Genomic DNA, 288,358 nt, shown 5'->3' on the forward strand with positions numbered 1-288,358 from the left:
AATACATCCCTCCAATGTAATGGTGTAGAAGTATAAAATTGGATAAAATGGGAATAGCCTACTAGTAAAGTAAGTAAATAAGCCAGTAAGTAAATGGATTACATTAGCGCAGCCTGTCGGGACTTGGCTTGGGAACCGCAGGGTTGCCGGTGTAACACCAAAATCTGTGACCTATCTAGATTCTGTGACTACACCCAAATGACGATGTTTTCCTAACCATAACCAAGTACTTTCGGTACCTAAACCCAACCAAGTACATTTGGTGCCTAAACCCAACCAAACTGCAACCGCTTCACATCGTCAACAAAGCCTCTGGCGCTTAACTTGCCATTTGGGTCACAGAATCTGATAGGTCACACACATTTTGGTGTTTTTGTTGGAGTTTTGCCTGCCTGTCGAGAATCGCATGCACCTCCAAATACTGCTTTTAAACGCTATACTATTCTTTGTGGGGTTCATAAATGGTGATAATAATGGTGATCTTTAATATTTTAATAAACTTAGTAGAAGTACCATAGATTCAGTATATATATGTGGTGATAACAGCGTTTGATCAATGAGCACAGCAAAGTGTCTGAAAATGACCTAAAGAGGTGGATACATAATTTTGTAGGCCACCTGCCAAGATTTGCATCCACTTCTTTTCTCAGCATAAATGACAGCTATCACTCAGGAGGTGCATGCAATTCTGGGCATGCAGGCAGAATTCGGCACAACACCTGTCCACCATGGACCATTGCCGAAGGTACCACTGAGCAAGGCCCTGAACCCCTAACTGCAAAGTTTCAACACAGTAGGCTACTTTAAGTAAATTTTGCTCATAATACTTCTGTAACTTACACAGGATTATGAAGGAAGGACTTACCTGTAAAGCCAAGTTCACACTACATGATTTTTTTTAGCCCATTTGCCGCTCAAAAACGTCAGTCTGTGATCGTGAGTAAATCAGCGGTTGATTAGCAGTCGCCAGTCGTTAGGTGTGAACTACACGACGACGCATCAAAACGGCTCACCCACACATTTCTGACACATCACCGACATCTGCCAGATATCTAGCATGCCAAAGATCTGGAGGAGTCAGCCGACTCGACATCCACATCCAGCCAATGAGAGCAGGCAGCTGGCAGAGCAGGCAGCTACTTTTTCACTGCAGAACACTTTTTACTCACCTCCAGCTCTCTCTGTAGCTCAGACAATTCCTGCTACCTGCGTGTGCTAATCCGTTCTTTCACCCATATTCTTTGTCTTTATAAGTGCTATCTTTATAATAACAAAGAACAGCTGTTTCGTGTGTAGGTTCACGTCATTTCCCATTTCACATTTCACCTGTGTTTTCTTGACCAAACGTGGTTAGGAGACCAGCATCGGGTGACTCAGCCGCTGTCAGCTCGTGTAGTGTGTGACCCCCTCTCACCGATCAGTCACCTAGTGTGAACGCCACAGCGACTTCAAGACTCTCGTCACAGGATGGCAAGATGTGTAGTCAAGGCACAGCCATCGGCCGACGCTGAAAGTCCTGTAGAGTGAAGGTTCTGAATACTTCTTCCACCACTGCTTGAAATAGGACCCACATCTGCTGTGTTAGATTTGGAAAGGCCTACCGTACACATTTGTAGAACCAATTATCATTGGTATTTTCTGGATCATTTGAAAGTGATTATTAATCAAATTATGTGGTGGACTTAGCTTCTGATGTAAATAAATTCAGATAAAATCTTTCGCAAGGAATAGACTTTAGTTTTCATGCCCAAAGCAGATCAGATTTTACAGTGTTGTTTGAACACTAATTCCATCTGTGTAAAATAAGTGACAAAAAAAAGAGAAAATATGATAATAAGTGGAACAGCACCACAATAAACCAGGTGGAAAATATTTTACAGATGAGGTTTAATAAGTGAAGAGATCTATTTTGTATTTGTTGCCAATTAATCATTACTGCCTTTATGAGATATTGACATTGATTTTTCAACCGTTATATTGATCGCTTTTGAGTTCTTGCCTGAAACTGTTATTTTTGACTCGTGAGCGAAATTCATAATATCTAGTAGCAGCCAGGCCACTCGTTTTCGGCAAATACTGTACAACGAATCACTCTTATTAATCCCCATTATTCCTCCAAGAATGGAATAGGATCTTTATGGCCCACAAGAGCCAGGAGACTTCATCATTATGCCATACATCTACGACACCTAATGTTAGAATGATAGACATAGAAGTGCAGAATTTCTCCAAATAAATTACTTTGATTCCAGTACATTAAGCAGAGCTGATGCACCTTTTACTCCCCCTTACTTAAACACTGCACAGTATCAAAGGTATGACCTGCAATCTGAGGAGCACATGTGGTAGTTTGTTGACGTTGGCTCTGATGTGCTATGGCAGCCAGATTTAAAAGACATTAACAGCAAAGGGAGTCCTCTGAGGGCATAAACTATTTCCCCTGGGCAGTGATGGAGAGATAACGGACCAATTTGTCAACAATTTTGTGGATGGTTGTCAGATTTCAGACATGCATTTCCCAGGTATACTGGGTCTGGATGAAAGTCTCTTCTACCATGTGTTTTTAGTGAGTGATGAGCTTCTCTGTGCCCCAAAATATTTTCATTGGCTGCAGGTTTGAGTGTCATATGACCTGTGCAAAGAATATGTTGATATTTAATACAAAGCACTTTGGGGAACCCCGTCCAGCTCCAAAAGACCTAAAACTGAGACAGAAAAATTTTATCTATGTTTGCTTGAGAAAAAGACCATAGGAGCAAAGTCAGAGGAGAAAAAGAAAAGAGAAAAGGTGAAAAGATGAGACACAAACACACTTTATAAACACGTGTACATGAAGGATACCACATCTGCTACGGATGTTAGAGAGCATAAAGTCATGGGCCCTTTTCTACTTAGACTCGTATGTGTGCGTGTGTGTCCCGCTCAGAAATGATGACTGCTGTCACGGGAAAGAAGAAAAATAGATAAACTATAACCAATACAACAGAACGATGCAAAGCAGGAAAACAGAACTGTGGTCCAAGATTTAAACTCTACACCATTGCTTCTTGGAAAGACCTGAAACACAGCGTTTAGAGCATGTGATGCTGAAACTCCTAACTGAGGCATTTTAACAGCCTTTTCATCATAATAAAATAAAACCAATGCTTCAAACAATAATTTTGACACTGTAGAACTTAAACCAGTACTTGTAATACAGAGATATGATGTTAGAATAGCTGATAGAAGAGCACATTTCTCTCAGTACAGTTTTAGAAAGAACATTCAAAAATGTCATTGACTGACAGCATTTATTGTCACGTGGAAAAAGTGGTATAAGTCTTGTTTTTTGAGGCTGCAATGAGTTTTGACTATGACATGAAGTAGACAGAAAAAAAGACACCAATGCTGCAGCATATCAAATTTTCTTTCGGAGAAGGTGTTAGCAACACAAGCAACATGGGCATCATATACAATATCTCTTCCTCATTTACTGTCAGATTTAAGTAATCTTATAGTTTGATCCATTCACTTTTGAGAAAGCTTGTCTCTTTGGCTTGAAAAATTTCTCCACAGCTAGCTAATTTTGTATTTCTGCTACTTCAAATTTCAGTGATGCAGTGTGAGAGGAAGTTCTCTGGGTCCAGAGCTTTGAAGCCGCCCAATCTATCCAAGTTGACTGTTCTGTCTGATATCAGGCCAAGGACAAGTTAGTTGAGTTGACTTAACTTGCCATTACAACAAAAGTCAGAAACTTGCTGTCAACACAGCATGCTAAGAAAACCCACATATGACACAAAATAAAAAAGAGAAGCTAAAACATATTAAAATACCCAAAAAACAAAAAATTTCTAAGAGGTATCCCATTATCATTGCAATCTGCACAAGGTAAGCCATACCAGTGAGACAGAATGAATCATAGCACAACTTTGAAACTAGAGCACCTCTTTGAATGCAGCCATCATCGCTTAATGGTAATGTTAATTACACTGCTGTAAAACGGTCCATTTGTAAAGACAGCAGACATTTAGACCATTAGCCCAAGTGAGAGCTGCCTAGAGGGATTGCATTGGCCAGTGTACCAACGTCAGTGTTGACTATCAGTTAAGTGGAATAACCTCATGCCACGAGAAGCACAGTGATAAATGCCGCTGAAACAACACTCAGATACTGTTGGTTATGTTGAGGTAGGAATTACGATTCTCTGAAATACACATAAATGCGTGTGTGGGTGGACATTGAGGAGGGTGTTATGGGTTTCTTGTCTGGAGGTGAAAAACAAGAAACAAATCAGAATTGTTGAAAGGCTTGAGTCTACTAGTTTCTGCTGATAAAAGCCTTTTCAAGACCACATTTGCATCATGTGTGCGATCGTTTAGGTGGAGACTGTGTTCATCAGTTGGGTTGTCCTGAGGAAAAAATGTGCGGTCCACACACTAGCGGAATAGACAGAGTTTGGCCTAACCAAACATACGATCACCGATGTTTTCTTAATTAATAAGAATTTACTGCAGCCAAGAGCTGACATCAGAAGACAGGATGAAACAGTGACAGCCATCAACGTCAACCCCATGTACACATACACAAAAACACACACACAAACGCTGCCTTTTAAATTTGTCCAAAGATGTTAAATTTCACATATTTTCAGCCAAGCTAATGCTATGAAATCCATTAATGATGACACGGCACTAAAACATCATATGTCAGCTATTTTCCAGTGTGTGTCAGATCCTCTGTAAATGTTCTCAGTCAAGGTCTGTGCACCGAGCAAACTGCAGATCCTCTATATAAAAAAAGGGGCAAAAGGCCACGCTTGCCTGATTGAGTCCAGGCCCAGCTGACTTTCCACACGTGGATCTTACATTATAAAATTAGCTTCTTTTCAAACCAGCTCATCAATACAAAAATGCCAGTAAGCTACTCCTGGAATTGTTCTACTGATTTGGAAATAGCTCATTTTCATAAATTTGAATAAAGCACAAAATTGCTTAATTACAGGATCATTAAAATCTCATCAGAAATAAATATGTGGTTGTGAAAGAATGCAGAATCTAACTGTTTTCCACATGCTGCTTTTTTTGTTTCTTTTTGATAGAAGTGGGTCACGCTATTTGGGCTGGAAAAAGTTAGCCTTCATTCTAGAGAGCTGAAATCATCACAAGAAGAATCAGCTGAAGGTTGAAGAGAGAAAAGCAAAAGAGACGGAAACAGGGTGAGAATCAGATATCAGAAATCAAGAATCTTACAAGCAACGTCATGTTTTATTTCTATTTGTGTACAGAAATATTTTGGCAAGCAACACTTGATACTTAAAATGTTATCTTTTTGTTGTATCCTTGTATTCTTCAGTGTGCTTCATACATTTTTTTTCCCAAAATAGATTTTTGTGTGCTGTATATACTGCATGGAGGAGGACAAAGTTAGTTTTTCTAATTTAGAGGTAGAAAAAAAGTATCTTTAAAAGGGATGTTGGAGTGAATGTTATATTTCACACTACTGATAAGGCTGTGGTTACATTGCTTTGTGGAGCAGTTAGCACTTGCCTGTTCCATTTCTCCCTTTATTATTGCTGCTGCACATCACTGTGAAATGCTGAGTCTAGAGAGAAGCACTTGCTACCTAACATTTTAATCTTTTAAACCTGACAGAGGGGGCAGTGTAACATGCTGTACACAGCTGACACAGATTATATAGTTGATAAAGTGAGTGTGTTAGGAAACAGTAGCATATTTACACATCCAACAGATATGGAGCAACATTAGCATTTAGCTCTATTTTGCTCTCCACTAACCGCTCAGGGAAATATCTCTAGCAGCTAAACGCTCTGCTGATGTTCACCAGCGAGTCGCTAACTATGTCTGCCTGTTGTTTGGTGCCAGGTAGTACACAGTGAAGTTATAAGAGTTTATTTCATGAAAACAGCTGACTGCTGCAGGTAGGGTGACCATATTTTGGTTTTCAAAAAAGAGGACAGTTGGGGCAGGAGGTAGACACACACCGGAGTGGGTGGAAGGTTTCCGCCCACATTTTATATTCCAACAATAATTTTTATCAAACATGATGCTTTCAAGAAGAGGGGCGTCTAAAGGAGCAAATATTCTTACAATGGCATCCTTGCTTTGGCTAAATGTACATCTGTCCACTGCAGAGGCACTAAACACTTGGAGGAGTAACTACGGTACTATAAATTTGTGTCTTAGTACAATATTATTATAAATAAAAAGTGTAATGTTAGTATAATACTAATATATTTATAGGTTACACTTTATTTGGCTTATGTTTGCCTACAGATTGTTTAAAGTAGGCCTATGTGTAACATTTCAACAGCTTATAGGTATTCAACAATTCAACTGCTTCACAAATAAAACAGTTTTCTGTCTTGTTAAGGTTTGATTAGGGACAATATTAGTGTATTCATTATAATTTCAGATAATAGTATCATATATAGCTACCACTAGTATAACATTAATTCCAATTACAGAAGTTTCATTTGGGTACATTGTTTTCATTCATTAAATCCTTGTGCAAGATAAATGGGCTACATGGTGGTTAATCATGTGTGCCAACTTGTCAATAATCATAACCATTCATGCTGAAGTAGTTTTTAATGACCCGCATTATCTAGGCTGTCATTGGTTGGCAGACAAGAGTAACCTACTGGCAGCTTGTAAGAAGTTCCAGACACAAGAAAAAGTCCCGGTATACCAAAGAGTAAAATGTAATAGTACCGGTACTGGTCAACGAAAAAGCAAAAACGCACACAATGAATGCAGACTGTAGAAAGCAAGTAATCCCGGCTGGACGCATTTTTTAGGTCCCAAAAAGAGGACATGTCTGGGAAAAAGAGGACGAATAGTTTCCCTACTGGAGTAGAGATGCTGATGAGAGTGGTGAGAAACAAACAATAAGTTGCGGGTTTTAATACCAAAACAATGAGCTGAAAGATGTTAAAACGTGTGACATTTTACAAGTCACACATTTATAGATATTGCGTGAAACAGTACGGTAGAACAGTCTCAATAGAATCCACACAAATAGCTGAATATTCACAAATATATTTCCATTGAACAACGCTAAGTTGATTTACAAATGATGATAGTTGTAAATTAGAGGCACAGATATGGATCCAGGAGTTACGTATCTTGACATTATGAACACAGCTGAATTAAAATTTTTTAGGGTTGACGTTTCACTTTTTGTGAATTAAAAAGGCTTTTATTGTCCAAGTTATCTGATTAAACTGCATTATTTACTGTTTTGGTTGTTAAGTTTGGTCACAGGACCCTTTCCTGTTCAGGCCAACTGGAGACACTCCAGTTCAAAAGAGTGGACTCAGCAAATATATTTTAAGTAAAGCCATGAGAGCTACAGTACTTTTCTCTGAACAAAAACAGCACCATCAGAAAATATCCTCCATGGCATGCTTTATTAATTCCGTATATGTCCTTGTGTTCCAACATGTGAATATACACTTAAAACAAGTCATGTAATTGTATAGTATTAACAAAATAAAGCCGATGTGTATTCACATCTTAAATTTTTTTCTGCATGCTGTACTTTTATTTAACAATCTGGCTAAAACATATCAATCATTATCTGTTAAAGAGTTCAATATCTGGAAGAATAATTATGTGTCAAGTCTTATTAACTGCTGTTTTGGTTTAAACAAATACTCCTTGTGATGGACAAGGAGAGTGTAAGGTTCAGCTCTGTAAGGATGTATAAAAAATGTTACATGTATTGGAAGAGACCACGTATTGGCAGTAGAGGGGATATGCAGAGAGTCCAGGGGAATATCGTGTATCCTCTGTAGTATCAATTGGAATGACAGGACCGGATTGCACAAACAGGAGCTATAAACAACCTAGAGACATAGAAAATGGCCTGTCCCTCTGAAAAAGCTTTTCATGAAAAAATAAGGGTCTCATGAAAACAAAAGATCTGGGAATTCTCAATTGCTCAGAGACATAATATTTACCCAACTCCAAGATGACATAACAGACAGGCTGCAGTGACAGAGACTCGGCTGTTTTGCTCTCAGTTCACTGTTCTTTTAATGGGGCTTGGATGGAAGTTAGGGCTCCTTTTTTGTTCAATACTCTGAGCTCATTGTGAAAAGTCAGTTATGAACTCAGCCTGCTGAGCCTTGCAATTATATCATTCTTTTGGCACATGGATAGGTCACGCATAAACCTAAGAAACTCTGAGGGGGAACTGGGAGGTCAGTGTAAAGGAGTCAGAAATCATAATTATCTTTATCAGTGGTTAGACTTTTGTTATCTTTATTTGAAGGTTAAGGTTACACAGAAGAAGTGAATGTCTGAAATAGGAAATTTGAACCTCAGTGTCCCATTGTTTTACTTCCTACTGCGAGGAGGAAAAAAAGCAGTCACAATATGTTGACAGGGAGCGTAGAAATTAGAGACATACTGTTCATATCATGAAATACTGTGGAAGTCTTTAAAACTCAGCTCCTGTGGGCCAGGAAATGTTGCCAACATTCATTTAACTTGCCTTTAAAAAGTTAAAACACTCTATTATGAAAGACCTGTTGTTTTGGGACAGAAAGAGAGAGAGAGAGAGAGAGAGAGAGCATGCCACAATCAAAGGCAGTAAAATAATATATTTTTTAATGCAAACTAATTTCCAGGTAATCAGATAAGGCTGAGAGAAAGCGCTGCAGCATATCCCAATCCTGTCAACAGCTAAACTGCTTTAATGCCATGGTCGTCTAAAAGTACTTTATGTGATGGAAACAAACCTGGAAAAACAAAGAAGATTTTAGACATCGTTAACCAGCAGGGTATTTTCTTACACTTGAGCATTGATTGCAAATGACCTTCCCCGGTCACCATGTGTGAGGTCTGAGGTGCATTTAACATCTCCCACGAGCCATTATACGCACCAGCAATGACACATTATGACACACACATGCTGCACATAAACAACTGCACTTGTGTCAAGACAGGGCACACCTTCATGACACTTAAGCTTATTCAATTTTATGAGTAAATCCTTCCTAATCCAGCAGTTACTAGACAATATTCTCTTTTATTGTCCCATAAACCGCAAATATAGGGTTTAGCATTATGAGTAATTGTTCCCATGGCTTTGGCTTGTTGGCTACCTAAACCACTATGTCATCCTATCTCACAAGGCTGGCTTATATATTCCTGATAAAGAGGCAGTGAAAGACCTTGACTGCATTGTGGTGTCTTTACAGTCCCTGTTAAACCCCTAATGAAGTCAATTTTAGACACTATGATCGATTTATTAGGCTCAGAATCTCCTGACTGCCAGGACAGAGAGGCACTTTAAATTCTGCAGTTTCTTTTAAGGTTTTTCTGTCTCTTTGAAAATCCAGTTCTATCACAGCTACAGAAGAATTGTGCATTTTGTCCATAGAATTTGTTTATTTTCTTTGAGCGAATGATGAAGTTGGTCTTGTTTGGTCTTCAGGACTGAGAAGGAGAAGAACTAAAAGAAGGAGAGAAAGGGGAAACAGAAGCTGTAAGTGAGGGAACTTAAATTACTACAGTTTTTCTCCATTGCTTAAACACTATTAGTAGCCTTTTGAACTACAATTTCAAAACCATAACTTTGTTTTTCAAAAAGCACACCCATTTCTCTAAACTCTACACACAATTCCCTTCATTTCTCATTGCCTACACCATGCTACTACCCAGGTGGAAATACAAACAGTCAAAATTGATAACACACCAATCAGAAGCTTCAATAGAAAGATAAAAGGACCAGAGTCAGTTCATTCAGTTTTGGTACAATGGATACAGAGAAATCTGAAGGAAGAGGTAGAGGACACCAGAGAGGAGGAAGAGGGGGAGGAGGAGGAACAGTAGGAATTGGAGGAGGAGATGGGATAGGAGGAAGATGAGGAGGTGGACGCGGAAGCAGGAGTAGGGCGGAGGAGGAAGTGACGAAGGAAGTGACGTAGAATCTCTGGCCTGATCCAGACCAAAGACAAGACGCAGGGGCAGAATAATTTGTTGTTTGGTGTGTTGTACGGAACAGTACACTAAAGAATAAATTTTTTTAAACATATACATTTGTTATTTCTTTTGTATTCATCATGTGAAAAGGTTTTTCAGGGGAAGAAACACACGCAACATTGCTAATAACCAGCTTTTGTAGTATTCTTCTGAATTTATCTCACCAGTGTGTAAAACTGTGTTGTAGTGTGTGTGTGTGTGTGTGTGTGTGTGTGTGTTTTTGAGGGCTTGTGTGTCATGTCTGAGGGCAAAGTTTGTTTTTTCAGCACAATTGAATGGTTTTGAGTGGAGAGCTTCATTTTGACATGAAAATAGGATGTCTGGGGAATTGGGTGAGAAGTTGTGGATTTGTGTTTAGAGTTTTAAGAAAAAGAGGCAAAATTTCAAGAAATATGTTTAAGCAATTGAGAAAAACTGTAATACCCCAAATCTTTAAAATGAGCAACATAAATATTAATTTATGCTTGATTGCTTGACATGCTAGACAAAAGATGTCACATCTAAATTTTAGTGACACTAACAATAAAGTCAGAAAAGCAGGAAAATTTCATTTTCATAAAACATACATTATCTTATTTTCAGAATTGTGTCCATCCTTCCCACGGGTACTTTATTTGCTGAGATCTGGGAGCCTGGCAGCATCATAAGAAGTCTGATGTGGCAAGAAACATGAGCAGTCAGTATTCTAATAAGCAGTTTGAAACAAACCCTAGGTTAACCAAACTTATGTGGAAGAGAAAACAAAGATCAAATGGTAAAATCCTTCTCCTAACAGTTGGTTCTAAACATCCACCACGGTTTACAGACCCACTTCCTGGTACAACCTTGACTTACTATGGGAATTGTGTTTACTTTCAGTTTTACCTCCAAATAAAATGGTTTAGAAAATCTGGCTAAACTAGCTTGTTTACAACTTGTATGATCGTCTGATGCTCAGGCCTGTAGCCTTTGTTTAGCCAATGTTGTCATAACCGATGATGGACAGAACTACAAAAATAAGACCCATGTTGTAATAGAACAAAATTTGTCTTTAAGCAGAATAATCTCAAAGTTACTGAGCTGCAAAGATGGCTGGAAAAAGTACTTGAATTAGTGTATATAGTGCAACATTTTGGGAAATACACTTACTTGCATTCTTGCCAAGCGTTAGATGAGAAGATCGATATGTCAGTTAAATATGAAGCTACAACTAGAAGACAGCTTACCTTAGCATAAACACTGGAAGCAGGAGAAGTCTGGCTCTGTCAAAATATTCAAAAAAATCTGCCTACAATCAACTTTAAAGCTCACCAACTAACGTTTTATATCTAAAATCAAATTGAGAGTGTGTTGTTGGCGTTGTGTTGACAGTTAGCCTGTGACAGAGCTGGACTAGCTGTTTGCTCCTTTTCCACACAAGATGTTTAAGCTAAGTTAAGCTAACTCACCCAGCTTTCGCTTCATATTTAACGAATATGTATATGAGCGCGGGATCTTCTGATCACACTGCAGTTTGATTAGGTTTAGGCACCAAAACTACTTGGTTAGGTTTAGGAAAAGATCATTGTTTGGGTTAAAATAAGTACCGTAAAACTTTGATTAACAGCCCGGGCTTTTATTTGCTAAAATCACAGAATTGACCCTGCCTATATTTGGGACAGGCGTCCATATGGGACAGGCCTTTAATTCCTCTTGCACAAAACTGAAATAGGCTACTATGAAGCTTTGGGCCTTGTTGTTTCCATTAATTTAACTGAAGGATTGAATTGTGGAGAATCTAACTGATCTAATGATGTGTAGCATGTCTATACTGACATATTGATCATAAGTTTAAACATTAATGTTTGTATTAACGATCTAAGCAGCTTAGAAGCAGCTAAAGCGGGCCTCCTGTCAAAATGTGTTCCCACACCAGGCCAGTAAACAGGCGGCTATTTGGGATTACAGTTTTTCACAATTGCTAAGACACATTTCTTGAAACCTTCAACCATATTCTCAAAACTTTAAACGAAAAAACCCAATCTTTAAACTACATTCACAAAACCCCTGACTCTTCTGGCAAAATCAAACACTTACCTCAAAAACATTTGATCTGTGCTCAAAAATGCTTAATGTCAATAGGTAAAACACTACAGAGCATTCTTTAGACACTACATCAAAAAACTGAGAACACAGCATCCAGGGCATGTAGTTACAGAAAATGTTTTTTTGCAGAAACACATTTTCCAATTTTAGAAGTATAGTAATCACAACTTAGTACGTATACTGCAAGTACTGCAAGTAATACAGTATTGAATATCTGTATATTCAAATACAGTAAGCCCAAAGAAAATTATAAATGAAAAGCACATTACACAATCTTGTGCAACTGCAAAATCAAAGTCAGTACAGTAAGAGACTTCATCCACATCACATGCAACCTTGTCCCTTGCCAAGCAAAGGAGGAAAACCCTCGGAAGTGCTGGGCGCAGCCTTACTGTAATAACACTTCACACCTATCTCACCACAGGCCAATTCCATTGCGAGGAGAGATTTTCCATAGTAAATGAGTTTCTGTCATAGACATTCCACCATCAGGCAGAGGAAAAAATCTTCTGTTGGATTGAAGTAAGGGCTATAGGTTGAAGGTAATCATTTATGAATCACTGGTTGTGTTGTGGTGGCAGCCCGGCTGACAGTTAGTGTCCTGTTAATTTCTCCTTTTTTCTTGTGATTCTGTTTTCCCCTTGTGTTTTGGCCTGCCTGTCTGTGTCTGGTCTGCTCCCCTTGCTTGTGTTCTCCCTCTCTCTCTCTCTGCTCCTGAGCCCAGCTGAGGATTCCACACCTGCACCTCATCAGCCACCTCCTCTGCCTGCCACACCTGCCAGCAATCAACTCCATCCCTGCCAGTATTTCAACCCCGGTTCTCCACACTATCTCTGCTTGATCGTCGTTGCTCTTGACCTGGTGCCACTGCTTGCCTCAAGCCTTTTTTGCTACATCTCTGTTCCCCGTTTTCTGTTTTCCCTGTTACTAACCCTGTCTGTCTGTCTGCCTTTCCCCAGGTCCACTCACCTCTGTCCTCTGTCGAGTCAGCTGGGCTTGCCTACCTCCCCTCTCCTCTCAGGCGTCTTCAACGGCACCCTCTCGGCTTCCCCTCGTGCCTCTCAGTCAGCCTGCTATCACACTCCTCCACCAGCCCCCTGGTCAGTTCTCCTGTGCCTCCTCTCTACCTCGGCCCCCGGTGCCTCCCAGTTCCCTCGTCCCAGCCTCCTCGGCCCCCGGTGCCCTATTCTCCTCCACCGGCATCCACCTCTCCCTCACCTCCACTTCCTTAACCCCTTTTTCCCCTCAATAAAACCAACTTCACCTGAGCGTTGCTTTTGGGTCCTCTCTGTCCTACACACACACACACAACAGGTTGGTGGTTTACGTTGAACCACTTGCTTAGCAGGACACCACAGCGAAAGCTGACATTGTCCCATTGACAGGATGTAGTGCTGGCTGATGATCCTGCTGCTCATGCTCAAACACAAAATTCCAACGACCACCCAGAAAAGTGAGATGATCAGTGTTATATGGCTCCAAGGTTGAATGACAGAGAACCAGAGAACCTGTCCCTTACTTATAGCTTGGTCAAAGGGTGACATTGCCACTATGCTGGCCAGGGACCTGACCACATATTGGTTTGATTACATCATTAGAAACAAGTGTGCAGAATTATGAGGTATGTGTAAAAGATAACAGCTGTGTTGTAGTTGTGTTTAACTTTTGCTGCATGAATTTACCATTTTACAACACAAGTGCATCACAGTGCAAAATGTGTTTAGAGTTTTGCAAAGAGAGTGAATGAGATTTGCAAACAGTGTCTTAACTACCTGAACTTCTTTAAGGTTTTCCTAAAGAGTGACTGATTCGACAAATGGGTTTAGGCCATTGAGCATTGGGTTCAGAGAATGAGGTTTAGTGTTTTAGCAATTGTGGAAAAACTGTAATTGAAGTTTTACGGTATGTTAGTTAGGTAAGTTAAGTTACGACTTGCTAACGTAACGTAACTTAATGTTAGTAAGTTAAAATAAGCCAACATTGACTTTTGGTTTTACACCGGACACAAACAGTGGTCTCCTGGGAGAAAGTCCTGTGTTTGACCCATCCAACCAATGTGGCCTCCATACATGGACTTTGCTCTTCGTACTACCTCACCTGACTTCCTCCTTTGCTCCCATCATAATTACTACTGCCACTAGAGGTTGCTGCTCAAAAATGGTAATATCTGTCAGATACAGCCATATTTTTGGGGAGGATGGTTTGAAAAAATCAGAACACTACACCAGCGTCAAATAAACACGTAAAAGTGTTAGCTCAACCAAATCAGGTCCCCAAAAGGTAACAATTTACTGTAAGTCCCCATATTATGTATCTATAAGCAGTATACAAATATTTAACAATGCGTATATTTGTATATTTGTTCACAATGCACTTTAATGTAGTTGTAATCAGAAAGGGTGTTTATTAATGTATTTGTCAAAAACTATAACTCCTGCTGTGGCCACTGATAAGTGGAGGCTGGTATGCTAACAGATAATGAATGACAATGTAGTAAAACTCAGTTGTAATAATATAAAATATGCCTTCATGGGATAAGTTATAATTATCAAAAAATACTGTAAAGTGATAGCATGTCCTTATATTTGGTTAAAACTACACTGTAGTCTATTATAACTAATGTATTAAATGTTTGTATGCTGCTTATAAATGCTAAAGAAGGGGACTTAAAGTCATTAAAGTAGTAAAAGTAAAATGTTTAAACATGTATAATAATCATGTATTTAATGTGTCTTTTTGTGCGTGACAGCCGAGCTAACGTCAAAATATACCCACCTATCTGATACTGAACTCATCTGACACTGTGTTCCAGACCTTGGGCAAAGTTACAAACATTTGGATTAAGGCTCATTAAATCACCTCCACTGCTCTTGTCAAATGCCAAGTTGCTCAGATTTTCTATTACTTCATTATTATCCTTAACCTCTGCAGCAGATACAAATACGTCATCGTAAAAGTCCATGCCAATGATAGCCAAGGCCAGGAGCGGCTTTTCTTGATAATCAAAACACAACGTTGGCAGGGGTATCTACCTTTGACAAGTTTATTGTTTTTTTCTCCATGTTAACTTTCCAACATGGTGGCCCCTATTGTTGAGTTCAAAGATATGATTTCATCATAATCAGTAAGGGTAGTTAAATATTTACACTGCCTTAATATGACTTTACCACTCCAAAACAATTTCACATCCCATTATGACTGTGTGCAAAAGTGCCATAGAGGCAAGTGCAAATATGCCAGAAAAATCAGTTGTAGATGAATTTCATTTGTTACTCTAGATGTATTTCTCAACTCCTCAGCAATGGTTCTCATTTACGCATTTACACTGGGGAGATGTTCAGATGTAGAGCAATAGTTCAGATTTTTGGGAAATATGTTTATTCCCTTTCTTGCCAAGAGTTCTTGTATATTTCTGTAACTTTGTAGCTCTCTTGTATATTTGTTAAGTATATCTCACAGGCTACAGGCTAACTGTCAACACAAGGCCCCAACACGCTTTTACACTATTTTTTCTTTCTGCTAAGCTAATCTAATTTCTTCCTAGTTCCAACTCCATACTTAATGCACATACATGAGAGTGGTACTGAACTTCCAAATAAGCATATTTCCCAAAATGTCAAACTATCCCTTTAAATAACATATTAGATTTTTGGCCCTAAGCATGAGAAGCTTTCAGGAGATATTTATTTTCCAGCTGGTCTGGGGAACATATTGGTCAGTACTGGGCCAAACCGAATGCTCATCTGTCTCAGTGTTAATTCCCTGTTATGTAAACTAAGTCTGAGGTTAATGGTTCAAACAGCCAGGTTATTATTTGATTTCTCTGCTCCTCTTCAGGTGAACGAAATGAGACATGACCACAAAGGAGCTCTCCCTTTCTCTGCTGTTATCTTTGTTCAGAAGACTCCACTGTCTCTGTAGAAGCCAACACTTCTGGTGTTATGCTGATTGTAAATAACAATGCATTAAAAAAGAGAACACAAGAGGCTGTGCTGGTGTGTTGCTACAGGTGCCAATGAGAAGATAAAATATGAACCAGGAAATTTAGTTTGAAGACTGAAAGACGCCAAGACACTGCACGGCGGTCCAGACTCCTTTGAAACAGGATTTCGCTGTTCTGGAAAATTGCAAAATCAGTTATAACTTTCTGTACAAATAAGACAACAGATACTCCAACTCCAAGTGTTTGCATCAGTGTCTGATATCCCCTCCAAACCATTTTCCAACTGAACTTGAACTTTTTGGGCCAAACGGCCTGCTCTTTTACCTCTGGTACAAACCAGCCCACCGCACCAGCACAGTGGTCTCATTGAAATGAATTTTGGCCTTTTTTTGATGCAGTAGTAATGACTCATGTCTAAGCCTGTAGAACTGAAATTCCCTATTAAATTGGTGCTCAAACGTTTATCACATTAGGTAATTTGATGGGCTGTTACATTAAATGTTGTGCATATAGTGAGACAGCGTGAAGTCAACAGGATAGGTTAAAAATAATAAATAAATAAAATAAAGCATGGCTAGCAGTTGCATACCATGAAGCAGGCATGCCTCTGCATGTGAGCATGGTATGGAAACTGTTTGGTTTATGATGGCTTTCTCTCTCTCAGCTCATTTATTGACCTGAGAAAATCTGACAAGTTGAGTTATTCCTCTTTGCCATGTGTTAGATGAAGGTGGAATATGTGCGTTACTCTGTTGGAATTTATCCCCATATGTCTTTGGGCTTTTGAATTGTGCTTCTCAGCTGCTGTGATCCCTCAAAGTCAATCAGCCTAGTCCCGACATCGGGGGTGTGGGGGGACAGTTGTTACAAATAATGATTGTTTAAGCCTGCTAGGGCGCCACACAGGACATCTCGGATGGTGTCTGGTAAGTCAACTGCCAAAAGGCATGCTAAACCGACTTACTCATCGCACATTGTATTGTCCGAGATGTCAAAACTCATCTGGTGCTCTGCGCAAGCTAAGACAAATGTGAAGAATTGTTTGCAAATGCTGGTTGGCCCAGGCTGACCACCTCTTGCCTTAAGCTTGGTAAGACTCCCCTCTGTTTCCATGAGTCTTTCATACTAACTCCCACCCTGTCTGACTTTTTGGGGTTGTAAATGTTACACCCTTCTGCCAGTGGCTGAGGAAACAGACATACAGACCGAGAGCACAACAACACTTTGACAAACAATCTGTATTTACATTTCACGTCTGGTCCTTGTGCTCATGATAGACGCTGTTACTTATCATTTAACTGCCATTGGAAAGCACTTCAGGGACAAGATTTATTTATACGCAGAGGGACACTAACAGATGTGGAATAAACAGAAACACAAGTACTTCCGTGTGTGCAGGCATACGCTGCCCATACGGCTGCAAACAGATGAAACGCACACAATATAGACACAAAAACAATGCATAAGCACTTACAAATATGATTACACTGGAATCAGTGAGCGGAAGTGATGCTTGATCCAAACATCATAGTTGTCCACTGTCTGAAATTGGAAACTAGGAATTGAAGATGTGCAATGCTCTCCTCCCTTCTTGGCAAATGCATTACAACACTAAATCTGTGTTTTAAAAAAAGAAAAACATCACATCTTGAAAAGCCATCTTATAGCAAAAGGAAGTCATACATGGAAAACTTAGAATGTAGTTTCCCAAACAGGCTTCCAAGGCAATATTTTACTTAATGTATTATTAATCACTCTGCATTAAAAAACATCCTCAAAGGGGGAGTCAGGAGATGTTGTGAAAGAGCCGGCCCTGCTCTTCTTAGGCTGATTGGGGTCCCACAGCTCTGGATGGAAAAGTCACATCACAACAGGAGCTGCCTGTGCTGGCTGGCTGGCTGGCTGGCTGACAGAAGCAAGGCGATGGCCAACAAACAGAAGCACACGGGAGGTACGAAAGGAGGACAACATGGGATGTTTACGGAGGTTGTGGGTGCAACATCATAGTGACAAGGCACGAGCCTGAGCATGTATGTTTGAATGTATGTGTAACAGTGGGGAAGGCTTTGACAATATGACGGCTAATTAGTTTAAAGCTGCACAAATCAATGAACAATGAATCAAAGTTCTATGTGTAATATGAAAGGGGCTGTTTGTAGTGACTAACCAACAGAGAATTATGAACTCTGCCCTCAGCTCTATGAGCGTTTTAGGATGTGTCAGTTCATTGTTTTGGTTTTACGGCCTGGAATTTTACTGTTTTGGTTAACTCTCCCCGCTATCAGCATGGTTTCCAGATGCGGCAGGCTTGTGTTTTTAGCAAGATAGCTGTAAAAGCCTACTGTACACTACCTGCCTAGCACCAAACAGCACACTGGCAAAGTTAGAGACTAGCTGATGAACATAGTTGAGCATTCACTCGCAGATTTTGAATCAAAGTAAATTTTCTCAACAACTTTTGGGTGAATTACAATGCAATTTGGTGTACACATCATCTTTGTAAATACCTTGACTTTTCATTTAGCATCAACCATCTAGGTCTTCTGTCCAAAGCATTTGCTTGTTCAAGAAGCTTTGGTTTATCTATCTAACACAGAGTTACAGCTTCACAGAGAGGCTAGCTTGGCTTTTAGACCTGTTTCTCTGTAGTGCTGAAATTAAGTCCTTTCAGTTTTCCATTTAAAACTTGCATTGTCAACTAATATGTAATGCCCTAAATTAACAGAGTAATTATTTAATCATTAACACACACACACACACACAGTTTGTCTTGTTGTCTGTTTTTTTTTGTCTTATGCTACTAATTAGGCATTTAAATGTTGATAATGAGCAGTTCTTCCACAGGCGAGTGTTTCTATTGTGTGGGTTTTTATAAGAAACTTCCTTAAAAAACCCAATGTAAATCTGAAAGTAATTACTTGTGCGTGTGTGGGGGGGTGTCTGCATTCAAATGTGTTCTTGTGTCTGAATGGATTAATATATTTACACTACACCAATTTTGCATTTGCGTGTGTTTATCATAACTCCTGCAGAGTGCTTAGGCCTTTCATAGTGCCCTGGTTGGCAAAACACTGCTGCAGATGTGTCAGGATGAGGTCACTCACATGCTGCCTTAAAGGCTTAAACTGATTCTGAATCACCTCACATGGACAGAGAGCAGCGGGGGGATTACTTGTTAGTTAAATGTGCTGCCACAATTAAAGACGGTCATCAAAGAGGAATATTTCAGCTTGTCGGAAATGAATGGTGTGCAGGAAACGTCTCTCTCAAATACTGACATTAATCAGTGCTTTTGTTTTGAAACGAGTTGTTGCCGTGAAGAAGAAGCTAAATCCAGAATCCTTAAAGATTAAGAGAAACAATGAGAAGAGAAACAGGCCAGGACTTGGAGTAAAATAGTGTGGAGGGCGTAAAATGAAGAAGGGGAATCGGTGTAGTCAAAGAGGCTGTAGTAAAAGACGGAATGGCAGTGGGTGAGTGTGAAATTAACTGGGAGAGCTGGAAGAATGCTTTGAGGGCTTATTTTTCTAAGACTTTCTACCCGACTACTGGTCTGACTGCCAATATTGCATCTGTTTCTGAATACAGCAGGGGCTATGGAAAAACCCCTGGCAGGGAGAATCTCAACACACGCACATTGACACACAAATACATGCACACAAACAAGAACATTAAACCTGGGACTCTACCCTCACCATATCGACATTTTGATCTCTCATGTAACTGATTTCAACTTTCACCTTTACCCCCCCAAGGCTTGCCGCTTTATGCCCCTTGATTTTATCCAGACCTCATCTTCCACCACATCCTCTCTGGCCTCACATGCCTTTGTCCTTCCTTCCCCAAGAGCAACCAACACTTCATACCACATTTGAGCGTTTAAATTGATTGGCAATTGAAGGCTGTTCCAGTTACAGAGCTGTAGTCTAGACTTATTAACTAATACTGGACTCTTTTGTTTGTAATGTGGTCACCAAACAGGATTCAGACTCATGAGGGCTTATGGCAGGTGAAACATGATGAGAGGATGAAATTAGTTTACTCACAGACTGACAACTCCTGTGGATGCGTTTAAGGGAAACTTTCCTGTTATTTTTTCAAACTCTGGACAGGAGGTAAAAAAATCTACCATTGCAAAATATGAGGTAGCTTTTGACCTAAAGTTTTTTTGCTTTTCTTTTCAAAATACCTTCTGTTGTGACCCAGTCATTTTTTCCATGGTGGTTTCTGCTCCTAGTTTTCCATGTGGAGATGTGTTTAGACAGACAATGAAATATAACAGACCAGAATGATGAATGGATTCTGATGGATTCTTGCAAAAACAACCGTTTCTTCTGTCCAACATGATCTCATTATACATGATATATGAAGTCAGCTGGGAGCAGTTTTCAGATTAAAATAACCAGCTTGAGTCCCACTATACATCAGATAATTAGCTGATATGTTTTCTGTGAAGTCATCTAGTACATTGGATGTCAACGGCATCTGAATGTCCTGTTTATTTCACCAACCACCATCTTTTTTTTTTAACCAAGTTGCAATGCCATTTTAACATAACTTTCCAGGCAACTTTGCACCGGTTCACACCTTAAAGGGTTATGCTTAAATCATAGGAGTTTGTATGAAGTGTCTATGTCTCTTCATGTGAAAAGGCAAAAGTGGCCACACTCAAAAGTGAGATGGAAAGCCTGCCATCATAAAGAGGGGTGAGATGCAATGAATCGTACAAATGGGGATAATGGTGCATACTGTAGGAAGTCTCTTCTTGAAGACATTCATGGTGTTGCAATGAATGCAATCGGTTGTACACACAGAAAGTGACCAAAATAGAGGAATGAAACAAACAAAACATATTGAGAAATGTTTAAAGGACAAATCTTGCCTATTTTCTCAGCTCTGTACACCTGAAGTCAGCGTTATTGTCAGTTTGTCAGTTTCAGACAGAAACTTAAAAATGGTCAGTTCCAATATAGGAAAGGTGTTGGAGTAGGGCGTTTCAGATGCTGTTTGACGAGCCAACAACCACTTCATTTGAAGCACACGGAGGCTCTTAGCAGACGTCAAGACAGCCCTTTGTTAAAACAACACAAGAGTTGATGGGGGGAGTGTTGTTTCAGATATGAACAGTATTCGCGTGGAAATAATGAATTGCGCATGCATCATAAAGATAAAAGGCCTGCGTGATGAAATTGTCAGTACAGTAAATACTTAAGCCTCAACTGACCTTATAACCTTATTTTTCCTGCATGCGCAACTGTCAAACACCCTGTTTTCCAGCCATTGTGTTCATTCCACCTCCCCAGGGGAAAAAACGTCTGATGCTGTTGCTCCTAACGCAGCCAGCTTTCCACAGTGTCTTGGTAAAGGTTGAGAGGGAAAAATTGCAGACACAGCTCAATGTGTTGGCATATATTGAACTGCTAATAGAATTTATGTCTTGTTCAACCTCATGAACATGCAACTTTGATCCGGATACCATCGGGTTCACAGCTCTTTTTTTCCTAAGTCTTAAGCCTGCCTGATCAGAATAAGTGGATTTGTTGAGTCTAACATTAATTGTTATAGGACATAAACATTTTCTTGGATTTAAATGCAATCAGAAGAGCATGTGGATATTTTCACAAACAAATATTACAAAATTTAAGATGTCACAAATAAGTTCATATTTTATCACTTTTTTTAGATTTCTATTCTGTAAATGTGTTATTATTAATGTTATACATGAATTATGGCTACACTGATAAATCGACTGGGGTGATATGTTGGCTGATATTACCTTATTGCATACATATAATGACATTGGAGTATAAAGGAGGTCTGCTGATACCAAGTCATTGCAGTGCAGTACAGAAAGGTCAAAGATATTTTTGAGGTAGTTTAGAAACAGTGTCTTTATTACATCCACCAGAGAGCTTATTTAGAGATTTTATTTACTATATATATATATATATATATATGTTTTCTCTGATCCATTCACTTAAGTATTGATGCTCAGAACTTTGTTGTGTACTTTCTTCAGTGTATGAATATAAGCCACACTCCACACATTAAGGCTTGCGTTCAGTCATTCTTTTGATCCAGAATGTTGTCTTGTCCACACATTTCCAAATCTGTTACCCAATCACCTTGTAAAGACAGTGTTACAAATTAGATATGGTCTTTCATTCTTTGATATTGCAGCTTTCTTTCCCTCGTGCTTCACTCTTTGCTGAACTGGTACCAAAAATTCCATAAATATCAGGTAATTTCTTGAAGGTCAACATGTGTATCCAAGTGATATCAATACTACTGGAGCAAAATGACGTCATTGTTGCTCTATACATAGTCACGCTGAAACAGGTGTATTGTAAACACACACTGTACAGAGCAAGTACATGAAACAATTAACTCAGTTATGCCTTATATACTTTATTCTATAGATAAGTAGGTCTGTTAATATAGACAATAGACATACGTCCCTCTTTCAGATGCTGCGTTGTCCCGAAACTTGTGTGGTGACACGAACCTCCCATTTAACAATAATCTCTAGTTTAAATTGTGTTTCTTTTTCAGTAAATCAACAGTAAATTCGTCAGGCACATTAATGGAAAATTTGGTTCTTCACTGGAGATACACCAAAGAAGCTGCCTCTCTTGCTACTGTCACACATTCACATTCAGAGCACTAGAAATAAAGGATTTATGTGTTTATGGAAGTTCATTGGTGTAAGAGGCCACCCAGAGAGACTGATATGATTTTAAATGTGACCACTTGTTTTTTTACTTCAACCCGGTGGGAGCAATGTGGAGCAGGCACAGCTCCCAGCCCAGACAGGAAGTCATGTCCGCTGCACATTAAGCCCCCTTATTGCATTATAATACTCTGTCTTTGGGCACCCTCCAAATACTCTTCATGTCTTTTTAGTCTCTTCCCCTCTGACATCCTGAGTGGCCGGCCAAAGAGGACCTGCTGAGTGCTGAATCTCAGCGAAGGATGAGACAGTGGCCAAATTGTTTCAGAAAAAATGATCCGCTCTCTTGATTAAATCCAGTGGGATTATTGAATCAAAATCCAACAGGGTTAATTGCTAAATACAGAAATGGAGACGCGGCTTCAGAAATTGTGGCTGATTAAGGAGAAAAAAATAGGCAAAGGAAATCATTTCCAAAAACTTTTAAACAAAGTATCGATGTTATAGAGCTTTTCAACGTTAATTGTTCAAAGCTCCAGTATCACTGATTTGTAAGTCTCTAAAATGATCCATGAAACAATGCAGGGGTAGCTTTTATGAGTGTAAATATGTACAATTATCACTCTTTTTATTGATACAAGGATCTTAGGTCTACAGTTGTCATTGTATGAGCTACATTTGGCAGTGAGGAGAGCATTTCATTTTAAAAAGAAAAGCCAGTGATATCCGTGTGGATTTGTCAAGGTTGGATCACACCCACATAAACCTAAATGACCCCAGGCTTGCAGGGATTTATTGCACTCTGCTGCCTAAACAGTGTCCACAAGCCTTTAGATTCGCTGGTGCAAGTGACCGTTACATAACTGAGAAGGATTAACCAGACATAGTTATGCCCTCCCTCCCGCTAAAACAATATTCTCCTCTCTCTCTCTCTCTTTTTTTTTTTTTTTTTTTTTAAAGCATAGACTTTCTGAGAGAGGTTACCAGGTGAAGAAATGTTAATGCTTAGATGAAACACTAACAGAGGCAGAAGAGACAAAGTCATGTTGGAGCTGGTGAAATATACTGTATACACCGATGTGTTATTCAGGCTCTTGAGGATGGTTTTCTGGCCTTTCCAGCAGACATGATGAATCAATCACCCTGTCAGACTGAGGTACCAAAGCTTCCCACAAAACGCTGTTGCCTCAGACCCACCTAAATGTCTGGTTCCTGGCTCTCAGTATATGGTAGAGAGCTCCTTCTCCAAAGCACTCAGACTCAGGCTCAGACTCAAACGGGTGCCCTGAAGTTAGCTCTGTCACCTTCTCTGCCAGGAACAACGGATGGTGAATGCTGGAAAGTTTTACCTCCTTAATGTTGACACTTCACTTCTTCTAATGGCTTTCCAATTCAAATGAGACAATGACAGCTTGTGCAGGGCAAACAGCACAAGCAATTGAGGGAACAATGTAGGACGGCTTTGCAGGGCGGAGGATAGTCTGGGGCATAGAAATGTGATGACAGAGCTGCAAGGGTTGGTGAGACAGAACAGATTGAAAATGTGGACCTTCATTCAGCAAAGAGTCATGCATAGCTTGCATATAAGATTTGTTGGTAGGTAAATGACAAGTATTGATCTTTTACTACAGGTATGAATGCTGTTTTTTGTCTGATGTACCATACAGCTCTGTCAAATGACCTCAAGAACTCAACTGTCCTCACCCATCACGTTCCAAATGTGCATTTGAATTGATTTTACCTGGATGTTATTGCAAACTATTGATATTACAAAAGTGGATTTGTTACAGTAACTGTTCATTCAGTCAGTTATTTGGAGTGGCAGAAACTAGACGTTTCAGTCATTGATCCATTACTTATCTTTTTCACCATTTATCAAATACTTTAAGCTAACTATTTCAACCATTTAACAATTACGTTTAGCTGTTTCAACTGCTTATCCCTTACTTTTCGCTATTTCATTAATCCAATACTAAGCTAACTAGCTCAACTGTTTATCCATTAGCCTACTTTAGCTATCTTTTTCAACCATTTTATCCATAACCTTTAGCCAACTATTTCAACTGATTATCTATTACTTATAGATATGTTTCATTATATTTAGCTATTTCAATTATATAGGCCTATTCATTACTTTTAGCTTTTCATTACTACTTATATATCCATAATTTTTGTTTCTATCATATATGTATTACTTTTAGCTAACTCTTTAGACTTCTTTTGGTAACTATTTTTTAAGCACTCTCATTTGCATAATGGTGGCTCAGTATGGTTACATAAAGCTGGTAATCTGCTGTAGAGTAATCCAACCATCTATACATCTTTCCGTCAGTACTTTTACACCGTTTCTGTGTTACAACAAAAGGCTATAAAGGCTAGAGTCACTGAAATTGGTAACAGTTCTGAATTAGAAACCTTTAAAAATAAAATCATACTATGTTTTTTTTCACTTTCTTGGCCACCTGAAACATGGGACGACATTAACAATGTTATGCAAGAAAAAGAGAAAACCTCTGTATGTGGTAATGCAGGCCACAATTTGAATCTGTAAAGAACACAGTAGCCTATGTGATGGGCATGCACTTCCACCACTTATGCCTTGACGACGAAAATAAGTATATGAAACAAAGCCACATGTGGGCCCCTTTCCATGCTTCAGAAACCGCACGAACAGTGGAGCTTGTATTTCCGAAAGTGTGTGCGTTTGTGTGCGATGAACACACAGTTCTTTCAAAATGTGTTCAAACATGTTTATCTGCATATGGCCCAATGGTATTCTTGAGCATTCCTTAAATGGCTGATGGAGATTGAAAATGGGATAAGCCACAAAGATTAGTGTGTGTATATTTCACTCTCAGATATAAGCATGAAGAGGTTTTAGTGGCAGTTTTTAGGAAAAAGCACTACAGAAAGAAACAGGGAGAGGGGTGAAAGAAGAAAGTCAGATTTCTCAGTGACTGACACATTTCCCCAAGATTTTCCTTTCTTCTCTTCCAGAAGTTAAAGAAACTCTATCCGGAGTTCCATCGTTTTTACGAGTTGTGGAAGAAGGAAATAATTTTTGGCACACCCAAACTTTTACGGAGCAAAACTAGGCCACGTTTAGACCAACCATCATCTTATAAATAGGGAGCCCTCTGTTTTAAATGCTGGCAATGTCCTCCCACATAAAACTACTCAAGTTTGTGTGCTTGTATTTATGGCTCTGATCATTCGAATCAGTTCTTTGTCTCTCATCCCAAAGTCAGTTGTCATTAGTTGGTCTGTCCCCACAGGCTATCTGCTGCAGCTGGTTTCTGACATCAGTAGTATTTTGATGTATAAGTCCCAAAAGGCCTGTAGGTTAGATTTAAAAATCATTGTCCATGTAACAATAGAATCAAACTACTCCAATATGTAATAATACACGGATGCATTTGCGCAGCATTTAATCAAAGTTGTGTGTAAATGACATGTCTACTTTATTGATTCATTCAGTACCATTTAATACAACCAAAAGGGAGCTGACTCCAGTCTCACAATTAGAGTCTGGTTACCATGTGCCTGAACTCACTGTATCCACTGAAAACCAGTTCATCTCTACATCATGACACCACCCTGAAGAAAAGAGATCTCTGGAATGTGATATTCCCACTGGCAAACTGGTCAGTCCTAATCATTGACAGAAAGAGTGGAACCACTTGGATGTCAGGAGATTAACCAGCTGGAAGCCATTTGTACAGTTCCAGTAAACATGTCCTTGATATTATATTGAAGTAAACCTCCATTTTTGAACGTAAAATAAACACAGAAGTCACACACAGATTACCGTTACAGCCCTTTAAAATACACCGTGGGTTGTATGGATGAAGAGGATAATTAACTTTTGAAAATCTGTCTGAGCCAATAACAATTTTATAACTTCCATACATTCCCCATTTAAATGCACTTGATAATAAAGTTTTTGCAAAGAAAAAGGTGAGCATGAGACTCAATTTTGTCTAGAGCATCTATAGCAGGAAACCTTGGGAAACACTGCCCTCTTTTGGTAATACTGTAGCAGAGCAGATCACACAATATACAGGTCATATGACTGGAAAGTATTTCAAGTCAGATTTTTCAGCTCAGACAGGTTCATGAGGTTTGAGCTTGATCTAGTTCTCAGTACAGAACATGCCTTAGGTAGTATCTAATGTCCTCCAAACACAAGTGTTTGCACATCTCGTTAACTAGAGTTGACTTATCAGCAAGGCTGTGGAAAATCTAAAAAAATAAGTAAAAAAAAAAAAATGTTGAGAGCCATCTTGCAGTGCAATACAAGATGAAAGCTGAGAATTACAGCCAGGGAGAGTACTTTGAAGTGGGCTGATTTGATTAACTCCTGATTATCTTCCATGCCTTGCCAAATTTGGTAAAAAATTAAATAAAACAAAGATGTTTACTTTGCTTAACTTGAACATACGTCCAAAAATGTTATATTTAGAAACTCCATGACCCTGTGTTAAACACTCAGTGTGATCTTTATTGTCCTCTGGTGGGAGCATAAAGATCTGAATTTAACTAAAAAAGTACAACAATATTAATATTAGCTTTAAACACATGTTAAGGGGCATCTATCACAGTACATAGAAATAGAATAATGAAGCACCAACCATCAAGCTTTTACAATTGAATTCTTATAATTTTATTATAATACACCAAAAACATGGACTGCAATAACACAATCTGATTTTAGTGGGAGTTATTCGGACAATGACAAAGCTTATTGAATATGCACTTGGGGTATCTGACACCTATTTTACATGTATGGCAGCCAATATTTGGGTTTGACTGACAAAAGCTAGCCTTGATGTGAAGGGAGGCCAATTTGTGTGCTTACATGAAGTCTGGTGGCAGGGAACAGGCCTGAGATAAAAAGCACTTGCAAATAATTTGCTTTAACCTGTGTGGTATGTTTGCCACAAAGACAATGTAATCTGCAACAATATAGGAAGTATTTTAACAACTTAATCAACTTTGTTGCTGCTGATCCATCCATGAAAGGTAAAACTAAACATTGTTTGGATTTACTATTTGATCCAGGTCCAGCTAAGGGTGCAAGGGGTATTATTGTTATCTGAGGTTTAGATTCTACTTTTTGGCAGTCTGGAGACGCTCGCTCACATTCTCCCAGTTGATGATATTCCAGATAGCCTTAACATAGTCTGGACGCACATTTTTGTACTGAAGGTAGTAGGCATGCTCCCATACATCGATTCCAAGAAGGGGAATGAGACCTGAAGGTCGGAGACATGAAACAATTACCCTTGTGGCTCTGTTTCATAAGTGCCATGTGTATCAAGAAAAAATATAAAAGACATACTGTGGAAAGAAAGTCTTATCTGTACTTTAAAGCCGTTTTCCCACTGACCTGTAGATCCCTGCAGGGGATCCTGGTTAGCACAAGCAGCGATCCGAAGTCTTCCACTCTCCTTTTCGAAGCCCAGCCAGCCCCAGCCCGAGCCCTGCACTGCCACTGTCGCAGCAGACATCCTCTCCTTCATCTTCTGGAAGGAGCCAAAGTCCCGCTTAATGGCCTCCATCAGATCTCCTACAACAAGTGACACAGACAGGTACTATTTTAGGGAAATACTAGACATTAAAATCAAGAAACAAAAGGCATTATCTTTAAATTTAAGGTATTTACTTTTTTATATATTGTACATTCTCTGTAAGTAAGCTACCATTTTTTTTTTTAAATGTATTTTTAGGCAAGGCATTTAAAACTTTATTCTCAAGGATGTCCACTTATAATCAGTTAAGGTACCATCTTTGACCACTAGAGGGCAGAGTGACTAAAGAAAACAACCTTAATGTAACAAGGATGCCAGCTTTTCAGGCATGGACTACACAAACACTGTTTCTGATGAATTTAAGTCTACTATTAACTTCCTGCAATGTTTCACAAAGCACTCATTTACTTCACTCTGCTGTTTTGTGTTTAGAAGATCAGCTTGTCTCATCTTGTTCACTGGTAATGGCTGACTATGTTTTATATCATAGGTAGCTGGAGAGGGTGGTGAGACATACAAAGTCTTTGTGAGGTTCAGTAATAACCTGAAAACAAGTTACAAGCTGCACGAGCGGCAGAGTTGGCTGTTCACTCACAGCGGGTCAAACACTACTAGCAATCGTTTCAAATTACATCACGTGTTGCTTAATATGTTCACTAAACAGCTTGTCTTTCCTACACTCCTATGTTTTGTAAAGTTTTGGAATGTGTTTCTGCCTCACCCTGTGGCTCGCCTCCACCATTTGGAGAGAGGTTTGTCCAGAAGATAGTGTGGTTAATGTGGCCTCCTCCATTAAACTTCAGAGCAGGCTGGAGGGCAACCTGGGTCGTCACATCTCCTGACATACAAGCCAAATACATGCAGGTGAATATTAAGACATCAGATCTGTCAAAAACAAAATTACTGTTGATGTGTGAGATATAAGTTTAGAATATGGTGATAAATGTTCAGAAACACACAAATGTTTTCCTGACAAATGTATCCCGAGAGTCAACATTTAGATTACAATTTGATGTAGTTAATTATTTTAATACAAATGAATCCATCTTTGCATCCCCATACACAGAAGCAATTCACTGATTGGTTCATGCAAGTTTTGTACCCTTCGCTAGTGCCTCCTGATATTTCTCCTCTGTGATGTTAAGGTTGTTGACATAAGTGGCATGGTGCTTGCTGTGGTGCAGCTGCATTATTTCAGCATTGATGTGGGGCTCCAGGGCACCATAGTCGTAGGTCAGGTCAGGGAGCGTGTGCTTCTGCCTGGATGCAGCTACCAGGTTTACAGTTTGGCTGAGGCTGGCTGCGCATCTGAAACAAAGCAGAAGAAAAACTAACCATTTTGCCAGAAGTTTCCAAATGTATGGAGAGATAAAATTAACTTAGCTTCAAGTGATGCATATGTGATTAAATTGCCCAAGATAGCCTGGCACGGGTAACTTAGGCCCACGAGTTTAAGTTTCAACACGTTGATAAACCTTGAGCAATTGGATTGAAGTGACCTAATTTCTAGTGTTGATTGTGGATTAACATAACGTTACAGAAGTTAGGGGGTTAGATTTTATATGAACTGGTGGCACCTAGTTAGCTAGGTATGAACAAGTGTACTGACAATTCACAAAGAGGGCCACGAATGCAGGACTGTGCGATAACTCAACTAAATCCCCCATTTGGTGCGCCACAAGATACCCTTACTGAGCTGCTAAACTAAGTTAGCATCCTGGCTAGCTTACTGTTAGCTCTGAATAAACTGTCTCAAGTTCATGAGCAATCGCCACTAGCTAGAGTCAGCCGTCCTAACCCTGTGCACTTTAAGCAGGAAAATGGCACTAAATGGTACATTGTTATCAATTTTACCTGCGTATCTGACCAACTCTGCAAAGCATGTTCACGACAGTGCTCATAAGGTAGACAGGACAGAGCCGACACACTGGTAACTGCCCTTCAAATGTGCAATTTCAACTTGACAGCGAAGGCGACCGTACCATTCATGGTCACGTGGGGGTGTGACGAGAGTGCACAGAAATTAAATAAACCTTGACTGCAACTATTGAACTCAATACTCCTTTCAGAAATATTAATAGATAAGATATAATGACGTGTGATGGAAAGGTAATATATTGAAATATATTTTAACATTTTACAATATGATTTTAGCCCTCCCTCTCCAATGACATTTTCACGACAACTCACCCTTCTGGCTGGTTTTCCGTGGCCTTCATAAAGGTGCAAAGGAGCGCAGGTGAGGTGTTATTGCATATTTTGTTACAAAACTAATGTCCACTGTCATAAATTATTTTATTTTTATTTCCGTTATTAAATATGGGATTATTGGTAAATTAACAATATATGGTATAATGTAATATAGTCATATTTCTTGTAAAATGATTTTACATAAGTGGGCTGCACAATTTAGCATAATTATCAAAACGAACAGCATAGTAAGAATCACGTGAACATCTTCACCACAGCGGAGGCAATGTCAAAGATCGTCTATGTTAAGGAAAATGACTCACTCAGGAATAAAACCAACGAGACCTCAGTATTTTTAATAAAACACCAAATTTCATTTTGCAATAGCAGGTGTTAAACTTGGTGGGTACGTATAAATGCATAAATCGGGGAACACCAGGGATTCAGATGCCTGTATTGAGTTATTATATTGTTAATGATGTATAACAGGGCAAAAGCTCTGCTGGGTTCACAGCACAGCAGTACTACAACCACTCACATCATAAACTATTCTAACACAGCAACTAATTATTCACATTATGGATTTATCTGTAGATGATTTAGCTTATTAATCATTTGCCTTACAAAATGTAATCAAACATTGTGGAAAATATCCATCTCATTTTCCCAGTGGCCCTGGTTTCATCCTTGTTTCACGACAAAAACATGATAGGAGCAAATATTTACCATTGTGAAGCTAGAATGACAATGATTAATTAATTGACCCTTAACATTAATAACGATATTTAAATATTTTATTGATTGACTAACTGATTAATCAACTAATGGCTTCAGCTCAAAACTACACAGCTTTCAAATATGCCCATCCATGAAGAGCACCAAGCTGTGTATTGTTGTAGCCTATCCCAAAGGTGAACTTTAATACAATAAAAGCAAAAATGGGGGAATACAGAAATGCCACGTCTTTGTCTTTGACATAAACAACTATTTACTATTACCAGTGATGTATGAGGTACACAAATCTTTTACCTTGGTAATGTAAGTAAGTAGCTTTACCACAGTGTAGAAAAGTACTACTAAAAGTAAAGTAAAAGTCCTGCATTCAAAATGTCACATAAGTAAACGCATAAAAGTATCAGCATCAAAATATACAGAAAGTACAGAAAGAAAAGTACTCATTATGCAGAATGGCCCATTTTGTAATAATGTATATTATATTATTGGATTAGGCTAATTGATGCATTAAGGTGTGCATCACTTTAATGTTGTAGCTGATAAAAGTGGGTCAATTTTTTACTATAGCCTATATAGTCCCAGATAGCTTGTACATTTCACCAAGGGATCAATAAGTTTTATCTTTATCTATAATAATATCTCATAATTTATTTGTACATTATATTTTGTAATAGCCTATTAGTATGAATATGCAAAGTAAATAAAGTTAGCAAATATATTTTTTAAAGTGCAATTTTTCCCTCTGAATTGTTGGAGTAGCAGAAAATGTACCTCAAATTATATTTAAGTACAGTACTTACCAATGTACTTACCACCAGTGATTATTGTTATTTCAGCGTAAATATTAATTGACGAGGAGCACCCTCCCCCCCATTTCTCAGCCACGTGTTAGGATCCGGAAACCGCGGCGGAGTGAGACGTCCGGTTCTTCTCCCCCGTCTCTGGTCGTACTCTGCAGCAACGCGAGTGCAGCAACACACGGCCACAGCCATTCTGTGCTTCCCACAGTGACGAAGATGATGGTGATTACGGCGAAGCAAGTCAACTACATATAAATTCTCAGCAAATTTCAACGTAGTTGCATTTTTGCGCCTTGTAAAGAATCATTGAAGCCGAGAGGTTCCAGAAACATCGAAGGAAACGGGTCTGGTACGTGTTTTGAAGGCTGGAGGCCTGATATCTGCAACCAAGAGCCCGCTAGTTTCAGGAAAAGAAACGCAAGGGAGGGAGTCATTTCCTTCACCGCCATTTTGTGACAACAAGGAGCCGAAAACAGAGCCAAGATTTGCATGCTGCCAGGCGGAATATAAAGACAAATTTGTGGCTTATCGCTGTAGCGTTAGTTTCAGTCCTTCTATTTATTTTGCTAGCCGATGCTAAATGTTATTAGCACCTGAGCGTGAACCTTAGCTAGCTTATTTCTATTCCTTGCAGTCCATCGTTGCTGACTGCCACACCAGCTTACATTAGGCGCGACAGCTCTTATTAACCGGCAATGTTAACTTTTATTTGCTCGGCCAGGTGGTTAACTTAATCGCCGCACACATTTACCTTCGTTTATCAGAAAGCACAGCATTTGCAGCCGTTTAGCAAAGTTTTATACATTTCATATTTTACTGCGTGTGGACGCGTTAATGTTACAGCTAAAAATGATGCAGCCGCTCAGTCAGCACACGACATCAAGAAGTGATTAATGATGATTTCCTCTTATATTTACTTCTAGAGTTCACAATGACCAACGAGGAGCCTCTACCCAAGAAGGTGCGTCTAGTTTTGTTTATCGCGTGTTATGAACCCCTTCATGTCTAAATATGAGCATTTTTGGCTTATTTAACGTTATCTAACGACATGGGTTTTCTTCTCTATAGGTTCGCCTCAGTGAATCTGACATGAAGACCCTGACCAGAGAGGAGTTGTGCACAAGGTAGATATGAGCTCTCCAACCGGAGATTAATTATGTTGTGGGGAAACTTGATCTTTTTAGGTTGAGCTGTTAATGTTGACACATGTTCTGCTCCCCTTTAGGTGGAAACAGCATGAGGCATATGTCCAGGTCCTGGAGGCAAAATATACAGAGCTATGTTGTAAGTTAAATCTCTGTCACTTCAATGCCATTCAATATAACGTGAACATAATTTCTCCAGCCAGCATCTCTGACAGCAGTAGTTGAGACATGTTACAGCTAGCCTATAATTGGCTGTGTGTGAAAGGGATGCTTCTTCTGATGCTCTTTCTTTTCTTCCCCTATTCGCCGTCTTAGCCAATGATGTGCCTGGGCTGAAGGAGTCTGAGGAGAAGCTCAAGCAGCAGCAGCAGGAGTCTGCACGCAGGGAGAACATCTTGGTCATGCGACTTGCCACCAAGGAGCAGGAAATGCAAGAGTGCACAGTATGTATCTATTCCGTCTACTTTCTAAAATTGATTTTGACTGCTTCTATCAGAGTTGCAGATGCACCCAACAACTCTGAGTGTAACTGAACTCTTGTGTTCTCTAATCTTAGTTTAAGTACTCTGTGGCAGCAGCTGAGCATTACTATAATTATTGGTTAATTGTTGGATTTAAAAAAATAAATAAATTAATGGTGGGTTAAATGGCTACTATTGACAAATGCTTCTCACAAGTTGGCATGTCTTAAACTTTCTCTTTTACTCCAATCAATGGCAAAAAACCACATAGAAAGTACAGTGTATGTAATATTAATTGCAAAAATCAAGCAACATTTTTGCAAAGTTCTAATAAGCGAATGTTTTAATTTCTTCTTAGAAAGACTTAAAGCAATCATTTATTAAAACTGGAACCCTCAAATTTTCTCTGTATCAACAAATCTATTAATCAACATCATTTCAGCACTACATTGTAGTAATATTCATTCATTATCGTGGTATGTAGGCTAAAGGTTAATGGTGTAGAGGAGGGCATCCTTTGCTTTTATTAGATTGACAGCTCAGTGGATCACCCAGTGGCTTTATGGCAGCACATGCCAGTCTTGTAGGGCAGCTGAGGTAAACACAGAACACTCACTGCCGAGTAGAGGTTAGACAGGTTTTCAACTGTGGAGCCCTGTTGTCACTTTCTTTTTAACCCCTGAGCTGTAATGGGCAGGAGGCTGTTTTCAACTGAAATGCGAAACTCCTTAGCTGGCTGTTGTGTTTTGAGCCATAGTGGTTGCACCTTTTGCCTCACATGAAAATATATTCAAATGAGTTCTGTTGAAATTAGAGGTCATCGTTATTGTGACAGGTGAGTTTTTGTTTGCTTTTGAACTTGTCTGTCTTTCCTTGAAAGAAAATTCTACTGCTGGGCGTGTCATATCAAACAATAGCTTTTATGGAATTCAAATGGTCTTTGATGTAATTACAATTATTCTTAATAGCTGTGATTAATCATCTAAACAAGTATTTTTATTTTGTGGTTATCTGAATTTAAATCTAGATACTGTTCAAAACTGACTAAGCGTACAATTTGAAAAGGCAGCATGCAGAAATTGCTCAACTTTTAGTTATTGCTAATAATTCTTATTATTGCTCCACAATAATTACTAATGTGACTCCATTGAGTGGAGAGTGGACAAGCTACAGGACTGGCAGTCCTGAACAGTCAAAAGCAGTTCATTGGGAGACAACTTTACCAGTCAGTAACACCCGTTTCTTTTAATCTGCAGACCCAGATCCAGTACCTCAAGCAAGTCCAGCAGCCGAGTGCGGCCCAACTGCGGTCATCTATGGTGGACCCAGCCATCAACTTGTTTTTCCTCAAAATGAAGGCTGAACTAGAACAGACTAAAGACAAACTGGAGCAGGCGCAAAATGAACTGAGTGCCTGGAAATTTACACCTGATAGGTAAAGACAATCAAAATAACCCCCCTCCCCCCAAAAAAGTCAAGACTTCCTCATGCCCCCCACCCTCACTCTCACTGCAGGCATGCAGGAACAATGGTGGGGGGGGGGCTGACAAATGCTGTACTCACCACGAGACTCAGACTTTACAGAAAGCCAGTCACTGCAAAACAAAACTGTTTTTGTACTCTTGCACTGTGCCAGCTACATATCACATAACCTAAAGAGAAAAGACAGAATGGTCAGGTGACACTTGTGTTTCAGCTTTCTCCCCTCGTATCCCCTCACCGTCCAAGGGCCTGAAGGAGTCCGGACTGTTCCTGAAGAGGTGGTCACTCACTTCCCGACACGGATATGCCCTCCCCGTACCCTCAGCCCAAACCAGACAGTTCACACATTAAATAGGGGGGTCAAGGTGGAGGGTGAGTCAGGCAGGGAGCATCCCTAGCCTAAAACAGCAATTGAACATTTTACAGACAATTCCCCAGCTTGGTTTATAAAGACTTTAACTGTGGATTACACCACACACATACCCCTTCTAGTCTGCCTGAGAAACCTAAAGACTTTTTGGACAGTCTAGATACATTGCAGTAACATGAGGAAAGTTTCTAGGATTTAAAAGTTAAGACTTCGGGGGGGGGGGGAAGAGTCACTAGAAATGATAAGACTGTGAGCGGAGCCAGATCCTTGGTCCACAGAGGACTATGTTTCAGGCATGAGGGTCCAGTCGCCTGTGTCTTTGAACATGGGCCCACTCACGGTAGAGTGTATTTACCTGTTTTATTTTGTGACTTTTGTTTTTATTGGCATTTAATTTGATCTTTCTGTTGTTTCTCTCAAACGAACACTTACTGCAGTGTGCGTGTGAACTAAGAAGGATCATTGGCTTTGATTGTTTATACTTTAAAAAAAAACATTTGCACTTTTATAATGAATTAAGCTTTGCTTGATTCTTCAAATGAGTAATGAACCACACTGCTGTAGGTGCATTGAGTGCTGTTTTCAAGTTGTGAATGCAAATGTCTTTAACAAGTCATGTTATGAGTTGATGAGAATGTATTTATTGTATGTGTATTTTTGTTATTGACCCTTACAATCTCTCCCTCAGCCATCTGCACTAATAGCTAATTAGATGTCTCTTTATCACCTGTGTGGCACAGATCTTGAGCCACAGAATTGTTTTTAGAATGAAACACGTGGAATCTGTTATGTCTTCCTGTTTTTTAAAAAAGACATTTATACTCCAGTGAGATTTGAGCTGGCAGTGTATTCACAGCCTTTTGAGAGCTAAAAGCGTACGTCTTCCCAGTCCTTTAGATGAACTATTAGATATAACCACTAAACTGCTGAGAAGAAGTGCGGTAAATGCAATTAACTCTATAATCTACAGTGCTTTTATGACAAGTAAGACTAAGATACATGGTTTTCTGCGCTATTACCGTGTTAATGACTGCTGCTGCTTTTATATGGTACAGTTACTGGGTTCATTTGCCATTACTGTTAAAATGTAATTTTCCTTTGGCCAGATGATTTCCATAGGCATTTATAGACTAAAGAGTTGACAGCTAATTATGGTTTCAAATGACATGTTTGCCTGTCACTTGTTTGCAAATTTGGCACAGTAACTGCTAATGTAAAAATTCAACAGGTGTGCTGGACCGTTGGAGCATTTCTGAAGTTGAGAAGGCAGCACCTTTTAAGCTATTTGATTTTACTGTTGAAGCACTTGCTCCTGTGTATTTAAAGTGATGACTACACAAAACCTGTGCCTGGTTCTGCAGTGCACATTTCCTTGTTTGCTACTCATAGTTAAAGATTGATATTTAAATTGTAGCTTTTCTTGTAGCGTGTCATTCTAATATTACTGTTACATTTTTATTCTGCTTTTTCTTAACACCCAGTGATGTAGCGAGTGTGTGTACGAATTTGAGAATTTGGTGGCGGCAGAATTGCTACTGTTATTTTAAAAGTGCAACACGGTGAATTAAGTTAAAAGTGTAAGAATTAGTTCCAAAGAAGTGTGGGTCTAGGTAGCCTGTTTTGGGTTTCAGCAGATTTTAGTACATACTCATAATTGAACTTTTAATTTAGTTATAGGAAAAAATGTGAGTTTGAACTTGAATAAGAAAATAATTTATTTGTGCAAAACAGATTTGTGTCAGAGGGATCCTGATAATTTTGTATTGCATTGGAATCTAAGGGATATAATGTTATGTGGCTGGAGAGTCATTAATGGATGGCCAGGTTGAAGAGTTTCTGTTGACCCTTGGCTCATGGATTGGGCAGTTGGAACAGATCAGTGGCATCTCATTACCTGTTGCCTTTGTCTCCTGGTTCACTGTGTGATGTGAGACTTGTTTCCCTTACAGCCAAACGGGGAAGAAACTGATGGCCAAGTGTCGAATGCTGATTCAGGAAAACCAGGAGTTGGGTAGGCAGTTGTCCCAAGGACGCATTGCCCAGCTGGAAGCGGAGTTGGCTCTGCAGAAGAAGTACAGCGAGGAGCTCAAGACCAGTCAAGACGGTGAGAACATGAGCGGCATCCACATCTCACAGCCTGACTATTTTTACTTTACTATGTGTGAATGCTTTCAAAAATAGACATGTTAATAGATTCTGTTTATCATTTACCAAAATGCTATGTGAATGGCTGAAGAACTGTCTAAATCAAATCATTATTTAGTGCGACTACCCTTTGCTTGGGTACTCTTGCATATAGATTTTGAAGGAACTCTGCAGGTAGGTTTGCCCAAACATCTTGGAGAACTACCCACAGTCCTTCTGTGGATTTAGGCAGCCTCAGTTGCTTCTCCCTCTTCGTGTAACCTCAGAGACTCCATGATGTTGAGATCAGGGCTCTGTGGGGACCATACCATCACTTCCAGAACTTACTGTTGTTCTTTAAGCTGAAGATGGTCCTTAATAACTTTCGCTTTATGTTTGGGGTCGTTGTCATGCTGCAGAATAAATTTGGGGCCCATCAGATGCCTCCCTGATGGTATTGCTGGATGAAAAAGTTTCTGCCTGTACTTCTCAGCACTACGGAGCCCATTCATTCTGATCAGATCCCCAACTCCTTTTGCAATAATACAGCCCCAAACTTGCAAGGAACGTCAACCATGCTTCATCATTCTTCGTCATTCTTGAACCGCTCTCTAGCTGCTGCAGCCAGATGTTTCAAATTTTGACCCATCAGTCCAGAGCACTAGCTGACATTTTTCTACAACCCAGGTTCTGCATTGCTGTGTATAGTTGAGTCATTTGGCCTTGTTTCCATGTTGGAGGCATGGCTTTTTGCCATAAGTCTTCCATGAAGGCCACTTCTGACCAGATTTCTCTGGACATCAGGTGGGTGAATCGTGGTTCTACGTGTCTATTTTAGTTCTGAGTTGATGGCACTGCTGGACATCTTCTGAGGGCAGGAAGCATGATGAGTCTTTCATCTGCTGCGGTAAGATTCTTTGGCCAACCACTGTGTATATGGTCCTGTAGATGGCCTGTTTCTTTGTGCATCTTGAAAAGAGCTTGGACAGCACATCTGGAAACCCCTGTCTGCCTTGGAATTTCTGCTTGGGAGAGACCCTGCTGATGCTGTATAACTACCTTGCATCTTGTTGCTGTGCTCAGTCTTGCCATCGTGAATGACTTGACAACAAACTTCTTCGTCTTCAGCAACTTTACCTTGTTAGCTGAGTTTTGCTGTTTCAGTTAATGATTGTGTTTAACCTACATAATGAATTGGTGATTGTTAGTAGATTGGTATAATTGTTTAATCATACACCGGATGATGTGCTTACAAAATCCCTGACTTTGTGCAAGTGTACCTAGAAGAATTGGTGCTGTTTTAAGGCAAAGGGTGGTCACACCAAATACTGATTTGATTTAGACTTTTCTTCCGTGACTCACTCTGCATTTTGGTAATTGATCAACTAAATCTATTAACATCGATATTTTTGAAAGCATTCTTAGTTTACATGATTTTTTCCACATCTGCTTAAAACTCTTGCACAGTACTGTACATCTTTTAAACATGTTACTGTTGATTTGATTTTTGACTGTTGACTTTTCTGTTCCTGATCTCCGTCTCTCCCAGAGTTGAATGACTTTATCATCCAGCTAGACGAGGAGGTGGAGGGGATGCAGAGCACTATCCTCGTCCTGCAGCAGCAGTTGAAGGAGTCTCGTCAGCAGCTGTCTCAAACCCAGGGGGCATTGGCTGGAGCAGGACCCAGCAGGACTTCACCCACCGCTTCCAGCTTGTCCGCTGTACCGTCCACCCAGCCTGAGCAGGCCAGCGCACCCTCTGAACCAATAGGCAAAGACTACGGGAGGGTCTCCAATGGACCAAGCAATGGCAACTCATCCCAGAGGAGCGAGACCACTACACCCAGCCTGTACCGGGAGGTCAGCAGCACAGAGGAAGACTTTCCCATGTCCCCCATGGTCTCCAGCCCCGGTGACGCTGAAACCAAACTGTCCAACCACTCGGAGGAGGTGTCCGGGAGTCAGACTGCTGCTGGGAGAGTTGGAGGACCTGTGGGTTTCGGGAGCCAGTTGAGTGCAGGGTACGAGAGCGTGGACTCTCCGACGGGAAGCGAGACATCATTGACTCAGCACTCGAATGACACAGACTCCACCGACCCCCATGAGGACAAGGCTGCCCTGGTGACCAAGGGCACCAGGACTGCAGGGTCACGGCACACTCAGAACGGCCTAGACTCCAGTACGAGCGACAGTGCCGTTTTGTAATGTACTTTGACATGTACTGTCTTTTCTTTCTATTTTTATTTTTTTTTTATACAATATACAAACAAGGCAACAAATGCATAGTCTGTAACACAGCACTGCTGTCCCAAGACGTTTTGTTTTCACCCTCCTCCCCTTGCCTATCGTGATGCCTCTGTCACATTTGTGTTGCTAAACAGGGATATAACCGGTATGGGTTAATGTTAGAATTGAATTGAGTGGATGTATGATTTAAAACTAGTACGTTTCATTCTGCTGTTTATTTGAGCACGTCTATGCTGTTCTTGTTTGAGCTCTTGACACTGAAATCAGGCATCTGGTGTTGTAACTCATCGTCAAAAGTCAGTAAAATCACTGAATTACAGTAGCTTCGCAAATATTCAAGGTCATTTTTTAGATGTTGGCCTGTGTTTTTTCTTTTTTTTTTTTTTAATGCAATTTTAATTTTTCATTGACAAAAATTCTGTTCAAAAGATTCTGTTAAATTGTGAGTAGTTTGTATGCGATGTTCATATTATTCTGACTTCAGTCCTTTTCATGTACTGACCAAATACCAATAAAGATTTTTAATACTACCGAGAGAGCCATTTTTACTTGTGTAAACTATTGTCTCACAGCATAAATGGCCATAAAAGGCCTCATCATACCCACTGGGTCAGAAAGACCGCTCCTTGAGTTTGTTTTAACAAAATATACTACAAAGAGGGTGAACATGTATAAAATAAGTTTTGCTTGTGTTATGAGTTACGGTGCACTTAATTTTACATAATCTTTTACATAAATCTCATGAACATAATGAAACTTTATTAAAACCAGGAGGAAAATTAAACATTACAGTAGCATATGGAGAGGTACAAAGGAACAGGAAGTAAGAAAATGCAAAAGTTACAAGTTTTAAAAAGTACATTACCCTAACCAGTGTGCAAAACCAACAGTGCAGTTTCTGATCATCAAGATTAAAATGGCATAGCAGTTCATTGGAAAGCATAATGTTAAAAGTACAACAAATATAAAATGAACAATATATAGTGGAAGTCTTGACTAACTGTGTGGCCTTCAAAGTGACATTCAGCTCAACTGAAAGTGGCATTATAATGAATGAAGACTCATCCTCCAAACACACGGTGGCACTGTAATGCATACTCCCACCAGTTACACTTGCACATATCCGTGTATCAGTGCAGGTCTGACAGGCAGGCAGGAGTGGACACAGTCTACGGTCTATGTACAGTCTTTGGTGGACACCAGTGGACACACAGGAACAACACTTGAAAGCAACGACTTCAACCCCAAAATGAACACCGAGCCTGTTGTCATCGTCTCTGCTGCTCGGACACCGATTGGTAAGTTTTCAATATCTCCCTAGAAGCATGCGCATTCTTTTGAAACTGTTTGCAACATTTGTAACGTTACTTGACTGTTGCTAACAATGCGGCTTGTAGTCGCTGTAGTCAAACTAAGTGTAGTGGAAGTTAATAATTATTACAGCTATCATATCTCTCTGTATTTACATACAGTCCCGTGAGATGATGTGTTGTCATTTGTCAGGTTTAATTTTGCGAAGTGGTTGATGTCATTCAATTAAATACGTCTGCGTCTTGCAGCGCTCTGATTGGTTCGCGCATGTGTCAGGATTGTTCTGTGACCTGTGATTGGCTGGCTGCTCATAGTGCCACGGAGCACGAGCTTCCTATCATTGGTTACTTACAACATGTCCCGTGTGTCAAGAGCAGGTTGGGCGTGTTTCCTCTCTAAGATGTGATAACCTTTTTGTTAGGCCTGTTTGTTAAGCAAAATGATGCACAATGATATAAAAGAGGAAATTCTAATAATGACCTAAACAATTTAATTTTATTTATATAGTGCCAATTCATAACAGAAGTTATCTCTTTGCACTTTTCATATAGAGCTAAACAACTGATTATGTGAATGAATTCAGTAGGGTTGAAGGACCGCTGCAACATCTGCATATCTACCCTTCTTTGTATGGGGAAAGATGAATATACACTGTGACCATGGTGTACTATCTAAAATAGCAAGATATGTAGATCACCTTGTCAATACTGTTGGCAAATAATTTTATTTTCTGTCAGCTAATTAATTGACTAAATGTTGAGGAACTAAACCCAACCACATTCTCTTTATCCTTAAACAACTTCCATTTGATACAGCCTTTGATAGTTATTTGGGCTGTGTAAGCCTAAAAAGTCTCCCCTTGTAAAATGGTGGATAAATGGTCTTCCACTGTGTCCCTGATTATGTGCAAATGCTACAACATCTTCTCCGCATTTTTACACAGGGTGCTTGAACGGTGCTCTGTCCACGGTGCCTCTGCATGACCTGTGTTCAGTGGTGATCAAGGACGTCCTGAAGCGGGCTGGAGTGAAGCCAGAAGAGGTCTCTGAGGTTATCATGGGACACGTGCTAACAGCAGGTGAAAGCTCAGGAGAGAAAACTGTGGCAGAGGTTCCACATTCATGTGTCGACTTAATAGTTTTTGGGCAAAATCAGTCCGATATGACTTTGTCTCATTGGTATTCACTTCCCATTGTATTTTTCCTTTCTGTCCTTAAGGTCATGGTCAGAATCCAGCACGTCAGGCCAGTGTTGGGGCAGGTATTCCCTACCCTGTCCCGGCCTGGAGCTGCCAGATGGTGTGCGGCTCTGGGCTGAAGGCTGTGTGTCTGGGAGCTCAGTCCATCCAGGCTGGAGAGTCAGCTGTGGTGGTTGCAGGGGGCATGGAGAGTATGAGCAGGGTAGGTTACGACACACGTAGGGTGAGAGGAATATAAAATAGTGGACAAGCGGTCATATCAGACGGATACAGGAGTGTGTAGGAATCCTCTTTAAAAAAAAACAAAAAAACAACGATAATAAACAGGGCTGCTTAATGAAAATAAAACACTTAAGACAAAATTCTTGCAAAAACATCTCTTTACCATCATGGCCTTCAACTTTACTTAGAGGTTTTATCCATTTTAGTATTTATAGGCATATTTCAAACAGTTAAGATGTGAGGGGAGTCCAGATTTCCTTGATGATAAGACGTCTTAACAGTTTGTTTCCTGGTTCAACCTAAGGCCCCTCACACACTGCAAATGAGAGCAGGTTTGAAAATGGGAGACGCCTCCCTGCAGGACTCCATGGTGGCTGACGGCCTGACGGACGCATTCCACGGCTACCACATGGGCATCACAGGTGTGTGCATGGCTGAGAATACATGGTCACACGCTTTTGACTGCCACATGTCTAAATGAGTGTTTATTTATTCAATCTCATGAATATTGTATCAGCTGAGAATGTGGCGACGCAGTGGAAAGTCAGTCGAGAGGAGCAGGACCAGTTTGCTGTCCAGTCCCAGAACAGAACAGAGGCTGCACAGAAAGCAGGACATTTTGTTCAAGAGATTGTTCCAGTCATGGTTTCCTCCAGAAAAGGCAAGGAGTTGTTGAGCGATTTATTATCTAATTTATCCTTCAGTTTCAGAGAAGTTGGGTCATCATTTGTCTGTCATCCTCAGGTCCCATTGAGGTCAAGGTGGATGAGTTTCCTCGCCACGGCAGCAACTTGGAGAGCATGTCCAAACTCAAACCCTGCTTCATTAAGAACAGCAGTGGCACCGTCACGGCTGGAAACGCCTCAGGTTGGAGAGTTTTGTTTGACACAGAGACGATGCCACAGAGTTTTATCTCACTGACCAAACAGATGTCTGCCACAGCAGTTCTCTTAAGTGCTAGCTTTTTCAAAATTAATTTCTAAAGCAGCTTTTTAAAAAACTCTAGGTATTAATGATGGAGCAGCAGCAACTGTCCTAATGAACCAATCAGAGGCTGCGAGGCGTGGCTTAAAGCCCATGGCCAGAATCGTATCATGGGCTCAAGCTGGCCTTGACCCGTCCATCATGGGAACTGGACCAATACCAGCCATCAGGAAAGCGGTGAGAAATCCGAAGCAACTACATGTAACAATAATTGGGGGGGGGGGAGAAAAAAGCTGCTTTAATATGACATTCTCTTCTTGTTCTTATAGGTTGAGAAAGCAGGCTGGCAGCTGGATCACGTCGACTTATTTGAGATTAATGAAGCGTTTGCTGCCCAGTCTATCGCTGTGGTTAAAGAGCTTGGCTTAAATGTAGACAAGGTAAGAGTATAGCATCACTTTGAGATTGTAAATTTGATGTCACATTTATCTAATGTCTCCATTAAACTGACATCAGAGAATACTACACACAAATGTTAAGAAAAAATAAGAGTTTCTTTGAAGCAATAAGATCCTCTAGTCAGTTTTACTCCAGGAACATGTGCAGCACTATAACGCTGTTATTCTCGTCCTCTCAGGTGAATGTGAATGGTGGTGCCATTTCTCTGGGCCATCCCATTGGTATGTCCGGCTGTAGAGTGCTGGTAACCTTGTTGCACGCACTTCAGAGGACCGGAGGCTGTAAGGGCGTGGCGTCTCTCTGCATTGGAGGAGGGATGGGCATCGCCATGTGCGTGGAGAGGGTTTGAGATGAAACCCTAGCGCTGCTTTGTGGATTGCACTTAATCTCATTTTGAATGGATAAAGGGATACTGTAACTCATTGTTTACACTACAGGACGATATAAGGGTTTACCTGGGGTCTTCTAAAGTGAATATGTTGTGATTGTTGGATCATACCCAATAATAGTATGTCATTTTCACTGTGAACTTAATTTCACCTTTCCTGAGGTTCTAGCTATGTGGGTTATGTCTAGATGATCTAATATATGCTGACGGCTTAAACATAATAGGTACCATGCTGCAGCTGGTAGTTGTTGGCAAGCAACCAATGAAGAGAGGCTGTTTTTCCCTTCAAAATAACTTGCTTTCAGTTACCTGTACAACTGAAAAAACTCAAACTAAAACCGCAAAGGCAAGTCTATATTATCGATAACAGTATTGATGAGTTTTGGAAGACATGCCATCTTTTCTGTAGAGCATTTTTAAGTTATAGTGTCATTTATTTGATAATTGTTTAAACCACTCAATAGATTTTGGTTGCTCTGAAAAACTGATCAACATTCCACTTTTTCTAATCAATTGTGCAGATGGCAGCCTTGAAACACAGCAAAGTGCCAAAACATTAAGTATGCTAACCTCCTCAAACCATGTGCTTCCTGTACACAGCCAGATGTTTGTGAAAACGTCTCCTATAATCTAGCTGTTCTACATATCAATAAAGAATTATAAGCCATAGAGTTCAAAACATCTTTGAAACCCATATATCAAAGCCTGCACAAAAACACAGCCAGTAGGGGTGGGAATCGCAGGGTACCACACGATGCGATACACGGCTCACGATAACGATATCACGATACAGCAATTCTGCAATAATTGATATATTGCTTGACAATCCTAAAGTGATGCATCATGATATCCAACTATTAATACAAAATGCCTGTGAAAAAGTTTACTATTTATTGGCTGCAAATCCAAACTGTTAGGAAACAGCACCATTCAGTCTGTAAATAAAACTACAGAGCAACTATGAAAAATTATCAAAACATTTGTTATAAAAGGCACAAAATGCAAATTCACTACATTTTACACTGCAAATACAAGTACTACTAGTACTACTTAAATCTAATCTGTACATCACATTAACTGTTCAGTGACACAGCATTGTGCCGCCCTTTGTCTTCCTACTGATAGCTGTAGCTGGTCTGTGTGGAGTGCGGAAGCAGAAGAGTAACATTAGCAGATCAAGACAGTGAAGTTAGCAGCTATTTATTTCACACAGAGCTCAGGAAACATGTACTTTAAGCATTTGCACAGTGTCAACTATGGATGTTTGCATGTGAAGCAAAAAGTGTAGTTGTCAATTGTATTTTCGTGATCGCAACGCTAATGTCATTTAGCATATTAATGGAGATTCCCATTATGTTAGCAGTGAGCTAACCGTTGAAGAGCTATTTTATTATTTAGCAATTTGATGGGCTGGAATATCGATACAGTATCATGGAAAAATATACGATATTGCCGTATCGATTTATTGTCACAATCCTAACAGACAATGAACCAATCAACGTCCATTTCCAACCATTGGAGCTTTATTAAGTGTCCAAAAAAAAAAACTAATCGCTTACAGTTCCTCTGGAGAGGAGAGCCCAGAGGGAGTGGGAGAACAGTAAACAGGCAAAGTGCACAGCCTACAACTACAGCAACAGCCATAAAGAGCTCCTTATGTATAAATACAGACAATGAACCTATTTGGACCAATCGTAGCCTTTTAACCATCCAGAGATCCCGATTGCACGGCATCCTGGTACGACTGCCCGCCCTCCTTCTGCTCTGGGAACAGTTTGATGAGGTCGTCAATACGGAGGATGGTGATGGCAGCCTCTGTGGCAAACTTGAGGCTCTTTGTTTTGACCATGGTGGGCTCGTACACGCCCGCCTGACGGTTGTCTCTAGGCTTGCCGTTCACCAGGTCCAGACCAATCCTACAAGCCAAAAAAAAGAAAGTATTCAAATACTGTATATGTTCACCTGAGACAGTAAAAAGGAAATTGTCTTAAAAGTTAATCTTGTTTCTGGCAAGAGCGTTTGTTTGAACAATCTCATACAAAAGGCATGTCGAATGTTCAGACAGCAACTAACCTTTTGTTTTTTAATTGATTTATCTGCCAATTTCATATTTATTTATTCTTCAGTTTAGAATAATATAGTGAACATCAACTCAGCCTCATTAATCATAGACAGACCAAATCCATATAGTGCCACTTCACTAAATGGAACACCTAAAGGGCAATTTGTAAATACAGACATTACGGTTTCATGACTGGTGCAGTAAGGAAAGACTCACCACTTGAGATTCTTGCGTTCAGGATTAACCTGAGCCTCATTGTGGAAGGCCCTTAGCTTCGCCACCAGATCAGTGGAGTCCTGTGCTGCATTCACAGCCAGCGTCTTAGGGATGACGAGGAGAGACCGAGCAAACTCTGCAATAGCCAGCTGCTCTCGGGAACCCTAAAGAAACCATGGTGATGAGTAACATTTCAGCATTGGGAAAACTGGCTCACCGCCAACACTACACTGATCACTACACAAATCATCTCTTAAAAAAATAAAATGAAGAGGCACCTAACCAACAGTTGCATGCTTGACAAATGAACGTGTTTTTTTAAAGATATGACTCACCATGCTGGTAGCGTAATTCTCAAGGTAGATTGACAGCGCTGCCTCCACAGCGCCTCCTCCTGGAACTACAGACTTTGACTCTAGCACTCTCTTGACCACACAGAGGGCATCATGCATGGAGCGCTCCATCTCGTCACACATGAAGTCGTTGGCCCCGCGCAAAATGATGGATGCTGATGTGCGTGCTTTGGTACTGAGGTGATTCAAAGGTAGGAGAAAACAGAACCGGTATAGTTAACATGTGCTAAGGTGTTGAAAATGTTAATGTCAATAAACACGAGGGGTTTCTACATGATGATCTACAGATCATGCAAATCCAAATACTTTTCATTTGTCTCAATTTATCTTTGACATTTTTCACAGAACAAAAGGCAACGCAAGATGTATTCCCAAGCAAACATTTAGCAAGTTTAGCATGTGTACAGATTGAGCAAAGATGTCTCTGTTCAGAGCTTATAACACTGACAACTTGTGGTCAAACTACAAAAAAGCATGTTTACATAGACTAATGCCTCGTGCAGACTACACGACTTTCAGCGTCGGCCGATGGCACTACACAACTTGCCATCTTGTGACTGAAGTATTTAAGTCATTGTGGCGTTCACACTGCGGGACTGATCGGTGACAAGAGGGTCACACGCTACGCGAGCTGACAACGACTGTCACCCGACGCTGGTCTCCACGTTTTGTCAAGAAAACACGGGAAATGTGAAACGGGAAATGACGCGAACCTACACACAAAACAGTTGCTGTTTGTTATTATAAAGATAGGAATTTTAAAGACAAAAATATAGGTGAAAGAATGGATTAGCACAGGCAGGTAGCAGGGATTGTCTTTGTTACAGAGAAAGCTGGAGGTGAGTAGAAAGTGTTTAGCGGTAAAAAAGTAGCTGCCTGCTCTCATTGGCTGGATGTCGAGTTGGCTGACTGTTCCAGATATTTGGCATGCTAGATATCTGGCAGACGTCGGCGATCTGTCAGAAATGTGTCGGGAGCCGTTTTTGATGAGTCGTCGTGTAGCTCACACAGAATGACTGGCGACCGCCGATCACAGCTTGACGGTCAAACGAGTGGCAAATCGGGGTAAAAATTGTGTAGTGTGAACTAGGCTTAAGCAGCTTTTAATGATGCCATGAGATTACTACTTAAGAGACCTAGATGGTGTAGTGCAAGTGAAATGTTTGTGTAGTAAAAATATCATGTATAAATTTATTTGCTGTCTTAATGAATCTGAAAAATGTCAAAACACAACATTATCAAAACACAAGGTTTAGTACTACATGCTACCAATTCCAGGTGTGGAGACCTTGGTGCAGTTGTCTCTTTGTAAGACATTAATGTGAAAAAGCCAGCCATAGGGTTTCAAATGCATGTTTTCTTTAAAAACGCAATAAAAAAAAATTGCCAATATTACACCATTTACCAAACTACAGATGTGATAAAATTGCATGCATTGAAATGTTCTCACCTACAGTTGTACTGATGAAAGCTTATGACTCAGCACAGAGTTAGGAGTACTCTGTAGTTACCAGTATAAAGTATAAGACACTGCTATATATAGTTACAGTTCTTACTTCTTAACAAGGATGAGCTCGTCATCACAGATGCGTTCCTGCACAACCTCCTCAGCCTGGCCGAGCATTGTGGCCTCAAACGTCTCCTCTCCCTCCAGATTGGTCAAAGAAGGGCACATGGTGGCTGAGAATGGACAAACACAACTAATGTCACAGTGATATTTATTAGTTTAAAAATCAATCATTCAATATGACGGCTTGACCAAGACATTTTTTATTTTAATTATTTATTTATTTGAAAGGGACAATGCAAACAATGTCAAAACAAAGCTTGTCACTGAAGTGCTGCATATAACGTTTGTAGCTAATGCTAATTTTCAACTCCTGTCCCTGGTTGGGCTTTTATATACAATAGAATTTAATACTTCACTGCTTCAATTTAAAAAAAATAATATAAAGATGATATATAAACATGCATATCATATACAACTCTTACCTACTTACAATAATTAAAAATTAGTACACTTTTGGTTTGTCTTTAACCAGTTTTTAAGCCTGGAAGTAAACATTTTAAAGTCAGGTACAGTCTTGATGTCAGAGTTAAAACATGTACACAGCAGTAACACAAAAGCCACTCAGCACAAACTTCGGCGGGCTCCACCCCTACCTCCTGTTGCCTTGGCAATGCGTTTGAGGTCCTTCTTGAGAACCCTTCTCACTGCCATGGCTCCTACGTCCACAAAGTACTTAAGACACATATCATCAATGCCTCCGGTGGTCAGGATAACGTTGGCGCCTGATGCCAAAATCTTTTGGATCCTCTCCTTGGTGATATCAGATTCTCTGGAGCAACGAAATCCAAAAGTGAATCAGGTTCACCAGCAATATTTTTAATACAATACATTGTATAATATAATGCAAAATTGTCCAGCCCACAGTAGTGGTTCAACAGCTCAGAGAGAAGCTGCTGCCTTGACTGAGGGGCTGCTTATATTTTCTCCCACGCGTATCACTGTGCAAACTATTGATTGAGCATCACAGCAAATTTAAATGGGATCATTTTCAAGGGTATTGTGACAGTACAAGAAGGGAGAAATGATCTACCTTTGTCTGATCTGGTCAAGCTTCTCTGGATCGTTGATAATGACTTGTACTCCCATCTTCATCTTGGTCTTCTGCAGGCTGAAGTCCAAGCAAGCAATCTTGGCGTTAACGACGCGCTTTACCATGCCTTTGGAAAAAACACAAAACAGCATTTTTAAATGGGGGAAAATATCCATGGAATAATTCAAACTGACTACCTTAGAACTTGACAGTTTGATAACAAAATGAAGATGTTCAAACATGTCATTTTGCTTTGGGCTATTATTTTGTCTGGCTAGAAAGGTGGTGCCACAGTTTACAAACTACTGTGTCTACAATGCCTTTCAAAGCCAGTGTACTGTCTCCCACGCGTATCACTGCTCACGCCATCAGGTGAGACATAGCAGCAAATTTAAATGGGAATTTGGCTATTCAAAGTGCTTTATATAGGCCAAGAAAGCATTAGAATGACTTTCAAAACAAGCAATAATAAACTGAAGACCAATTAAAACAGATAAAATGGAAAATACATAAAATAAAGAATACAAATGGAATACACCAGAAACAATTACAGTGTAGTAATAAGTTGCCCAAAATAAAACTCAAGGAATTAAGAGTGCAGAAGAGAAACCAATAAACAAAAAGCACAGGAGAACAGTTCCATTTAGATTTCAAAGTAGCATGGGTTGGGGCCTATTTGAGATCATCACGAGGTTCTGTGTACAGCACAGTAGCTAAAAGTAGCTTCCCCGTGTCTGGTTCTCTCAAAGTTGACTGCTTTGTAAAGATCTGAGGGCCCTACAGGGTTTATATTTTTCAAGGACATCAGAAATGTCTTTTTGGAAAGACCAGACCAAAGACTCCTACAATAGTCCACCATGCTAGAAATGGTAAAGTATAAGGCAACACACAATGTGGCTAAATAAATCCTCATGTTCTACATTTTAAATTCAGGAATGTCCAGCTTTGCAACAAACATACCTTGTGAGCCAACTGTGCAGTTCAGTGCATATCCGTTAACCAAGAAGCTCTCTTTCTGGCTGCGGCCATGGGCTTTCAGCACATTGACAGAGTTGATGGGATATCTGGCTACCCCCTTGTTGTCCACAAATTTCACAGCCATAGCAGCATCCACCACTATGTTAGCAAAGAAGTCTGAATCACTGAGGGCTCGGGGTTAAGGCAGACAATGGCTTTACTCACACATAAAATGTTCATTAGAAATTGTCTTCGCTCTCCTGCAAACAGATTTTATAGATTGGATCCAAACAAAACATTTATTGCATTGAACAGAAACAAAAGGATACACTCCAATGATTTTGGAGGACATGGAAGTCTTGGCTGCATTGATTAAGCACTCTCTGCCCAGCTCATCTGTTCCGATAGTGAGATTCTCGTTAATGTAGCGAACAGCCTCCCTGGAAGATGAAAGGCAAGTTCGAGCGTCAAAAAATTTGGACAGATCCGAAGCAGCCGGAGATGAGAAGCATCCATTTTTAAACACTTCTAACAAGACTACAGACTAGTCGTCAATGTCAGCATCTTACTTGCAAGCCAGACGGTATCCACTGATGACTGACGTGGGGTGAATCTTCTGCTTCACCAGCTCATCTGCACTCTTAAGAAATTCTGCAGCAAGAATTACCTGAAATGCAATGCACGCAATATACATTATGAAAAAAAAAAACTGAGAGGGATTCATATTTCAAATGAGAAGTTGAGTTTTATATTGTACCATCGTTTAATTAGAGGTGGCAGAAATGAGGCTGCTCAACCCCTTCAGACACTGAAGGAAGTTTCTCTATCCTGTTAGCATAGCCACACATCCGTAATAAAAGGCAGATGCATGGTACTAACACAGGACATTACAGTTAACTTTTTACAACAACATGAACTCAGTATGTGTCCAGCACAGTACCTAAGAGAGTATAAGGAGCTAGTAGCACCCCACTCCAAGGCTCTGACACCATACTGGAGCAGCGGTTGACCGTACTCACCACAGACGTGGTCCCATCTCCGACCTCCTTGTCCTGCAGTTCAGCCAGTTCACACAAGACCTTAGCAGCTGGGTGCTCCACTTCCAGCAGCTTCAGGATGGTTGCTCCATCGTTGGTGATGGTCACGTCCTGTCAACAGGTCCATGAGACAGATGAGCAACTCAGGCCAAAATATTTATTATGGAGCAAACAGACTGATAAAAGGGAACACATATCACTGAACGTGAAACAGACCCCAATGTCGTCCACCAACATCTTGTCGAGGCCAACGGGTCCGAGGGAGCTCTTGACGATGTTGGCGATGGATGCTGCGGCCATGACTGCAGGGAAGAAGCTACTAGTTAGCAAATACTAAATTACATTTATTCATTTTACCTGACGCTTTCATCCAAAGCGACTTACAATTGCTAATTATGTCAGAGGTCACACGCCTCTGGAGCAACTAGGGGTTAAGTGTCTTGCTCAGGGACACATTGGTGGTTGTGTCACGCGGGGTCTCACACCACGGCGCCGCCACCACCACCCCTGAAATTCCTTTCTTTCCAGTTTAATACAGCTGGTACATCCTTCAACATGTCTGACTTATAAGAATAGTTCTGTCATTAAAATATTCTGTCATTTTATTTAGTGAGGTACACAGTAAGTTAGCCACACCCTCAGACCATGACAGTGTTTTTCTATCCCATTAGCATAGCCGTCCATTCACGGTGTTGCGAGTGGAAGGTACTAAAATGGGATTACGACTTCATAATTAATATTGATGGCGTAAGGTGCCCATTGTGTGAAAACAACAGAAAGCTGTGCTTTGCAGGACTTGACCAGAGACGCAGCAGAGGCTTAAAATGAACATAAAAGTTAGCTAGCGTTAGCATTAGCCACACGTGTGTAACATGGAGTGAATGAAATCAGTTCTCCTGTCCACCATTCGTGACGCACAGAAAATACACGAAGCATTCATGAAACCAAGTAAAGCAGCACAATAACTCACCATTTTGACTACGAATATATTCGCCAGATGTTCTCTGGCCGAGCACATTTAATGGACCATCTAATAGCGACATTTTGGACCACCACACAACCAAGAAGAAAGGAAAGGAAAGGAGCAGTGCACTCTGGGTAAACTGGCATTGAGCAGAAGGTTCGAGAAGAAAATGTATTACAAAAAAACCCGGATATTACCGTAAGAGAGCTTTTAATTATGTAAAACATCTCAAGTTTAAACATGTAACGAAGTTTCATGTCAACCAGTTCCCTTATAAAACTAGAAAAGAATGTTTAGTCACGTCATTTCTTATAAACTACATTTCCCAGCATGCCTCAGCCCTTTTCTTCTTGTTAACATTCTAGTTTAGGACCAGTGCGCCATCTGTTGAGTTTTTTTTTAAAACTGACATCCATGGTGGCAAAACACCTGCTATCTGAAGTATCTAGAACAGTGATTCTCAAAGTGGGGTCCAGGGACCCCCAGTGGTCCTTGAGGGTTCCAGGGGTACCCAGGAATAGGGAAATACTTTTCAAAATAAAAGGTAACACAGCAACAGAATGTATGACTATTTTGGTCATGGGTTTCATACATTTTCAGGAGTAAAACATCTATAAGCAAAAATCCTATCAGATGTGCGACCCAGGGACAAAATCTTGTCAAATAGGGTTCCATCATCTTATCTGTGTCAGTTTAGAGATCCAGTGGATACCAGATAATTCGGAACAACAATTTTGAAGTAGAAGGAAGAAAATTTTGGTACATGACTTGCTGATTTGACATCATATTATGCAGAAACATGGTGGACAAAAGTAAATGCTTTTTATTAATTCACATATTGCATATATACTTTTTTATGCACATGTAATTTATAATATGGTATTAGGTTGTAACCATGGTTCAGGTCACGTGACCTAGATTAGTTATTTATAAGCATTAACCCTGATAACAAGTCAGTTAAAGCAATATTTTAGTGGTTTTAGAGAATGTAGCCTATTGATGCAGCAACATATCTGGGACAAAAATACTTCAAGCTTCAAACTGTGTCAGCATAACATTACACAGCAACAACATCACATATATAACAATCACCAAGAAGCTATACAAAAACATCCATATTGTTTCCACATTAGGACTTAAAGCTCACAAACACTACGGCTGCAACCAATGATTATTTGTGAAAAATGTTGATCAGTGTTTCCCAAAGCCAAGGTGATGTCCTCAAATGTCTTCTTTTGTCCACATCCAAAATGTATTTATTTTACTTACTGTCATAGAGTAAACAAACCAGAAAATGAAAAATTTGAGAAGCTAAAATCAGAGAATTTGGTCTTTTTTCTTTAAAAAAGACTTAAAGCGATTAATCGTTTATCAAAATAGTTGACGATAAATTTAATAGTTTACAACTAATCAATCGTTGCAGTTCTACTGAACACACCGAAGTCGGAAGAATTACTTACAAGTTACTTAACTTCTTAGATTGACAATCGCAGAAGAGAAATGTCAGATATCTCTATCTCAGATATTTAAGGCAATTGAAATGAAATAGTTTGCCCACTAGAGAGGACTGACAAGTCTGACAAAACAAAGTGTCCTCCCCAGTAAATCTCTTGGTCACAATTCTTGAAAAACAAAAGTGTAAGGGATCCTTATCATACCATCAAAATTATTGTTTTACATTAAAACATTAACATTGGTTTATTTATTATAAGATTTTTAATCATCAAATTTAGATATTGGTTTTGGCTTAAATAGAATTGATTTGGTTGGGCTGTATGCCTTGTCACAAAGGAAATATCTATTTTTGGAATAAAAATTGTCCGTCTGTGGGAATCATTTCTTATCTACTAGAATGTAATAACCAACACCTCAATGTAGTGGGATGCTATTTATATTATATTTTCCATCAGAATATAAACTGATATCCCTAATATGGGATAAAAACAAAGCTATCTAGGCCTATATACATGTTATTTGCTAAAAGAATAAGTGGGTAATTAATTACTTTTATCCCCCCATTGAGCATATTATCAAAAATGACTATAACCAAATGATTAGCATCTCGAATACTGTCATATTTTCAGGCTGCTCTGCTTGAATGTGATGTCTCACAATTCTCTTTCAAAAAATAAGTTACAAATACTTCATATTGATTAACATAAACTCTGAATGGTATCAGCTGCTGTACTGCATCATGTTCAATGTGGTGACATATTTATTTAATGATAACCACAAAACACAGAGATGAGTTTAATCTGAATTTATTACCTCCAATACATTGTTCAGCAATGACAACTAGGCAGTTAAGAAAATACAGTACACTTAACTTATACATTAAAGCATTATAAAGCATACCTATGGCATACAAGAATAACCTTCCTAAAATGTACATCTTTACAAAGTGTTTACAGATAAAACATAAAAAAGACAGAAAAGTGCAAAACAGAGTCAATGAAGACTGATGATCCCCACCAGTGAAACAGAGGACAAAAATGTACAAAAAACCCCCAACATACTTCATATTCCTAACTTGCTTGTGATGCACATTTCCTGATATGAACAGTAGGCCAAGATATTGTGCTTTTAAACTTTTCACGTGGTATTGTGATTTGGAACTTGTCTTAAGCAGTGCGTGATAGAAAACCCACTTCTGAAAAACATTCACAGTATCTGATTCAAATATTGTCTGTGTCCCAGAATCTAAATAAAACAATCTTTTAATAAATTAAAATAAATTTTACTTTATTTTACAACATGTCTGTGGCTTGAAGAAATAGTGATAAGGGCCAAAATAAAAGGGGTGCTTTCAAATACATAGGACACATTTTGTGATTTTTGTAAAGACAGCTTCAACAAGTGTGCGGTAAATCCTGGGTATGCTTCAAGGGGAGAGAAAACAACCTTATTGAAGTGACTCACAACTATCTGACTTTGACCCTCTTTCTGTGACTGTGGATGCAGTATCAGTAGTGTGATAGAACAAACAAAGAAAACAAAGAGTTGACTATTCATTTGGAAGAAAAAAATACACCAAATACAGTACTGTAGTCTTTTAACTATCTCTCCTTAATGCTCTCCTTCGTGGTCCCTCTGAAAACCAAAGCTTACAATAAGTATGATTAAAAAATAATAAAAACATCATCCACTTCTTGAGATGCACATTTCACTCTACATGATGGATGCCCCCAGACCATAACAAGTAAAAACATCTCTGATTTACTCACAGATTCAAAATAAATATGAAGTTCTATGGTTTCTTATAGATTATCTAAAATATCAGCATTTTGTCTTGATTTTGGTACAATACCCTATTGATGACAAAGGTGGTAGGTAGAGGGAAATACATTAACTTCATTTAGACTTACAGGTCTAAGTCTAGTTATACTTAACCTATTGGATCTTGTAATAGCCAACATGTTTGTTTGTTTTTACAGTTGCATCCTTGTTGTTACAATTATTGCTAAAAAGCTGTTAAAAGTGACAATCTAGCCTGCAATTTTTTAACTGTTGCTTATTCACAACTGTTTGATAGTGTAAGCACAATTAAAAACACTATCCACCGCTGTGGTTAACCACTCCTCTAAAGGTTAAGATGAACTAGTGCTGGAAATGCAGTTAAAATAACCTTAACAGCAAAATAAAAGAGCTTGAAGAGGTACTCCTGACATGTTGAGTCAAGATCCAAGATTGTTTTTTAGAGTTTTGATGGCTGTGCTTTGTTTTGAGATGTTGGGCATACAATCTGTAATCCTGAACTATTGTATCGCTACAGTAGTTTATTGGCACAAATCCTCCAGCAAAATCAAATCCTACTACTCCAATTATCTCTACAAGGCTGACATGTAAAGCAATAAAGGAGTTTGAATCCCTTTTTATATTAAAACCCATTCAGCTGCACTGAATGCTAAACTTTCCTCTCTTTGAAACATACATGAGAAGGCAGTTTGAAGTTTGTTGAAGTGCTAAGGCAGCTCACATGCAGGCCGTGATGTGGCATTTTGACTAAAAATAGTAACCCATCATGTATTTTACACTGAAGCCCTGTAACAGAGAGTTTAGGTGTTCGCATAAGTTGTTCCAAATATGTCAGTAATTAAAGAAATTGCATCAGATTATTTTGTGAAATGTGTTATGTTTGTGTAATATTTCTTTTTGTTTGTGGACTATGATGTTTAATGATGTAGGGCATTCAAGGCAAAGCAGCTGTGTCCCTTTTGTTGCTATATGCTGTATGTTTATATTTATATATTTGGCTTTTAGTTGTCCTATAGACTCAGGCAAAGCTACTGGAGCTCAGACACTGAAACTTCTCCCTCAGAGACTGGACAATTTTGGGTTGGCTCTGCTGCGGCTCGCTCCACAGGTACTTCTCCAGCTGCTCACGGTCCAGAGACCTTAGCGGGACGCAGGAGCGCACCGGTGTGCATGGCAGACTCTGGGAGTGGACGAGACTCCGGTTCTGATTTGAAAGGACTGCCGAGCTGCCATTTCCCTGTGCCAACCTGTCCTGTTCCTGCTCGCTCTCGTCCTCTGAGCGGATCTCTACATAGTCATCATCATCTTCTCCATTGTCCTTAAAATTAGCCAGGTAGTTCTGGGTGGCACTGAGTATGCTCAGTGCAGAAGCCCGGTTTAGGACCACCACCTGTTGACCATCTTGTAAAGTGAGGTCTGACTGTCCCTGGTTAGAGCGCTCTGGAAGGCTACTCTGCCGACCAGCACGACCCAGACTGGGGCCGTGGAGTCTGTCTGTGGATCGATCCGCAGAGGGTCCATTACATTTGAGTCCAGACTGGTTCTTCTCCTGCTGCTGGCTGCCCAGAGAGCTGACTGACTGACAATGACCGGATGGGGCAGACTTTGAGGAGGGCAAAGACGGAGAGTTAAAGGAAGGATGTCTCTTAATGGAACTGTACACATGCTCCTCTTTTTCGCTTGGCGCCGACATGCATGAGCTCCATCTCTGGGACGGGGGGCTGATTGGAGAAGGAGGAAAGGTCTGGAAAGAAGGGATGGAGCAGGAGGAGGTAAGTCTGTGCGGGGTAGAAGGCGCCTGAGCATCTTCCACCTCACTGGATGAGGAGACAAAGCTGGCCAGCTCTCCGTTGCTGTAAGTAGAGTGGAGCCAGTAATCCTCCAGGGAGGTCTCAGGCATGGACGGAGAAGATGACAGCCCTGGATGGCTGTGATGTGGGGTGGCTGAGTTCTGACCAGCTGGACCGGGAGGATCCTTAAACATTACCTGGTCATAGAGCTGGGAGTACTCTGCTATCCTTGCACCTGAAGAGGGAACACAGGGATGTAAAGAAGGTGTGAGTAGGGTATGTTTGTATATTTGGCCATTTGCCACTAGCAGAAAGCTGTGAACAAAACTTTGACATCCTATCACCTTTTAGGTTGACGTGTTTACAAAGCCAGCAGATACAGAGCAACAATAGCATTTATTGGTTTTGTTTTTGGCCACTTTGCTATTTCAAATCTGTCTGTTCAGCTGTTAAATGCTCCACTATGTTCCCCAGCTAGTAGCTAAGGCTGTCTGTCTGCTGGGTAGGCAGTGTACAGTGGATATTACATTTAAATTTACTCATTTGACACTTTTATCCAAAGCGACTTACATTTGAGGAACAACAAACAAGCATCAATAAAGCATCAATCATTATCATATTATCAGAGCTAACTGCTGTGGCTAAAATGCTAGTGGTGAAAGTGAACCAAAACATTAAAGTTGCGGCAGGAAAATCAAAACAATGAGCTGAAAGACACTAGAGCACTATAGAGCTGAGGGGAACTGAAGAGTCAGGTAATTCATTCACTACAACTGACCCTTTTCACGTTACACATAAATCATGTGATCCATTGTCATAAAGATATTGATTATAGCTGCTTGAAATAAAAAATAAAAAATCAGTTTAGTCTGAAAAACATGAACCCAAATACAGTCATGTCTAGGCATGTACTGATCTGAGCGACCAGAGGAGAAATTCATTAAAGTTTCTTTGTTACTGTAATTATAAAACATAGACCAGAAACATGACCCAGGTCAGATCCAGGTCAGATCCAGGTCTTGTAAAAGTTTAAATAAGGTCAGGCAGTGACAAAAATGCTGTATGAGTGTCTAGTTAAGACATGATGCAAAGCTTTATATTATTTTACAAAAAAATTATTGCAATTCGTTCCATGAAGTGAGGTCTACAGATTTTAAATTTGGGAAAAGAGACAGCACTTCTACAGTATCAGATGGATACTCATCAGTCATCGTCATTGACAGATACTGCTTTGGCAGAGTTTGGGTATTGGAATTGATATTGGGAAAGAAGGTTAGGGTAAGCCAGATCAGTGCATTCCTAGTCGCAATTATCAGTGACACTAGAATTCAAAACTATGTTTTGAGGACAAAATGTTTTATGTTACCTATGGCAGCGCCTCCTTGTTTCTTTTCTTCTAAGATGGCTGCCAGGTCTTTCTGCTTCTTCTCAGGTCTGGCCCGACTACAAGAGTCTCCAGGGTCCATGCTCCTCATTCGCAGCAGCTGGTTGGCTTTCTTGATCTTCTGGCTATACTGCCGTGCCATCAAGAACACCCGGCTCTTTGATTTATCCATCAGGTCTAGGGGAAAGTCAACAGACTCACCCAGCAAGAGAGAGGAGGAGGCCAGGGGGGAGTCCAGACCAGCCAGCTCCCGTGGAAACAAGCTATGAAGGTCCTTAAGGGGGTTATCCCTCTGAGGGGTGTTTCTTTGAGGAAGCTCCACCAGGTCATCGTCCTCTAGGCGGAAGCTGCCGCTGCTGAGGCGAGCTAGTCTTTTACGAATGTTCTTCACTGTGCCTGGGAGGGGCTCTGGTGTGTCAGGAAGGGGGCGTGATGTAGGAGCACAGTCTTGGTTTTCTTCTGCGCCTTCAATTTGAGGGTCAGGGAGGTTGATGACTGGGATGGTGAATGACGGTGTGGAGGTGGCAGGTGAGGGTTTAGCCTGATGCGTTGGGGAACTCTTGGCTGCTTGAGGACTAATTGCTGTGGTGCTCTTTGTAGGGCTGTTTTTGACTGAGGAGGCCTTCTTAGGCGACTCACTGGCACTAACAGGGAAGGCAGCCGGGAGTCTATCAGCTTTCTTCTCATTGCTCTTGATATAGTTTTCCAGGTCGTTCCAGATCTCATCGACCTGCTCTGACATCTTATCCCCTTTCTGTGAACGCTGAGAGAAGGTCTCAGAGGCCGATGAGGAGGAATAATCTGGCTCAAACGAACACGAGACAGGGTGGTTGGTGTCTGGTCCTTCATCCTCTCCAAAGTGGAGGCTCTCCTCGGATACAAACCCTCTAAGGCTTTCAGTCAGGTCTTGTTCAGAGGCCAGCAGACTGTCCCTCTCTTGTTTTAGTTTGTTGCCTTCATTCATTCCTTTAGCCTCTGTTGATGGAGGATCCCTGAAACAGATAGTGTCATAGATGTTCTCCTCTACTATTTTGAGCTCACATGTTCCAAATGGCCTCCCTTCCTGTGTGGAGGACCTGTTGCTTTCTGAGGAACTCTCTGGTTCAATCATAGGCTCTCTGACCCCTGGAACCTCTGGAGCATGTGGTACCCTTGCTGACAGGCCCTGGGAACCCTGTGCATTAGTAGACGTTTCTTTCCGTGACTGGCTTTCCTCAGGATCTCTTCTGATGAGGCCCATGCTCTTTAGATCCTCATAGCTGATGTTGTCATACACATTTTCAATATCATCTATTGTTAGCTGTTCGGCTGAGGACGATCCAGATATGTCATTGCTGGATGATTCAGTGTGGATCACTTCCAAGTTGCTGTGACCAGACTCCTCATCATCAGGAGTCTGTCGGGCCTCCGTAGCCTTCTCCCCTGCGCTGCTCGCCCTCCTCAGCATTCTGCTCCCAGTGGGTGGAGGGTCAATCTGCACAATGGGCACCTGTTCAACGTGCCAGCTGCAGGGCCGAGCTGTCTTGGGCGACGAGGTGGCCTCTGACCTCTCCGAGGAAACCTCTGGTTCTGGCCCACTTGGCTCAGTGGGGACAAACATCTGGTAAATGTCCTCGTCCTCGTCATCAGGCTGCATGGTTCGCTGGCGTGTGGGGAACATGGCCCTGCGAGCACGGTGGTCTGCCCAGATGTTCCTCACAGAATGGTCACTTTCTGTGACTATTACAGAAGGAATGGGGGAGTCTGGAGGTTCTTCTGTCACGCGAGGTGACCTGAGAAGTGGCGGGTGGTGACTTCCTTCCCTAACTAGGGATTCTCTGGCTCTCTGAGAGAAAGTAAAGCAGAAGTTGTTGTTTTACACATAGTCTAAAACATCAAGATTTAAGTAGATAAAATTACCATGGTGTGTTTGTGATTAATACCTGTAGGTCTGAAGGGCTCATGTTGAAGGTTTTCCACTGTTCTATACTATCGACAGATGCCTGAGGGTTCAGCCTCTTCCTGCTGCTTTTGCCAGGGACTCGGAGTCGCTTTCCGCCTCCCTGAATGAGTTTTCCAGATTAACAATATGTTTGAAGGACTAAAGACAAAGGTGGAATTGTACAAACTGAAGTGTATGTGTAACGAATAATACTCTTTGGGCAGCTTTAATCTCACCAGCCCACTGTCATCTTCATCGTCAGCGTCTTGCTGATGTGGCTCTTCTTCTCTGTCACTGTGGTCATAGTGATCGCCTGGGTCCAGGGACTCCTGTGATTGGTTGATGAGGCTGCGGCTGCGACCGATAGTGCCCAAAGCCAGCTGGGACACTGGGGAGAGCAGGGTGGCACCCAGACTTGTTCGCTAGAGAGGAGAAAATGTTCAAAAGTTTGATCAATAAACATCTTTTTGTGTGTGTGTGTTTGTGTGTGTGTGTGTTTGTGTGTGTGTGTGTGTGTGTGTGTACTCATGCTTCTCAACCTAAAACTGTTCATCACCTCTGGTTATCACTCACCTTTTCGCCATCTGTGTTGGCTGCATTTTGCTTGGCATTCTTCAGTAATTTGGATAGAGGTTCTGGGAAGTCAAACAAAATTATTATTGATGAATTCTTAAAGTTTAGCCTTGCAAGGTAATTGCAATTTTCTTACCTTTCCTGCGCCCTCTACGAGGGGTAGGACCCTCCTTGGTCTGAGGGGAATCCTTCTTGTCTCCATCAGGGCTGTAATGAAACCCGGGATGATCTGGAGTAATGACAGAAAAGATGTCACACAACAAATACATGATGATTTAAATGTGTTAAATATGGTGAAACCTGTGGCAAAAGAACATAACAAAAAAAATATATAGCAGAATATTATTTTAATTAATTATACTTTAATTCTAATAACTCTCATAAATGTTATGTAAAGTGTCACTTACGCATTGCATCCATCTCCAAAATTGCTTGCTTAGCCTAGAATTCAAGTAATAAAATGAGAACAAGTTCAACAGGATAGCTTATGATGAACAAGGATTTAGACACTAGGTGGCACCACATTACAATCCTGGCTCCACAATTTTGCTCAGGTTTGACACTTTAACAAGCAGCCCCTTCAGGTAATCACAGAGAACTTTCTCAGTGACCTTCACCACTTACACATGGCCAAAGGCAGATGAAGAGACAGAAGAGTGATTGTGGTTTAGAGCTGCTGCAAAAATCAGTCGAATAATTGATTAGTAGTCAACTATTAAATTAATCGCTGATTAATCGCCAACTATTTTGATAATTAATTAATCACTTCGAGTAGTTTTTTAAAGAAAAAAAATGTCCAAATTCTCTTATTCCGAATGTAGATATTTTCTGGTTTCTTTCCTCCCCTGTGACAGTAAACAGAAAATATTTGGGTTGTGGACAAAAGAAGAACATTTGAAGACGTCACCTTTGGCTTTGGGGAACACTGATCGACATTAAATCGATTAATCGAGAAAATAATCTATGATTGATCGGAAATGAAAATAATCGTTAGTTGAATTAAAATAAATGAGTGGAGTGAGAGCGCATGAAAGGAAAATGAGGAGAAAAGATAGAGATGAAGGAGAAAGGAAGTAGGCGAGATGGAGTGACATTTCCAATGCATCGCACTCAAAGCCTGTGTTTACACCATCAGTGAACAGAGGGGGAGCTGTCAGGAGACGAGCTGGTCTTACCTTGGCAGGGATTTTGGCCGGGTGGTTTTCAAGTATGAGTCTTTTGAGGTGTAAGATCCACATGCGCTTGTCTTGCTGTGATTTGGCCTGAGGGCAGAGCACGAAACATCACAGAGAAGATATTGTCAAACGTGCGCTTTAAACGACGGCTGAAAGGGTTGGGATAAACCCTTAAAAATGTGGAACATGGCTTTCTTACGTCATACAAATTATCTTGTCCAAAACACAGTGGGTTAGGTATGGACGCATTAGCCTCTAACCACTCAACATGTCTGAGCGACTCACTGGGGTGAGACTGGGCTAAACAATTAGACACCTGCAAATAATTACCATACTGTCTTGCACTCTTGTTCAGTGCTGCAGGTAGTTCAAACAAAACATGTAATTATATTCATAAAGAGTTTGACTTCTGTTACGTATGCTCTCTTATGCAATGTTGCTATACCTGGACAGTGTGCTGAAGTTTGGGATTCTTGTAGTGAAACACAGTGAAACTCAGTGGTTCTTTAGGAATAACTTCCACCAGCATCAGGTTACAGCACTGCAAAAGACAGGTAGGAAGTCATGTTAAAAACACTGTTACTTAAAAGAAATATTTGCATTTTTTTGTGTCTCTTTGGGGCATGCTTTGAGTAGCATGACTGACCAGTATGTGAGCCTTGTACGTGTAGGTTTCTTCTCGTTTCTTGGTAATGAGCAAAAGCTTGTCAAACAAAAAGAGAGTTCTCTCGTTTTTGGCTCGCTGCAGACGAAACGTTCCTTCAAGAACCAGCTCTCCGTAGCCGATCAGGTCAGGGCCCTTCCAGTTGGTCAGCAGGCTTTGGATTTCCTGCACAAAACACAGAAAAAAAGAGAGTGAGGGGAGTCAAATAATTTTGGTTATTTTAACACAGAATGAGAAAAACAATGGTGCAATCGCAAAAAAAAATATATATAATACAGTAAAATAAACATTTGACCCACTGCACATTAAAATTAAGCTGAGCTGATCTGGTTTAGCAAAAAAATGGAAGAAAATGCAGAAATTTTTGTGAAAAAGCAGTGTAAGCAAGGACATTCATGTGCAGGAGTGCAAGTCCTCAAAGATTAATAATAAACCTAATTTGTATAGCACTATTTAAAACAACAGGATAGAGGATGTCTGTTATGCTACTGGAGGGAGAACAGACTAAAGACAGTAAAAACAAAAAGGTAAAGGAAAAGTAAAAAGGTCTAAGGGCAAGCAAAAAAAGTGAGGAGGACAAAATAACAAAAACAACATTTTCTTCCTATCGAGCCCATCCTTTCTCCAGACACTGAGAGTATATGCTTCCATGCACATTCCTGCATTCATCTGACCCTTCTGGCTTCCAGCTGATAGAAGAAACAAGCTATCCTTTTATGTGTCCTCCTTATGCAAGGCCATCATTAGTCCAGTGGAAAACGCAGTGACTTGCGTAAGACGTGGGGTGGATCAGAGCCTTGGCTGACTCAAACCTAGAGTTCACATAACTGTTCTGCAGAACAATAAAAGAATTGGCTCATTGAAAGGCTCGAAAATACCGCCTCCGTTTTAGTTTTAGGAATAATGACAGACATGGAAAGTGTGCAGGATGCATCATGGAGATCACACGCTCAACATTTTATGGACCCAGGAAAGGATGCCAGCAAGTGGGACAACACTTGTTTGTACATTAACAGTCCCAAATGGACTTTTTGCACAATCATGCATCTTTTGTGTTTGTTGTACCTGCAACCTAACGGCGTGCTCGTGTTTCCTCTTCATGTCGTTGATGTGCCAGGCCACTCTCTGCATGGTGTCTATGGCTTCATGCACAACCTCGTAAGTCTCGGTGTCCTTCTCCATGCGGTTGGCTATCTCCTGCACAGATGACACAAACGCCAGGAGTCAGCACTTGCACATACCCCATGCACGTACGCTTGCACGCACACACATCATACAACCATGTTCATGAAGACACATGCAAAGGGGTTGCACTCACAACACAGGCTCCCGTGTATGCGTTTCTGCACATAAACACACACTCATGCATGCTCTCTAATGCATGCACGTACAAGGTGTGCATACACAGAAACATACATACTGAGCGCCATATGTCTAAACATTTGGCTTCTCCAGTGGAGGTTGTTATTGGGAGGTGAGTCAGAAATGCTGTTATTATAGAACCGTACACATCCATTTGTATTGGTACAGATAAAAAACATTAGTGTCCTGTGCACTTACAAGTGTGTGCCTGTGCTTGCATTACTGTGGGTAAAGAGAACTGTTAAGTGTGTGTGTTTGTGTGTGAGCGAGATAGACGACAGGCAGACGTACATGCAGCAGTAGGTGGTACTTGAGAATCCTCTGCACTGGCTTGAGCAGGTAGGAGCCCAGGGGCAAGGAGTGCCTCAGAGATTCCTGGCGCTCGCGGAAAAACTTGGCCAACGCCTTGTTCCTCATACACTCTGTTAGCACAGCAACCGACCTGTGGAGACGAAACACAGCGAATAAGATATCAAGGATGTAAAAAGGAAACTTTCACCTCTGAATGGTCAGAAATCCCTAAAAAAACTAATTTGAAAGGGACAGAAAGAGATTTGACCATGGTGCTAGAACTTCTCCATCCATCTATCTGCTTTTTTAAAAATCAATATCACATTATTAATTAAGTATTTTAGTATTTATTTGGTAGAGTGTTTTTGTGATACCTAACAGAACTTGGACTGTAGATTTTTGTCCCCCATCATTGACATCATTGTGCATCACTGTGGGATCTTTTAAAGTCCAGTATGAACAGGAGGAATGACAACAAGTAAAAACTGCTTCACTGTCCATATGGGCACCTGACTAATGTTTAAAGACAGACATGAAAAATGGTGAACCTATCAATAAACCCATCTTTTAATGTTAATGTTTAATGTTGGGTGTATTACATGATAAAACTCTTTCAAAAAGTTTTATTCATTTTTAATTACAATGTGGTTGTAATTATCTGGGAATTAATTAGTTAATTATTGACTAGATGTCAATAAATGGTAATATCAGATTATCATTCAGCCTCACTGTACGGCGGTAAGATCTGAATTTAATGGTCACTGGAGCTACTTGGAGCTGCTGTGTGATGTACTGGGGAAGAAAGAGCCTTTTTCACGAACAAATGTAGGCTGTATGTGTGTGTTGCATACACATGCACAGTGGAAAAAGACAGAGAAAGACAGTTGTCAGTTGCTCAAAACTTGCCTTTCTTCTCTGTCTTTGTGTGTGTGTGTGTGTGTGTGTGTGTGTGTGTGTGTGTGTGTGTGTGTGTGCATGCATGTGCATGTCTGCATGCCTAAATTCCACTGAAGCTCCACACAGGCCTCACATTGTTCTGGAGGAAACTCGACCTTAGAGCTCAGCATGACCATGATACATCTGCTGTGTGTACATGTGTGCCAATGTGTGTGTGTTTATGTGTGTGTCTGCCTGTCGTGTGTGACCTTGGTTGGGGTCACCAGCTGTGGTGTGGATGTGGGAGAAGGTCTATCTCAAACAGCTGACAATCGCCCCCCCCCCCCCCCCCCCCCATGTTTGTTGCTCTATCCCCGTGGGGACATCATGGATGCCCTAGCCCCTTACCCTAACCATCACAACTATATGCCTAACCTTAACCTGATTGTCACCTGAACCCTAAAACCACATCTTAACCCTCAAAACACAGTCTTTACCCATGGGGACCTCAATTTTTGTCCCAACGGTGACACAAATCCATATGGGTTACTGTGCATTCAGGTTAAAGTCCACACCGAGAACATGAAACACAATCAGCATTCAATTAGTCATCATAAGCTTGTAAATTGTTTCTTCCTCACGTGCCTCACTTATCATACACAGTTAAAGAAAACTTGTAGCCAGAGGAGAAGGTGTATTTGGTAGGTGTAGTATGTCTAGGCATGAAGAATAGCCTCACGTTTCTGCACATGTAATCACGCACAATATACACACTGACACAAAATAATACTCCACATTATTCCTCCAAAGCTATCCACACAGGTGTCCCATAGGACCACACTCACACAAAGCTTAATAAAAACATTAACAGCATTAGGTATGATAAGGTGACAACTATAATACCCCATCTGTCAGTGTGTGAGCTGTAACTCTGTCAATAGGCAGCGAATAAAAGAATGGAAGAAAATAAAGGGAGGGAGAGAGTGAGGGAAAGAGACCCTGAGGCACAACTGAAGGTAGACAATTTGACTCTTGCTTAGGTGGCTTCTATGGAGCATGTCAGTCTGTCAGGGAGGGGGAACAAAAAGGTAATTGACTGATCAACATACACAATGGAGCCATGTGAGATGCTGGGAATACGGTGTGTGGAAGTGAGATCGAGATAAGATGACAATGAGATGATGGGTATGGTACAGTATACTGAATAAGCACGTGCACAGCCACACACACACACACACACACACACACACACACACACACACACACACACACAGACACTTTGGTTGCTGTCTTACCGTGGGTAGTTGGTGCAGTATTGAGTATAAATGTGGAATTCCTCACTCTGTAAAATACAACAAGGACAAATTAGTTGATGTATTTAAGTAAACATGAAACAGGACAAACTGAAGAGATCTCAGATCTAAAGATCTCATGTAATTCTCACTGTGAGCAGATATAATGTTTTCCATTATAAGGATGCATTTCAGACATTCTGTTTCAATTTTTCGGTGTGTTGTTTCTCCCAACATAATTACATAAATACTAATTAAAAGACCCACGAAGAGTGTTTTTGCTCTTTAACAACAAATCATGTACTTTATCATGAGCTTTTACTTTTAGGGCATCTCAACCCTCAAACAAACCTCATTTCAAATCTCTTTCTGAAAAATATTTTTTATCGTAGGGCTTTTTTGAAAATTGAAAAAGTATTTTATTTGGGCAATTTATTTACATGTGTGTATTTATGTGTGTTTGCAGGTTGGTATATGCATATATGTAGTATCCAACATGTTTGTTTGAATGATATATATTGATTATGATTATACAGATTTTTTCCCCCTGTAAAGCGCAAAGCTTCATTCACAGTCAACATCCGGTCTACATACATTTTCTCATTTCTTCATCTATAAATACATATTTATACATACAAACATACAAAACCACCCACTGGTACTGTACGATCCTTCTCCGTTTTTTTCTCCTCTCCATCACTGGTTGTACTGTATTTGCAGTGGTTTGGTGCAGTTTTGATGACTGGCCGGTTATTTCTTGTTTACGTCTCTGCACACTCTGAGCCCACAGACAAGGCATCCTCTTTCTCCTCCGTTTACCGCTACTAATTGAAAGTCAACCCTGTAGCTTATGATTAGCCTGCGTGCTGGCCTTTAAGTCTCTGTTGATCCCAACAGCCCTGAGCGCTCGGATTAAATATCCCCTCATACTTCATCGCCGCCCCTTTAATTGAGCCTTTTCCCACCTTGCATGCCTCTCTGAACATCAAAGACATCAGGGATGGCATGACTTATCAAAGCTAGTCTGAACCTCTTTCTCTCTGCTCTCAGAAACTTCCTTTGCTCTCCGTCACCGTATCGTTTCCAGTATTCCTCCTGATACATTTTTCCTCTCTCTCTTCATCGATATTCTACTTTTCTTTGCTTCCACAATCTTGCATTCCTCCTCTTTAAAAAAGCTTTTCTGCCCAGTCATTGTGCTCTCTTGGAGGCCCCAAGATGAACCCCTGACAGTTGCATAACGTGACAGTCTAATTGAACTTTATTTGTGTCCATAAACACTTGGGGGTTGCAGGAAGTGACACACACATGGCAGATGACAATCTGTCCTGGTTTATAATGTACACGCACACACACACAGAGCAATGTGGACATTCACACACATTTTCCAACATGTGATTCATAGTAAAATTCCAGTATGCATAGACTAGGATGTGTGTGAACTTTTTGTTTCTCGCTATAGGTAAATATACATTCCTATTCAAGGAAATGGCAAACAATTCAGCCTACCTACATGAACACAAACAGAGCATCTCCCAAGACTATACTGAACATATGAACACACACAGATAAAGGCACACAGACAGTTAGCCTGAGGTGCTCAGTGGGAACTGTCCTAAATTGAAGAGCAGAGCTCTCCTCCTCGTCTCCAGCAGTCTGCCGCCACAGACCAGGCCTAAACACAACCAGATGTGCCACCATCGATTTCTGATGACACATACTAACACGAACTCCTTATACACACTCTTAATATCTCTCTGGACCGTGAACACAAGACCACAAGATACATAAATGCTTCTATGTAATACAAATATGTGCAGAGCATGCACGTCTGCACACACCCAACCAGCAGACCCTGAAATAGCTCAGATCTATAATATACACCCTTTAAGAAATATAAGCTAAGCTAAATCTATAATCATCACATCCAAATACTGGATGTGAGAGAAAAAAAAATCCCTTTCCAGTGTATCAACATACAAATTATATAGAAAGATTTTTATTTTTCTGAGCTGCGCTGCTAAAGACTACACAGTGAACCAAAAAAAGGTCGAGTTGTAACAGCATCCACTGAACACTTAATAAAATAAATCTGTAGATTTTTTGTTGCACTGATTTGTCGAGACTGGACTGGTCACAGTGAGTCATCAGGTAAGCAGTGAACACGACAGATCACTAGGGGCGGAGAAAAAAAAAAAAGCTTAAAATCTTGTTGTAATTGTGCCCTCTGTGTTTCAGTCAGCATGTAGCAACCCATAAAATGCTTTAAAGGCTTACTCAACACATAGCACAGTTAGGATTTAGTGGAGCTGAGAGGTACATGAGCATAGACAGCCAATTATCTGAGGGAGAGGGAGAGATTTACAACTAGATCTGTCTCTTCTTCAAACACTGTGCTGGGCTGTGATTCTTGGCTGCTCAGACTAGAAAAGTATTAGAAGTGAGTGTAATTGTGTCTGTGTGTGTGTGTGTGTGCGTGCATATTTCACAGCAGATAGAGAAAGAGAGGTTTTGTGATTTTTCTGGGTCTTAGCAACCGTGACTAACCTTCTACCAAACAAAAGAACTCGGGTTACTATTCTGGTTACAACACTTTTACCAGAACTCAGCCTGCGAAATGATGAAGCACGCACGCATGCATGCACGCACACACGCACACACACACACACGATGTCTCAATGTAAAGGGGGCGTGAAGGTCAGTGGTGACTAAATATTTACACTAGAACATTAGGAGACTTAAAACACACAAATATATGAACACAAACAGTCACACCCAAGACACAACTACTATATGTTTATCTGAACTAATATTAAAGGAATGTATGTGAATGTAATTCAGTTATTTAAGCATGGAAACATCTGCTTGTGAGCTTTACACCGTATTAGACGATCTTCTTCAGCAGATCATTGTATGTGATTGTCTAGATTTCCATTTTGTCAGAGCATTTAAAAGTCTCCCTGTGCTATTTCCAGGGTCAAAAATGCACTTTTAATGTCAACTTTTAAGCAAACACGGACGAGAAGTCTTAAAGGTGCTCGAACATCTAAAATACCACTAACAATAGGCAAAATTCTTCTTCTGATAAAAATTGTGTGATATGACTGGAAGCTCCAGAACAGCTACTAATGGACCTTACAGTGTGATTATATGCAAACTGCAATTTCTACAATTGAGAATTAACTTTCAGTCTCAATGGAAACATTATGTTTTAGTAAAGTAAACTTTAGGTTGTGTAAGAATATGTATGGACTACATTAAATGCCTGTTTAAGGCTAAAATTTTGGGTTAAATCACAGTCACCATGTATGCACCGGATTAAACCTGAGTACTGTAACTAAACTGTATCTATGCATATTAACACATTTTTGAACAACTTCCCAAATGGTGATGTATTATGTTGTTTTTATGTGTTTAAAGGCAAAAGGTGATTCTGTGTGGGACGTGAGTGGCTGTGAAACACTATACAGGTGTGTGTGTGTGCGTTGGATAGTACCTGGAGCAGCAGGTCAGGAGCAATAAAATAAAAATGCTTTAATGGACATCTGCAGTATGAGTCTCATGAGAGAGAGGTTATCAGAAGCAGGGTGCGATTTGGACTTTAAGACGTGGAGCGATATAACAAATGCTGTATAGGCTACAGTGTAGAAGTCAATAATTGGTTGTCTGAATTTTAAATTAGGGGGTTATCTCAGATCAGTTCATCAAAAAATAGCTTTGTTTCCTGTTGAGACTTTTGTAACTGCAACTTTACATTGATCTGTTGGTTACAAGATGTCATCACGCTGGTTTGTTTATGGATCCCAGTTAATTATGCAGAGTGGTGCTGTGGGCTGTTATAAAGCGGGTTTGTCTCAACAACAGCTGCTGCATTTAGGGAGTCTGTGACGCTGACTGTGACATGTTTGTTTTCTACATGGTCAGACAGTTGCTCTGTGGTATTGGGTGTGATTGCAGTAGGGTAGGGAGGGAATGTAAAGTGTTTTAGAGGAAGAGCCGGAATGCAGCACATTATCACGGGACATAATCATGCATTTTTTAATTTTTTTTAGGGAATGGATGGGTGAGGAGTAGGGGTGGAATAAAAGCGAAAACGCACAGACAGAGTGCTGAGTTCACTTTTTCATGATAAACCACTGTTATTACCCCCCTCCAGTAAAAAGGTGATTATATATTTGGACAGTCCTTAAATTCCTCTGGAGTTGCTTTGGAGTTGTCCTTCCTTTGCACTTAAAACTGAGATTCAAACCAACACAATAATGCTACTCACCTCAATAAACTTCACTGACTTCATACCATGTCTTCACCTGATTTTTATTATGTATCTCTAATAAAAGAGCATTGCCTGTTTCTCATTTTATGTTCTGTGTGTGTGTGTGTGTGTGTGTGTGTGTACCAGCTGTTTGGACAAGTTTCAACAAGCAGAGGAGGAGTGTGCAGACAGTGGTGGACAAAGCACTGACAACCTTTACTTAAGTAAAAGTACCAATATAGCAATGTAAAAAAAAAACTCCATTATGTCCTGCATTCAAAACCCTACTTAAGTAAAAGTACATTAACACTGATGTGTATTTCTGTTTCACAGATGTGTATTATTGTTTTATACATATTCTTAATTCTTTTGTTAAGTATTAGTTAATTTGGGCCTTGAACTGTTATTTAAATAAAACCATCTGAAAAGTTTAAAGGGGAATTGTGTATTTGTTAGGTAGAACTGCTAACAACTCATAGATATCTGAAACATGACAAGGGGTCCCAACCGACACTGCTTTTTGAAAGGAGTTACGACCCAAAAAGGATAAAACCAGTGTTTTTTTTAAATGATTTAAAATCTTAATCTGAAAAGTAACTAGTAACAACTAGTAGTAACAACTAGTAACGACTAAAACGTACAATATTTGCCTCTGAAATGTAGTGAAGTAGAAGTGTAAAGCCACATAAAGTAGATTTACTCAAATAAGGTACCTTATCATTTCTACTTAAATACAGTACGTGAGTAAATTCACTCTCCGCCACTGGAGACAGAGAGATGGGTGGGGGAGAGAAGGTGGAGAAAAAAGGCCACAGGGTACCTTGGATACGAAGCACTCTGCGATGGCCACAGGGTCAGCGTTGCACTTCTCAAGATCATGAAGAAGGTCCCTGAAACAAACACAGTTCTCCAAGAAATCAGTTTATGAAGTGAAAATGTCCACACATATTTTCCTACTACCTATCACCCATGCATACTCTCTTCCCCTTCTTCCTCTTCTTCCCTAGACACATAAGTATAAACTACTCTCCCACGATTCATTGTTCCAAACAGTGAGTTTCAGGAGCAAGAGTCACCCTGGGTACAGAAATTAGGTCATAGTGCACTTGGCTCTAAACAAATGAGAAACTTCCATGAATTCAAACTAGGCAGCTCCTGTGTGTAGCTGTGTATGTAAGTGCACACTGTGGAAAAAAAATTAAATAAAAGGCTGCTGTTGGAGTTATTGTTTCATGGCTGAATGATGAGGTCACTGTGACCGCTTTAAACTACTTCCATGCTTCCTTTTACTGGCCAGTTTGTCCGCGCATGACAGCTGAGAATAGGTGGGAGAAAGAGTGTGCAACATTTGTGTCTGCAGACCACCATGGCTGATGCTCAACTAGCCATCTCGTCTGAATACGCAACACACACACACACACACATACACACACACACACACACATACAGTGAAGTGCCGGAGGAGAAAAATATGCAAACAGTGACCTACACACACCTGACTGTCAGCAACGCCCTTCCCACAAATCAACAGGTTGCTCAGCTCAGTTTCACTATTCGCAGGGCGTTGTTGTTGAGCCTGAGAGAGGCCAGAGTCTGTCTGTGTATTTATGTGTAGCCAGAGGTGTTTTTAGACCTTTGGGGAAAGCCAAAGTTGAGTCTCCAGTCTTCATTAGCAAACTGAAAGTCAAGATCAAGGATGTTTTTCATTGAAAAGATTTAGACCATTTACTGATATGATTTTTCCCCCCGCATGGCTGAGATTAAGTCCTTTAAATGAGGCTTAATGACAAAATATTGAAGCTATGCCGCAATGTAAGGTCTGCCTGTTGCTATCTTCTTTATTTTTTTATTACTTCAAGAATTTTTTGAGGTCAAAACTTGAGACTTTAGAATATTTATTTTCTTCCAGTCTCAGGAGCATTCAAACCTTTAGGCAGTCAAGTCAAATGCCAAAGTTTTGTTGTATCAGAGTTATCGTAATAATGACATTCAAACTTGTAAATATTGTTTACATAAAGTCTGGGAAAACAGATTTTTCTGTTGTGTCTGACCTAGCGCTTATAACATAGAGCCTGAAAATCAAGAAAATAGGAACACCTCATGTCAGCCAAAGTGCATTGTTAAAGGTAGTTTCACCCATATAAATGTAATTGGTTTAGTATTTTATTGTCAGTGCGCAGTATTTTTAACCAACGCTGTAATCACACAACTGTCTTGAATTGTCCTGTGATGTGAATGCTTCCGAGTCGTAAACGACTATCCATTCGATAATGGTGTGGACGGGGGCATTAGGCCTCAAGTCTACATGTCTGTGCATGTAGGTTGTACCTGTTAAAGTGGTAGATGTCCTGGATGTTGCCGAACAGAGAGCCTTTATCCTCAGAGCCCAGGGCCAGCCGAGACTGATTACTGATACACTCCAAGTAGTCCTGCAGAGACAAAGAAAGAAAGTCGTCACATTCGATCTGCATGGTTGAAATTTTGGTTGCCATCAGCCTCTCAGCACACACACACACTTGATTTTGACAGACCACTCACATTGTGACTCCTTCAGCTTCCACTACTCTCTTAGGCCACTTGACTCTACTTTGCACCACTTTGGTTCGATAGCCTTGTGACCACGATTCATATTCTTCCATAATTAAATTCTGTGAGTAATCTGTACGTTAATGGATGATTAGTCACATTTTTAGAGCTGCTAAGTGACATTTCTTTCGTTTAAGACTGTTTCAGACACCAAAGCATGAGTAGTTTGATTTAAGGTTACTTTCAGAAAAGTGTTTATTGACGATTTCTGTCAAGGAAGCATATTATTTTCCGTGTCTCAGGAGGACCAGAACTGTTAATATGTCCCAGTGGAGGTCGACACGATGTGTCCCAGTCCAAGCCACATAATAATGAACACTTCATTAATGTCATAATCCTGTAGCATCCAGATACACAGTTTATTTTTACATTCACGCTTTGTGCCTACTCTCCAGGGTTGCAGTTACATTGCACTGAAACATACAGAAGCAATTTTTATTGAAATAAAAACTCACACAAAAACATAAAACTAAAACACTGTTGTTATATATGGTTTCCGTTTTTAATTAGATTTAAAGTGGGAGAGACAAAAGTAAAATCTGGTGTAACTGTCAAAACCATGTGTAATGTATTTTAAGACAGCCCATTTGTGCCTGATCCCTATTGTTGTTTTGTGTAAACAGCTTGATAAGGAAATAATACCCAGGTCATGTGGTTTAGAGTAAATGAATCCCAGAGGCAGAAAAATTCTGGGAAACACAGGTTTAACATGGCTCCCTGTTGAAACACAAGTATAAGTCTTTTGAGAGGATTTTACTCTCTGGCTCTCCATAACTGCAGTTAGTGAGGAGTGCTGATATGACTCTGGGTGATTAAACACCAGTCTCAGGTCTCAGTCTGCCCTGAAGAAAGAAAGTGAAGGGTGGAGCGAGAAAGACAGTCGCAGAGGTACTGATTGTTTTAGCTGTATGTTTCTCTGTTGGGAGCCCAGTTCTTCTCTCTGTGCAGTCAGCATGCTGATTATGCTTGTTCACTATTCTGCAGCACTAACAACAGTCTTTATAAGATCAGTAAAGTAGTAAAACGAGATCATGCAAGAACGTCTGTGTATATCTCTCTGCTCCTTCCTACAAAGCGTCTTTTGCTCGTCTGTCTCACTGATGGATATGTGAAGCTCTGATAGTTGCCAAAGTCCCAAAACACAGGAAGAACACTTGAAACTCCAGTGCGCGCGCGCACACACACACACTCACACAAAAATGATCTCAACCACCAGTGCAGCTGTATTTAAACCTTCACACCAGAAACAGGTATGGTTAGTGGTTAAGGAAGAGGATGCATCCTGGTGGCAGCACAGTAATGGTTTTCAAACCAGATCACAACCTGCAACTAGGCAGGACAGACATTACAACACAGAGAAAAGTACCAGGCTTCCCTGAACATGCACAAACGCACACCCACTGATCATTTCAGCACACACAACATTTGTGTGTTTTATGGGAGACCAAAGAGAACAGAGAGAGGGGCTCTCCCTGTTCACTCCCTTTAAGTCTGTTTGCATAATTTCTGCTTCTGCTTCTGTTCCCTGTAATGTTTTATGTATTTAGCCATCATTATCATTATTATTATAATAGCTGAGCCTGAGCGGTCCCATTAAATTGTGTTTGGTTAGGAGAAGTGCTGTGATGTAAAAAAGAGACAAACAGCTAAAACAAACATTGGAGAATTAATTGAAACTGTGGAGTGAATGACAGCCATCTTGGATGTTTAGGGCTTAAAGGTTATACAAGTGCTTTAGGCCAAGATTTTGTTTTTGAGGATTTGAGTTACACAATAAGATTAACGGGCAGGTTGGTGATTATGTCGGGGGTCACGTCAAAGGGTCATGTTTAGATTTTGTTGACTATTGGAGGTCACGTGTAATGTGATGCTTTATTAGCCACGGGGTCACGAATCTGACCGGGCATGACCCATTCACTCATCACCCTCAGCTAAAGCCTGACTTAGTTCAACAATGGGTAGCCGCATGCACACGCGCACACACACACGCACACACGCACACACACACACACCTCTTAAGGTACACTCCCTGCTAAGCATCAGACCTAACATGTACAAACTTAATACTTTCTCGTGTTAACCATTAACCTCCTCAAGTACACACTCTTTCCTACACACCAAACACATCCCTCAGCAAATCCAAATCTCGTTGTTTGATTGTTTCTGCAGGCCAAGTGATGTTCCCAGTTTATTTCCAATCTTCTGGTCAACTTCAAATGGCCTGGCGATGCGTTCCAGGTCTCAGAGCGGAAAAAAAGGGGAAACCAGAGGAAGAGATGGTGGAGGGAGACGAAGATCAGAGCCTTGTCTTTGAGGTTGTTTGTGTTTAACAGATTTGCCTCATTAAACACACTGATCGCGCAAAAGAGGGCGATCCCACATAACTAAGACAGAACTAAGAAACAGCTCTGAGAGCTCAATGCACTGAAACTCACAAATAGACAAAACAAATGCAAATGAAGAAAACATTTTCACAAATTTCACAATCCATGCAGAATTTAGAGAAAAAAAACACAGCTAAATGAGAAAAAAGAACAAAATACAGGAAACAACCAAATACAGAAACACAGCAAGTCGCACAGAACACAACAGAAATTTGTTACAAAACAACAGATGTTTCCAGGGATTATAAATATTTCAGGTGTTTTCATCACGTTTTTGTATCCCCTGGAAACTTCTGTTGTTTGTAATTAATTTCCACTGTGTTCTGGCAACTTGCAGAGTTTCTGTATTTGGTTGGGTATCCTGTATTTGCCACATGTTTCTGTGTTTGCACGGTGTGTTTTTCTTTCCAATTGTGCATGTGTTGTCAAACTGGTGAAGATATTTTCTTTATTTGCATGTGTTTTCTTAAGTTGCAGTAGGTTGAGCTTTCAGGGCTACCATAGAAATGTATTCATCCTTGCACAAACCAACAAACTGTGCAATAGTTACACATGTACACTGTGACTAATCTAAATCCACACGTACAGTTCACACACAGGCAGCAGAGTATATGTGGACCACAACACCACCGCTGACAGATGAAACACAGGTGAGCCCAGGGGAGTCTGGGTAAATATTTGAGTTAAAGCTGTCACACCTTCTTCCCTCGCAGGAAGCAGCATGGGTAAAGGGATTACTGAAACGGGCGTTGCAGGAGCAGCTCACATACGACAGTGCTAATAATAGATCGGTCGATGCTGTGCTCCAGCAGCTCCAGTCTTTTCCTCAGTATAGGTCATGTCATGTTAAAAGCTCCATTCATAAAGATACAATCAGTGCAATCCATCTCTGTACACCCACTGGAACTGTTATTAAAGAGGTGAAGAAAGGCTAAATGGACGTGTCTTTTCCTAATGTACTGGTGAAGAATTAGCTGTCCTGCCATGTAAGTGTGGTCTTTCAGGGCTGGGTGGTCTTCTTGTCTAATGGCAATAGGTGGTCTGCAGAGTAGAGGAAGTAGAGGGTTATTAGGTACAGCTCCTAAGCTCTGTTCAGTGTTTGCATAACCTACTTTGGACATTGTTATCTCAGAGCTAAGTCCCTCTCCCTACCTTCCTCTGTCTCATCCCCCCTTTTCCTCACGTCTGCATCCTGAAGAGGGAAGGAAAGGAAGGTGGAGCAGTAGAGGATGGCACATCGATCAGGGGCGACAGGCCACAACCAGAAAAAAAGATTATGAGTTTACTGCTTTCTTTTGACAATATATATATATCATGTCATCTACACACACACACACACACACACACACACACACAGGCCTATGAACTCACAGCCTAGAGTTGGGAAGTAAGCAGAGGGAAGATTTAGGAATAGGTGGGCAAAGCGCCAAGACCTACATGGTCCTACACACATGCAAAACTTCAACAAAAACATTTTTGTTATTTCACAGCACTATCAATTCAAATTAAGTAAATTAACACACACCACATTTGAGCACAGAATATATGAATTTTAAGTTTCATAGAAAATCAAAAAGAGCTGAAAAGAGAAACAAAGAGGGTAGAGAGAGAAAGAAAAGCAACATTTGATAGAAACCACTACACCCTAACCTTAACAAAGCCACTAAAGCTCTGACTGGAGGCGAGATGTATCCTTGCAGTTCAAAGCCAATCTCACAAAAAGAGTGTAACCATCTGAGTATGTGCATACAGTATTGTATGTGTGCTTAAAAAACATTTTGAATGTGTGCCTGTAGCACAAAGGCATCGGTGTCATGTAACTCGGCCAAAAACCCCACCTTAGAGCGCAGGTGAGCTTAGTGTATTGGAGGTTCTTTATGGGGGTAAATGATGCCTGTTTCATTGCAAATGCACAGACAATTAGTTACAAATATACAAATTTGTAAACACAAAATACGATCTACAAATAGATGAAGGGTTTGCAGATTCTGAATCTATTTGCCTGTGCATTTACAATGATATCGACAGCGATTTATCCCCATAGTTCCATAGCAGGCATCAAGCTCACATACGTGAGGGAAACCACAAAAACTCAAAGGATGTGTGTTATCCGCAGTGTTGAGCAGTAACGCGTTACTAGTAACTAGTTACTGCCATTATTGCTAATTACTTTTCTAAAACAAAAATATTATTACTAGTTACTAAGGCAAGTAACGCTGCGTTACTTGTTACTGAACACACCATCTTTGACGTAAATCCACGACTGTGTGGCAGCTCAGCGGCACCAGACTTTGTTGTTAATGTCCGCTGATAGCCAAACACTAAATGAAGAATGTAGAACGAGGGAGAGAGGCATTCTTTCCACCGCTGTAACTAGTTACTGCCATTATTGCTAATTACTTTTCTAAAACAAAAATATTATTACTAGTTACTAAGGCAAGTAACGCTGCGTTACTCGTTACTGAACACACCATCTTTGACGTAAATCCACGACTGTGTGGCAGCTCAGCGGCACCAGACTTTGTTGTTAATGTCCGCTGATAGCCAAACACTAAATGAAGAATGTAGAACGAGGGAGAGAGGCATTCTTTCCACCGCTGTAAGTAGTTACTGCCATTATTGTGTCACGGTCTAAGATGCAAAGAACATTGTTATCTATTGTAAACTCTGTGCGAGCAGCAAATAGCTGCGAACATTTCTATACCTGATTTATTGAAGCATCTGCTGAAGCAGCACAGCAATGTGAAACTCGTGAAAGAAACTCCGGCAGCTTCTGTCACTGATGCTCGGACTCGCCGGGAGAGAGTGGCGTTAATGTAACGTTTTGTAACTACTGAATACTGCTATTATAAAAACGCTGTTTAAAAGTCGGGATTTACTTGCTTTATGTGTTTATTTCAGCCGGTACCGTTAAGAAACGTTAGGCCTAGGCTATATGCTCTGTAAATACCACACTCCTTGCTGCTGTTATGGATATGATGTTAGTTAAAAAGTCAGGGGAGACTGCTTTGTTTGGGGGTGAAGGGGGGTGGTAGTGAAAGCAGTGTTTCCCATAATTAGCCAATAATTTGGACAATTATCAACTCTGACCGCCAGATACTGATTTTCCAAATTTTTACCAGGCATATTTAAAATAATTTTTTTGCTGTATTGAGGAGCATATATTCGTGCAGCACCTCCTGGCTCTCCCTCTCTCTCGTGAACACCGCTGCACAAACCTGTCCAATGTTAGAATAACCCCCCCCTCCGCTGTCATTCTGTGGGAAACACTGGAAAGTAATAGTAACTTAACTAGTAACGTAACTAGTTACTTTATCACGCAGTAATAAGTAAAGTAATAATATTACAATTTCTGAGTAACTTGCCCAACACTGGTTATCCGATGATTTAAAGCACCTTATTCCTCCTAAAAAGACCAGGGTTAAGAAGGCTCCGCAGTCAAACACATTCATGATTCCTACTGCTGCTTGGACCTCAACTAGGTCAGCTGGGAAACACTCTAGTTTATCGTTTTCTTTAACCATGAGAAAGATATTCTCCACTTTCTACCTCTAGTCATTGAATAGAACAGTGGTTCTAGTTACTTTTCAGATTAAGATTCTACACAAAAATCATATGATAAGCTTAGTATAAACAAGTGGATTGTTAAAGATCAAACCAGTGGTTCCCAACCATTTCGACGTGACCTCTTTCAAAAAAGCAGTGTTTAGTCTAGGTCTGAAGAGGTAAAATGTCAAATATTCTCTAAAAAAGTATATATGTCCTAAAACTGAAACCAGATTAACACAACAGTAAAATGCTGCTCTAACACTGTAGGATTATCTAATAATAGGTGCCATTTTAGTGCAGAACTAGTACGTATCCATTATTGATACTTGTAGAATATTTAGCTGATAATACTTTTGTACTTTTGAATGTGGGACTTCACTTGCATTTTTACACTGCTATATATGTACTTTTACTTCTCCCCCCACTGTAAACAAAATAGATTCTTCGGGAAACAATCAGGATTATTTCTCATTTTTATCTCAGCATTTTAAATTCACACACATGTCCTGGGTGAAAGCTAAAAAGCCACATTTGGAGCTGATATACACTGTAAAAGCACAACTTTGTTTCAAGGCCTCACTCTACATTTGATGTCCTGCCAATCCTTCTGCTTCTAATTTACACAAGTTGTGTTTTAACATATGTTTGTGGTTGAGTGTTCCTTACTTCTACAATGCTACGCAGGTCCTGGACATAGGTTCTCTCGGTGTCCAGTATCTCCTGCACCACCCGGTCCACATACGTCCTGGGTCCTTGCACCTGACCTGCCCGCTCTCCTCCATCTGGGGCCAGCTCAGGCTCTGAATGTTCTATTAGAGTCTGTCCACTGCCCTGTCTTCCTTGTCCCCTCCCTGTGTCCATCCCTCCATCATTTCTCTCATCGTCCTCCCGGCATCCCAGCTGCCGGGCTGGGACCAGTTCCAACCGAATCGCCCCGGAGTCCTGGTCTGAGGTCCCTGGGTTACAGTGAGGGGCGGGGACGAGGGTGGAGCGGCTGCCCAGCGAGCAGTGACTGTCTCGGGAGGAAGCGGAGGAAGAGGTGGAGCTGTAGCTGATTGGCCTTTCGGCGCTGTCGGGAGAGGAGTCCATGCTGAGGGCGGAGCAGTAGCGCAAGGAGGTATAGCGGAAGGCCGGATTGCGGAGGCAGCGGGCCGGTATGTCAGCGGAGCTCAGGACTGAGCCAGAGTCCGGGACTTCAGGAAGAGGAGGCAACGCATCAGGCAGGTAGTTATAATCGTCTAAAGGGGAAAATGAGAGAAGGGAGAGATTTTCAATAATCAATTTTATTTCAAACATGTAAGTAGTGTTGCCTTGTAGCAATTACCATGTAGCATTGGTCTAATTTACTTTGTAAGCATTGACATGTTGGAGACAGTTACTGCTTGTTGCCAAGAGAACCTTCCAATTGCATAATCTGGGCTCACAGTCGCATAAACTGTTGTATCCTGTCTTGTAAAGCTTCAAACTGGACTTCCTGGTTTGTTTTCTTTTCTATCTGTACTAACCTGTAGCAACACGCCCACACTTGTAGCCCCTTGCTTGCATTGTTGTGCTATAGGGCTATTGTTGGCCTACATGTCCCCTAAACAATGGCTCTGCCTATTGCATTTTTAAATACATGGTTGTTGTAATCATGATGCCTGGCTATAATTACCGCAAACATATAAGACCACAGTCTAGACAATTGGTATCTCTCGAACATACCAACAGAAATGCTGTTATAGTGTTGCTACATAAAATGTTGTTGTTGTTGGTGTTGTTGTTGTTGTTGTTGTTGTTGTTGTTGTTGTTGTCTATCACAGTGATGGTGTTGCTTGTTTTGGGTCTTTCACATCTTCCTTTGCAAGAAACTTCCAATGTTTTATTTTGCTAAGACCAGTAGAACAGTGCCTTTGTGATATCTGGCACAAAATGTAAAATGCAATATAGTGTAAGGGTTGGTATCTGACAAGTCAAAAAAAGCTATTGTAAAAACTACAAGCTATGGTTGAGAACCTTACAACCAAAGACAATCTCTTTCCTGGATGAGAAAAAAAAACTTGAACAGTAAAGAAAATGGGCATAACCTCAGTTAGAGACACAGTGGAGGATTTCCTATTTCAAAATGGACAGACCAACTATAGGTGCCATAAATCAAAGTAGACAGATCATAGAGTGCTTAAACTGGAATATTATTAAATAATAAATGTAGTTAGTTAAAGTATTTCAGAAGTGTAACATCTTATTTGTTTACAATAAGTACACGACTCTCAAAATTAATGTCTAAAAGATTTACTGATGCTGGAAGGTCACACACAGAGCTGTTAAAATTCACATTAAATTCACACATTCGACAGGCACTGACCCTGTATTTCTCTCTCTTTAAAACTAAGCACTTAAAAGACTCACTGTATGCAACTTCTAACACTTATATCACTTTCATATTCTTACAGTCTCTATCTGTTTAGCATCCCAATTCCTGACATTCCAGATGACCACAGTCTGACTGACTGCACGCCATATGAAGACTACTAGGTTGGCCTCAGTTCCAACCAAAGAAACTTTTCATTTACAAGGAGCTGGCAATAACTACCAAACCAGTGAGAGACAGAAACCTTTGATTTCTAATTGATATGTGTGAGTGGTAAATATGTGTGTGAGCATTTATACAGCGAGACAGAGCAAGAGATTGAGTTTAATGACAAGATTAACAATGTAATGCTGAGAAGACTCCACACCGAGGCAATGAATGAAAGACCTATTTCCACAGAAGAGAGACAAGTTTGTGTGTACAACTACAGGAGTCTATCTGGCGTCAAGCCTGTGCCAATCTGGCTCACAACCTTGTGTCTGTGGAGAGATCTGTTAAGATATGATTACCGACTCCCAAGGCCCCACAGTCAGGCCAGCTTAAATGAAACCACACATGCAGCGTATCAGACAGAAGTCTTCCAAGTTTCCCTCAACGTTTTCCAAGGTCTCGCTTCATAGAAAGGACAAGGAAAGCAAGGGAAAGACAGCATGAGAGAGCCTCATACCACCTCAATGCGAGTTTGACACCAGTCTTTATCATCAAAGCTCGATACACCAGTGACCCGGGCAGCTCCGGTGTTGTGGCAACACTGCGGTCCTATGCCCTATAGGACAGTGTCACTCTCTCGCTGCCAGCAGCACCGGCTCAGCCTAAACCTATCCGACTTCAAAGCATCGAAGATCACAGACTCGCGTTCAAAAACATGAAACGTGAAACTGAGAACAAGCACAAAGAATCCAGGTACATGCCCACTCTCTCTCATCTTTCAAATAGGTAACTTGGAGGTCTTTTTGCCATGGTGACGCCTCTTTTGAGAGCACTTCAGCAGCAGGCATGCTTGTTAGACTGGTTTGTCATGGAAAGATCACAGGTTTGATTCTGGCAACCACTACTATACTGATACCAAGTTAAGAAACTGAACCTGGATGTTCTTGCTCTATCTGGGCTACTGTAAAAACGACAAGCTACGGTTGTACAGGAAGTTGAACAGGAACTTAATTTAAATGTACCTCTATATACATAAAAATAACATGTGGTATGCAAACACATAAAATATTTCTTGTAAATCTCAACTTAAAAATTAATGTAAATCAAATATAAAACCAAAGCTAATTGCCACTGCCAGGGACCTTTTATCTAGCTTGTTAAAACAAGTTACCATCAGAGTCCAGAGCCACGATCATATCATAACAGGCACCTTCTGAGCAACAAGTTAACATATCTAAATCTTTTTTCTTGTTTTTTCTGAACAGGTATCAGCAGAAACATTTTTCTTTTATCAGGGAGCAGCATTAACAGTCTATGTTCAGTAGCAAATGTCCCTGTTAGAGTGAGGTGAAGTGGTCGAGCACAAGGCGTAGCGACAAGTGTGCGAGTTATCGTGAAACTGTCGCGGTTGTGCTCGCCTGACGCACACTCCCGCCCGCTGCTGAAGGTTAATTGTCTTGAACTTTTTGTACGCGACGCGCAGCACAAATCATTGGAAGAGAGACTGATCCTCGCTGTTTTGAGTCTCCAGAATCTATTACGGTTTACTAAATAGTTATAAGTACATCAACAATTCACATGACAGAGAATCCCCGCAAAACTAGATGAAGGCCTATAAGGTAAAGTTATGTAGCCTATAATTTTAAATTAAGTTAAAGAGGCTACAGCTGTGTAGTGCACAGAAGCCGTTGCCATTGTTACTATTCATAGAGCGCCAGAAGTTTCCTCGCGGAGTGCTGTCTTACTTCTCCCACACGCTGCATCCAGCGTAGTCTGCCCAAGCCTCCCTCCACTGCTTGTTTGGGTGGGTGATTTGCTGGCTGATCAACATCCCACCCCTCCTATGACCCACGGTTTGACTGTATGTGTATTAAGAGCCAGGGAGCAACAGACTTCCCAAATAATAATAAAAAACTGTGTTAACGTGAGATAAAATAATTGTTGGCGTTAATTAATTAATGCGTTAACGTAATAACAACACGATAATAATGTGTTAACGTCCTCAGCCCTAGTATACATACATTTTAAGCCTCTTTACATGCTTTAAATGTAAATCTGAGGGAACTGCAAAGTTTGTTGATAGTTACTTCTGGAATTTGACAAATTACAGACAGTGAATTAATCCATTGGTACCAAAAAAATATTGATTAGTGGATCTTTAAGTCCAAAAATCATGTATAACAGTTTGATCAATATGGGCCGTCAAGTCCGTCCCGCTTCACTGAACCATCACACACATGTTTTTCATAGGAATAGAAAAGGAAATTGAATCTTGGTTACATTGTTTCTCAGAAAGAAAAGTGTTTTGAAATCCACCTCTCAAAAACAAGAATGAAGGGAGAGCCTGGTGCGCCAAATCACAGCTTTCTCTAGTTTTAATTTTGCTCCACTGCTATGCCAAGAAAAGCAGGAAGGAACTGGAGCGTCCAAAAACTGAAGTGGCATAAAAATGTATTTTCCTCAGACAAGTTTGGAACTGATTCACCGTGCCTGTGTCCATCCAAATGTTTGCACTCCAGAGCCTGACCCACTTTTTAACAACAACACCACACACACACACACAAATCAACAGCCTTGGCTTTTCGATAAGCAACACACTGCTTTCAAGTGACTGTACACAATGCACAAAGGATTATATTATATTGCATACCATGCCATTAATAGGTAACTAACCCTCTGACAAATCTGTGATATATGATGTATAAAAACTTTCTTATCACACTAGGTGATGTATGTAAATCTATGCTGTGTGTGTATATTTCACACAAAATGCATTAAGTTTATCACTCCAAAGATAACACTAACTGAGCTAATAACTTAATGGTCCTCACACCAGCTATTGGGGCTAGATATATGCGGGCAAAGTGTGTAAATGTGCAACCTGCACACACAGACAGACAGACCCACACAAACAAACGAGGAGAACAAATACAAAGAAGCCATGTGTTTCCGTTGTGCAGTGAAACCCAAACATCACAGGGAGGGATTGCTCCATCTTGTGTTTGCCCAGCCCCTCCTTCCCACCTTCATGTTTGGGGCACACCCTGGCTGTTTCCTGGGTGAACTGGCTCTTGTACACACACACACACACACACACACACACACAGAGCACCCCCCTCCCAACACACACACAGACAGAGAATGAAGATGGCCAAGCTTTAGTAACGTCCTGTCCAGATTATGTTCAACCTGATCCTTGTAAATGATCTCTAATTATGGTCCCAAGCATGCAGGTTGGGACTGTTTCTCCTCTGTGTATGTGTGTTTGTGTGTTGTATGTCCGTGCACGTGAGGATTAGGATCATGTGTGAGGGCTGTGTTTCCTGCCAGACTAGAGAGTGAGGGAATCTGAACAACCTGACTTCAATCTCTGGCTTTTATTTAACTTGAAAAAGACAAAGAGCTGGGGCATTTTAGTATTCAGCCTAGTTTAATATGTTGAACGTCGGACCTGTCTGGAAGGCAAACAGCGAGAACAAGGAGGAAGCTTACTGAAGACTGAGCAGACAATGTACACCGAGGGTACAAAACCACTGGCAAAATACTGAGAGCTACATGGTGTTTAGTGTAGTGTTTATCATAAGTAAAAAATAAATAATTTTGATTATTAAAAGATTAGTGAAATCTTTTTTAAAAAAAATCGATATTACAAGAATCTGGGTAGAAATAAGATTATTAAAACCCACAACACTTAAATACTCCAATACTTTCATGGACTTAAACACAATATTTTACCAAACAACCCCACCACCAGGTCTACCTAGTAAGCTTTTCTTTTTCATTTCCTTTGTAATAAAAGAAAAAAACACAATGCTAATGACGATGCAAATGACCAAATGCTACAACTGAGACCTCATAACTTCCCTCAGTTTATGTCCAACATGCGTGCCTCACAACCTGTCCAGTCAGGTTTAATGACTCATGCTACACTTAACACGTCCACTTCAGCTACACACTTTATGGACACCTGAAGGGCTCTTTATTCTGGAGTGGTCAACAAACAGCTGTGAGCATCCTCGTCTTTTTACGGCCCTGATACCTCACAAGATCCTCACAAGTAGCTCAAACAGCTTTGTGAGTGTTTTGTAATGGGCACATCTTATGTGGACATTTAAACCATAAACAAGTTCAAAATATTTCAAAGTATTATGTCATATGCAGATGTTGGATACAGTGCAGCTGCTAGAAAATGTCCTGTGTTTATTTTAAGTTACGTGGTGTCCCTAATCAGTGGGTTTAAAACAACTATAATGAACTGACAATGCCTACACACAACGACCAGGGAGTATTCCTCAGCAATAAAACATCAAAGTGGGGATTTCGTACTGAAAAGACTTGGTTTGGCTAGCCAACATTAGATTTAGCTGAACTTTGGAAGGCATTGTTGCACAGAGTAAGGACTTTGCCATGCAAGAGAGGGAAGGAGAGGACAAATGATTACAGTGAGCAATAAAGGTCACAGGTAAGCTGTGGATTAGGCTACGCGGACTGGCAGTTTTACAGTTTTATGCATGTGGACCCTTGTGTCAACTTGGATGTAGAAAATATAAATTGTCTTTAAGTCTTTGGCACTTTCTTTAAGCCTTAAGTAAATCACCAAGAAAAAATGTGCTTCCAAAAACAATGCAACAAGTGGCACCAGTATTTATTACAACAAATTTCTGACCGAAATCAATTAATTTCAAAGGAACTGCCTACATCAATGAGTTTAACATTGCGGATCTTTGACATGTGAATTTGCCCGTTTAACCAGTTACTAACGATCTTGATACTGCTGGCATTAAAGGAAATAGAAATAAGCAGAGGATCCAAAATGAACGAAGCTGTTTTACACCATCCAGTATTATATAACACTACTCTGGCGCATGAGAGGCAATGCCATCGGAGCTTTCCTCTTCATATCCACTCTGCCATGAAGAAAACTAACCACAACCCAAGGCAGCCACTGCACAATCAACAAGTACAGGGGAATAGACAGGGAAGGAGGTAAAGGTAGAAAAAGCGAGAGACATCAACACCATCATTTACATAACATGACATCAGTGAGGAGAGACCGGAACAATAGGGCATGTCAGTAAGGTGAAAGCCTGTCGCCTTTCTTCCATCGTTCTTTCTCCTTCCCATCTCGTTTTCTTCTCATCCAATTGCTCAGTCACTCCTTTTTCATTAATATCAGTTACATCAAATTCTCACAACATTCCAGCCACCGTCTTGATTCCTGCTATTTTCTTTTTCCCTTCCTGACATTCTTTTCTTCCCTCTTCCTATTCTACATTCAAACTCAGTATATGTTTGCCCAGTCATAAAGTAACTCCACTTCGCTGTGCGCATTTGAGCTCCACAGGACATTCCTATGGGCTCAGACCATCCCTCTCCAAGCATATACTTTACTATGTAAAAATACACACTGACCAGCCTGTGTATATGGCTACAGACCACCAGGGCTCATATTTGCATTTGGAGCATGTGTGCTCATAACACTCCCTATTCATACTCAAATTACTTGGGAGTCTCAAGTAAGTGAGTCTCATCTGAACGGACCATCTAAGAGGATATAACAATGTGCATAGTGTCTCATTACTTTTTGATCCTATACATAATACTGAGTTTTAACCTTTTTCAATTGCCTTGAATTGTTATCTGAAAAATAAAACATTCTAAATGTACATTCAGGATACATTCAGGCAATAAATCCTAAATTGAAAGTTCAATTAAAATGAAGACCCGCTGAAAGATTTGCAAATTTCAGACAAAAAGAAAGCAAAGCCATTTCAATGTCCAATTGACATTGATATTTGACTCTATGATTGATATTTGGCATGTTGATACAACAGGTCAAGTGTAGCATGTTATTTGAAAAATTTGTGGTCTCAAAAGCACAGTAAGTATTAAAATGGTCTCATGAAGGCAAGAAGAAGACATTTAACACAACATTCACAAGTGCCCAGTTTTAGCTACCTTCAACTGCTGTCCACTGACCAGCAAGTCCGAGACAACTGACAGCATCACAAGCACAACTACTTAGAACAGACAGAACAGCTGTAATATTGACCTGGAAAAGATCCAAAAAAAGGTCTTTCTCCCAAAGAGGAGTGAGTTAACCCAGACATGACTTGACCACATACGTCATACAGCTCACACGGGTCCTTTAATCAGCCTTGTTTGTCTGTGTGTGTTCTTGTTTATGCTGACACGGGCCTACCAGATGGCAACCGAGTTCAACGCCATGCAGCTTTGTTGCTGACTTCGCAGTCCTATGGCACCCAAGTGCATTTAAAAATGTCCCTGGATTCAAAACACCCTCTGGTTTAACAATAAATTGTTTTTATGCATGTACAAGTTGAAAGCATTTCAGTTGGAGTTAGAGCCCAGCCACTTTTGTCTGCACTTGGTGGGAAGAGGACAAGTGTGAGAGACTGAGAAATGAGGAGGAGACGACCCAAAGGAATGAACGTAGGAAGAAAACATGAACGGCCAAAGGTCAAACACCACCCACTCCCTTGTTTTTTGTCTTTTCCATTTCTCACTCGCTCCGTCTCATTTTGACAGCATTTTGTTGTACTTTGACCCTTAAAAGTTCTCTCTATCTGAAACCAATCTACCAAATTCTCTCAGCACCTAAACTGTCATCTTTTAAAGCAACTTCTGAGAGTTTGAGCAGAGAAATGGAAGCACAATGAAGCATCTAAGTCCTTGCTGTCTGTTTAGTTATGGCCTCACATTTTCCGCGTGTCCACTTAAAGTCAGTCTCTGTTGCTGATAGAGACACAGGCTTGATCTCAACTGACGCTAAGGACCTTAAAGTGTCACTCAGGATTTCACACCGCAGCCAAACGACTGCGGAGGAGCAGACGCAGGAGAAGAGAGAGGGCAGAGGTGGGAGAGATGGAGAGAGGGTTTTCACAGAGCGACTTATCACTGGACCAACTAAGAGCTGAGTCGGGAACATACATTATAATGCAGACATTTCAGAGGATGGATGGAAAAAGTAAAATGTGGTAGAAGAAAGATAGAACAGCTGCACAAGCTCCAACAATCCCAAGACAGTACTGCAAACCTCTCAGCACAAGTCATGACTGGTAAAGACAGAAGTTTAAACTTGATGTGCGACTTAATAGACACCTGTGGCTTTCATTGCCCCACAAAACAATGGTAAAGTAAACACACACAGCTGGGAGGCTAATTAGCAATAAATGGCTCTTTCTCGCAATATATTAAAACTATTACAACAATCAATCACGCGCACACATTTTATATACACACACCTCCGCATCTTCAGGGTGTGTGAGATGTGAGTTAAACTCCAGAAGAGGTTCTCTGTTTGTCATTGACACCTTCGCTGACATCAGGGAGGAATGTGCAGCGTAGTTTTAGCTGACAGCACCGGTGTTTAGCCTCTGTGGGAAAAAAATGTCCACTCACAAACTTACACCTCCCTATTTTCAGACACACACACTCTCACACCCACCCTTGGGACACCCAAGGCGACCCTTGCTGCACACACCCCTGCCTTCCCTCTGAGTGTGACACACTAGCCTCATTCTCTGGATTTCTGGCCAGAGAATAAGCTCGCCCACCGGACTCACTGCATCAGTCACTCTCTGTGAAGTTGTTCCACAGCTCCTAGAGCTGCACACACACTTGGGTGGACACTATAGCATGAGATTGGAAAACTATTGATTTTTTTTCTTTATTAGAAAGATTACTCTGATGGGACCTCCCCCCCCTCTACCCTGCTTTCCCCTCCACAGGGCTGCAGTTCCTTGCACATGAGTGCTCAGGATGGGGGGCAGATGTCCTCCCAGAGGAATGGGCTAGCAAGGTGGGGGTGGAGGACGGAGGGGGTCTATTGTCTCCGGCACCTCTAAACCAAAGAGTTTGCTCTAAACAGTAATTATTCCCCCCTCCTCTTCTCTGTTCTGCTCTCCTCTATCCCCATTTGTAGCCACCCCCAACTGCTGCCCTCAAGGCTCTAATTTGGGTCACAGGCTGCAGAATGGCATCTCGACACTCAGTCCACCCAACAAGAGGAAACTGAAACATGCGCTGCCCTTAAGAGATACGAGATAGAAAACAAAAGCAGAATAGATTTAGAAGTCTATTTTATTTGTTATTTTTTATGTATTTGTCAGGGACCATGTGCAAGAAAGGAGATGCTTTGTGTCGAATTTAGCTTCAAGTGATTTTCCATTTCCAGTCCCAGAGCAGATAAATACAAACATAAAAACACACTTTATTTAAAGTTTTCTGCAGAGCTTGCAGTTAAATTACATCTCTAACTACCAACAAAGTAAAATTTATAACCAACAGGATCGTGAAAGGACAGCACAAAGCTGTGTACACCCTCATCTGAGCATCATTAGGAACTTAACCTGCAACGTCTGCGAGAAAGCAAACATGCATCATTCAATGCCCGTGGTGTGAAAACAACCAGAGCACGCTGTGCATACAACTGTACTGCAAAGAGACAGACGCTGCGAAGACACTTCACACAGAGCTGTTAGCTGAGGATAAAATATCACACACACCACACAAAAGAGACACTAAGACAAACAGACAAACCATCAATGACTGTTGTATTTATAAGTTGCTGTCTGAAGTTTGACCAGATGCCACTTGAAAAGACTATTTTTTGTCATCTTATTCTGATCATTATAATATAAATAACATAATAAACAAACATTTCACCAAACAGACTTCTAAAAACAGGATAGTATTCTACAGGTATATGATTTAAGCCTGTTTGATGAGGTTTGTAGACATGCAACACCTTTGACAGCAAAATCTAGTCCCACCACATCACACAGAGTCACCTCACTTCTCTGGGAAAAAAAACTTGCGTGAGTGTCTATAATTTGAACATTCTGGGAAACATCATTGAATTTATTTGGAAAAAAAATGAAAGGCTATTGCTTACCGGTAGGCATTGTGGCTTGGCTCCCCTTCAACAGAAATTACAGTGAATGAGGCTGAGTTTTAAAAAAAAACGTGAGGTGCAGGTTTTAGGGGAAGAAACAAGATTTCCTGAGCAGGTCACATATCCAGAGTATTCCAAAAAGTATTCCTGCCAAAGCCTGGAGAAAAAATCCCTTAGATTTCCCAAATTCTCCAAGTCATTATGAATCTTTCCTCTTGGGAGCAAACATGCACTCCGCTCCTCCAAAATACACACAGGAGCACACACTTCGAGGCTGTGTTTTCTCCTGAACACACTCTCACACAAACACACACTGCTCTGGCTGATGTGTTCTGTCTTTTTATTTCTCTCACTTAAGTCTGCGGAGGATCTCCACCGTCTGCTCCTGTTTCTAAATGCTTCCCTCTCTCCCTCTCTCCTGTGGCAACACATCCACTGTGTGCATGTGTGTCTGAAAGTGTTCATGTGTGTTTGAATGTGAGTGTGTGTATGTGTGTGTCAGATTGAATGGCCTCTGCTCTCTACTGCTCCCTCTCTGCTGGGTATTCCCCTCCCCCTGACTCCTCCTCCCTCTCTCCCGCAGCAAATTACAAGGAGCTGGGAGTTCCACATTAAGTGCCTCCTCTCCTTTTTCCTCTCTTTCTTTCCCTTCTTTTATCTTTTCCCCCCGTCTTTAATTTCTTCCTCCTCTTCGCTCGTTCTGAAAGTAAACTTTTGTGTGTGTTCGTCTGCTGCATGCTCAGCGGGCAGCTGAACTGCTGCTGTTATCGCCCAGCTCCAGAGATCACACACATACACACACTTTACGGGGGGGGGTTACGACTGATCAATAGGCTGAGAGCCAGCTCAAACAAAAGCTCCTCGTCAACTGCGAGACACTGCACCACTCATTGTGTCCCAGATCACAGAAAGGCTGGACAGAATGAATGCACAAAATGTCAGAAGTGGGATTCAAGATGTGCATAAACATAAGTGAAAATGGACACAGATGAACTACACTCTAAGACAACCTTTATGGCTTGTGATATGATAATTTACGTGTAAAGCCAGTTATTGTTTCAAATGTTTCGATACCGTTGTATTTCAGTACATTATACCAACATTTTTACAATCCCTTACTTAACAAACTGTTTATCTACATCCCTTATTTCTCAGTGCATCTGGGCACGCTCCATTTTAAAAATTATGTTCGGTTTACTTGTTCAGTTTTGTATAATGCTTTGTGTGGCTCTGGGGGAGCTTTTCCAAAGTTTGAAAAAATAACTGCATTACCCAGGAGGTGTGAGGCATTTAGTAGCTGGGGAGGGTTTAATTAAAGACACAACTTAGTTGCATTGTGGTAATGGTAGGATGCTTTTTGGAGCTTGACTCATACAGGAAGTTAAAATCATGATAGCTCAGCCAGTTCTGCTTTGATTGTGACAATTCCTTAATTGTAATATGTCTCTTTTAAGTCCCCCAACTTTATGGAAGGGCAATATTAAATCCCTCAACACAAGAAGCCAAACAAGAACTGAATTTCCTAAATAAAAGATTATCGTTCTCAACAAGACATTTGAGCAAAGACTAAAAAGGTAAGATGCTTGCTTCTATAGAGTATAAAAAGATTTTTGGTTGGTACTCAAAAAGAATCCAAAATGTCCAAAGCCTTATTGTTTTAATTATTTACAAGAAAAAAGGCAAAGATTAGAGGTAGAGGTGTCTAGCAGAAAAAAATTCTCACAATTCTTTTCATAGGACCCCTCATGGGTGTCACAGGCCCAGGCTTGGAACCGTCGCAGCCCCTAGTTTGTCAACTATTGCTCTATAACGTGTATAATTTCGGAAAGGAGTTATAGTTCAGGACATGTGTCCCATAAGGGAGACACACGCAAGACAATAGGCCCTCAGTCTCACGCACTAAAGCAAATGTGTCCACTATTTGTTGTCCCTCTTTAAAGACAGGGACTGGTCCCAGCAGCATGGGGTCCTGCTTACACCACCCCCTTCTGCACACCAATACAATAAGACAGACCCCCTGGACTATCCTTACACACACACACAGACCAGTCCTCAAGAAGCACGACCCCTTTCTCTAATGGTCTGAGGGTCCGCTGACCCACGACGCCCCTAAACCTCCACTCCACACGAATCTAAATACTGTCCACCTGCCCCTCACCCTGCTACCCTCACCCCTCACACACAGGCCATTGATAATGAGCACCTCTAGTTTGGCAAACACACAGAGGGAGCGTCTAAACTCCTTGGTTCAGCCAAGCACGACCTGTTGATGACAGAAGCCTGCAGTCCAGCTTATCTGATACCCCCTATATACTCCGACAGCCTCCACAACACTCCTGGCAGGATATCAACCAAAGAAACAATATGGTTCTTCTTTCACTGCATATCGGTGATCACTATATGAACTGCAATACATGCAGACACAGCGCTTTAAAAAGGGGATGACAGGGCAGACGGTAAGGCTGAGGTTATTGATAAAATCAAAGATTAGCTCGATGTTTTGGCTGCGGATTTGATCCAGGGAAAGAAAACTTCCTTTAGTAGACTGTCTGAAATGTCTTTTCCTTGAAGAAAGAAAGATTACAGTAGCCTGTGGTTAGTGCTCCAATGACGATTCTTCACTATATTGATTAATCTGTTGATTATAATTTTAAAACATGCCCATCACAATTTCCAGGGAGCCCAAGGTGACGTCTTAAAGAAATATTGTGACATTTTGTGAAATACACTTGCGAGAGTGAATAAGAGTTACAAGATTGATACCACTCTCATGTTCATACACTAAATATGCTTAGCCTAGCTTAGCATAAAGACTGGAAACATGAGGAAATAGCAGGGGGAGGAGTTTGAAAGACGGGCATTAACCAGGCCTGGAGGGTGTCAGAAAAGACGCTACTGAGTTTCATCATGGGAAATGTAGGATCCAATATTTTTGGAGCTTGATCCATATTAGAGACTAAAATTCAGCATATCTCAGCCTCTGCTGCATCAATTTAGACAACTCTGTCCCTGTCACTTGCAAGTTCCCAGACTTTATGCATGTACGTTTCTAAATTGCTGGGGTAATTATTCAATTTATAGTTTTTAATAGTTTGTGCAATCCTTGCAGTCAAGTCAATAATGTGATTTTTTCCCCCCATGTAGTGCAGCCAAACACCTTATTCCTTCTTAACACCTCCGCCCTCACTCGGCACTGCTCCAATGTCATTTCCCCTTCACAAGATATCCTGAAAGACCTCCCTCCTTTTCAAGGCTAACAACAAGCTATAAGAAGGCAGTGCTCCCTACAAGAGAGACAAACACTTCCTCTCAAACCTTCATGCACCCAGAGTCAGAATTGATGGTTTGTGGTGATGCCAAGATTATCAGGGCCCATAGCGCCGCGGTGGTCACTATGACGACAGCGAGGCATTCATCTCCAAGGCAGAGTGGCATGTGGAAAGACAGTGAGGGGGGGGGGGGGGGGGGGGGGGGGAGAGAGAGAGAGAGAGAGAGAGAGAGAGGGAAGAAGAGAGAGAGAGAGAAATGCTTATTGTCAATAAACCACTCCATTCCTCATAACTCTCGGGCAGTGCAAACACTGAAGCAGGGCACAGGGTTCATACACACTCTATTCAACTTTTACTGGTGCACACAAACACACACGTCCCCACTGAGATATAAGAACATGAAACACACACCCGCACACACAATCATTTGCTTTCCAACAGCATTGTTAACGCCGATTCAAATGTTTTATTGTGTGTGTAATCAGAAAAGAATACTGTCCCCAGCCACTTAAGCATATCCTGAGAGGAAGGAGAACTTATTTGATGGTTGTTATTGCAGTGGGCAGCGTGTGTGTGTTTGCAGGTGTGTGTGTGTGAGTGGGTGGGTGAAATCTGGTCCAATCTCTTGCTCAGACAGCCTGAGAGCTTCTTCATTTTCTCAGCTGTCCACAATGAAGACAGTTCTGTGGTAACGTATACAGCACATGGCGGAGTTAACGGAGAGAATACAGAGGGAAATAGGTTCTGAGAGACTGTGACTAATGACAGGAGTTTGTGGGTGGAGGGGTCATTCATATATAGTTTCCCCCTCCCTCTGTGATCCTGTCTGTCTTTGTCATCGGTAAGATGGATCATCTGCAGACACACTCTCGTTCTTTCTTTCTTTGTGTCACAACTCTTGAAGCTTTTGTTCTTGCCACCTTCTTTATTAAACCCTTAATAATTAAACCCTTAGCCGTTTTGTACACTTTGCACCCTTAAGTAACTTTAAAGTTGGAAAAATCATCCCTAACTGTCTGACAGTATCATATTATATTCTGTATCCAACACAACCTCTTTTTTCACAAAATCCATAGGTGATGTAGTGCAGCACACTTGTCACAGTCCCTTTGCCAGTCTCATCAGAGTCCATGAGCAGATTTCTGTCCAATCACAACCAGCAAGAAGAAGCTTTTAACAGTCTCTGTGCTAATTTAAGGCTAATTTCATCTGCACAAAATCTATAGTCCTGATTAACTCTGTAATATCCTGCATTGATTTTCCCTTTCCCAGATTTATGAGGTTTCCAGATTCACAAACACTATTCCCTCAGGCCGCAGCAGTCTCCTCGCAGTGCCAGGACAAGTCCAGGAATTTCTGACTTTTGCCGGCCAGAAATCTGACTGAAGCACCAGTTTCAACTTATATAAGAGCAGGAATCCCTCAAAATTGGCCGGAGGAGCCGGAGGCAGCGTCCAGGAAAACTAGGAGCGTCTTCGCCATTACAGCAGACTAAACAACAGTGATACAGAAATAACTCTACAGCTGCTAGGTCAACAACAACAAGGTCAACACCCGCAGCTAATGATAGAGCGGGGTGGCACCACGGCCATAGAATGCAGGAAAAGTATTTACGATAGGAGATAATGTCAGTATTAAACTATGCACTGAGTTGGTGTTCACATTAACAGATGCAGAACGACACAAAGCCAATCGTCAGGAGGAGGAGTACTGTGCTTCATTTGTTATGGTTATGTGTTTGTGTGTGTGTGTGTGTGTGTGTGTGCAGACTGATTGTGTATAGAGTGAGTATGTGAGCATCTGTGGCGGATATATGGAGGAAGCTGTGTTTGGCCTCTGATTAAAATGCAGGACGAGGGTCCCGCTCCAGGAAAGGAGACCAGCAGAGTGGAGACGGAGGGACTTTTCTCCCATTAGGGAAACATGTGACACACACTAAAATATATACACACACACACACAAACACACAGCACTCCTACTATATTTACAATACTATGAGAATACAAATAATGTATTTGTTAAATACATAGTATGTGTTCAATATGCGCACTTATGCGTCATGCCAAAAGAATAGAATTAAAAGTGATTTAGGAATATATTTAAAATATACAGTATATGCACACCAAAACTGAATGGTTATATTTTGGATAACAAGTTAAAATATATCAAAGAAGGTTTAAACCAGAGTTTATGAAGACTATATCATCAGATTATCATCAACAGTGCTAATATTATTTGAACCAATTTTACTGTAAAAAAAATACTGGAAGATGATCCGAATACCAATGTTATGCGTACAAGAGAGACCTTAGACCAAATATATATAACCATGTATATAATCACCAAACATACAACTAGCATACAAGAAACCATGACCACAGTTAAAAAAAATTAAATTAGAAGTAAGATAACCAACAAACAAGTGACAGCAGCCATGAGGCCATAAATCTTAATGATTAAAGTCACACATGACAACAAATGAGTCCATCCCATTTTGTCCCTCAGAAGCTGGGTGCTCCAGTTAGAGCTCCCAGAATGAGGACACACCACAAAGGAGAACTCACGTGTATGTGCACACACACCAAACACTTAGGTAAGAGTGTGAGGTTATTGGATTGAAATTTAAAATAAACACGTCTCAGGTGAAAGCTGACAAATTTGATTTCTGTTGTATCCAATGCTCTTTATCAAACTTTCCCTGTGAAGGCCACATCTGTAACATCTCATCTAACCAAAAAAGTATGTTAAACTGCACTGAATACCTTGTTAAATCAGTGTCGCTTAGAACTGGACAGATAGATCTTCAAAAGCAAGACATAACAAACACACCTTCAAATGCCATGTAGATCATCCTTTCAGATAAACATAGGTAAAAGCATTATTATTGTCATGTCCACCATTGAATCCCAGGCTTAAACCCAAACATGGTTCTCTAATCAGAGAAGTGGGCAAAGGTGCCATTAGAGCCACGCTAAATTGAAACCTTGGATTGAGTAATTGGAGGTCAGACTGGGTTTGGTGGAATCGACCTCTGCAATTATGATTAAATAGAGAGTGGGGCTTTTAAGGAGGAAAAGACTGTACTGTAACGTCTGTGCGTGTTGAGAAAGCGGTGCCATTTACAGTAAATTAAACCAGTTTCGCACATCCAAAACTGAAGCCAACGCTAGGTGTCCTGGCAGTTCGCAGCGACACAAAGACAATGACAACCTGCCACTCACCTCAGAGAGACCATTCCCACGATTAGCCTTTCCTCAGCTGCTGGTATCCCAGTATCCTGTCACAGGTTAGATCCATGTCCAGGCATTTGAAAGGTTTCACGCTACATGTACAGTCTTGGAAACGCTGACTGACTTAGGGCTTGTGTCAAGGAGGCCTGGTCCGTGGTCCAACCCCTCTATGAGGTCAGTTCAGAGAGAAAGGGAGACATTGAGAGGAAGAGGGAGAGAGACAGAGAAGAACAGATGGAAGCAAAACACAACTGAACTGACTGCCCATTGGGAAGGGAGGGGGAGAGACAGGGAGAGAAGAGCTCGCACATCCAAGCAGCCCACTTCCTGACCAATTACTGCTGCTAGACCTCTCTCTCTCTCTCTCTCTCTCTCTCTCTCTCTCTCTCTCTCTCTCTCTCTCTCTCTCTCTCTCTCTCTCTCTTCTCTCTCTCTCTCTCTCTCTCTCTCTCTCTCTCTCTCTCTCTCTCTCTCTCTCTCTCTCTCTCTCTCTCTCTCTCTCTCTCTCTCTCTCTCTCTCTCTCTCTCTCTCTCTCTCTCTCTCTCTCTCTCTCTCTCTCTCTCTCTCTCTCTCTCTCTCTCTCTCTCTGCCGCAAGAACTGGAGGGCGGCCAGCACTGCAGGCGGCACAAGTGACAGAAAGTACACTGGAAAAAAGCAAGAGAGGAGCGGTCACCGAAACTGTGACGAGAGACCAAAGAAAAGGGGAGAGACAGTGATCAAGAATTCATGTGAGATGATAGTGATTAACGGGAGAGGGGTGTAGGTGGGTGAGACAGAAAGAGACAAGCTGATGCAGAAGAGGAAAGATAAAAAGAGGGCAGCGCAAGGACGAGCCGTCTCGCCTAACCCCAAAAAACACGATAAGTGGGTCACATTACATCCAGCAGCAGTTTAGAGGCCCCCTTTTTTTTTTTATGCCACTTTCTTGGTCTTGACTCCCCAGTGTCACTTTCAATATCAGAGATATCTTGAATAAGACAGCTGAATAAGGTAAAGGGTTGTACTACCAAAACCAGCAAGGGAGTACAGATCACAGAGCTCAGAGTGCAACCTGCTGTGAGCAAATATGTAGCACGCAAAGAAAATATCCAAGCCAGTGGTCATTGTGTGTGTGTGAGTAATTTGGTCATTGTTCTGCATCCTAACAGAGCAGGATGGAGGAAAGTCCCCTTCTCTGAGCCAGTGGCTGTTGTTCCTGCCTCCTGGTAGCAAGGCTTCCTGGGATTGATAAAGCAGCTCCTGGGCCTGTCAGCACACACACTTTCTCACTTCCGTGTTTTCACCGCTCTTAAGTTTTTCCAGGGAAAACAAAACTGCACGTGGTTCTGTGCAATCGTAAACATTGACCTTTGATAAGAAACTAACTAAGATACACTTAACTCTTAAAAACAAAGACCACAGTCTTCTTTACATGCATGCAGTGACTTTTAGCATACTTCCATCAACTTGAAAATTTGGGAGACCTGCAGTGACCTACTGTAGCAGTGACCAGTGACCATACAAACAGAGCCTATATGGGTCAGCGACTTACTGCTGTTATCCTAACCTGGATAAATCCACAAACACCGTGCTGAGCCTTTGTAATGGAACACCACACCTTGCACTTTAAACACACACAAAGACGGTGACAGACAATAGCACCACTTCTGAGGAAAACAAGATGATAGAGAGCTGCCAACTGGTCGTTCTTATCATTGCTTTTATTCTGCTTCGAGGACAAGATGGGTGGAGTTTATTAGAAGTGTCAAGTAGCTTGTCAAACATAGAAAGGTAGACTGACTGACTTTTCAACAGTTTCCTGTGATTGAGATGTCTAAAATCACTTGATGCCTGAAGTATTCTTTAATATCTTGTTCATTCTGTGACTAAATAATTTACAGGCTATGAACAATAGATGAACAGCATACAGAAAGATTTAGCAGAGCTCTGGAGACTGTGATACACCGTTAGCGGTAATATGAACGCTATTTGAGGCAAATTAGGTCAGTTTCGGTTCCATTTTTCTGAGAGAGACCTGCTCTGACATTAAAAAGAATAATAATCTGCCAGGACTTTGATAACTGATTAATAATTTCTGGCATTTTTAAAGCAAAAACACTTCTAGGTCCATCAAATGTAAGACAATCAATCTAACCAAACATTTAATCAAATAACTGAGAAAACAACCTAAAGACTGATCGCTAATGTTTTTGTTAATTGCAGCCTGACAAAATGCTTCCAGAAAGCAGGTGACGTCCAGCCTGGCCTGTTGTCATAAACTTTCAACTGTGTGATAATTAAGAGGAAACCAGTCATATCCCTGAGTTGCCTTTCCGTAAAGGTCAATATATTTCTGTCTGTTCTGACTGGGGGATACCATGGGGCCATGCCAAGTGTTGACAGACAGATGCTTTTGCCAACAAAAAAAGAATAAAACTGGAAATTTGAACTGAATAGCAGCTTGGGACCTCACCAACTAACAACAGGAAGAAACCCTCTCCCCACTACCATTTACTTCCAGTCTTCAGTCGCTTACTTGCTTTTCAGATGGAGTAATCTAACAGGATGTGACATCATCAGGCAGGTGAATCATGGGCACGTGATGCCTTTGTCATTCCAGTGTCACCAAACATTACGCTTTTATCTCCTCCACCCAGGGATTTCCTGGTAGGATCAAATGGACAGCAAAGGAAATGTTAATGAGCAGAGCTTATTTCTTGCTCGTTTATTCTCTTGAAGTGATCTTTGTTTAGCTGACGTCATTAGGGTTCAACGTGGCTTGGTGAATAGAAGGTGTTTCAGCACCGTGGTGAGATACTTAGCTGTAGAGGACTCTTTTCCTCCATCCTCATCTACCTCACCCGTTAGATGAGGAGGAAGAGGGAGGCATAAATAAATTAGACCTCAACCACACTTGGAAATAGAGACAAAGTTTTTGCCAACTGACATCCAAACACACACAGTATGTCCAACCCACGATATGGCTCTACTAGTTACTACAACAGACAAGCTAACGATCAAATGTTGGTTTTAAAAAAATCACATCTGATTGAATACATTTATATAACCGCCACCGGGTTCAAGATAAATTATAAAAAATTGTTTAATGTTTAAAAGGGGTGCATTTAGATTAACATGTTTTTGACATATATTTGTCATGTACTAAGAAATAACTGAATAATTATCAAAGGCCCAAGCTGACGCCTCAAACAGCAGTTGGTCGTCGAAGCACACAGAAAATAAACCCTCCATCAAACAAAGAGCAAACCCTAAAATGTCAAAGTAGTAAAGCGCGGGATTAGTAACTCTAACGTAATTACTGAATTGTAAACCCTAAAGTTTCTTGTTTCTGAAAAAAATATTTTAAAAAATCACACTACTGTAACATGCATTTCTGTCCAATGCCAGAGGCCACATGCTTCCAATTTTTGTGCCAAACATCTAGCAGATGTAGAAAGAAATATTAAGCTTTTCTACAAAACTGCAATCTAAAAACACAGACCACATTCAGTATATTGACAAAGGAGTGTCCTCAGTGTAGAAAAGCCATGACATCATCATCATGAAAGGGACTTCTTGAATGAGTCATCACTACTTCATGACAGCTCTGAAACACACACACACACACACACACAGATTAAAATAATATTTCTTGATGTGGTTTTTAAAAGTGTAACGGATACTACCTCCACTACTATAAATATGAATGGGGCATCTTAGTGAGTGCATGTGTTTGGCATTAAGATTAAAAGCTTTACATTATAGTTAGAAATGGGGGAAGAGGCCACAACTCAACCGCTGGCCTGCTCTCAACAGAAGTAGGAGCCAGAACACATTATTGCTCAGACGAAGATAAAGCAGGGGTGAATTTCTGATGTGTGTGTAGGCGCCACGCTCGGTGCGTGTGTGTGTGTGCGTATGCCTGCATGTCTGCTTATGTGGGTTTGAGTGGGATAAAGAGCCAGGAGTGCGTGTTGGCAGGTTCCCTTTGACCTGTGGAGGCTTTATTTTCCCTCATATTCATATTGGGCTAATAAGCCTTTCCCATGCCAGTGAAAACCCTGGAAGCCGAGCCCTCTCCAGCCCTCTCCTCTCTTTAGGGAACCTAAGATGTCACTGCACACAAAAGGAGCCGTGAAAGCTGTCCAACTCAAGCAGGGGCTATTATTTACAGTACCAAAAGAAAATCGCTCTTCTCCCAAACAGTAACCCCCCCTCCGAGCATCAGACGTCTGTCTCCTTGTAATGCTTCCCCTATTTTGCCCTCTTCCAATCCTTTCCTTTCATTTTTCACTCTTTTCTCAAGCTTCACTCACATCACGTCTCTTTCTCTCTCTTTCTAACCCTCTCGCCCCATCATAATAAAGTAAATAGTGGGTTTTGTAACCAGTAAGCCCAAAATTAGGAGTAAGCCCTAAACCGTGGCTTCACCGGTCTTCATTGAGCCATTCAAAACAGGCAGAAATATCCACTCTGATCATATAAGTCCCTCTGACAGAAGAAACTTCACTTAGAAAACTTCAAAAACAAATAAAAGCTTTACACAACAGCCTTAGATTTCTTTCTTCAGTGGCAGAGCACAATAAAACGTGCACAAACTAAAGATGCAGACATGAAACAACACAAATCTGGAAAACTAACCATTCTTGAAACTGAAGATGGAAGGAGATTACAAACTTCAAAAGTAACCTGTTCCTTCTGAAGGTTTCCATGCAGTTACAATGCAGGTGTTGCATGAAATAGACTGCCTTATGCAGTATAAAGCAAAGCAAGCTTTGTCCTGCTTTTTACTGGCACACTTTGAAGTTTTTGCGATGAATGTATTTTATTAATAAATCTAGATTACAAAGGAAATGTGTGTTGACAGACAATTGATAACATACATTTAAGCCCTGGAATACTGGCATTATCTCTCTGTACCTAGTTTCAGTTAAAGAGGTGATATTATGCTTTTTGGCTTTTCCCCTCTCCTTTATTGAGTTATTTCTCTTTTTTGTGCATGTAATAGGTTTGCAAAGTGAAAAAGCCCAAAGTCCAGCCCAAAGGGAGTTCCCATCTCCCACAGAAAGCACTGCTCTGAACTGCTTGAAAACAGCTCGTTTGTAGTCCAGCCATTTCCCTTCCTTCACTGTGACGTCACAATGAAAACGCGTAATAAAGCTTGCCAATCAGCTAGCGGGGGTCAGGCACGTCCTCAAACCAAGCGAGTTTGAGCGGAGGCCCTTTTATTTTAGTTAAGCCCCCTTTCCACTGCACAGTACCTGCTGGACTTGGCTGGACAAGTTTTGAGGTGAGAAATCAGCTGTGTAGATTTCGAATATTGACAGTTTTACGAGAAGTGATGTGAAATGTTCAACACTTGAATATTTTTGGAGTTGAGGAGCTCCGCAAGTGGCTGCGATGGATTACTTGTGCCAACCCGCGGGAGGAGCTCCCGAGGCCAGCCGCCCGCTCACAGAGCCCTCTGCTCCCGCCGTCACACAGACCGCTGCAGCAACAACGGCAGAGGAAAACACAGCTGGAAGGTTTTTATACCGCTTATCTGTCTTTACATTCTGAGTAATGTTGAAATGTTTTAATTTAAAAAAGAGAAAGCTATGTGGATCGCTGGTGTGTGTGTCGCATTGAACATTACGTCGCGGCAGTTGTGTGTGGCGTCGCTATGACGACAGCTATGTACTATCTCTGGGTACTATCTGTAATGGAAAACGGAGCAGGGCCGAGTAGAGTCGAGTCTATCGATTTGCGCTATGGTAGCATTTTTCGGCAAGGCAGCATAGATCGTCAGAACACCGGCAACAGTTCAACGTTTAGTCCTAAAAGACGATGCAACTCCGACACTGTTTGGGCCTGGAAATTCACAATCACAACCTGTAAGTATGCTTTATTGGTTGTGAATTATATTTAAAATAAACACGGCAATGTAACTTCACAGACTGTTCAAGTGCGGAGTTGTTTTAACGTTGGCTAACACAGCTAAAGTTATAGCTATAATGCTAATGTTACACCTGATGTGAAAGTTACTGAGCAAACGTTCAAATTGTTTGGCCAATTTTTATGTAAAATTTAGTTGAAATATGGTGATTTTTGTAGTGGTTTATGGTAAGATGTGGAACAATGATGTTGTGTGGTTGTGGACTTATAAGTATACCATCTGCTAGGTTACGGTCGCAGTCTGAAGCGGCTTTGATTTGGATCACACTACCTTGTGTCTTACGACCCGCCCTTCTCTGCTTCTGATTGGCTAGTAGTTCTTACCTGGGAACTGTGCAAGTGCAACTCCCAACAAAGATTTTGTACAAGTAAGATGCATCACTCTGTAGCTCAAGAGCGGAGCGTACAACACACAGGGTGAAAAGAGGAGCTGCAGCAATGTGCAGTATGAGAAAAGTATGGTGTTTTTTGAAAATTAAACCATGTAAACCTGTTCTGGTACAATCCCTAAATAAGATTTTGAACCTGAAAATGAGCATAATACCACCTCTTTAAAGTAAATGTTTTACAGATGAATTGTGAGTCTGGCTTATACAAGGAGAGATTAAACTGCAGAGTGATCTTCATTTCAGGTATTAGCATAACAGGTTTTAAAAATTTGCTTAGCAACAAGATCAGTGGCCAAATTGTCTGATGGACACAGCATCCTGCTGCAGCCTCTCAACTGCAAGCAACTGTATAAACAGTAGTCCAAACTGAAGCCCAGCTAATGGCCTTAAGTTACTGTCACATGTCGTAATAATGACTAGATACCAACAGTAGAAATATGTCTCCAGTCCATTAAAAAAAAGTTGTTCAAAGGCTCTGGAACAAGAAAAGGTTCTTAGGTTTGTCTTTACAGTCAATACAGATGTTGGTGACGGGTCTTAACTCGACCCAGATGTGACCAAGAGGAAGATGGACCCCATAAACACTTCAACAACCACACACACCCTGACGCAGCACTTTCTACAGTCTCCAAACCAAAAAGCTGAACAAGAGGTATACAGCAGTGTGATTTAGTCAAGACTCTCGGAGAAATGCATTATTTCTGCATTCAAATGAATGAGAGTGCACACAGAACATTTGATACAGATTGACCGCACAACCGAACACGTCCATGTTTTCCACATAATATTTGCACAAACTAAAAATTCCAAACACCTTGCAATCACTTTATTTATTCAGAATTTGTTAACTTGTCTATAAGACTTGAAGACTTGTAAGACTTGTAAGTAATATTTGCAAAAACAAATTAAGGGTTTCATTTCATTGTTATCAGGCCTGGACAGTGCAGTATATTACAGATTATTGTAGTACTACCCATGGTATTGTAAAATGTGTACATAACCAAGGATTCAATGTTGTTACAGCTGGAATGTAATTCACCTAATAAAATGGACAAATTAAATGGATAAAACCAGCACTGCTCGTTTATTTAACTGCATTCAAGAGCTAAATAGTAGTATTACAGTATGTGGGATGATGAAGATGTTATCATGAGGTCAAAATCAGCAGGTGAAGCAGATGTAAACAACTGTTCTCTATGCACTGACACAGCTGAAACTGACATGTTTGTGCTGCATCAAAAAAAAGATCACACAGGTAACTCAATTATAAATGAAGTCTGAGATACTGATATCTTTTTTATTACTCCACTTTGTCTCTGCTGTAACGCTACCTTTCTTTCAACCTCTCTTTCTGCTGTTATCTGCCTTTAGGTTCACTGCAGTGTTTGCCGCGTGTATTATGTTTCAGCTGAAGTGTGCTGCTAATATAGGCCAGCAGTGACTTCAATGACAACCCCCAGCCACCCGAGCCTAGGCCACACCCACACCCACACACCCACACACCCACACACACCACACACGTCCCCATACAGCTGTAACAGAACTCAGGATCTAGAATGAGAAAGAAAGTAAAATAGATAAAAACCATCACATCAGGTCAAAAGGAGAAAAACAAATATCTGCAATATTTGTATTTAAAAAACACAAACACACATAGCATTAATACACTGCAATGTACTTAAAAACTACAAAGATTATCAATGAACTGTGAAATATTCTTGATATTAGGGTTTCAACTGAGAGTATTTTTATTTTTGATGAATCTATTGATTGTCAATAAATTAATACAATTCTATAAAATATCAGAAAATAGAAAGTAAAAAACAATCTTCACCATTTCCCAGAGCCAAAGTTAAAGTTCATCAAATTGTCTGACCAACAGTACATAACCTAAAGATTCTTAACTTTATACTAAACAGGTGAAAGCAACAGACACTCTTTGAGAGTTGCGTGCTTGATTGATTACTTTACAACTATTAATCAATTACCAACAATTGCTGTTAATTGATGTTCTGACAATTAATAATTTCAGCACTAATGGATAATGGATTCATGTACATACTGTGGTCAGTCAGCCAGGAATGCACGAAGTCCATTGCAAAGTACACAGAGGACCTTCACAAAAATACTGCAAGCAAAAGTGACTAAGCAAGAAAAATAAAAGGTTGTACCAACGCATGTGAGGTGTGAGATTACGTACATTAGTATGATGTGTGCACTGGAGAAAATGTATGGCTCTGGTCTATATGTGGGCTGGATACACGGGAGCCAAGGAGAGGGCTGGGTGGAAGAGGCTTCTTTATTTTTAGCATTGTTCCCCAGTGCTCTTATCACCAGCATGTGATTTAGAGAGAAGTTCCTAAGTGAGCTTTACTGCTAATAAAGACGTGCCATGGCAATTATGAAGGACTGAAGTTTTTACATTGCACTGATGACAGGCGGAGATGAAAAATCTGAAAGCTAGAGCTCTGCAGCACTGATTCTGAACTGGAAAAAAATCTTTGAAAAAAAGAGACACCAGTTACAAAAATAAAACCATACAAAAATATTGCTTTACTGGGAATTTACAACTGTTTGATAGTTGCACCTGTGGAGTGCTCAATACTGTGCAAGTACAATTCATTCACATCAAACAGGATCACACACACACACACACACACAGGAGAACTCCACTCATGCAGACGTAAGAGGCTATTTATACACCACTTCCTTTTATTTATCAAGCTCATTGTTCAGACCACATCTGCCATGGCCACAATGGCCAGTCCACATAGCTGCCCCCCACACACACACACACCAAGTCTGCATGCACATACACGTCCACACACACACACGTGCGGTGTGGCCCTGCAACATAAAGACTTTGGGAGCAGCCAGACATAAGCCAGCATTCAGAAATATCCACAGCTTTTGTTTTGAGGTCTGAGTGACTCCAAAAGCTGATACCACCTGTTACACAGGCTGACATTCTTGCACTCCCATTCATTGCGCACGCACGCACGCACGCACATACACACACACGCATATCCAAACATGCATTAATTCACACGTGCCTGCTCACAAACCTGCACACAAACTGGCACATGTTACTTCTATTGGCACAGTTGGACATTTGGCTAAGTGCTGCAGATGACAGCTCATTATGTCCCGTCTGTTTCATGTCAGCTTTAATACAACAGGAAGTCACTTAGGAGCTTTAAAAATCCACCGGACAACTCATAACCTCCATGGCCCAGAGGCTGTTGGCTCACAACAGCAGCTAAAGAGTCAAGTACAGCAGAACACATCTGTTAGCTGCGTAAATCTTGTAGGATCAACTCAGTTCCTAATAAAAAACACACACACACACAGACATGACTTCAATTCCCGTAATACCCAAAACATTGCAGTCCCTTTTAGCCATTTACTCAATGAGGACAGGAGCTGCCCAAAATGGCCCCTGAGGGGTAAACAGCTCAGATCATTATCTTTCCAACTCTCTACCAGCAAGCCACAGATGTACAGTGGTGGGACAGACTAGGGGTATAGGAAACCACTGTGGTTTCATTTTCAAACCACAAACCAAACCATCCCACCACAGATATCCATAAATCACATCCAGGTACACGATAAAATATTGTAAAAGCCTGCAATTTAAGGTGCTTTACACCTTCTACAAGTTTTACTTTAACTATGAGCAAATTTGAATTTACTTGCAAGCTTTTCAGAAGTTTTTATGATATAATAAAACTTAGTCTAAAAGGTAAAAAAGTGCAACAGTGTCAGAAAAAGACACAAAAACCTTTCAAATCCAGTAATCTGCAGAATAAACAAATAAAATATCAGCAAAAGGACATTTTATGTAGGAAATAACCCACAACTGACTACTACATGAACTGAAACCGTTTCATCAACAACATAAAATGAGCAATGGAGCATTTAAAGAGAGAATAATGTATACTACAGTGTACATAACATTTCCTCAATAAACACAAATACTGTATCTCTGTTACGACCATATGCATGCTGATTGGTGGTTAGAGGATAGACACACATCCTTGGTGTTTTCATGAGGGTACGTTTTGGCTGTTTCTTCACTCCCTCTACATATTTTCTCCTCTGCACAGGAAACAGTCGTTTGTCAACACCGCAAATAAATGTTGTTTGCTTCCTGTCCTTGACTGGGGAATTTTTTGTCTCATTTGGAAGCAACACGACAGAGCTGACATGTGATGCATGTTTTTCTAAGCCGAGCAAGCCATAAAAATATGGGTTGGAGCCATTGACTGTTTAAAAAAAAGTTGTAAAACACATGAGTCAGCTGCAACGGTGGCAGTTTAAGATTGTGAGATTTTTGTCCACACAGGAACAAACTGGTCTGGGTAATAAAGAGGTGTGAAAAATGCTTCACATTTGAGTAAAACAAATCAGTCGGACTATAATGTTAATAAAAGCACATAATTGTTTAAATGTTTCATATCTGTCAGCACAGAAATATGTTTTAATTTTAATAATTAATTTAGTTTCATATCTGAAGCAGGTGTTAAATTTGTTGGGAATGGAAAGAGCTACAGCTAATATCTTAAAAACATCACAAAGCTTCTCTGGGCTTCCACATACCCTGGCGTTCAGAGGGAGCCGGACCCCTGCCCCTCTCCGGGGGGGGGGGGGGGGGGGGGTCCTGCCAAACGCTGCACAACAATAAAACAAAGCTATCACAGTGGGGCTGGTGGGGGAGGTGGGTAAGCATGCAGGGGTGCAGGGTGGGGTGGAGGGAGGGCGGAAAGTGAGAGGAACAGCTGCTGAGTGGGAGAGTTGGGGGGGGTGGGGGGCGGACGACTTCTCTCTTTTCTCTGTCAGAAAAATGAATTACTTTTATGTATGCGGCCGATTCAGGCTTAGCTATCGTTAGCCCCCCACCTAAAACCCCCATCTGGTCTCTTTAGGCATACACAAATTGACAAGCGCACAATGACACAGCTTATAGCTATACTGTTCTCCACAGACTATTGATTCACTGTGAAAAGTTCAGCAAAAAATGTCTCAAAAAAGCTTCACCACACAGACCTGCTGGCATCCAAACATGTGCACGAATAGTCCAAACAGCATCGACTGTGACAGCCTGAATCTTTGCTTTACAGATTCTCTTCTCCCTCTGTCTCTGAGGAATCCTCTTTATTAGAATGAGTGTGTCACTCCATGGCCAAACTTGCAGAATGCTGACAGATCTGCTAAACACAGGTTTGGAGAAGACTAGGAGCTGCTGAAAGTCAAGAGCTGGAGGCCGGCCAGGTGATTGTGTGTGTGCGTGTGTGTGCGTGTGTGTGTGTGTGTGTGAGAGAGAGAGAGAGAGAGAGACAAGGTTCTCCGGGTCATACCCGACATTTACCCGTTTTATATCCAGGTTTCATTCCTGGAGCTAATTATTAAAATGTACCCTGGGGAGCTTTTGACCATTAGTTGTGCTGCAGAGCAATGTCTTGATGAGCAGGTCCCGGTTTTGTTTGTATTTTATGCTCTGCTGGCAAATGCATGAGCAGGCAGGTGACACTATACAAGATCTCGTAGATGATTTTTTGCACTATTCCAATGATCAACAGTTGTTGGCGGTAATAAGCCAAAAAACAACAAGCTAGGGTGTGACTTTTTTTTTTCCTTCATCTGGACCCTCTGGAGCTAAAAATATTTTTCCTTGAGCTTCCCTGGGGGGAAACGCCTGCAGAAAAGCTGTTGTCCTTCATCCTTGAAGTCAGCAGACATGCTGGTGCTCAAAGGTAATTCTTAGGATTAGGTTACCTCATAAATTTACAACACCACCATAATCGTTTTAGTGCTTTGTATATCAACAAGTAATAAAACAATACATCCTCATTCCACTGACCCAATAAATTTTATAATGCCTTTGACAGCCTATTGTTGGTTACCTGACTGTTGCTATGAAACAAATGAAATGAAGTACAAGTATGGGATCTAGGTGGAACACGGCAAGGCTTCAAGACTTCATGCACCCCACCTGTATGGACAGTTAGTCTGACCCGCAGGTCACCGGTCTGACCCGCAGGTCAGTGGCCTGACGTTTGAGTTGGTACAGCCCTTGGCGACATCCAAATACAGCTGCTTATTCCACTCAGTCTGCTGCTATAAAACACCAGTCAGCAAATAGAAAGAGTGGAAACAGATTTGCAACTGGTCCAAAACAAAATTTATGTGGGATTTTTCTGGTGACATAAGGCAAGCTGGTTAGTTTCTATTTAAATATATTTACAGAAGCTAAAAAAAAAGTTAGTTAGTTGCAATTTGCCAATTTCCTCACCATGGCTTTTTATTTTTGTTAGTATTTAACAGGCTGCCCGGCTCTCATTCATTCTTAACCTCTTTCACTCTTCCTCTCTTGCCTTACATTTCCTTCCCTTGGCAGTGCCTTTCACATGTACATTAAAATGAATGGGTGCCAGGAATAGTGCTGTGTATTTGGGGGGGGGGACTGTAGACATAACAAAATCAGGGAGGAAAAAGCCAGCCAGCCACATATACAGGGCCTTGGGGAGTGCACTGGGAGGAGGGAGGGAGGCACCGAGGCCAACAATGGCACACATTCACATTCTGGTTCAACCTACAAGTTTCTGGTGGCCTCATTATTTAGTAGACCTAAGTGGAACACCACTCGCTGTAAGGACTCAATTCTGGTATTTTAAAAGGTGCAGTGAATGTGAAAAGCTCAGTATCACGAGTAGCTCCATAAACAGATGAGTAACTAACGTCAGTTTGGTTACTCAATGTCATCTTTGTTTTCTAGTGAAGTGCAATAGACTAGCCACTGTTGAACTTTTTATTTACCTATTTGAAAGTGATTATAATCACTTACTGATCCCCAACATGAGTTGCCACTTTACTTACCTTACTTTTCTCTTGAATTCCAAATCTATAACTGAAATCAAGATCATTTAGTTACATGGTCTACAAGATCCTTTAGTTTAGTTAGTCATCTATTATCTATAAATGATCAGGTATAACTAACTGTGTCCAATGTCCTCTATATTTCTTTACAAATTATGTAATATCACTTGTTACTGGGAAATGTAACTAGTGTGGCATGTTATGCATTACCACAAAACGCTGGCAGTTTTTTGTCAGTTATGAGTGAATGAAACAGAAAGCATCATCTCCCAACAAAACCCCCTTGTCACTCCTATAGTTTCATCTTCAGTCATCAGACTTGTCTGATCTGTCTTATTTATACCTGATAACATCTAAGGTTTGCGGTAAACTAATGACTGCCTCACCCAACAAGACAGGAACAGAAGGGGAATTCGTAAATTATTTCATACTTAACAAGAGCTTAAATGACACTGTGTGAGATAGTGAAAAGAAACATATGAAAAAATGGGTACTACATGCATTGTCAGATGCAGTAAAACAAAATAATTTGCTTCCAAACTAAGTGCAATATACGTTGTGCAATACTGAAGGGACAACCTACCAGTCTCTGGGGGTCACTCTTCCTGACCTCCTCGCCCTCGCACTTTATCACAGAGTCCAACTGCCAATCAAGGGCTGAGGGGATATTTAAATAAAACTAGAGGAATGTATTTCCTACCGCAACATTCAGCTCCACATAGTTTCCCACTTCAGTTCCCCAACCTGATAAACTTAGCGAGGAATCTGCATAACTGGCATAAAAATGTCACTCGTTGTCATGGGACATTCTCTGGCTATGGTGAGCTGGTGACCCCTGACCCATCCTGGAACTCTCCCTCTTCTTGTCTTTCCCCCCAGTAGGAAACATCCGTTGGATCGTTACAGGACTATTTCCCTGATCGACATAATGAAGTGACAAAAAAAACGCCCCATGAGGATCACTTCTCAATGTGAAGCTTGGGAACTTGGCTTAAAGCTGACAAGAAAAACAGCTATTGCATTTTAATGACTTACTTAGACAGACAAATTTCACCAGAAATGTTGGTCGTGGAATTAAACAAGTCATCGAGCACTGGGACGCTGTTACAAAAATCTTATATTGAAACATTGTGGTTCACAGGTGGTTTACAATTAATGAAAGTTAAATCATCAAAGAATTAAAGATATGAAATACCTAAGAACCTTATAGTATATTACGAATACATGTGGAGTATATTACCAGTACATAAATGTGGAATATATATGTTTCATATTGTTTTTATCTATGGTTTTTATCTATGTTATGTTCTGCAATCAGTGCTGGTTGATAAGAATGGAAGCACAGTAATATCCACACTTTATGGATCAATAATTTGAACCTTGAACCACCAGCAGGGTAAGGCAGATGAGACATAACCAAGTGCCCGATTTAGCTACCTCATAAGCAGGTATGTTTATATGCCCTTATTATGCAGAATTAACAATTTACTGTACAGTGAGTACACACCGAATGTCTGACAGCAGTTGAGACTAGGGATGAAATGGTATGAAAATTTCATATCACGATTATAGTGACCAAAATGATCACGGTAATCAGTATAATCACGGTATTGTAAAAATGTGCCAAAAAATATTAAAATGTACTGATACACACACTGAAATCATTTCAACAAGTTTTATATTGAAAACTACAAATAGCCATTTTGTTTGCATAAAAAATAAAATAACAGCAAATACCTTTTGTAAACAAATGAAAATCATCCCGCGGACAATTACATGAAAACAAATAAGTCTTTAGAAGACAACTGCAATGAGCCCAAAAACTGACATAAATACAGAGGACTCTGTAGCGTTTCTAGATATGCTGGTTGGTTAACTAAACAGCGTAACGTGTTATTATGTGCAGTGGACGAATAGACTCTGCCGATGCACACAGCAACAGAACAACGTGTAGTGTTTTTACAAGAGCAGCAACACAGAGCTTCAGTTTACACGCTGTTAGCAAGTCAGAGAGACAAACCAAAGCTAAAAGTTAACTCACCCTGCGTTCACTATAAGGTTATGTTCTTCAATCAAGTTTACCTCAGCTTTCTCATAAAAACTAAAATCGTGCCGAAAAGTGATGGTCCGCCGAAAATTGATTGCATTATTTAGCCTATTGCAGGTATTTTAACAGGTAAAAAGGGCTGGATTGGTTGGTACACAGCAGGTAAAATAATGCAGAGTCATAAGGATAATTGCAAAAGATATCCTGTCTTTATTTTATATAGAGGGCCTAACTCAGCAGTAAGTCATGTTATTATAGGCTACAGTCCGTTTCTAAATATAAACACGCATTCCATCGGCAACAACAGGCTTTTATATTTTTCTATAATCACGTAAATGTCATGCCTGATCACGCTATAAAATGCAACACTTATTTGGTCACAATTGTTATTATTATTATGTTAAAAGAAATGGTAATGTATCACACAGAAATACCTTTGCTATTACCACGGACATAAACTGATGGTTATTTGCACGTTATGTCTGTTTGATCCAGCTGTAGACGTAAAGACACTGGGCCATACAGCTTTAACACGCTGCGCGCGTTCCCGTGGACGGTAAGCAATTTTCGGCGGACTATCACTTTTTGGCACGACACTGCACTTCAGAGTGACTGAAAAATCCGAGTACAGGTGCTGGTCATATAATTAGAATATCATCAAAAAGTTGACTTATTTCAGTAATTCCATTCAGTGAAACTTGTACAATGTATACATTCATTCCACACAGACTGATATATTTCAAGTGTTCATTCCTTTTAATTTTGATGATTATAACTGACAACTAATGAAAACCCCAAAATCAGGATCTCAGAAAATTAGAATATTGTGAAAAGGTTCAATATTGAAGACACCTGGTGCCACACTCTAATCAGCTAATTAACTCAAAACACCTGCAAACGCCTTTAAATGGTCTCTCAGTCTAGTTCTGTAGGCTAAACAATCATGGAGAAGACTGCTGACTTGACAGCTGTCCAAAAGACGACCATTGACACCTTGCACAAGGAGGGCAAGACACAAAAGGTCATTGCTAAAGAGCTCTGTGTCCAAGCACATTAATAGAGAGGCGAAGGGAAGGAAAAGATGTGGTAGAAATAAAGTGTACAAGCAAAAGGGATAACCGCACCCTGGAGAGGATTGTGAAACAAAACCCATTCAAAAATGTGGGGGAGATTCACAAAGAGTGGACTGCAGCTGGAGTCAGTGCTACAAGAACCACCACGCACAGACGTATGCAAGACATGGGTTTCAGCTGTCGCATTCCTTGTGTCAAGCCACTCTTGAACAAGACACAGCGTCAGAAGCGTCTCGCCTGGGCTAAAGACAAAAAGGACTGGACTGCTGCTGAGTGGTCCAAAGTTATGTTCTCTGATGAAAGTAAATTTTGCATTTCCTTTGGAAATCAAGGTCCCAGAGTCTGGAGGAAGAGAGGAGAGGCACAGAATCCACATTGCTTGAAGTCCAGTGTAAAGTTTCCACAGTCAGTGATGGTTTGGGGTGCCATGTCATCTGCTGGTGTTGGTCCACTGTGTTTTCTGAGTTCCAAGGTCAACGCAGCCGTCTACCAGGAAGTTTTAGAGCACTTCATGCTTCCTGCTGATGACCAACTTTATGGAGATGCAGATTTCATTTTACAACAGGACTTGGCACCTGCACACTGTGCCAAAGCTACCAGTACCTGGTTTAAGGACCATGGTATCCCTGTTCTTAATTGACCAGCAAACTCGCCTGACCTTAACCCTATAGAAAATCTATGGGATATTGTGAAGAGGAAGATGCGATACGCCAGACCCAACAAGGCAGAAAAGCTGAAGGCCACTATCAGAGCAACCTGGGCTCTCATAACACCTGAGCAGTGCCATAGACTGATCAACTCTATGCCACACCGCATTGCTGCAGTAATTCAGGCAAAAGGAGCCCCAACTAAGTATTGAGTGCTGTACATGCTCATACTTTTCATGTTCATACTTTTCAGTTGGCCAACATCTCTAAAAATCCTTTTTTTGTATTGGTCTAAAGTAATTTTCTAATTTTTGGAGATACTGAATTTGGGATTAGTTGTCAGTTTTAATCATCACAATTAAATGAAATAAACATTTGAAATATATCAGTCTGTGTGTAATGGATGAAAATAATATCCAAGTTTCACTTTTTGAATGGAATTACTGAAATAAATCAACTTTTTGATGATATTCTAATTATATGACCAGCACCTGTATATCTAGCTGCAGCCCGCAGACAAACGTGATGGAAGTTGAACTTCCAAATATGGTTTGTCTCAGAAGACACAAAACGTGATGACGTTAATCTCGGCTCACGTACAGTATAGATCCTAATGCAAACCGTTTTATTCTTTAGAGGCCAACAACAGAACTTTAAATACACTTCTGAGAAGTTTTTAGGCAAGAAATCAACAGTGTAGATTTCGAATATCAGCAGTTTTCCGAAAATTGGCGGCGAATCGAAAATGTGTTCAAACGTTTTCGGAGTTGAGAAGCTCCGCAAGTTCCAACCACGGTGCCGAACGTTACCAGACGCTGCACAGCAACACAATGGAGGTTAATCTTGTCTGCTAGCACCGCTGTAGGGTTAACCGGTTGACATGCATACAATCAGTAACTTTAGGCACATACCCTGTGATGGTTGGGGTAAGAGGAATATACATCCGGGGGCTGTCAGGAATAGTTAGCTAGCTAGCTACAGTTAGCTCCCCCAGGCCCAGTCACACAGACCACTGCAGCCAACACAGCAGACGAGTCCAGCAACAGCTGATAATGTTCTTACCGTTGTTATTCTGTCAATAAATTCTCAGTAATGTTAAGTTTGAACCTAAATCGAGACACATCTGGCTCGTGATGTAACATTACAGAATATTCTTGGTTTGTGAAACTTAAAATCACTTTGGAAGAAATAAAATATATATGACAGTGGTATAAACTGAAACATTGCTTTATTATTATCATTAGGCTATTATAAATATATATTTGCAGGAATTATAGTATAAATATACAATATTAATAATATACAATTATAGTATAGTAAATAACACATAACGTACAGTGATAACTACATTGACACTTGACACCTCTTTTTTAACGGCTTTTTTTAATTTAACAACTATGCGTGGGCTGAGCGGTCGAGATAAACGTCATCACGTTTTGTGCACGGTGGCTTCTGGGACAAACCATATATGGAAGTTCAACTTCCGTCAACGTTTGTGTGCGGACCCTTCTCGAAAAATCTCGGCTGCGCTGTCTTCCGACATGTAGTCATTGACCCAAACAAACCGACATTGCATTCTGCGCATGCACGCCTGCTTCTGAGAGACGCTGGACAGTGTTTGCCGTGAGATTATAACAGCGCTGTTAACCATACCCGCTTAACATGGTAATTAAAATGTGTACGGTAATAATAACCGTCGGGAATTTTTAATTTTTAAACCGGTAATCGTTTCATCCCTAGTTGAGACACTCAGCAAAAACACACTAGACACCACATTCAGCCCTTTATAATGTTTACAGACCCTTAGAGGGCAGTAAGAGCATCTGCAGCCACTGTACAATAAGTGAGTGGGTCATCGTGTGACCCCACAATGGTGGAACGAGCTACCACATGCCATCACAGCAGGGGCGTCTCTCCAATTTCAAGAAGCTCTTGAAAACTCATCTCTTCGGAGAACACTTTCTCTTATAACACCACTAACCTCCAACATGCACTTCCTGTGCTCTTCTTCTATCCCCTTACAATTCTCTTGTATTATTGCACTTTTTTTGTTAACCCCATTGATGCCATACGTGCTATTAGGTCTTACTTGTATTTATTGCTGCTCTTACTAGTATGTATTGTCAGTTGTAGATCTCGTGCTGTATTGATGCTTTGTTGATGCTTGTATGTTGTTCCTCAAATGTAAATCCCTTTGGATAAAAGCGCCAAATGAGTAAATGTAAATATAAATGTTAACCAACCTGCACTCCCATATTTAGCCACTATTATTAGGATTCCTTTCATACTATCTGGAATTAGCCTGCTGCATTCAGAGCAGGGGTATTTCAGTCTCACCCTGCCCTTGACCTCTTACCATTCAGCCAGTTGTTTAAATGGCCATAACCTGCAGGGAGAAGTGAGCTGGGAGAGGCAAGTGCATAAGCAAACATTCAACGCAGGTGCAGTGAATACAACAAGCGAACTGTTGCTGACTGTTAAAAACTTTGCATCATCCAGTTTTTAAAAACATTTTCAGATTCTGATTAAATAGGTGTTAAAATAGTACTCAACCAATTTAGTGTTGCACCAAGATGTGTGTCCCACCTTAAATCCATCTCAGACCCAATCCTGGACCCCTGCAGTTCGCCTACAGAGCCAACAAGTCTGTAGATGATGCAGTAAACATGGCCCTTCACTACATCCTCCAGCACCTGGACTCCCCTGGAACCTACACCAGGATCGTGTTTGTGGATTTCAGCTCTGCTTTCAACACCATCATCCCGGCCCTGCTGCAGGACAAGCTCTCCAGGCTGAATCTGCCTGACTCCACCTGCAGGTGGATCCCTGACAGACAGGAAGCAGCACGTGAAGCTGGGAAAACACGTCTCTGATCCCAGGACCATCAGCACCGGTTCCCTTCAAGGTTGCGTTCTTTCCCCCCTTCTCTTCTCCCTTTATACCAACAGCTGCACCTCCAGTCACTAGTCCATCAAGCTCCTGAAGTTTGCGGATGACACCACCCTCATTGGGCTCATCTTAGGTGGGGATGAGTCCGCCTATAGGTGGGAGATCGATCATCTGGTGACCTAGTGCAGCCAGAACAGTCTGGAGCTCAACGCTCTGAAGACAGTGGAGATGGTCGTGGACTTCAGAAAGAGCACAGCCCCAGCCTTCCCCATCATCCTGTGTGACTCCCCAGTCACCACTGTGGACCGGCTTCCACTCCTGGGTCCCATCATCTCCCAGGACCTCAAGTGGGAGCTGAACATCACCTCCCTCACTAAAAAGGGCCCAGCAGAGGATGTACTTCCTGCGGCAGCTTGGAGTTCAGCCTGGCAAAGACAATGATGGTGCACTTCTAAACCGCCATCATTGAGTCCATCCTCATCTCCTCCATCACCATCTGGTACGCTGCTGCCACTGCCAGGGACAAAGGCAGGCTGCAGTGTATCATTCGCTCCGCAGAGAAGGTGATTGGCTGCAATATTCCATCACTACCTGTACGCCTCCAGGACTCTGAAGCGAGCAGGAAAGATTGCAGCTGACCCCTCCCACCCTGGAAACAAACTGTTTCAGACTCTCCCCTCTGGCAAGAGGCTGCGGTCCATCAGGACCAAAACCTCTCGCCACAAAAACAGCTTCTTCCCATCTGCAGCTAGCCTCCTCAACAAGGCCCGGGTCCCCCACTGAAACTGCCCCCTTGCAAATAATACAAATGTCTCTGCACATGTAAATAATATTTCATTTCATATCAAGCACAAACCTGGCACATTGCAGATATTTGTTGTTAATTGTTAATCTTTGTTGTTGTATATTTTTATATTGGCAATTTATATATTTCTGTACACAATATTCTCTTCCATTGCAATACAACTGCACAACACAAACCCAGAACAATAAACATGTAAATATCTGCAACGTTGTTCTTTCTCTGCAAATAGTTGTATTATTTTACACCAATAAAGCTCCTTCTGATTCTGATTCACCCCTATAAAGGGCAATTTATACTTCTGCGTCAAATCGACGGCGTAGCCTCTGCGTAGCCCCCTACCTTACGCCGTCACTTAGGGTGTAGCCTGACGTGCACCTCCTCAAAAATGTAACTACACGTCTAGGTGACGTGGACTGTAAGCATTGTGATTGGTAAGCTGGGTAGCCTCACAATGCCTCCGAGCCGACAGGAAGTGCCCATGCATTTAAGTAACTTTTACTATCGCCCAAAACGGCGGCTGTAACAGGGTGGATCAATATATTTGACCGTCACAACCCGAGCAAAATGACTCATTTCACTATCAGAATGAGATCCAATCGGTCGATAACATTTGAAAAGGCTATACCAGCCGCATGTATACAATTTTACTCCCATTCACGTTAGCGGAGCGCTAAACCGGAAGTTAGCATACTCGGCTGGCAAAAGTCAACACAGTGGACGCTGTAGCGCTACTGCCGACTAGCGTTTGGGGATGTAGTTGCAGAATGACGGACACACCGACACACAAGTATAAATGCATGTAAACCCAACGCAGGAGTATAAATGGGCCATAACACTGGGCAAATTCAATCTCAAAACGTTTTGCACCGGTTTGCAAAGTTTTCTGATTGAACAACATGATTCCTTGCAATGTTGCGCAATGGGCCTGGAGGTATGTTTTCTCCCGTTTGGTGGCCGTGTCTTAGGTGTTACCCAATCAGCTGCCACAGGTTTGGAAACACAACGGTGTTAGAAAGGCAAGAAAATGCAGTGCGCTTGTCAAAGGCAACACTGTTTCTGTTGAAAAAAACATTTTGCTATGTTTTGTCGGCGCTGAACTCGCCCACTGTCAGACTCAAGATGGACAGTGTCAAAACATGACGCCTACATTACCTACAATGCAACTCAACTGCTGACAGTTTGGTCTGAGATTCCTTAAGGCTTAACGACTTTCAGCGTCGGCCGATGACCATGCAGTTCACACTACACAATTTAGTCAATTTAGTCTTGAAGTCGCTGTGGCCTTCACACTACGTGACTGATCGGTGACAGGGGGTCACACACTACATGAGCTGACAGCGGCAGAGTCACCCGACGCTGGTCTCCAAACCACGTTTTGTCAAGAAAACACACGTGAAATGTGAAACGGTAAATGACCTACAGACAAAAGAATGGATTGGCACACGCAGGTAGCAGGGATTGTCTGAGCTACAGAGAGAGCTAAAGGTGAGTAAGAAGTGTTTTGCAGTGAAAAAGTAGCTGCCTGCTCTGCCAGTTAACTGCTCTCATTGGCTGGATGTGGATGTTGAGTCAGCCGACTCCGCCAGATATTGGGCATGCTAGATATCTGGCAGACGTCGGCGATGTGTCAGAAATGTGTCGGAAGCCGTTGTGACGTGTCGTTGAGTAGTTCACACATAACGACTGGCAACTGCTGATTTACTCCCGATCACAGCCTGAGGGTCGCCAAGCGTCAAATCGGGCTAAAAATCGTGTAGTGTGAAATAGGCTTTAGGGTGTTTTATGCTGGTAGCGGCTAATGTGGCCTTGAGCTGCAAGCCTCAAGCAGAGACAAGGAGCAGGCTGCAGAGGTCTAGTAAGCTCACTTGTTTCTAACTCTGCTTCCTCTGGAGCCAGAAAAGGCTTTATAAAACTTTTTTTCCCCACATATGCAGTAGTACTCCCCAACACCTGTAAACAGGCAGTGATTTATAAAATGGGTGGAGTTCCCTTTTAAAGGGTACTGAGAGGTGTCGGTAGGTTAAAGGTTTAAAAATCATCAGAATTGAAGATATTTGCAGGAAAACACAAAATATAATATAGACATTCTGACACTGCATTAAATGCTTGAGTTGATAGCAGAATCTGCCCTTTGAGGACTGTAATTTATACAAATACAGATCTTTGCAGAGCAGCACTTTAACTATTCTATTTCTAAGTAACTCTACAATGTTGGGAATCCTTCTCTTAAGAACAGCTCTTCTTCAACCAGGTGGGTATTAAAAGCTATTCAGAAAGCATGTCTTTAAATATTTTCTAAGGTTACCATTTTAAGTGTTAAAGTCAGTGGGCCAAACTTTCCCTCTCCTCATCACAAACCTTGTAATTAGGCGAAACATGTTTTTACAGCAGATCTCTAAAGTGCTTTAAGTAGTGGTTAGTAATATAGAAAAAGCTTGAGAACACGCATGCACTTAAATCACTGCCAATGGGTACATCTGCTGGAATGTTTTTCCACTGCTGAACAAATACAGACGCACAGAATGGGTTGTGACATACAGTACATTATGCACTAATATGCCCACACACGCTTCATTTCACATCTGAAGTGGCTGCATGAAGTGTGTATGGGTGTAAGGAACAGGCATGTGACAGATCTATTGTGCAAACCAGTCCAAAACAGAGATATAAGCACAGACCTAAAAACCTGGGATGACCCGAGTCATTTTTGCACTGAGCCAGAAAATTACTTAAAATTTAAATGCTACAGCTGCACAAAGCTGTCTAAATTTAAATTATCCTAAGAGGAACGTTTCTATATAAGAAAATGCAGAAGTAACAGAAAATATAATTAATTTAGATGAAAAACAGTGGCCATAGTAACAAAAGAAAAAAACATATGCATCAAATTAGTTGAAAAAATGTATAAAACATGGCAGGCTACAGTGTGCAAAGACTAAAAAAAGTGTTTTAAAATAATTATCTCAAAATAGGATGACGCCTGCAACTTTAACACATTTGGAAACCGTGTTGAAGATATTTGCTTGGTAGTCACCTCTGTTTTGTGGGACTAATGGTCTGCAAGAAAGCAGTTTGTCATAATCACAGTGGCACTGCCAAGATTATTGCAATGCATACAAGTCATTCACGCATAAGGCATCTTGTGGTTATAGGGTGGCTAATATTTAAGGGATAAACATTTGTAGTTCCCATTTTTATTGCACAGTTAGCTATCCTGAGACCAAAAGACCTCAAACTCAAAAGTTCAGCTTAACAACAAGTCCACTCAAATCTAATGGAAAATGCGTATGCACCATGATCTGCATCCTACCCGAGTTCATGATGGATATATAATCCAGAGGAGATGAGTACTCTATGTCTCTGCCTGCCTCCTCTAGATGGTCACCCCAGAATATGCTAGGCAACTTTGTTTGATGATTCTCCGTGTGGGTACATTTGAGTCTGGACAAGGATCGCAGATCAGGTCAAGTCTCCCTAAGTGGGTTAACTGTATTTACAATCAGTCTCCTTTTTCACTTCCAGAGAATCTTTCATCCTCTTATCTCAAGACTAGAGTGAACTATTTGCTTGCAAGTTGGTTATAAACACCTGGTCATTTTGTCACGGTCAGCATGTACTGCTATAATGCTGCTATATATATATAGTTCTCCAAATAAATAGACAATCTGGCCTCCAAGACCTGGAAAGGAATCATTTGGTTTTGAGAAGGAAGTTCCTCCAACGGCCTGCCTCACAGTAACATAACAGTCCAAAAATATCACTGTGCAGCACGGAGCAGGTTTTTGCACGTCTGTCTGCTGCTCCTGTCTGGGCCACGGAAATATGGGCTGGACACAAAGACACACGAGGAACCACAAATGTGCATGCATGCACATACACACCTGAGTATAACAGGAAACACATGGTGATATCCATCAACCTTTTGTCCTCTGAGACACACACACACACACACACACACACACACGTGATGACAAACCATGAAATTTGGAAATTATAACAGGAAGCAGCAGTCACAGCAGCACAAGCTCATCCAACAACACAAAAGAGCGATATTATTAAAACATGTATAAGCCTGCAGAGATGATCAGAACCTACCAAAATAAACCACCTTGCATGCGGGCCAAAAATGTGTGTCTAACTAAAAAATCTTTTCATTAAAATGTATTGTGACAGTAATGAATGCAACCAGAATGATGCTGAAAAACTGCGGACCTCATCTTTACCCTGACATTTCAATCAATGACGCCAGGCTGCACCTTGTGCGGCTGCCACACAGCTTTGCATGGGAAAGGGCATGCTTTGCATGGCACCCCAAATCTGCGATACTTTTTGCATCTCAACGCACGGCAGGCACAAAAAAATCTGATTTTATTCTCTGACAGCAGTACGTGTCTAAATGCTGACAATTCGATCTAGATGGCTTCTAGATGAAAAGCTTTTAATAGGAGGTTGGCGTTAAGGCTTAAGACACACTTTTTCACTGTATAGAGCAAACTTTCACACCTCACACAGCATGTGCCCTGTATGTATCTATGAAGAAATTAAATTTAAAGCTAGATGCCCTGCTTGTTAGCACAGCTCACTTCCTTTTCCTGTATGAAAAGCAGGAAAGCTCATTCAGCTGTGCCTTTGAAACCATGGTTGAGACATGATTGAGACTGAGCTAGGTGATTATAGATGTGCAATAATGGGGTAGCTTCTCAGGGCTGCAAGACCTTCTCATTTCTACTCATTTTACTAGTATTATAGCATTGTCGATAATCGGTTTTGCTTCCTGTGACCTATGACCTTGCCACTTTATAAGAAACACCTGCACAATCTAGTGCAATCCAATAAATCCTTTTATGAAGCTTATAATTGTTTATTGGATTGCATTAGATTGTACAAGTATGTACAGTATATGCCCACAGTTGTGATTCCTATGCATATGCAGAAAGTCATCACTGCTTTGAGTTCTATGCACTAAAACTTAAACAGCTCAAAGTAAAACAGTACAGAAAGAATAAAAACTATCTGTTTCTATTAACTTCTTCCCTGCATCTTCTTCTCACTCTCTCCCCCTTCCCATCCTCCTTTGCTCCTCCGCTCTCTGTGTCAACTCCTTCACACCTCAGCTCCTACATGTGACCTCCCAGCAGGGAAGACTGCCAGGAGCAGCTGAAAGATCCTGACCCCGCTCAAAGATTCACCACCCTCTATCTGCCCAGGGAAAGAGTTCTGCTCCAGCCTCAAGGAGATATTAGGAAAACAGGGGGATATCACGTCTCTCAACACCAACAGTTTATAACGGAGCATTTCAAAACACTAACAAAAGGTAGCCTCAAATAGAAAAAAAGGGATTCAGCAAATCTCATCATGAAACTTCCTTGATTTTGCTACAACAATTCAGGCTGCCATGGACTGAAACAGAAGAGCTGATATGGAAACAATAGAGAAAATAATCTGTTTCCAGTCTGTCTCTTAAAATAACTCTAGCTTCCAAATGAACTCTCTTTCCAATCTGTTGTTATTGTATCAGTCTCCCAAAAAGTACTGCAACTGCTCTAGTCATCAAATACGGCCCAGATATGTATCATGCCTCCTATGGAAGCACAGTTGGGTCTCTTCCGCCTGCCATGTGTTTGAACTCCATGTGCTAGCTGGAACTGCTTTAAGAAGAACAGAGATAAAAGTGTTGAGTCACAGTGGACATCAGGATGGCAGGTATATCATCATTAAACACACCCATACAGTACAGACTTAACAGTTTTTTTCTAAACGATCGCCATCAAACACACAAGTGCTATATACTTGCAGACACACCACCTGGACCTCAATATAAATAGGGCAGGTTGTGGAGTGATTTAAGATAATCTTCAAGGGAGAAACGTGATACAGCGTGGGACCAAAGACATCCTGTGGAGACATCCGTCTGAAAGATCTCCAGTAAAAACATCAACCAGGAGACACAGAGAGAATGCTACTTGACAGCTGCATCTCATCATTAACTTGTACAGTAGACCCATAGAAATTAATCAGAAAATATCTGACTGACTCTTTTGTATTTCTACTCTTATCTTAGCCAGTTAGATCAGACACATCTATAATCAATATTTTTACAATGTTCACCATCTTAGTTTAGAATATTAGGATAGATTAGGATTTGGTAATTAGCAATAAATACAAAGTACAGCTGAGTCTGATGGAAATGTCATTAGTTTTGCAAGTATTTGGTCTTAAACCAGAGTGTAAACAAGTTGTTGAGGTATTTCAGTCTACACCAAAGTAGTCCTGGGTTTAACGTTACAGTACAGGGTGACAGACCGGAGGGGGGGTGAAGGTGCTAAAGTCGTCCAATCTCAGATTACATTCTCACGAGATTTAGAAGCGGGAAGAACACCTGCCATCGTCCTAACTGCGAGGAAGGAAAATGCCATCCAACTAACTTCTTTCTGATCATGGATGAAGCAGTGTAAACACTCAGCTAAGCCTAATATTTTAAAGATTACTAAAATCTTTTTTTCCCATATTGATGTGACTGTTGCTATAGCACACATTAGCCGACTGAGCTCTGAAAATAAGATATAATTCATAATTCTTTTACATTTTGTGATTTATCTTCATTCCCTTTCTTGCCCAGAGTGCTCACTCTGTCCTGTAAATATGAAGCTACAGACAGCTCTGGTTATCTTAGCTTACCATAATGACTGGAAACAAAGGGAAACAGCTGGCCTGGCTCTGTCCAAAGGTAACAAAATCCTCCTACTGCCACATCTAAAGCGTATTAACACGTAATATGTTGTTTGTTTACATCATTCAAAAACTAGCGCAAAAACAGAAGTTCATCATTTTACAAGGGGTTATGTAGCTGGTCTCCAAGTTTCCAGCCTTTGTGCTAAGCTAATCTAACTGGCTGCTGGCTACAGCTTCATACTGAACGGACATGAGAATGGTAGGCCTATCTATCAGCAAAGAAAGCCTATTTCCCAAAATTTCAAACTATTTCTTTAATTCAGTAAGTGACAGCAGTGGCAGGATGTGAAAAAGGGGCCTTGTCAATCATAGACGCTAAAGGTAATACAGTGTTTATGGTTCAGCAGCATTAATCATCACTTATGAAGACTGACGTGATTCAGTGTGAAAGTCACCTGTTAATGGAAAAATTCTGTAGGCTACAGTTCCACCCCCATCTTCCATCTGCTGCTGTTGAATAACAGCCTGAAGTCTGTCCAAGTAAAAAAAAAAAATCTTATAAAAACAATCCTGGTTGACTTGAAATGTCAGATTTGACTACTACTGTGTCTAGAGAACAACATCAATCTTTAGCTGGACAGTTCTTTTGTAAGACAATGCTCCAGTTATGCAAGATCAACTTCAAAAGGGTCAGTGTCAGAGTTCATCATGTCTCATCACAGGTCCATAACTTTTTTGAAAGCAGAACTTCATGTTCTTTCTGTCCATCACACACTCCTACACACATGCCATCTCAAGAGTAGGACATTTCACTGCCCCGTGGTCAGCATTACTCCTCCCTATCTTATGCAACCTGTTCCACTATCATTCTCCGTCATCCTCGATCAGCATTCATCTTTCAGCGTTTATCCCGCGACTGCAGTCTGACCTGCAGGCTGCTTATACGCGCTTTACCTGAGCAGCACAATGAGCATACCTGCTCCTGGGATCAGCGTTTAAAACACCAGGACGCGTGTTTATAATATGCCCGTCGGCCAGATCACGCAGACAAGGGCCTCGACGTTAGACAAATTTCACTCACTGCTTTTCTTTGAAGTTGTCTTTGCAGAGAGCACTTCTTCGGTAAATCTTCGGTTCCCTGCTGCTGCTGCTGCTGCTGCTGCCGCTGCTGCAGGAGACAAGTCGTTCTTCATTAAAAGCGGCTCCTTTACACTTCACTAAACCTCTTTCAAACTCGACCCACTTGGCAACTTTGCCAGCTCAAACACTGTGTGTGTCCTAATTTGTCCGGTGGTAAAATGTCAGTGACGTTGCACCGGTATTCTGTCACGAGCGGCTCACCTGATGACAGGTGAGATTTTGCAGTTTCACTTTGAAGTAGCCTCCTTCTAGCGGTCAATAGTTGACATCAGAAGTGCAGTAAAATGGCTACAGGTTTTAGGTCGTTGCACAGAAATAAAAAGCTAGCTTTTTTTAATTCAAATTAATCGAACTTTATTTGTATAGCACTAGTTTGAGGTGTTTAAAAGGTGACTGACAAGACAATAATATGAGAGTAGGCTACAGCAATAATTGGAAAAAATCGCACAAAGATTAGAATAATAATATTCATGTTATATTCATATGGGACAGAGAAAGGGAAGTTCTGGTATTTATCCTTACATTCTAGGTAATAGCCTACTATACAAAATATGCATCTATTCAATACTATAAATTATTTTCTTTTGTCTGGTAAATTTAATTGGGTACAATATTTTACAATAACTTATTTTACCATGGCCTTTTTTTCCCAGCCCATTAGTTTAAACCCTGAATGCTACCAGGATGAGTGGAATTCCTTCTACAAAAATGCCAATCAGAAACATTTCTGTAGCCTACAAACAGCACATAAAATGTGGTGCTTCTGTGTGTTACACTGCAGTCCTGACACTGGGCCTATGACCTGGATTTATGCTTCCAAGTTCACAGTTCAACGTTCTCTTCAGCAGTTGGCTCGCGGTGATCCCAGTAACCTGTGCGGAAATAAGAAGTCTCTGAAGGTCCTTGTAGGGTTTGCAGAAAGTGTCTGACATTGTTTTAGTTTAGGTCTCAGGTTTAGTTTGACCTCTTTAGACACATTCTTTTCTATTCATGTAAACTCTTCAAAGACTAGCAAAATCCAAATTACAGGTGTGATCCTTTTGGACTATGTTTTCTTAGTTTTACTTAAAGTTGAAGTACCATTGGAATCATGTGCCTCAGAACTTTACTATATCACTCTGGTAGGAATTTCTGTAACTGTGTCAGTAATGCTGGGGAATAGTGTCCTTGATAATACTCTCCCTTTGATGATAAAATATTGTAAAAATGTGGGTTTTTTCTAATATATCAGGCACCTCAAAATGTGTCTCTGCAGAGATCACGTTGCTTTAGATGTAACACCTTGGACAGTTAATAGGTTTACAGTGCCAGTTACTGATTTCAGTAACCTCCCTGCATGCAAACAGAATGTAAAGGAAACCCAAAACCAAACTTGGTCCTTTCCTCTGTGTTAATAACCTGTCATTAGGGCACAAAAACATAGTGTAGGGGGAGGACGTGTCTGTGATCACTGAATGGAATCTGGGTCATTGTGAGGAAACCAGGGGGAATGAGCAGCACAGTCATATATCTATTCCTCATATCCCTGCCCCGCCTTCCTGTTGACTTTGCTTCCACACTTCACTGTAATCTTATTTTCTTGAGAAATACTGAAATAAATAGGATGTTAGCCACAGTCTGCAGCTTGTGCTTTTGTCTAAAAGAACCCTATCACTTTGTCCGGACAGCATTGTTAATAAAAATGACCCTTCCTGCATATCGCTGGCTATGCTTTCTGCTGAATGGTGAGTAATAAATTTAGCACTGATGAGGTTACAACCTAAATGATTGTCCCACAGGGGATAGGGCTTGGCCTTGGAGTCTTTCCATACAATATCATCTTTCTCACAGCAAGATGACTTCATTGTCAACTGAAACTGCTGAAATCCTGGAAGTGATAAGGATTGGCCCCTCAGGTAGCAGCTGAACAGACAAACAATGCCAAAGCTATCCGTTAACATTGCTGTTCTCTCAACGTGTCAGTGTCTGGTCTTCTAGTGGAAGACATTAGAGTTGGCTAATAACTGTTTTTTACTGTACGTGTTTAGGCACGCCGGGCCAATTGTGGAAGACCCATAGTCCAAATACTTTTGTGTTCAAGGTCATGAACCAGTGGCTACCCAAAATAAATTGCCATAATACTGGTGGTGACACTGGAATATATGAAGTTGCTTTCATTTTAAAAAGTATATAAATCTGGTTAAACTGCTGGTTTTCCAAAATAAAGGAAATTCTGATTAAAGTAGTTTCATTTAATTGTCACCTTACAGTGTCCAAGTGCCTTGTTGTGTCATGTGACACTGCAACATCAGGAAATGAAGTGCTGTTCAAAACAGGCATTTATCTCAGATGACTAGGGCTGTGGGACACACAAAATGACTTCCTGCCCTCAAGATAAATATTTCCTGCATTTAACGATGTTTATGCTCGTCTGATAATTGGTACACATGAGTTGTTGTGTTGTTTTTGCTTTCACATAATTTACAGCAACAGTTGTCCATTTGTACGCTTTGTCTTTTGAAGTATATTGTTTACAGCACTTGCTGCCATTTCTCCTAAAAAACTTTTATTTTCTTCCACTTGCGGTTGAGCTTTCTTTTGCTAGTAGCAATACTGATGCAGGTCCATAGCACTAACAGTTTAACAGACATTCACTATTTTGTCAGATCAGTGACCAACCAATCATCATCTTTTATCTACTCCCATCCATCCATCCATCCATCCATCCATCCATCGTCAACCGCTTATCCTGCGTACAGGGCTTTTATCTACTCCTCAAATGCTAATGGTAGCATTGTCTATATGTTCTGTTTGTTTTGTTTTGTTTACAGTTTTGTAAATTATGATTTGTGATTTGCTAATTTAGTTTGTCAGCTATCAGTTGACTGCTAATTTAGCTAGCCATCAGTGGCCGAAGCTAATGTGTTGCTAAATACAAACTGCTGACTGTTTTGGATTTTTACTCTTGTGTTTACTAGATTAATTACAAATCTATTTTTACACCTAGGCCTACATTTGTTCAATTGTTTATACTATCAAGTGTCCAAAAGTGTTCTCAACTCACTGCATGGGTACAAGCTATAAGGGCAAAACAAAATCACTTTCTGTTCAAGTTGTGTGCTGAAGAAGCTTTACAACAGGATTTCATGTTGTCAGTATGCATTATGTAATCATTTCATGTTGTTATCAGTGGAAGTAATGTAATAACATACATTACATCATATACCTTGGCTGGTGCAAGGTTCACAATCACGAAGAAAGAAGAAAACACTGTTTTGTGTGCTAGTGAATGGAACTGAAACATCAACATCTAGTTCCCTGCAGTTCATACCCATTATCAATTAGTGATGCGTTTCCTTGAAAGAGAGACATGCGGGTGCTTGGTTTTGAGTTGGAATTTTGATTACAATATTAGTGTGTGATTTAACTGACTTGTGTAATACTGTATGGGAAGGTGTGTTAGGGACAAGCTTATCTTTGGCAGACTGAGGAGGAGACTTTCGATGATCTGAGTCATGCTAGAGAGAAACAACGTCTGGTGTTTGAAGTGTCAAAGGGCAATATGACATCTGAGAAGCCAAAAATAGGCTCACAAACAAAGGCTGTAACTGAAAGAAAGATGAGGGCAGCCATAATAAAATCATTATGGAGTTGACTGAAAATGTGCATGCTAGTTATGATTTGATGACACATATGCACAATGTTGGTCATGAAAAACTCTTCATTAAGCCTTGGAGACAGAACAATGCAGAAAGAATGCATTGCAGGTCTGAACACTGTGCTAAACTGGATTAGCACTCTCTTACACGTTTTTGACACAGATTTTTTACAGCTTGGCATCGATTTTGCAATTTCCCAGACGGGTTTTCCCCTAGGGCTGAGCTGTATGCACTGCAGATCTCACACAAGAATGTGTGTATGTACACCTACACACATTAGAAAGCTTATCTCCACAATCGGCTGTGAAACACTGGGAGCCCCAGTCTGCTGCTTTCAGTTCAGAGCGACAACTGTGTCTGAGAGAGGGAGAGAGAGCCTTTGTGATATCAGACCCTGAGACAGAAAGAGGTCTCGAGTTTGACAGGATTAATGGACATTAGCACATGAAGTCATGAAAAAAGCAGGAAACGCCACAGGAAATGCATAAGAGGGTGTGTAATGCTATCTCCGATCACTGCCCATGGCACCCGCATTATGGATGCTGATGTGGTGGGAAAATAGTGGGGGCTTTTGTACGTGAGATGCTAAATATACTGACATATCTGAGCTATTTTTAAAAAAGTGATTGTATCGTTCCTGTTGTAAGACAAAGTGATTTAAAGTGATTAAATTTTTTCGCAAAGACTGCATAGCCTGTTTTATTTATTTTATTAAAAACAGAAGTGTTTGCTCAAAATATAGCAAAAGTAAATTATCAGTTTGCAAGAATGTATAACTGTTTACATTTTGGTCTAACAATCATAGAATTTAAGTTAAATGAAAAACAAGAGAGAGAACAAGCATCAGCTTTATGTTACTCTATCCTTCATGATCCTATTTTACTCTTTTCTTCTTTTTTTTTTACACTGTAGTTTTGCTTTCAGCTTCTCTCCATAACACATATTCAAAAAGCTCTTTGTCATTGTGTCCAAATGAGAGCCTCAGAGATAGTAGTTTTTCGGTTTTATTCAGGTAAATTAACAAATTATACAAATTCTGTGTATTATTGTATATATTTTTTGCATTATTTGTATGATATACCTATCAATTATTAAATCCAATTTACTGAAGGTTTCACAGATGCCTGAGCCCAGTCTTGCCCCCTATGTGTGTATTTCACACTCAGTGAAACAGAGCGCCAGATAGTTGCGATCTAATCAGAAAAGGAAGAAACTACTGTGGGTCTGTCATCACTGTCATTGAGCTTATACAAAATCCAAAGAGAAAGACAAGTTTACCCTTTGTTATTCTACTGAGTTCACTGACATTACACAACATTAAAACTATTTTCTTTTTGGCTCAGCAGTTGTGAAAGGATCAAAACAATGAAGCTGGACAGACAAGCAGGTGGTTGGCAGACGGCAGCATGAATTGCATCTCTTGACAGAATGAGTGTTATGGTATCAACAAGGTGATCAAATAATGCTTATAACTTATAAATCCATTATGTACAGTTTATCCTTCCTTATGGGCCAGTAATTTCCAATACATATAAAATCATAAACAGGTACCATGTTGCCAGCATATGTTATACTGTATATAGCAATGGCACAAGATTGGGTGATAAATGTGAGGTCTCCGTTAAGAAATATGGCTTGTGGTGTTATGTAAAAGACATCAGTGTGTAAGAGGAGCGAAGACAAACTTGGAGTCACACAACCCATTAGTGTTTGTCCTTCAGGAGAGAACATTTCTATGCATCATGACTGGTGTCCTGGTCCTTTTTCTCCTATTTTTAACATATATTTGTTACATCACTGCCTTGTGTCAAGTACTTGATGTCATGTGGGTAAAGTATCTGCCTGCAGTGAAAGGATGACCCTGGGAACTTGTTCATACAAATCTTACTGAGAATCTGTTGTTCAATCTATTCAATGATTCAAATGAATTACAAACTAAAAACAAAACAGCTCTCCACAGAATTTGCTCTAACTAAAATAATGATGACTAATGTGAGACTACTTTTAGTTGCAGATATAAAAAAAACAGTGGAGAAAATCAATAACCAAGACCGAGACTCATTTTCTCTCAGATTTCATCACATCCCATTTTGGGACTAGAGGAGTTTTTGACGTTACCTTCCTGTGGCTTTCTCTTTCATCCATTTGTGTATTGTTGACATTGGCTTTATTCAGACATTTTGTGCATTGTGTGTAATAATAATAGTGAAACCTAATTTTCCTTTGTTCCCTTTTCTTCTGAACTTATTAAAACCTAATAGAGAAAAGTATTGAAGTGGTAACCTTTTATTTTGCTACAAACTGGGCTTGCACATTTGATGACGGTAACACAAAAATACAACTGAACATTAAGGTTATCATTTTTGCTCTACAGCAACAGCCCACACCCTGACCTCTGATTGCACATTATACCTTTAAAGAGCATTTCATTTTGCACCTGGTATGGATATTTCTAAACCAGATGGCACTTTACCACCATTGTGACTGATATCTTCACAAGTTCACATTAACAAGTAAGTTAATGTGCTCCATCTCCTACTACAAGCATACAAGCCTTGACTTTAAATCCATCCCTCATAACTTTGCTTCATCTTTCACTTTCCTGTCATCTGCTGCGTGTTGGTTGCGTTACATATCATATTTGTGTCTGAGGGGAGTACCTTGTTCCACCCATCCAACCTCAACCACAGGAAGGAGAGTGGCAGGTGGGGGGTCTGTAGTAAATGGGCATCTGTTTTCTTCATCAGGGGAAGTCTAGACTAGTTCTCATCAAACCTCAAGAGCCTCTAGCTAACCTTAGACAAACTTTGGTTTCGACTGCCACAAAGGGAGCAGTGTTTAATGCTTTAAACAAGGGCCATTATTATCAAGCTGTGAGCGTGAGAAGGAGTGTGAAATCTTCACTTGATTTGCCAATGCAATCAATTCAATTCAATTCAACTTTACTGGCAAGTATGTAAAACAACAATATTGCCAAAGCTACAAATAAATTACAAAAGAACAATTCATTTAATACATTTAATTAAATAAGTAAATAAAACAGTAAAAGTGTGTTTAAAAAAACTTTTGTTTTTAATATTTGTTTTTACAAAATATAAAAATAATGTAAAAATAAATACTAAAAACAAAAATTAAATTAATAAATAAAACACTAAACATGTTTGTGTGTATTAATAGACAAAAAAAATAACATACAAACAATGAAAATAATAATAACATGTTGAAAAGTTGAAATTTTAAAGTACAATTATTTAATATTTATCAGTCTGAGTTTCCAGTGGTTGTCCTCAGTTTGTGGCATGAGGAGATATGTTTTGCTGCAATGATTTGGCATTCGTTCCCGTAAATAGGGGAGTTTCTGTGTCTGATAGAAATTTGAATTTGGGGTTTATTTCGGAAATGTTAGCAAAGTGTTTTTCTCTTAATGTTTTACATTTAGCGCATGAGGTTAGAAAGTCCAGCTCTGTCTCTACCTGTCCTCAGAGTCTCTCCTCTTCTTGTAGCCAGCTCTGTCTGTGACGACCCTTTTCTATGGCCAGGCTGTGTTCACTCAGTCTGTATGTTGTTAACATTTTCTTAGTTTAGGACATTTTATTGTGCTCAGGTAATAGTGAATACTGTTTTTAGGGTCATATAACATTGTAATTTACTTTGTGTTATGGTGGTTTCTTTCGAGCATTCAATATATTTTTCTTTTTGCTTGTTGATAATTTGGTTTGGTCTGCTTGAGTGGGTGTTGCTGTCCTGAGGCTGTTGGAGACTGATGTTACTGCAGAGAGCCTCAGGACCAGCTGGCTGAGGGGACTCTTCTCTGGTTTCAGCTCCTGGTATGTTAGGGCTTTGTGTTTCTTATAAGTGGCAATTGACAAAGAAAATACCACAAAATGTAACTGATTTTAGCACTGAGAACGATAGTACAACTGAGCAAAGAAATTATTTTAGCAGCAGACCTTAAAGGGTTCACTGAAATCACAAAAAAAAATATCACATACGCCTAATAAATGTAAATGCTCCGTATTTGTATAGCGCCTTTCTATTCTTTGCGGCCACTCAAGGCACTTTTACACTACATCACATCACCATTCACACACATTCATACACTGGTGGAACAGCCACCAGAGGCAATTCGGGGTTTAGTATCTTGCCCAAGGACACTTTGACATGGGGCCTTTCTCAATCTGTGTTCTTGTCTGTACTTGTGTTCTTGTGAAACGTCATCTTTTGTGGCCCAACCAGTACAGTCCCAAACACAAGTTTGCATTTTGGCAAGAACAATTAGAAATCCCGGAAGTGTTCTTGACACGCCCATTTTACCAAGGATGCATCGGTTGGTAACTTGTGTGAACTTGACGGCACAGATATCCCAGCATTTATTTCGGCATTCAAGTGAGGGGCTGAAAGATGCTGAGAGAGAGGCCAACAACAGGACGTTTATTACTATTTTCCTACGTTATTTCATCACTAAATCCACTTCTGAGAAGGTTTCAGACGAGAAATCAACTGTGTAGATGTCGAATACTGGCAGTTTTACTAAAAATGATGGCGAATCAAAAATGTGCTCAAACGTTTCCGGAGTTTTGACGCTCCGCAACCGTCAGCGGGGGGAGCTAGCGAACTCAGACACGCAGACCACTGCAGCCAACACAGCAGAGTCCAGCAACAACGGCAGAGTAAAGACCCACAGTTGCAAGATAGTTTTAACGTTCGTACCGCTGTTATTCTGTCATTACGTTCTGAGTAATTTTGTAAGATTTTAACTTAAAAAACATCTTGATGTACAGAAAAAAAAAAAATCTGGTTTTGTGAAACTTCGGAAAGAAATAGTATGAAAGGGGACTGTGTTTGCTTTATTATTAATATTATTATTATTATTATTAGACATTACATTGCTAGTGTACAGTAGAGTTGTGGTCACAGTATTTGCTTTTTATTTGCTTTTATTTTATTTTTTTTTATGTGCAAATATATCTTGGTAAGTTAAAACGTACAATAAATCCCATTCTGAGCTTTTAGTTTTGGGGGATAAAGCCTGGCTGTTATAATAATTAGAGCAATGCGGCCTCTGTGCCAGCAAGAACGCATCGTCTCAAACCGTCAGCAGCGTTTTGTGTGCTCGTGACATTGCAAGTTCATTCTTCCAAGAATGACTAGCAAGAACGTTCTCCCCAAGAACACAAGTCCATTCTTTGCATTCTTGGTTTTGAGAAACACCCATGGACTTTGCCCAGGTTTTGAGAAATCTGTCTGTGAGATATTTGTTGCCACCCCAGTACAATGAGAGAGAAAGGAAATTGTTTTGTGGTGCTCACAGCTACGTACGTACAAATAGATTCCAATAAAAACTGTTCATAGTGAGGTTTAATGTAACATTTCAGTGCCATGAGCGCACAAATGAATTTTTATTCTTCCACATTGTATTGGGATGGAGACAGAAATCCCAGAAATGGACCTGGTCACATGGAAAACATAAAACGATCTGCATAGCTAAATATAAAGGGGAGGTGAGAAAATGTGTTTTTTAATTTGAGTCAACCAACTCTTTATGGTATCACAATAGACAACTTTGAACATTGAACAGTTTGACTTTATTGGAAATACACATATTCCTTTCTTGTCCAGACTTAGATGAGAAGATTGAACCCACTCCCGTGCCTCTACACTATATATGAAGTTAGAGCCAGCAGGCAATTAGTTTAGCTTAGCATAAAGACTGGAGATGAGGGGAAACAGCTAACATGGCCCTGGTTTATGTCCAGAACTTGTCCTTTTTACACTTACAAATATAAAATATAAAAATCCAAGTGTAAAATGGACAAGAGAGATTGACAGAGCCAGCTTAGCTGTTTCACCCTGCTTCTAGCCTTTATGCTAAGATAATCTAACAAGCTGGTGACCAGCTTTACAGATGAGATTGGTATTAATCTTCACTTTTAACTCTTGTGAGAAGGAAATAAGCTTATTTCACAAAATGTCTGACAGTCTGATGGATGCTCAGAACAACTGGACTTGTGTTTCAAAGGATTTAGCTGTCCATGTTCCAAGACACAAAACCATGTTTGGAAACTTAATGTTATGCGTGATTGTGGTCAATTGCAAAAAATCTCAGTTTCCTTTAGTGTATTGCCAAACTGACAAAAGAGCATTTGAATCAGGCTAGACCAGCTGACAGGCTCCCAGGTAAGAGCTCTTGCTAGAATATTCTAAAAGGAGCTAGGATGACACCAGAAAGCTCTGCTCCATCTCCCTCCCTACTATATAGATAGCGGACAGATGGAACTAGGCTGTCGCTCTTCTAAAGTTAGATCTGCAATTAGTTCACACACTAATTAGCTGTGAGAGGAGCAGAGGCACACCAGATTTCCCCAGTGTCTAAAACCTGTTTCCCAGCCCTGGATAAGAGTAAATTAGGTCCTGGCAGAGGCAGCAGGAAATATCCCCCCAAAAAAAGAAAAACACAGCAGCGCCTCTGATATAGGTTTATCAAACAGTTGATTTAAGTGTGGTTTAGATGTGGGAAGAAATGAAAATGGAAATTTAAATCACAAGGAGAAATATTTCACATTGCCAATTCAGTGGTAACTAGAACAACTTTCTCCATTTTATAGTGGTTCCCAACCTTGGGATCAACACAAGAGGCCGAAAGATGAATATGAAGTGTGGTATTGACAGGATAGGGGAAAGATTACACTTTCTTTTCCTTCCTCCAAATTTTCCTCTAATTCTTCCTTTTCGCTAACTATAGATAATTTAAGATAAATAAAACTTATTTACTCATATACAGCTGATGACAAGGGGTTGCAAGTAGGCATTTCTTTGTTTTTAGGGAGTACTGATTAAACTTTGCATTAACATCGTCAGACTTCCGATGGACCAAAAAAAAAAACAATGCAGCAGAACCAGAGATATCTTTTTTTATTCCACACATTCTTCTTTCTTCTCTCTTCTCGTCACCTTCATTGCAACACTACCGCTGAGAGTTCAGTCAGAGATTCAGGTTCGTTATGCTGGTAGCGGCTATGCTAGCAAGCAGAGGTGAGGAGCGGGCTGCGGAAGTCTGGTAAACTCATTTCTTTCTAACTCCACACTCTCAGACTGACCCACAAATTACTTGAGTGACATCACTTACAAGCCCAAAATGTTGGGAACCGCTAAGGGCAAATGGTTAATTCAAATATTTACTCAGGTATCTCCAGTTACAATGTCTACATAAAATTCATCCACAGTATATGATCTATGGTTTTGTCAACACATTCTCACACCCGACTCGTCACATATTGACGCTTGGTCAAGGCCCTTTGGCGTCGCCTTTTAACGACCTGGGTAGCTCTTTTGCATCATTTATTGACGTTTAGGGCTCCGCGGTCAAGTTAGCAACAACAAATATACAACTTCCGGTAAAGCTAGCAACAATAAATATACAACGTCCAGTTAGACTTTCAAAATAAAACGCTAACATTTCGAAACATCGCCGTTTCGAAATGGCGCGTAGTCGTGAATCGTTGCAGTTTGGTTAGGTTTAGGCACAGAAATTACTTGGTTGGGTGTAGGCAACAAAACTACTTGGTTAAGGTTAGGAAAAGATCATGGTTTGGGTTAAAATAACTACGTAGGTCGTTAAAGCCTAAGTTACCTAATGCCACCTACGTCAATTTACGTAACTGGCTTAACTTAAATAAAAATATTTAATGTTGACTTTTTGTTTCACACAGGACACGATCCCCTGTCTCCTGATTCAAAGTGGGGGTTCTGCCTGGATAAAATCCCAAGGAGGCCACATGCCCCACACTCTTGTATTTGTTAGTACTGCCAAGTATTGCACTTCACTGAAAGGAAAAAATAATGTCCAATGAGTGTTGCCTTTGAACTAGTGCTGGGCAACGATTAAAATTTTTAATCGCGATTAATTGCATTGTTATGCACAAAATTGAATACTGAATTCTAAAGTAGTGTATTGTACACTTTTGATTTAAATATAGGCTACTGCTACATACACAAAAGTGCAATAACATGTGCTTTGCAAACACTTTAAACAAATAAGGTGCTTTTTACCAGCAGTATTCCCTTTACACAGTAGCAATAAAATATTTCTTGTAAATCTCAACTTAAACATTAATGTAATCAAATCAAATATTAAACCAAAGCTATTTGCCACTGACAGGGAATTACCTTTTATCCAACTTGTTAAAACAAGTTACCATCAGTGTCCAGTTTTGGGGGGATTTTTTCTGAGCAGGTATCAACAGAAACATGTTTCTTTTATCAGGGAGCAGCAGAAACAGTTCAGTTCAGTTCAACTTTATTGTCAGACTGGGGGTCCAAACACTTTATGTTCAGTAGCAAGTTTCCCTGTTACAGTGAGGTGAAGTGGTCGAGCACAAGGTGTACAGGGTGCGTTCCCGTGAAACTGTCGTGGTCGTGCTCGCCTCACGCACACGCAGTTGAATAGAGAGTATGCGCGTGACATCACAAAACGCAGTTACGCTCATTGAGTGGCAGAAAGACGAGCAGCAGCAAACAAGACATCTAAAATGGGAAAGAGCTGGACCACTGGTTCTTTGGTAAGCACTAAGGATCACTGTCAAGTCCGACTGCCTTTAATTTGAGCAAATAATCACTTGTTTTACTCCCGGTTTCCTAAATGCAGCCATGGTAACAGATGTTTTGCCACTCAGTCCAGCGTGTTTTTTTGTAGGCGACGCGCAGCACAAATCGTTGGAAGAGAGACTGATCCTCGCTGTTTGTGAGTTTCCAGAATCTAAATAGTAATAAGGACATCAACAGGAGGGAATTCACATGGCAGAGCATCCCCGCAAACTAAATGCAGACAAATCAGGTAAAGTTAGCCTATGTAGCCTATAATTTTAATTTAAGTTAAAAAGGCTACGGCTGTGTAGCGCACAGAAGCCGCTGCCATGATTACTATCCATAGAGCGCCCTCCGTTCATCCGCGGAGCCTTTCTCCCTTTCTGTTTACCTGAGAGAACCTGCCGAAGCCTCTTTCCACTGCTTGTTTGGGAGGGTTATTTGCAGGCTGATCAACATCCCACCTTTCCTGTGACCCATGGTTTGACTGTAGGCCTATGTGTATTCAGAGCCAGTAAGCAAAGGACTTTCAAAATAATAATTAAAAAACTGCTTGATAATAACTTGTTAACCTAGCCCTAGTTTGAACACGTGTGTCACTGTGTACTGAGGTGAAACTGCAAACCCAAGAATGTGGAAGGCATATGAAACAATTATAGCTCTGTTAAGGGAGTGTAGCGCTGGTAGGCACCTCACATCAGGTGCAACAGAGACCCAACAATGGAGCACTCCATTGGGCTGGTGGGCAGATCAGTGTCATCCCAGATAGCAAACATTATTGAAACTATGTTGAATCAGCATTCTGCTCTCAACGCTAACTTCATTGAATCAACATCAGACTGTGATGTTAATTCATCATCATTTTGCACCCTTTTTTAATACTAAAACAACATCATAGCTAGGTAAAAATCAACATGACTTCAATGTTATTTCAACCAATATTAAACCACATAAAAGAGACTATAATATATTAAAAATGTATAAATGACAACGGACAATTTAATCAGTTAAAAAATACAAGTTTATTTATGGAATAACAAAATTATTCACTACTCCTGTTCTGCTCTGTCCACCCATCAGGTCTGGAGCATAGGAATCCATTTTTGTGCTGCCTAGGCAAAGTCAAAGACTTCTGTCCCCATTGGTTCAGTCAGGGCATCTATAACAGAAAACATACAAACAAAACAACTTTCAGTAGTGAAAAGGATGTGAAGATGAACAATGTCAGTCGGGCTAAATTGGCGCTATATTACATATATATAACAGTTAACTTACTTGAATTCACTAATGTTACCAATTTGCCAGTTTATTGTAGATGTAGACTGCCTGGCTGTGGTGGAATCCATTGACGTTTATAGTTTAACGTTATTTAAATTGTCATACATTAAATGCAGTCATAGATTGAATCTGGAGGCTGAAAGTTGTAGAAGACTGACATATGTATCAAGTTAGCTGGCTTATTTAAAGTTAAATGACAGGGGCATTAGCTAAGATCAGTTATGAGCATGAGAAAGGTGTGCATATATTTCGCAAAGCAGTTGAAATCTGAGCAAAGATAAAATACAGTTTTCAACATAATTTACAGTCCTGTGCAGGATATTATCCTCTGGCGATAAAGTTAGCATTTATACTAGCGAACTAACTTATCCTAATACGATGGAGCTTGGATTTTGTGCTATTTGTCAGTATAAAATGGTATTGAAACACTTGTATATAGTCTATGACTGCATATAATGTTAGACAATGTCAATAAATGATAAATGTCTACAAATTTGGTACAATTAAACATTAAAATGAATAAATAAATATGTGCTTACCTGATGTGGACTTGTGAGATGTGTGGGGTTCAGGAACGTTGATCCACCAAACGATGGTCTCCCGGTCAATAATGCTGCATTGACTTTTCAATCACACAGTATTTCCTGGTCAACTATAAATCAATTGCTTTTCGATCATGTTTCCCGGTCAACAATAATTCAATGACTTTTCAATCATATTTCCCGGTCAACAATAATTCAATGACTTTTCAATCATGTTTCCCGGTCAACTATAAATCAATGGCTTTTCAATATCATGTCATTTCTGGTCAACTATAAATAGATGATTTTTCAACATTGTTGTTGTTACCCAGTCAACTACAAATCAATGCTTAATCAAGTATAATCGGGGCAACTATAAATCAATATTATTCCAATGTCATGCTCATACATGGTGGTTTTTCATCAGTACTGCAATATTGATTCAACATTTGATTCAGATGGAAAATCAATATTTATTCAATGTAGTCTTGCTATGTGTATCGCTTATCATGGACAGGGCCAAATGCTTCACTTGACACACACTGTGGATACATTAGACATTCATAATAGACACACGTCACGAAAAGGTCAACTTGATGAGGTTTACTTTAAAGTACATCCCTGTAATTTGAAAAGGATACTCCTGCTTATCTTCCTAGGTCTTTAGTCAGGATCACCACTGTTTACAATTTTTTGTGCTGATCAGCTCACATGGTGAGAGACAGTTTTACAGGCTTTACTTATGTTAACACATCCAACCAGTACAACACATACCATACCAGTAACATGAGTCATTTACAGTTCCTTTCACCAGGTGTCAATAGGAACATAAATCACACATTTTCCACAATCTGAGCTTGTTCTTCCAGATAAATCTGGAGGGAAATATTTAAACTTCCCATCTGACTATAGTTTTGGAAAAATTTGGTTTCATAAGGTAGACTTCACAATAGTTGTTTTTCTAACAGTAGAGAAGAAATTCTCTGGCATCAAATGAAAGCGGGGGAGGTCTCATTGGAGCATTAACTATTCATGCACTTGTACTCCCCCGAGGGATGGGATCAGGAATCCCACCCATTTACCAGAAAAAGGCAACATCTCAAGGAAACTGATCCAGATCTGAGGACTTAGGGTGGAGTGCAGCTTAACTGGGTTTTTTTTTCATATTTTAACCAAATCAGCGCTTTTCTACATTTTTTTCAAAAGGCATTAACCTTTTCTTTTTTTCTGATTTATCTGTCACTCCTATTCAGAAGGAGTGACATTTGAAAAAATCTGTAAATGACAGTTTGAATTGAAATACCTCTCAAATCTCCAAGGTAAAAATGTCCCCCTTCTGAAGGACAGCTTGTTCCATCGCTTTCATCTACAAAACAATTCTAACATTGCTCCACATTGCCTACATCATTTTATAGATATATAGAGAATACAAGCAACACTTGGTCCTTGATCCAAGACACAAGACAGTGTGTAAAGGCTTAGCCAGGTGACCTTAAACTGTCACTCAAGAGGCAAATAAAGTATTTTGGATTGAAATGAATTGCACTTAATTTAATATCGTGGGTTCATCAGAGCTTCACAGCCTAAAACAACGCTGATGGGAGAGATGAGAGTGACAAAACAGTAAAATCAAAACAATGAGCTAAAAGAGTTTGGTAAGAATTATCTGTGGGCTCTATGAGTGACCCCGTTCAGCACTTTGATTTGTTTTTATCAAAGGCAATAATCTTCACCTCTCTCCCCTTGTAAGATTGCCTGAGATGGAAATATTTTCTACCCTACTTGATAGTCTTGTCCTTCAATTCATGTGAGTTTTATTTATACAGCCCACAAATCACAGTTTTGTGTCAAAGGGCTTCATGTCTTCAGGGTCCAATTCTGTATGGGTTTCCTATATATCTTTTCAAGCATTCCTGTGTCTTCAGCCTTTACCTTTAACAGCTTTAACCACTTCACATCCATAAGTGCACACTTTATTACTAAATTCCCAGTCAAACCACTCACATACTATATTACTTACCTCCTTCTAACCACATGCCAATCCCCATGATTCCACCCATGACCATCCCAGCATTGAGATTGCATCTCTAAATAAGTATCGACAATAATGCCCCCACAGCACCAGATGGAGAGCCATAAATCACAGGCCCATGCACACCCAGGAGAGTCCATAAATAGTGTAACAGTTCTGAGGGTAAAGACATCGTGGCAAGCCCCCGGTCCCCCAAGGGTCCCGGGGGCCGAAGCAGCATGTGACCCACTGGCCCATAACTCTCCCATTCTTTCAGTGACAGAGATCCTTTTTATGCTCTCATTTACTTGTGAGTAAATCATAGAGGGGAAACACTGCCATGCACTTTTTCTTCGGCTTCAACCAAAGATGATGGTGGGTTGTCTGAAAGTGTTCTGCAGAGACAACCCAGATGTCTAGGTGAAGATTGTGTGCTTGAGACAAAGAAAGACAGAGATAAGGACACAGACAGATACAGGGAAGCGGAGGCAAAAGTTATTTCCAAGTAATTCCAAGGATTGTTTTTACCAATACCAGACGGATGGGTTTTCCCACAATGTAGGATGGAATAAGTACCAGAAACTGCTATGGTTTAGAAAACTGAACTGATGACTGACCTGATACTACCTTGATTTGACAAACCTTAACCCCCTGCTGCTTCAAATCAACAAAAAGAGCTTCCAGGAATATTCCCTTTTAGTCATGTAGTTTTATTTCAGACCAGACTAAAAACACTTTTTTATACATTTTTCTGTCAGTTCTCCTCCAAAACTTCACTGTAACACCAGTCAATTACAGCCAACATCAGCCACATACAGACCATGAGAATTGATACTTGAATCCCTTCATTATTGTTAAAGGCATTCAAGCATGGTCTGAGGGGTCAGGCAGTTGCTGCAAGTGTGTTTCTGTTAAAACCCCATCAGTGAATCTGTTTTCTGCGGCACCTATGACACTCATCTGGACCACAACAATGCCCCCTTTCTCCTCTGCGCCTCACTCTTGGCTGGCTTCCCTGAATATGACCCAGGGCAAAATAATCCATACCCCTGAACCCCCACGCAGCACTCACATACATAGAAACACACACAAATACACATATTGGCATTTAAATGGTTACACATGTGGGGTTGACTGAAATGTCTCACTTGCTGTAGAATTTATAAGCACCCACCTGCAACTCTTAGCCAAAGCAAACACATACGCTTGATATATACTCACATTCACACAGAGGATGAAATAAAACACATACACCCAAGAGTGGAGGCAGACATAAGTAGGAATACAAAAGCTCAAACATCCTCCACAGGGACACAAATGAGTAAATCTGAATAACAGCACTGCCCCCATGTGGAGAGTTTGAACAAATACAACTTATTTTCTTCTTCACACTTGGTTAAAATCAGTACCAGAACAGTGGTGCAAAAATGTTTATCAGTGTCATTTTGACCCACTGGGGGTCATAGAAATCTTCAAACTGAAGTTAAAACATGAAAACAATCTCTAACCTTTAGTAATCTGGCTTTAATATAACTAAATACCTGTGTATCTATTAATTATTTGCTTAAATTTAGAAGCAACAACAATGTGTAGTCAAGTTTTCATTGTCATAATCAGCCACCTCGTGTTCATCTTAACAGAACATGTTGCTGGGAACAGTTATATGTGGAAGTCTATACAATACTAGTATATTGTTACATGTGTGTGAAATTTGACTTAATCCACACATTTATTTCATATAAATATTTACATAATGTCCACCTTGCTTTAATAAACCGCTTCAAGATGAAGTCAGCCATTCAGCGTCCAGGGCATATCAAAGACCAACAATTTCACTTACAATACTTATTTTCCTCACTGTATATGTAATTATTTTGGTGAAGATTATTCTTTTATTGAAATATTTACTACACGGGAGGAGCTGGTCAATGACCTGAAAAGAGCTGGGACCACCGTTTCCAAGGTTACTGTTGGTAATACACTAAGACGTCATGGTTTGAAATCACGCATGGCACGGAAGGTTCCCCTGCTTAAACCAGCACATGTCAAGGCCCGTCTTAAGTTTGCCAATGACCATTTGGATGATCCAGAGGAGTCATGGGAGAAAGTCATGTGGTCAGATGAGACCAAAATAGAACTTTTTGGTCATAATTCCACTAACCGTGTTTGGAGGAAGAAGAATGATGAGTACCATCCCAAGAACAGCATCCCTACTGTGAAGCATGGGGGTGGTAGCATCATGCTTTGGGGGTGTTTTTCTGCACATGGGACAGGGAGACTGCACTGTATTAAGGAGAGGATGACCGGGGCCATGTATTGCGAGGTTTTGGGGAACAACCTCCTTCCCTCAGTTAGAGCATTGAAGATGGGTCGAGGCTGGGTCTTCCAACATGACAATGACCCGAAGCACACAGCCAGGATAACCAAGGAGTGGCTCTGTAAGAAGCATATCAAGGTTCTGGCGTGGCCTAGCCAGTCTCCAGACCTAAACCCAATAGAGAATCTTTGGAGGGAGCTCAAACGCCGTGTTTCTCAGCGACAGCCCAGAAACCTGACTGATCTAGAGAAGATCTGTGTGGAGGAGTGGGCCAAAATCCCTCCTGCAGTGTGTGCAAACCTGGTGAAAAACTACAGGAAACGTTTGACCAAACAAAGGCTACTGTACCAAATATTAACATTGATTTTCTCAGGTGTTCAAATACTTATTTGCAGCTGTATCATACAAATAAATAGTTAAAAAATCATACATTGTGATTTCTGGATTTTTTGTTTTGACATTTGATTATGTCTCTCACAGTGGACATGCTCCTACAATGACAATGTCAGACCCCTCCATGATTTCTAAGTGGGAGAACTTGTAAAATAGCAGGGTGTTCAAATACTTATTTTCCTCACTGTATATATAGTTTTAGGGACTTCCTGTCCAGTAGTCTAGCCCTCTGGCTAGGAATCTAGTTTGGCATTTACCTTGCCAAAAACGTTCAAGGTCACTCAAGGAAACTCCCCCTTAGTTCTCATCAAGTATGTAATTGAGGTAGCTGACAGAGGACTTTGATGTGATAGATTTCCCATCAATCTCAATATCCAAGACTGTTTCTTTATTTAACCTAGGCTTTGAACCAAACAGGATAGACTTGGTCTTGCACAGGTGATAGCCTGGTCTTTCGTCTCCCTAACTTGTCAACTGTTTCTTGCATTCTTTATCTTTATGCATTACAAGACTGTTTTTGATTTCTGAGAAGTAAATTCCAAAAACTCTACACCTTTGCAAAAGTGTGTTTAATGTCCAATTCAATAAATTTCTGTTTGTTCCCACAGTTGTGTCAATGTTTAATTGAGTTTAGTTTCGTTATAGAAAGAAAGATTTTCGAATGTAGGAATTATACAGACGTCGCACCACTCACACAACTGTGAACACAAGTGTGAATTGCTGATAAGCATTTAGTGTTCAGTCTAAAATAGCACCACCATGACCATCATCATAGTCAGGAAATAGAGTTTCTATGAGGTGGGCAGAGCCCACTATACCCTGGGCAGGATCCATGCTTCACATGCAATCTAGTTTATCTTCAGCCTGCATGTTGAAACATTCTGGATGCCCTCAGTGAATAACCACAGAAACAAGTAAGAGTTCATTTTCTCATTTTTTGCTCATAGTCAATCGTTATAATGTGAAATCAATTTTTCATTCAATACTATGTCTACTACAACATTACTAAATACAAATATTTGGAGTTCTCCCTTTAACTTTCTCTTTAGTGTTGATTGTGTGTATTGCTACTAATAACTAATGTCTCTTTATGCTTTGGGTAGGAACTACCTTTTTGCTTCCTTCCAACATTCTTGCTTATTGTTTTTTATATCAATTTTTTAGTGCTAAAGCTTTTACGTGGATATCCAACAGATCGGAGAGTCTTTGCTGTATGTTTTATTATTGAAGCTTATGTTTAACCCTGTTGTACAAAACAAATACAAGCTCCTCTGCTTGTGTCTTTACATACAAAAAACAACTATATTCGTGTTCTTGCATTGTCTTTTTAACACTTAGCTTAATGTGTGCTTAGGTCTACATGTTTGTTCATAATTATAAAATAATGTAATTGTTGCAACTAATTTATTGATCTGTTCTTCTGGCTGGTTTTATGGTTTTTGACCCCTCAATCCCAGATGAATAAATTCCTTAATTCTTTTCTGATACAGCTAATGTTTACACCACTGCATTTACCCCTCAGAAAGAGCATAGTCTTCCCTTGACGCTGGCCTCCCTGCAGCAAGTTGTTTTGTTTTGATAAGAGATTGAAGGTGGTGAGGTCACCAATTTGACTCCTTATCTTCACAGCCATTTAAAGGCCTCTGCCTGCTCTTTAACATGCTTTTAAACACGTCATCGCTGCAGTGTATTTTCTCATTTTACTGTTTTATTCTATGAGGTGACTGAAGAGGCAGGTGGCCACCCACACTGAGTCACGGTTCTGTTCAAGGTTTCTACCCCCTAAAAGGAAGCTTTTCCTTGCCTGTGTAGCCAAGTGCTTGCTCATGGTAGGAATTGTTGGGTCTCTGTTAATAATATTACAAAGAGTACGATCTAGACCTGCTCCATATGAAAAGAGAGATTTATAACAATTTATTAATTTGCACTATATAAATAAAATACAATTGAATTTCAAGAAAAGTGTTAGAATATCCTGCTGTGCAATATATTAGAGAATATGCCAATTATTACTGTTTGTATTAAATTACTTGACATGACTTCTATCTTAAACAAAAAGTAATTAAACAAACATCAGTTATTTATAGCAACATTTAGGCAGAGGCACCAGGATAACATTTAACATACAACTTCTAAGTATATAATAAGAGTACAATTGTGTAAGTGTAAAACACTTATCCAAAAACTTTAAATGTAAAAATAGATCTAACTGTGCTTGTGAACTTACAAACTTTAACTAACTTGTACAAATTTAACTGTACTTTTTTATTACTAAAATCTAAACTAACACATTTCACATTTTCCAAACCTCTAAATTGGCTAAACTATAACAGTATAACATTTTCCTTTTTTGTTTCACAGTTGAACATATTTCTGTGTTGAAATAATAATGCTCAATGTCCCATATTTTGCTAGATGATATGGGAGGCATTTTATATATTTTTCTTCCTTTACCAAATGAGCTATCAGCTGGCATCATCTCACAAGGTCCTTTAAAAGCTAATTCTGCATTGAGAATCCAGGGTAAATATTTGTTTAGAACCACTGTTAGCACTAAAGGTTTGATTTAGTGGCCCATTTCATTTACCTTCAAACTACTGTAAGCTATTGATAGAAGATTGAACGTTACACAGTGTATGCAGCATGATTGTGAATAGTAGGAATAATAGGACTATGATTTGGTTGATTAGTCTGCATCTAGGTTTGTGATATAGTGAATAATGATAGATCTCAAGTGACTGTTAAAACTGTTACTGTAATTACTCAATACGTTCACCAGAGTTTGGCCCAAGCACACAGTGAGAACTGCATTATTAGATCAATACCTGAGGGAAAGGGAGACAGAAAAGAGATTGTATTATGCGAATGACGGGTACGTGTGAGTGTCAAGGCCACCCACAGATAAGTTCACGAGGATGGGGTTAATCTGTCTGGCTCATACAGCCGTGGCTGGGAGGAAGAAAGAACCACATAATCTTATGTCCCGCCTGCCGCTCACCAGAGCCAGCAATGGTCTGGACTGGGGAGGGTGTTGCTCAGATATAGCTGCCCTAAATGGATTACAGGACAGCACATGTCAGTGAAAGGACACCTGCATACACATACACATGAACCTTCACACACACACACACACACACACACACACACACACACACACACACACACTGTACATGCAGGTGCACAAGCAGGGGAGATTAGTCAGAAGTGAATTTTTCCCCTCCTGCCAGGAGCTTAAACTCCAACTTACCAGCTGAGAGAGACGAAAGGTGTTGGAGTGGCTCTCCACCTTTGACATTTCTCAGCCTTCTCTCTCAATATTTGAATCCTTTCCACCCGTTGACCTTTTACAGTCATTGGCTACCAGCTAAATGATTTCCTTTTCTTCCAGATATCTGTTTTGCTGAAGTCTGTCTTGAGGATCAGAGAGCTGTTACAGCAGGAGGATGCAGTCAGACTCAAAGCCAGACCCGGAATCTGAGGCTCAGACTTCGGGCAGCACCCAGGTCGGAACTCTGGACATGTCCGGGTTTGAGTTAACTGCCGGACGGCTGGAGCAGCTGATGAAGAGCATGGAGGTGCTTTTGTCAGACGTGGAGCAGCTGCGGAGCCACTGCAGCCACCAGGCCACTGAGCTGATGCAGGCGGCGGTGGAGCTGAGGCAGCAACAAGATGAGCTAAAGGAGAGTTACATGGATCTTTCCAAAGAAATGCAGGAGATTATGGATACAGTGGATGACCTGTTCAGCACCAAGAGTGCCTTTGAAACCAAAGAGAAGCAAGCACAGAAACTAAACCGGCAGCTCTGAGGGACAGAAAGTATCTGACAGACTTTGTTTCTCATTGAGCAGAAAACCAAAACTTTTTTTTGGGGGGGGTGGCTTTGGTTTTGGATATGTGTTTAATTTGGACGGGATGGGTTTGGAATTGGGATGGCATGCTGAGGTTTTCACAGCTTTGAAACAGTGCTTTAATTAGAATGGCATTATATAAACTTTTTGTTGTGCAAATTGTACTTTTTAGGTCCATATGTGACAACCACACTCACTGAAAAGGAGCATGCGTGATTCCAGTAAATACAATATAATGCATTACAGCAACATCACACATTACAGCCTCAAAAATAACTGCAAATTTGAATCAACAACTCTCTGTCATAGTTTTAATAAAGCTTGAACATCGTGAACTTAACAAGGGTACAGTTTGTTGCATTGCTTTCATACTGTCTTTGACACAGGCACTGCGTGTCAACAAATGATTTATGATCACTTTTGCTGTCATCAAATTTCTCCCCGGCCCACCCACTAACAAACACACACACACACACACACACACACACACACACACACACACACACACACACACACACATAATAGCTATTATTTCCATCACCAAGGTATTCTGTGTTAGCATTTAAGATTAAAGTATATGTTACTCTTGTCAGCCTGGCTGTCTCCACCAGCTTCATCTTTCTGGCAGAGGAATGTTGCTCATCATTGATGACTGTTGGTACATCTTCCATATTCTCTCCCGTCCAGGCCATACTCCATTGTGGTTTCTCACTAAAATAAACCTAAATAGAACCTTAGGGCGATGTTTACCTCCCACCAGCTCCTCTTCTGTGACTTAGTGGTCTGTATTTAGTGGTTATGGGATGTGTGAAAGGGACATTCAGTGGCCTGCAACCTTAAAAAAAACACATAATCTCTTTCACCTTCAGTGTAATTTTAGTGGGTTTCTTATGTATTAAGGCTTAATGGATTGTATTGCTTTAACATTTTAACATGTTATGTATCTAACCATTAAATTATGTGTTCCAAAATATTCTCTTTGTCTTCTTCTGTATTGGAACAATGATTGTACTCGATTGTTGCACAAAAGCACATTTTTGTTTTTGATCATTTCTTTCACTGAAACACATGGCTGCTAATGAAAAGGCTTGTTATAAAACTACAACGTAAGTAGTCTCATAGTCTGAGGGTCCTAACTGCAAACATCCTTTTCTAAATAGAAAAAAATCACAGCTTATTTTCAACATCAAGAAAAGAAGTCAAAATGTTTTTTTCTGTGCAGTTGAAACCTGACACTTTATGGGTTGTGGTGTTGGTGAGCAGAGAGGGTGAGAAGATAGAAAGCTGGGTGTCAGTGCCTACCTTCTCTACTGAGGTGCACATCCCTCTGGACTGCTGGTCGACCAGCTGGGAAGTCTCTTCAAGAAGGTAAGACAAAATAGCATGTGATGATATTTATTAGCAGCTGTTGAATCTATCAAAGTGAAACACTTTCAACACATATATTAAACACGAGTAAAGAAATCATTAAGGAAATCAATTAAATGTAGGTATAATCTGATACACATACATGTATTTATGGACTAATTGCACACACATCATCCATATTAAATAGATGTACTTGCATAGAAAGTTTAGTTATTTGGTTGCTATCCTCATCAGTGCTTCTGCAGTAGCTTCTGGTGAACATGAATATCCTGCAAGTCCTGGGTCTCCTACAGCTGTTGACTGTGACTGCTTTCACTGTGAGTCTTACTTTAGCAAAAATATTAATAATATTGTACCATTTAAATGTCCATGTCAGTGATATGTATTTTAGAACAGATGGAAATTGCAAAGAATGCTAAGTACAGTATGTCCAAAATCTCAACATTAAAAACAAAATGTTTGCTTTCTGACATATCTGCAGTCACTGATGCTGTTTATATGTCACAGAGCGGGTTTATACACGTTATGCAATGTGTATGGGACGGTTTGCGGCTAAATGTTCCAGCGTCTATTTTTGGAGTCTCCAGCATGCTCTTAGTATGTGTTAGTGGTTTGTGGTGGGCTACGATATGGTGTGTGAGATGACTATGTGATCCAGAGGATGAGGGAGTAAGAGTTGTACCTTAAATTGTTTTTTCCAGCTGACACAGCCGACCCATGACTACTGGGGAGAGTTTGGAGCCTATGGGCCCTGCAGTCGCACCTGTGGCACAGGAGTGGCAATGAGAACCAGGAAATGTATCACGTCAAGGTGGGACAAAGTTGTGTGTTAGGATGAGATAATAGGCTCATCTATTACAGACTTTGTGATAACGTTCCCTAGTATTTGATTAGAATAAAAATACAACAATAATTATTATGTTTTTAAGTCATCTATCCTTTATCTTGCATTGATTTTTATTTTTAGTTACTACTTTATTCTTAGTAAAGGGTCATCTTATAAAGTTATGCACATTATCTGTATTTAAATGTTGTCATAACCAAGAAAGCCAAATGCATTTAACATGACAAAGAGATATGTGGCTTACATGCAAATTCTTTACTCTCGCTTACAGGACAGATGGAGGACATAACTGCATAGGATCTTCTAAATCCTACCGAACCTGTAATACACATGTAATTATCCTTAAACTGTTTTTTTCCTCATTTTATTACATCCAACCACAACCGGCACTAATATTACATTTACATTTAGCTGATGCTTTTATCCAAAGCGACTTACAATTCCTACATATGTCAGAGGACGCATGCCTCTGGAGCAACTAGCGGTTAAGTGTCTTGCTCAGGGACACATTGGTGTCTCACAGTGGATTCGAACCTGGGTCTCTCACACCAAAGGCATGTCTTATCCACTGTTCCATCACCACCCCAATCTTAAAATATGCCAATAATCCACAATTTTGTGTCATTGCAGGAATGTCCAGTTGGATCTAGGGACTTCAGGGAGGTCCAGTGCTCCCAATTTGACAGAACGGACTTTCAGAGCAAACAGCACACATGGGTTCCTTATTATGGAGGTATAAGACCTAATATACCGTGTTGAGTCTAGGTGAATTAATACTTTCAAATCTTGGTGTTTTATTTAACCCCCTTTGATTAACAGAGGTGTAGATGCTTACTAAGGTGGAAATTATATATACATGAAATTAACATAATAGACATAAATAGTGAGTGACATCACTGTAAGTTGTGTCACTGTGATTGTCTTAATTTTCCGACTATCTCTGTATTACAGTAACTCTGGTTCACCATATAAAAATTGGTGCAGACACTATTGGAGCTAGGTCTGTGATTGTTGGGGTTTGTATAAATTTTATCACAGAATTTTTATGGCTGTATCTCTTTTTGTAGCATCCAATCCATGTGAGCTGAACTGTGTCCCGAGAGGACAGAACTTCTTCTACCGACACAGACCCGCAGTGGTGGATGGGACACCATGTTATGTGGGCCGCACTGATATCTGTGTGGACGGCGTCTGCAGGGTGGGGAAACAACAAAATATTGACACACTTTCAGAGCACTATGTTGTACTGTACAGTATCTGTGGAATATCTATGTTTTTCTTAATTATTAGCTTTAACTTACGTAAAGGAAAATTGGCTCAATTGTCAGTACAGCTCTTTCTCACACAGCAATCTACATTCACAAATACACAAGTAAAGTCACATTGAGTAGTTCAAAGGCCTTGCTCTAAGGCACTTTCACACTAGTTGTTGATTTGATATATAAGTGATTTTATGTCTCTCTCCAGATACTGATCTACGGAGAGTTTATGGGCTTGGATGGGGACACTAATTCTGTACACTCTGCTGCTCCTGTTGCTGTTGCACCTCACCCAACGGAGACACTCACGTACATCTACAAAACCGGTGTTTATGGCGAGTGCTCTGCCACCTGCGATGGAGGCATGCAGTATCGCAGCGTGGCATGTTGGGCTCAGGATCCAGCCAACCCCCATGTGGTGGACGAGTCTTATTGCATTACCCAGCGCCTGCAGAGGCCACAGAGCCAGCAGGCCTGCAATATGCATCCCTGTGCTGCTGAGTACAGTGTCTCCAGCTTCAGTGTGGTTTGTACCTTACAGCAGAGGACTTAAATTTAACATTAACAACAACCACTGGTGTGATATAGAGGCTTTCATTTGTCTTGAATATCGTCTCATTTATCTATGATCGTTATGCAAAATTAATTTGGAAATAATATTTAATTTTTTTAAAAGTTGCTGTAAGATTGACAAAATTTTAATATCTCGGTCAGTGCTCTGTGACTTGTGGGGAAGGCCAGCAGACAAGGGAGGTGATCTGTGTGGGGCTTGGAGGTAACCATCTGGCTGACCACGCCTGTAGTGGACTGACAAAACCTCCTTCTGTCCAGACCTGCCGCAGACCTGCCTGTCACACACATGTCACATGGCATGTTACTGAGTATGGACTGGTAGGTGAAACAAAGCAACACACAGAAAAATACGTATCTCTCTTTATTTCCACATTATTTAACATCTCCCTGTCTGGTCTCTGCAGTGTACTAGAAGCTGCGATGGTGGTGTGAGGGAGAGGAGAGTGGGCTGTTTTGATACAGATTTGAACCCCTACCCAGAGGCCCGATGTGGAACAGCTAGCAGACCCGTCTCTGTAGAGGCATGCAACTCACAGCCATGCCCCGGAGCACAAAGTAAGCCAAGTCTGAACTGTTAACACACTCTTTTGGTTTCATTGTGTGTGCTTGTTTGTATTTAATCAATCTACTTTCTCTTCAGTGGTCCCAAGTGCTCAGGACCCAAGGGCACATACCGTGAGAGGATTTGTGCCCCATGTTTCAGAAGACACCTCAGGTGTGTAAGGGTGTTTTGTTGAAATTCTCTTTCTTTATGTGATGCATTTATTTTATATGCGTAACCAAAGCTGTAGTAAAGAAGATGTACAAAGAATTTTAAAAATGAGTGCGTAGCCAGTTATTTGAGCTCAGGTAGTACCAAGACTATTGTTGAATGAATGCATCCCCGGGCAGTGAATAAAATGTGCCCTTGTGTTGTAATTGCTGCTGTCTAGACCATGATTGCGCTTCACTTTCTTGTCCCTCATTCACAAACACAAAGCCCACAAAGAAAAGTGTTTCTTTTAATACCTTACTACTGAAATTCATATTTAGATTCCAAAAATCCAGCCAAGGTTAACCACTACCAAGTTTAAACCTTCTGTAAAAGGTTAAACACATTTGTTCACAGGTCAATGGTATGTACAGTAGCAGCATCCTTGTTTGACCATGTCTATGTTTACTTGCTTTAGCTTCCAGGCCATATTCAGACATTAGGTATGATCCCTACCCTGCTGTGACTGGTCCTCAATGTGCTCAGTCATTCTATGGCTGCTGTCCTGATGGCCATACCTCTGCCACAGGGCACAGGAATGAAGGCTGCTCCCAAGATGACTGTGTCCGCACCAGGTACCACAGCTTCCTGGATCCAATTCTTGTAACAAATATATGACACTGATAAATGGCATACTGGCTCAATATAAAGTGTTTCCAACATTCCTTAGATACGGCTGCTGTTTGGATGGGGTGACTCCAGCTCAAGGATTTGGAAGGGTTGGATGTCCTGAGTACCAGGCAACTGTGGTAGGAATTACATCTGTTTCTCATCTTGTTTCAATAAACCCATTAAATATAGTTGAATGATGCAGATTTATTTAAAGGGCTATCTAGAAGGCTATTTAGAAAGATTTCTCTCTTCTCTCTTCCATTTCACTCTTTCTGTCATTCTCCCTGAGCAGCACACAGCACCTCCTGCCCCTCCATCCACTGGTAATGTGTGCTCCCTGCCTCGTGATGAGGGCCCCTGTGATACTTGGAAGGTCCGTTTCTACTATGACTCAGGCACTGGCAAATGTACCGGGTTCTGGTATGGAAGCTGCCAGGGCAATGCCAATAACTTTGTGTCCATGGAAGCATGCCAGAGAGAGTGCGGGGCTGTGGTGAGGGAGCCCCCACCTGCTCCTCGCAGAGTTACCCCAAGGAGAGAATTACCCAGAGGTCTTCTGAGGGCAAGGGCGTAACAGTGCTCACCAGCAACACCTCCAAATCATGGGCTAACCGGAGTGTTGTCTCTGTGAAGCTAATCGTGATATTTGTGCAAACATAGTATTTACATATATGAAGACATACACAAACATGTATTGTAAAACTCAACACATCCCGGCTTTCTTTTAAACACAAGACTTTAGACAAGACATTAAAATTGATCTAGATAGCCTCACATTATAACTGACATAATCCCAGCTCATGGTTCTGATTTTATTATCCATTTGATCTTTGGCTTTTTGTTTGTGATGCTCAGTATATTCATTTGTGTATTTTTCCCTTATAGATCAGGAATAAATTGAAGTAATGTCAATGTGATTACCCAAGTTAAATCATAAACCTAATCAATAAATGTTCAGCTATCTGGTAACCTTGAACAAAAACTGGTATTGGTGTTGTCCTTTTATTAAATTATTGATAGTTTTTTACAAAACAAAATACATTGGTGTGATGTAGGCTAACTTACTACATTTGCTCAGGTACTGTACTTGAGGAATCTCATTTTCTGTTATTTTACACTTTACTACTTTATATTTCTACTCCATTACATTTCAGAGGCAAATATTGCACACAAAACATATGATAATTTTATGAATATGAGAAATTGTTATAGATTAAACACACAACAGCATCAACCAGCTACAACATTAAATTACTAGCTACACTTTAATGCCTCAGTAATAATAATAATCCAGTACAAAAAGACATTGCGATTATAACACTGATAGGAGCTACATTGCATAAGAAGTACTTTCCTTTTGATACTTACTGGCTAATTATTAAGCTTATACGTAAGTGAGAGTCTAATGTAGTATTTTACGGGATCTACTTTTTGCTAAGGATACAAATACTTTTTTTCACCACAGACTGGTCTTGTATTTTGAAACATTTATTTTGAAACAAAAACTTTATTTTGAAGGCATTTCATTGTACAGCCGGAAAAAGAATTATTTTATTTCCTCTCTGAATATTTTCCCTTAGACAGCTAACGTTACATCGCACGGGCCGTTTAGAAGCAATAAACAACGATTTTTGTTACATATATAGAATAGATCTGCGGTCAGCACAAACATGGTAAGAGTGTTAAGTTTAACATTTTAAGAGGTAAAATTCGCAGTATTAGCTATATTAGCTTCTGTTAAGTCAACATAGTTAAGCTAACAGCTAATACGAGGCTACCGTTTACTAACTTAACGTTACTCTGTCAAACATTTTTTGTCCAATTCTTCTTTGGTATGAACACTAAGTTTAATGGTAATGCTTAAGGAACTAATCCCTGTTTGCTAGTTTAAATATAGATAAAGTATGTGAGATATGTTGTGTAAGATTAGCTATTATGTTAACCTTACAGTTAGCTATATAACGTTAACAAGCTTTTGCCCACTGTTTGAAAACCTCTGGGAGAAGGTTTAAACCAGGTTCAAACAAAAAAGCTGTGTGTCAGTAATTCAGGTGATGTAGTGTGATATAAAGAGCTGGCGTAGTTGTGTTTATTAAATATTATTAATAATTTTTACAGTCGCACACAATTTTGCTTGTCCAACCAACCAAGAGACCTGAGGGCCGCACATATGCTGACTATGAGTCAGTGAATGAATGCATGGAAGGTGAGTCTTCAGCTGTTTCACATTATTTTTCACCTAATAAATCACGGTACTTTTTTGTCTTTACCTTTGGTGTATTAAACGTAGCCTAAAACTGTATTTTGTTGTTAGCACTATTACAATTTTATTTCAACAATATTCCTCAGTGAAGCCACTGGAATATTTATATAACGTTAGTTATAAGCATATTAATGGATTCCTGTCATTATTTGGAGGGTAAGAGCATTAAATATCTTATGTCTCTCTCAGATAAGAAGTGTTTAATACTATTTACAGTTTAGGATCTTTGCGATATGGCTATAAATATATTACTATTACTTATTACTTATTATTTTTTAATTTCTTGGTTATTTAATGGTAAGTGTGACGGGTAGGAACAGACAACATGCACAACAAACTAGAGTTGAACTTATAATATGTCAACTGCAAGCTAGTCTGTTGAACTACAGAGCCACTGGAGCCATCATTGACATTAATAAATGTATTTTTATCACATGCCCAAAGTGCTTAAAACAAGTAGTTGATCATTCAGATATATCAATTCAGTTTTTTAATTTCAATCCTTTTATTAATCCACTCTTATTTCTCCTGTCCGTCTCCCTTTTTAGTAAAATATGTAGTGTCATTGACTTTACAGTATCTAATGAACCTTGTTACATTGTTGAGAAAGCGACTATAAACACTAAATTAAGTTCATTGGTATCTGTACCATTTAAGCTATTTTCTTTTGATGCACACTTTTAGAAATGGGTTTGCCTCCATTCAGCATGTCCTACCTCTCTTCCAGGTGTTTGCAAAATGTATGAAGAGCATCTTAAGAGGATGAATCCAAACAGTCCCTCCATCACTTATGACATTAGTCAGTTGTTTGACTTTATTGACGACTTGGCAGATCTAAGCTGTCTTGTGTAAGTATGGTTTTAGCTCGATTTTTGAATGAAAACCAACCTTGCATTGAATGTATTTATCACTTCTAATAAAAATATCTTAAATTTGTATACAGGTACAGAGCTGACACTCAAACATACCAACCATACAACAAAGACTGGATCAAGGAGAAGATATATGTCCTGCTGCGGCGTCAGGCTCAGCAGGCAGCAAAGTAAAGGCATCAGTGAGGAGCTGTCCTGCTACACACACTGCAAAGGACTTTACTGTACATTGGGAAATGAAGGGATTTGAAAAATGGGAAATGGAGTCGTGCTTTGCAGCATGCATATGTTTGTCATTTGTTACACTATAATGAGAGTGCGGCTAATGGCTGCAAGATGGAGAGGGATCCCTGCTCGGAGAAATGCTCCCCAGCCTAGATAAAAACATTTTTTTGTTTGTCAGATTTTTAACCGTGTGCTTTCAGTTACCTTAAAAGTTATGTGATGTTTTTTTTTTCTATATACCTTTACTGGGCAGTTAAATTTCAACATGTTATGTATTTTGAATGCAGGTGATTTGGGTTTTTTTTTTTATGAGAGAAGTGTCTGCAGACTGACCCGTTTAACTGATCCCAGAAGATTTATTTTCCACATTTCGTCGTTATTACTATTATTACTATATCCTACCATCATGATGTGAAATGGTGTTTTTGTATACATTTTGCGTAGAATCTGATTTCAACTATCCATGTTGCAATTTTCTTTGATTCAAATTAAACAGTTGTTTTCTGGCTGGTCTCCACTCTTCCATATATAACCTTTGTCTCAATGAAGAATACATTTTCCTGTTAATTCAGTGTCAGAATAGAAAATGCTAGTGGACAAGGATCTACAACTCTGTGGATCCAAATGGTTGGACTACCGGGGGAATATGATGCAGAGCGAGTGGATGGTAAGTAATATATAAAAGGTATAGGGACTAAATGTTGGATGATCGTAGAGACTCTCGATGAGAAATTTCGAGTAAATAACATTAAAAATCGATTTTTCTGTCCGGTCATGTTACTGTCTCTTTAAATGTGGCGGGCTGCCCTGTTGTTGCTGTGCTGGAAACCCCGTACTGACTGAAGGGACCCAAGATGGCTGAATACTCACGGGGGGGCAGTTAGCAATTATCCGAACAAGACGTCGGGGAATGAATGGCAAATAGCATTATAATGTAAAGCGTAACCTTGATGAAATTATACGAGTACAGTTTGTTGCTTTGCATAATTTTTGGGAATGCATGAATACCAGTAAGGAGAGACTGGTCTCTCCGCGGCCCCGAGCCAGAACATGGCGGAACACTTGGGAAAGAAATAGCAGCTAACATTAGCTAGCTGGCGTATTATTCAGACACAATTAGAAGCATTGGTCCAGGGTAAACACGGTGTTTGCGGTCCGTAAGTGTGAAATAATGTTGTCGGTGCACCGCTCTGGTCATTTTGTTTCAAAGGGTTGTTTAACATTGGATATGTGGAGCGTAGGCAGTTAGCGTACTCGCTAGCTTGTTAACTCGTTAGGTTTGCTAGCTAACGTAACTGGTAAACGTTGCCCGCAAGCGTACAAACTGTACTAATAATAAGCAGGTAGTGTTTTGGTGGCCAGAGGTTGTAACGGCGGGGCTTATTCTGAATACTCTCAGCTGTGTGCTATGACTTTGATATGTCTGTCAGCCCTTGAGTTGTAGATTAACATTAGCTAACGTCAGTGCTCCGCTCTGTATATTACACTGTCGTTAGCTTGCTACAATGGGCTGTAAGCTGATTTTGTGTGGCGCGTTGCCTATAACCCTGGCGAGATAAGTTTTGAGGCAGCTTGTTAAAATAATCAGATATTTTAGTTGTGGCTGCAGAATCGATCGAGGAATCTTCCTGGATACTCGTCCGGGTTTTACTCTTAAGGTCCTTCAAAGGACTGCTAGCCTGGTTGACCCCTAGTTAACTTAAGTTAGTAAGTTGCTACATTGTAGAAGTGAACAGGTGTACAAAAGTGAATTGTGGGGTTACTAGGTGAGGCAGACACCTTGTAAAAGCCTTGAAGGTCCGGAGGGGGAAACCGGTTACAGCTACCTGCCAGGATGACGGACACTCGTCGACGAGTCAAAGTCTATACCCTCAATGAGGACAGACAGTGGGATGACCGTGGGACTGGGCACGTCTCGTCGGGCTATGTGGAGCGTTTGAAAGGCACGTCTCTACTGGTGCGAGCCGAAAGTGATGGTAAGGAGAGAGGAATGGCAAATGCCAATTTAGAGATCACCTGCAACGTATTAGCCACAGTAACATTTGCTCAGTAATTAAAATACGTAAGCAATACCTTCCACACAGACACATTTTAACCCTCATTTCAATATATCACATATCGTAACTTATTAGAAAAATAATTTTGACAATATTTATTTATTTATTTTTTGACAGGTTCCCTACTACTGGAGTCCAAAATCAATCCAAACACAGCCTACCAGAAACAGCAGGTCAGCACATAGTATGGTTCAGTATGCTCATGTAGAATATGGATTTTCCTTTTCTGTGTACTGATTGTAAATGCGCATTTTCTTCTTTTGGAAAGGATACATTGATAGTATGGTCAGAGGCTGAAAATTATGATCTGGCACTCAGCTTCCAGGAGAAGGCTGGTTGTGATGAAATCTGGGAGAAAATATGCCAGGTAACTACACTTCTGTTTGTGTGGGCGTATGTTTGTCTGCTCAGTCTGTGCATGCATTTGATATCTACTGTGTTTGGGTGTTGCTGGTGATAATTTCTGTTACTAGTCACATCTAATGTCACTCGTATGTTTGTCCCATTGTTAAGGTGCAGGGAAAGGACCCATCAGTGGACATCACCCAGGATGTGGTGGACGAGTCTGAGGAGGAGCGCTTTGACGACATGTCGTCGCCAGGTCTGGAGTTACCACCATGTGAACTGAACCGCTTGGATGACCTGGCTGAGCTGGTGGCCTCCTCACTCCCATCACCACTGCGGCGCGAGAAACTAGCTCTGGCTGTGGAGAACGAGGGCTACATTCGCAAGCTTCTGGAACTGTTCCGTGTGTGTGAGGATTTGGAGAACAGAGAGGGACTCCACCACCTGTATGAAATCATTAAAGGCATCTTCCTGCTCAATCGTACTGCGCTATTTGAGGTCATGTTCTCTGACGAGTGCATCATGGACGTCATTGGTTGTCTGGAGTTTGACCCAGCACTCCCGCAGCCACGGCGGCATCGGGAGTTTCTAACTAAGACAGCCCGCTTTAAGGAGGTGATCCCCATCTCTGATCCTGAACTGCGTCAGAAAATACATCAGACGTATCGTGTGCAGTATATTCAGGACATGGTGCTGCCCACGCCCTCTGTTTTTGAGGAAAACATGCTGTCCACCCTGCACTCCTTCATCTTCTTCAACAAGGTGGAGATAGTGGGCATGCTACAGGTGAGATAGGCAGATATAATTATAAGGTTTGCAAGTTAAGGGTATTGGTTATTTTTAAATAAGATGAGTGTTTGCTTACTGCAAAAGCAAATTATACAAATGTATGAGTTTAATACAAACAGGTGTTTCAAATAGACATCTCTGTCATAATATGTAACATGAAAATGCACACAAAAGAATATTTTTAAAATGGAGTTTATGCAGTAAGGACTGGAAATTACAGTAGAATTGTTGAAAGGTTTTATTTTTGGCTGATTGTGCTTTACTCAGTCTGAGTTTGTCTGCTAGTCTTTATGATCATGTGATCTTTGTGTTTTTGTACTGTGTCAACTCAGCAGTGTTTATGTATGGCTGTCTCCATAGAGATGGAGAAGTGTTGTGTAAATCAGTTATGCTGTGGTAGAGGAAAACTGAAACTGGCATGCTGTTGACTCTGGTACGCACTGTGTGAAATTCTGAAGTTAAACACTACTGATATTGTCCTTTTTTTTTCTTTCCAACAATCAGTCTTGTCCAGCCAAAAATAACAGACCAAGGGTTTTATTCAATTAAACTAACACTTGATAAACTATATTGCAGACATTGAATAGAGCTGGGTCGTCAGTGTAAAAAAACCTACGTATATAACCCCTCAGGAAAATCCTCGAAAAACTTTGTCGTAGGTTTTTAGACTAAATACAATACTTGGAAATAATGCAGTTGTTTTAAATAACAGAGAAGGAAATATATGTTTTTGATTTCTGGCTGTGAATTGAATCTTAAGAGGCATTTGGTGCTTGTATGTTGTTCCTCAAATGTAAGTCGCTTTGGATAAAAGCGTCTGCCAAATGAGTAAATGTAAATTTAATGATCAATTATGTCACACTTCATTCATTGGTAAATTTGGGGGATGTTATTTTTGTTTTCTGGTTATTTGTATGTAACTTGTACCATTATACATCAACAAGAACTTTATTATGATAGATTTAGTGGAAAGAAAATTTGGCCCTATATAAGCGTGAGGGTCAAGGGTGATATTTCCGTATCCTGATATGTTAACGCTCTATATAATACTCATCTACTTATCTCCCCTTTCCATTTTGATGTCAGGACGATGAGAAGTTCCTGACAGACCTCTTTGCACAGCTAACAGATGAGGCTACAGATGACGACAAAAGACACGAACTGGTATGCCATACCTGCATCAGAGATTATTTATTTATTTATCAAATACTATTGTCATTTTTATGCCTCCCTGTCAGCGATAGCTGTGGCATTATGTTTTTGAGTTGTCCGTCTGTCACATTCTTGTGAACGTGATATCTCAAGAAGACCTTGAAGGAATTTCTTCAGATTTGGCACAAAGGTCAGTGTGACCTCACAAAACACATTTTTAGCCTATAACTCAGATTTATGACCATATTTCACAGTTCATTCTGACAATGAATTGGTGACCCTTTTGACTGTCAAGGTTACTGTGGCATCAAAATTACCTTGACAAACATGTTTTTGGCTCAAGAGTTGATAATTATAACCCAAACAACTTGTGACATGATTTACTGGAAAACCCCTTTTGTGGCCATTATTAAACACCATAACTCAGAAACAGAAGAGGAGATTGTGACCATATTTCGCAGTTCAACAGTATATTCACTGGAATCATACATATGTGTCATTAATATAGCGATATTTAGCCAAAAAGTACACTTCATACCTTTTTTTTCTTTCAGTTACTTCCAAGTATTCACTACCTACATTATGAGTCTGGACAGACACCGATGTAAACTGCAACTTGACTGGTTGGTGGAGGCGTCCAACCACGAGGCGGTAATTTGAGTTCTCCTTGTCCGTTGTTTCATAGTCATGTTTGTTTCTTCCTTGTAGGTGAACTTCCTAAAGGAGTTCTGCGCATTCTCACAAACGTTACAACCTCAAAACAGAGACGCCTTCTTCAAGACATTGTCAAATATGGGCATTCTACCTGCACTAGAGGTCATACTGGTGAGTACAGCAAGCGCAACATAAATCAGAATTAAGTTAATTGCACAAGTTTGCTTTGACATAAGAAGAATTTGGCTTTTGCTGTCAGCAGCTTTGAGATCGAGATCACCCCCCCCCCCCCTTTTTTTTTTAGTTTTTGCAGAATGTTGGTAAAACTGTACATCTTTTCCATCCAATGCTATTTAGTTACCATGGATTGTGCACATTGGATTCAGACTCCTTTTACTGTGGTATTAAATTACATTGTGGTGTTACTGAGGGGCACAGATGATTTGTATGTTTTTTTTTTTGATTTGTGCAGTTCTTGTTCAAGAAAATAAGATTAAACTGTTTTATTATCTACTTGAAGGGTGTTTCAGCACTTCTCATAAGGAACACAACATTTTTTTTTCTTGAACAGGCAAATGAACTTGTTCCGCAGTGAAACAAACCAAATATTGTTTTTGTCTGTATAATGAACAACCATGAGAGTGGCTGCTGCAGGTTGTTACGGTATTACTTGGTCTGAAGACGAAAGTGTAGAAAGGAGCATCTGCTGCTTTTGGGTTGAATTACAGCTGAATTCTCCTGCCAAGTCTTGTCAGACACTTATTGAACTGGTGCATCTAATCATACCTGATAATAATGTCTATAAGGAGAGTACGCTTTTAAGTCAGCTCTTGGCAACACTGAAATCCTGTTTCAGATATGTGCATTCAGAGGTGGCAAGGCCTCTTGATCACTTATGTGTGGATATATTGCAAACATACCTAGCTGTACTGATGCAAAAAAAGAGTAATATGTTGGCTGCTGTGTGTTTTGTTTTGTAGGGCTGTACAATTGCTGGAAATTTAATCATGATTTTGATTTTTGGCTTCCAACGATTATAAAAACAAGTTAGTTGAATTAAAACGATAGTGCCGCATGCTGTTTCGCAATAACACTCGTTTTGTCTTGCATTTTAAATCCAGCGCACCCTTTCCTTTACAACGGCGCCCCCCGCCCCTCCCTAAAAGGCCCACCGCCGAGATGACGGCGTAATAACTGCTAATTTGCTATGGCATTTTACAGTGCATAAATTAGCCTAGCAGCTAGCGGACTGTTCATCTACTCTGTGCTTTACAATTTACATTATTTATGCTTATACTCAACCCGGTGTTTTAAGCCTTCCTTTACGTGGTCATTGCTTGTAAAACATTCTCCGTGTCCTCGTCTGTATTACCGGATTTATACTTTTCACCGTTAGTTTAAGTAACTGCATCTCCCGACAGAACAGCACTGTTGAATTTCAGCGTTGTAACATAATGAGGTGTTGTGAACTGAAATACTTCACCTGTCACCTGCTCTGTTGCACTCCATGTGTGCGTGCACACACAGACACACACAGTATTGTAGTCTTCCTCTTTAGTTGACATTACACTGGTTTGCGAGTCTGGGGGTGTGTTGACTTACAGTACTTCATAAGCTGTCATTAATTGCACTGCACATTACATGGTTGTGCTCTGTAAATGAAAAACAGGTTACAGTTACAGAATCCCTTATAGCTAAGCAGTATTATAAACAGCCTGGATTGAACGCAGCAGGTGATACAGCATTCATTATAACCACGAGTATGGCTGGGCAATAAAACAATAATGATAATTATCGCAATATAACTTTCCTCAATATTAATATAATGTTCAAAATATCGTCAATAAATATTTGGTTTAATTTATTTGAATCACGAACAAATTGACACTATTTTTTGTTGAGGAAAGTGGACTGAAAAAAGATTTACTAATCATTTGTTATTTTTTTTTTATCATAATAGTTTTGAATGTTCTCCCTTAGATTTGTGATCCACCGTTTGGTGTTTGTCCCATTCTAACTGTAAAGAAAAGTTTAACTACATAATTAACCGTCTGGTTTCTTCAATTTTCAGTCAGGAGCAAAAATCAACCTTTAAACTTGAAAGAAATAAAGATTTGACATTTTTTGTGATAATTATCAATATCGAATGATATGAAATGTTTTTATCGTGATAACATTTTCGGCCATATCGCCCAGCCCTAACCACGAGTGACTTGAGACTTGACTTGAAGCTCAACGACTTATGGGTAACTCTGTCGTGATTTCAGTTATGACAAAAATAATCATGAATTTTGTCATAATCGAACAGCCGTTGTGTGTAGTGGTTGTGTGGGTGGGGTTGGCTATTAACAACCTGAAAAGAGGGAATGCTCTTAAAAGCAGATAAAGAGGTCATGTGAGGACCAAATAGTCGCATGTTGAACTCGCATAGTGTTTGGCTTGATTTACCGCTAATTCTGTTTTAACTTTAAGAACCGAGTTTGGTGCCTACTACCTACTTAAAGACAATATATTCAAACACACTAACACTGCAAGTACATCACAACTGTCATGATATCTCTTCTTAGAAATTTTCACGTCCTTTTCTGTCATGATCAAATGAATGAATAGTTTTTTTAGTCCTAGTTTTTCTTCAGTTGCAGCATTTACTTTGGTTTTACTACAAAACCTGTGACTGCAGAAGAACAAACAAGTAACATAGATCTGATACAAGAGGACAGATTAAACTGCCAAATACACTTTGTTGTCAGACAAAATGAACTAGCAAGCCAGTCTGTGAGCATGCAGTTGGTTATGTTCTTGTGTTTGTACCCCACCCTCCTGTTTGATTCAATTTTGTGAATAACTTAATCTTGGAATACATAACACTTGCAGGTCAGGAAAAAACACCTATAAACAAATACATAAAGCAGATTAAAACCTCAAATAGTAGGTGGATCACCACCAATCAGGTCTATCAACCGCTCTTATGTTGACGGATGTGTACACTTTTGCACATACAGACATTGTGAGAGTAATACTTGCTTCCCCTCTTTCCTGTCCACACACCCCCTTAGAAGTAAACTGAGAAGAAAGGAAAAAATAATTGTGCCAGTGGATTTCTATGTGATAGGATCCTTGTTTGATTTTCACATTTGTTGTCATTTCATTATTAAGATAAGACTTTATTGATCCCTGAGGGGAATCCACTGACAAATATATAATGTATGTTCATGAAACAGGGAATGGATGACGTTCAGGTGCGTGGGGCAGCCACAGATATTTTCTCTTATCTGGTGGAGTACAACCCCTCCATGGTACGAGAGTTTGTCATGCAGGAGTCTCAGCAGAATGATGATGTGAGTATATGAACAAAGACGGCCAGAAATATCAGAGATTAATATTCATATATTACACAAGTGGCTATAAACAACTGTTGTGGTGCTAATGACTATTATTGGTCTGCCAGGACATCCTCCTGATCAACCTGATCATAGAACACATGATCTGTGATACAGACCCAGAGCTGGGTGGAGCGGTGCAGCTGATGGGCCTACTGCGGACTCTGGTGGACCCCGAGAACATGCTGGCTACTGCAAATGTAAGTTTGCGGGCTACTCCTAACCATGTCAGTAAATCTGAGTACTTGATACTTAGATCCAGCTTGTCCAGAAGCACATTTTAATGTTTTATACTGTTTGTTGTTTTTTGCTTGCTCAATTAAGTTCAGTCAAACAGGAGCAAAAGCCGGGCAGCTCTGCAAGGACAAGGTTGTTCCAAGGAGTGAATGTTGGCGGTGTTCTAAATATCCACATTCCCCCTTTTAAACAAAAAAGAAAGAAATGTGATCCTTATCTAGATATTGGCTGTTAGAACAGAGTACAGATACATGAAAGGAAAAAGTTACAATCCAGTAACTGAAAAGGTTGTGACACCCAGGCTTTAGCTCTGCACCATCACCATTGTTTTTAAGTATTGCGCACTGTAAAAACATGCATTGCATAGATATTAAAGTGGTGTTACTGTGGAAGAAACATGTTCTTTCTGTATTTTCCTTTCCAGAAAACAGAAAAGACAGAGTTCTTGAGCTTCTTCTACAAGCACTGTATGCACGTCCTCTCAGCTCCGCTACTGGCCAACACCACAGAGGAAAAGCCTAGCAAAGGTATTGAATACCTACGAGGTGTATCTGTACATGGGTGTTGGTTTTGTTAAAATAACATTGAGATTAATGCACAAGTATTCTGTTAGATGATTTTCAGACATCCCAGTTGCTGGCCTTGATTTTGGAGTTGCTGACATTCTGTGTTGAGCACCACACCTATCACATCAAGAACTACATCATCAACAAGGACATTCTCAGGAGGGTGCTGGTGCTCACTGCCTCTCAGCACGCCTTCCTGGCACTATGTGAGTCACATGCAATCACAGTTAGAGCTTTAATTTTTAGTGCCAGTCCAATCGGACACATTTGTAAACAACTGAACCTTTGAAAGCTCATTTTGAAACTAATTCAAAATTCATCTTTTGTCTTTCTGTGCCCAGGTGCCCTGCGCTTCATGCGGAGGATCATTGGTCTGAAGGATGAGTTTTACAATCGCTACATCATGAGAAACTTCCTCTTTGAACCTGTCATTAAGGCCTTCCTCAATAACGGCTCACGCTACAATCTCATGAACTCAGCCATCATTGAGATGTTTGAGTACGTCCGTGTGGTGAGTATTGCATGTCATTTCCAGATTGAATCTGGATATGATTTTAAACTGTTTACATTTATACCTGGTATTAATATGCATCTCCAGTATCCGATCATTGTCCAGCTCAAAAAACCTAACATCACATGATGCTCTTGTTTGCGTGCGTCCAAAAAATGACAGATTGTATAACAACTTTCTGAACGTGTCTTTCCACTGTGATCTGTGTTCGTCCATGGATTATATACCCATGTTTTCCTCTCTCTCGGTGCACCGATGTAATAGCTCGGCCGGAAAGTGAGTTCATATTCACAAACGGATACATTCAGTTCACTGTTGACAAAAATCGTGAGCATGTTCAATGATTGGCGCTATTGAAATGCATTTATGCACAACACTGTATGGACACACTGCCTGGATGTGTTGTCAGACTTTTGAATTTTATTTGGGGGAGGCTGCGACCGGTACATTTTTCTGCTCACGTTGTTGTTGTATGCAGATAGACAATGCATTTACATTTACACTTGTGTTCAGTGTGGCCACAATGCTTCCCTGACCACCTCTGGAGGAGGTTTGGCCAATTGGCTCACAGTCCGTCATCGGTACATCTCCAGTGCGTTTGCACCCGTACTTTAATGTGATTAAGCACATCTGATTACAGTCCCATCACCCAAAACGTATTTTAATGCCAGGGGTAAACAGCCTCATAAAACCTGTTTAAACCACTCATGTCTTACGCTGTCGCAAGGATGATGTAGAGAAGAACATACACTGATTTACTGATTTCACCTCAATTGACAGAATTCTTGATCATTTGTCTCATTCAGTTGTGTACTTTTTTCAACTTTCCATTTAGGCAAGGTAAATTGATTATCTGCCAGCCTGACATTTTATACACCTCAAAAGAACATACTATTTTAAGTGTACAATGATTTATAAATATGAGTTGATAGAATATGATCTTTTCACTACATTCCCAAAAGTAAAAACGTGTGCTACATATGTTTTATTGATTCATTTTAACTTGTTTGGTGTGATCTCCCCTCTCTGTTTCTCTCCATTCCTCACTTTCTCCACTTGTCTGACTTTTCAATACTTTTTCCATCAATTTCCGCTTCTACTGGGTTTTCTACACTCCTCTTTCTCTCCACTCCCATTGCTCCCAGGAGGATGTGAAGTCTCTCACAGCTCATATAGTAGAGAACTACTGGAAGGCTCTTGAGGATGTTGACTATGTCCAAACGTTCAAGGGCCTAAAGCTGCGGTATGAACAGCAGCGAGAGAGGCAAGACAACCCCAAACTGGATAGGTGAGAAAACCAAGGCTGCACTACTACTACTACAACTATTACACTGTCACTAAAGATTGGCACTGACAGTAATCAGTGTTCTTTCCATTTATTGTGAGACACTCACAGACAAAGCATCAATATGAAAATCAAAATTATGTCCCAGTTAGAGAACTCACATAATATGCTAAAATGACCAATGTATCGTTTCTTTTTTGTGTTTGTGTTTTGGGGAGTTAGGTGTCTTCTGTCAGACTACCATTTTTTGAAAGTGCATACTGTTTTGTTTTAAGTATGTCCTATTATTTATATCATCTTTTGAAATTCAGCCTGTATGCTTGTACTACACTGATTTGATAAAAGCAAGTGTTGTGCAACAGTTAATTATCTATGACTGACTGAAGTCCACACAGTCAGATCAGAAAGTGACACTGTGCAGGCAGAGCATGTAGCTTAAGACCATTATTTTTATTGTCGCAAGTTAAACTCAGCAGACTTGCCAACACCGACAGGTGTTTTCTTTTTTAAACTTTACTTTGCTGATGGGATATTTTCTTGTGTTGATATCCAGCAATTCTCAGAAATGGTTCATGTTTGTTGTGCATACAGACAGCTTTCGATTTAGCTTGTTTGTTACAATTACTATTAGCTGTGGGCCTGTGCTTGTGTAAAACATAGTTGATGAGACACTGTGGACAGAACAGATTAAAATATTTTATATGTTTATGCTTGTTGAACAGGTGTATTGATTGAGGTTTTTTTTTCCTTGCAAAGGTTTTAGTACATGTACTTACATCAACAAGTAGTTGTTGTCAACTTGAGTAATCATGGGCTGCGGTCAAAGTCAAAAAAATCTCCTTTCCTAACCTCCTTTCCTTGACCTTGATGGAAAAAAGGCCTTGAGGTCAAGGAACAATGTAAAGGAGGATTCATAAGGACTTAGGAAAAGAGGACCGCAGGGCTCAGAGAATCTGACTGCTCTTTTCTAAGCGACGTAATTATGCGACGGCGGATGTTACTGATGTGGCTTGCCGTGATAAAACTACAATATTCCGAAGATGGACTAGGAAAAGCGCATCTTTGACACTGCGCCCCATGTTGTTGTAATGCAGGCAATCTAAAGGTGGACAACACGGTGGAATATATTACTTATTAACCAAGATAGCAAAAAGGCAGATAATGCCTACCAGTCACTAAATAATGGACAGGGTTGTTGCATTGAGAATGCTTGCTCACACTCACCCTCCTGCCCACCCATAGGCGTATTTATCAACAATGAATCCCAATTGTATGTAAATAAAGTGTTTTCCACAGAATGACAGTGTAACTGTGCCGAGAGAGAGGGTGGAGACAGTGAAGTGAAGAAAACTCCAAGGCTGCGTTCGAAAAGTCTTTTTTTTACTTAGGAAGGTTCCTAACTGAGTCTCCTTTAGCATAGGGTATACCTGACCATCCTTTATGAAAGGAAAGGAGAGATGCCGTCCCACAATTCCTTGCGCCGGCAACATTTAAAGCGGCGCACGTTCTCAAACGATAAAATCCATCAACCACATTTAGCAAGACCCTTGCAATACGGACGGACATTATGATACTTTAATGAGACTCACTATTCTTCTTTCTTTTGTTTTCTTTTGGCTTTTTTGTAATCTAATACTGTTTCAACACCGTTTTATGTTTCGGTTGTTGAAGTAAGCCATTAAGTGTTTTCTACAATAAAAACCAACCAACCATGACGGATAAAGGTTGATCACCGTGTAAGTTACCATTGGCTATTATGCCTTTTCTCTCTTATGCCATAACTTGCTAACATGCATCTTAAACTGTCAACAATAACTGAGACCCATGCCAGCTGTTACTAGTCTTGTAACGCGATCAAAGTGAGGATAATGTTGCAGCGTGTAGCCTCACGTTATGTACTGCAGCCTTCAGCAAATTAATTTTACTTCAGTCACAGATGCTGACACCCTCACCTTAATAAAGATCAAGCTGAATAACCTCGACAGTAGGTGTTTCCCACACACTGATTTATTTGTGGCAGCCTGCCACATTATCAACGCTGATTTTCGATTGAGTTTGTTAACATTTAAAATGGGTAAAATCGTATTTGAAGACAGAGCTGCGCGGTGCATATATTCTCTCAGCATCTCCTCTCGCCCCGTTGCTGTCTGTCTGTCTGTAAGCCAACGCGCACAGCAGGACAGAGGCTGCAGCCTGACCATAAACACTAGGGTCTTTAGGTCCTTCACCCGTTTATTCCTCAACATTTATTGGTCAACACTAATGTGTATTTTGTTTTGTGACCACTAAACGGTGCATTGTCCTATCCAGCATGCGTTCCATCCTGAGGAACCACCGCTTCCGCCGTGATGCACGAACACTGGAGGATGAAGAGGAGATGTGGTTCAACACAGATGAGGATGACCTCGAGGATGGTGAGGCAGTTGTTCCTCCCTCTGACAAGATGAAGACTGAGGAAGACCTGATGGAACCTATAAGCAAGTTCATGGAGAGAAAGAAATGTATGTATGGAAATGTGGCGTTTTCTACTCTTAGTAGATACTTTGGTGGGGAACTGTGAGGTTAGATAGAATCTTTGTAGTTATTTGTTACAGGACAGAAAATTCTTCCTAATGGTGTTTATTTTAAAAAAAGAATCCCCTATCTGTTGTGTGGGGTGTCTAAATCGTTATGCAGTTTAGAAAGTGCATTAATATATCTTTAAAATAAGAGGCTGAACTTTTAAGAGTTATATTAGTGTGAGAAAGGTCATTAACAAGTAGGAGTTTTAGAGAAGCACTGAGTAGGGAATACTCTCAGGAAAAGACTTTGTAAAAAATTGTAATTGGAAGAATGACCATTTCTTGTCCCCCTCTCCCTCTGTGCCCACAGTGAAAGACACAGATGACAAAGAAGTACTGGGGAAGTCCAGCTTATCAGGCAGGCAGAACCCCAGCTTCAAGCTCGCCTTCTCTGGCTCAACTAAAGCCAGCCTGTCCAGCCCACCTTCGTCTGCCTCATTGAACCCAGGTTCTCCGGGATCACCGGGTTCTCCAGGTTCAGGGGCACGGAGCTCACCCTCCACCACAACTGTAACCACAAAGGTACCTGTCGGCATGTTAATGGTAATGGTGTGGGTCTTTAACTTGAGTCATTTTCTGTGAAGATTCAACTTCAGTGTTATTGAGAGACAAAGCCAAAAAATTATTTCGCACAATGTCTGTTTTGTCAAACACTACTTAACTGAAAGGAAGGAAGAATTTGGTGGAAATTGAGCTTCAACTATGAATCTTCACACTTAGACTGCCACTTTTCACTCCCACCATACTTGTTGTGTATTACAAAGACTGGTCGTCATCATCACCAGTGTGGCATTGGACAGTACAGATTTTGTACTTGTTAGTCTCCATCCCTCCATTTCCCCCTGTCTTAATAAGGCTAACAATCGCACATCAACAAAGTTACGTGGTTTATGGGTCAAGTTGGTTTTAAAACAAGTGCATTTGCTACCAACGGCAACATCACTACACAAAATGAGTTACAAGATGAGACAAAATACAGACAGCTTTGGGACAGTTGGTTGAGCACTAATGGGTTATGTTTTGAATGTTGAAAATGTTCCCACAATTGATAGATTTCTGCAATGGAAAAATGGAAGTGGTGAAGTTGCGAAGAGAAACTGAGGAAAACTGAAGTTTAATACAACAGAGCTGCTAAATTGTAGTTATTAATCTACTTAATGTGCAGGTAGTATCGCGTAGCAAGCCCAAACGAAAGTTTACCAGTGTTATGCTGACGAAATAATACGTTCATATGTTTTTGAAGTTTGTCTCTTGTCTTCCTCAGGGTGGTTTAGTGGGACTGGTTGACTATCCTGACGATGACGATGAGGAGGAAGAAGAGGAGGATGATGGCGAAAGTAAAGAGGAACCTCTGCCACCTTCAAAGAAGTCCAAACTGAGCTCCTAAAAAAAAAAATAATAATAAATTAAAAAAAAAAAAAAATTAAAAAATAAGCATCACTGTCTCAACTTTTGCTCCGCTCAGACAGTTTCAGCGAATCGACTTTACACAGAAATGATAAAACTTGTAAAGAAATTGAATGAAAGCGACCCCTCGCCGTCAGCGGGTGGCCAAAAGAGGAGCAGACGGAATGGATACCAAGCCTCCTCAGACTAGCCCACTTCATACAAGTGCCAATCAGGAAACCAGGAGTGAAAACCCGTCTGAAAAGTGGAACAGACGTGTGAAAGCTGGGGGGAAAAGATCACACTCAAAAGATCGTCTGCACACTTGGACAGTATGAGACGGGTTGGACTTTGGTGATTTAGCAACTGGAGGAAAAGACCACATACACATGTACACGCAGAGTGAAATCCCAGAGAGCTTACGGGCTCGGACCATAACCCACTGCCCCTCCCCCCACCCCCCACTCAGGGAAGGACATCACAGCGGCCCAAATGGGTCGGCCAATTCAGACCCAGAACCACCACTCGCACCCCCACCCCTTCCTCAGAATTTACCTTCCTCCTTGTTTCTTTCTACTTCTTTTCTCCTCTGCTCTTTCTCCCTCTCTGTCTGTTGCTTATTGTCCCTTTTTTTTTAAGTTAGTATATAGGACCAGACGGGAGGCAGCATTTGGCAAAGAGCTGTCCTTGTTGTCGTTTGATGATGTCATCAGTGTCGTCGTTCCTCAGCGGACGTTCTTTCTCTGAAGAGAAAAAAAAAAGCCAGCAGTTTCTTGATTATTTTCTTTTTGTTCTGTATTTGTCTCTCAATCTTTCTCCTGTTTTTTTTGTAAATGACAACAAAAAAGACCTGCCTTTAAATGTTCAGGATGTTTTCAGTCACACTTGAACAGGTTTTTAAAGACCTCAGTAGGTGAGCTAGTTTTACCCTTTTTGCCCTTTGAAACTGCAGATTTTTTGGAGAATTTGTAATCCCGTCTTGATTAAAGATTGAGTGGAATTCTAGATGTGATGAATTTTGTCATATCTTCTCTTTTTTTTTCCTTTTACATGAGTGTACACTTAGTTGTTCAGAATATTTGGGACCATTAAAATGATCTTTGCTGTAAGATGTCCTACTACCCTTTTGTCCTAATAACTCAAGTGTTTCCTTGCTGCATTGCACTGTTATTGATCAGTTGGGGTTTCCTCAGCGCCACAAGAATTTGACCCTGTATTTGTAGTACAGACATTGCTGCTGTTGGGTTCATCAGGTCACTCAACTCCACACTGTGAAGATTAAAGAAGGACCTCCAATCCCACCCTGAAACTGTTGGACCATTTGAAAATGCTGTGTACTTTAGTGTCAGTTATTCCCTAGAGCACATTGATTTTGTGAAACAATGGAGACTATTAAATATATGGTCTCATTTTCTTAGGCTAGGACAAACATGATTTGACTCTAGATTTATTTCACACCTGTGTTGGAGTTCTTCTATGAATCAAAGCAATGCCAGTATATTGTGAGTAAGTACAATTGATGACTGCACTTCAGTTGCTGATGTCTTTATAATCCACCAGGTGGCACCTTCAGTCCATCAAAGAATTATGAAGAGAAGCGCATTGCCTGTCCTCATGGGTCGTGTCATCTGTATTTTTAGAATTCTTACAGGGATGGTGTATTTTAGTAAAGCGTAGGTCAACACTTGGCTGAAAATGTTTGATGAACATTTGATACATCTATTGCATAATACTGGTTCAGCGCTATTGTGACAGTATAAGATGGCCCTTCCTAAAATGCTTCAGACCAAAGGGTATCGATTGGGTGGCATCTTGGCTTGTTACTTTTGAGGATAAAGTGTTCAAAAGAAGGCACTGCATATGACAGCATCACTACAAACTCTGGAAAAAAAACTGTAATTTTACAAGTTGACTACTTTAGGAACTTAACATTCTGGAGGGAAAACAATTGTGCTCTACCATTACTTTTACCCACATATTTGACTGACTAACATTGTTTTGGGCTTTTTTTCAGATGCTTTTGCCATTTCATACTTTCAGTATCATAACTTAGTCACATCACTCTGGTAGACCTTTAAAGTGTTCTGTCTTTTTTTTTTTTTTTTAGAATGAGTGAAAATAGTTTATGAAAAACATCAGCACCTCCCAGCGTATGTGGTCACCTCAGTGGGAGTTCGACTCAAAAACAAACGGCATCAAGGCCACCAAGGAGTCACTGTGTTGTCTCTCCAAGTGCATTGTGGCCTTCAAACATTGCTTATTAATTAAAACTCAACAGAAGAGGATCACTCGGTGCTCAGCGTGCAGCGAGAGCCGTCGCACAACGCCTGTTAAGGCTCCCATTCACATGAAAGCCATCTCCAGACAACAGCAGCTTTTCAGGAGCAGCCCTCCCTGCCAGCCTCCGTTTGCTCCTCAGCAGGAGTGTGGCGGAGTGTGTGTGATCTCCCTCTTTGCCACTGGAGAGGCCAGGCGGCTCCTGGTGCCAGCCACTGCTCCACCAGAATGCCGGCTCCACTTCCAGTGCCAAGGCTCTGCCCGCCTGTATGTCTGCCAGACTGAAGAGTCCCCATCGGTGACACTGCTGTCCAGCTTCCTGCTGGGCTAATGAAAAGCCTCTTTGACAGCTCTCTTGATTGGCTTCACTCCCTGAGCGTCCAAGCTCTACCAGTTATCAACTTTCTCTGGATTGATCATATCACTAGACATCTATACTGCAGCATGTGATGATGCACTGCATACATTGTGCTGCTTTGGTGGAAAAGTTGTATCATTATTTTCATGAGACAAAACCATAATTTCATAATGCAAGCAAAGGTGAAACTAGGAATTATCCTGCTGCCATCCTTCCCAACACATTGAGTTAACTCAAACACACCTCCAAATGTTTCATGGGCAACCTGTACAGGTAGCTACCCTGTCAACACTGAGTGGTTTTAAGCACCAGTAACTTGTTTAATGTTTTTCTAGGAAGGACAATCTATTTTAAGGTTGCATAAGAAATACTGAGCCACATTTTATTGCAAAATCAAAAACTTAAGTATACAGTTTTGGATTTTTTTTTCTCTAATAATAATAATAACAATAATAATAATCTTTATTTGTAGAGCACTTTTCAAAAACAAGTTACAAAGTGCTTTAACAAGTGTTAAGACAATAATACCCAAAAGACAATAATACAAAAACAATACAAGATAAAAGCATGAAAACATTGAAAAAATTAAAATACACGTTTAAGATAAATATAAAATTAGTAAAATAGAATAGAATAAAAGGGATAAAATAAAGTAAAATAAGATCGGGAAAGGCTCTCCTATAAAAGTATGTTTTAAGAAGGGACTTAAAAGAGTTCACTGACTCAGCTGACCTGATTTCCTCGGGCAGGCTGTTCCAGAGCCTCGGGGCCCTGACAGCAAATGCTCTGTCCCCTTTAGTTTTCAGTCAAGACTCTGGAACAGACAGCAGACCTCTGCCCGAGGATCTCAAGGTACGTGCTGGTGTGTATGGGACTAAAAGTTCAGAAATATAACAAGGCGAGAGGACATGAAGAGCTTTAAAAGTGATCAATAGAATTTTAAAGTCAATTCTAAAACATACTGGGAGCCAGTGTAATGAAGCTAAAATAGGAGTAATGTGGTCATATTTCTTTGTTCTGGTTAAAAGCCTGGCAGCTGAGTTCTGGACAGTCTGGAGTCGATCAATAGATTTTTGGGTTAAACAGGTGAAAAGGCAATAACATTTAAACTTTAGCTTGTGAGTTCATTCTTGACCTTGGAAGCAACAGTTAGCAAAATCTTACCCAAATCACAGCCTACTTACTCGCTTGTTCTGAACCTTTTGACCATATTTATGAGCAAACTCAATCTGCTCATGGTGAAGCTGTTTTTGGTCCTGTCTCAAGGAGAAAAATGCACAACATATATACCTGAAGATCAACAAAGGCCAAAAACAGATTCTCCCTGTCAACTTCTCTCATTGTTTCATTCAAATAAGTCCCCGAGGCCCAAAGAACTCTCAGAAAAGCTAAAATTAGAGAAAAGTCTGAAAAGTGAACCCAAATTTAAGCAGAAAACTGGCAACCACACCATAGACTGAGAACTGCAGGTTTTAATGAAGCCAAACCTGACAGCTGCTGAGTTGGTTGTGTAAAATCCTTTAAACCAAAGTAGAGACAGTTGTGTGAAATCAGGCAAGTAGTTTTAGGTAGAATGACAAAAAGCAGCACAAAATAAGTGCTCGAGCCCCAAAGAAGTAAAACTCTCTCCAATATTTCAGAGAAAAGGTGTGAGTGTTGTCTGTCTATATGTGGCCGTGCGATGGACTGGCGACCTGTCCAGGCTGTACCCCGCCTTTCGCCCAATGTCAGCTGGGATACGCTCCCTCCGCGACCCTGTACACAGGATGACGATGGATGGATGGAAAAACTAGATTTTGTATGAGGTCACACACAAGTAGCAGCAGCATGGCGGCACACTCCGTAGGGGGCGATAGAGACCACTTCTGGAGATAAACTGCAGAATATTAATGGAGCAAGAAAGTATCTCATTAGAGCTTCTCCATTAGCATGATGGACGTGACTTGTGAATTAGCTCACAGACGTTTTGCTGTTGTACAGTTTGCGGAGTGACCTTAACTGATCAAAGTAGGAGTACACTGATAAAACAGTGATCTATATTGTATTTATCCCATGTAATCCTAGTGACCGGGCCAGGATACGAAATAGGAAATGAGGCACACATGCGGTTTCCAGAAAAGCCAGCCGAGGTTGTCAAAACACCCGCACAGTCCACCCTCATGTCTCCCCGCCGAGCCCGGGCGTCGCGGCAGACAATCACCTGTGTTTCCTCGGCACAAAGTGCTCTCTGTGTCCGCCGGAGCTCCCCCGCTTTAATGGAGGTGATTGGCCGTGTTCAGCACAGCACGTCCGCCGCCGTGTGTGATTAATCACCGTGTTAAACGCTGGAGCTCGGCGTCCCCTGAGGTGGAGATAGGGCGGCAGGCCGACGGGGACCCCGGGGAAGCCGTGACGCCCCGGGTCAGCATCCGTCGGTAGCAAATGAAAGAGTGAGAGAAAAATCATCATCCGTCACATCTGGTTTACATTAAGTCGGAGGTGAGATACAGTGAGGAACACAAGTCCGCCATACTTTTCATGAGCTCCCCTTTTAGGTGGCTAACTGAACTGATGTCTGACATGCATTCAGTCAAGAGGTCCCAATATTCAGTCTAAAGCTGTGCATGCAGGCCAATTATCGAAACATAAAAGAAATGCCATGAGTCTTCCTACAGATGGACCCCAACCACAAGGGCCTTTCTAAACAGACTTTTTTTTTTTTTTACTGAAAAAGTTAATTGCCTTTAAAAGCGCTGAAATTTGTAGCCCAGTGCAGTTGTTACCAGCCTTTTTTGCCCCTTGACCCCTAAATGCAAATCCAGAGAGCTCAGTAGATTAGCCATCAACAGGAAATTTATCTGCAACTTCTTTTATGTTGGGTTATTTCCCAAACAAAACTGGTTCAAGCCTCTCAAATGTGAATATTGCCAGCTTCAGTTTGTCTTGCATCAAAGCAAATTTAATTTCTTTGAATTTGGACCTGTTGTCTGGCCATTAGAAGATTTCGTAACGGGCTCTGGGAAATTGTGATGGGCAATTTCCACTATTTTCTGACATTAAACTTACCAAACAATCAAAAAATTTATAAAAGCAAGCCATAATTGCGACCCCTTTGTCATAGGTTATGGTAATGGTTTATTTTTCCCTTGTAGATTGTTTTACTTGAAGGATTTTCAGCAGCCAGAAAAGGTAAACGTATCCAGCATTTCACAAAATTAGACAAACAAAAATAAATGTGCAACAGAAATTTGTTTTTGTCCCTTTAATTATCTTGCGAACCCTTAATTTATCTTGGGGGGCACTCTATGCAAAAATGCCCGCTGGCTCTGCTCATAACTTGCATTCAGTGCAGCTCAACACTGAAGTTCAGAGCAGATACAACTGTTCCTAAATGGGCGCCATAAATCAAAGTTAAATAATGAGTTTTCCCATGGAAGCGTTGGGAAGTGGAAGAATTTGGGGCTGATCTGCCATTGCTAAATGTTAAGTGGTTGGTATTGTGCCTCAGCATGGGGCACAGGAAACATGGATGTGAATGTAAGAGCTCTTGGGCTGCGTGTTAAATGAGAATGTCACAGTGATAAAGAGCGCACCTTCCGCACCCAGGAGTGTGTGTGTGTGTGTGTGTGTGTGTGTGTGTGTGTGTGTGTGTGTGTGTGTGTGTGTGAGATGGCTCGGAAGTATACTCGGGAGGCACGCTGTAAATCCACACCATGAGCTGCTGATAGCCGGTCACACGCTGACTTACGCACACACACTTGGATCTACTCCTAGAAGCAGCTTACTTTGCAGGAGTTTACATTTAATGGTGCTCCTGTAATGTGGAGTCACACATCGGGATCTATCCCCACCCGGATAAATTTCTGTGCCTATTAAAAGGGCGTTAAACTCACACTGAATAAAATAAAAACGACTTCACCAGCCCTCTGGGCACGTATAGCGCCCGAACTGGAGGTGTTATTTAAAATGAGGCTGTGCAACGGAGCGCTGGGAAACAGAATGGCTTCTGTGAAGGAAAACGCAGAGAGATGCAGACATCCACACATGTAAAAATCACCCAGGGCAAGAAGGTGAATGACCAAACCATGATGCCTGGGCTATTGAATTTACCACGTAATGTAGCATGAATGAAGCCCTTAAAGGTTTCAGTTTCCAGTCAATAAACAGGGGAATCAGGACGCATGGTTCAGCGGGAGTTGAACATGTGGGACCAGTCACACACTCACAGGCAGCGCCCCGGTCACAGAGTCAGGATACTACTGTGTACATTAAACTCACCATTCAACTCAACAAATCAAACCTATATAGCTATATGTTAATGTCTTGGCAGGTTTCAGGCTGTGGCCTGGTAACACAAAACTAACCAAACAGAACTTTTCCCAAATACAGTAGCGGTCAAAATAATGTTTGACGTTCACAATTTGTGTCCACTTTTGTTTCCAGAGAGTGAATGCCTGTGTATAATCAAAACTGTTTGATCCCCCCCCCCTTCTTCTTCCACAGGGCCATGCCTGATGGCTCCTGCTGCTGGAGTGTCTGAGGCTTTGACGGTGGCTCTGTGTCGTGTGGCGTTGGCGTCCGCCCTGTGCCAGGCGGCGTGTGTGGTCAACAGGCGACTGGCAAGCTGTAGGGGACTGCGGGTCAAGGCAGAAGCCCCTTTGGTTCAAGTCAGTTCCTCGCCATGTATCTGTTCATTGTCCACTCTTCATCGCTGTTCATCTTTTATATTTCTGTCTCAATCTCTGGCTGACCTTGAATAACTTTTACGTACATGACATGTGCCTCTTCTATGACTTTCTGCGTCCTGGAAAGACATACTTTAATGTACGGGGGGGTACATTAAAGTATGTCTTTCCAGGACACACACACACTTACACCTCATCTTTCTCCCCTTCCTCCCCTCATGGCCTGAGGGCATATGGTTTGGCTGGGCAAGAGATAAGAGAGATGTGTCAGCCTGTTGTACTGAACAAACACATCTTTCCTTTCTTCCTTTCTTCCCTGACTCCTCTTCCCTGCCATACTTATTTCTCTGCTCCTCTCCTTTCCGCTCCTCTCCTCTCTTTTTACTTCCCTCTTCTCCTCTCCCAATCTGCTCACCTCGTTCGTCTCTGTGACGGCTGGGTACAATTAGGAGCAAAGAGAGATGTTGTTATATTTGCGGGTGATGGAGAGGGGAAGAGAGGGAGAGAATGGGCTTCAGATGCTCTCTAGGAGCGAAGACGGGGAGTGAGGGGCTAAAGGAGAAGAGACAGATCTCCTCGTGCGGAATGAAAGGCCCTCTTTCCTCTCTTTCCTCCCTGGTAGGGCACATCAGAGGCATGCGCTCCTTGCTTTATGGAGGGAAAAGTGGTTTTTCACCAAACTCTGCTTCCATTTATCTGTGCCTCGCCCGCCCTTGCTCCCTACACACACACACATCCACGCTCACATTTGTACGGCACATGCACACCCGTGCACATACTGTACATATACTGGATTTGCTTTGATTTCTGATTGCTTTGGTTTCTGCGGTGACTTGATCAGGTTACTGTTCAAACAACGTGCCAAGCCAGTGTGTGTGCGAGTGCCTGTCTGAGCCTCTGTGTGCAGAAGTGTGATGATAGTTCCTCTGTCAGTGGTGGGAATAGCACAGTTTCAGCTGCTATTATTAGCTCTCTGTTCCACAGGCGTGATTCTTTCCCCCGTCTCCTGTCTCACACCAGCATTTCATTATTATCTGGCTCCAGCACAAGAAGGGCTGCGCTATGAGAGCTAGCTACAGGGAGGACAGCCCCGCTTTAATTCCAACAAGGCTTTTTATAGGCACCGCTACCCCTGCATACATCGTGTTACTTAGTCAGTGTGTCAAGGACTCTGGGTGGAATAACTCCCAGTGCGAGGTGACACACTTATTTAGTCTTTCATTGTGTACTGAAACACTCACGCCAACACACAGTTGGCACCCTAGACTGGTGAGTATTTCAATGGCAGAATCCTAACTGCGTTCCTCGCCATAATATGGAGGCAGTCATGGCTCCCACATACAGAAACAAATTCGTACACACACTCGCTCATAGCACACGTTCTACGACCCCCCATCTGACTATCAGCCGCACAAAGTGTCTTCCATTACAGATAAGTGCAGCAGTGATATTGACAGGGTCACGATGGACCATAGCTGCCTTGACCTTTGGGACTACTATCCATTTGAATGGCCAGATGGTGAGAGAGAGAGAGAGAGAGTTGACTTCTTGTTGGCTCACTTCCATGAAAGAAAATTCACACTTAAGAGAGAACATTTGAAATGTTTCGTATGCAGTAGGAAGGAAATGGATGTGCAGATCATCGTTGTAAAAGGCCTTTTGTGTGCTGCTGAGGGGAAAAAAGTATAAATAAATATAATTTCAAGGATTGTAGAACAACTTAGCAAATGAGGGTCAAAGGAATTTCTCTGTCAATCACTAATGTGTGTGTGTGTGTGTGTGTGTGTGTGTTCATGTTTGAAAGTGTGCACGTACAGTTATTTACATGGATGTTTTGATTGCATGTGAGTCATACAGCTCTGAACAAAAATACATTTCCAGTGTGAAAAGCATCTGCCACAGGCCAAAATCATACTGTAGCCCCTGTTTTTCCTTGTGTTTAATTTCTGACCTGAGACCAGGGATATGTTAGTTTAGCAATGTTGTAGATGTGTCCCTCGGGCTCTGAGGCCAACCTGAGACAAGAGCACTGTGAGTTTAGGGTTTAGAGATCCTGTGTGACAGGTTTTTTGCGGTCTCTCCCTCTGTCTGACCTTGGATCAGTGTGAGTTCAGACTGTGGAGTGTAGAAAATTAACTCTTAACTGTGAAACTGTCTACAGCGACATGGTAAAGTCATAAGGATGAAATTATTTTATTTTATTTATGTCTTTGAACTTCTTTCATTTGCATCATTTGTTTTTCATAAGTTCTATAAATCAATCAATGATTCATATCCAAATATACTGTATGTGGGATGAACTTTAATTTATCTCTTCCCAGCTTTTATTGTTCCAGCAAAAGCAGAGGAGGTGGTGATGGTGGTGGTGTTTGGGTTCAGTTAAATCCTGGACCCGCTGGTCGTGTCGCTCACGAGGTGCCGCAGCATGAGGATCTGATGCTGGCTAATGGGCTGAAACGGCTCACTGTAAATGTCACTGGCCTGCTGGGTGGTCATGTTTGTCAGGTGGGGTATAAACCCAACTGGTGCTGAAAAGGTTTTGGTCCGAGTCCAGAAAAAGTCCTTAGTCTGCCCTCCGGCTCCCCCTACAAAGATATGAAAAGACTGGCCAGGGAAATTGTAGTTTTTCTCAAACCTAACTAGCCTCAGTAATTGACACTATAAAGGACAGAAGTGTTTTTCCCTCTGGTACTGTAAATTGTTTCTTCGTTTCAGTGTAGTTTAACTTGTCATACTATCAGTAGAGTGTAAACCAGCATTAAAGCTCAATAAAATTATATTATTATTAATCAGGTGCCTCTCAAACAACACAGTGAAAGACAGGGTATCTGCAGGTCTTAAAAAAGTCTTAAAAAAGCATTGATTTCAGTTTCCTTCAAAGGTATTACAAGTATTACATTTAATTTACAAAGTTAAATACTTTGTATGTTTATTAGCTTGTTGTAATTAGTAATTTTAGTTCTTAAAACATTTTGTGTGTGATTTTGGCAAAAACTGTCTGACAACTCCCCAGTACTATTTTTCCAGGCCTCTGGTCCTATGTGGACTTTGAAAAAATGTTTTATTTGTCAGTACAACCAGCCATCCACCCATTTTAGGTTTCTTATCCAGCTTATGTTTAACAATTAATTAATGAAATTATTAGGAATTAGTTATATACTGCTTAGGAATACAATGTCAATGTCAATCAATTCATGTACTTGGTAAATAATTCTAGGCTTTATCATCCCGACTGGTTTTCATAGATATCTTTCATACTTTGGACAGTCTGACCATGAAACAAATTGCATTCAGGTGTATTACAAATATCTTAAAAAGTCTTGAATTTAACTTGGTGAACCCTTCTTGGAAATAGTTGCTAGTACTGCAGATCACACTGAGAATCAACAATCCAGCTCAGTGAAGAAAAGATTGGACACTAACTGCCTAGTTAGAAATGGCAGAGAGCCAAAATAGATAAGTGGTTGATGAATAAAGTCAAACATCTAGCCTGGAAAAGTACCTGGGAGTTGCTGGACCAAACTGGGTCTAACATGCAACTGAATCAGGACTTGAATGTAACATGTAGCAAGAAAGACAGACTTCAATAGGGATGCCCTTATTGTCATGTTTCTGCTCGACGTGTAAGGGATGTTAGGCAAGTGTTTGCTGGCATGTTGCAAATAAGAAATGGATGAGTTGGTAAAGTATATTAAGGCTGACGTATATTAATGCTGCTGAGATTAATCTCTGGCCTTTAACATTGTTTTATACAATTGTGGCCTTAAGTAAGCTCATAAACTTAATACTGTGCTCGCCATCGTAGCCTCACATAAATCAGTATACAGTACATGAAAGTTATCAGTTTGATAGAAGATTGCTTGATGAAGGTCATAGTTTAGTCTTCTCTTTATTCATTTCATTGTAAAGTTGGTCTTTTATCTTGTCTGTGTGGTCTGTTTTCATACATACAATTTTCATTGCAAACAGTTGCATCAATCTTATCTGTCATCTGTCTCCATGAGTCTCAATCTTATCAATGCTCCTACACACCCAACCCAAATACCACAGCCTAGGGCCTGCAGCGGAGGGTCAGAGTTCACCTGTTTCTGATGTGACCCCTGCGTAACCTTTTCTGATGTGATTGACCACTCACACAAAAGATCCCCAGTGGTCGGTGATCACTGAGGTTCTGGGCCATCCGTTAGCCACAGCAGGGGCAGATAGGGGAAAGGTTTCCGGGTCAGGGGTCAGTGAGATGCCACATGCTCGGTCGTCTGTCACATGGCTTGGCTGTCTCGGATGACAGTGGATGGCTTTGAGAGCCAAGCCCAGTCGCCTTCACAGCCCACCACTTACGGATGGACGTGATTCATTCAGGCTATCAGTTCCCCCTGATCACAACGCCATGTGACTTAAGGGACGATCCAAATTGGACAGTGTTTAGAAGACATGTGGTGGGACAGCAGCGTGATGAAAAGCATCAGCTCACAACGTTCCTTGGCTGGGATGCCCTTCATTTTAAATTAGATGTGAATAGTGTCATGGCCTATCATATCAAAAATATAAATTAGTGAATGTGTTTTATCGTTATTCATTTCTATCAAGGTCCTTAAAGAATTTTTAAATAATTTGATTTACACTGAAATCAAGTGAAATCGTTTTAATATTCCAGATTAAATTTCTCATATATTTTTTTCAGATCTGTTTTCCTGTGTCTGTCTCACACATACACACAGACATACACAAAGACAGACATATATATATATAGAGTGGAGGTGACCCTGTCCAGACGGGATATAGGGCTCAGTTCCATGGTGAAGCGCCGCTATTACTGCTGAGGAGGTGAAATGTGAGCCAGCTCACTGTCCTGGATCGATGGACTCGCCTCTACTGCTGTCCCAGGAGTCCGCTAGCTCTCTATCACTGTCACTACTCCCCTTCTCTCCTTCCCTTTCTACTCTCTCTGCCTCTTTCGATCTCTTCTCCTCATCTTATTCTTCACTTGTTCTCTTTTCTACTTCTCGGCCCTCTCTTTCTCTGTGCATCTACAGTATATCTCCTCTTATGCTGCCAAAGCAAGAGATTGCATCACCAGGAACACAACACACACACAAGCAAGTAAACTGAAAGACAGTGCAATTAAATCAGTAGTTATTGATATATCAACGTTTCCAGAGATGATGTAGCACATATAACACTGTTCATATTAATTACATGGAAGTATGCATGTTTGAGTATCGGTATACATATAACCTTATTCTGTCATTTTCTCCTCTTTCCACATCCTGCCCAACCTCTTCCCTTCTTCCTTCCTCCTTCTTGTCTTTCCCTATCTCTCCTTTTTTTCCCTCTGCTGCTTTATTCTCAGTGTTCGTCTTTCTCTTCGATGACCCACTGCGGAAGCAAATGGTCTGTCTTCCTGTTGCTGAGGAGGAATGGAGCAGAGAAGATTTTTCATTCATATGGCTTCAACTTGAGTGTGTGTACATGATGACAGATACATATTGGAGTTGGATTGTGTGTACAAGTATATTGTTTAATGTGTCCGTATATGTGTATTTTTCTGTACTTAGAATATCTGTGTGCTCTTGAACTTATATCTTTGTTAGCAGTTTTAGATTTATACCTTGAAAGTGAGGACGCTTCACATTTTGAAGAGCCATTTGAGGGTTAATACTTAAAGCTTAATTGGAACTTGGGTCTTTAGTTTTGGCCTTCATTCATATTTGTAATATCAGTTTCACTGCTAAAAAAGTCAGATGTAGCAGGAAACATGAGCAACCACATGATCATACAAGTTTGACCTACCACACTGTAGTTGTACATGTACACACTTTTCCTGTGCAATGAGGGACTATTACCAAAATTTTTTTTTGTTTTACCTATAAATAAAATGATTAAGACCAGAGGTTTTCAAAGTGCGAGGTGGACCTTCCCAAGGGGACTCCAAACAACTTCAAGGGAGGCTCAGTGAATGGAAGTGAAAACAATTTAAATTAGTTACCAGAAGGAGATTACATAGAATAGCCTAAATGTGTATGATTTGGTCAAAGAGATTGTTCAGAGATACAGTAGTTTGGGATAAGTTTACTGTAAAATGCCTTAGGACAGAACGTTTTTATGTATTTGCTATGGTCTGAAGTTATGTCAGACAGCAATATTAGGTATCTTGGCCCAATTGTTGAGTGTCTATGGGATCAAATAACATGATCATGATCCCATAGGTATCCGGGAATTACACAAAACTAAGCAAGTAAACTAAGAGGTTGTGAAGGGGCGCCCTTTACAAGCTTTGTCTGAGGGGAGGCCTACAGTCTCAGACTTTGACAACCCCTGATTTTTAGACTATATGGCTAAACTGTTGGGTTGTTTACAGCCTGCATGATCATCTGACTACTCGTGTGTTGATCCGCTGGACTTTCTCAAGTAATTACTATAATCAATAGATATGACAGCCAAAAATATTAAAATAAGACCCAAATTGTAATAAACCAGTGCACAAGGTTAGACTAAGTGGTAGGGTTAGGTATGTAGTTGTGATTGTTAAGGTTAGGGCTAGAGGCTAGAAAATGCATTGTTTTAATGACAGCCCCCAGAAGTACAGGAGTACAAACGTGTGTGTGTGTGGCAATATGCACAGCAACATTCCCTTCATTATCACTTGGGGAGCACTTTGCCCCAGCGCAGCCATGACTGCGACCCTGTGTTTCGAGTCCAATATGAAAAGAAGGAGAATTCCAGCCAGGAGGATTTTCCTGTAAACGTCCTCCTCTGGGTGAGAGCCATCAATCTGCCTCTGGCAGCGTTCCGCCCGGAAACAAGGATCACATCCAGTCAAAACAGGCCAGTGTTTGGTTTCCACCGCAGAACACGGTTGGGCGCCAGTGGCGAGACCCTTACTGTGAGTCCGTTAGTGTGTGTGTGGGAAAGTAAGGGAGAACCTCTGGGCTCTGGGCTTCTGTACGAGAGAGCGACACACAGGTGAATAGCGAACCCCTTGTATCTAATTTGTTAATTTGCCTGGAAGTGAAGAAAACCTTCGACAACCTTGCTTTCTTAATGGAGGGAAGCTTTCATCTCTCAACATCGTAATTGCCTGCCAGTGCCAGTTGCTGGGCTGCACGAACACACGGAGGATGCCTGGTCTTCTCCACACATGTTACTGTGCTTTGTAATGAGTTGAAAACTCCCATCTGTAGCTCACTCTCTGTTCTCCTTTCTTCTCTGGGTCAGAGAATATAAGCCATTAATCATCACCTGGGTGTGTGACAGCCAGCGTTTGATTGGAGGTTTGATCCCGGCTCTTTGACAGCTTTCTCTCTCTGGCTGGTGTGGCTAGAGGGGTAAAGGCAAGGAGGCAGGGTAGCGGGGGGGCGTGTAAGGGGGGTTGAACACACATCACAGGAAGCATAATTGGCTGTGAGTGAGCGCTTACTGGATCAGCAGCAAGCTCCCTGACTGAGCAGTGTGTGTCAGCCGCCTTGGACCCCCTCCAAGCAGCCAGGGATATTTTTAATTTACCTCCGACATCAGGCTTCAGGAATGTCCCCCCCCTCCCCATCTATAGATACCAGACTCCTCCCCCTCTCCCTTTCATTCACTCCTGCTCTGCTTCTCATTATCTTTATTTGAAATGCAGATATATATTGACTCATCAGAAACACATGTTAGTGACATACGTGCATATGTGCTGATAGTACATATGCACACACAAACATACATGTGCGCTTATGCACACAAATTCACTTACTTTCAGTTTGAAAGCCGATATGTGGGTTCACTGTAAAATAGGCCCACGGTGCACTCCGGAAATACCTGGAAGCAGAGCCAGGATGCGTGTTGTTTCATCCTGCGCTGCCAGGTCACCAGAGTTCAGACTTTCTTCACAGGCATACCTCTCTGATTGATCTGGATCGGAACCAAGGAATGGTTCTGCCCCTAAGTACAGTAGATAGAGTTGGTTACTAATGCACAACCAGGTTGGCTCTGGTCGGACGCCTGCTGAAGGGGCCCTGCTGATCAAGCGCAGGCCTGCCCTGGCTTCTACCCCAGTCTTCAGTTTGACGACAGCAACTGGATGTTATAATGGCTCCCTTGGTTTTGCCACGTGACCTTTTTTTGGACTCTCAACAAAGCAACCATACCATGATGTAAACAGCCCTTGTCTGGGTCCCCACCAAGGCCCCAATACCACTACTTTTGAAATACTTGTTCTTGTAACAGGAAGTGTTTCTCCCCCACTAATCATGCCCCCGGGAAACGAGCTAGGAACCAACTAGTTGTACTCATACATAAACATTCAACTGAGCTTAGAAAGCTCCTGTTTGGACGCTGAAAGTTGTAGGAAGGCAGACTTCAGTTTTAATAGTTAGTGGACATGCTTGCTCTTTGAGAAACATGATAATATGAGTGTTAATCTGACACTGTGTTGACAGGACCTCCCTGTACAAGGGTGGCTGAGAACATTTTGAGGATCTAAAGGTGAGGAAAGGCTTACATTTTCCTAGAATCTCACCACCAAGGTTACAGGGAGGTGAGCTTTGGCAGGGTTCACTGCTAAGGTCTGGATATGTGTTTGTGTGTGTGTGTGTGTGTGTGTGTGTGTGTGTGTGTGCTTGCACGCTTGCTCGTGCCCTGGCTCTGCCTTTATGAACATCCACCTGAGGAGAGGCTGTTTCCGCTGTCACGGTAAATTCCTCTGCAGCTCTCAAAGTGTCAGCCGGGCACCGGGCTGTCTTTGGGGTGGTCGCGCTCAAGAGGCCCCCTGTTTCATAGCTCCTCAGGTCGCCCCCTGCCATGCCTGCCTAAAATAAAGGGCCTCTCTGTCTTTGTGCTCTGGAAATATCAGTGATATACTTCAGCCAAGTAGCTTGGTTTCAACTGCCAACACGGACGTTGATCATAACTCTTAGTGGATGACACATCTGTGTGCAAAATAAAGATGTTTTTTTTCAAAGTCATATGGAGTTTGTCTGGAAATCTTTTAATAAGAGGAAGTAATTACACTGCAATGGGCCTGCTATTAGAGTTCTACTATAATAAGATAAGATCTACTTTAAACTGCAAGAGGGCAATAATAATATAAGTCTATATTTAGGATGATTTAATATGATTTGCTTCTTTTACAAGATAAATAATCTTGTCAAACACAATTTGCATTATTAAATTTGTTCCAGATAACTAGAAAGTAGTACTTTTCTCTTCATTACCCAATATTTTTCTTGTTAGTAGTGGGGGAATTTTTGCAGTGTACCATCAAGGTGCCCTTGAACAAGGCACTTAACCACCAGCTGCTCAGAGTTGCTCAGTGGCCAATAAATGAAAGCTGATTGTACTGGGCAGCTCCCAGTAGTCAATGCATGGAACTGTGGGAATGTGCACAAGAGTGCCTCAATTACTTTCCATACGTGAATACAGGATAAGCTTGATTGTCACATGATTTCAGCACAGCGCTCCACAAGTACAAGATTTCATTTGAACCGTGTGCTCCGTTTTAGAAGCATTGTGCATCAGATTAGAGAGTGATAGTGATCTCCAGCCAATTAGGATTAAAGAACGAGATAATTGGCGGTCTCCTTTTGTCACAGCGTTCATTATCCTAATCATGTCGGGTGGAGGAGCCACCAACATGCATATGTGCGCAATAAGTGTTTTATTGTTTTTGTGAACTGGACTGTGGAGGGCAATTGAATGTGGGTGTGTGTGATGGGGGGGCCCTGTTATCTAATATGTGTTCAAGCTGATTTTTCCACCTGCACATGTAACAAAGCCGGGCGAGTCAAATGAGGGAGGGGCCTACGCAAATTAATTTCCCATCGCTGTTTTCTTTGTCTTTAATCCCTTCTATTTCTCATTCGTATTTACCACACTTCCTCTTGCCCTCTGATCCCCTATATCCCTACATTCTCTCAATTCTCTCTCCCCAGCCCTGTTTTTCTCCATCCCTGCCTCCCCCTCTTGCCTTGCTTTTCTCACTCACTCTCTTTGTCCTGTACATCAGTGCATGCAGTAATGCTATAGATACATGACGTCACTCTGGCGGTTGCAATCATTACTGTAATAGCCTGCTCGGGGAGGGGGAGGCCAGACAGATTTTCCTGCTGTAGTCTGCATAGGTAGTGGATCCATCTCCCTTTGTCTGTCTCTCTCTACCTCACCCCCAACTCTCTTTGTGCCTTTGGCCCCATCCTCACTACTCCGTTTTTGTTTAAAAATGGAGTTTTGAATCGAATACGATCTCCGTCCATACCAGCGTTTTAGCTGCGTATCAGAGTTGATCTCCGTCTACATTAAAACGTCTGAAAACGCACATCTGATGGCCGTTCATGTACATTGGGCATGTGCGTGCCGGTGTAAACATGAAGCAGTAGTTCAGAAAATTTGGCTAAGATTTGGCGAATGAATTAAATAATGCAGATGAAGAACCGAACCAGATATTTTTTGCATGGATCAGTAACGAGCTGAGACTGTTTGAGTGTAACATGGGAGTTAAAACGGCTGTGGAGGCAATTACAAAATAATTACGGCACACACAGTAGTAGCCTACAAGTGTAGGCTATAGCCTAAGTGTTATTTGGAAGGAAAAAATATTTAAATAAGCATTGTGTTTCTGCTTTGCATGACTTATGAGAACCAATCAGAGAGCCAAACGTGAGCGTCCTCTGTTTTTGCCCGTCTTCAATAAAACGCTCTCCGGAGTTTCAAAACAAAAAAGGGGGTCAACAGCGTTTTCAAACTTCTCCGTTTTAGGTCTTCCTTTTCACTGTTTTATTCTGGACGGGAGGCGCAAACGTGGCAAAAGGTCTCCCTTTTAAAATGAAAACCTTTGTCTTGCAACCTACCTATATTTGTTGCTTTGTTTCTGCCTTTGTCTTATGTTTTCACTGTCACACTTCTTCTCCTGTTCCTCTAGTTTTTCTCTATCTTTTTTTACACCCCCACCACCACCTTGGGCTCTTAATCCCTCTACGGCTTGGCATACACATATCTCTCCCCTCCTCCAGTCTCTCACGGCAGTTAGTTGAGTGATATGGAGCCTGCTCTTCGCCACATAGTGCACTAATAATGATGACCCTGCGGTCTGATGTGCAGGATATCTTCAACCACTAGGACCCCTCTGGGAAGTGTCCGTACCACTCTGTGATGGGGTGTGTGTGTGTATGCGCATATGGTCCCTCATGCGGGTGCGTTTCACTGGTAATGTAATGTAAATATCAATCACAGCAGAGGAGGAAATGGAAGATCAAAGCCGATGGGAGAATGGACCGCTGTGTCTAAATGTGTATGGCCTGTAATATCAGTGATGAGCATGAAGTGTGTAGAGACAGAAGAAAATCCTAAGAGGCCCTGATTCCTCACATATGAAGTTAATAGATGCAGTTGATGAGAGAATTAGACCCTATCCACACTAAATGAATACGATCTCCGTCCACATCAGTGTTTTAGCTGTGTATCAGAGTTGATCTCCGTCTATAGTAAAACGACTGAAAACACACATCTAGTGGCCGTTCACATACACTGGGCATGCTCTTGCCGGTGTAAACATGAAGCAGATGGTCTATTCCGTAGTTACAGAAGATTTGCCGAAAGAAATACAGATGAAGAATCAGACCAGATTTGTTTTTACATGGACCAATAACGAGGTGGGACAGTTACTGAATGTAACATGGGAGTTTAAAGCGACTGTGGCGGCGGAAAACAGAATGGGAGTCGTTGCAAAGTAAACGGCGACAAGCACAGTACAAGTGTAGGCTATAAGTGTTATTTGCATGGTACAAAATATTTTAATAAAAATACCAAATCAAAAACTCTGTCAGTAGCATTGTGTTTCTGCTTTGCATGACTAATTAGACCCAATCAGAGAGCCAAATGTGAGTGTCTGCATCATTGTGTCTAAAGTCCTTAGTTTTTGCCCTTCGCACTAAACAGGGTCGGCAGCATTTTCAAACTTCCCAATTTTAGGTCTTCGTTTTCGACGTTTTAGTCTGGACGGGAGGTGCAAAGGTAGCTAAATGTCTCCATTTTAAAATGAAAACGCACTTGTGTGGATGGGGCCTTAGTGTGGCTGCTGTGTGTGAGTGGCCCCAGTGCTTCTGGTATTTTCAGGTTTCTTCTCATGCGTCTGTGAAGTTTTCCTGTGACATAGGAGAAGGGAGGAAAGCAAATGAGAAGAAAAATGTGAGTCGAGCCCCTCAACTCTCAACGGGGCAATGAGAGATGATGGGTGGTGACAATACACCCTTCAACGAAAAATGCGCTTCCTCTCCACTGGCCCTCCACCTCTTGTCCTCGGGCCCCTTCACAGCTGTCTGTACCACGGGGCCCTAGCTTGAGAACCTTTTCGAGGCTCCAGGATCCCACCAAGCCGCCCTCCCCAAATGGAGAGCTGTCACCCTAGGCTGCGTCAGCCACTGAGCCCCTATGCTGGGCCTCTGACCAAGAGCCACGGGAAAGCATAAGGAAACTGTAGAAGTCTTTTCGTATGATGTGGCCTGTAGAACAATCTTGATATAAACCGATTGTGACAATAGCAAATTACAGCCAACGAAGGGCACAGAGGCTTGAGGGAAGCTATCACACAGTGGACAGCACAATGACTAGTACAAAGCTACTGTCCTGCTGCATTAGCTGTGTCTAATTTTTATTTCGCTTGCCCTCTCCATCTCTGTCTCTTGGCCTCTCTTTCCCTCGCTGCTGTCATGCCGAATGAAACCGGAGGATATCGGTTAGCCGGACACATGTGGACAAACTGTCAATTATTGATCTCATGTGTGAATTAATTTGGTATTTTATGTGAGCTCTTCCCAACTGAATGTTGGATTAAGGTATTGCTCTGCTCACGCCACGCTGAGACAATTGTTTGTCTGCTATTGATCACAACCAGGCATAATCAATCCTTGAAGTCTTGCTGCTGTGGTAAAGATGAATAAGTCATTTGAGCACTGCAGCCAATCTGGCCAAGAAGAAGTCTGACCCCGTCTGCTCCTGCACAACATATTGATCCTGGGTACCGATCAAGCATGAATGTCACTTCTGGCAGATTACCGTATGTGATGCCAGTTGCTTGTAATCTCACCAGCTTGGCAGAGGTGCAAACCAGCCTTGGGTGGTCGCTGTGACAGTGTACCAAGGGTTATGTAACCCTTGCCGAAGGAGTTGTGATTGGAGACAGATAAGGGCATGTGATCCTTGCAGAGGAGTTAACTCACGCCTCACTTCATCCCTGATCCTGCTTCCAGGACCAACATAAAACAAATTACTTCTAACAATCTGCAGACGGTGGCGGCAGCCCAGTCTTCTAGTGCAACATGGACAATGCCATTGTTCTCCAGCTCACTCCCTCTCTTACTCCCCCAACAAATTATAAGTTACCCCACTGGGCTCGCAGAAGCCTGTCGGCCTCAATTCCAGAAAACTTTACACATCTAAACTGTCTTCTTAGATGACCGTGAAAAGAAAAAAGTTTCTTCCTTTTTTGTCTTTACCCCTTTGTCCTCGGAGTCCTTGATTGTCTTCTAATTGATGGTGCTTTGAGGTTCATATTAATCACTGATTTTCCCATGCTCCTGATGGGCTGTGTGCTGATTGGATGGACAGGGCTCTGGGAAGGTGCTGACACAAACAAACACAAAGACTTGACACCTGTGTGAGAAGTAACAAGATTTGAAAGCTGAAAACAGACAGACTCAAATTCCGGAGGAAGATCCACACATTGTGCAACAAAGGAGTGACATTTTTATGTGGACGCTGTGGCTCTGTACTAAGTAAATACAAAAAGATGGAAAGTCTCACTCACATTTCATACCACGCCTATAGAAAGGTAAAGAAAGACATAGGAATGGCAAGATGCATGTGTGCCACTTTCTGTATCCTGAAGGTGACCTCAACATTCAATGTAGTCAGAGAGCAGGTGTGTGTGCAGGGGAGGGGGTAGTAAATAGCAAAGTGGGATAGAATTGAAGAGTAAGCACAAACAAAGGTAAACGAGACAGCACTGCATAATCTCCGGGGTCGGGGAGAATTGATTTTCCATGCATCAAATTCAAAATTGAAATTGCAATCAGCTGATAAAACCACAGCTGATATTCTTTATGACCTAATATAAGAAACACTTGAATGTCCACTTGAAATTTGAAGAACATTATTGACTTGAGAGTGAGCATTTTGTTCTGAGTGTCTGAGAGAGGACAGACTGTCACAGAGCGAACGGGAGCAAAGCGCTGTCGTCCCTTGAGAACTCTTGAGCATAATGTTCAGCCTCCATCAGCCTCTTCTTTAGAGTTGTGTAACAACGCCCTAATAATATTTGGCTGTTTGACTGTCACTCTCATCATCTCCTTCTCCTAAAAAATGGATATTGAGTGGGAAGCAGCAACGGAGAAACATGTTAATCTTGCCTCTTCAGCACAGCCTTTAAATAATGTGAGCTACCCCGTCTGGGTCACCTTGTGTGTTTTCCTAAGAGTCCCTTCGCACGCAATGAATTGTCCCCCTTTGAACTCACCCTCAATGTGAAGAAACAATACAAATTTGAATGAATTTGCCTCGCAGTTGACTATTTGCATATCTATTTAACTAAAGATATTCTCATCATATTTCATCGATTAACATATCTTGGAGCCACGTTCAACGAGATTAATTAAAGCCATTTATCTGCTAAAGTTCCTCGCTGTGCCTAAGGACATCACCATTTGTCTTTGTGATGATTACAGTTCGGGACAGAAAGGACACGCTCACTAGTCTTCACTGGAATGCCTTCTAAAGAAAGGAGTCGCCACCTTTGGAAACAAAAGAGCTGTGAAAAAAACAAGTCTACGTGTATGTGTCGGTGGGATTTAAGGCGCCAACGCTGATGATATTCTGTACATCATCTCACCAATTGCAATATCCTCTCTGAACCTCCTGTTGTTCACATCGCTCCTCTCTCCCTCCCTTACCTTCTTTCTCTTGCATAATAGCTTTTGGTGCCGTGAGTTAGTAGCAGCAGCAATGAGCTCACAACAGCTCACCCCGCCCACCCAGCTCTGGCTGGGCTCAGTCCTTACTGAAAAGCTGCCAGTATTTCATCATCCTCCCTGTCTCCCCTCAATGACCCCCGCTGAAGCTATACCGCCAGTCGCCTCTGGGTGGCAGCGCAACCATGTGTTTTTCCCCCCTCAGTCCAGACCAGACACATTGTCCTCATTGACTCTGTGTGTGTGTGTGTGTGTGTGTGTGTGTGTGTGTCTAACGGCTGTCAGGAACACCAACCGCCTGGAGTCTGCAATGCTTTCAGTCTGGCACTGGCTAACACCAGTAGAGAGAGAGAGGTAGATGGAGGGAGGGAGGGAACGGAGAGAGACTGCGGAAAAAAGGAAACAAAAAGGAAAATTTTATTGCAGAGAGGGGGAGGAGGTAATGTATAGCATGATGAAGTAAGTGAGAAAGAAGGAGAGAGACACAATAGGATGCTCTGGGACATTTTAGGAAAAGCGACTGGGAAGAAGACAAAGAAAGAGACAAATATAGAAAACACAGACAAGAGGATGATATCAAGATAGATGAGGTGAAAATACAATAGGAAGGGAACAAGAGAAGAAAGAAAGAAAGAAAGGCAGAGAAAGTAGAGGACAGTGATGAGCCTGAAATTGAGTGTATTTATATATTTGGGCAAAATGAATCTGCAATGCAGAGCACATTAATCTATCAGTCTGACAACAGCTGACCATGGATAGATGTGTGTGTGTGTTCGTGTGTGTTTAGATTGGGTTAAAAAAACAGACCCTCATGCTGAGGTATGTGTATTTAGTGCGTGTGTGACTGGTCGGGGCTGGGATAGGATGGTGGCTGTGCCTGTTTTAATGTGCGTAAAAAGGGGCACAAGTGGACTTGTGAGGAGGAAGGAGAGGGGCTCCTAAGTCAGCACCTGTCGCGTACTGGCCCAGGGGAGGTTTTTATGTGTATGTGTGTGTGTGTGTAGTGGGGAGGTGGGGGGGAGTAGGAGAAAAAGGACTGGAATGCAGCCCAATCCCTTGGGGTTACCCCCCATCCCCCACTCTGTAATATCGCCCACCATCCTCCAAATGATACCTCATCTCTCTTATATAATGAGCCCTATGATCCCTGCACTTGTCACAAAGGCAGGCACAAGAGGAAGACACTGACAGACACCCACAATTATGCACGTGTGGGCTGCACAGTGCGGAAAGGTGTTGGAAGTATCGTTCACAGGATGGAAGATGTTGGCCGATGTCCAGAGGAGGATTATATCACTTCCCTGTTGCTTTCTACTTCAGTACAGGGAAATCTAGTTGAGCCCCAACTGTGCCAGCGCTTCCCTCTCCTCTCGCTGGCACCTCTGCACCGCCAGCTGCACATCAACTGGGGATTCAGGCTGGTTAGTAATAGAATAGCTTTACGTCTTGCGGAGCACACATGCTCTTTCTCATCACTGTCGTGTTTCTTACGTCCACACAGTACTTACACACACTTGGGAGCTTCAACTGTGGGTCAATGAACAGCACCACATTTTGAGGCGGAAGTGCTTTGCTCAAGCACACCTCCAGGACTGGTAATAAGAGTAAGAGAGTGTTTCATGCACCTAAGCTTCTTTTTTTGTAGTTTTACCTGGCTGCGGTTAAGCTCTTCTTGAGTGTTCATGTATCATTTTTATGTTCTGGAAGTGCTCTGTAATTTCCCGGAGCTGTAACGGCAATAAAACCATTTGATCCCAAAATGATACGTATCATTTTCAGACATTAGCCCTGTAAAGACTCAGGGATCTCCAATAAAAAGCGTTAAAGTGAGCTGTCTGGACACTTTCACTGCGTGGTGACCCCACCGTCGTGACCTTTGACCTGCAGGGTGTACGCACAATGGGGAGCAATGAAACACCAGAGATATGGTAAAGTAGTGGAACCCAAGGTCAATGACTTTATGGGCAAGAGAGAAAAATAGAGAAGAAGGAGGGGGGGAAGAAAGGAATCGGAAAAAAAGTAGAGGAAAAGGAAGTGGGGGCAGTTGGTTTAAAAAAAAGAAAGAAAACGAAACAAATGTTTTGTTACACACTGGCACCTGAGACACACTCACACACACACACACACACACACACACAATAGCCTACTTACCCATTGTTTTAGCCAAAGCGGCAGAGTTGAGATCCCCAAAGTAATTATGAAATTTAATTACAATTCCTCAGGGAACGGTATGGAAATGAGCTCCCGTGGTTCTCTGTGCCGCCAGGCGGAGAGCAGCGCAGCAGTTAATTCATGGCCGAGACACTGCAGGAAAGTTTCAGCGTTGTCACGACAGCTGAAGCATTACGCGACGGGGTTGACATTGAACATGTGAGGAAAGCACCCTATCACCTGTGACAGCAGTGACAAGGTCTCTCACTCTTACAGGTTGTCCGACCTTAAGTAGTCATGGGGCCATAGAATTTTTTGTCTTTTCCAACTTCAAACACAAGCCTGTCTGTGGTCGTATTTGATCTGATAACGTAGAATAGGCTAGAAGCTGTACTGAAGACTGTATCAAATGAAACACAGTATAGATTACAGCCTGTCTGATTGACAGAGATTCTTATGTTGTGAAATCCATTAGGGTCGGAAACAGAAAAACACCCACACTGAACTGCAGTCAACAAACCATTAATCCTGCCTGGCAAACACACAGATGTGCAGCGCACAACACAATCCAATCACGTCTCCAAGTCATGGAATGCGGTCAGATGCCATAACAATATATGACATCAAAGCCTGAATGGTTGTAAGCTCCACGGGGTTGAATAACCTACAGATTAGTGCTGGAAGTCACGGCACCCACCCCTGCTCAGGGACCCAGACGTCATAAATGTCCCCAGACACTGAGAGCCAGTGTCGGGCTTGGCCTCGCTGACCCCGTGGTGAACGTGTCTGGGTGGTTAGATTTTTAGTTAACCGTCTCCCGAGGTTAGTCTTTGTTTGTGTCATGTTGAGTGTTTAATGTGCACTGGGGCTTTATTTCAGATCCTGATTTTTGTGACACCAAGGCCAGGGAGGAGCTGTGTGAATAGGAGCAACTGTTTGGTGCATGGTTAGGCTGCACCCATGGGTCGACCCTATCTACCAGTCCCCATGACCTTAAAACGCGTCCTTGAGTACCATTAATCTATGACAATGGAAATAAGTAATTTAATAGTCTGCATTTTTATTATTATTATTGATCTTGTAAATATTGTCCCAGTTGAGGCGTCCTAATGGCTCAGACAAACCTAGACCTAATCCCATGTCATTACAGCGTTCTTTGGTTGTATCTATTTATCGTTCTGGTCTCCTCACTGTGAATCATCACACAAATCATAAAATTAAATTAAATTAAATAATAAATACATAATTAAATACATTTAATTTAATTTAATGCAATTGAACAGTTCAAACCTCTGCAAACACTTACACAAAGAATTCCTATTTTAAGTTTTAATTGATCTCTCGACCTTGAGAGCACTCTTGGATGTGGAATCAAGTCTTCATCTGTTTTGGTAATTATGTATTTTTTATTTGTTTAGACTGTTTGTAATTATGGCTGAACATCACTACTTGTAATGGCATTAATCCCACATCTGGATCTTCATCAATTTCTAATCGTTTTTGGCAGAAGGCCTATGTCATGAAAATCTTTTCATAGGTTTTTGAGGTACCTGTTTAAGGACAGACAGGCAAACAAGAAAAAAAAGCTTTTTGGCAGAGTGCTGGGCTCCTTTTAAATGTATTTTTCAAACATTTACATTAATCACCACTGCTCCTGTTGCTACTATAAAGGCTGTTTTGTGTCATCCTGGCAGCTGCTCTCTCTGAACCCATCTTGTCTGACCCAGGCTCTTCTACTGCTAACAACAGGTGTACGTAAGAACCCCCCCCTCCAAAAGGGGCCAGCTCCACCTCCTCTCTCCATCTCAGAGAGCGATGTCAATAGATTATTCAGGAAGCAAACCCCCTGCAAAGCAGCTGGGCTGGACTCTGTCTCCCCACCCACCCTGAAGCACTGTGATGATCAACTGTTAACACCTTACTGGAGACATGCCATGTGCCAGCCTGCTTCAAAGCCTCCACTCTCATCCCTGTCCCCCAAAAAACAAGGACTGCAGGACTAAATGACTACAGACCTGTTGCTTGACATCTGTGGTAATGAAGTCTTTTGAGCAACTTGTGTTGTCCTACCTTAAATCCATCACAGACCCACTCCTGGCCCCTGCAGTTCGACTACAGAGCCAACAGGTCTGTAGACGACGCAGTTAACATGGCCCTTCACTACATCCTCCAGCACCTGGACTCCCCTGGAACCTACACCAGGATCGTGTTTGTGGATTTCAGCTCTGCTTTCAACACCATCATCCCAGCCCTGCTGCAGGACAAGCTCTCCAGGCTGAACCTGTCTGACTCCACCTGCAGGTGGACTAGACTTCTTGACAAACAGGAAGCAGCACGTGAAGCTGAGAAAACATGTCTCTGATTCCAGGACCATCAGCACCGGTTCACCTCAGGGCTGCATTCTTTCCCCTCTGCTCTTCTCCCTTTATACCAACAGCTGCAACTCCAGTCACCAGTCTGTCAAGCTCCTGAAGTTTAATTTTTGCATCATTGTACATAAGACTTTGTTGGTTAATCGTTATTCTTCTATATTTTGTCAATCTATCCCATATTTATATACTTCTACATTTATTTATATCAACGGTATGTTTGTCTTTCTTTTGTCTACATGTAGCACCTTTTCTCCAAAACAAATTCCTCGTATGTGTAAAAACTACTTGGCAACAAAAGCTTTTCTGATTGTGATTCTGATGTAATAATACACTCATAGAAAATATATGCACAAGGTGCGCACGCACACACACACGCACACACACACACACACACACACACACACACACACACACACACACACACACACACAAGAGGGCTCAGAGTAAAGTGCAGGCCAAAGAGTGGACTTGTTGAATGAAGCAGGTTTAGATGAAAGAAGTTCTGTTTGACATCAGCGGGCTGCTCAGTCTCTGCTGGCAGCTACGGACGGGGTTTATGCCAACAGGGCAGATGCTGAGGCCCGGCCACCTGATATGGAAGGAAAATTCTGAAAAGCAAGAGTAGGGGAAGAGAAAGGGAAGAGAGGTGAGAAGACAATACTGTTAAACATAAAATGAGTGTTATGTGCCTTTTTTCACTGGTTCTAGCAGTTTCCTTTCTCTCCTTCACCCACTCGCACACAAACACACACACACACACACACACACACACACACACACACACACATAACTGCCTCACATTAGTTTAATCCTACCCATGAGCAATGGGAGTCATGGTTATGCTTCCAGGCAGGCGGTGACTTATGGTGTGTGCTTCTAATCATATTACAGTCAGCCGTAAGCTGATGTTCTTGGCACGGTCTCTGCTGATACGCATGTTAGACTCAGCCCTCAGCACTGCACCCCCAGCAGTTTGCATTGGAATGATGCTGGGAGAAATACTGGGGATATGTGAATGTTTTTTTTTAAACAGCTGTTGAGACAATAGTGCTGTCGTTTAATTATGACACTCCAAGAACTGCTAGTTATTTTTGCATGTTATTTTATTAATTATATTATGTAATTTCACGTGTTGAAAGATAACTCAGCATTAAATGACATTGGGCAGGACTGCAGCAGTCAATGAATAAATATTTTTATCCACCTTTGTTTTATTCATAAACTGTCAGTGTTTAACTTTATTCCACCAACAGTGCATATCAGATATTCAGTTTACTATCATAACAGCGGCTCTTAACCTTTTTGCATGTGACCCCTTTAGAAGAAGCAATGTCTACAATGTCTACCATCATCACTGGTTTCATATTTCGACTGGTTGAGGTTTTTCCAGCAAACAAACCAAACCAACAAAGATGGGAAATAGAATAAAGGAATGCATAACTTTGTGTGGCAGTTTTTTTCTACTTTTAGTGTTAATCACCTCGCAACCCTCCAAAAAAAAGCTTGACATCGTCACATTTGAGATGACCACAGAATCATGTGCGAATTGACTTTTGATGATTAATTAATTATCAAAATAGGTGCCTATTTATTTTCTGCCAATCAACCAATAGATTAATTGTTTCAACTCCTCAAAATTCATTCATTTAAAATGCAAACCAGCACTAGGTGATGAGAGTTTAAGGACTCAATGACTAACCTAAATATGGGAATAGTTTTCATTTTCTTAAGGTTAAATCAACATTATGGTGCTGATGAGATATATGTAGACAAGAAATATATATGACAGTTGTGCAAAAGAGCTGGCAAGCAAGAGAGTGAGAGAAAACAAACTAGAAGTTTATTTGCTATTTCTTTAAGTGCTCTTATGTGGTAAGGCACTAAAAGGTACAGTACAGGTACAGTTTGCCTAATCTTTGTTTGTTGTTCTTCAGTGGAAATGCAAACACAGATGCACTAAAGGAACTTCCCTATTGAGTTCCTGATTTTAGTTCTTGGAACTATTTGGTTCTTAAGTCCATAGACGAGATTAAAGGATGTATAGGTGTTCACCTCGTCACCGTAAGCTTGCCAGTTGGAACCGTTTGACCGATTTGAGAAACTTTGAGCAACCAAAGTGAGGGAATGTTTTCTTCTGCTGTCAATGGCTTTGGGGGACTTTTTCAGGCACTTAATCTCCAGTTGATGCAGAAGTGCTCCTCAACGGTTGGCCAGCGTGTTTGCCAAATAAACCCTTCCCTGGATAAACATTTGTGAAAGAAAAAAAACGATTCACATGTTCATAGTGCATGAGAACTGTGATAGGTTTATTAGACTAGTGATAGAGAGATTATAGAGCTGCTTCAATGAAGAGCAGATAGATAAACTACAAACACATCTTTAATCACATTTAAAGAGCAGGAGAGGAAAGCCTGTGTTGACTTAGCAGGGCATAGAGATCCCCTTGTTTGCTGCTCCTTAAGTGAAGTGGAACACGCCAGCTAAACTCTATCAGATGGCCGGAGTGTTTTATAATGTTCAGCATAAGGCTCTCATCTGTTTTGTACCCCACACAGTTGCATAGGCGTAATGTGTGCGTACACATGCGTGCACACAATAGTATTGATACTATCATCTCAACCTACACAGCCTCTTTGATGGTCTATTCATGTCCTGTGCATGGTCCTCTGAGGGAGGAATTGAGTATGAGGCTTTCTGCGTGTCACAAAGACTCTTGGGGTCGTTGTGGCGAGGCTGCCCAGGAGCCGGACTGATTCACCTCTCCATCATCGCACAAAAGGCATCAATCATCAGCACCACCACCTGACAAAGACAGGAATTCACACACAGGAAGTCAGTTGTATTGCTAACGGATGTAGCCGTACACCACGACTGCACGTGCACTCGCCATGTGTTCCCGGGCTACTGATAGCGGTAGCCGGGCGCACGCAGCGAACTCCCCGGTCCCACATTTCGTCCTCGATGACACCATATGAGCTTGACTGACAGGCCGTCTGTTTGTTTTCCTGTTCAAGACGGGTCCACCAAGTCCATTTCCTGTGCTCCCTTTGTTTTAGACCTTAGATTAAAAAAAGATCTCCCTTTTAAATGCTATGTTTACATTGTGTGAGCGCTTTGAGGGAAAGCACAAAGCCGCCACACAGTGGGTGGATTATAAACTTGGACTGAGTTTCAAACAGACTGAATTTATAAACACAGAATTCCCCCACACTCAACTTGCGGGTCCCAGCCTGCTAGCATATTACTGTGGATCAAACACAGACGAGGCCTGTCCTTGTACTTTGATGCATTTGTTGTGTATGTGTCTGCGCTTGCATTGTGTTTTCACCTACTTATGTGTACTTTTAGTTTGCTTTCACACTTCCAAAGTAGCATAGCCTAGTTATCCATCACAACACCTCAATGTGTGTGTATCGGCACTGCCAGCATGATGGCATCCTCAGCAGCACCTTGGTGGGGTGATCTCTGGTTGTCATGTTGTACTGTGGCACGCGAGGGGGGACGACCTGGGATCTCCTTGTCCTATCGAAGGACTACAAGTGCCTGTATACCCATTATGTGCCAGCTGTTCAGAATGAGAAGTAATTGCACTGTTGGCAAGGATCCACGTGGGCCCCAGCGCTGTGGCTTCCCCCCACTCTGGGCATACTGCCAAGCCCTCCCGCATACTGCCTCCCTGACCCATCCTACCACCTAACGGCACCCCACCCCACATCCAGGCCCACCCCTGTGCCACAGCACCCGACCCACATCATCCTCCAAACTCTTCCACATATTACCACCAGCCCTCTGTTCCACATTCCTAGGGGAGCACTGGTTAAATCTAATCCCATAATAAGACACTCAGCTGTCCAGGGAAAGAAAGAGAACTTTCCTCTGGTAAACTCTGCGCTTCCTTTTTTCTTTTTCCCCCTCCCTTTTTTTTCCCCCTAGTGGAGGCAAGATGACACTTTGGCCCCCCTTGGCCAGTTGCCTTTGTCTTTCTTCTGTCTTGATTTTTTCCTTTCTTCCTTTCTCTCGCTCCTTCAGTCCCTCTGTTTTTTTGTTTTTTTTGGTCAGTGGTATAAGATTACCTCTGTGTTGGTTCCAGGGTCCCTGAACAGACACATGGGAGGGCTGATGTTTGCTGAGGGGCCTCATGGCTCTGTTCTGTAAGACCATATACACACACACACATTAATTTTTATGCTCTCAAAACACATGCAAGCAATTTATACATTACATTGCCAAGTCCTTTAACATACTTGTGTGTCTTGCCTGCAATTCACTTGGCAAATGACATAGTTGGGACATCATTATGTCCAATTCAAGAGTGAAATGTAGATTTCATAGGAATTTGGACCTTTTAGCTAAATTAAAGTAGCCTGTTTTACATCCACACTAGGTGGGGGGAAAAAGAATATTGTGAAAATAGTGCTTCTTCACAGTATATTAGACTGCAATCCCTATAGTCAAAGCAGATTTATGCTTCAAAGTGAAGTAATCGCTCAGAAAACAATAGGTGTTTTTTATATTTCTTAATTTATCTACACTTTGTGTGACCTTGATAATAACACAGTATAATAACACAGTAATAATTAATACATGCAGAGTGGACATAGTTCGATAACAGCATGACCCTTCCTCCACAGCTGAATGGACGAACCTGCATCATACAATATGTTTATGCCATGATGACTGTAAGTAATTGGGTTAATTGGTAAAAGTAAGTGTTATAGGTATTGATTGTCTGGTCACATTGTTTACTTATATTTTTTATCAGATATTTATTCATTTAAAACTTTTCATTTAATTTGGCTATTTTGTTTTTATTTTGCAAATCTTTCACATGGCAGGATGTGGTTAAAATAGGAGAACTTAAGCTTCTTTGGCTAAAGCGGGGGAAGACATGTTAATATTTCTCAAAGTAAGGAATTGAACATTGCTTTCGTATTAGTACCTAAAGTGGGTACTGCATCATCACTAGTATTGAAACAATCCAACCTATACCCAACCTAAGTGGTCACTTCCAAGAAATTAGCATCGAAAGGTTAGAAAAGGACCTCATTATTTGTTTGTCTTGATTTCTGAAACAATCCATTAATTTAATCACATTTTCCACCACCACTTGCACTGCTGTTGTTGTATTTAGAAACACCACTTTGCTTCTAGTGCACTCTGTGACCTTTCTGGTGCATGCATAAATTCACACAACACCTAGTGTACCGAGATGACGTGTTTACATCACTTGATGTAAGTCCAGTCATTGAACAACCTTCTGAGTGTGTTAATCAGGTTATGCTTGCATTGATTATTAGCTAATGTGATTAAAGATTAGAAGTGGTGTTCAAGTAAAGATTTCAGAAGTGAGAGTATTATCTTAATCTGATTGTAATTAAATTATTGTGCATTTACTGCAAATGCTGAATGTTGTTGGAAGGCGGGGAATGAGATACAGTCCAGTTGCCACTGAAGTGCTCATTAAATGGCTCTTACCTGTATGAAGCAAGACTTGTTTGTAGGTATAAAGGCAGTGTGTGAAGAAGGACAGACCTGGGACTGAAATGTGTGTAAATGTGTGTTTGTATGCATGTGGCTGCGTTTAAGGAGTGTGTCTCCGTGTGGAAATCACTAAACTGGGTCATCAGCTTCAGGAGCCTGGAAAACTGGAACATACTGAGATACACAGAGGACAGATAAAGACTATGGGGTACAGAAAGGGAGAGAGAAGGAAAAAGACAAAGAAAGAACTCTTAATTTTCTGTCAGGCGTGGAGGGATAAAAAAGAACAATGAATCTTACAACTTTCAGATTTCTGTTAATGCTTTAGAATCAGAAACATGGCATACACATTATTTTAATTTCCCAAAGTTTGTCACTGCGTTACATTTCTTCTCTTTTGTGAATGTGAACCCTGTGTGTTTGTCTCTCCTGGTGCTATAATCAGCTCACATGCCTCTTTCTGTCTTCGCTGCAGTATTTACACCGCCTGTTTATTCCGGTGAAAAGAAGAATGATTTAAAGCAGGGGGAGGAGCAATGTTGCTTGTGGTCATTGGTGGGGAGAAAAACCAAAACAACAGATGGACTGTGTAGTGTCTTTAACCCAGATTCTACCTCTCTAATCCTGTCTTCACTGTAAGGATGTCCACATTGTATGCTAAACCTGACATGCCAAATGACTGTTCGGATTTGAACCCTAGCTGAGCTGGGGATAGAAAAGTGACTAATGAGTATTGTGTCTCATCCTGGAGCCCGTTATGGTCGCGTGTTGGATGGAAAGCAGTCACGGTCGAGTTGCTGATTACTCCAAGATCATGAGTGAGATGTTATTTTGCCTGGAAACCTTGCAGTGAATAAGAAATACTTAATTTTGTGTCACTGCCAAGAGCAACTAACCTCGCTTGACAAATTGCATCATTTAGGTGAGCAGTTGGGGTGACAGAGTCAGAGGGAGCTAGACAGTCAGCTGGAATGGGGCTTGAGAGGGGTGATGGGGCCACGTCCATCAGCTGATTTAGTGGAGGGGGGGTCGCGTCTGTCAGCTGATAGGGTTAGGAATAGGTGGGTTTTTTGTTGCGTTAGCTGAATCAGTCAGCTGGCGTAACATCATTAGTCAAAACCACCATAATAGTTGCTATTGTTTCAGCCATGAGTCCCCATGTCAGCTTCTCCTTCTTGACCCCCACCCCTTTCTCCAACATCCTGCTCCCCCCCAATATGCTTGATTTCATTCATTGCTCTTTAATTCCCCCCCACCCCTCCTTAACCTCCACAGCTAAGCACCCTTGCCTGGTCAAGGTCAGAGAGAATATGTAGAGGATTTCTAGGTCAGGTCGGAGGTCTTGCCGGGTGCAAGGCATTGCGCTGTAAATGACTTGATTGGAAATCCCTAATTACATGCCTCTAATCTGTCTCAGGATGCCAGTCTCAGTTATCGCGCCAGCTGCCTGGAGCATGCGAGAAGAAGTGTCAGGGTTTTAGGAGTTCAGGGGTGATCTAAAGGTTGAGGTATACTTAGAAACTAAATAGTTGCGCACATGCTTGAGCATGATTTTGAACCTGGAATAAAAATGATCAACTTTGGGGTTGTAATGTGCAATCTACTGAGACGTGAGATGACTTTGTTTATTCTTAATTGTGTTGTGTTGTGTTAAACAGTTGATGAACACATGCCAGACACTGACTAGTCTCAACATGAGTTGCCAAGTTACTTCCATAACATTGTTGACTCCCTTTCAAAGGCTTAATTATATTAGTGCTAGGTTGTTAGTTGCCCCCTGTATCGAGTTTTTCTCCACCTGACAGCATCACAGCCGCACAGTGTTTATCCTCCTAGACAGTCAATGATGGCTGGTCAGCTCTTCTGTTGATTCCACCTGTAATCAATGCGATCCCAGGGCTGACGCTGCAGAACAGAAGCCAGACAAGGATCAATGAGTCTGTAATGGGATCAGAACCAGCCGTTGCTACAGAGCAGCCAAGGTTATTGCTCCCTCACAGGCGTGTGATCAGACCAAATTAGCTTGTATTAGAGATGTTCGTCATTGTTATAAAGTTTTTAAACCATTATAAAGGATTCAAATACATAAAGGTGTAAAAGGTTCAAAGAGAATCAAAGACATAATGTATGTGTGCTTAAATTTTGAGGGTGGCTTGATTTTTGGAATATGAAGGATGAAACCAACCCTTCCCTTCTATATACATGCCTCTTCTTCTGTAATGGTTTAATTGGACAAACCAACTCCAATACCAATAATCATGTAACGATAGTGATTAAAACGTTCGTACCTTTGGATGGGAATCTAGCGACCGCCGTTGTTCTCAGAGGGCCACAAGAAAAGACAGCAGAGGTAACTCAAGCTCAACAGAGGCCTGTTGATGCATCATAACCTTAATTCCCCCTGTCAGTTAATGATGCGTTAAACACAAACCTTTACTGGGAGTGGTGCTAATGCCTGATGGGTAATCAATGTGAACAAAGAGTGATCCAGTGTGTAGTTCTTTGATGAGAAGAGGGACACGAGGGGATCGTGCCCTTGGAATTGAGCCGTGAAGAGGTCATGGGCAAACGATCTACCGGCCAGGCAGAAGAAGCCTGAATCAGCAGGGGTTACGACCAGGAGGATGTGAGGTCAAGGGTCCAGGACTTGTCCGGTTGCTCTCTACTCTCCAGACAGCGGTAAACTGTGTCCTTCATTGCGGAATCTCAATAGTGACCCACTATGGCAATGACTATCAAGAATGGGATGTGACAGGTATTGGAGTCAATCTGCGTTGATCTTAAATGCTTTAACATTTTCATGGGGTAAAGAAATGTACATGTGGAAATGATCAATCAATTAGCTGACAGAAAATGTATTGCCATCAAGGCATAAATGCCAAACATTCTCGGTTTCAAGCTTCTGAAGTCTTAGGATTTGCTGCATTTTTCTGTTTTGTTATTATTGTCAATTGAATATATTTGGGTATTGTATTGCTGGTTGGACAAAATAAAACATTTGTAGATGTTATTTTGGGTTTTGGGACATCGTGACATTTTAAAAAATTGACAGGTTAATCAACAATGAAAAAAAATCTGTATTGGGTCAGGTTTTTCTAACTATTTGTCCCTCTCATGCCTGTGATTTTAGCATTACCTGCATATATATGTCAACTTGAAGCAGTGAACAGATTCTTAATTAGTATTGTGCTTAGTATACATAATACTAATCAGTCAATTAATCAATTCGGTAATCATCATAACAACATTTTTAACAATTGTCGAGTCAGTTAAGTAATATACAAAGCAGAAATGCCAAACATTAGCTGGTTCCAGCTTCTCCAATGTGAGCACTTCAGGTTTTGGATTGCTGATGGGGCAAAAGAGCAATTTGAAGACAACACATTGTGCTGTGATAGCTAGTTTTAGTTATTTCTTTGTATTTTTAGACAAACAATTAATCAATTAATTGAAAAATGAATGAACAGATTAATCAATAATGAAACAAACTGTTGCAGTCTTGGTGGATTGTATTTGCATGTTTTTTGTTTAATAAAGCAGCGTGTGAGTCAACCACACTTTGATGTGGTTTGTACTCTTTTATGAGTATTTGTTGCTCTGTAAAACACTATAATGGGCCAAATGTTGTTAAAATGCCTTTCAAAAATGAACGACTTGACTTCATCTGATAAAAATCTAGGAATAATGAAGGAGGGGTAAGGCAATGTTCACGCAGAAATCCTACTCAGCGGCAAATAAACAGGACTTTTCTCTCCAAGCTGCTCACAGTGAAGGCTGGGAAACTTTTTATCTACACTGATGACACTAATTAAATCAAACACCTGATTACCTGTTCAGCACTGAGACTCTACACTGTCAAAACAGAGCTCTCTCTGTCTCTCAATCTATCATTACTTTTCTTTAGCTTCCTTTCTTCTCAGCTCTCAGCTGTTTGAACACGTCTCATCACGGTTAATGTAATACGATGTACAGAAATCGACAGAGTTTTTGCCTCAAGGTTTCTCTTATTTACTGTTTTTGTGAGCTTGAACCAGCAATTTTAGCATCGACAGGCAAACCTGAGTCGGAAAGGCAATGAGCTGGGGAGAAAGAGAGACAGGAGTAAGTCAAACCATGAGTGACGATATGTGGAGAGAGGGTGAACGAGAAAACAAGCCGCAGAAGGAGAGGGGGAGAGCGACAGGAAGGGAAAAAGGCGAATGAGGGAGAAACAGACGGCTGCATAGACGGGAGTGTGGGCGTTTTTTTATTGGTGTCATGAGAGGAGAAATCAATAAAAGAGGTGAAAAAAACCTCCTGGTTTTAAGAGCCCCATCACTGCGGCAATTAAAGGGGCCTTCAAAGAGTCGGTCTAATCAGCGGTTAAATAAAGATAGGAGCAGGCGGCGCTTTGGATGGCCCCGCTCCTGTAATCTAACACCTACTGCCCTGCACTCAGTGGCCCCTTGAACTCAATGTGTGTGTGTGTGTCTGTGTGTGTGTGTGTCTTTGCATACACATACTTGTGTGTTTGTGTCTTTTCTCCACTCACACACACAAATGTTGGTGTACAGAGTGCCCGGACGCGTTTCTGACAGCTTGTATGTGGTTAATACCTCTTAAAAGGCAGATTAGCCAGTTTAAGTTTCCTCTCTGCGTCCTTTACTGTCAGTCTCTAGTATTTGACCTCTGTCTAAACCAAAGTGAGACAAAGCAGATATGTAGGCTCAGCTTATATATTGCAGTTATAGAGCGGCAGTCTACCCTCTGTGCCCGTGACCCTTCCGCTTACCTGCCGTCTTATCTGCAGCGCCATAGACTCGTTCGTCATGTGTGTAGGTTCTCACCATGATAAGGTGCCGGCCGGTGAGTCAATACTCCAGCCTTGGGTCTGTCTTCGCGAGCCTCTCCCTGCTTAAAGAGGCACTGTGTAGACAGAGCAGATACCAGGCTGACCAATGAGTTTGCTTAAAGCACACAGAGGCCAAGATAGACAGGTGGAACAGGCCCTTTGCACAATGTCATTGCATGTCATTCCGCGATGTTAAAGTTTACAGGGCAGGTTGCTTTTGTTCAGCCTTGGTCTGTGGAGTTGTGTTCATGGACGTTCATGTGTTTAAAGCGGATGTATAAGCACTCACATACAGCATTGGTTATCATTAGTGAGTTCCATTTTTGGTTACAGTTTCAGATTGCCATAATGCACAGATTCGCTGTGTATCTTTCAACAATCCTTGCACTAGTTAATGTGCTGTCTGAAAGCCAGTGTTATGCTAGTAGCAACTAATGTAACCTCGAGCCTCAAGCTGAGATGTGGCACAGGCTACAGAGGTCTGGCAAAGTCACTTCTTTTTGACTCCACACTCCCAGATAATTTTCATTTTCAAACTTGTAGTCTTCAGCCCCAATTGACACAGAGGAAGATCACTTAAGGGAATTTATCAGACTTTGCACAGCTCCCTTTGGAGCTACAGTTTTTCTACATATCTTTAAATCATTAACATTAAAGATTTTCAGCTCCTCAACTTAATAGTCCTGAATCGGGAAAGATAATATTTGGAGCAAAAAATGAAGCTTGATTTATAGTTCCACATTAAGAATAAGAATCAGCTTTATTCGCCAGGTATGTGTACACATACGAGGAATTTGACTCAGGATTGTACATTTCCCACGACGTGCTTACTCATACAAAAATACAATAACACAAAAATAAAATAAAATCAGACACAGACTACAGTATAGACAACACAAACACTGAACAAAACAATATAGACATTGACAAATAGTGCAGTGAGCAGAGTGCAAAGGATACAAGAGTAAAATTATTATTATCATTATTGCCTACATGTTGGAGGTGGATGTGATATACAGGTACACATACATGCATACATGGACTCAATGTACACAGTGTGATAGAGCATAGTGCAAAGGATGCTGAAATACACCTAAAATACACCTACAGCGGCATCACACCAGTATAATTCTTTAAAAAACTTTTTCAGGTTTTCAGGTTATAACTTTATAATTTTAAATGTAGTTGCTTATAAATCTAAAACAGTAGATATCATACGGAATTCATAGGTGGATTTTATGAAAACAATCGAACCCCAACCCTGCACACACACATGCGCGCACACACACACACACACACACACACACTCTAACAGCCGTCCTGGTTTGGTGTACACACCTGTGGTTGTGTTCTTCTGATACTTGCGTTCTGTCATTCCGATGTTCCCCAAATCTTTCTTCCCTCCTCCCCATTAACCCCTGACACCTTGCCCCCTCTCGGCACATCCCCGTGGTTAAGCCGGCATTATCAGCAGGCTCATTAGGACAGCATTAGTGTCAGAGATGGACACAGTGATATGGCTCTACAGCCGGATCAGGAGAAGCCAGAGAAGACCCCAAGCCGTTTTTTTTTATCTTCTTCCTGGCCTCTTGGTCTCAGTTCAGCTATTGTTTAGGGATGCCTCAGTTCTGACACCCAAGGTCAGAGGTCACTCGTCCACAGGAACCATCCCGCTCCTTCTCCCCAATGCACTGTCACTATGATTCACCACTCACACGGGTCCCTGTCACTCGGCCCCGACACAGCTGTCACTCATACTCGCATGCATGTTAAAAAGGCGAGCTTTGCTCGCGGGCAGACGCATGCGTTTATCGCTCCTCACAGGCCCTCGCCTACTTAGAAATCACAGCACTCGATATGATACACAAAAACCTCCAACAGGCTGGTCTTTAACAAGCACAATGACCCAGTATTTACTAGAGACATGATTTTTTTTTACTCTAAATGTGAAAAGCAAATATAAGCCTAAAATATATAGAATAAAACAGTAAACACATCAGTCCTCAGGTTCAAGGTTCAAGCAGGTTACATCATCATCATAATATCTGCCTGACATAAGCAGTGATTTATTAGAGGTGGCTGTTTATTTGATCATCTTCAAGCTTGCCAAAAGATAAAGGAAATGATGTATCTTATTACTTCCTGCATTTTCACTTTAACCTTGATAAAATTTTCAAGGTGATCTTGTTTTGCTTCTGATAGATTAGGTTAATTATTTCTCACCTGTAATCATTGAGTCAGCACAGTATTTATATGAATTACGTTTATATCGGATGAATCTGCATGTCATGATTTACATCCAATGCAAACGTTAGTGTCAGTGCAGGTATAGTATTGTGCCCTGTTATGTAAAGTAAGGGCGTGGAGGTCAGGGTGGTGGATGGTCCTGAAATGCGTCTGCCTTTTCATGTGGGAGAATTGTTCTTTTCACTGAAGATGTGCACCTTTCAACTTTTACTCATTCCTGTTTTATATTTAATTTCAGCTTTTCCCATTACACATCGTAAAGTTCTTTATCCATAATTATAGACTGGTTGTCTTTTCACCATTCTCTTGTTTTTGCTATAAATACATATTGTTTTGACATGTTGGGGAGGGATGGTATTGTAGTTTTTTCTAAGGTGAGGGGAGAGTCCAAAAAGAAAAAAATGCTGGAGAGTGTCTTGCTTAAAAGATAATATAAAATTAAGTATAAGCTTCACCCCCAAATTATGTCTCTAAGGCCCCATCCACACTACTGCGTTTTCAAATTAAAACGGAGACCTTTTGCTACGTTTGCACCTCCCGTCCAGACTACAACGGCGAAGACCTAAAACCCGACCCCGTTTTGCATTTCAAAACTCCAGAGGCCGTTTTAGTGAAGATGGGCCAAAACGGAGAACTTTAGAAATGAGGACACAGCCGCTCATACTCGGCTCTCTGATTGGGTCTTAGAAGTCATGCAAAGCAGAAACACGATGCTACTGACAGGGTTTTTGACATGGTATTTTTATTAAAATATTATGTACCGTGCAAATAACACTTATTTGCCTACACTTGCACTGTGCATGTTGCCGTATTTACTTTGCAACAACACCCAGTCTGTTTTATGCCGCCACACTCCTGTGTTACATTCAGTAACAGTCCCAGCTCCTTATTGGTGCATGCAAAAAAAAAAACTTCTTCGTCTGTATTTATTTTTTCTTTCACCAAATCTTCTGTAACCAGGAAGAGACCATCTGCTTCATGTTTACACCGGCACGCGCATACCCAGTGTACCTGAACGACCAATAGATGTGCGTTTTCAGTCGTTTTAATGTAGACCGAGATCAACTCCAAAACACAGGTAAAACGCTGGTGTGGACAGAGATCGTATTCGTTTTAATTCTCTGTTTGTAAACTAAAATGGAGTAGTTGGATGGGGCCTAAGAGGCAGTTGTTTGTTTTAAGATCCTTTAGTCTGCCAAAAGAAAAAGCTAACTGCATTTATGTGCTTATTGTTATTTGTATTGGTCATTATGTAACTATCCAGGTGCTGTCACTGCAATTTATAATTAAAGTCGAAATGCAGTTCAAACATGCCACGATACTTAAAGGTCAAAATCAATCAATGTTAAATAAAAGGAATCACACATGTTAGCATCTTTTCCACGTGAAGCAGAGGAAAGTGTCAGACTCACAGGTAGAAAAAAACCCCCAACAGCCTTGTCCCTGTGACCCAGATAGCACCACTTAGGAAACCACTGCCCACATTCCCATCCCCGGCAAATGGCTCCTTCTCATAATCATTAACACACAAATGGACCATGTTCTTGTGTGTGAGAGTCTATGCATATGTGTGTCGATGTGTGTCTTTGTGGCGTACTTTGTGCTTGGCACAAAGCTGTGATGTATATAAAAAGACCCACTTAGAGCCCAGGTTTAAATTTAGCAACACAAGATACTTTACCCACTCTCTCTCTCTCTCTGCCTTTGTGTGTGTGTGCAGTACTTGTTTACCTAAGAACAGATGTTTGAATTGGCGTGTTCATTTATTAAAAAAGAAATCAGTTGAGTTCTTCATCAGCAAAGGTGCTGTAAGTATTATGATATAACGAGAAGTGTTTGATTGGTGCTGTGTGTGTGTGTGTGTGTGTGTGTGTGTGTGTGTGTGTGTAGAGAGAGAGAGTGTGTTTCCAAGAGCCTGCTCAAACCCAGCTCCCTCACCTTGTGTTTATATCTCATAAATGTAAAGAACACAAAAGGAGCTGTCAGAAGTCTATGATTTTTCTCCCTGGCCCCTTTAGGCCGTTCATTAAAAAAGAAGACGAGGAGAAAGGATGAGAAAGGGAAAGAAAAAAGAAAACAGAGCAGGTGAAGAGATGAAAAGCGAGCGAAGGCCTGACTCAACAGTATCGGGTGTTCAGGTGTGTTTACGCGGAGATCAGAGGTGAGAGGATGTGTGTGAGAGCGAGTGCGAGAGGGTCCCTCGCTACTGGCAAAGTGATTGGCTTCACCTCTGTCATGTGACCGGTGTCCTTAGTAACGACCCACCTCAGGCGAGGGTGATCTGATAGGCTGGTATGGCCCTGAGGTGACAGGTAAGGGTCAAAGTTTGGAACCAATGGCCAGGGGTGGAGCGAAACAGAAAGGTTTAACACCACAAGTGATCTGAACTGCTCTGGCTTTAAATGGGTACATATTCCCAAATACCTACACAGGACAAATAATGTTGATGCTAATTAACACAACGATTCAACCTAAATAATTGCTAGAAATATATGCAGAAAAAAAACACTTTTTGTTTTCTTGTTAATTTTTTTTATATGACAGATAACCAATGTGACAGAAGTGTACATAGCTTATAAATCAGACGTTTTCTCAAATTAACAATAAAAAGACAATGTAAAGAACATTCTCCTAAAAAAAGTTCATAAATACAAAATAAAAGGAACAAAGTGCAGTTTAGCATAAATAAGCTGACTATATCAATCTATATATCAAAAAAATATTTCTTTTTTCAAATACATTTTCACCTTTTTATAAAAACTCTTGATAGGTAATTTCCCATGTCACTTTTCCTTAACCTTTCCTTTATTTTACTCCACATACCACAGAAAGGGAGAAGCAGGGAGCGGTGGTGTTGAATGAATAACTTCCTGCTGCTGTTAGAGAGAGTGGGTGTTTGAGTGTGTTTGTTATCTAGCCCCGGTGTTTTTTTTATCAGGATCAAACAGCAGCCCGGGCATTAGCTGCAGAGGACTCTGCTCTTTTATCTGCACTGGCGGGGATGATAACTAAGAAAGTAGGAGCAAACAGAGGTAGCCTGTGTTAAAGGAAAAACTGTTAAGGCAGGGGATTTGGTGAAGGGATTTCACCCACGTAAGTCTCACGCAACACATCCAAATCACTTAAAGTTGAGCTGCCTGCCTTCTTCCCTTGCTCAAGAGCAACTCGGCAGCCGTCACTGGGAGAAGAGAGCACCTGTCTGTCAAAGCTTTTCCCCGTTTGGGAGTCGAACTAAGTTGCCTTCCAGTCCCAAACTGTCTTCCCATCAGGGTACCACCCCTTCTTACACTTCCCAAACCTCTGGTAATTTTCCAATCTGCACCATTGTAGTGAATAGACGGAGGTGCAGTTGTTCCAAAATGACTGCCAACAAATCGTCCCTGATTGATATGTTTGTTCTCCATTTAAAGGAAGCCTCCCTTTGGAGTGTGTATCGGACTGTGTGAGTTCCCCCAAAGGAAAGGCAGCTGCTATCTTGGACAGGATGCAGCGTCCCAGCAGTAGTTATTAGGAAGGGGGAGCGTAATGCTTAAGTTTTCCTCGCACAGATATCCTTGATCATGGCATTCTGTGCATCAACACTAAGTTTTCAGGCTTTTTCAGTACACAAATTTGACAAAATGTATATTGGATTAGAATGGTGTACCCCGCCTTTATTTAATGAACGTCAGAGGTGTGGTATGTTGATTCTGTTACTTTTGGTATTAATCCTTGCTAATTTTCCCAAAATATCCTAATAATATTCCTTTAAGCATGAAGGCAAACCAGAGAAAAGGCGTGTTCACCGCTGAAAACATCTTGATATTTCCAAATTGATTTGTCTCGTCTCCTCTCGTGTAGCTGGTAGTCGCTAGTGGATCCAGGCTTTCAGGGGACTTCCGCTGTCAGCTGAGGGTGGCCTCGCTCTGTGATTCGGCTCAGAGATCATCTAGAGATAGACACAGAGCAGGTATGGCTTAACATAATCCACCTAAATCAACTCTCTGGATGACAGCCAGACACTGAACAGTTGGTGTATGCAGTGCACCTACATACATATATATACATACCCATACACAAAAATCTTTGACATGATAATTACATGACGTGCCTCTTCACTTATAAAGAACTCTATAAATCATCCTTGTTGCTCTTTTAACAGATGAACCCACCTGCATACACCTGAACGTCGCTCACCACCTTGGGCAAGCGCAGTATGCAGTAACACACCCAGCAATTAGGTAATATTGCCCCAATTGAGGATCAAGTATATAATGAGTACATGGGACGATGTACCCACGGTGTATATTTTCATTGCATATTAAATCATCGCTCTCCCATCCTGACAATGTCTTTGAACTGTCAGGGAGCAGACATTTTCTGGCCAGATATATGGATTTTTTCGCCCAACCTCCTTAATTTTAGTTCAACACAATGCAGAGTGAGGGACAGGGAGGGGGGCAAGGTGGAGAGGGAGGTTTGTCGTTTGATGTGTTCTTTCTCTATCCCAAGTAAAATATCCCTCTAGGCTTTGATGTGTTACCTTAAAACCCCCCCTCCTCTCTTGGTTCCCTTGTGGGAAGCTAAGAGTGATCATGCACACACACACACATGTTTGGTTTTTGTGATACATACAGTAGATTAGGCTGATGGTGTGTATTTAGGATGCGTCTGTGTGCCCTTTTGTGCATCTCTGAAGGTGTGTGTGTGCACACGCAGCCACTGAGGTTGCCAGGATCCCTTTATTCAAGCCATGGTACAACAGGGATTCGACAGGCTTTTGGGAGATTTAATCGCTCTGGGAGTTTGCGTGAGCAAGAGGAAATACCCTTAAAAGCAGAGTCAAAGTGTGATTAGCGTTCATTTTTTCCTCAAGTCTGTTAGTTTATGTGTGCGCTGGCCTGTTCTGGTGACTCACATCCCTCAAGTAATGACACATTATTCCTTAACACACACAGTAAGCCCCCGCTACTTTACAGCCATGATCAAAAGCAGTAGTCATACATGTTGTTTCATCACTTTTATTCGCTGACTAAGCCCCAACTATTGCTTTTATGACAAATCTCAAACTTGAAATCCAAATTATTGCTTTTATGATAAATCCTTCAACAATGTCGGGCCCACTGCTTCCATTTATGTCAAACCCCAACATTTTGAGGTCCCATTCCTGGCTTTCATGACAAATCTGAAACTTTATTTTGCACTTTTCTTAGGTTTATGACAAACTGTCAACCTCAGGCCCAATAGTTCTGTTTATGATGAACTCCTAACCTTAAGCCAGCCGTGCATCCTTAACGAGGGTTCTGCCAGTTTGGTCCGGCTGTAATATAGTTCCCCCCTGCCCTCCCCAGTTGGACACTAACGAGATGCCGCACACTGACCTCTGCAGCAGCTCAAATTAGATGTAAATTGTGCCTGATTTTTACGGGGGTCCCTAACGCGATCCAGATCCCCCCGCCATCACGGCCAGCGGGTCAACGGCGTGAGAACGTCTCGCTCCCTAACGACATTTGGAGTGGTCGATGAGAGGGGTCGTGGGTAATGGTGACCTCACTGGCCTACACTTCACTTCCTTCTAATTAGAGCGCTGGGCCAGATCAAAGGAGCCAACCGCATCGCAGCGGGAGGGCTACTGAAGAAGGAGGGAGCGTAGTAAAGACGAAGAGGTGGAGGAAGATAAGGGGGCAGGAGAGGGGTGAGGTAGAAGCCTTTTCTATAAGTAATGGGGTGCAGTGAATTGGGGGAGAATTTGAGTTTTTTTTTCATTAGTCCTGGAGGTCGGAGGGGCACTCAACCTGTGTGCAGCGGTATGGAGCCTCTTCTATAGGTGACAGGAGTGCCTTAAAGAGGGGAGACTTATAGAGAGGTAGTGGAGGGGAGAAATGTATTTGTGCGAGAGGTACAGAGGGAGGAGAGAGGGTTGTAGGGTTAAGCACAGGAGAGAATAAACCATTATTTCACAGCCTTTCAGGAAAGCCATGCACCTCGGCGCTGTCTGCTGGCCTGCTCTATGTCTGGCCACAGCTGTGGAGACGGACCCAGACACACAGGAAGTGGAGCATTTAGCACTTCCTCTCTCATGGATGTGTGTGGCTGAAGCCCCCCAGTCTTAAACATATGGATGAATGCAAAGTGGATATGCACACGAACACACACACACACACACACACACACACACACACACACATCCACTCAACCAACATTCATCTCTTGTGGAAGCCACTGACAGACTGTCACACAATAACAATGGCCAGATTACATCTGTTTCCACGGTTACTAATGAGAGCGCAAGCGGGCCGGATTAGAATATATAATTGAAGGTAGCCACTTGGGAACATTTTGCTCCAGGAGAGAATGAGAGTGTGAAGGTACAAGATATAAAACAGTGCACACATTTCCTGTAAATCACAGCAGTTATATAAAGGTTATGGTTAATTTCTATCTAAGACTTCATTTGTCTTTTGTCTTGAGAATGAGCATTTTTATTTAATATTTTAGATCTGGGCACCCCTGTCATTAATGCTGTTTTAGGCCGACTTAAGTCCTGTGTGGAAAAAAGCGGCCCCCTCATTAAAATGACAGGGATGGAACACTACATCAGCCTGTCTCACCAGTACACGAAGAAACACGCCCCCTCCCCAAAGAAGCCCCTTGCGTTGCTTTAACGCAGGGCTGGTTTTGGACTGCTTAAGGTCAATATTCACTGCCATGCTTAGGGCAGCTTACCTGGTGTGAATTAACAAATTAATGGATCATTTTACTCCATCCCACTACCAATCCCTCATGGGGTTATTTGGACACATTAACACAAAACAAACAAACGATTCTGATATGTATTTTCACTAACATCTTATAGCACAACTACTTAATTGCAATAAACGACACATAATTAGCCTCATGTAAGAAGCCAAAAAAGCTCGCTCTCCATTGGTGGAAGCTCCTGCTGTTGATTGATTAGGCTCAGATCCCGGCAAAAAAGTATCTTTTGGCTTGGTGACGAGTTAAGTTTTGAAAATTGTACACTACAAGCTCCAAGAAAAATGAGAAACACTGTTATGGCATTTTCAATAAGGAAAACTGAAGATGAATTTTAGAGTGACACTGACATTGTTTGTTACTGTTCGACTGATAACTGACCAGCTTTGTCTTTGTAGCTTAATCTGAATTAATTAATACATGAATAATTATGCTGAAAGGCGTAATTGTGGAACATCATATTTTTTAAAGTGAGGAAAAAATTGGAAGAGAACACAGTGCTCTTGAAGGGCTGTAGAGAACACTGCGTTCTTTCACATCTATGGATCTTGTAAATGCCAGGACACTATGTTCTCTGGAGTCAAGTTTCAGGACGGACCTCCAAAATGCACTGGGCTGTTATGAATGTATGGCATGCTCAGATATTTGTTGTTGGTGTTGCTCTTACATTTACAGTGCATCATACCACTTTTTGGAATGTCAGCCAATGTAAATCAGCACAACTACCTTTCAACGGTAAATTTTCAGTCAAATCCAGTGGATTTGACCGCGAGCTGGATGAAACTGAGGATAGCGCTCCAATGTAGTGCTGACCTCTGCTCTACTCAGAAGCATGCTGTGGATGGTGAGATTGGGAATTTCATATGCTGGGAGCTATGTGTGGGGATCATGGAACAGTGAAACTACAGCCTGGGAAGTTCACTGTGCTTTGATGGAGCCAGAATTCCAGGAGCTTCCCGTAATCGTGGGATAAGGCTGTGTCATCCCTGTCACTCACCTGGATTTATCAGCAGGAAATCTGGAAATGAGACAGCATTCCTTCCCCCTTCAGGAGCTCAGACAGTTTGAACAGCAGACAAAGAGGGCCACAGTCACAGATGAGATGTGATTTGACACTATGCAGACTGCTGTCTCACGCTTTAAACGCTTGAAATACGTAATCTTTCGAGATATGTTTTGTGTGTTCTTAACCAAACTACAGAGAGTGTTTTGTTAAAATAAACCTCTCACGGTGATTAAAAACCTGTTTGTAAAAGTCCAAAACCAGACTCTCTTCAGGCAACCCTGTACACCCCTCGGGGCTAACCAGTGAACTATGCACAACCCCCCACTATTGATGTTGACATGTTCACTGACCTAGTCTATTAACACATACACACACACGCATAATTGGTGTACCCTTTTCGTGCTAACTGGCGCTGATATCATCTGTGTCGTCTGATAGGCTCTGATCTGACCCCAGTATGAGCCTTGGCTGCCCTCTGGTTCTCTATGTACCCATCAGAGCACAAGACCCCCAGTGGGCTCTGAGATGAGCTTCTCTCTAGGACCCTGCAAGGCTTTTATTTATGGGATGTACGACCAACACAGCCATAAATCACTGTGTTGCCAATTTGTGCTAATAAAGTGTTGTTTGATAGACAAAGAGCCACATTCATAGAAATCAACATTTATGAATGTGGCAGTAGTGTTAGTTTTAAAATGTTTTTTGTATGTAATAGAGGGCTGTTTGGAGACGTTAAACTGGACGTACAAGTGGATTGTGTGTGCCAGGAGGCTGTCGAATCCTTTTTTATGGTGTTTCATTCAGCACATGGTTAATCCATCCATCCATCCATTTTCTGCCAAGTCAATTATATCATTATGGATTATTGTTGTATACTGCTGGTAACTACTGATAAATCTGTGATATACTAATAAATAATTCTAGGTCTCCTGGTTTTCCATCATACGTTCATACTTAGGCCGATTTGACCGTGAAACAGATATTTAAGTGCGTTCTAAGAGTTTTTTGGATGTGGGTGTGCAGGAGGACGACATCCCATTTATTTTACACAGTGACAGGTGCCCTCATAGACATGCACAGGAGCACATATGCTGTTGCTGCAACATACACACCCGTGATTCACATGGTGTCACTCAGGCATGAAAATTTAGTTGCAAACATGCTGACTAAGCAGCCAGCTATCCACACCAGCTCATTATGGTAACAATTATTGGGGTAATCAATCGGCCAAATTACTGACCAATAACTGAGGCCTTATTGTCTGAAGGGGAAGACGGTGGCCTTCTTCTCTGCAGTTGGCCCGAATGCATCATTCTGGGCTCGACCCCTTGCACCCCTTGAAACTCTCCGCTCTGTTCCCCACCCCTAATACCTTCCTGTCTCCATTATCGGACTGTGGAGGTCATGCTGTGTAAAGGTCGGGGTTTAGAGGTCATGCTGTCACTCAGACGGCCGCCAAAAATAGGTGCCATGCGATTTTTAACCAAGGAAGAGCTGGAAGCTATGTGTCCACATCATTAACCTCTTTTACACGGAGCATAGCATGCACTCCCAAACACCCACACATGTCCATTAGAGAACAAGCAACTGTATATTAACTTAAACAAACATATAGATGTTGTTTGACCCAAATACGAGGTTCATTGTTCACAACAGAAAAACAGACTAACTGGAAGAAAACACTACTTTAAACTAGCCCACAGGAATCCAGTGATAATAGCTGGGTGGAGAGGTGGCCAGGCTGTTAAAACCCTGGTAAAACCCTTGAGGTTGGCTGTAACTGGGCTCTGGCTCTCTACACAGGGCTCTCTGACGGATGCTTGCTGGCACAGGCATCACCCATGGTACTAACGCTGCCGTAAATCAAAGATGCTCTGTAAGAGCTGCAGCATTAATCAATCACATCCCTGCTACCACAGTCTGCAGGATCTGAATGGGCCTGCATCGTGGGCTGCGTTCCCAAACAATGTCTCACCTGTGCTGTGGTGGCAACGTTACTGTTATGGCTTAGCAGGACTCTTTCTTCCTCTGTTAACACTTGCACCCACGCTCTAAGTCTCTCTCTAAGTAGCTGCAACATGAGAATGCTTCTTAAGGCTCTTGTGAACAGGACAAGGTGATGTACCTCATTAACTGACACACAGGTGAGAAATGGTGCACTGTGTTGTAAGTGTGGGCAGGTATCTACAATTACCTGGAAGCTAAATGGAAATAGTTCACCTTACAAGTCTGGTTATGCATGCTTAAGATTCCTGGTATCTGCTGTGGGAGTGTGTTCAGATGCCGTTATCTACATTGAAACAGAAAGCACTGCAGAGCAAGGAAGTGAAATATCCAAATTCAATGACTTGGCAAACGATCAGAGTTTTTTGTTTTCTGCGTCTTTTATGACTCAGTAAATGCATAAATATGTGCATGCATGTTGAAGCAAAATTGGCACTGAGGTTTTAGTTGTTCTCAGTTAAATAAGGTTTCAGGTATTCATTTTCATTCCAAACAAGGGCACACCAGCTTCAAAATCAGGAAATTGAACGTCTTTCACCGCAAGACAGAAGGGGTAAAAAATGTATTTGACATTTCCCTCAAAAGCAAAAAAATGAAATGATAATAAATCACACCTGTGTGAGGTTGTCTTCCTCTTCTAGAGGATGTGAATTTTTAGAGCTGCCCGTATCTGCCGCTATAAAGATTCCTGCCTCCTGACCCGGAAAGGCAGGCCTGTAATAAGAACCATCAAATCATGTGATTGATCGTCCAACACCGCAGAGAGGAGAGAATGCAACAGGCTGGATGGGCCAGTGCTTGCCAACACTGAGGATGGTATGTGGGTGTGTGTGAGAAAAAAAGTGAAGATGAGACAGAGAGAGCGAGTGAGAGAGACTTGTTTTAATAGGGAGGATGGGGGAGCACAGTGTTTTTTTTTCTTTCAAGAGAGAGATGACAGATGGAAAGAGGCTTGGAAGAAATGAGAGACAAAAAGTGGGGAAAAAAACAAGACTAAAGAAGCTGACATCAAGAGGAAGAGAAGGTTGGACGAGTTGAAATGAAAGGGATCAGCGAAAGAGACCTCATTAACCTGCAGCCAGGTGTAAATCACATCGAGGGCTGTCCGTCGGGGCGTCGCTTTCTGCAAAAGAACCTCGTTTGTTCCTCTGACCTACTGATTATTGCGCTGTTTCTCAACAGTTTCCGTCGCACAACAGGTCAAATCCGAGTGAGATGACATTCACATGACAGATGCCCTGCAAGCACAATGAGCTGCAGTTGGAGGGAGTGGAGGAGTTCCATTTTGCATACCTAATGTCACATTTAAGTCTTTACAACTCAGTTTTCTCAAAGCGGTTAGAGACAAGTGGCTGCACATGTACCTGAGTGGGTGGAAGCATACTGTTGAGTGTACTTTTATTTGTTGTAAATTTTGCATTCAGTCATGTGTATGTGTGTGTTTTGGGGAACTCCCACATTTTCACTTAGAAACTGATTTCTGCTCATATACAAACAGCCAAGAAGCTGTGATATGCCGGTGTCATAATCCCCTCTAATCCGATTAGTTTCATGTATAAGCTCTGTCCTGCGGGCGATGAGGGACGAGGAGACTCAACACAAACTCTCTCCGAAAACCTCGTCACACCTGGAGCTTCCAACTTCCAGTCGTCACACTCGACTGAACGGAAGTCTGATCCCTGATAAGGATCGTGGGTCTCCGGGATCGGGGAATGAAAAGATGATTAAGAGTGAAACTGTGGGAAAGCCACGACGACTAAATGTGGGGTTGGTGTGGATTCCTAGGTGGGTGGAGGGTTTGTGCTTGGATGGGCAAGTGACAGAATGATGAGGGCAGATCCGAGCCCAGAGCTGTTTTTTTTAAGGTGTGATGGGTTGATTGATTAACAGTTTCAAGCCCCTCGAGGGAAACCTGGGTTGAACTTCCTGTACTTTTCTCACATATTGCCTCAAGCTGTAAAAAGTTTCACAACCTTTTCCATAAGAAAAACGCTGTTGCTCCAAGCAGATCTCATACCATACCGTTTACATTGAACAAATGTTTATTTTGCATCTACTTTTCACTGTCTATAACTGCCACCCTGCAGTAGGAGTATATTAGTATATAAATGGTTCAGGCCTCATTTGCATGCATTTAAACACTGTTCAGTATTTTCTGCTGAGGCTCAATGTAAATGACTATTGGCAATAAACCTTGAAAGCACAGTATGTGGAACCCTGGTACTGTAACACATGTAGCTGCTTTACCCAGAGGATACACAGGATGCAACAAAGGTGCACTGTAAAATCTTTACGCATAAGTGCAAACCTAATGGAACAGTGGGGTGTTTGTGAGCAACTTGCGGAACAGCATGGGTTAGAGGCGGAGAGGAGAAAAGAGTTGTTTGAGCAGAAGTTGTTGTGCGAGTCAAGAAGGAATGCAAAGTGTTTGAAAAGATATTAGATAGAGCTGGCAGAACATTCTCCGTGCTTGGCTGTGAAGCTCTGTTGCGTACGCCAAGCCCCGTTCCTCCGGCGAGGCCCCTTACTACAACTGAACAGAATGCGCCGTAACACACAGAGTGTATGCACACACATGCACACAACACATGCACACACATTGCCCAAAGGGCTGTTAACAGGCTGTGTCGCGAGATAGGGCTTAGGGAATTATAGTCACCGTGTGAAACTGGTTTCATTAGTTTGTGATTGGCAGATTATATATATTGTGACAGCTCAGTTTTTCCTATTTAATTGTATCTCATCAGCATTATAAGCAGAAGTGGTCTATCAGAAAAGTGTGTGTGATGACAGAAACATCACGTGTGTAAAATGTGTTTTCTAAGATTTTCCTAAACAAACAAACAAAAAATGAAATATATTTGTAATTTGCGCGCATGGTATTTTACATTTCAGGTAACCATAGGAACAGTACTGCATGACGCTATGTCTCACCGGTGAAAGAGACCTACTGTGTCTGTACATGGAGCACGCCTGTGTCTTCACTTGAAATGTTGTTCCTGCAGGTTTAAAGGTGGAATGTAAGATAACCATTGATCAAACTGACTGCAAGCACACTTTAAGGGAGGAGGGTTGTGTTGTTAGAGCTAGTGTTGTAGTCAAGACTGCCCAAACCATGACCAAGTCAAAACCAAGACCAAGACCAGAGTTTATCGAGACCGAGACCGAGACAAGACCAAGACTTTTAGGGGCTGAGACCAAGACCGAGGGAAGGCGAGACAGAGTCAAAACCAAGACCAGTCTCTAGTACTACAACACTAGTAAGAGCCATATGCATTCTTACATGCCCTGATATAGAACACCGTGGACCTACATGTTCTGCTGTCCTTGTTATTTAAAATAAAATACTATTGCACCTTTTACTACAGCGTCTTTGACTGCTACTTCTATTATGGTTGGTCCTGCTATGTCATCAAGATTTAAACATTCAGAATTTGTTTTCAAGGACACAGGGTTTGTTCCAGCATCACAATAAGGGCAAATAAAAGGTTAGAGATAAGAGATGACGGGAGATACAGATGAATAAAAAGAATACGTGTTTCTGCCTTTTAATGAGTTCTGAGCAGAGAGCGCCGTGTTGGAGGAAGGCCCTAGTGATGCAGGTTAAACTGGTCGCTCACCAACGACACAGGGAGCCTCTGGACCACAGAATGTCCCGACACAGCGCATTTCATTTTCCATGCATTGCAGAGAGAAAGCACAGAGGCTGACGAGGGCAAACACACACACACACAGTGGCCCTGGAAATCTGCTGACATGTCTGCTTTGACCAGGCGGCGCTCAGTCTGTGGTGCTGCCGAGTGGTTCAGCTGTGACAACGCCGGCAATGACACTCCTCACCCAAGGGTGACCAGAGGACAGAACCCGGCTTACAAGTGGGGGTTTATAGACATAAGGAGGGTAGGAAAATATAATTAATCACAGAGCTGTCCGCTGAAAAGATGGCACTGTCTATACATAAACAGCAAATATATAAAAATGCCAGTTTAGAATGTCTCATCTTATTTTTAACTTTGGCATATCTATTCTTTTATTCATCATCTCTGCATTCTGCATATTTTAGTGTAGTGCAAAAGCATTTAAGCGCACTCTTGACAGGGGCTTGGCAACATTTTATTGCTGACACACCTTCTGAGTTTCTAGACTGGAAATCAGACCAGCCTTTTTGCTCTTGAGTTGTTTGGGTTGAGGAGGGGAAATTGGGTCAGTCTGAAACACCCCGGGGAAGTGGAGGATGGATGGAGGGGTACAGGCTTGTAAGTGTGTGATGGGGGTGTTGTTGAGTTGGGTGGGGGCGTGTGATGAGTGGTGTAGAAAAGAAGAGTCTCAGAGGATGCTGACTGACTACTCATGCAGGAAGACTAAACTCTTGAACCCTCCAGTCTTGCTCTAAAATCACCAAACTCGTGTTTTTTATTCAGTTTTTCTGTCTACCAACATACCGCACAAAAGGTCACACAGGTCTGTCAATTCATAATGCGATAAAACATGTTTTACTGTTTATAATGACTGGACTTTGGATTTGGGCTGCAGCCAGTGCTTATTTTCATCATCACATAATTTTAATTTTTGGCCTATAAAGTGTCAGAAAATTGAAAAATTTTCAGTGTACAATTATATAAAATGGAGAAAAGCTGCAAATCCTCTCATTGAAAAAGCAGATCTTTTTATGTAACAATCTTTTTATGCTCACAAATGTCAATATTGTTTAAACTTTGGCTAAATTAAAAAGTCTAAAATTTGCTACATTTAGATTTATAACCTGAACTACCTGATCAAAGGTTGAGTAAACATAATAATGGCTCTGACTAGTCATTTCATGCCAGCTTTCTTTGGTCGGTGATAAACAAGTGTAAGAGTCTGATACCCAGCCCTGCTCTTCAGTCTAGTTTTTGTGTCTCAGCTCATGCTTGACAACAAAAAGTGGTGCAGCACAAAAATGTGAGTATGAAGGTGCAGACAGAGGCAGGAATGAAATAGTAATGAGAAGAGAAGGGCAGATGCCGGCCACTTCGGAGCATCGCCCTCTTTACTCTCTTCCTCACCCCCCGCTGTGATTCCGTCCCGCCTTGTCTCGTCTCATCCTCCCTGTCTCCCTCCATCCTCCCATCTCCCAACTCTCCGATCCCACTCTCCTGTGTCGTGTGCGTGAGTTTCTCTCTCGTTTAACTTCTCCTGTTTCTGTCCTCGACAGCAGGAGAGAAGCAGCCAGGAGGGGTGAGAGACATTGAGAGAAATGTGTGAGAGAAGGAACACTTTCTTCCAGTCAGTTGTATAAAGCCATCAGTGTCCCTGTTAAGCCCTGCCATTCCCTCCGCCGTCTGTCCTCCTCACCCTCTGTCTAGTTATCAAAGTGTTTATTCAGCCTGGCATTGTTGCCTCTCTCCTCATTTTCAGAGAGAAACGCAGAGAGCAGAGTGTGATTCACTGCATTCACATGAGGACAGTGGGAGCAACTCAAAATGAAAAGACATTTCAGGGGTGGATGGGGGGGGGTACACCCCCTGCTTCATACACGCCAGTCACTGGGAGGGTATGAAGGCTTCGATGCCAGTGAGAGGTGGTGGTGAGGTGGTGAAGGAATGGAAAAGGAGCCTCTCTGAACCGTGCCCCTGCTGATTGAGATGTACCCCACACAGGCAAACCCCACTTTGGGGTGGATCTGCGGCACAAACACCCCCTTTAGCCTCCGGGGTGCGCCAATCCGAGTCAAGAGCCTGCTGGGAAGCAGCGTGTGGGGGGATGAACTTGACGTACCGCTGGACGGAGTCTAAAGGATCCTGCGGGTGGGGGGGGGAGGAAGAAAGTTGAGGCCGGCGCGGGTTGGTGACGGGGTACTGCTCGGTGCCAGGGTTGCCCTGGTGACGGGCAGAAGGAAGAGGCATGATATTCTCTCACTGTCTTGGAAGAGATTTTTTGGTGTGTGTTGTTTTGTGTGTCGCTACGCCGCTGTGAGGATGCACCGAACCCTGCCGCTCTGGTGTCTTCACCGCTGCCCTTTGATGATCAACACACATGTGCACACACACACACACACACACACGCACACACATAGTTTCATGGACACACACACACAGATACATGAGCAGAGAGAGAAAAGGTCCGCTTTGGCGTCCATGCTTGCTTTCCTTTGATGCTGTAGGACAAACACACACACTCCCAGATCACACTAGAAGTTGAAGTTACTCGGTAATGTCTGGCAACTGGTCCTATTAAGTTGCTTTTATGATGGGCTAATCACAATAGTTTGAAAAATTACTGCCGAGCCGACAGATTGATTGTATGTGCACTGAGGTGCAGTGTGTGAGTGATTATGTGGGTCTGGTTTATATTAGTGCTCTTTTGAGGGATATAAGGCGGTTACTGTACTGTGAGCTACTGAGGTGTTCTGGTATCCATTTGGATGAATCAGCACTGATGACTGAACTGTACAGGGAGATGGGGCTCACCCAGATAACTACTTCTCTTCCCTGATCAAACAAACCACCAGCAGAGACCTCTGTCATGCTGTCTCTTACTCTATTATCTCCTCTGTGGTCTTTTTCTCTACCCCTTTCTCTCTATCTCATCTTATTTTCCCCCTCATTTTTTTTGGATAGTTTTTCCTTTTACTTTCTGCCCTTTTCCGCCTACATTTACTTTATTCCTCTGCCTCGCTCCTATTTAATTGCCACCTGCCGCTCGCAATCAGCGTTATTCAGATACCCGGAATTTCCAGTGTCATAGGCAGCGCTGGTCGGGGAGATGAAGAGAGAGAGCACAGATGATGAGAGGAGAAATGATCCGTGATTCATCAGGAGTTAAAGAGGAAGTACTTTTTTTAGTTGTCTTTAAAAGCAACAAAAATGATTCAAGTGGAACTTTTAAAGGAGGCATTCAGGCTCCCAGGTGGAAATGTTATACCTGCGCACAGATCTAGAGTGACACAAGGAGGGATGAAGTGGATCAAAGGCAGTCTGGGGGTAGAGGAGGCCAGACAATCACCCTAAAACAGATAATTGGCCGGTGTGGGGTTTATAATGGAGCTGTCAAAGGGCTCCCTTTTCACAGCACAATGACATTTGTGCGTGCACGCTTGCGTGTGCGTGCACAATGCAACTTGTATGTGGAGAGACAGGCTTTTAACATTGGGACTAAAGGTCGGTGTTAGGGTCTGTGCATGCCTCTGGGGAACGTTTAGATGTCTGTAGAGACAGGAAGAGAGAGACGAGAGGAATGACAAATAGAAGAGGAGTGTTGGCAGCTTTTAAAATCATTTGGCTTGTGTGTAGAATATTCTGCATTGTTATGATGAGGTGTTGTTTTACAGTGAAGGACGGGTTTGTGCTGCTCTGTCTTCTAATGAAGGCCACATAGAAAATGAATGTTTTTCTCCGTGGCCTTCGGGCCTATCTATTTTCTGAGTATTTTCAGTATCAATTCAAATAATCAGTTCTGGGGAAAGAATTCGTAATTCTAAGTTTGCTATTCCTGAAGCTTTCAGACTTATTCCGCAGCCTTTCTCAGCTGGTACGCTGTGGGATATGGCCAAAAGTTTTCTCCAACTAAAAGTCAAAAACCCAAACATATTTAGTTGAGAATGATCAAAACACCAAAACCTCAGACAAGCTAAATTTGAATTGCTGCTTAATATTCTGTTAGTTGGAAAAGTCAATCAATTAACCAATGATTTCAGCCCTTAAAGTAACATTTTCATATATTTTAGCATCAGTGTGGAAATAATTAATCCTAAATCAAATTGAATCAATTTAGTAGCCCGCAGGTTTAATGAAGATAGAAGGGTTAAAGGGAGGACCGAAGCTATGGAAAGAGGAGAGGAGACTGACGGTCCTAATCCCTCCTTGGTGGCCCGGCTTCCCTGCAGCACAACAGGTCCCATAATTACCCCCTCTCCTCTGGCAGCTCACACTCACAGCTCTAGCAGCAGGGAACTGGCTAATACTCTTCATCCTCTCTCTCACGCACACACGCACACACATAAAATATCTGGTGTTGGATCTGTCTTGAGCCGGTGACACGCAGCGAGAGGACAGACAGAGTGGACAGTGTGGTCGCCGTGCCACCCGTTCCAAAGCCTTTTAAGAAAAATCATTTGGCTGGCAGAAGGTGTAGTCAAGTGGCTGTCGGGGTCAGTCGTGTTTATTTTTCTGTCTCCTCCTGTCTGTCTGTGTGCTGCTCACCTAATTAACACAGTTCGACAGCCAAGAGTGTGTTTGGTGGGAAAAAAGATGATGGTTACGCTGTGGGGTTGACAGCGGCACAGTGTGTTTACAGGGTGTGTGTGTCTGCTTTTGGTAGTATGTGCAGGTAAAGGTTGAGATTGAACATATTGCCAAACAGGTCTGAGTCCTATATTACAATACAGGCACATACTTAGACATATGTTAAATATAAAATTTTAAAAAGTTTATTTGTATTTATACTTCTCCTGGTCTAACTTTTATTTCTTTACTTTTTAATGTATTTTTTATGCATAGAAATCATAGAGAGGACAGCAAACAAACAAATTTTGTAACCTAACTCATCATTTGAATTTTAAATGAGTGTGTACTTTCACATTCAAAGGCTGTAGCCTAGGAAAGTTATTTGCTTTGCTCGTTAACCTGCCGAGGCCATGGTTGAATTTCGATAGTCAAGACAAATAAATGTGAAACAATGTGCTGTTGAGTCCAAGCTTTTTAAGCAATAGTGTCAGTACTTGGTCTGGAATGTTCTGCATGTTTTGATGGGACTTTGATGGGACAAGCGTAATTTCAGGTTTTACAGACATCAACGTCATCAAACGTTCTGAAAATGTGTGCCATTTCTCCTAAGATCTCCCCCAAACATTATGTGTGAATAAATTTAGGGTGAGACATTTTAAAATGTCCAGTATCAGAATGGAAATCTGAGAGGAATTGAGTCACGTCCTCATCTAAGTATTCCTCTAACTTAATATGATTATCTGACCAGGCTGAATCAATGGTCAGATGTTTTCCCTACTTAAATCTGGTAGCAAAACATGAGCTGGTGAGATGCAGTCTGGCTGTGTGAGGCTTGAAAGAGTCTGCTGCAGTGTCAAGATGGACTAATCGTACCTAGATGCCCTTGCTGTTGTTTCGACTCATTCACATGACGAAAAAGTGAAAAGTCAAAGATAACGCTGTAAAAATGTATCTTGATGCCCATGTCATCATTGTGTCTTCCTTCAAATTTCTACAACAAAATCTAAAACATATTAAAAAATGCATTTTATTAAAACCCGCTTTCCTTTGATGATGCGTATTTTCTTAGTTGACCTTAGAGAACACCAAGAAACCCAAGGAGAAAAAGTATTTAAATGGTATTTAAATTTAATTTTTAAATTTTGAAGCAAATTACTTTTGAATTAGTGATTTATTGGATTAAGTCTGGACACAGCTAATTATGTCACACATTGAAGTGAAATTACAATTGTATGTGCTTTTGTTCAGTTACCTTCTCTGCCACTTGACTGACATCTTTGTATTATCGTGTCTCAGTTATGACCATTTCAGTGTGAATGTTTTATAAATTTTTCAGCTGTTCTCAAACACACACCACTCTTTGTTAATCACACAGGTTTTTTTTTCTGAATAAAGTCTGACTAATTGTAGAGAGATAAAGTGACCTGTGGAATACGCAGAGGTGCACCTTCTCCGTGCTGGAGCTTTCACGTTTAATGAACTGACTATAAAGGACTGCTCCAGACGTTAATAATAGATTAGCACTGTCTGGGTCTTCATACCTGATAAATAGCTTCTGAACATGATGTGATGACATATTCCTGAATCAATAACGAGCACTGTGCGCTTCAGCCTTTACACATATTTCAGCCTCAGGAATATAGATCCTTCAGTGCTCCCAATCGATTTCCTGCTTCCTGTTCCATTCATTATATCCTCCTCATCGTGGTAAACTTGACCACTGATCACTCACTTTTCTCTATACAGCTGCAAACCATACTGTATTCCACACAGACATATTGATGTTGTTGCTGTATGTGTACTCCCAACAGTATGTATTGCACTGTTTCGACCCCTCCCACACACTCACTGTGTTTATGTACTGTATCTGTTTTCTGCTGTTCAAATGTCTCATAATTCATACGCTTAAATAATAGTAGGGAGTGATTTCAAACACAGCAAAAATACAGAAATCTCCCTTGTCAAATAAATAGTGTTAAAAACAATCACTCAAAGTAAGAAGCTGACATCTTACATATTTCTCTGTTACATTTGATATTCATTTAAATAATCAACACTCAAGGTTTTACAAATTTAGTTGATCTGCTTAATCAGAACTGTGTGGGTTTTGGTCAGATGTGATTGACAGTGGCAACAAGTGCATAACCTTGTTGTCGGATTCCGATTCTTATTTTGTTGATTTCCGATCGGTGCAAATAATATGTAATATTATATTATCATTATATTATTCACTTCAGAAGCATTTTTTGTTGTATTTATTTAAATTCTTATTACATCCCAAAAGCAATCAATAAATGAAATGCTCTTAAAAAAAGAAGTCTGGTATTAGTGGCTGTGGCGGGCTTCTAATAAGCTCATCCAATCATTTAGTTCAGCCCAAATGAAATGATTGTCTACCTACCTGCCTTACCTGCCTGTCTATCTACCTACCTGCCTGTGCACTTACTGCACATGGACATTGCTATGGAAGAAGGCCTCAAGAGAGGGGGTGGGATATTTTAAGATGCATACATGCATACAATTCTTGCTGTCTCGCCAACATTGCTTACTCTATCTTTAATATTCTTGACTAAATAGGCAGCAACTGGTGTTAAAGTTGGTGATGAACTGCGCAGGTGTGGTTTGATTGGAGGTGACAGTGGGGTCCTTGGCAACATAAGCTAACAACCCAGCCACTGTTGTTTGATTCTGATTCCAATTCTTATATTGCTCATTCGGATTGGTGCACAGATATGTGACATCACCCTTTAAAACAGATCACAGCCCACTTCAGCTAATGAGACGAGAACAGTCGAATACAGGGTTGTGTGAAATGACCAAAATTGTTACAACTTTGGCAGAAAACAGTATCCATGTAGGACCCTGTTGCTCGTAAAAACAAGCTGATTGAGATAATAGGTTTTCCTATTTCAATTTGAATTGAATACTCATTTTAAATTACATTTTTATTTAGATTTTCAGTTAGTCTGCATTCACTTTTATTCAAAGGCAATTTAAGGTAGGCCTGTATATTCATTCGGTGTGGGCGTTGTGCTGTTGATGAGATTGTTATGTAACGTCTCATTTCATTTGCATATCAAGGCAAATAGCTGAAATGTTTTGCAAGGAGTGAAGTGAACCAAATCAAATCCATCTGTTAAGCGAAAGGCTTGAGGTTAGGGGTTAAGATGAGTGTGAGTAAGGGGTTGGGGTGGGGGTCAAGGAATGCCTAATAAAGGTAGATAAACATACAGTAATATTTTATTCTGATATTTGACCTTGTTGATGAAAGCACAAACTTATGTCAAAATGTTGCTGCTGTTATAACTTCCTGTTGTTCTACATTTTTCATGTCAAATATGATTGTGGATCAAATCCCTCATGATCCTTTTGCCCTCATCACCATCATTCTGTAACTTAGTTACTTCTGGATAAGATAACCATCCTTAGTTACGCAGCCAATCCTCCCCTCCCTCTTCCCACCCACCTCAACCAACCATGACCCCCCCCATGGGGGTCATACAATGACTGTCATGCATATCATTATTGGTGGGGGCCCTCCTTCCCCTCTGGGGGTCCGCTCATTGACCTCCTGACAAAGGATGAAAGTGTCCCGTCCGGGGGAGGGGGCTGGCCGGGCCGACGTTGGGGTGAAGAGCCCTGCGTCCTCCTCCGGGTCGGGATAAGACCCAGCAGGGCTTTCTTCACGCTAATAGGCACGACCCCTGAACCCCACACAAAGAGCATCACTTCAGGAGCCATGGGCACTCAGTGTGGGAGAGCAAGGAGGAACCAATAGGAGCAGGCTGCAGGCTCTGGGTTCCTTTGAGAGAGTCGGACCACTGACTTTACAGAGGAAAGAAACAAGAGAGCAGGAGGGAGTGAAAAAGACCAGGAACGAAAGAAAGGAGATAAGGGGAAGATTTTGTGTTTTTGTTTAGGGGAAAGGGCTTGTTGCAAAAGTTCAAAGGGCTCCTCCTTTAGTGCAAGGGTCTTCTTTTCCTGCTTTTCTTCTCCTACTCTTTCTGGCTGTTAATGGCTGAAGGTGGAGGGATTATTGTGCCTTTCAGATGCCTGCTTAATTACTTGTTGCTGGTGTGTGTTGTAAGTGTTCATAGTGGGGTTATTATCGTATCTTCGATTGTCTGCATGTATCAATGCATCCATGTATAGGCATGCACATGCTTTATGTTTCTACATCCAACATGCTGTTATTCAAGGTGATTTTAAAGGGATAATAGACAAAAATACAGTCCCTGTGTTGTTCGAGAAAATAGATTGTCAGCCGTAATGAGACTTAAGAAATAAAGACACATTCATGACATCACAGTAAAATCGTTGAAAAAATTGTTGTTGTTGAACAGCCACAATCAATATGCAGACATACACAAGGATTTTTTCATGTCTAAACCCTCTGAATACATATGCATTTTAAAAAGAATGACTGTGATGTGAAAAGTTAATTTCAAAAAGAAAGACTGCAGCTGATGATTATTTACGTATCAGTAAGTCCTTCAATATTTTACTTCAAATTATCATTGAATCTGTAAAATGCCAGAAAATTGAGCAAAATGCCCCACACAAGTTCTCCATTCTTGTTTTGTCTGACCAACAATCCAAAACATTTTCAAATACATTCATATAAAATAGAAACAAACAGCAGATCCTTATGGTGTGTTCCATTTGACATGGAAAGTCAGAATTTGGGAGTTCCAAGTCGGAAATTTCAACGGGAACACCACTTTAAGTTGGATTTCCGACTCGGAAAGTCAGAAGAACCTCACCAACCCTGACCTCAAAATCCAAGATGGCTGCTACTGGAATCAACAGCTGTAGTAATAAACTTTTCATCTCACTTCTGTCTTATTGTGTCATACACACAGTCCTGTCCAACTTATATCTGTAGACATGTTGCTACAGTGTTCAATGCGTTGTTATCAGCTGATATTGCTAACAATGGCCAAAGGCATCAATCTTGGTTTTCAACTTAAATCTGTTGTTGTACTGGAACACCGTCAACTTGGCTGTCATTTGTAGGTCCAGCCTCCGACTTCCAAGGTAAATTGAATGCACCATTACATTTGAGAAACTGGAACCAGCATATATTTGGCATTTTTGCTTTATAAATGGGTACATCAATTATCAAAACTATTAGCAGTTAAGTTTCAGCTGAATAATTGATTAATTGTAGCTGATTCTGATTCTGAAACAATCAGATCAGATCTGATTTGATTTCAGCATTAAATGCGATAAAGAGGACCAGGTTGTTACCTGAGGAAGTTATATTGTGAACACACAGTGTGTGTACTTTACATATCCTTTTAAAAAGCAAATAAATCAGGCAAGTCAGTACAGAAAAAACATTGAAAATTATGGCTCAGGTTAGACGAAACAGTGTATACAGCTACTAGCTAGAAGGCGATAATTATACATATTGTTACACCTGGCTGCCTGGCTCCACGCTGTTGCATTGGCATATATTTAATATCAAAATATTTGCTTGTCACTGGGAAGCTCTTTTGATAAGGAGCTGTTATCAGATAGCATGTGATCATGTTGTGTTAAATAACAGGTTTGGGGTACAGTAAAGGTTTTTTGGGGGGTGGGGCGGGGATGAGAAGAGAATAGCTACAGTGGGGTCTGATGTGGGAACCAGAGGCCCCTCCTGGCCTCCTTGTTTCAGCTCTGTTGATCAGAGGGGAGGGGTGAGAGGGAGCAGAGGGGGCGGGGCACTGTACCTGCAGGGAGCTTGTGAGGGTGTGTGTGTGTGTGTGTGTCAGAGAGAGAGAGAGAGGTCCACTTTTGGTTCTGGTTTAATCCATCCACAATGCCTCTGCCTCTTCTCTCTCCCCTCCCACTCCACCTTCAGCCTTTAGTGTCCCAAACAAAGCTTTCAGCGTCTTCACACACACACACACAAACACACACACACACACACACACACACACACACACACACACACACACACACACGGAGTAAATATAGGCAGGGAGGAACAAGGGAGCAGTAAAAGAGAAAGGGAGTGAAATGGAAAGTGAAAAATTTCAAATGAAAACGGGCATTTTTTATCTGAAGCCTGCAAATGGGTTTTCTTCAGCTTAAATTGCTCTTGTTGACAGTGGCTCGGGGGTTTCCAATATCGCTGCTGCTCAATGGGACTGTTTTGGGACCAGCTATAGCAGAAAATGACATTTCCTGACAGGATGCTAAAATAACATGTCTACCTCTTTGTTTGTTTGGAACCAAACAACGGATAGAAAGAGGGTGTCACACACCTGATTGCACACCATTAATAAAGACACCGCCACTTTAACAGCACACTCTAACTCACATTTCTGCACACTGACATGCACAACTCTAGATACCTAAGTACCTAGTAAAGGTGACTCAGTATGATAGTGATGTTGGCTGATTTTTTATACTCAGTTTATAAGATCGAAATAAGATTTACCTGCAGCATATGTTTCATATGGGAACCGTATCCCTGGTGGGCTTATTTGTTTATTTAAAGCATCTCCATTAGCAGATGCCATGGCACTCAGTTAATCTTCCTGGGATCCACACTTAACATAACACTTAACACATAACACACATTAAATTGCATTAATGTATATTAAAATGACCTGATATTGTTGTGTAAAATGATATTGTTTTAATTATATTAAATTATTATATAAATGACACAGATATCGATATATCTCTTCATATTCTTTTTGAATGATCATTTCTTTTTCTATCAGAAGCATGTTAAGCGGTAAACTATTCCTGTAATAGTCCTGTAAATGATTCTGTAAATTCTTTTCAACAAGTTAGTCCTTCAGCTGGGTACCACAATATGACCATCACCAGCAAATCTGGTGTTATGGTTATGTGTGTTCTTGCAGTAAACTATTTGTTTGAATAAGAATGTTGGCATCTTTGAGTTAATGGTGCAGCTGAAATATGTGGCCATACTCAAGGAAATCCTTTGCTCCGTGGTGAGCCACGAGAGGCTGGAGTGCAACTTTTCGTGTTCTAATAGTTCTAATAGAGCAACCCAGAACAAGTCTGGCAGCCCAGTTTTGTGCAACTTGTAATTTTGATTATCTACACAGGCTCTCACCTGTGGAGATAATCTTTATCATTTCTGTAATTAATTGCCTTAATGGAGGCTCTGAAATTCTGCCTCAGGTAATTAGCTGCAGGTAGAGACACTGCTGTTGTTGCTGCTGCTAAGTGCTACCGCTAATTTCCTCTCAGCTGTTGCATACATTTTTGGTCTTTGATTTTCAAAGATGCTGTGAGAGAGAAAGAGATATTAAGAGGTCATTTCTAAAACAGTATTTCTGAGTTGATTAGTGCTCCTCGTGTCTTATGGTAGTTTGGTTCTCATGTAAAAAACTTAAGCTGCAACAGGAAAGTGTATGACAATGTGAGAAAATCAACATGCATATTGGTACTCATGTTTTATTTTGTTTGTTTAAACACGATCCACAAACAGTTTTGGTTGGCAGAAATATGAAACATGTATTTCTTGAGCACCTTTGTTGCCTCTTTTATCAACTTGTGCCCTAAACACACCTTTTAGACGTTTTTCAACATTTGTGAACAACCTGTACCAACTTCTGCCTTCTCTTCAATACCTGCATTATTTGACACCAAATATGTGGATCCACATCTATAGTGTATCCAATGTATGAAAGCAAAACTTTTTCTGACAGTGAAGTAACTATTTCTGGTCCACCTTTTCAACATAACACCATAATGACTTGTGTGCAGAATATGTGTCTTTTCTCCATATTTTTAAAAAAGAAGGTCTCTGAAACCCAAAACAGATATACTAACAGTCTTCAAATGCCAAATTTTACATGTCCCAGCCTCCCCTTGAGATACTGGACACCACACACTCACACTCTCTCACACACACACATACACCAACATGGCCTGGAAGAGTGTTATGTCAAGTACCTCCCATCATGCTTTGTTCCTGTGTAGTGAAGTGAGTGAAGCGAATGGCAATTCTTCATTCTCACCCTCCCCTCCCACCCCAACTTTCATCCTTCTCCTCCCTCCTTTTCCTTCTCACCCCATCCTCCCTCTCCCCACTGTGGAGCTGCACTAATCCGTATTGAGGAAGCCCCCCCAACCCAATAGTTTCCTCCCCCATTCCTTCCTCTCCACCGTAACAGCCACCCCATTTCTCTTTTTTACTTCTGTCAGTTTTCACTCTTGTTCACTCCCACCATTCAACTCCTGTGCGCCTTATTTCCTCCATATTTCAAAAATTCAAGCTGCCGACTGGTGATTCTTTTCTCTCGCCGCCTGAGAATCGGGGAGAGACTTGCGGCTTAGCACTCACATCCTCCCTTCCGCCCCTCCTTTCTCCAACCTTCCTGCATCGCTATCCACTGTACCGATCAATCAATCTCCATTTCTTACATTCCATCTCGCCTCTCCAGCATCCTATCGTGGACCAGAAACAAAGCAGACTCCCATTATCCCCCCTCCAACACACCCACCCACCTACCCTTCAGCTTCCGACTGGGCCTGGCTGGTTAATCTTCCCGAGGCGTTCAGTGTCTAACCGACCCCCACCCCCCCCGATGCCAATAGACAAAGAGAGGGCTCCCTAATTCTCCCTTTCTCTCCTTTACCGTCACCCCTTCACCGCACCCCCCACTTACATTCTCCATCCACAGGGCCCCAGAACCAGCGGAAAGGCTTTGAAGAGGGGGAACACCCCCTCCCAGCCTCTGCCTTCCATACCTCTGGTACCCCCACACTCGTCAAAAAAAAAAAACAACAACCCTGCACCGCCAAGGCTGTCAGGGTGGCCTTTCCTCCACCCCGCCCCCTCCCCCCTTTGTGGGGTCCTATGTACCCCGCTTTATATACCCCAGAACCTTAGCATCTACACTTCCCCCCCATCCAGCTCATGAAAGACCGACCTGCTCAAGAATGTTGCTTTTAGCTCCTTCCTTTTCTCATTGAGCGGGTGATTGGTGATGTGCCCGGTTTTGTTGCCCGTATCAATGGTGCCACTTGATGACAATTTGGCGGGCGAGACGGCCATTTTTAATCAGACGTTAATTTATTGCGCTGCACCCTTCTTGGTGTGACTTTGGTTAAAGGAATGAGTAGGGTGTTGTGTAGCTTTTTGTTCCTTGTTTTGTTGGGGAGTGTGGCTAACATTAATAGCGTGTAGCTATAGTACCTCTTTACAGAGGCCTCCAGTGGCACTGAGCCTCGGCTGGAGGACGAGTCCCTGCATTTTGTAAAAGATCTAAACATATCCGAGGACAACCCGAGACAAGTATAATAGATGTACAAAATGTACTCACAGAACAGGCTCATACATTAGTATTAGAAAAAGTGTTCACACTAGTGTTTTTGGGTAATTTTCATAAAGATGTCAAATATTTTCTTCCTTTTCTTGGGTTCTACAAAAACAGCCACAGCCAACATTTGGTAAGTAGGTGGACAGGCACATCACAATTAATGCGCCAGGATACTCTGAGACAAGTGCTAGTTGGACAGTCCAATAAAAATACATAACACATACTGAAATATACACAATTCGCCACATACCTGTCCTACATCGGAATTAGGGGGGCTGCCTTAGACAATTTCTGCACATTTCTAAACAACAAGCACGGCCACTTCATGCAGCGATTGGCCAGATGTGCTGAGTTGAAAAAGTAAGCAAGTTTTGAACTTCTCTCTCAAGGTTCTCATTCTTTATACATCTAATTCTGTCCCTTTTTGTGGGAACAAATAAGTCTAAAAATGTGTGCCCTGCCCTCGAGTATAGCTGATAGGAACAACTATAAACACTTGCCTTATCATACATGTCAAACAAAGTAATTCTATTAATTCTACTAATTCTATTTAGGCAAAACCTGGCCTTAAGACAACTAAACAACAATCTTCCTTAAAAATGGTGGTCAGTATTCTCAAAACAAACAAGTTTGTAGGATATCTGACCATGTCTGAAGGCAAAAACATTTATAGCAGGGCTGGGTTACTAGCCTGATGTCAAAGAGAGGAGCAAAATTTGTTGAATTTGTGCATACAGAAGTGGGCACAGACATTCTTGTCTTCACATGAAAATTGTGACAGAAATACATAGTTGGATGAAGAGTTAAAAAAGTGGACTTGGAGAGAAAAGAAATCCTGCCTGTCGTCTCATCTCGACACACCTGACCAGTCACAATTGTTGGATTTTCAATTTTTTTTAAAGTTTGAAAAAAATCTATTGCAGTCCCCCCAGTGCCAGCATCAAGAAGGTGCACGACGAAGGGGTTTCAGTTGCAGTTCAATGATCTGAAAAGCACTTCATTTGAAGCCTTTAGTGTGGATGGAAGGCTCAGTCAATTGCGTGGCTTATTGTGGACATGGTCTGACATGACCAAGATCACCATGGTCCTGGTGTTTTCATAAAAGTGAGTTCAGGAAATTGTTGAGGCTTGTTTAGCAGGTACCATGTAGGATCGCTGTCTGGGTGTCAGGCTTCAATGCTCTGCCAAAGAAGAATGCTGGGCGCCTGATACCTGGTCTCACCATATAAATTCACCACCCTTGATTTATAGTAAACCAGCAACTACAAACCCAAGCTTTAACCATGACCAAAGATCATTGCTGGTCCTTTCTGTCTCATTCCTTCGCTTTATGCATGCAGCTTTGTCTAACATGTACAAAATCTTTTTTTTTTCCAAACCATCCTTTGTCAGCCTGTAGCGCTTTCTCTCTTTCCCTTTGGTATCCTGCTTTTATAGATGCTAGTGGCAATCTTTTCAAGTGCAGTCTTCTACCACATTCTAAAACCCATTACCAGTCAAAGTGGAAGGTGGGGGGAAAGCAGAATTACTATGTCTGTGGGTGGATACCTGGGTGAATGGCATGTGCACAGCTGGAAAAAAGATCCTACTTCAAACAGTAGTATGAATCAGAGAGGTATCACTAACACCACCCACTCAAAAGCAATAAAACAAGTGCAGGGACGGGTTGTGTGTGTGTGTGTGTGTGTGTGTGCTTGTGCGTGTGTGCGTGCGTGTGTGCGTGCGTGCGTGCGTGCGTGCGTGAGTGAGTCTTAGAAGTGAATGGAAGAAGACGTTAACCAAAGGGGAAAGTTTGTAGAATATGAACAGAGCAGATTGTAACCTCTGTTTTCATGGTTTTAATGAATGAATTTGGGCATTGTCCTGAATTAAAAATTAAACAGCAATGGATTACTTCTCAGTTCTGCGGCACCTCTGATTGCGTTGGGTGTGCTGAACCTCGCAGCAATTGTGCCAGTTATGTAATGGGCGTGCTTCCAAGTCCAGCTGAGGTATGTATAGAGGATTTACATAGATTGGGGTGCATGCTCCAAGAGGTTTCGGGGCCCCCAGTCAAATAAGACAAAAACGTGTGCAGGATATGAAGTCAGGACTTGAAAATACCACTATTGTGAGTAATACGGGCCTCGGGCTATTACTGGATACAAACAGGAGGTGTGTGAAACCTTTTCATTAGATTCCCTGAAACACGTGTGATTATGTCAAGGCTGTATAAGTACCATCCAATACTGATAAAGAGTCAAACAGCTGCCGCTGCATCTACATCCAGATTTCATTTACTGTAAATGCCTGCAACTTACAAAAAGCAATAATACTCATAGTACTTCAAAAGATCTTCACTGCACCGACTTTCTTTTGTTCCTGCGGTGTCTTATCACAATAGGCTCCAATGGAGCAGTGCAGGAAGATCAGGTTTTAATATAACTTTTACAGCTTATTATCTGGATAATTGTAAAGAAAGTGAAAGAGAGTGTGTTTCCAGGGCTCTGTGTATGAGATAAAGAGTGTAATAGAGTGAGAGAAAGGGAGGGAAAAGAGCAGTACAATTCAAAAAGAGTGTGATACCTGTGTGCGTGTGTGTGTGTGTGAAAGAGTGATCAGGTCAGTTAGAAAATTCAGGAAGCTTAACGGTCTGATCCATATGAACTCACTGACTAGTTGTTTGGATTTATATTATAAGATAACTTTTGGCTTGTTTTGTCTGATAATCATGGAAGGAAAACTTTATTTTCAAGAACAAAACGTTGAATAGATTGAAACCGAGACTTGACAACTCAGACAACAAACAGAAGACACGAGAAAAATGCTGTAAATGTGGGCAATAGACGCTGATACACAAACATGGAGTCAGTGGTTCACTTATATAAAACTGTTTGAGTGATGTTATAACTTGTTTTGACGGCACACTGAACCACAGCCCTCCAGAACAGACGCACACAAAAACCTAGCCGACTGCTTGAAGGCCAGCTAGTAAAACAGTCACACAGTCCTGTACACCCAAGAAGATGTAATTCGACATTGTGTGGAGGTAAATAATAGGACAGAGTGCATCAAAATATCACCCCAAGCTCAAAGAGTTCTCCTTTATCCTCCAGCCCTGCTGTGCTGTAATTACAGACCCATAAATTGTTGTTTATTGCCTTTTATCTCTTTGAAATTAGCTGCAGGCTTTTGGAGACATTCAGTACTCACATTATTGTGTGTTTATAAGCACGGGCCGCAATAAGCAAATCAGATGTGACCTGGAGGGTCTAAAGATTGACAAATTGGTGGCTTTTATGTAGCCTGGACTTCAACATGTTTGCACTTTTGATTGTGTTGCTTAATGATCGTGTTCTTATTGAAAACCAAATACGGTTCTTGCTGGTTGTTTTGAGGAACAAAGAGATGGAGGAACTCAGCTGCCAATCTGACTCCTGAAGGATGCCCCCGCTCTGTAGCTGCATCCTGGATATGGATTACATAACGCTAATGTTCATGTATTGTTGTGTGTGTTTTTCTTCTAACCAATATTGCTTTATTATTTTTTTTAAAGCTCTATTTTGTTGGAGGAATGGCAGGGCAGTGGGTTGGGTCAGTGGTTAGTCCACTTAGGCTTGTGTGGGTTTCCTCAAGGTGTTTGATTTTGCTCCCACAGTTCACAGACAGGAAGGTAAACTGACAACTCTAGGGTGTTTCTGTCCTTTTATCCAATGTGTGCCGGGATCAATTCTGATCCTGAACAGGAAAAAGCGAATGTATGTAATGGGTGGATTGAGTACTAGACGGGCAAATAACAGAACTGCATTTGAGCACTTTTTCCTCCAGCTAATTCTTTAGAAATTGTTAGTACATTCAGACAACTGTGGAGCATCTCCTATAACCTGACCAATCTGTTTTCAATTTGCCTGTAAAGTTTGACTGCTTTTCAAAGCACCATCCTATACTCTAGCTTTAATCAGGGTTGTCAGAGCACATTTTCCATATCCTTGAACCATGCAAATTAACGTTTTCCTTAGTGCTATTAGCCTAGAGGGGGGCTGTCCCCATTAATAAAACACTTATTATAATTTGTCTATACCTTCATTCTCTGATTTCACCAACGCTCTTTCATATTTCTCTGCAATTCGTTACAGCTTATATCCCTGTGAGGCATATTGGACGCTCATAAAACATAATTTTAGGGCTAATATAAACCTGTTATGTACATAAAATCAGCATTTAATGGCTACCCACATCTAATCTGTAGCGTTGGCTTTGAAAAGGGGAATAATTTCAGGCTTTGAGGATGATAAATAGTGATGGAGAGCGCTGTATGGAGAGGCAAGCATGCGCTTCCCATATCAATCAAGGCCTATGGATAGCGAGGCTAGTTAGCGGCTCTTGATTGTTTTGAGGCCCTTGGCTGGGGTTCCAGTGTATCCCCGAGGCCTGTCCCTTTTGGTTGGCCCAGTGGGGGGCGAGGTGGAGCCTCAGCAGCCCCAAATCCAGCCCACGTTCATGCGTCCGTTCGGATCCATCACTGCAGGGCGTAGTGGTGGGGCAAGGGCCAGCCTTTGTCCAGCACCACATTCTTTGGCCCATTGTGCACAGACCACAACCATTTAGGGATTTTAAAGGCTCGTTTGCACAATTCCTTTTGTCAGTGACCCTCGGCACAGAAAAGCAGGAGAGCAGCGTAGGGGGGAGGGGCCAATGCTTTTTCAACATAAAAAGGAGAAATGATGGAAAAAGGAAAGAGGAATAAAAGAGAGGGTGAAAATGAGGTCTGTTGTTGATGATCTTTTTTAATTACATGGAGTGGCAGTAAAGCGTATCAGGGCCCGTGGCACAATACATATGCTCCACATCCCTGTCCTTTAAGCTCCGTGTCCCACCACGTCTTCATGAAAGTTTTGGATCTTTTCCTTGGGCAAACAGGCAGGCATACTTTTCTCATGGCACCGTGGCACATGTCGTAATGGGAATGCAGATACCGGCTCAGACACATCACATGTTCTCATAGAGTAAAACAAATGCTAAGCATAACAAGATATGACGCATCGCCTCCAGGCTGCCCGTAAGAAAACAGCTTCTTATCAGAATATTTTCCCTTTTCTCTGCATTCCTGTGAAAAGGGCAGAGCTGCGAGGGTCCTTGGTTAGAGAGCGTGTTTTGACTGTGATAAATGGGATGAATGTGATGTGTGTGCGTTCAGTTGCATAACCCAGATCTTCCTTCCATCCTTAATGACATCATATTGTATAGCCAGGGTGCATAGATGTCTGATTTAAAAGAGAGCCAGTGAAGTCTGTGACTCTGTGAAGTTAAACATTGAATTGATTACATTTGTAGATATGGATCAAGCATCATTCTTCTCCACAGAACATTTTAGTGTCTAACTCAACCTCCCAAGAGTAATTATAAGGGACAATCACAGGATTTGAAATATGCCTTAATGTAATATGTAACAACGAGTTGATTGACAATACTCATGACATTAAGGCTTGTTTGGAGAATAATTATTGTACTGTATCAAAAAGTGGCTCCATCCCACATTAGATCCTATCTGGGCACATTAAAAGTATTTGTAGTCCCCTCGGAGATTTCACACAATAAACATTTCTTTGCCATTAAAAACTGTCTTGTGTATTAACATGCGTGTGAAGAGTCTTAACAAAGAACAGTTAAAAGTAATTGTCAAATATCTGACAAATCACTCAGAGGTCATGAAAATGGTTTCTTTCCAATGTAGACTATTAATGACGCATTTACTCATTAATCATGACACATTGCTGTCTTCTACATACTACATAGATTCTATATAAGCTGCATTTAATATCAGAATGCACTTTGCCTAAAAGGAAAAACAAGTCTGACATTAATTAATTAATTGATTTAATATCTGATCAGATAATAAGTAAACAAACCTAAGAATCTGAGTATTTGATGCCAACTTTTCAATACTTGACACTTTCATACTTGATAATCCAGGAACGTTTCAGCCACTACTCAACAAGTATTAGGATTTGATGCCCAATCCTACTTACAACAAACTCTAACTTAAAGCCAAATACTTGATCCCTGTCTACAAAGGTTAAGATAATGTGTGTTGACAGCTCGCAACCCCCTTGTTCATTTACCCATCTAACAATATGAACACTCTCCCATGCATATGGTGACGGAGCAATGTCTTAACACACCCACCTGGTTTATTCATTGATTTGTAATCAGCTGACTGAATAACCAGATGGATACATTTAGACCATGTGAAGGAGGATTTGTGTTTCTCTGTGTGAGTCTGTTTATGTGTGTGTGTGTGTGTGTGTGTGTGTTGTTGTTGTTTAGTGTTGGCCTTTACGTTGCACACGAATAGCCAGCCTCAGGGGGGAGTGGATCGCAACACGCTAATCTCTAATGCTGTGGAGGATAGTTAAAGACTCTCAGTCCTTTAAAGCACATTGTTATCGTCCTGATTGGGTTTAGCACTCGAGCAGAAACCAGTGCATTCCTTTCTATTGTGTTTCATTCACCGGAAAAGCTGGAGTGAAACAAAAGGCACCGAGCATCCCAATCTGGCCCTATTGTCGCTCATACAGTGACCAGCGGAGTCTGTTAGAAAGTTTTATTGACTGACTTAACTCTTGACTGCAAGGAATCTCAGGAATCACTTACTATTTATTTTTATTCAAGAGGCCTTTTTTTCAGATTAGATTTCTGGATCCTCTTTGGGGAAACAGGGAGACAATGAGTGAGGGTCATGACTTCAGGCTGAAGAGGTCAAAGTTGAAATGACGTGCAAGGTGGTGATGAAGCAAGTGGAAAAACAAAAGCGTTGCTATGGAGCAAGCAAAATGGTATCCGAGTTAAGACCAAGCTTTTGAGAAAAGCTTTAAAGGTATTCTTAGCAGAAACTCGCATGGTACAAATTTGACAGAAGATTATTCAAGTTGTTTGAATCGACATGTCTAGACAAATGTGAGTGGATTTTTTCCCTACATCTATAAGGGACATGAGTTTCGTTCTTTGATCTGTTGTGTTTCTTCTACCACTTGGACTGTTAATTCATCTTGCCAAGTTTGTAAATATGTTCTGAGCTGCTAACTTGCACGGGCGTGTTCTTGTGTGAGTCAAAGGATGGTATGCGAAGAGAAGAGGAGCTCAAAGCTGAGTCCGGGCGTTGACTGATCCAGTCTTTGAATGTGACTGAATTCAGACGCGCACAAAAAAAACAGGGGTCAAGTGTGTCAGCATGCAAAGTCCTGTGTGAGGAGATGCACCCCACACTGAAGCATGCACACACATTTTTACAAGGTGGAATGGCTGCACAGTGGTACTGCCTATAAAGAGTAGACAACCTCAATTTTTTGTTGGCAAACCACCTGACTCTGCTACCACTTCAATATACATCCTTTCTCAGCTGTTCCTCTCCTTGTTCTCCTATCTCTATGTTTTTTATTATTCTATGGAGCTGCCCCTTCCAGCAGCAACCCACAGGAAGCCATTCACTTCCTAATTATCTGCACATCAAACAGGGGTCGCCACAGAGACGCAGACCATAAATTCAGCCCCCCTCTCCTCCACTGTGGTGCTATGGCGCAGCAACAGCTGCCTCTAATTGGGGCTGTAGGTTCAAACTGCTAACATATGACTTCCCTCTCATTCAGTCACACACTGTCTTACTCTACCAAGGCCGCAGCGCACACGGACCAGGTCACCAGCATAGAGAGGGATGAGGTTTCAGATAAAGAGAGACAGAGAGAGAGCAGAGAAGGAGAAATACACCCGTTGATTGCACAGGAAGTTTGGTGTGGTTTCGGGATGGGCTCTGAAGTGGTCCGGTGTGGCACACTCTCACCGCACAGACCCTCGGGTCAACAGGAGCTCACCCAGATTGACAAAGAGAAAGAGAGGGATGTAGAGAAAAAAGAGTGACAGGCTGTGATAACAAAGACGGCCGCAGTGCGGTTTCGTGATGGCTCTTGGGGTGAAAACCGTTGAGTTATCAGATCCGGCTGGGCCAGATGTTGGATCGCTATATTCAAAAACCTCTTTTATACTTGTGTAACAGTTCAACCATCCGTTACTGAAATGTGAAGCACTACTATCTCTTTCTCGATATTTAAAAAAGTATGTTTTCTTTTCCCCCCTGATAATTCTTGCCTTCCTCTAATAGCAGGTCAAAGGTCAGGCTCAGTTACAGGTTTCTTCTGGTCAAAGACACTTTAGTAGATACATGCATAGATATATGGTCAAATTGATCGTCATGTTTTAAACCACTGAGAGATGGTGATCTATTTCCATTACTTGACCAACGGAGAGGTATCAGAAGAGGATTCCATAGCCCATAGTGCTGAAGAGGCTTTAGTACCTGCCACTGCCATGTAAATTGGACCCTTAGAAAGTGAACAAGCCTGCCTATTGTCTCTAATGGCCTCTTGTTCGAAAAGCCGCCTACAGTGTCAATTTGAGTTTGTATGGACGCTCCAGGGTACATGCATATGCACTTCCTAGCTTCCCCTAAGTTTACTGCATTCAGCAGGAAACACAATTAGCCCAATCAAAGTGAAAGGAGGGGGTTGGTGGTGGTGGGGGGCTGCGTTTTATGAACATGGGTGGTGAAACGGCAGCATTGTGACGACAGAGGATACGGGCGGCAGCTTTTTGATGTAGAGGAGTCTTTAGCATGCATCTGACTCTTGTTAAAGTGGACCGACGTACAATTAAAGATATATGGCCCAGGACAACCGTGTGATTTGGATACATTAGCGGATTACATTTTCAAGGGAGTTGTTTAAAGGATGGCCTGTAAATACAATTCAGCACTAATGTGTGCTCTCGTGTATGCAGTGAATTAGGCCTTGTTTAAAAGCACCATTTTTAAAAGCATGTTAATGGAAGTCTATTAAAAAAAGGATGTTAGAAAGATTAATTATGGGTCCACAAACTGCTGTGTGTGCAGATCTTCATTACAGAAATAAAGTGATAATCCCAGATCAGATGCTAACTCTCTTATTTATCTTTTTTTTTATCTGTCTTATAACCCTCCTCCCCTATATCTTAATATGCTTTTACATATGGAGCCTCTACTGCCTTTTATGACATTTTCAAGGGTTCTTGTATAAATATGGAACATTCAGCAATTCAGCTGCATGCTCAAGGCATAAAACATTACTGCTTAAGTATTCGCTGGTATATTTTGTGAACAAGTGTCTCATCACTGCTATGGGATGTGGGACATGGAATGCATGTGTGAAAAGGTCTTAAGAGTCTAGTCTGCATTTCTGCTGATCTAAGGCCATGTCTTCGCTAATGTGGATAAAGCTGGAAAAAATAGAGAAACACTTGCATGAGGTAAAAATTACTAATGTGTCTTTTTGTTAACCTGCAGTGATCAACTGTTCTTCAAGTAAAGAACACACCAGCTCAAGGGGAAAGTAAAGAAACCACTTTCATCCACATCTACTGGAGGACATTTATTTTTTCATCCTCACACAGCTCCCAGGTGCCCCATGTGCCCTCCCTTCCCTTCCTCAGGTCCGAATCAAAGGCTGATACTCTAAATGCGATGAATGACATTGATCTTAAACTGCTATGGGAAGGGCCAGGATGTTCTGCTTCTAGTTTCTGGCAACATAATATGTTAGCATGATAGCATCACCAAACTTTTTTTATTTCCCTACATAAATCATGTTCACCTTAAAGGCAGGGTAGGTAAGTTTGAGAAACTAGCAAGAAACGGCTGGATTTTTGAAAGTATCCAACAGAGAAACTCCCACCCCCTCCCTTCTGGGCTCCTTCTAAAGCCACGCCCCCAAAACATGTGAACGTGCGTTGCCGACATCTAACTTTTTCATTATGAAAATAAACAACTAACCCGGCTGTTAGTGCTCACTGTCTAGCTAGCATGTTAATATTGGATAGGTTTAAAAAGACCGAGTTTTAATCAGTAACGAGCTGGCTAGCTAACTGTTAGCAACAGGTGCTATAGATGTAATCCATCACTATTTTTACTTTTTTATTGTTTACTGATTACAACAACTAACCACAGCTCTGCTCATCTGTGTCATGTACATTGACCTGGTGTGTAATGTGGACACAGAAGTCCTGTTAGAGAACAACAAACCCCTGTTCAGTAAAAATATCTGATCATGTTGATGAATGTTCTGTCCTATTACAACAATCTTTCCAATTTGGGGTTCTAACAACTGTATATTCCTTTACAGGCCAGAATCTGAGCACTGTGGATCACACATGGCTGATCTTCCAGACCCAGGTCAGAGTAACGGACAGTTCAGTCAAGCAGCATACAGACAGTTTGCAGTGTGTGGAGCACTTAGTCAAAGAGTCGTGATACTAATTTGCTGTTTCTGGAAGATATACAACTGTTATCCGGATCCACTAAGACAATACAGAGGTTTAATCCTAGCAGGGTGTAAGATGTAATGTCACTAACTGCTACACAAATAATTCCATCCACTGTGTGGATGAATACCTGTACATTGTTTTATGCCCAGGACGGTAGAGAAAATACAAAGGATGTTGTTCCCTGTTCTGGAGAATATTTTTATTCTTTTTTAAATAAAACACTGAAAATGATAAATGCCTTTTCTTTACACTTGCAGCAAAACAGGCAAGCAACTACATTTATGTCTTATGTCTGAAATAATAACATCCAAATGTGGTATAACACGTTTATTGTTATTATATATACTACTAAAACTACAATCTATATCACAAATAGATCATTTTAAACAAGGTGTGTCCAGATGTATCTTGACTGATCATGAAGATACTTCAGACTTTACTCGTAGCATCATATTGCTGCTGTGGAGACGATTAAATATATCACAATCACCTCTCTGACATGATTACCACATTTCAAAACTAACCACATGACTTTTTGTTGTACGTTTTGCTGTATCTTGGAATACAGTTGGGGCAGGGACACCTGACTGAACCCCATGTTGATGGGGATCATCAGGTCTCCTGGTTCTGCTTCTAGGCAGCTCCTCGGTAGTTAACAACCGTCGGAGGAGGATGGCACTGTGGAGGTCTGCGATGTAACTGTAGTCCTTCTCCACCTTCAATGAGTACAAGCTCCACTTCCGGGACTTTTTTGTAGTACACCTTGCTGTACCTGATAACACAGAAAGGAGTATCAGCTAAGTGAAATGTTTGCAATACCTGACATTGTTTTCTTATACAGTAATTAGCATTAGCACATAAAATATAATCACAACAATAAATCAGCACCATCTATCTGTATTCCTCATACTGTATAATTTTTTTGACTCATCACTTATATTGAGTAAAATGCACAGGAGTAATAAAAATGCAACATACTGAATTGTGTCATCAGCTTTTCTCCTGGCTGGACTGTGGACACGGTGGCTGTAATCCAGGCCAGCCAGCATGGTCCAATCAGTTTATACTGGTGAGAAGTACAGCAGGGCTATGAAAGACTCCAAATCTGCAGGTGACCTGAGGGCACAGTAGAAATCAAACTTACAGGATTTTTTACTTCTAGTAAAATAAATAGTGGCATAACAGCACCAATTACAGTAAAAGGTCTTCACCCAGCAGGTTTAGCTATGAACAATGTCAAACTATATAAGTAGCTTATATAACAGAAACGCAGATACTTGGGGAACTTTAGCCAGCGTTGTTTATGTATACTAACATTGAAATGTCTTTCTCATAACTACAAAAACACACAGCTACTTCGCCACATTTGTAAAAATGTCTTGTTCCAAGATATAACAGAGTAACATACAGTCAATCAATGCTTGCAGACACAAGATCATCACACAAATAGATTAGATACAAGGTAAAAATAACGTTACGTATAAACATAGTATAACAATAACCCTAGGTGGTGAATAACTAAACGGGCGCAGTCTATACCTACAGTGTCTTATCTAATGTTAGTGTCGGCAAACACAGCTCTCAGCTGCGATGCTGTTTTCCAACTCAGCTAAAGTTACATATAATTCATCATCTCTACTCTGGCTCACTCCACCAGCCTGCACTCGTAGCTGCCGTTAGCTGTATGCTAAGTAGGTAGCTATGTTGGCTACTGATGAAAGTAACAAATTACCATCATCAAAGTGAAAAAAGCCAGATTACCTGTCCAGCAGAAATGAAGCGACCACGGTGTAACTTCAGCCAATTGGGCTACCTCAGTAGTCACCATCGTTGATAAGCCATCCGATCTGACCGCTTTGCCCGTCTGGTCTGAGAGCTGACCAGGTGCGCGCACGTGGGCAGCTCCTGTAGCAGCAGGGCTGGTAGCCATGGCAGCGAGGGAGAGTGACAGTCAACCAGCCAATCATTGCATTCAGTCCAAATGAACGAGTGGCTGTGTTTACTGCAGCGTTGAGAGGACTACAGAGAGCCGATTTTTATACTCTCTTTTTCAGAGCACCTAACGTTTTAATATGTATTGGTGTATATAGAGAGTTTCAACAAATATGACAAAAAGTGTTTTAGAAACAACTTGCCTACCCTGCCTTTAATTCCACTCTATTTCCCCCCCTGGTCAGCCACGCCCACCTTGCAGTGCCTCTATGCCCCTACAGGGGGCCTGCACCCCAGTTTGTAAACCACTGTTCTTATGCATTTAAGTGTGAAGATAGAACCAAGTTTTACATGTAAACACATTTAAATGTACTTGTTTTTGTGCAGATGTGGCCTGGCCAGTTTTTGTCCTCCTGCTAGGTGCAAGGATGAGGGTGGCTGCCGTTGGAGGTTTATAAAGGCAAGGGGGCCAGCTATTTAAAAAGTTATTGAATCAGGAAATTCCTAAAACACTCTGGGAGGGGGGATCATTGCAAGGCTTAGTTGACCCTATGTATACACCCTCTCATACCCCTGGATGGACTCAAAAGTGGGCTCACTGGATGTCCCTTAGTCAGCACATACAGGGGGTGCGGACAAAAGGTCCATTCTGTCAACAATAGGGGGCATTTAGACCGTCACATACCCTGGTGACTCCAAGGGTGGGGATGTTGGGGGAGGTAGGTGAACGGAGAGAGAGAGTGGAGATAGGAGAGCTTGGAACTTCAATAGAAAAAGCTATCTATAGAAAAGAGTCAATGCTGTCCAAAAGCTAAGCTTACCTATGGGCCAGGTCAAAGGTCAAGGACTAGACACACAGAGGAATCCCTGTGGTAAAGCAGAGAGAAGCAGAGGTAATGGGGGCCGGGCTTGATCACAGAGAGAATAGACAGTATGGGTCCAAGACTGTGTCTAACAACAGGCTCTTTATTTGTTTCAATTAGACCATTGGTTTGGCACAGTGGGGGCGAAAAGCAACAGGGTCATCTGGCAAAAGGTTGATCCTGGTTCCACTTTTGTTACAGTTAATTTAAGCACCACACTGTGTTGGCCAATCAAATATGCACAAGCACAGTCCAGGTAGGATGTAGCTTGTGTGGTGTAGCATCGTGCTACTTCTACTTCTACTTGTGGGGTGGCTGTGGCTCAGGAGTTAGAGCGGGCAAAAAATAACGTGCATAGGGACTGACACTTGTAATAGATTTTTTCACAAGTTGGTTGTGTAGTAGGCCTTCAATCTGGACTTCCTGTTTCATATTTCCCCTTCTCACCTGCACCTGTAGACATGCATTTTAAAACGCAGTGCTATTTTCAGTCTGAATACACCCTTTGTGTTGTGAAGTGACCAGAGAGATGTTGGAGGGGCATTTTTTGATGAAACACTTGCATGAGGTAGCATATGCAAAAGTGTCTTTTTGTTAACCTGCAGTGACTTCAAAGCTCAACTACCCTTCACGTAAAAGACACACAAGCTCAAGGGGAAAGTAAAGAAGCCACTTTCATCCACATCTAATGGAAGACTTTTTTTTCATCCTCACACAGCTCCCAGGTGCCCCATGTGCCCTCCCTTCCCTTTCTCTGGTCCGAATCAAAGGCTGATACTCTAAACGCGATGAATGACATTGATCTTAATCTGCGAGGAGTAAAGGTAATTTCGATGGGTGTGTGTGTAAGTGGAACAGAGAGAAGGTCAGGGGGTCTGTGGAGAGGGGGAAGATGATCTCTGTGCTCCAGTGGGGCACAAAGCGAGGGCGCGAGCTACAGGAGTGCTCTCCCTTACAATGCGCCCTGAGGATCGTTAAGTGATTATGTTACAGAGAACAGGTGAACTGCGTCTCTCCGCCTTGTCTTTTATATTTTCCTCTCTATTATGATTTACAGGACTATTCTTCTCTCCTGCCACCCCGCCATAACTTGTGCTGTTCTTTTGAAGGCGGCCTGCTCATTGCTATTGTACCTGGCCAGCTTTGAAGCGCCTAAGTCTTAAATGATGATGAGACAAGGAGGGTGCTTTTCTTTAACAGCCAGGGTAAAAGAGGTTCTTGTTTCTGACAGGTGTCTTTTATAGAAGGGAGTGTGCTGGACTGGTGTTTTGTTGGGGATCAGGTTCCATCCTTCCCCATCACCTGCTAATTGAATAACATTAGCTTGCCATCTGTGGAGATTTACTGGAACTGACCTCAGTGGACTGTTTAGATTTCAGATTAGACCCAAATATGTGAAAATGAGTCAACTAAATTTAGGCCATTGTTGTTTTCAGCATGACCAAAATAGACTACAGCTTAGTGATGGTAAATTTCAATGATTTCATCACTTTCAGGCAGCAGAAGCTTTATTGAAAATAAGTAGGGACTCATCACTCACTGTTAGTTTTAAAGGGTTGGCTCACCCAAATGACTGAAAACATATTTTCATTTACCTTGGTGTTAGTTTCCCAGGTTCCCCAGGTGTAGAGAGATGCACCAATCCCACTTTATCTCACCTGATACGGTCCCATTATATTATCTCAGGGTATCTCCTAATTCTCGATCCAATACCAGTACACTCTTTTCTCCAAATTTTTAATCTGGATACCACACAGAGTAGTCTGGAGAACTTTAATGTAAGGTAACATGAGGCTAAGAATTGGCAATGAATGGCCAGCGCACTGTTAGGGAATCATACTTTGTATTACATGGAACAGAGATTTTTGCCTCCACAATGGAGGTGAATGGAATTTCATTTGTGGTGATTACATTACATTTAGCAAATTCCACTACATCTACAGAAATAGTGTCCCCCTTACTCAGAATTTACCCACAAACCTCATTGTGTTTTCATTGGAACTACATTTTTTGCTTCTTTTTACCAAAGAACCTGGCCCTGTGAAACTGCTGACAGTGTGCAATTTAGATGAACTTCCCTTGAGCAAGGCACTAAATCCCAAACTGCACCAGAGGTTCTAAGGAGCAAGCTGGCTAGTAGAGCGTATTACATGTCATCCTTTCCCACCACTACTCGCAATTTGTGCATAGTGAGCCGACCTACTTAAAGAAATAGAAAGCCCACTCCCACTCATGTACGCTGAACACAGTGAAATCAGGATGAAGCCCTGACAGACTCCATTCATGTGGAAATTAATCACATCAGCTGTTGTCTCTTCATTAACTCCAGTCTAAACAGTGCATCCCTGTTTGGTGTGTGTATGCATGTATGGGTATGAAAGAAACCCTGCTAAAGTGAAGGTGTGTATAGAAATGCATGCATAACAGGACATGAAGGCATTAGTCTTTGTGTCTGTGACTGTCAATACGAGTGTGCATGCATGTTTGTGTATATGTGCACCTCAGCTGTGCATCAGTTGTTCCTATTCCAGCCCTGGAGTAAATCTAGAGCCAGATAGTGGCAATGCGCAGGCCACTGCGGGCCACAGCCATCTGGGCCTTGCCTGGGGCGGGTATTCTCTTGGGTGAGGAGGGGGTTGGAGCTGTTGTGAAGGGGGGGAAGGTGGGTGTAGAGGTTTCAGGACAGTATTACAGAATAGGGGGGTGTGATTATGAGATAGGCAGAATAAATACACCCCTCCTCCCCTCCATCCGTCCGCCTCAAGCTTCTGGTATGATGGAGAAGGGGGGGGGGGACTGAACACACAGCTGTCCTCAGCCATTATCAGTGATGGATGAAGGCAGAGCAGTGCATCAATGGCATGCCCGACGCTCACTCACTTGGATGTGTCCTTGTATTGGTGTGTGTGTCTTATTTAACTGTGAGTGTGTGTGTGTGCCCGAAAGAGGAAGGACGGTGAGAGAGAATGTGGTGGCGTGCCAAGAATATCCCGATGACGCAAATTAATCACACTCAATGTTTTAGACAACAGAATGTGAGGAACAAACGAGGAAATATGTGCTCAATACGTTTCCTGTAGTAAATCTTCCTGTTGTTTGATTGGATTTTGAGTGGGTGAGGTCTTATCGGTGCAGCTGTTTCAACTGCCAAGCCATTTCAGCTTCCGCTGACAGCGCTACCTGTAACACTGTGTGACAGAACTGCACGTCCTTCAGTAGCAGGTAATTGTAGCTGTAAGGTTGCAGCACCCAAGCATCAAAATCAGGAAAATGTCCCTGCAAAATAAATAATTTTCAATTGAATTTCCGTGACCCGTGTGTTTGCTCATGGGGACGAATTAAATCCCACATTTTTTACTTGGAGTTCAACTTTGGTGAACTGTGTGACATGCAAATTTGCAATAGCAAGCCGTGTTGACCCTTTGGGGAATGGGGAGCCAGATAGTCCAAAATGGAGAAAGCTATCATAGCTATTAGCTTTGTTGCTGCAAACATTTTCTTTTAACCTTTTGTTCGAGCCACTTTTTAATACATTTTATGAACTTTTTGTTTAGCCTTTCCGCCCTTACAATTACTTTCTTTTGAATGAATTGATGTAAAGTGCTGAAAACAAAATGTGGTGGAGTAAATTGCACAGTACAGAGAAAATAGAAAGAAGCTCAGAGATTGTAACTGACTATTGGTGCATTTCAGTTGTACTTGAAAGTCGTAATGTCCAAGTTCCCAGTTGGGAATTTCCACTGGAACGCCCTTAAGTCAGATTTCTGTCTCGGAAAGTCGACAGAACCGCACTACCCCCGACTTCGTGATCCAAGATGGCTGCTCTGAGTATCAACAGTTAGTGAAAGCTGTAATTTATTCTGTTTTAGCACTACTGTGTATTTGTGTCTCATAGAAATTGTCGTTCACAAATTACTATCCAACTGCTGTCTGTGGACATGTTGCTACTGTGTTTAGTATGCGTAAATACTGCGTAATTAGTTTTTATCAACATCGTTAGTAACAGTGGCCAACTTGGCTAATTGTAAACAATGGCTGGCCGTGCGAGGTTTTCTGAATTGTTAACTGGAATGATGTCAACTCGGGCTTGACGTCATAAATGGAATGCACCATATAGCCCTAGCGTGTTCCCAGTTTGCTAGTGGGGTAGCCATTAGCTCACAAGCTAAAATAGTTCATCAAGTACCTATGTCACTAAGCCTTTAGCACTGCCTATTCTGCAAGGATGGGTGGATGAATTTCTCACTGCCACTTTCTGGTGTGACAGGGCTTTTACAAATTTTCTTATATGTGTTAAGAACAAAGTAATTTTCCTTTCCATGCAACTTGAAAATTCCTGACTTAAGTCCTTTCCTGTTTTTGAATCAGTGTTCTTTAAGGTTGATTGGAGGACACTGGAAATTGCTGGCGAGGCCTGGGAGGTGGAGGCGTAAGATAAGGTTGATGTAAAATCCAAGATGGAGGCTGAACGCTCCAGATAGTTCAGATGTCTAATGATGACCAATGCACTGGTGGATTGTATCTGAAATGTATGTGTGTTGTGGTGGTGGCGGTGGGGGGTGTTAAATCAAATCCAGTGATGTTCAGTCCACTCCCAGTCCACCAATTAAAGTAATCAATGCCACGCCTGAGCATTATGGACAGTGGGTTGTTCTTTGGGCCTTCGTTCACTTCAGCCTGTGGCTTTTGAATACCATTACCTTACCCTTACAAGCGACAAAGCCATTGTCCCTCCGAAACTAATTCTTCCATAATTAACTGTTTGTGTAATCCTGAGAGCTTGCTGACGGATGTCCAAAATGCTAACTCAATCCCCAGCCAAGGTTTCCCTGATTAGATTAGTGTGCACTGAGTCATATTCGCACAATGTTGTCGTCTGACTCAACAGCTGTCAAACACAAGAGATGGGCATAAGCCACCAATTAAATATGCTAATATATTTCATCCTCTTAGATAGGCGTATTGTGTGTGTGTAGCAACCGGAATTGGGGGCGAGTCAGATGTCCTAATTCGCCAAATTTTCATCAGTAATTAAAAGCTCCATTTCGTCAAGTTCAACATATCAGCACACAACCTTCAAGAACAGTAACAACTGCAAGGAGAAGGGGAGTAGATGGGTAGTGGGCTGGTTTTAGCCAATCTAATAAGAGGCAGTAATTTGCATCTGTGTTGCGTGAGAGCAGAAACAGGCTGGTGTTATTAAAATTGAGACTGGTGGTTCTGTCTGGAGCTTACTGATCCATCAGGGAGAAGTGACAGCCAGGCAGACAAGCCTGTAATGGACTGGTCATGGACCAAAGAGCCACCAGAGAATACACCCTGACAAAGACATAGGAAAAAAATGCAGCAGCTAGTGAGAGAGAGATTTTTAAAACATCAAATAAGCTATCAGATATTCAACTTGATAGTTAATGTTTATATTCACAGCAAATCATATAAATGTAAATGCTCTGTATTTGTATAGCACCTTTCTAGTTTTCTGACCACTCAAAGTGTTGTTACACTACATCACATTCACTCACATTCATGCACTGAGTCTAAGTGTTCAAACAGGACTAACATTCATACACATTCATACGCCGATGGAACATCCATCAGGGGCAATTCGGGGTTCAGTGTCTTGCCCAGGGACACTTCGACATGGAGCCTGGAGGATCTTCTGATTAGTGGGAAACCCGCTCTACCGCTCAGTACACATGAACAATATACATGAACACTCATCTTTTTCCCATTAGAAATTGACCATGACACTTCAGTAGCAGTTGCTTTGTTTTACACACATCTATGATCTGTTGTTTGAAATCTTTTTCACAGGTTCACATGTGCCACCTACTGACTGCCCCGTCTCTCCCGCTCCTGGTGGTGTGCAGATGAGAGCTGGTCCAACTGATCACGGGGAAATATTGAAAGACGAGTAACCCTGCCGTTTCCCTCTCTCTACGATTCATTAACCCGATTTCCACTGAGCTCTGTCCCACATGTGTCAGTGAGGCGCCTGCTGAGGATTCTGCCACCCCGCCCGACCCTGTCCTCTGCCCCATCGCACTCTAACTCGCCATCAAACCGACAGATAACTGTCGAGGAGCAAGGCCGCCCCCGAAACGTCGATTCGAAACCTTTCTCTGTGCTCTCTCTAGACTCTTTGCCTGATGATTGCATACTATTAGACTGATCCTCTTTGCTCTTCAAGCAAAAGTACTGAGCAAAAAGCCTTGAGATAGTGAGGTTAAATCTTATATCAGGTAAGAGGCATTAGTAAGGAGGATATCACTTCAAAGAACAGTCTTGAGTGGCTTGTTACTGTTATAAAATATAATTAAATTAAAAGGATGAGTATAAAATCTAAAAATAGTTCTATTTAAATTTGATTATAAGTAATTCGATGATGGCTGTGAAGTGTGATCAGTCAATATAATAGCTCATAGTAGCTAATCAAAGCATATTTAAATTATATAAATATATTCATCTTCATTGTAGCTTCAATTACATTTAAAATTTTAAACAGCAGAAGAAGATAAGAAAACATCAACCTAATAATGCAGGATCAGTATTCACATACGACACATGAAGCAGTTTTCTTTGGTAAAGAAGAAACAAAACAAAACATTTTGACAAACAGACTTGACCCCTCAGGGATGCAGAAAGAGGGAAAGAGCAGCCGTGATATGAAATGTGATTTTAGGTCCATTCATAAACATTTATATGCTGTCAGAGATGTGTTATTTCCGGCATCTCCTATGTCTTCTTATATTCTATGTTTCCTAAATTTTACCTTAGAGAACCTTAGAAAGAAAATAGCCGTACATTTCTAGTCAGTGTTGTTTCTTAGTTGGACTGTGGAGGCAGACTCTTGCTGAACAGACAAAATGTGCCTCAACCGCCTCCACTACCTCACTACATCCTGCCCTCGCCCAAAATCCAGGCCTTGTGCAAACCCCCCCGGGGCATGCAAAGAGGGATTTGCAGTGTACACAGCCATCACTGAGGCTTCAGCCGTGCCCGAGAGGGTCAGTGGATGAATGAATGGACTGACTGAGCTGCTGGAGTCGACCTAGGTATTAGTCACTTGTTAAACCCTATCTACATTTTTCTTTCAAAAACGTGCTCCTCTAATCTTAACACTGTAGTAGTTAATAAAAAGGCAAATAAGCTACGTACTCCTATCCATACCAGAGTTTTCTTCTTGAAAAGGCCCCATCATGTATTTTGTGCCAGTCTACTTCTATTACATACTTGATAAATATTCATATTATCCGTACTCTTTGGTGTGTAAAATATTACAAAAAGGGTTTACCTCCTTTAGCCCACTTTCTCCCACTGTCTCCATTCTAGCAGGCAAAAGGTCAAGGGTCAGACCTGTCCAAGCTCTCCAATGATCAAACACTGCACTTATTCAGCCCCTAGTGTACCCCAAATGACCATGAAATCAACCGTTGCATCATAAGGGAGCATGGATACACACAAACACACACATTTTCTCCTTTTTTTCTACCTTTCTAATCATTATGGCAATCTTTTGGCGACATAATTGACTGATAAAATAGAAGGGGACCCTTGTGGTGTTGAGTTTTGAAAAATATAGCTTAACGTGGCCCCATTCAAACATAAACCACGAGGGATTGGTAACATAAACCACGAGGGATTCTGGAAGGTCTGCTCAGGCCCGAGGTTACCCCAGCACTCCACTATTAGCCCTTGCAAGCCCTATCAATATGTTTCTCATTGAGTTTTACCGCAGTACAGGACAGCCTCCAACCCAGCCATCCATCCATTCAGCCTTTTACTGAAGGTGCATGCAGAGGATGGTTTAGTTTAGGCTAATTTGGTTTACAGGCAGACGGTGTTTATTGGACCAGAAAACCATTTGTTATCTGTTTCCTCTGGAGGAGCAGTCATGAATCAATCTCGATACAAATGTACAAACACAGAAGCGCCCCAGTGATTACTCCAAATAAACACAAGTACACGCATACATGCACACATATACATACACACTCATACACAAAGGGAGGTGTGGGTGTGCATTCACATACACACAAAAACTTGCTCTTATGCACAGACTCACACACACAGTGACACACTTGCTTTAGAAGAGTAATGATCACCTTAACATAGAGGATATGTGTTTGTTACATATGGCAACTACATTAATAAGCCCAGCTGCAAGTGTGAATCCCAATATTTCCAATAGGACAACTTGTTTATACTGACCACAATAAATGCTTTATCTTATAGCCCACCCGTATGCACCAGGGCTGTTGTATAGTGATGAAATGCTGATGGTGGTACCTAATATAAATTGTGCAGTACCATACCAGTCACAGCAGGCTGAATCTGAAACATGTGGCTGGAAGGTCACAGGTTCAGTCCAGATGACAAGAAATGTTTCCATCCATGCCAAAGTAAAAGGGCCTGAATCCAGCTTAAGCAAGACACTGAGCCCCTAACCCGGTCCAAAGATGGCGAATCTGGCTGCCGCTGACCCCAAAACCTAAAAGAAAAAGGATAGGTGTGGTTTGCACAAAATGAGGATTATGGATTTTGTCCCCTATTTCTTACGTTGAAGTTGCTTTATGAAGGAATTGCTTCCCGGCTAGTGTGGCGTGGTCTGATCCACTTAGTTGTTTCTCATTTACAGAGCCAAGGATGTGTGAAAACACCTGATTTTTTTTTCAGTACACATAGAGCAGCGAGCTAGCGGACTGTGAGGAGATATTCACTGAATTTGACAAAAATACCTGTATTGGATTTGAATCATTTACCCCTTAAATAGACTTACTTCTTATGTACCACTTGTGGTGTCTTGACATGAAGATGGATTTTGTTTGATATGCTCAGATTTTTAGATTTTACTTCTCTGGGCTTTCTGCCTCCACTCCAATAATGGAAGTGAATGGAGTTTGGTTGGTTGTACAGAATTGGAAAAAAATCATCTGAAAATGATCAAGAGCAATGTTTTATTTCCAGAACAGTGTCCCGTTACTTTGCACAGCGTGTGGTCAATAGTTTTTCTGGGGCAATTTCCTTTTTGGAAGAAAGTAGGTGAATGAAAATGGTTCACAGGTGCTATGAGGCTAATGGCATTTAAGGTGCTAACCATGAATTTCAACGTCCAAGTCCGGCTGGGGACCCTTGCTGTATGTTCAGTCTACATGGCTATACCAAGGGTAAGTGAGAAATTGTTTGTTGGGAGAGTACTAAAATGTACTTGTTTGCCTGGGCTTTTTATTTTTGATTTTGAAGTGTACATTTTGTGGTTTGTACAGTTTGTACCTGCATTTTTATCATCTTTTTTTTCTTCTGTAAAGCACTTTCTAACTACTGTTTTGAAAAGTGCTTTATAAATTACTTGCTGACCGCAGAGTGTCTCTAAACTGTGTGTGTGTAACACGGTGATTGAAGAGGGCTGTTGATGTTCAAACATTAAACCCTAGAAGCTCATAGCTTAATATACTGTTATACAGCGCAGCAGCTGACAACGAGTTCAGGCTGGTTTTGGGACATGCTTGTGGCTTTAACTGTTGGATGTCATGTTGTGTAGGAGCTCAGGCTCTGACAGACACATTGCGAGGACACTTGGCACAGCAGGCCAATTGCCGCTTTCCTCAAAACAATGGCTTCAAAGAAACATGTAACTTACTTAGAGGACAGCTCTTATTCAATGCCCGGACAACAATGGTGTTCAACATCAATATGGATGGACTATGTGACAGGGAAAGGATGAATGAAGGAAGTGAATGGATGTCAGCACAGATATATTATATCAGGCATCTTATGACTACTGAAAGGTAAACTATGTACTAGGTGAATGTGTTTAAATAATTAGTGCTTCATGGAGGCTTTTTCTCTTCGGTCTTCCCCATTGTTACAATTCTTCCTGTTGTCTTGTCTTGTCACCTATCTTAATCATTGCCTTTCTCTCACTTTTTATCTGTCCTTCTTTTTTTCTGCACTCTCCCTCACTTTTCTTTCTTTCTTTTTCTAGGTGTTGTGTTGTGCAGCCAAGGCCGTTTCTTCCTCAGACCACGCTCTTGAAAGGCTATTCATGGATTCTTCAATGAAACCCTATTACATTTGTGTGTGTATGTCAGTGTGTGTGTGTGTGTGTGACAGAGGGAAAGAGAGTCGAAGAAAAATAAAGCGAGGGAAAGGTATTCTGGGGGCCGGGCTACAGTACCATCTGTATGCAAATCTCCTCAGACTTTGGTAAACTTTGATCAAACACTCAGGCCTCCTTTTCTCTCCCTTCTCTCCCTCCCTCCCTCTCTTGCCTCCCTGTCTGCTATGTGCTCTGCAATTACTGTAGCTCTTTGTCAGGACTGCATGTTACTCAGCTAGGGCAATGGGTTCCCTCGAGGAACTGACCCCCCCCCCCACAACACACACACAACATACATCCATGTTTTCTGCCCCAATACCCCCTGATATCCTCCCTGTATCGAGCACAGCTTCTCTACCTACCATAACCCCAACACACACCATTTCGGAGCACCTGCGACCGCACTGGACCCCACAACAGATGGTGACACACACACACACACACACACACACACAAACGCACATACTCCCCCCACAGATAGCAGGGCTCTTGGCAAACAGAGACCAGTGTGGCGCATGGGTGACGGCCATGCCTTTGTGCAGAGGTTGGGTGCATTGGAGACACACACACACACACACACGCACACACACCAGCCATTGTTTCCTTTATATGGGAAGGCTAACATGTTGAATACAGATCTGGTGTCCAACAGGACAATAGAAATGTTGTGACAAGTGGTGTCAATTAATGCCGGCGGTAATCAAGATCTTAAATCAGATGACAAGACGCACAAACGCACGTGAAAAACACAACCATGTACATCTCCTGTGTCTCTTTAATGTGCATTGGTCAGTGGGGTGTAAGCCCATTAGAGTATTGTCGTATGTGTGTCTGGGCAGCTCCAGCCAGGCAGTCAGTGGGCAGAAGGATAATGGGTATTAAACAGAAAAAAGCCATGGCCATATGTCTGTTTAACGTTGGAGATACTACTCCCTGAACGTCAGCTCCCCTCTAAAACAATTAGCCTCATTTTAGGGAGTATAGCTTAACTGTAGCTGAAGTGTGTGAGTATATCAGTCTGAGTTGGCGGGGGAGTGGGGGTTGATGAGGGTTGTGTGTGTGCACAGCTGAGAGGTGTGCGAATTTACGTTTTTTTTTTAAAAACAGGGAAACCCACTGTGTGGGTTGGAAATGCGGCACTGGACACTGATACGATGTGTGTTTAGCAATTCTGTACACGTGTCTGTGTTCAATTTCTTATTAAATGTCACACTTAATCTTCCCATCTGAAGCAAACTGTCTCTGTTGACTGCAATATATTGTTTTTCTTTACATTTTTTTTCTGGGGGATGTTATTGTCCATGAACTTGTTTTCGTCCTATAATCAAGCAGAATTAGCCATTAGGCAGATGGTAAGGGTAAGTCCCATGAGGGGACAAGCACGTGCACGCTAGACTCCTGTCCCATACAAACACATGTACAGTAAGTGCGCACAAAGACACCAGACCTACCAGACTCCTGTTACGTAATCCACCAGTTCCACTCCCCCACCGAGAGGCTCAGTCGTGTGCTGTCTCAACTCCAAAACAAAGTCATCAGTCTTCATATAGCCCTGTCTATTACATAGAGCACATACCTCTGAATCATTTTGGTCCGGCTCCTTTGGATCAATGGGGTCTTAGGTAGTTCGATGTGCACTGAAAAATTAAAGATTGGAGTATTTAATTCATCCTGTAGTACTGCAATAGTCCACTAAGTAATATATTGTTTTTTTGCTAAAGAAATAAGGGTCACGCTGTCATATTGTGCGATGCGGACATTGCTTTCTTAGGTAAAAAGGATTAATCAAAGTCATCATCAATGTGTGTTTTTATGTCCTGTTAATTCCCTTCTCGGCAAGTCTCTTTTTCTTTCCCTCTGTGAACATACTGTCGTGCTGAATGGCTACTCGGACCGTGGCAACAGATTTCTCTTTCAGCCATCTCCAGAGAACGCCTGGCCAGGCTCCGGAGTGGCACATATTTGGGCAAAGGCCCGGCATTGGAGGCACAGAGGGAAGGAGGAAAGAGGGGAGAAAGAGGAGGAGGAGAAGGAGGAGTAGGTTTAGAGGAGGAGGAGGAGGCCAGAGCCATGTGGCTGATGTTGGTAAACAGTATCCAGCCTTGTCCTGGCATTGTGGCAGGCTGCGCACACTGCCAGAGATATCAGGCGCCCGGGCCACACACAGACCTGGACAAAAGGTAGACTCGCGTACAGCCATTTGCATTCATACGCACACACATGCAGGCAGAAATACACAGACTGCTAACAGACAAATAAAAGACTCACTCTCAGTGTCTGCCACTCAGCAGCTGCTCCAGTTTCCATGGCAACAGCTGGAACAATGTACTAGGAAGGTCTGCGTTGGTTAGAGAGGGATACAGAGAGAGGAGAGTGTGTGTGAGTGTGTGCATGTGTGGATGGTGTGCTCCGGTGCACTTGAAGAGTGTGTGTGTGTGTGTGTGTAGGTGTGTGTGCGTGGGTGGGTGTAAGAGGCTACAGAGGGGGGAGGTAGCCGCAGGGTGCTGAGACAGAGAGGATTCAGAAGACACACTCTTTATTTCTTTGTCAGGATGAGTCTTTGAGAGCTGCAAAAGAAATGTGGAAATTCAGAGGCAAATAGGAAAATCAACAGAGAAAGACACAGGTGTGAAAGGGAGAAGGGGTTTAGGGTGATGCTCACAGTTTCAGTGACAAAAGATTCAAAAAGGGCAAAAGTGAGGATTTTACGATGTCTATTTATTTTTCAAAATGAGGTATTTCAAAGTGCTATCAGTTGCAGCACTAAATGTACATTTTAAAAGTGAAAAAAACAAACATCTTATATCCGTTTACCCAGTTCTATGCACCCGATAGTTACAAATATAAAGAAAAGAGGAAGAAAGAAAAAAGACCAGGTACATGAGGATAGAACACATTTGCTGTACAAAAGATAGGAGAGGGGAAAAATGACAAGATAAAGTGATATCTACTGAGAACTCATTTTCATACGAAAATATAAGTATTAAATTTAGTATGTATCAGGTTCACACTAAAAGCATAAAGGTATGTAGAATTAGTAATATGATACAATACAAAGAAAAAGAAGAAAAAAAACAATATATTGTTATATTACAAATGACTCTCAAAAATCGAGGCCTTACAGTACTTTTAAAGGTATTTAAACTTCCAGTCTAGTTATTGGCAGCTTCCTGACATGTATAAAAAAACAAGGACAAATGTTTGTACAAAACAAGGCAGATTGAGTGTATTTTGTCTGTACACTATTGTTATATACAAAAGTGTCGGCTAGCAAGGTGCACATTTATACATCCACTGACTTGGTTGGAGCACCAGTGTGAGAGAGAAGTGAGAGGAAGAGAACCTGTAGTGGCATTGTTTATGTGACCCTTAACACCTCAGTCGTCATAGTCTCTTCAGTTTTGCAGTGGTGAAGGCAAAGTAAGTGTGCACTGCTTCATGTACGTGAACTCTCCAAGCAAAGTGCCCTCTGACACCTGTCCCTGTGGGAATCACCTGATTCCAGGCTGGTGTCACAGTGAGTACAAAAACAACAAGATACAAATAGAAATGATATAAAAACCGGAGGAAGAGAAGACCAAAACAAGGTGTCCTCTGTCCTTCCTCATTCTTTTCTCTTTTTATCTTTCCTTGATGTGACTGGATTGAAAAAGTAAACCCTAAACATTCTTAACGTCAACAAATGTGCAAAAAAAGTGGCGGCAGTGAAAGTCCAAGCATCCCTCCAGCAACCCCAGTCCCCCCCTCTCCTCCAGGTGTGTATATGTGTATGTGTCGGCATCTGAAGATAAACATCCTCTGAGATGTTGTGTTTGTGTGTGCACTTATACAACAGATGTGCAGGCCTATGTGTCTGTGCTTAAGTGTATAGACCTATCTGTTTGTGTGTGCACATTTAATTGTTTCAGACAGACCGAGTTGAGGCGGGGGGGTCATCCAGGGTATGTGTGAGTGTTTCTGTGTTGTAGTGGTTGTCTGTTAGCGAGTCCTGGCCTGCTCCAGCCTGCGCATCAGCTGCTGCCTGCGGGCCTGGAGCCTGTCTTTCTCCTGATGGAGCCTCATCTCCTCTGTCTCCAGCGAGCTCACATATTCAGTGGCCTTCTTCAGGATCAGCACCTTAGCCGCCTTTTCGTTGTGTGCCAGCTCCGGCACGTGGTCGCGCAGCGTCAGGAAGCTGGAGCGCAGGTCGTTGCGGCGCTGGCGCTCCAGGATGTTGTGGTTACGCCGCCGCTCGCTGTCCTCTGAGTCGGAGCTGCCGCGTGGGCTGCTGTCCCCGCTGGCGCTGCGCTTGCTGCGGGCCCCTGATGTGCTGGTGAATGAGCTGCAGGATGTGGAGGAAGATGAGGAGGATGACGAGATGGTTCTAGTTGGAGGTCGAGGGGCATCTGATGTCTTCTGCTTCTTTGGAGGTGGGGCAGGGTCATCATCTGAAGCGTACGGCGAGGGCGCTGCGTAGTTGTGTTGCTGCTGGTGGACCGAGCTCCTCTTCAGGATCAGCTCCTGAGGAGCTCGGCTGACGAGCCGACTCACCACGCCGGACCCTGAGACGCTCCCTCTTGTGTCTTGACTCTTGGGATGCACAGAGATGGTGACGGTGCCCGTCGCCATGGGTGATGCTTTGTTTACTGTGGAGCGCCTCTTCTCTACTGTAACCACATCAATCTCCTCCTCCTCCTCCTCCTCCTCCTCCTCCTCATCGTCTTCATCTTCGTCTTCATCTTCTTCCTCCTCTTCTTCGTCGTCATCTTCCTCTTCTGGGAAAAGAAAACAGAATATGAGAATGTGACTTAATCGCGCTGACACACCAAGTATTCTATGTATGCTGTTTGCATAAGCAGAAACCTCTTAATGCTTAGTGTCAGTCACTCCTCAACTAATCTACCCTGCAGGCGTTGACATGTTCTCAGTGCTGAACAGACAGGCAGAATTTCTGCCTTTCAGTCTCTATCCCTCCTTCAAAACTTTTCCTAATCTACTCCGGTGAGACAAGACAGTTTTAGTCTGATGCCTTCAGTCTATCAGCTCCGGTCGCGCTGACAGTGTGCGAGGCATTAAGAACCTCACTTTAGTATCAGAGGCATTAAAGTTAAAGTCACTTTAACTTTGACCTTCGATAAAGTAAAAAATCTTGCTTCTTTTCCAGCTGAGCTCCTCATCTTAATACCTGTGCTAAAATTGAGCTGAACAGCTGACACTTATCAGGGACTGGCGCCTTTGAAGATGAGAGGAAGTGGCCAATCATGAGGCAGAGAGTGTGAGGCCCAGTTAAAATGCCTTTGTGATAATGGCTCTCATTATCAGCTCAGGAGCATCTGAAGAGTGTGGCATTTTACAGCTTACAGTAACCCACTTCAGACACCACCACCAGGAGCTGTCTCCACACAAACACACACACACTGAACACACACACACACACACACACACTGAACACACACACACTCTGGTGCTGCCATCAAAACAAAGCTGGGCACAGCTGGGTGGATGAGGGGGCGTGGCTGGCTTTGCCACATGTGAAGCTGGGATTTAGCTGTTTGGTGTTTCACTCTCAAAAGGGAACGGCTCTTTTATTGGAACTGGAAAGACTATAAATAGAAGAATGAGCTCAACATTTCTGTTTGGAGAGCTAAAATATTAAGTAGTGTTCTTTCTAGGAACCCAGTCAACGTTTCTCCCTGACACATTTTTTCTGCCACTGTCTTACAGCTGTACAGCTGGGTTTTTGAAGTCTGGGTCCCATTGTAGCCTTTAAAGTCTGTGTCTCTTTAATGAGAAATAACGCGTGCAACACAAAGAAGGGCGCGTCTTAACGCTGCAAGCGACGGAAGCGCACTGGGGCGGTACTGTGCGCAGGGTGGTGGGGCGGCAAGCGATCGGATCACCACCCTTTTAAGCCTCGGAGCTGGACCGGCGCCAGGGAGACAGCTGTCGAGATGGAGCGCTTGCTCAAAGCTGTAACCCCCCCTAAAAGAAGCAGCCAGGGCCCTCCTCCGTCCTCTTTTCTTCGCGGTGGAGGAGGTGTTTGGCTAGGCTGGCTGAGTCTACCCTCTGTGCCAAGCTGGAGGCCTTTGTACTACTGTTTCACAGCGAAAACACGCTGATAAGGGCTCGTGAGTGTTTGTTTAGGGAACTCATGGCAGTAATAGATGGGGGATGAAGTCGTAGGGCGATTAAATACACACATCACTCATTTCCCAATCTAAACACAACTCTTTTCAAAATAATCATAAAACAGGAGTGTATCAGTCTGTATTCCTGAGTGTGTGGTTTGGTTGTGGTGGCCTATCATTCCCCCATGCTATCATAGTGTAACCCATGTTCTTATTCATGGGGCTAATTTTGGTTATCAGCTGAACTCAAGGCGTCTGTTTGTACAGATTGGCTAAAAGAAGTGCCAATTTCTCACCCACTGTGCGCAAATTGTCCCATAATCCACGCGTAATGAAAGCAGTCACGATAACATGAACCTGACACTTTATCAGTTCATCACATTATTGAACACCTTTTCATCTTCCCCGCACCCGCTCCGGCTGCAGTCAGTGAGTGTGGTGTCTTTTTGTTTGGCTCGGGTGCCAACTGAGTTCAGGAAGGCACACAATTCCCCATTTTACTGCCATCTGCCGGATGAACAGCCGGCTGATTACATAAACCCCGTCCACTGTGTCACTACTCCAGTGTGCGTGTGTGTGTGAGAGAGAGAGAAAGAGAGAGAGAGAGAGTGTGTGCGTGGAATGTAACGAGGTAATCCGATTCTGGGCCAGTCATATGAACAAGCTCCAGTAAGTCCAGTAATAATAATTATACTAATATTACTACCACTAATAAGAAGGGATATTGTAGTGTTGGATGTGTTCTTGGTACCAAAATTTCTTTAAAAAAACCGTAAACAAAGGTTTCAAGGCATCTTCACATTCTTACCGGAGTCACTGGGAGCGCTTGCGTGGGTTGTGGATGTGTTAACGGTCCCGGATGAGTCCCTGCTGCCGTTCTTCTTGTGGACCGGGAAAGGAAAGACTACCGTGGGGTCCACACACTCTGACACCGAGCTGCGGCTCACCGCCTCCGGTGCCTTGACGCACACGTTCCTGCCGCCTCCTGTGGCAGTGGAAATAGCCTTGCCGAGTTTCTCCGTGACCACCCGCTCCAGCTTTTCCCTGGCAGAGAAGCCACTCCACATACAGTCCTGGATAATGATGCTATTGGGATTAGAATCCAAAGCGGAGCCGAACAGGTCACCGTCGTCGGACGCCCCCCAGATATCGTCCTCGGGCAGGAGCAGAAGCTCAGAAGCCCAGTCCAGTGGGTCCCCTAAGCCGAAGCCCAGAGGGTCTGCTTCCGGGGAGGCAGTTGCCGGCTCCCCCGGTAGCGCGGCTCGGCTTGGGGAGAGGGGAGGAGTGGGCAACAACTCGAATTTCTTCCAGATGTCCTCCCCCGGTGGCGCAGAGTCGGGACCACAGAAGTAGAAGTCGTCCTCATCCGGGTAGAAACACGGTTGTAAGGAGTCAAACTCCAAATCGGAGTTTTTACTGATCGCCGGCATTCTATCCCACAATCGAAAAACCTGCAAAGGAACAAAGTAGACTTTAGTCTCCAAAAGGAAAGAGCGTCTCTCCCCATTCCCTCTCTCCTCTGTCACACCTGAAAACTACTCTGCAGAAAGAGCCCGAGTCAAAGCCCACACACAGACACACAGTCTGCTCCACTAAATTCCACACTCACTCCTCTGTGGGGTTTAAAAACCACACAAATCTCACAGGAGAATGTGCGTAAATGTGACCGTGACGCACAAACTGTGCAAAACGACGCATTGCCTCACTAGTCGCTGGCTCACCACTCACTAAACCCGCCAGAAAATGTGATTAGGACACACACACACACACACAAAAAAAGAAGCATGTTTACAGAAAAACACACGTTATGACAACAGTCCAGTCTGACAGAGGCTATGTTTTGTGTGAAAAATATGGGGAAATAATAACGCGCTTCTAAAATTAACTGCTGAAATGAGGAGATGCTCACCTTGTCCTGACTCGGGATGATAATGTGCGAACCAATTTTTCTCGTATCTCGCAGTCAGTAATACAGACACCAGATTTGGAGCAGTCATCTACTTTGGGAGCACAGACAGTCCTCTGACACACATTGTGGCTGGCTGCAGAGTGTTATAGACTCACTTCTGTCGGAGATAACTCCTCCCTCCATGGCTTGGGGGGGAGGGGGGTACAGTCGGGCTTTGGGTTTGTTGCGGCGCGGGAGACTGGCTGGCTGGGAGCTTTCTTTCAAGGTGAATCGAGAAAATAGCCTAAACATTGCAGCAAGAATGCAAGCAAGAAAAAAAAAACAAGGTGGCGAGAAAGGGCGTGAAGGAAAGGACGAAAGCAAGGAGGCAACTGAAAAACATAAATAGTAAGAAATGAAGGAAGACAGAATATATATATTTTTGACAGCTTCAGGCAAAATGTATTTTCTCTCTCCCCATCTCTCCACTGGGATGTCAGACCCAGTATCAGCTAAGAAACAGGGGCCGTTAGGAATTTGATCTCGCTCAGGTTGCTCAAGGGCATTGCAGCAGCCTGGATCCTGCTGCTGACCCCGGGGGCTGTGATGTGAAGGGCAGTGTTTTTTAAATCATCAACCCTGCACACAAACACACAAATTTTCCTCAAATAACATTTATTTGTTGCACATTCATAAAAACATATTGAATGGAAGTATTTTGAAATGATAGATTTTTGTTTGAAATAAAAACACAAAGAGCGCATAATTAGTTAAAATGTAGGGAATTCTAGTGGTGAAATAATGATATATGTATGGAATTTATAATCATATATTCTAAGCATCACTTTTTATGAATTTACTTCAGGATGTAGAGATATATTCCTACACGCTATACTGCTCCTCTCTTGTCTCCTGTAGAGCTCTGAATATCATTTTCTCTTTTGTCTGAGGGCCACCGGCATCCCTGGATGAAAGACGAAGTAAGGCTCACTGCGCCCTCACACGGACACTCAGAGAACAGCACGCGCACCACCACCAACAACACAGCCAACCAAGACAAAGACATGAAGACACAGAGTCGATTTTTCCCAATTGAAAGGAGAAAAAAATGCCATTTGCAAAAAATAACAAACTCGTCTCGGGGCTATAAGGAGCAACATTTCTTCACACAATAGGCGGTGTAGGGCCGGGGAGTATTCAGCTGTCTCCGGGATAAGACAGGATACGAGAAGAGCATGTTACGTAACCACAAGCGGTGGTTGTAGCCTGGAGTCATTCCCATTCCCTTTTCTAATAACAGTTTAGGAGGAATGGCGCATCTGTAATTATGCGCACAGGCGCACACACAGTCCCTGATATTGACTTATTCAAGGAAAACGTTTACAATACGGATTCCAGTTGAACTCCAGCTGTGAGCAGGAAGAGTGCCCTTCCAGTATTTTTTTTCAACCAGACAATAGAAGTTGATAAAACCAGCATTTAATATTTAAAGGTGCATCTATTAAAACATAATAATAATATAAGGGACCAAGTTAATTTCTTGCCATGCTTTTTAGTGTAAATTAATGAATACAGAACTGAATTAGGTGACATTACCATATAATACCAGAAACAGACTTTTTAGTCCCTGCATGTAGAAATAATGTTTTGTTTTTTTCTTCTTGGTTGGGGTTGAGTTCAAATGACCACAGCCAGTGAAAAGTGAGAATCTACAGCTGTTTTGTCCACAGAGTAGGAATAGCAGGGAGTTTCCTGGGACTGGCTAGTCAGCTCCCAGGATCTAGGGAGATGGTTTGGGAGTCAAAAACTCCCCACAGGCTCTTGTCCATCCGCTCTTTTACTTTTTCTCAAACTACTGTTCAGCTCTGACCCTCTAGCAGAAGCTTCCTCTGCTGTGAAACAAAGCAGAGAGTGGGAGTGAGAACAGAAGGGAAAGTTGTTGTTTTTTTGTCCAGTGCAGATAGGGTGAGGACAGGAAGCTGTATACTGCTGCTTGTTTTCTATGCAGAGTAAACACTTAAGAAAATAAGCTAATGGAAAGGGGAATATTGGCTTCATGCTGTTGCAGTGTGTCTTTGCATAGTGGGAAAGACACACTGAAAGAGATGAGTGCATTCACACAAACTGCACATGTTCGCCCACGAATTTGCACAAAACAATGGCCAGATGTTGGCATGATTATTATGTCTGGTAATTGCTGATTTGTATTCATATCAGTTAACCCCCACCCACACACATACAAGGGAAAAAATGCTCCCCTTCTCCCTAGTTGTCTACAAATGACTATATTCATAGAATTATTGCTCAGTATGTAGTCTCCCTCATTAAAGAAACTCTTGCTCACAATGGGACTCACTTGGATAAATAAAGTCCATATAAAAGTAGACAGGGACGCAGTGAGAGAGGCAGACTTGTCAGAGGTGGACTGACACTGGCGTCTTTGCCTGTTGTTTTTATGACAGTTATGGCATGCACAGTCTCCCTCCCACCATTCGCCACTAGACTGGGAAAATGGATGGTTAAGCAATTAGGCCAGTTTTGATAAAAGATTCATAAGTCACCCCAGTGGATTGTGCAAAGACAAGCATGTTGTGAGTAAAACCTGCTGCAGTGACATGGGGACGGGCTGTGTTAGGTCAGAGAAGCACGCACATCATGTCAATATTTGAATATTGTATGTCTGTGTAGGTAGGTAAGGGGGGGGGGTGACTGTGTGTATAGGTTCATATTGCTGTCATAGTTTTGTGTTCAGTGTAAACATACAGGGATGCAGTTGACCTGAATAAATAGAGCAGGTATACACAGTCATCACATCACCTCAACTCACCCATGAGATGGCAAACATTCGGTGAGAGTGCTTGAGAGTATATTGCTTGCTTGCTACTGTCATTCACCGTTCTGTTTGTGGTCTAAAATTGTTGCACAGTCTCATATGGGATTTCTATCTGTGCTTTGTTAACTCCTTACACACATTTGAAGCAAATACATATATGGATATAACCTACATTACAAACATATAACAGAAGACTACAATGCCAAATAGACTTGTATGAAGCTATGGTCTATGATTTCATTGAATGCTTTATCTGGACAATTTGTGTCCCACTCAATTACATGGTTATATTACTCTAACGTGGATGTACATTTAAAAAATAAAATGAAACATTTGTTGTCTTGTTAGTAACACTTATTCCTCCCTCTGCTACTATATTCAAGATGCTCTTGAGCAAAGCCGGGCCATGAATGCCATTGGACAATGTTATGCTTTGTATATAAACACATGGGTATTGTCGCACATTTTATATACACTCAGTTGCCAGTTTATTAGGTGCACCTAGCTAAAAGTAATGTAGTCCAATACACCAGTCTTGCGATAAATGTTTTTGTTGAAACTGTTAGAGAGATGCCGGTTCAACCATATGATCATTTAGAGGCTGCAGTTTGTGGTGCTATTGAACTGTCTATCTCATTTGGGGTTGTCTCTATATAATGCAATACAGTTCAACAGCACCTCCAAATGATCTGAAAAACCCAACAATATAACCTTCATGAAGGGAGGATTTAATGCAGGACTGGTGTATTGGACTAAATAAAAATAAAAACTTGGTATAGGTATAAGCTAAGACAGCATCCTTTATGTTTTGTGTTTTCATGTACTTTTTATGCTATATTGTTTAACTAAAGTATCATTTATAAAACTTATATATTGTAAGTTTATTATAGTATGAGATTTCTATGAAAGTGGAAATTATTGTGTGAGACAAAACGCTGTAGCCTTTGTTCATATGGCATCATACTTGTTTTTGCAACTGTTTGTCTTGAGCTCCCAGATGTGTGTTCTCATACTGTAAACACACATGTGTAACTTGTGAAAAGTGTGGATTTGCTATGCTGCTTTGTCCACAGTTTTCATTTTATACATTGAACAGGGCCTGTAGAGCAACTAGAATGTGTGCAACAGGAGGACTAATTTCCAACATTAAGCAAGTAAAAAAATTTAATGGTCTAACTAACTATATTGCTCTGACAATATAGTTAATTATTGTGTCATGAACATACAAGTGCATAGCCCAAACGGACTGAACTACATTACACCACAAACAAAGAACATCTGTCGTTTTTCCAATGGCACTTTAAATAAATTTTGCCACAGTAAACTATATATTTCTAATTTATAACGTCCCGACAAGATACTGTACGTGAATCATACTATCAGAAACTTTCTGTCTGAAACTGTTTGTTTATCTCTCCCAGCACTGTCAGCTGTTCTCCTCCATTAGAGTGTGTGTGTGTGTGTGTGTGTGTGTGTGTGTGTGAGTGTATGCAGGTACTGGAGAACAGGTGGACACACTGGATTGGTCCGGTAGAGCTGATTGGAGCCTCCTGATTGGGCACCTGGATGACAGCAGCCATCTTAAGCCCCACTGACAGGAACTCTCCCCTCTCTCTGCCATTCCCAACCTGCCTGAGTACTGTGTGTTATATCTGTGTTCATTGTACATAGTGAACGGTTGTGACTATATTCGACTTAGATTGTAAGTAGTTTACCTTAGTCCTTCTGATTGTCTTATGACAACCTGGTTTTGTTGGCTTTGCCATCTTTGTTTGCTATGAAGCAATTTCCTTTGTCGTAGCTATATTGTGTCAGCTACTAGCAGTGAGTAGGAGTGAGGAGCCTTTTTTTTGTTTGCACCGTTTTCTCCTGTTTTTGGACTTAGAAGCCTAGTTTTAGAGCTTTGTCTTTTCTTTACCTTTTGGTTTTGGGTTTAGGAAAGTTTTAGGTTTTCTTAGTGTTTTGGTTGTTGTTTTGGGCACTGCTCATCTCCGATGTATAATATAAACTGATAAATTGTATTTACTGTGTGCTGGCCTTGTTTGGGAATGGGAAGAGTGGGAGGCCACACATTTATGTTACATCCAGGACACCCCTAGACCTTGGGACGTAACATAAAATATATATACAGAAATACAGATATATATATATATATATATATATACAAAACGACAGATGTTCTTTGTTTGTGGTGTAATGTAGTTAAGTACGTTTGGGCTATGCACTTGTATGTTCATGACACACTAACTAACTATATTGTCAGAGAAATATAGTATATATATATATAGATATATATCTATATATATATATCTCCTTCCCGTTGGACATGCCCAGATTACCTCCAAAGGAAGGCGCCCAGGAGGCATCCTAATCAGATGCCCGAGCCACCTCAAATGGCTCCCCTTGACGCAAAGGAGCAGTCCTCCCTCCGGATGTCTAGAAAAGGTATGAATTCAGCAGCTTCATATATGGTCCATATATAGGAACCTGCGCAAGGAAAGCATGACCTTGTTAACCTAATAGTTCATAATAGCAGCACCGAGCTCTGCACAGTGTCCTCAGAGTCTGTGTAAGGCATTAAGTCTCCCCTTCTTTAATCATTAAGTCAAGGCAGATTCCACACTGGCATCTTCTCCTCAAACAAACTCCAATAAGAGTCCATGTTTGTCCATGATCCACATCATTACATTTCAGCTCCAGCGAAACCTTCCACCCCAACACACTGGAGCCTGCATCCCTTTCCTCCTCCCCCTTCACCTTTACCTCACCCCGAACTAAACCAAGTATTAACTTGATACTTACAACAAATTAAGAGCAACCCAATCAAACATCAGCTTTAACTATTAGATCTACCTTTCTTGAGGTCTTGGCGTTGTTAAATTGGGGACAGCTTTTCCTTTGCTTTTTTTGCATATGCAGAAGACATACAGACAGACTACATTTACAGTGTCCACATGTGTTTAGGTCATCACTAGCAAAGATAAATGTAACAATGACAGAAGTATTTTTAAAGATCATATACAGTTTTCCGTGATTGTCTCTGATAGTGATTCTCCTGAGGAATACCACAAAGTTCAAATATAAATGTTCTGTTATCAAGTTAATTTTCTGAATGATTCAGTTTCTTGTAAAAATTGCTCAAGGGTGCTCTTCTAAATGTGGAAGATAATTTCTGCTTTGTATCCTGCAGTCACTGTATAGAATATGACTGTACATGACCCCCAGATGATGATTCAGGTAAAAAGAAGCCCTTTATTTGTGGTGTTGCTGCCAGAGATGACTTCATCAAGATTTTGCAAGAGATTTAGCTTTGAAGAGAAAAGCTGGAGCGAGTTACAACAAAGCACTGAGGAATTTGTATGAGATCTTAATGGCAATTCCTCAGTGAACAACCCTACCAAAACATTTTCTCAAACATTATAAAGTTATTTTAAATATAAACCGATATGACAAATATGCTCTGGAAATATCTTTTCCCATGTCTATTTTGAGGAGATATTTTCCCATCATGTCTAATTTGGGAAATATAAACTTGTTGAGGAAGTATTTTGGCCTCTTGATATTGGATTTTGAGAGTGTCAAAAGTGTGCCTGTGTGAAGGAAGTGGCTGCTGTCTTGTTAGATCTTGCCCTCCAACAGTGTTTTAAGCGTGCCTACAGGTCTACCTGAGCAATTAAACTGGCACATCAGATGATTCTCGAAGCATATAAACATCACTTTTTCAACTTGAGTAATGCTTGTGTACAATACCCCCAGGATCTCATGAGTAATCCATTCCACCCAGGTTAACCCTTTGTCAAATTGGCAAATGTTTTTGCAAACAGTTGAATATGGATATCACACACCTCTCGGGAAATATATCTTTATATACAGAAAGAAACCAAATATATTACAGTAATGTACATCCCATCTGGCACAAAAGCTAATTTACATGTATATACATCATCACTTACAATATTAAGTACTGTGAGCTAAGCCATTGCATCATTATAACCATATGTAGATATATCTCAGTGAGAGCCTGCATAAGGGTTTGCGTTGCTGGTGTCTCTGAAGGATGCCACTAAGGACGTACCAGACACATAAGCTATAAGAAATGCATTTACCTACCAGTGGACCAGGTGAAGAATGTGTTAACCCTTTAACGTCCTCTCAACCATTTGGAAGACCACATTTTAAGTCACTGTATCTCACTGAAAAAATGTACTGAACTTAATTCAACCTGTTTAAGCCATCTCTACCATTCGGTGTAGGTATGCTGTGCTAAAAAAATCCACTAGTTGTCACTGTTTCTTTAAGCAGCATGCCTTTTCAGATACCCTCCTTACAGGAAGTTAAAATCGTCAAAATCACTGCAGGCATGAAGAGTCTTTTTGGTGGAAATTTCAAAGGTTAGGATATTTTTTTGACATATTATAGTTCCAGAGGAATTACTTAACAGAATTATGTAACTTGATGCAAAAAAAAAGTCTGATATGGGTCAAATAAATTTTCTAAAAACTTGCTCTACCAAACGGTAGAGTTGGCACTTCATGGTAAAGGTTGGCTAAGCTAATGTAATACAAATTTACTAGCTAATGTAATACAAATTGACTGCTTGCTATGAAATTGAAAACTTCTGAACATTCATTATTGTATATATATGTTGAATTAATTACATAAATATGCCGAAATAATAATAAAAAGATAATAAATGTACAGTTTTTATGGAATAAAAAACTTAAAACAAATAAATATCTTGAAAACCAAATAACTATCTAGACAAAATAGACATGTGTTGGTATTCACATTACTAGCATTATTTGAGTACATGGTTTGTAAGTGTGATTTCTTTTTTCTGTTTCACAAATAATAGATGGGCACTAAAACATTTTATGGTGCAAGGCCACAGAATTTTCCAGCCCTTATACCAGAAAATCCTCAAGACTCTGCCATTAATCTGAGTGATGATGGTAACAACCTCCTGATCATCAACATATCAGAACATACCAATCTGTACTCTGCGCAGGAGTAGGGGGATCCGATCAAAATTAGCTCCGAAGAGATTGACTATTTCCTGGCAGTACAACCTGTCATAGGTGTTTTCAACTTCCCAGCCATGGATGACTACTGGCACCGCCAGTCACATCTCAAGACGTAAAGAGATTCAATCCGTTACGCCAGATTATTATTATTTTACTGATAATCAGCAGGACAAAGACAGTCCCGACCGGTTTCAGAAAGATGGCTCTTCATGCATTTTAATACCAACTTTAGAAAACATCATATAAAATGCTAAGTTGTAGCAGAAATAAATCTGTTTTACAGTCAACAGCAGAGAAGGCAACTTCAGCACTTCATCCCTTATTGCGTATCTAGGGTTTACAGTAGAGTTCATACCAAACTGTATGCAATACACAGTAACTTCATTGATTATTGAACAACAGCCACACTAAATCAAGTAAATACTGTATTTTGCAGTGATCTAGACATTGATACGTTGTCTCAGTATCTAAGTCTGTCTAAAAGGTTGAGAGTACATACAGATGTGTTCTTCTGAAATACTCAAAGAACAGAAATACTATGTTGGTAATATTCAAAATGTTCAATAATCAATGAAGTTACTGTGTAGTGCTGTTTTGTATGAACTCCACTATAAACCCTGTCTTCACGATTAGGGATGAAGTGCTGAATTTGCCTTCTCTGCTGTTGGGTCTGTTAAAAATTTTTTTTGGGATTATTGTTGTTATTGCCCTAGTGAAATAAAAAATGCAAAGACATAATTTTTCCATCACTTTTTTCTTGGTGACGACTTTAAAGGGTTAAGAGATTTCACGCAGACTGTAACCAGGCATCCTCTCTGGGCAAAAGCTTTCTCAGAGATGGAAAGATATATGCGCGTGTAAGTTGTTGATGTTTGTTACATCCTTTTGCTGAAATGAAAGTATACACTCACCTAAAGGATTATTAGGAACACCATACTAATACTGTGTTTGACCCCCTTTCACCTTTAGAACTGCCTTAATTCTACGTGGCATTGATTCAACAAGGTGCTGAAAGCATTCTTTAGAAATGTTGGCCCATATTGATAGGATAGCATCTTGCAGTTGATGGAGATTTGTGGGATGCACATCCAGGGCACGAAGCTCCCGTTACACCACATCCCAAAGATGCTCTATTGGGTTGAGATCTGGTGACTGTGGGGGCCATTTTAGTACAGTGAACTCATTGAAACCAATTTGAAATGATTCGAGCTTTGTGACATGGTGCATTATCCTGCTGGAAGTAGCCATCAGAGGACGGGTACATGGTGGCCATAAAGGGATGGACATGGTCAGAAACAATACTCAGGTAGGCCGTGGCATTTAAACGATGCCCAATTGGCACTAAGGGGCCTAAAGTGTGCCAAGAAAACATCCCCCACACCATTACACCACCACCACCAGCCTGCACAGTGGTAACAAGGCATGATGGATCCATGTTCTCATTCTGTTTACGCCAAATTGTGACTCTACCATCTGAATGTCTCAACAGAAATCGAGACTCATCAGACCAGGCAACATTTTTCCAGTCTTCAACTGTCCAATTTTGGTGAGCTCTTGCGAATTGTAGCCTCTTTTCCTATTTGTAGTGGAGATGAGTGGTACCCGGTGGGGTCTCCTGCTGTTGTAGCCCATCCGCCTCAAGGTTGTGCGTGTTGTGGCTTCACAAATGCTTTGCTGCATACCTCGGTTGTAACGAGTGGTTATTTCAGTCAAAGTTGCTCTTCTATCAGCTTGAATCAGTCGGCCCATTCTCCTCTGACCTCTACCATCAACAAGGCATTTTCGCCCACAGGACTGCCGCATACTGGATGTTTTTCCCTTTTCACACCATTCTTTGTAAACCCTAGAAATGGTTGTGCATGAAAATCCCATTAACTGAGCAGATAGTGAAATACTCAGACCGGCCCGTCTGGCACCAACAACCATGCCACACTCAAAATTGCTTAAATCACCTTTCTTTCCCATTCTGACATTCAGTTTGGAGTTCAGGAGATTGTCTTGACCAGGACCACACCCCTAAATGCATTGAAGCAACTGCCATGTGATTGGTTGATTAGATAATTGCATTAATGAGAAATTGAACAGGTGCTCCTAATAATCCTTTTGGTGAGTGTAGAGTATCAACAGAAGGTAATAAGGGGGAACATAACATGTATCTAGTCCATAGATTTTTTTTTGGTGCATATTTAGTTCATAGATTTCTCTTTAGTGTCCCAATTTCTGTTTATTAATTCAGTGGATTGATCAGTTGCAGCCTATCGCCAGTTCCAGTTAGAGCGTAAAATGGGAGGTAATTGTGCATCACTGTTGTTGCATGGATCACATTACCGGTTATGGATCAAGTCTTGACCATTAATCAATGAGCTTGGCCCTGAAGGTGAACATCATTAGGATGCCTGACGATCAACTGGAAATCAATATCAGTGATGGATTAACAGCGTGGGCACGCGCAACACGATCCAGTTGGTCAGTTTGTCTCATTTCACAATGAAGAGAGAGAGAGAGAGAGAGAGAGAGAGAGCTCCTCCACCAGTTCACCCCGAGTCAGTTGAACACTGTGTCACAAAGAAATGTGCATCCACATCCCCTTACTCCACCCATTTTCCAAAAACCTCTCCTGCCTTGCCCTGGGAGAAACGTTTAGCCAGACTGTTTAAAGTATCGAGCGTAAATTCAGTTTTGCCTTGACAGTTTTACAGGCCTATTGTTGCTCTTTGTAAAATAAATGGAGGCTTTGGTTAGTTTGTAGGTCGTGAATCAAGGGAAGGAAGCCTTATTTAACTGATGTTGATGTGGGGGTAAGTCACACAGACAGGAGAGCCGCAGCCTGTTAAATGAACTCTGCTCTAATAAGCAAACACATACTTAAATAATCAACGCTATCTATATATCTTTTCCATCTAATCTATAGCTCACTATGGAACTCTCTAGCTATCTATCATGCCTCACGGTTGCTATATTATACCACTGAAGATCGAATTATTTTGCGTCTTTTCAATCGTTTGATTTGTTTTACTGATGGTTATAAATGAAGAATTTTTGAATTAAGGTTATATAAATACAGTATTTTTAATACAGTTTTGGTTGACATTAAAGCTGCTGTAATTAATGTGTCAAATGACTGTAAAAGGTGTCGCTCATAGTGACAAAGCCACAGAGATTTGTCTCTTTACTGTTTTGATGTGCTCTCACAACTCTCTAAAGCCTAGTTCATGCCACACGATTTTAAACCCGATTTGCCGTGGTGAGCTCGGCGACCGTCAGGCTGTGATCAGGGGTAAATCAGCAATCGATCGACGGTCACCAGTCGTCATGTGAGAACTACTCAAAGACATGGCTCCCCGACACATCACTGACACATCGCAGACGCCAGCCTCAGCCAACTCGACATCCACATCCAGCCAATGAGAGCAGGCAGCTGGCAGAGCAGGCAACTACTTTTTACTCACCTCCAGCTCTCTCTGTAGCTCAGACAATCCCTGCTACCTGCGTGTGCTAATCCGTTCTTTCACCCATATTCTTTGTCCTTATAATTGCTATCTTTATAATAACAAACAACAGCTGTTTCATGTGTAGGTTTGCATCATTTCCTGTTTAACATTGAACTTGTGTTTTCTTGACAAAATGCAGTTTGGAGACCTGCGTCTGGTGAAAGTCATTGTCGGCTTGTGTAGTGTGTGACCCCCTTTTACCGATCAGTCACCTAGTGTGAACACCACAAGGACTTCAAGACTCTGGTCACAAGACAGCAAGTGGTGTAGTCTGCACAAGCCTTTAGTATCATTTCCAGACCGAGCAGGCAGCTGTCGTTAGGGGAAAAAAGCAACTGAGCAGCTAGATGCTTCCCTCAGGAGTTGGTGGAGACCAAAAACAGAGCTAAAAGAGAGTGATTATTGGACTTACATTCATCAGGTGGCCAGAAACATAACTCCAAATGAATGAAGTTGTTCCATATCTGCTAGATGTGTAGGCCTACATAAACTGCTTCTTCATGTCAACTTAAAATAATATGTCAGTGTTGTGTTTTCAGCTTGTTACCATTGAGTGGCCAAAAAATGCTTAAGTTTTTAAGTTACTTAGGTTAAGTTTAGGGTAGATTATTTTGGTTAAGCATAATAAACACTTTAGTCATGGTTTCACAAACACAACAGCTTACTTGAGTCCCCATTGTTCTCATTTGGTACATATATTACAAGTAATATACTCTTCCTTCTCAAACAAATAAAAGTACAAGAGGCTTATTCAGTGTGTCTGAGTATTTCCACACAGACTACGTGAATGTGTTAATGGATCTTGTGTTGAAAGGTAACAAAAGGTTGACCTCCCCTGACTGGTTAGTGCAGCTGTTGGTTAGTTTTGATGTAAGGACAGATAACAGATACTACATAATGCGTTTTATAATCACAACATTACCAGTGTGATCACTTGCTGGAGATAGAGAGTGGATGTGGGTTTGAGGGGAAGAAAACTATTGAGATAGCGTCACGCTAAGTGACTTGTTTATTGTGATGAACACTGATGGGGACTGCGATAGCAAAAGTTTTTGTTTGGAGTCTGGTGTTCACCCCACACATACTGGTTCATTTTCAAAACATGCAAGAACTGTGTGTCCTTTAACACCAGTCACATGTGTAAGAACAGGTATTAAATTTGTTCACTTACTCTTTAATCTACAACATGTTTCATGATCACACGTAACCCACACAACTAAAGAAGCCCTTGGCCCTAGTGAACCCTGCAGAGCCCCCCTGGAGGTCAGTGAGCTCTTTTTAGCATTCCCCTCCTTCCTCTACCCGTCTTTATCTCCCTGCATTTGTTTTGATCCTCAGGGGTCATTAGCCAGATTAAATGTTTGTCTGCTCACAAAGGGAGATGGTTAATATGTTTCAACACATTCATTTGTCAGCTCTCTTGTCTCTGGCTGCGCCTTGTGTGAAAAGGGGAGCTTGCTTCTCAACTGGCATTTCAAGACTTACAAGCATTTCAACACCTCTGACATGAGAGGCCTTCAGTGTGTGTGTGTGGGTTGTGCGTGTGTGTGTGTGTGTGTGTGTCTAAATACATTCCTCCTTGAGTGTTGGGTTCCCAGCCTCCAGGCCGATATATCACCCCTGACATCATCACCGTGCAGTTTGGAGGAGAAAGAAAAGAACGTTTCACTTCTGCAAACGTGCTCCGTCCTGTCAGTCCGTTCCAGTCAAATTAGCATGACTTACGAGAATTAGGAAGTGGTCAAAGAGAGAAGAGAAGTTAATTCAATCCAACAACAATAATTAGTTGCTTGCGAGGTGAGAAGAAGGAAACCAAGGCCATAAATTTGGGGTGAATGTTTTGTTGACAGGAAGTGGTGTGGTGGCACCGTTTTAATGATATCACTGGTGATTTGCTGAACCCTGGCCTAAACAGGAAGTCAGTGGTCCAGAATAATGGCTGTCCTAACAGCATTTAGCAATCAATGGGCAAAGGATCCATTTGTCTCTGTGATGAGTGATTCTTTCCTCCTGTGTTGGACCCTCCTGCGGTATTCAGAGCTCCTGGTTCCGCTCATAATTTTAGCCGTCACGTCTGTTGACAATATATACTTGACCCAAATTTCTTTGTGTGCTGTGGGTGTGTTGTCTGTGTGTTTGTAGATGTATGGAGACAGTATAGCTGTATAGTTGTGGTAGCACTGCTAGTATTAGAAATTATTTGTATTGATAACAGCAGTGGTGACTAATACTATTAGTAATAGATGTTTCAGTAGTACTGCTAGCATCAAAAGTAGTGTATAGCTAAGTACCAATTCAACAAAATGCAGTAGCAAAATAAGTATAGACATATAAAGAAAAATTAATGTATAGAGTAAACAATAAACTGTGGTAGTGAAAGTAAGAAGGGATGTAACTGTACAAAATAAAGAAAAATCTACATCATATTCAAAATGTACAGCACAATTGTATGCAGCCATGATGGACAAAACCAATACACTGTATACACAGTAGAAAGTGAGAGTCTGGCTGTGTTTATATACGGCAATACATAAAAGAAAGAAGGGCTAGTAGAAGATATATATGCTGAATACTACAAGTTCAAATTAAAATAGTAACGATTGTCGAAAAATAAATATGATTATTGAAAATAAACAATGTGGAATAATGTAAATGTAGTGCACTTTCTATATACATATTAGCCTGTGTGTAGTTTTTAGTGTTGTACTATATTTAGGATAACAGTTTATCTATCAAATTTGATATTTGTCATCCCATAAGCACAACACACAATCCTTTCAAGTGTGTGTGTGTGTGTGTGTGTGTGTGTGTGTGTGCGCGCGCAAGCTTCTGATTTGCATCTACTGTACTAACCTTGGATAAATCTGCATGCACTGACCAAATATGAAAGGAACAAGTGCATAAACGACAATGCACCTGTTGGTTACTAATCAAGCCACACATATAAGTTGATTAGATGTGTCTGTATGAAGTGAAACGTGTAATTTAACTCTTATGCAGATTAAGGAAAGTAAACGGGACAGAAACGATGTAGACATGAAACATACCATGCATACATAAAAGAAAAAGAAAATCAAAAGAAGTGGCTTATTACAGGGGGTTGTTTGCATGATTACCTGAGTTAATGAGTCATGTCTAATGCATGTAATAAAACTGGACGTGAATGTCTACTTTGGTTCATTCCCTTCATAGGACCACCGATAATACCAATGCATGTGCACACTGTGGAACGTGTGTGTTTCTTTAAACTCCTCCCTGTTAAAAGGCAGTTATGTCCTAATGAGATGTAAATGACTGCAGGAGGTGGACTCCCACTCACTCAGTGGGGCGCCTCTCCACCTTTGAAGTTCTGATTTTGGGGGTCCGGGAGTTGTCATAGTGATGCTCCCTCATCCCCCTGACTGTCTCTAGAGAATTGGCTTTGATTGGAGGTGTTGACAGGCATGTGGCAGCCTTCTTCTCTTTCGCTTCTTCTCCCTCTCTCCCACATCGCTCTCCCTTGAGCTTTTTCTCAAGAAAGCTCTAAAAAGAAATCGGACAGCCTGCCAAATGCGGCGTCAAACACCCAGATTAAAACAGATCTCTTTTGTGACAACTTTATGCAAAACACTTTATATTTAGACGCTTTTGTTTGGAAGATGTGTTTTGATGTTTTTGGAGGTCAAACTGAAAGCTGGGGATATAAATAACTTCTGCAAGGCACATGAGTAGAAGATGCTTAGTATGTAGCTCACAGTTGCACATCTTACTGTGTCCTGTCGTGTGTGTGTGTGTGTGTGTGTGTGTGTGTGTGTGTGTGCGCATTTAGTGACTTTAATTCTTGCCACAAAGGATGGTCGGTGCTGTTGAGGGCAGGGCAGCAGCGGGCATTGGGTTCGCTTTGACCACTGACAAGGTAATCTGCCAGACAGACCATGCTGCTCCATCCATCTGTTCAGGCTGTGTCTGGGGCAGTTGCAGACATGTCACCTGCTGCCTAAACGTCACCCACCTTGTTGTAAGACACGTGGATAACGTGCAAAGAAAAGTGCACAAATAGGACAAAAACAGACTAGAGAGGTGGAGAAGTGTAAGAGACAATGAGTAAAAGAGGGAATGGGGAGAACAATACTTTGAGCACAGGGACACAGTGTTCCTACAGTTACCCTTGGCCCAGCAGATCACCCTGGCTTGTCATCATTGATCATGCTTAGCTGTCAATTGATGTGAATCTATTAGAATGGAAGGTCTTTGTGGATGAATTCCTGACAGGCAACAGTAGCCTAAAGGCCTGTGACCTTTGTGACCTCCACAAGGTCAACAACCCCCCCTACCAAAAAAAAAAAACAGCTGCCCCCCCCCTCCCATGTGGCCCTCTAATCAATTAAGCTGCATCTTACATTCCTCTGGTGTAAAGTCATGCCAACATTTCCTTCAGGGTTTGAATGACTGCTGCCCTCCTTCTTCCTGCTCACAACTAAAAATGTCTGGGCCTTCCCCTTCCCGTACGAGCATGAGGTATTTGATTAATAGGCTTTGATTTATTCTCCCGCTTATGAAAACATTTGTAATTTGTCTCCAATTCCGCAGGAAATGAGTAGTGGCATCTATTTGTGACAGACAATACTGTACCTGGACTCAGAAAAAATCAGCTGAGCAGAGCAGAAGTTACCCTCAGGCCAAAGTCATAGTGACAAAGCTGGCAAGGAAAATTTCTGGTTTTCAAAGGCTTACTGCTTTGAACAGAGTGTTTCAAGTGTTACAAGTATTTGTATTTGTAGTATTTCCATGTTGGAAGCAGACCTTTTAGAGGTGATCCAAAAATGTTTGTGTGGGGGGGAAACGATGTGAATGGTGCTTTAAAATGTATCCACAGAACAATGCAGCCCAGTTTCCTAGAAATTAAATCCATATTGGATGATCTTGCACATCACAATTTATATCCAGATGCAGGAAGTAGCGGGCCCTTCATGTAGTGAAGGCATGTTGAGTGTCAGACTTTCATTGCAGACTGGAATTCATTGCAGTTAATGCTTTTTTATTAATCGTAACCACTACCTTAACTGAACGTTTTAGCTGCCTAAGCCTAACCATACCATAACCATAGTTTATTTGCTATAACCGAAATCTTAAAATGAATGTTAATTAATGAATGTTGCCATTGGGAATAAAAAAGAAAAGGTTTTAAAGAATCGTCCAATATCCTTTGCTTTTGCTTCAGAGGTGTTGCAAGTCAAGAGACTGTTGAAGATCAGTGGGACTATTCAAGTAGAAGATTGTGATTATACAACGCAGCCCTTAGGTGGGAACATTTGTAACTGACTGAATGTGAAGCAGGGTGTTGCAGAGAAAGAACATGCACGCTCAGCAAACTCTCCTTGAGTAAATACACCTCAACCCTTAAATGCATACCTTTACCTTGAGGTCTTTAGTGTTACAGGATTATATTATAACCTGTCAAATTCATTAATTTCATACTCCCTGGTATTCCTCAACCTATTTGTCTTTAACAGTGTTCTATTGCCAAAATGTCAAAAATGATAAAAAAGCATTGTTTTTCTTATGTTTTTTTTGCCTTTAAAATATACAAGGGGCACGAAGGGAGCCGTCTCTTAATGACAAGTGGTAATGATTCTGATTGTGTCAGAACAGAAGGAGAACATTTTGTTGCTTTATTTCAACATAGTATAACATCAGACAAGTCTCGTTGTTCAAGACATAAATAAACTTCAAGCTTCACAAGAACGAATATTCAGGAACTCAACATGATGGATGATGTAATGTTACTTACAAATGAACTCTCTACAAACTCACTCCTCTCCTGCTTCATGCGTCTTCTGTCCCCACCTGAACCTGCTGCGTCTTCGTCGCCCTTGAAGTCAGACTCCTGGACGGAGCCGTTGTAAATCACCTCAGTACTGTATTCCCTGTAGTCAAACTTGGCCTCCCAGTGGGCCAAACCCTCTGTGCTAGTGGTGTAAACAAACACCTAATACTCCCCAGATACTCCGAGTTCCCATTGCGGTTAGAATCATCTAACAAGATTAAGCAGCAGTGCCCAGGTAAGTGACTTCTGTGTTCCAAGAGAAAAGGTCCCCCGACAGCAGTGGATACGTGCTAATGTAACTTTAACTGGCTGCTCCAGCCTTGTATCACTACGGGCTAGTATAAACAAATCCTTCCACATTTGCTCTGTTCTGTTGTTCTTGTTGGGCTATATAAATGAAATTGACTTGAATATATGGCCTAATCTATATTGTATAAGTGCTGGGACACTAAAAACCTGGGGTATGTAGGAATGTTTGAAAATACACCCATGCATTAGAGGGTTACAAGACCTATTCATCTCCCTTTGTTTGCTGTTTTGTCTGTCAGAAGGCACCATAAAATTTACCTCATTAGGGTTAGAAGTGAGTTGTTATCTGAGTGCCATTAACAATGAGGCCTGATAGGGCTGTGCCTCAGTAACACTATAATATTCTGTGGCTCAGTTGCAAACATGAGGTCAAATCGACTACAATACGCCATTTGGGGGAGAAAGCTTTAAAAGTGTTTGCCAGGAAGGAAAGCTTCTCTGACACTTGGAGTGCTGAGAAGAAGTATTCCGGACAAACTTTTTCAGCCTGAGTACAACTGAGTGCAAGGTGAAATAAGGTAACATATAATAAATTCTCACTCCCCTGATCATGACATTCGCGTTTACCCTGACCATGCAAGCTCCTACCTCTGAGCAGGACCTCAGCATGTGTGGGTCCCATATGATTTCCATAAGGCCGCAGAGACCCATAATCACCCTCGGTAATCACTGTG

The 288,358-nt window shown here is 41.4% G+C and overlaps 9 protein-coding genes, 1 long non-coding RNA gene and 1 other non-coding gene across 15 annotated transcripts; 6 read left to right on the plus strand and 5 right to left on the minus strand.

Annotated features, from left to right (window-relative positions):
• Window positions 1-27,305: 27,305 nt before the first annotated feature.
• Window positions 27,306-30,208, minus strand: sod2 (superoxide dismutase 2, mitochondrial). Its single transcript, XM_038727054.1, has 5 exons — window positions 30,052-30,208; window positions 29,300-29,505; window positions 28,919-29,035; window positions 28,056-28,235; window positions 27,306-27,921 (listed from the first exon to the last, which is right to left on the minus strand). The coding sequence occupies exons 1-5, from the start codon at window positions 30,096-30,098 to the stop codon at window positions 27,776-27,778; spliced, it is 696 nt and encodes a 231-aa protein (XP_038582982.1). The 5' UTR covers window positions 30,099-30,208; the 3' UTR covers window positions 27,306-27,775.
• A 1,868-nt stretch (window positions 30,209-32,076) lies between these two features.
• LOC119908845 (WT1 associated protein) lies at window positions 32,077-40,281 on the plus strand. Its single transcript, XM_038726746.1, has 8 exons — window positions 32,077-32,271; window positions 32,846-32,883; window positions 32,991-33,046; window positions 33,148-33,206; window positions 33,383-33,510; window positions 34,785-34,963; window positions 37,330-37,484; window positions 39,054-40,281. Exons 2-8 carry the CDS (start codon window positions 32,854-32,856, stop codon window positions 39,707-39,709), a joined length of 1,263 nt encoding a protein of 420 aa, XP_038582674.1. The 5' UTR covers window positions 32,077-32,271; window positions 32,846-32,853; the 3' UTR covers window positions 39,710-40,281.
• Window positions 40,282-40,875: 594 nt separating this feature from the next.
• acat2 (acetyl-CoA acetyltransferase 2) lies at window positions 40,876-44,922 on the plus strand. The gene is made up of 9 exons (XM_038726614.1): window positions 40,876-41,049; window positions 42,006-42,140; window positions 42,281-42,462; window positions 42,787-42,904; window positions 43,000-43,143; window positions 43,227-43,349; window positions 43,489-43,643; window positions 43,736-43,846; window positions 44,044-44,922. Exons 1-9 carry the CDS (start codon window positions 41,001-41,003, stop codon window positions 44,212-44,214), a joined length of 1,188 nt encoding a protein of 395 aa, XP_038582542.1. The 5' UTR covers window positions 40,876-41,000; the 3' UTR covers window positions 44,215-44,922.
• Window positions 44,923-45,754: 832 nt separating this feature from the next.
• LOC119908766 (T-complex protein 1 subunit alpha-like) lies at window positions 45,755-52,604 on the minus strand. The gene is made up of 12 exons (XM_038726613.1): window positions 52,449-52,604; window positions 51,695-51,780; window positions 51,461-51,589; window positions 51,011-51,108; window positions 50,771-50,881; window positions 50,445-50,626; window positions 49,485-49,611; window positions 49,048-49,223; window positions 48,441-48,564; window positions 46,867-47,059; window positions 46,532-46,695; window positions 45,755-46,169 (listed from the first exon to the last, which is right to left on the minus strand). The coding sequence occupies exons 1-12, from the start codon at window positions 52,519-52,521 to the stop codon at window positions 45,956-45,958; spliced, it is 1,677 nt and encodes a 558-aa protein (XP_038582541.1). The 5' UTR covers window positions 52,522-52,604; the 3' UTR covers window positions 45,755-45,955.
• On the minus strand, window positions 52,062-52,199 carry LOC119909614. Its single transcript, XR_005445501.1, has one exon. It is a non-coding gene; the product is annotated as a small nucleolar RNA SNORA29 (small nucleolar RNA).
• Window positions 52,605-54,687: 2,083 nt separating the features above from the next.
• Window positions 54,688-126,249, minus strand: LOC119908805 (pleckstrin homology domain-containing family G member 1). 3 transcript variants are annotated; one of them, XM_038726673.1, is made up of 17 exons: window positions 126,107-126,249; window positions 80,463-81,034; window positions 73,606-73,706; window positions 72,098-72,167; window positions 67,029-67,075; window positions 64,858-65,008; window positions 64,270-64,401; window positions 63,187-63,369; window positions 62,986-63,081; window positions 62,541-62,627; window positions 61,773-61,806; window positions 61,502-61,594; window positions 61,366-61,427; window positions 61,029-61,214; window positions 60,794-60,913; window positions 58,854-60,696; window positions 54,688-57,722 (listed from the first exon to the last, which is right to left on the minus strand). In XM_038726673.1, the coding sequence occupies exons 1-17, from the start codon at window positions 126,216-126,218 to the stop codon at window positions 56,716-56,718; spliced, it is 4,896 nt and encodes a 1,631-aa protein (XP_038582601.1). In that variant the 5' UTR covers window positions 126,219-126,249; the 3' UTR covers window positions 54,688-56,715. The 3 variants fall into 3 exon arrangements, with proteins under 3 accessions (XP_038582601.1, XP_038582603.1, XP_038582602.1); XM_038726675.1 differs by lacking the exon at window positions 126,107-126,249 and adding an exon at window positions 97,704-97,993; XM_038726674.1 differs by lacking the exon at window positions 126,107-126,249 and adding an exon at window positions 91,214-91,674 and having other exon boundaries at window positions 56,716-57,722.
• A 19,434-nt stretch (window positions 126,250-145,683) lies between these two features.
• On the plus strand, window positions 145,684-155,143 carry paplnb (papilin b, proteoglycan-like sulfated glycoprotein). 2 transcript variants are annotated; one of them, XM_038727285.1, is made up of 14 exons: window positions 145,684-145,820; window positions 148,295-150,122; window positions 150,357-150,439; window positions 150,824-150,933; window positions 151,238-151,298; window positions 151,597-151,699; window positions 152,034-152,164; window positions 152,434-152,751; window positions 152,940-153,116; window positions 153,203-153,353; window positions 153,439-153,513; window positions 153,968-154,124; window positions 154,220-154,298; window positions 154,454-155,143. In XM_038727285.1, the coding sequence occupies exons 3-14, from the start codon at window positions 150,383-150,385 to the stop codon at window positions 154,733-154,735; spliced, it is 1,701 nt and encodes a 566-aa protein (XP_038583213.1). In that variant the 5' UTR covers window positions 145,684-145,820; window positions 148,295-150,122; window positions 150,357-150,382; the 3' UTR covers window positions 154,736-155,143. The 2 variants fall into 2 exon arrangements, with proteins under 2 accessions (XP_038583213.1, XP_038583214.1); XM_038727286.1 differs by lacking the exon at window positions 145,684-145,820 and adding an exon at window positions 146,387-146,735.
• Window positions 155,144-155,679: 536 nt separating this feature from the next.
• On the plus strand, window positions 155,680-158,027 carry erh (ERH mRNA splicing and mitosis factor). Its single transcript, XM_038726246.1, has 4 exons — window positions 155,680-155,834; window positions 156,280-156,367; window positions 157,152-157,272; window positions 157,368-158,027. Exons 1-4 carry the CDS (start codon window positions 155,832-155,834, stop codon window positions 157,468-157,470), a joined length of 315 nt encoding a protein of 104 aa, XP_038582174.1. The 5' UTR covers window positions 155,680-155,831; the 3' UTR covers window positions 157,471-158,027.
• A 320-nt stretch (window positions 158,028-158,347) lies between these two features.
• Window positions 158,348-173,553, plus strand: smek1 (SMEK homolog 1, suppressor of mek1 (Dictyostelium)). Of its 2 annotated transcripts, none has more exons than XM_038726244.1 (15): window positions 158,348-159,497; window positions 159,696-159,751; window positions 159,847-159,945; window positions 160,092-160,709; window positions 161,799-161,876; window positions 162,573-162,689; window positions 165,740-165,856; window positions 165,967-166,098; window positions 166,560-166,662; window positions 166,749-166,907; window positions 167,043-167,212; window positions 168,358-168,500; window positions 170,808-170,998; window positions 171,369-171,580; window positions 172,323-173,553. In XM_038726244.1, the coding sequence occupies exons 1-15, from the start codon at window positions 159,356-159,358 to the stop codon at window positions 172,443-172,445; spliced, it is 2,460 nt and encodes an 819-aa protein (XP_038582172.1). In that variant the 5' UTR covers window positions 158,348-159,355; the 3' UTR covers window positions 172,446-173,553. The 2 variants fall into 2 exon arrangements, with proteins under 2 accessions (XP_038582172.1, XP_038582173.1); XM_038726245.1 differs by having other exon boundaries at window positions 168,361-168,500.
• A 3,942-nt stretch (window positions 173,554-177,495) lies between these two features.
• Window positions 177,496-185,580, plus strand: LOC119908486. Its single transcript, XR_005445294.1, has 3 exons — window positions 177,496-177,557; window positions 179,562-179,725; window positions 185,094-185,580. It is a non-coding gene; the product is annotated as an uncharacterized LOC119908486 (long non-coding RNA).
• A 79,343-nt stretch (window positions 185,581-264,923) lies between these two features.
• Window positions 264,924-270,395, minus strand: mycn (MYCN proto-oncogene, bHLH transcription factor). The gene is made up of 3 exons (XM_038727172.1): window positions 270,243-270,395; window positions 269,142-269,784; window positions 264,924-266,980 (listed from the first exon to the last, which is right to left on the minus strand). Exons 2-3 carry the CDS (start codon window positions 269,761-269,763, stop codon window positions 266,205-266,207), a joined length of 1,398 nt encoding a protein of 465 aa, XP_038583100.1. The 5' UTR covers window positions 269,764-269,784; window positions 270,243-270,395; the 3' UTR covers window positions 264,924-266,204.
• Between the last annotated feature and the right edge of the window lie 17,963 nt (window positions 270,396-288,358).

Source organism: Micropterus salmoides, unplaced genomic scaffold, assembly GCF_014851395.1.
Source record: "Micropterus salmoides isolate LMB-PRFRI ecotype aquatic unplaced genomic scaffold, ASM1485139v1 Ms_hic_scaffold_18, whole genome shotgun sequence".
Classification (NCBI taxonomy): Eukaryota; Metazoa; Chordata; class Actinopteri; order Centrarchiformes; family Centrarchidae; genus Micropterus; species Micropterus salmoides.

What these genes read in the sequence shown, in the direction of transcription:
- sod2 (XM_038727054.1), bottom strand. Translation starts at nt 30,098, where the DNA reads ATGAGCACTGTCGTGAACATGCTTTGCAGAGTTGGTCAGATACGCAG. An exon ending in AGAGTTGGTCAGATACGCAG is followed by an intron (nt 29,506 to 30,051) that starts GTAAAATTGATA and finishes GCTTTGTTTCAG; the next exon opens with ATGCGCAGCCAGCCTCAGCC. An exon ending in TCAGGAGGCACTAGCGAAGG is followed by an intron (nt 29,036 to 29,299) that starts GTACAAAACTTG and finishes CTTGTATGTCAG; the next exon opens with GAGATGTGACGACCCAGGTT.
- LOC119908845 (XM_038726746.1), top strand. Translation starts at nt 32,854, where the DNA reads ATGACCAACGAGGAGCCTCTACCCAAGAAG. An exon ending in AGGAGCCTCTACCCAAGAAG is followed by an intron (nt 32,884 to 32,990) that starts GTGCGTCTAGTT and finishes TCTTCTCTATAG; the next exon opens with GTTCGCCTCAGTGAATCTGA. An exon ending in AGAGAGGAGTTGTGCACAAG is followed by an intron (nt 33,047 to 33,147) that starts GTAGATATGAGC and finishes GCTCCCCTTTAG; the next exon opens with GTGGAAACAGCATGAGGCAT.
- acat2 (XM_038726614.1), top strand. Translation starts at nt 41,001, where the DNA reads ATGAACACCGAGCCTGTTGTCATCGTCTCTGCTGCTCGGACACCGATT. An exon ending in CTACCACATGGGCATCACAG is followed by an intron (nt 42,905 to 42,999) that starts GTGTGTGCATGG and finishes ATATTGTATCAG; the next exon opens with CTGAGAATGTGGCGACGCAG. An exon ending in TACCAGCCATCAGGAAAGCG is followed by an intron (nt 43,644 to 43,735) that starts GTGAGAAATCCG and finishes TTGTTCTTATAG; the next exon opens with GTTGAGAAAGCAGGCTGGCA.
- LOC119908766 (XM_038726613.1), bottom strand. Translation starts at nt 52,521, where the DNA reads ATGTCGCTATTAGATGGTCCATTAAATGTGCTCGGCCAGAGAACATCT. An exon ending in GGATACCGTCTGGCTTGCAA is followed by an intron (nt 50,882 to 51,010) that starts GTAAGATGCTGA and finishes TTCATCTTCCAG; the next exon opens with GGAGGCTGTTCGCTACATTA. An exon ending in CTTGACCAGATCAGACAAAG is followed by an intron (nt 49,224 to 49,484) that starts GTAGATCATTTC and finishes TCGTTGCTCCAG; the next exon opens with AGAATCTGATATCACCAAGG.
- LOC119908805 (XM_038726673.1), bottom strand. Translation starts at nt 126,218, where the DNA reads ATGAAGAACGACTTGTCTCCTGCAGCAGCGGCAGCAGCAGCAGCAGCA. An exon ending in GACATCTACCACTTTAACAG is followed by an intron (nt 72,168 to 73,605) that starts GTACAACCTACA and finishes TGTTTGTTTCAG; the next exon opens with GGACCTTCTTCATGATCTTG. An exon ending in TGAGCCCTTCAGACCTACAG is followed by an intron (nt 60,697 to 60,793) that starts GTATTAATCACA and finishes ACTTTCTCTCAG; the next exon opens with AGAGCCAGAGAATCCCTAGT.
- paplnb (XM_038727285.1), top strand. Translation starts at nt 150,383, where the DNA reads ATGAATATCCTGCAAGTCCTGGGTCTCCTACAGCTGTTGACTGTGACT. An exon ending in ATGGGTTCCTTATTATGGAG is followed by an intron (nt 151,700 to 152,033) that starts GTATAAGACCTA and finishes CTCTTTTTGTAG; the next exon opens with CATCCAATCCATGTGAGCTG. An exon ending in ATGTTACTGAGTATGGACTG is followed by an intron (nt 153,117 to 153,202) that starts GTAGGTGAAACA and finishes TGGTCTCTGCAG; the next exon opens with TGTACTAGAAGCTGCGATGG.
- erh (XM_038726246.1), top strand. An exon ending in AGTGAATGAATGCATGGAAG is followed by an intron (nt 156,368 to 157,151) that starts GTGAGTCTTCAG and finishes CCTCTCTTCCAG; the next exon opens with GTGTTTGCAAAATGTATGAA. An exon ending in GCAGATCTAAGCTGTCTTGT is followed by an intron (nt 157,273 to 157,367) that starts GTAAGTATGGTT and finishes ATTTGTATACAG; the next exon opens with GTACAGAGCTGACACTCAAA.
- smek1 (XM_038726244.1), top strand. Translation starts at nt 159,356, where the DNA reads ATGACGGACACTCGTCGACGAGTCAAAGTCTATACCCTCAATGAGGAC. An exon ending in ACGACAAAAGACACGAACTG is followed by an intron (nt 161,877 to 162,572) that starts GTATGCCATACC and finishes TCTTCCTTGTAG; the next exon opens with GTGAACTTCCTAAAGGAGTT. An exon ending in ACATGCTGGCTACTGCAAAT is followed by an intron (nt 166,099 to 166,559) that starts GTAAGTTTGCGG and finishes TTTCCTTTCCAG; the next exon opens with AAAACAGAAAAGACAGAGTT.
- mycn (XM_038727172.1), bottom strand. Translation starts at nt 269,763, where the DNA reads ATGCCGGCGATCAGTAAAAACTCCGATTTGGAGTTTGACTCCTTACAA. An exon ending in AAGCGCTCCCAGTGACTCCG is followed by an intron (nt 266,981 to 269,141) that starts GTAAGAATGTGA and finishes TTCTTTTCCCAG; the next exon opens with AAGAGGAAGATGACGACGAA.